This window comes from Callospermophilus lateralis, chromosome 1 (genome assembly GCF_048772815.1).
Source record: "Callospermophilus lateralis isolate mCalLat2 chromosome 1, mCalLat2.hap1, whole genome shotgun sequence".
NCBI classification, from domain to species: Eukaryota; Metazoa; Chordata; class Mammalia; order Rodentia; family Sciuridae; genus Callospermophilus; species Callospermophilus lateralis.
In genome coordinates, this window is record NC_135305.1 from 209,079,116 (window position 1) to 209,359,228 (window position 280,113).

The following is a 280,113-nucleotide window of genomic DNA, read 5'->3' on the forward strand; positions in this document are numbered from 1 at the left end:
GCTCTCCAGGTCCTTTGTAGTTCTGGAGATGGAGCCTGGAACCCAGGGCCTCAGGCACAGTAGGCAAGTCTCCACCCGGAGCCTCCCTCCAGCCCCAGGCCTCCTCCCGGGACAGAGAGAGGATGTGCCTTTCCTTTCTGAGAGATGATACACTATATGTTAGACCAATATTGCCAATTTCCTTATTTAGGATCACAGGATTTTATTTAACTGCATTGTCTTTATACTTGGACTTCTTTCCTCTAACACTAAAATCTGGGTTCCTAACAACATTAACATTATTTTCTTTATGCAAAAATACATATAATAATTTCAGACTGGTAATGCCAGCAATTATAGCTAACACTATGATTGTCAAAAACAGCTTAAGATTTGCAATTCTTATGCACAACCAGACGAATGAGAAGTTATATTCCATTTATGTATGATGTGTCAAAATGCATTCTATTGTCGTTTAAAACTAGAACAAATTCTTAAAAATTAAAAATAAATTAAAAAAAAAAAAGATGTGCAATTCTTTTTTGCCTTGGGATACATCCTACCAGGGAATATGTGTATAGTGTGCTCAACATACTGTGCTTCAGCCAGGAGCAGTGGCACACACCTGTTATTCCAGCAACTGGGGAGGCTGAGGCAGGAGGATCACAAGTTCAAGGTCAGTCTGGGTACTTAGTGAGATCCTGTCTCAAAACATAAAAAGGGCTGGGGATGTAGCCCAGTGGGAGAGCACCCTTGGGTTCAGTCTCAGCACTGAAAAAAAAACCTACTGTGTTTTAAAGTCATTCAAAATAATTCCTATTTGTGTGGTTGAGCTGTCAACTCCAAATCACAACCGCCGGCTCATTTTCATTTCAAGTTTGTCTGGTTCTCTCTTTCTTTCCAAGCATGCATACAGCCATGCATACATCGCTGCCCTGCTGGAAAAAAAAATAAAGTGAGAAAGACACAAGCAGATAAAAATATATTCATATTCTCCCTTAGATGAGGGACAGCCTATACCATGCACTTTTCTCTAACCTGAAGTTCATTCTGATGCTAACTCGCTCATTGGTTTTGGTTCTGGGGATTGCACCAGGTGCGTTCTACCACTGAGCTCCATCCTCATCCCTTTTTATTGTTTAAAGTTTCCCAGGCTGGCCTCAAACGTGTGATCCTCCTGCCTCAGCCTCCTGAGTAGCAGAGATTACCCGTGTGCGCCACCACGCCCAGCGTGATGCTGAGGACTCTAAACATAGACTGGAATTTATCAACATGGTATTATTCTGTTTGGGCTAAGCGGGAAAAAAAGAAAGAAAGAAACCCAGAAGGTAGTAGACCATTTTGCTAGTACCAGTTATTTCAGGGCATTGGTTTTATTTTTTAAATTCCATCCACTTGATTGATATTTATGGAGATATTTATGGTACACTCAGGGTGTACTCACTGTCACCCGGGGCAAGAACAGTATCTGAATTTAGTTTTCTGTGCCAATGTTTTTAAATTTACCAGTGAATACCAGGAGCAAATAAATAAGTAATAAAAATTCATTGAGGGAATGAAATGCTCCTGCACGGGATCTGTTTAGATCATTTACATTATGCACGTCTGTGTTTCCTGAAACTGTTTTCATAGTGAACACACATTAGTCTGGCAACCAGGAAGGGCGATGGCTGGGGCAAGGGCTCAGGGGTAGAGATCTTGCCTGGAACATGCGAGGCTCCAGGGCTGGGTTCCATCCTTGGCACCACGACTTAAGAAAAGAAAACTTGTAAAGCTGCACCCATTAGAGAATGCATGCCCTGCACGTATGTCCGTGCCCCTCCCTGTCCGTCAGAGCCATCTGCCTTCACAGACTCCATTCTGGTTCCTTCAGTCCCAGGTCCCCTCAGCCTCTCCCCAGGCCTGGGACCCACAGAGCCCAGCTCAGGGGGCCTAGTGCAGGGCTGGGCTCCTGGTCAATGTGTATTAAGATGGGACGTATTGATTTCCAGGAGGGGAAACAGGCTCAGAGAGGTCAAGTGACCTGTCTAGTGTCACACAGCGACACACAGCTCTCTGCCCTTGCTGCCCCCTGGAGTGGACTCAGGCTAAGTCCAGATTCCTTTCCTGGGACCTTTTTGCTGGGTTTACAAGATTGCATCCCCCCACCCCGGAGACATATTCGATTCCTCTATGGGCCACACCAGAAATTACTCCACTTCCTGGCACCCAGCTCACACTGGTACTGTTGGGCCACCAAGCAGCCTAGGCCTCAGGCCTGGTCCTCAAGGAGTCCCTAGTCTGGAGGCAGAGCCAGACGCCGTGTTTACTCTTACCACCATGGGTTCAGGCCTGGGCTGCAGAGAGGAACTGCAAGAGCCTAGAGGGCTGCCTGGAGGAGGGGCCATGAGCTGGGCTTGAAGAATGAGTGAGAGGAGGCTGGACAGAGTGGAAATGCAGCTGGGTGGACACACGGATGTGGATGATGTGGGCTTGTGTGGGTGGATGGAGAGGAAGGTGAATGGTGGAGCAGCACGGAGGAAGGGGGCTGGGGGAGGGGAGGGGAGGAGATGGGTAGATGGTAGACAGAAGACACAGGGATGGTTGGGGTGAGGGAAGGGCGCATGGGGAGATGGATGGATGGATGGATAGGATGGATGGATGGATGGATGGATGGATGGATAGGATGGATGGATGGATGGGTGGATAGATGGATGGATGGATAGGATGGATGGATGGATGGATAGATGGATGGATGGATGGATGGATATATGGATGGATGGATGGATGGATATATGGATGGATAGGATGGATGGATAGGATGGATGGATTGATGGATAGGATGGATGGATAGGATGGATGGATGGATGGATGGATGGATGGATAGGATGGATGGATGGATGGATAGGATGGATGGATGGATAGGATGGATGGATAGGATGGATGGATGGATAGGATGGATGGATAGGATGGATGGATGGATAGGATGGATGGATGGATGGATGGATAGGATGGATGGATGGATAGGATGGATGGATAGGATGGATGGATGGATAGGATGGATGGATGGATGGATGGATGGATAGGATGGATGGATGGATAGGATGGATGGATAGGATGGATGGATGGATAGGATGGATGGATGGATGGATGGATAGGATGGATGGATGGATGGATAGGATGGATAGATGGATGGATGGATAGGATGGATGGATGGATAGGATGGATGGATGGATGGATGGATGGATGGATAGGATGGATGGATGGATAGGATGGATGGATAGGATGGATGGATGGATAGGATGGATGGATAGGATGGATGGATGGATAGGATGGATGGATAGGATGGATGGATGGATAGGATGGATGGATGGATAGGATGGATGGATAGGATGGATGGATAGGATGGATGGATGGATAGGATGGATGGATGGATGGATGGATAGGATGGATGGATGGATGGATAGGATGGATGGATGGATGGATAGGATGGATGGATAGGATGGATGGATGGATAGGATGGATGGATGGATAGGATGGATGGATGGATGGATGGATAGGATGGATGGATGGATGGATGGATGGATGGATAGGATGGATGGATAGGATGGATGGATGGATGGATGGATGGATAGGATGGATGGATGGATGGATGGATAGGATAGATGGATGGAAGGGATGAATAGATAAATAGGATAGATGGATGGATGGATAGGATGGATGGATGGATGGATGGATAGATGGATGGATGGATAGGATGGATGGATGCATGGATGGATAGGATAGACGGATGGAAGGGATGAATAGATAAATAGGATGGATGGATGGATGGATGGATAGATAGGATGGATGGATGGGATGGATGAATGGATAGATGGATGAATGAATGGATGGATAGGATGGATGGATGGATGGATGAATGGATAGGATGGATGGATGGATGGATGGATGGATGGATAGGATGGGTGGATAGATGGATGGATAGGATGGATGAATGGATAGGATGGATGGATGGATGGATAGGATGGGTGGATAGATGGATGGATAGGATGGATGAATGGATAGGATGGATGGATGGATAGGATGGATGGATGGATGGATGGATGGATAGGATGGATGGATAGGATGGATGGATGGATGGATAGGATGGATGGATGGATGGATAGGATGGATGGATGGATAGGATGGATGGATAGGATGGATGGATGGATAGGATGGATGGATAGGATGGATGGATAGGATGGATGGATGGATAGATGGATGGATGGATAGGATGGATGGATGGATGGATGGATGGATAGGATGTATGGATGGATGGATGGATGGATAGGATGGATGGATGGATAGGATGGATGGATAGGATGTATGGATGGATAGGATGGATGGATAGGATGGATGGATGGATAGATGGATGGATGGATAGGATGGATGGATGGATGGATGGATGGATAGGATGTATGTATGTATGTATGGATGGATAGGATGGATGGATGGATAGGATGGATGGATAGGATGTATGGATGGATAGGATGGATGGATGGATAGGATGGATGGATGGATAGGATGGATGGATAGGATGGATGGATGGATGGATGGATAGGATGGATGGATGGATAGGATGGATGGATAGGATGGATGGATGGATGGATGGATGGATAGGATGGATGGATAGGATGGATGGATGGATAGGATGGATGGATAGGATGGATGGATGGATGGATAGGATGGATGGATGGATGGATGGATAGGATGGATGGATGGATGGATAGGATGGATGGATAGGATGGATGGATGGATGGATAGGATGGATGGATGGATGGATGGATAGATGGATGGATGGATAGGATGGATGGATGGATGGATGGATGGATAGGATGTATGGATGGATGGATGGATGGATAGGATGGATGGATAGGATGGATGGATGGATAGGATGGATGGATGGATAGGATGGATGGATACGAGGGATGGATGGATAGGATGGATGGATAGGATGGATGGATGGATGGATAGGATGGATGGATGGATAGGATGGATGGATGGATGGATAGGATGGATGGATGGATGGATGGATAGGATGGATGGATGGATAGGATGGATGGATAGGATGGATGGATAGGATGGATGGATAGGATGGATGATGGATGGATGGATAGGATGGATGGATGGATGGATGGATGTATAGGATGGATGGATGGATGGATGGATGGATAGGATGGATGGATGGATAGGATGGATGGATAGGGTGGATGGATGGATGGATAGGATGGATGGATGGATGGATGGATAGGATAGACGGATGGAAGGGATGAATAGATAAATAGGATGGATGGTTGGATGGATGGATGGATAGGATGGATGGATGGATAGGATGGATAGATGGATGGATGGATGGATGGATAGGATGGATGGATGGATAGGATGGATGGATAGGATGGATGGATGGATAGGATGGATGGATAGGATGGATGGATGGATAGGATGGATGGATAGGATGGATGGATGGATAGGATGGATGGATAGGATGGATAGGATGGATGGATGGATAGGATGGATGGATGGATGGATGGATGATAGGATGGATGGATAGGATGGATGGATGGATGGATAGGATGGATGGATGGATGGATGGATAGATGGATCGATGGATAGGATCGATGGATGGATGGATGGATGGATAGGATCGATGGATGGATGGATGGATAGGATGGATGGATGGATGGATAGATGGATAGGATGGATGGATGGATGGATAGGATGGATGGATAGGATGGATGGATGGATGGGTGGATAGATGGATGGATGGATAGGATGGATGGATGGATGGATAGATGGATGGATGGATAGGATGGATGGATGCATGGATGGATAGGATAGACGGATGGAAGGGATGAATAGATAAATAGGATGGATGGATGGATGGATGGATGGATAGATAGGATAGATGGATGGGATGGATGAATGGATAGATGGATGAATGAATGGATGGATAGGATGGATGGATGGATGGATGAATGGATAGGATGGATGGATGGATGGATGGATGGATAGGATGGGTGGATAGATGGATGGATAGGATGGATGAATGGATAGGATGGATGGATGGATGGATAGGATGGGTGGGTGGATAGATGGATGGATAGGATGGATGAATGGATAGGATGGATGGATGGATAGGATGGATGGATGGATGGATGGATAGGATGGATGGATAGGATGGATGGATGGATGGATGGATAGATAGATAGATGGATAGGATAGGATGGATGGATGGATAGGATGGATGGATGGATGGATGGATGGGTAGGATGGATGGATAGGATGGGTGGATGGATGGATGGATGGATAGGATGGATGGATGGATGGATGGATAGATAGATGGATGGATAGGATGGATGGATGGATAGGATGGATGAATGGATGGATGGATGAATGGATAGGATGGATGGATGGATGGATAGGATGGATGAATGGATGGATGGATGAATGGGATGGATAATGGATGGATAGATGGACAGATGGATGAATGGATGGATGGGAAATGTGTGAGTGAACAAACAAGTGGTGGATTGGAAGGGTGGGGCTTGGACTGCCATGTTTTCTAAGCATGCTGGCTATCACCAGAGAGCCTGGTAAAGACGGCCTCCATGGTGGGGGCTCCAGCATCCCCGTGCATGGCAGCCTTATCTCCAGCTTGGCCACCACGGGGGCTTTCCCAGGGCCCCTCCTCCTGCCAGACTCCAGGCTCCTGCCCTTTATTCAGGGTCTGGTGCTGTTCCACACCATGGAGTCCCACACCGGCAGGTACCACAGCTGCCGGGGGGCGGAGGTCTTCAGCAGGTATTATTTGGAAGTCACTGTGACCAGTTAGACAGTGTGTGACATGGACTCCAGCATCACCATGGTGTCCCAGCTGCTCTCTGAAAGGTGCCCCCAATCCATACCACCCTGAATGTGCCCAATCTCATCTGAATAAGTCCCCACAGGTGTGGCCGCTGTCCTGGGGTCAATACGCCTGCGTTTACCCACGTGTTCCTCACTCACACGTGCACGCAGGTCCCCAGGAAGACCCCATCTCCCTGCACCCCAAGGATGCTAACTGCCGACTCCTTAGCACCCGCCACCTGTACTTCCACTCCCCCTACCTCTGCTCATCACCTCCTTTGGAGTTGCCCCCAGAACAGCAGTGCCCCCAAGAGACCCCTGAGGGCTCAGCCTAGCACCAGCTCAGAAGAACCCCAAAACCTGAAGAACCACAGATATGATGGGATGGTGCAGCAGACGGCTGGGGGTACTGACAGCCCTTCCCTAACTCTGGCCTTTTGATTCCTATTTACTTTGGGGTTTATTTATTTAACAGAGTTAAGGGGTTTTGAGAAGTGGGGCCCAATATTTTTTTTTTGGCGCTGCTGGGGATGGAGTCCAGGGCCCTCACTCATGCCTGGCTAGTGCTCGCACTGAGCTGCACCCCCAGCCCTTTTTTATATAATTTTATTTTGAGGCAGGATCTCACTAAGTTGCTGAGGCTGGTCTTGAACTTGTGATCCTCCTGCCTCAACCTTCTAAGCTGCCAGGATTGCAGGTGTGGGCCACCATGCCCAGCTTACACGTGACCCTTTTGGTCTTTCCTGTAGGGGTCCTCCCTCCCCAGCCTGAGTCCCCTGTGACTCCCTCCGGGGGTGGAGGATCTCCCTGCTTCCGGAAGCAGATGTTTTCCTCCCATTGGTGCCTGGGATCTCAGTGATAAGACCTGGAGCCGGCCGTCAGGGTCTTGTGAGGGAGAGGAAGGCAGGACAGGACAGGAAGGGGTTATTGAGATGGGCTTCCTCCCCAAGGTCCTGGTAGGGATGTGAGCTCTGAGCCTGTGGCCATCCCTAGAAAAATAATGAAAGTGATGATAACAATGCTGTGTGTTTATCGGGCATGGTCCTGGGCTTGCCTCCCTATGCAGTAGCCAGTGAGAGCCGCGTTAGATTCACCAGCCTCCGTCTATCATTATGTGACTGCCTGGTCAATCTTATCTAATGATGGAAAAGCCGATCATGCCCCTCTCCCGCTAAACAGCCTCCTGTGGCTCCCCAGTACTCTGACTCCAAAGCCCACATTCCTCACTGAGGCTCACAAGGTCCTTCATGCCCAAGCCTGGGAACCACTCTGCTCCAGCCATACCCACCCAAGGTTCCTCCAAGGGGCTTGAGCGCATTCTCCCTCAGGACCTTTCCCCTAAATCAGCTCCTCCTCAGGGTGGCCTTCAACAACCATTCTAGAATTGGTCTGTCGTTTTACCTGAGTTTCCTCCTCACAAGATGCTGTCGGAAATTATCCTCCGTAGCCAGACACAGTGACCCACGCCTGTCATCCCAGCAACTCAGGAGGCTGAGGCAGGAGGATTGCAATTTCAAGGCCAGCCTCAGCAACTTAGTGAGATCCTGTGTCGAAAAATAAATAAATAAAAAGAGCTGGGGTGTGGCTCAGGAAGAGTGAGGCCCTGGGTTCCATCCCTAGAAACACACACACACACACACACACTCAGCAGGGGAGGTTAAAGCACAGGCCAAAAGGCAGATTACAGGCCCAGCTTTGGCCTTGAGCTGCCACAGTGATTGTCTTCCTTCCAGGTTTCCCTCTGAGCACCCCCACACTGGACAAAGGAGTGGCCCCTGAGAGGCCTGGCCTCCAAGAAGACTCCATTCTGGGGAAGAGGCAAAGTCAGGCACAGACCCCTTGCCCCACCCCACCCCGCCACTTCCTGAGGTGCCAGAGCTGGTGGAGTTGGCAGGGGAGCTAGGAAGGCTTCCTGGAGGACGGGGTCCCCGAGTTGGCGTTCTAGGCCATAGGTGGGGCCCGACCCACAGGCAGGAAGGAGGCTGAGTCTCCATGAGGCTCATGGAAGGTGTTGGGGCAGGGGAAAGAGCAGCGTGGCTGTGGGGAGGCATCCCTGGTGAGGGGGCCGGTGCTGGTTTCCCAGGGGGCACAGCCAGGCTGCTGGCCACCAATCAGGACCGTGCCAAGGACCAGGAGCGGCCTCCTCTGGCACACCGAGAGAGGAGGCTGTGGTGTCTGAGTCACCCGCTGCTGGGAGAACATTCGGCGCCCAGAGGCCCCGCGTGGGCTGTCACCAAGCAGGAACACGGCCCCCGGAGCCCTTCCATGCCGCCTTCCCCGCGGCCTCCCGCTCTCTGTTCCACAGCTGTTCCCTCAAGGCCACAGAAGGAGCGTGGGATGTGTGGGGGGGCAAGTGGCGAGGAGGCTGGAGGCTCGAGGGAGGCTGCTCCATCAGCACCCACGAGCTTCCAGGTCAGGGGGCCTCCCTGGCGAGGGCCCAGAGGATCCCGGGGTTACCTGCGTCGAAGGACTGATCAGGATGGAGAAAGCGGGGCTCAGAGAGAGTGGGGTCGGTGTCCGTTCTCCCCGGGTACAGACACCGAATCCCTGCCCAGGCCTGGTGGTAGGAAGCCGAACATGCCCCTCCCTCCCCGGCTCCAAACTCTCCCATGGCTCCCCAGCACCTTCAGAACTAAACCCAGACCTCACCACGGCCCACAAAGCCCTGCTGAGCTCCTGTGACCCCCACCGCGGGTCTCAGCAACCTCCCCACCCTTATTCCGCCCTGGTCACCCCAGCCTTCCCAGTGCTCTTCCAACAGGCCCAGTTTGTCCCCACCTCAGGGCCTCTGCTTCTGTCCGGAGCACTCTGTGAATGATGACACAAAGAAGTGGCCACTAGGAACTGGGACCGGAACCCAGGTCCACCCGAAGCCCCAGCCCTGCTCTCGCCAGCGGTGCTGAGTTCAAAAGAAACGTTTAGGCCCATAGGCTGTGGAGCTGACCGATGCTCAGCAAGTCCAGAGCCCACGGCCAGTGGCCGGGTGCCAAAGACCCTCAGGCCTTCAGCCCAAGCCCCTCTGCTCAGAGAGCACCGAGGCCGTCACAACCCAAGGCCATGGCGTCCCTGCTGATGTGTCCGCGATTTCTCCGCCCCACTTTCTGCCCTCCACGCGGGTGGATGTCGGAGCCTTCAAGGACAATGAATCCAAAAATAATCGGGCGACCTACCTCCCAAAAATGGGGCATCCCCGCCCAGCCACCTGGCACCCAGGAGGTAATTAGTGCATGTGGCAAACTAGGGTAATTAGCTCTGCGGGAACTGAACCGGGACCCAGCTTTAGGGGGCTTCGGCACCCACCGCCTCCTCACACCCCCAACCCACCTTGGTCCTGGGACATTAAGTCCACAACCCAGTTCCAGACCCCACCATCTGACCCCTTCTTCCCCGGGGTTAAGAACCATCCTGGCTCTGTGCTTCCCGGAGCTGCTCATTGAATGAATTAAGTTTGGTCTTGGGCAGAATTAAGTTCTGAATTGAAGGCAGGGTCTCCCCCAAGAAATGTGAAATCACCAAATTCCCCTTCCCCAGGGTCCCGATGTGTCCACCCTGAATACCAAGGGACACTCTGGCTGGGGGAGTGAGAGGTGGACACAGAGACTGCCAACCATGGGGTTAGGCTGAGTTAGAAGGGAAAGGGACGGGAGAAGGTCTAGAGGAAGAGGAGGGAGGGCTTCCTGAGATGGGGGCATTGATAGCAGGATTTTGAGGGATGAATAGGAGTTGGTCTGTAGGCTGGCCCAACTAGCTATGGCTACGGGACTGGGGGTTGGTTGAAGGGGCACACAAGGGGATGGAAGCTATCAATTTCAAGGATATAATGCAGGTTGAGCCCATTTCTGTCCTAAAGAACTCATGCCTTGTTGGGACCCTTCAACCCCTGACAATGAAAATCTTAAGAATTTTGTTCAGGGCTGGGCGTGGTGGTGCACATCTGTAATCCTAGTGGCTCGGGAGGCTGATGCAGGAGGATCTCGAGTTCAAAGTCAGGAATTCAGGGAGGCACTAAGCAACTCAGTGAGACCCTGTCTGTAAATAAAATATAAAATAGGGCTGGGAATGTGGCTCAGTGGTCCAGTGCCCCTGAGTTAATTCCCTGTACCAAATAATAATAATAATAATAATAATAATAATTTGGTCCAGGATCAAAACCATATATCACCAATGTTTATAACAGCAAGCATTTATTAAGCACCTAGGGTCATGCTCTCTTCACATAAGAACTCATTGGATCCTTACTGTAAACCTCAGAATTGGGCACCACATATAATGCCCAGTTTATAAGTGGGGAAACTGAGGCACACAGAGAGGAAAGTGACTTCAGAGTTGCACTGCTGGTAAGAGGCAAGGCTGGCTCATGTGACTCTGGAGGCCATGGAGGTCCAAGGCTGGGGCCTAGGGATCCCCACTTTCTGAAAGCACCTATGGACCCTGCAGCCGGCTAGGCTTGTTCTAGGTGCTGGGACTGAACATGTAAGAAGTGAAGTAATCAGGTCCCAGGGGGTGGCTCAGGCCCACACCAGGAGGCTGGACACACAGCTTTGGGGAAGAGTGACTGGACCTCTCCTACTCTGTTGGTAGGAACCCTCTGGAAAGGAGAGGCAATTTAGCTTTGGTCCAACGACTGAGTCAGATTTAACCAGGCAGAGACAGAGCTGGCTACGTAGCTGCCACTTTTTGCAGATGAATCTTCACTAGTGCCGAGTGAGCTGTCCTGGTCCTTTCTTGGTCCCTCCTATAATAGGGAGGTCATTCCCTGGCACCACTCCTGCGCCCCCAGCTGTCACATCTAGTCAGTTGCCTTCAGGTGGTGACCACTGCCTGCCCTTCAGGGACATTCCCATCCCTGGAAGAGAGGCCTCAAGTCCCAGGCAGAAGAGGGCTTAGTCTGAGCTCTGGGCAGCCCCCTACCTGTCTACACCCAGGGGACAGATACTGCCTGGACATTCCTGCCCTTCCCCTCCACCTCCAGCCCTGCAACCATCAGCCTGTTTTCCAGGCTAGGAAACTGAGGGCTACACTGAGAAAGCTACTCCCTCAGCTTGCACTTGGCTGAGACAGCTTCAGGTCGAGTTTGCTCCAGGCCAGCCTTGTCCTTACACCTCCCAGAGGCCTGGGGGCGGGGGTCCGGGGAAGCAACTCAACTCTGCACTCTCTCTCACATTCTTGTTTCTGCCCACACAAGGAGCAAAGTCTGCCTGGGCCCCTTGCCTAACCACCCCCCTAGAATAGCCACATGGCCCCAGCTCTGCAGCCAGCCCAGTACTTGGCAAACTGTGAGCAGTTTCCAGACAACTTGGCCCTTCCAGCACCTATCCCAGATACTTATTTTTTTAAAAAAAATATTTTGTTGGTAATAAGAAAAAGTCACTCTCTGAACAGAACAGACGGTATTTTCTTTGTTCCCCACAATGTTCAGGCATTTCATGGCTTCAGGCCTGAGAACGAAGCCAAATCCTTTGCTTCCGCACATGCCTCATGGAGTCAGAAGCAGCTGAGGAAACTGAGGCACAGAGATGGACAGTTGCTCCTGTGCTCAGCGAAGCTGGGGACCAGGATGGGCAGCCCTAGAGAAGGACCCAGCCTGGTCCCGACCCATATCATAAACAGGTAACAGACCTCACAGCCTCAGAAAGGAAGGAAGACACAGGTCAAAATCCTTCCAAGCCCTGGGACTTCAGAGGCTTCCTGGAGAAGGCAGGAGCGGAGCTGGAAGGACAGAGGAACAGATGCTCGCAGAGAGGGCATTCTGGGTGGAAGGATCTGCAAAGGCCCGGAGGGAGGAGAGCTCAGATGGTGGCTTGGGAGTAAGTCTCCAAAGACAAATGACCTGGAATTCACCTACAAGTAATTGGAAGGTAGCTACCAGCTCAGGGACGTGACTCACGCTGGGAGGAAATAGAAATAAAAGGGGCTGGGATGTGGCTCAAGCGGTAGCGCGCTCGCCTGCCGTGCGTGCGGCCCGGGTTCGATCCTCAGCACCACATACAAACAGGGATGTTGTGTCGGCCGAGAGCTGAAAAATAAATATTAAAAAATTCTCTCTCAAAAAAAAAAAAAAAAAAAAAAGAAATAAAAGACAGGGAAGAGAGGACAAGCGCAGAGGTCTCTTAGATGAAAAGCAACAACCTCTGAGGAAGTCGGGAAATTTAAGGGTGAGGCTCCAAGCTCTGGGGAACCGCAGACCTTGGTCCCAAAGGGCCAAAGGGACTCTGCCCTCCAACCCAAAAGCAAGGTGTGACTTTGGAGAAGTTTCCAGAGAAGCAGCAGCAACAGGATTCACAAGTGGGGCCCACTGGGGGGCTCAGGACTGAGGAGGCAGGTCTTGCTTAAGTTCTAGAAGGACCGTCTCCTGGCGAGTGTGGCAAGAGAGAGCTCTCTGTGACAAACACAGGCCTTAGGGGTCCTCAGGACCCAGGAGCCGGACACCCCCAACACTTGGCTTCTGGGAACCTCCAACAACATATAACCTTAATAATGATTCAACCATTCTTTTCTTTTGGGGACTGGATGACAGGATTTCTGTTACTCAGACTGCCCTCCAACCTGGCTCAGCCTCCCCAGTAGCTGGAACTAACTACATTTTATTATTTATTTATTTATTTTTGCTGAGGAGGGATTCCAGGACCTCGCCTACTAGGCAAGGGCTCTACCACTGAGTTATACCCCCAGATCCTTTGATGGCATTTTGGGGGGGGGGAAGGATACAGGGGATTGAACTCAGGGACACTGAGTCACACCCGCAGCCCTATTTTGCATTTTATTTACAGACAGGGTCTCACTGAGTTGCCTAGCATCTCGCTTTTGCAGAGGCTGGCTTTGAACTCGCGATTTTCCTGCCTCAGCTTCCTGAGCGGCTGGGATTACAGCTGTGCGCCACCGCAACCGACCATCGCTGACATTTTTTACTGGTGTCTTGGGGGAGAAAGAGGGAGACGGATACCCCCAGTCAGGGCTGGGAGGGAGGACAGATAGAACAGTTTCTCTCCTGGTCCGACTTCCAGCCATCTCCCTGCCTAGGTCTCCAGTTTCCTGGCAACACCCATTGAGCTCTATTGTATGCAGACCTTGGGAAAGATTACTGCACCCCTCCATCCTCCCCAACTCCACTGCGGGGGGAAGGACCTGACCCTCATCACAGTTTGAAGGGGATGACACCGGGCAGCGAGGGCAGAGGCAGCAAAAACCAGGACTGACCCTTAGAAGGCAATAGGAGAGTGAGGTCACATCTCTGTCTGATCAACTCTGTCCACCTGCTTCCTGTGCCTCCTCCAGTCCGGGTCTCTGCCTCATCCCGGATGTCCGTCCTTCTGTCTCTGTGTCCCCAGCTCCTCCTCCTCCTCCCATCCCCTGGTCCTCCCCTCTTCGCTGCTTTTCCTCAGTCCCGGGGGTCCCCTTGCCCTCCACACCCCGGCCCTCCCTCTCCCTCCTCCCTCTCCTGCCCGCCGCTGAGGGCCGGCAGGGGGCGCAGCGGGGCGGCCTCGGCGGCCCCGGGAGGCGGGGCGGGCCGCGTCCGCGTCGGGACCGGCCGCGATGGGACCGGAGGCGGCGCGGGCGGCGGCGGCGGCGGCGCAGACAAAGGCGCGGGCGGTGCGGAGGGCGGCGCGGAGGGCGCGGGCCGGGGAACCAGGGAGTGAGCGGGGCGCCCGGCAGCGCCGAGTCAGCGCCGCCACGGGGGCCGCACCCGACGCGCGCCCGGACACTGGCGGGCGCCGACCCAGCAGGGTGAGCCCGGCCGGCCATCCTGCGCCGGGAGCGCAGGGGCCGCCAAGCCCCAGGGCCGGGGAGAGGGTGCGGGGGACCCCGAAGTTCTGGGCTCAGGGCCCGGGGCCGGCGCGAGGAGCTCTGAAGTTCCAGGCTGGAGGAATCACAGGGGTCCCGAAGTTCCGGAGTCGGAGTCGGGGAGGGGACAGAGGGAGCGGTTCCAAAATTTCTGGCCCCGGCATTGAAGAAATCAGCCAACGGGTCCCCGAAGTCCCGGACCTGGGCTGGGAGAGCGGCGCAGAGGGGGTTCTCGAAGTTCCAGACCAGGGACTGGAGGGTGGGCAGGGGCCCCTGGAGTTCTGGAGTCGAGATCAGTGCCAAGGTCTCCAAAGTTTCGGACCCGGGGTTGCCGGAGGTAGCGCGGGGCGAGGGAGGGAAGACCCCGAAATTTCGGACCTGGGTTGGAGGAGGCAGAAGAGATGTCCCCAAAGTTCTGGAACCGGAGTCAGGGCAGCGTTGCGTGGATCGGGGAAGTTCCAGGGTCTGGGCTGCGCGTTTCGAAGTTGGGGAGCATACGGGGTGCCCTCCTGACGCGGGTGGGGCTGGATCCTGAATGAATATCAGGCCTCTGGACTGGGGCGCTTGGGATGAGGTCTCGCCCCCAGCCCGATTGGGGGTTCCTGGGCTCTGCGAGGTTTTGGACCCCCCTTGGGGAACCCCGCGGCCGGCGGCGTCCTAGGCGCATGACTAGTTGGTGAGTAACTTTTCCCAAACGCTGCGAGTCGCGGCAGGAGCCGCCGGCCCGGAAGGGCCTGGGTTCCGGGGACCCCTTCAATCCTCAGCCCCTGTCAGTCTCAGGACCCGCCCCCAACCCAGGCCTTAGCTGCCGCTCCTCCCCCACCTAGGGGCTCCGGTTTCAGACCCTGTGACCGGGATAGCAGCTGCCCAGGACAGGATGGGGGGGCATTCCCCCCTCTGACCTCGGAGGCTCCGGGCTGGGGGCCGCCCCTCCCCCTCCTGGAGTCCTACTTCTCCAACCCCCTATTAGATCCCCTGCAGATCCCTGGGATGTGGGTTTGGGGATGCCTGAGGACCAGGAAGTCTCCTCCCATCAGCATTGCTGGCTTCCTGGGACAGTGGCTATTGGAACCAACTGGGAGGCTGTGGAGCCCCTTCTCCCAATGTTGAATGTGCTGGAAAGTACTGATCAGAGTTATCCTTGGCCTTGCCACCCAGCCCGAGGGTGGAGAGGCTTCAATGGGGAGCCCAGTAACCAGAATGATGAGAAGTTTTATATTACATGTTAGGGGCCACCTGTCTTCTCCGGAGCTGCCTCCTGCCCAGAATGTTGTGGGGCTTTCCCAAATGGAGAATGATGGGGTCCTTTCTCTCTGATACCTACTGATTGTCATGCCTTTTTGATTAAAGTTCTATAATGGTACACCTGGTGGTGTCCTGAGATTGGACCTGTTTGGCCTTCTCAGCCTGACCTGAGAAGACACTCACAGGACCCCTCTGTCCCCAGGGGCCAAGCCAGCCACTCTTGCCACCCCTCTGGCTGCTCCTGAGAGCCCACCCAGCCCAGCCTGACCAATGTCCACAGCCAGGTAAGTTCCCACCTACCTTGCCCAGCCCTGAGCTCCTTGGAGGTGCTTGTCCCCCACTGAGTCCCTGCTCCCTGTTTAGGGAGCAGCCAATCTTCAGTACACGGGCACACGTGTTCCAGATTGACCCGGCCACCAAGAGGAACTGGATCCCTGCGGGCAAACATGCACTTACCGTCTCCTATTTCTACGATGCCACTCGCAATGTCTACCGCATCATCAGCATTGGGGGCGCTAAGGTCGGCAGGGTCTGGGTGGGGAATAGGCACTAGAGCCCCAGGAGATAGGCCTGGGTCTGGTCACTGCCTTGCTGGGTGCTCTGAGAAACAAGGAACCCTGGCCCTTTCTCAGCCATCTCTTCCTTCTGAAATGGCTCAGAGCAGTGACCTCTGAGGCCCTAAGACGAAATGGTGCTCATTCAACCAGAATTCATGTGCATTGTCATCAGGCCCACCAACCTTGATCTCTGTATCCCCACAGGCCATCATCAACAGTACTGTTACCCCCAACATGACCTTTACCAAAACCTCCCAGAAGTTTGGGCAGTGGGCAGACAGTCGTGCCAACACAGTCTATGGCCTTGGCTTTGCCTCTGAACAGCATCTGACTCAGGTAGGTGGCATGGGAGGAACAGAGCGGAGAGACAGGCCTGGGCCTAAGTCTTCACCTTGTCTCACTAGGGGACAGTACACAGGACCTGGCCTCTGTCTACTCAGTGGCAGAATGGGTACACAGAGCCAGGCACAGTGTTGCACACCTGTAATCCTAGCAGCTCAGGAGACTGAGACAGGAAGATTGCAAGTTCAAAGCCAGCCTCAGCAACTTAGCAAGGCCCTGTCTCAAAAAATAAAATATAAAAAGGGGCTGGAAATGTGGCTCAGTGGTTAAGCGCCTCTAGGTTCAATCCTGGAAACAACAACAACAAAAAGAATGGACACATAGAATTAGACAGGCAGGTGGCACATGCCAGTAATCCTAGGTGCTGGGGAGGCTGAGGCAGCAGGATCACAAATTTGAGGCCAGTGTCGGAAACTTGGCGTGACCCTGTCTCAAAACTTAAAAAAAAAAAAAAAATAAAGAAGGCTGGGGATGTAGCTTAGTGGTAGGGCATCCTGGGTTCATTCCCTAGTTCCCGGGGGGAAGAAGAGCAATAAGCCCCTTCTAGTTCCCTGGTTTGAATCCCGGTTCTGCTGGCCACTCGCTTCAATTTTAGGTACACCCTTGCCCTCAGGTCATTGCTCTGGTGCCTGGGCTAGGGGTCCCCACTTTCCCAGCAGTACTCAGCTGTTACCTCCCTTCTTCAGGATATTTTCTGTATCATTTTTTTTTCTTTTTATGATTAATGCTTCCTGTACCCTGAAGATTTTCTCTGTTTTATTCTAGAAGCATTATAATGTTCTTTTCAAGGTTAGGTCTTGAGTTAATTTCTGTGGGTGGTGCAAGTAGGGCCCGAGGTTCATTTTATCCCCACATGAATATTAAGTTATTTTTAGGCATTTTGTTGTTGTTGTTATTGTTTGTTTTGTTTACAGTGCTAGGGGATGGAACCCAGGGGGCTGCTTTTTTGTTTGTTGGTTAGTTGGTTGGTACCGGGATTGCTTAAGCACTGAAACACACCCCAAGCTCTTTTTATATTTTATTTAGAGACTGGGTCTTGCTAAGTTGCTTAGGGCTAAATTGCTGAGGCTGGCTTTGAACTTTCAATCCTCCTGCCTCAGCCTCCCGAGCCTCTGGGATTATAGGCATGCACCAACTTGCCCTGCTCAGGGGTCTGTTTTTGAAAAGATAATTTTCCCCCAGTGAATTACACTGAATACTTTTGCACGAATCTAGTGGTGTGACTGTAAATAATTTTTTTTAAAAGTTTTTGTTTGGAGGTGTTGGGGATTGAACCCAGGGCCTTGCTCATGCTAAGCAGGTGCTCTACCACTGAGCCACACCCAGACCCTAAACATTTTTTATTTATTTATTTATTATTTATCTATTTATTTATTTATTATTTATTATTTATTATTATTATTTATCTCAATAGAGATGGGGGTCTGCCTGTGCTGCCCAGGCTGGCCTCAAACTCCTGGCCTCAAACTATTGTCTCAGCCTCCCAGGAAGCTAAGAATACAGGGCATGCCACCACACCTGGTTAAAAAAAAAAAAAGATTTAAACAAAGGGAACTTATTTTAAAATTAAAACAAAACAAACGAAAACACTTTATATCTTAACTGGAGAACCAGTATTAATTGCCAGAGCTAGGTGGTAGATGTAAATGCTTGGCTTAATAAAAACTGGAAGCATGTAATTACTCTTTGACTCTCAGGGGCTCCAAGTGCAAGACCACCTCTCTTTGTTATAAAGGAATGTTAACAGGTATTAAAGAAAGGTCAGCACCAGCCAGAGGCTCTTCTTGTTGAAATAAGCCTGACACAGAGGAAAATGGAATCCCTTTCTTAATGTCTCTCAGTGTACTTACTGCCACCTCCGGGAACATCCCTCCCACCAGGGTACCCATTCTGCTCAAGGGGACATCATTTTCCAACCGGCCCCTTTCAGTTTGTGAGATAAGGGGGTATGCACAGTTCCTAAGTTCCCTTCCAAGGTAACAATGCTGGCAGTGGGTGGGAGTGACCTGGTGGGAGGCTGGAGAGTTTGTTCACCTCTGCTTTCCCTTCCCCAGTTTGCTGAGAAGTTCCAGGAAGTGAAGGAAGCAGCAAGGTTGGCCCGGGAGAAATCTCAGGATGGAGGGGAGCTTACCAGCCCTGCCCTGGGGCTTGCCTCCCACCAGGTGAGCATTCCCTGCCCCTCCTCCTGGCATCTCTGAATCAGCCATGCACTGTGTGGTACCTAGGGGAAAATGCTCACAGATGACCTTACAGTAGACCTGAGGCGTGGACCCTGGAGGCAGGGCTTGGGCCATGGATCACATCCTAGGAGGTTTAGCTTGGCTTGGGCTCAAAATCAGCTCAGATGACAGAATTAATTGAAGACTGGAAGTTAAAATAGCTAAGGGGGGTGCGCAGAACAGCGATCTGTCTCCGGGCACTACCCCCATTCATTTATTTTCAGTGTAATTTATTGAGCGCCTGCCGTGTGCCAGACCCGGGGCTGGGTACAGGGGTTTCAGAAATGAGAAAGTTGCTGTCTCTGACCTTAAGGCCGCAGGCCCAGGCAGTGAGATTGCTCCGAAGATGCAAATTCCGTCTGCGGAGGGCTTTCTGCGCGGTTCTTAACAGTGTGTGGAAATTCTGTCCCAGGGAAGAGCAGTGCTCAAGGGAACAGCTTGGAGCAATTAGATTCTGGGCAGCGTTTAGCTTTGCAGATTGTGTATCAGGTTTTCAGGGGCTGGTGAAAGCCCAGCTAGGCAAGGTGGGAGGCTCGGAAGTCCAGTCCAGGGGTCATGGGGAGCCATAGAGGGTGGGTGAGGACGGGAGGGATGCGCCTAGATGCCAGTACTGGGAAGGACCTACTGGGGTCCGCAGGTCAATTCAGATTCTCTGACCCCAGTCGTGACCACAGGGACTTCCGCCCTGACATCAACTATGACTTTCTAAGCCGTTCTTGACTGAAGCCACCACTCACCTTCACCCCGCTTTCATCCTCACCCGCAGGTGCCCCCCAGCCCCCTCGTCAGCGCCAATGGCCCAGGCGAAGAGAAACTGTTCCGCAGCCAGAGCGCGGACGCCCCGGGCCCCACCGAGCGGGAGCGGCTGAAGAAGATGCTGTCCGAGGGGTGAGGGGCGGGGCCTAGGGGCGGGCGGGGCGAGGTGGGCGGGGCAGGGAGGAGGCGCTGTGCATCTGAGATCGGGGAGGGGGAGGAGGCTGACCCAGATCCTGCCCGATCCCGAGCCGGACCACGCCTCCCTAGGGCTGGCTCCACCCCCTCTCATTCTGGAGTCCTTCCTCCCTCATTCACGCCTCCTTACCCTGTTCTGGCCACGCCCCAGTGGGATGCTTCACATCTCCCATTCAGACGAGGTCCTGGGGCTAAAGTCACGTGTCTATTTTGACCCGGTCAGGGACAGAAGTAAGCCTGCCCAGCGCCGCCCACTTCCCTAGCTCAGCGCTATTTGGGCCCCGCCCCGCTCCAGCCTAGCCCCGCCCCCAGCCTGGGGCTTATCTACCCCCCCCCCTCGTGCTGACCCCGGTTTCTCCACAGCTCGGTGGGCGAGGTGCAGTGGGAGGCCGAGTTCTTTGCGCTGCAGGACAGCAACAATAAACTGGCAGGCGCCCTGCGAGAAGCAAACGCCGCCGCAGCGCAGTGGAGGCAGCAGCTCGAGGCCCAGCGTGCAGAGGCCGAGCGGCTGCGGCAGCGGGTGAGGGCACCCTTCCCTCCCAGAGACACTGTCTGGCTCTGGCAACTGCAGAGGGGTTCCCAGGATGGCCGAATGACTTCAGCAGATCATTCCGGACCTCAGTTTCTTGCTCTGTAAAATGGGTCTTGAGACTGAAAGCCTCAGAGGGTCGGTCATGCTCTAAAGTCCAAACTACCCGGAGGAGGGGTGGTACCACCTACCAAGAAGGAGTAGGAGGCAGATTCTCCAGGGGCCTGGGGAGCAATGGGACAGCACGCTGGGGTGTTGTGCTGAGCTTCCTGTGGGTGTAGGTGGCCGAGTTGGAGGCCCAGGCAGCTGCAGAGACAGCTCCTGTCGTCGAGAAGGAGGTGCCCAGTCAGTCGCTGGAGCAGCTGGAAGCCCTGGTGCAAACAAAGGACCAGGTGAGCACCAAGTGTGGTCCCTGAGCCCTGCCTTCCATCAGCTTCCCCTGTGGATCCAGGACCCCCAGAACAGACCCTGGGAACCCTTCTCCCCTAGGAGATCCAGACGCTGAAGAATCAGACTGGTGGTCCTCGAGAGACCCCGGATGCCACAGAGCGGGAGGAGACCCAACAGAAGGTGCAGGTGTGTGGGGGTGCCAGGGAGTGGGGTGATGGAGAATGGGTATCCAACCCCTGGATAGGACAGACTTGGGGTCTATGTCCCTGAGCCTTAATTTCTTCATTTGTAAGTGGATCAGGACCATATCCACCTAATGTCATGAAGAATTGGGAAGACTAGACCCACAGAATTCCTGACACTTAGTAGGTGCTTTATAAACAACAATAATTAGTAGTTTCACATCTGTCCTTCATTCAAAGAGCACTTTCTCAGTCCTTGCTAATTCCATTGCTTAACCTCATCAAATCTTCAAAATGTTCTGGCCTGAGATCACAGAGACTGCATTTGAATCCAGGTCTGGCAGGCTTAGCTTTCACTGGAGTCTTCGAGAAATGTTCATGGGGTACTTCCTATGTGCCCAATACATGGAGATATTAAAGGGGCTGGTGCCTCCCGAAGATTCCTGGGGAGAAAAGTTGGGGAAGTGATCCCTATCATCTTCTGGGCACACAGCATGTGCAAAGGCCCTGAGGTGTGAAGAAAGCCAGAGTGTTTAAAGAACTGCAAGGCTGACTGGGAATGAGCAAGGAAAGGAGAGCCCCAGCACACCCCTAGGGATGTGCATTTATTTCCAGTGTCGTGAGAGTCATAGGAGGGCTTTAAGTGGAGGAGAACCACAATTGGTTCTATGCTCAAGATGGCTGGGGACAGGGAGTGCTGGGCAGAGCAGAGGTGCCGAGAGGCGGCTGTGAGACAAACAGGTCCCAGCCCAGCACCCTCAGATGCTGGGTACCCAGTCAGGGCTGATGACCCTTGAGACTTGTTGGGGTCCCCAACTCTGCTACCCTGTCCCCACAGGACCTGGAGACACGCAACGCAGAGCTGGAGCACCAACTTCGGGCCACGGAGCGCAGCCTGGAAGAGGCCCGGGCCGAGCGGGAGCGGGCGCGGGCTGAGGTGGGCCGGGCCGCACAGCTGCTGGACGTCAGGCTGTTTGAGCTGAGCGAACTCAGAGAAGGCCTGGCCCGCCTGGCGGAGGCTGCGCCCTGAGCAGAGCTGGGTCTCAGGGCTGGTTCTACCTAAAGGATCCCCACGTGGGGTGAGGCTGGGGCTCAGGCGGCACAGGCGGGCCTGTTTGCCCTGGCAGGGACCAGGGAGCCTGACTCGGCCTGGCCACTCACAGCATGGGGCCTGTTTTTGAGCTTTTCATTGTGTAGAATTTCTAGACCCCACGGGCACGTGCTGGTGCCCAGATTACATTTCTAAGTGTGACTGTGCGTGTGTGGTGTGTAGGCACCAGACCCGTCGCCCCCCCTTCACCTGCCTCCTTCAGGATGGATGTCTGTATAGGGGATTGAACCCAGTGGGGCTTTACCACCGAGCTACATCCCCAGTCCTTTTTAAAGTTTTCTACTTTACAACTGGGTCTTACTGAGCTGAGGCTAGCCTCAAGCTTGCGATCCTCCTGCCTCAGCCTCTTGAGTTGCTGGGATTATAGATGTGCATCAACTTTGGCCTTAGGTGGCCCCTGGTTAAATCTCCCTCACTCTGGCCACAACCTCCAGATGTGGGCAGTCGGGGAAAAGCCTAGAATACAGCTGTGCTCACTAGGCACAAGGTGATCACACCAAAATCTCCTGGCTAGATTTGAAATGGTGCAGTTGCTAAGCCCATGTGCTCAGTTAGGAAACTGAGGACCAGAGAAGGGGCTTCACAGACCCAAGGTCAAGTGTCTGGAATGGCTGGGCCTGCCAGCCATTGAAGAACAGGGGTAGGTGCAACAAGTTTTGGGGGACTTGAGAGAGGCAGGCAGAAGCATCCCACCTGTCCTGCCCTCATTTCTAAGTCAGGCTGAGAAAAGCTGAAAGACCCATTTATTGAGTGCCACCTATCCACAGAATGCTGTGCCCGGGGGCACCTGTATCATGGTGGGGAGTTTGTGGAGCAGGGTTCCGCCTCAGTCAGTGCTCCTTCCTCCTCTGCAGCCTGACTCCTGGCCAGGGCCCTGGGAACGGGCCAGCTGGGGCTTCTGGACAAAGGAGTGGGGACTGCATGATGCAGGTGTCCATGGCTTCCACTGAGGGGCACAGGAAAGGCTTGGGGGGAGTCCCTCAGACCCTCAGCTCAATAAGCAGTCCCAGACTGGGCAGGAGGGGCCATGGTGAACTCAGGCCGGGCCCTGGGTCAGTGCTGGGGCTGTGTGGGACCCAGGCTGGGCCCGGGGTGGACGTCCCCTGCGGCCAGCCCTGGTGGCCTTCTGTCGCTGGAGCGTGTGTTCCACCTTCTCCTTGAAGCGCCGGTTCTTCTGCTTGATCTTGGCCAGCTCCGCCTTGCGCTTCGCCTCCAGGTCGGGGTCCTGGCATGGGGAGGACCAGCAAGTGGCTGAGCTGGATGTCCCCACCTGGGGACCCTCGTCACCACCTGCCAGCCTGGCACTCACCTTCCCCTCCAGGATCAGTTGCTTCCGCTTGTTGATCTCCTTCTTTTCGTCAAAGTGGGCCGCCTCCAGTTTCTAGTGGGGGAGGGAGAGATGGTCACAGCTTCCGTCTTGAAGGGGAGAGCCAGGCCTGAAGTGCAGGCAGCCCCACCCGACACTCACGATCTCACACTCCCTCCGCACGACGTTGACCTGTGTGAGGATCTGCAGCACCTTGGCCTCCTCCACCGACAGTTCCTCCAGCTGCTTCTCTGTGGGGACAGCGGACAGGGAGGTCGTGAGTTCCCTGGGAGAAGGGGCACACAAGCTATCCAGGGTTGTGTCAGGTACATACACAACAGATACTGGTGTCAGCAACACTATGACCTGGAATACAGTGGCCCTCTGTATGTCACATTCTGTATCTGCAAATCCAACCAGTTGTGGGTGGAAAATATTCAGAAAAAAGAAAACTGCACAGACAACTCCTTTCTGCAGTGCTGGTGCGAAGCCCAGGGCCATGCACATGCTCAGCAAGCGCTCTACCACTGGGCTACACCCGCAGCCCAGACTATTCCGTTAGTCCCTAAATAATACAGGACAACAACCACTTCCACAGCAACCGCGTTGCACTAAGTATTCCAGGACATCTAGTGACAACATGAAGTCTGCGGGAGTTAAGGGTGGTGACCCCTAGGGCAGACTAGGACAACTGAACTGCGTGTACCAGGTGGGGAGGGTCTAGCTCACTTTCTAGACGGGACTGGAGCATCTGTGCATTCTGGTATCCATGGGGGTCCAGGAACTAAACCTCTCCCACAGAAACCAAGGGACAATTGGATTCATTTCTTGGGACACAATGTCCTTTCAAGTCAAAGATGGGTGTGACAGTAGACATCTATAGGATCGCTGAGATCTAGTAGTTCATGGCTGGTCTGGGCAACATGGGATCTCAGGCTGTATGTCAGATATTAGCCCTGATGAGCCTCAGCCTGGATCTCTACACTCTGGGCAACGTGGGATCTCACTACAAATTAAAAAAAAAAAACAAAAAACAGTGAAGGCTTCTGACTGGAGGACGGTGTGCACAGCACCTGCAGACGCTGCAGCCAGTGGTCCTGCTCAGGCCACGGTAAACCACAGCGAGGGGCGCAACAGGCCCAGGCCTGCCACAGTGGGTGGTCTCTGGTCTCGGGGACCATCTCCACACTCTGGTCTGAGAAACTAAAGTCCACTCCCACTAGACATGGTGTCAGCAGACAACGGTCCTGTGGGGAGCTTCTTTTGACAATGGCAAAAGCAACATGTGGGCTACTCACAGGGGGACGCACAGGTGACCTTCTCTGGAAGCAGCCTGCAGGGGTAGATGGGGCAGACAGTGCCACCCAAAAGTGCCCGAGTCCCTGCCCCACTCACTGATTTGTTCCTCAATGGCGTGTACCAGGTGGATGTCATATTGTGTCACCAGCGTGATGGCCTGTCCCTGCCGCCCTGTGGGGACATACCTCGGTTATAGGACGAGGAACCAACAAAGGCAGGTCCTGATAGCTAGACACCTCTGGGCTCCCCTTGCAAGGTGCAGGATAAGGGCTCAGTGGGGAAAGGACCAGCTCAGAGCACGGGGCTCGCCCTGTGCTGGGCCTGTGTAGAGGGTGGGACTGTCCTAGGGGAGCTACCAGACACTGGAGAGAGGTAGTTCTCCTGCCAGCCTGAGGGCAGGTGACATGGCTGCCAGGGAGCTCAGGCCGTATGTCAGATATTAGCCCTGCTGAGCCTCAGCCTGGATCTCTACACTGCAGTTTCTGCTTCCAGTATCTAGGATGGTGACTAGAGCTGAACTGGTTGCTGGTAAGGTCCATCACCCTCACAACAGCCTCAAACAGGCACCACCGTTCTCGTTACCCACCATTTGATGAGACAGTGGGACCCAAGCAGTGGATGCAACCCCAGGAATCCTACCCCCCAGCTCCAGGAGTGAGAATCTCATGAACACGGTGCCCCTCCAGGACAGCGCTGGGAGGCAGACACTGGGTGTCTCCTTGGCCCTTCAGCCAGGGTCACTCGGGAGGGCTGACCTTAGAGACCAGAACTTGAGGGCAGCGTCCTACCTGCCAGGGCTCTCCATCTACTTGCTGTTGGGTCCCAAACGGTAGCCCTGATTTGAAAGGGCCCTTGAGTGAGGCCACACAAGTGGCTGGGACTAAGGCAGTATGTACCTTTGCTGGTGCCTTTTGTGTGTGTGTGTGTGGTGGGTTAGAATCCAGACCTCACGTCTGCAAGGCAAGAGCTCTACCACCAAGTCACGCCCAGAACCTGCCTTTGCTTTTGAAGATGGCTCTAACCTACTGCCTCTGACCTGTGGGCTCTAGCTCACCTACATCCCACTAGCATATGATTTTGGCTCCTCGGCATCTGGGGAGGCTAGGGGGACGGTGTCTATAGGCTGCCCACCTGCTCACCTGCACGGGCTGTCCGTCCGACTCGGTGGATGTAGATCTTGGGAAGTCCAGGGGTGTTGTGGTTGATGACCACCTGCACTGTGGGGATGTCCAGGCCCCTGTAGGCACAGGCCAGTCACACCCACCGTCCCAAGTGGGGAAACTGAGGCTTAAATCCCTGCCAGGGTTACTCATGACCAAGACTAGGCTCCCTGTCCCTCCTTGGGGCCTTGGCTGCCACTGGAGAGGAAATACCCTGGGCAGGGGGTGGAGCATGGACCTGGGTGCTCCTCACCGAGAAGCCACGTCTGTGGCAATCAGGATCCGGTATATGCTGGATTTGAACTTCGCCAGAGCAGCAAAACGTTCTTTCTGCACAGTGTTGGGGAGAAATTTGTGAGTGGGTTGGGGAGGGCTTGTATATGAGCACCAGGGACAGGGTAGAAACCAGGTCAGCTCCTACCCTCAGGGGGCTCACAGCCAGTAAGGGTGGTGACCCCTACTGAACAACGGGAGAGACATGAGGGCAGGGAAAGAAGGCAGCAGGAAGTGGGTTCTGGGCAGAGAGCATGGGCAAAGGCTGGAGGCTGGGAGGTGTCCTGGGGCTGGGCGGGGAGGTGCAGCCACCGAGTCCCGCACCTGTTTCATCATGGAGTGTAGAGCCACTGTGGGGAAGCTGAACTTACGCAGCATCATACACAGGATTTGGCAGGTCCTGGTGAGAAAGATGTGACTGTCAGCTCTTCCTGCTCTGGGTCCTGAGACGATGATCCCACCCCAAACCACCCAGAGACACCAAGTCAGGTAACCCTGTGCCACTCAGAAATGAGAAAAAATACAGGGGCCTAGAGGTCCCGCCTGCCTGCCAGACCCTCTGCTGACCCTTCATTGGGCCTGAAGTGATAACTGGCCTGGAGAGTTAGGGTTGCGGCTCATGGCAGAGTGCTGGCCAGCGTTCTACCCCGGGTTCCAAGCCTAGGACTGCACACACGCGCACACACACTGTGCCCTGGGACTGCTGCTCATTTCTGAACAAGCGGACTCCTGTTCTTTCGGTAAGAACCATAAGGGCTGGGAAACTAGAAACTGAGCCACTGTCACAGAAGGGCATAGACTCCCCAAGGGGAGCTGATAGAGGGTAACAGCTAAAAGATGGATGGAAAGAAACAACTGGTGTGTGGGCTGGTGTAGCTCAGAGGTGGTGCCCACGCTTATCCACGGGAGCCTGAGCTTAGTCTCTAGCGCTTGCCGACCTCACAGAAAGTGATCCCATCCCGAGAGCTGCTGGGTACTGCTGTGCCTGACGGTCACTCTGTATCCAAACTTTTCTCTTTGGAGTCAGTTCATCTGGACTGTTCTGAGTCCTGTTCTTCTAGCCCATGCTGGAATAGCCCACAGCCTCTTGATCATGCCCCAAATAGCTCAAAGGAGGAGCCAGTGTGAAGTGCCCATAGGAGCATATGCCGGCACATTAGGTGGGCCTCGGTCAATTGTCTCAGCTTCCCATCAGAGGGTCTGGAGGCCCACGTAAGCCTGGTGGCACCCTCGGCCATAACAACTAGGCTGGTGAGATAGCTCTGCAGGGTTTTCTGAGCCTCCATCCAAGATGGGGCTGAGACCCTCTCCCAAAAAACCTCTGGTCTGAGCTAAGGCAGGGAGAGACCAGCCTGGCTGTGTGTCCCAAGCCTGTGACTCTGGGCCACCTCTAAGGAAGGGCTGTGGCAGGGAGGCAGGCCCCACCCCCACACTCACTTGCACGTGTTGGTGAAGATGATGATGGACCAGTCCTCGTGCTCGTCCTGGAACGTCTGGATCAGGTGCACCAGGTATGCATCCTTGACCTTCTCAGGCACCAGCAGGTAGCGCTGGTCCAGCTGCTCCACAGTGCGCACCCTAGGGACGGAAGCCACTAGTTTCCCCTTCTGTCCAATGGGGCCGCTGCCCGCCCTGCCTCCAACCTCGCCTGCCCAACAGTGGCCATGGACTCACGGGGCCTGTGCCTCCCAGAAGAAGGGCTGGTTGGTGGCCAGGCCTTGCAATTCCTTGAGCGTGTCTGTCAGCGTGGCGCTGAAGAGCAGAGTCTGCCTGCGGGCGGGTACGGCTGCCAGGATGGTTTCCAGGTCCACCGTGAAGTCGGTGCAGCCCTGCTCCAACAGCCGGTCTGCCTCGTCCATCACCTGCAGTGTCCGTGGGGTAGGAGGTGGAAATGGGGTCCGGGAGCTGGCTGTGGTCTCAGGCCTGTCCTGTCCTGTCCTTCCCCAGCCTGCCTCTTCCCGAGGTGTGGACATGAGCTCTGAGGCTCTCTCCTCTAGGTCTCAGCACGAGGGCACCTCCTCAGTCAGATCTTGCCCTTCTCATCCTCACTAGTACTGGCTTCTCTCTTTTTGGTCCCTGAGTGGGCCTCGTCACTATTTCTAGCATTAAACGATCCATGTGGCCCCTGTTTCCCAGATAGATGGAACAGTGCTCCTGGCTCCATCCCATACCCAGAGGACCCAAAGTCAGTGAGCATAGCTGGGGCGGCTCACCAAGAAGCGAATTTTCTTTATGTGGAAGGTGTTAGAGCTGCGGAGATGGTCAGCCAGGCGTCCTGGAGTGGCAATGACCACATGTGGTTTCCGAGAGAGTTCCAGTGCCTGGGTCACCATGTCTGGGGGTGGAGGGCGATAGGTGAGGCTGGGCGGAAGATCTGTAGCTGTGGGGCTCCCATGCCCAGAACCCACCAGCCCCAGTACCCATGCCACCGACGATGATGCAGTCTTTCAGACCCAGGGGCTTCCCCAGCACCCGGAACTGCTCTGCAATCTGGTAGGCCAGCTCCCTGTGGGCAGGAAGGGGCCAGACTGGGTCAGGTAGCAGTTCTGTGCCTCTCATTCCCAACACCATCCCCAGAGCTCCTCCCTGAGTCCCTGGCTTCCTGTCTCTCCCTCTATTGTTTATATACAAAGGCTCTGAGGCTGAGTACTAGAACCTATTGTGAGTTCATGCCAGAACATCCCATGATGATCCCCCTGCTAGTCCAACCTAAAATGGCCTTGGCATCTCCCCCTCCGCAAAACTTACACCTTCTCCTATGTCCTTTTCTCAGTAATGTTGGCCAATACTACTAAGTTGCCCCGGTCAGAGACCCAACCAGCAGCCTCCTCCTCTCTGGGCCAGTCAGTCTCCAGGGCCTTTCCTTGATGTCTGCCAGCCCTTGCTCTGCTCAGGTCTTTTCCTGAGCAGAAAAGGCCACTTTTTGGCCTCCTTCCTTGCTTAACCCTGTTTACATACCCTGAGAATCAATTCTAACCCCTTGCTTAACATTTAAGGCTTTCTCAAGCTGGTTCTAACACGCCCAGCTCCTAAAACCCTTTGTGTTCCCTGTTTCTCTCATACTTCTGCATGCAGGGCCCTCTGCCTAGAATGCTTTTCTATTCAATTGGCTGTATTGACTGCGGGCAGCTCCCATTTGGCCAGTACTTGCCCTGGCCAAGCTCTATGCTGAGAACTTTTCATAAACACCTGTTCATATAATCTGTTCTGTTGAATTCTGTAGCACTCATAATTTTTGTCCCATGGGCAAAGTGCAGCTCAGAGAAGTAAAGGCACTTGTCCAAGAGAACAGGTGGTTAACTCACATGCAAGGGGCTTGTTGGGAGGCTCACCTGGTGGGTGTCAGGACAAGGCAGAAGATGCCATAAGGATCTTCAGACAGCTTCTGCAAGATGGGCAAGACAAATGCTGCCGTCTTGCCACTTCCTGTCTTGGCACAGCCTAAGCAGTCCCGACCTGCACAGAGGGCAAAGCGATATAAACACACTCCAGGTGAACACAGCTAGTCCCTTGGGCACATCCAGTATAGTCCAGAAGGGCTAATGTATGTTTGTTCATTTATTTAACAGGACTAGGGATTGAACCCAGGGCCTTTGCATGCCAATCAAGTGCTCTACCACTGAGTCCCCCCAACAATGGCTAACACTTAATGATCAGTCACTCTGCACACACTATGCCTTTTCCACCAGTCAACTGACAAATCTTAGCGAAGAGAGACTGCTATTGTCGCTATCTAATAGAAGAGGAAACTGAATCTCAGAGCCTTACCCAGGACATACAACTGGTAAGTAGCAGGCTTAACCGGAATCTATATCCCACTGGCCCAAGACGGTGAAGATATTGCTGATCACCACATAACTGACTCTTTTCTGAAGTATTTGAGGTTGAGAAGCCCAGAATTCCCCTCCTTGAACTGCATCCTATATTCCCCATTGATTCATTAATATTTGTTTACTTAATCTCTCAATTTGTCACATCTTAGGTTTCCTGTGACCTCTCCTTTTTAAAAACAAGTTCTTTTTAAAAAATATTTTTAGTTGTAGATGGACACAATACTTTTTTTTTTAATGTGGTGCTTAGGATTTAACACAGTGCCTCACATGTGCTAGGCAAGTGCTCTACCACTGAGCTACAATCCCAGCCCCCTCCCTTTTTGAGATGGGGGTCTATGGTCCCCTGGCTGGCACTGAATTTGCAATCCTCTTGATTTGGACTCTACAGTTATTAGGACTGGGTTTATAGACATATGACACTGTGAACAGCAGCCTGTGAAGATCACTTTAATGGAAAAACTAAGTTGGCAGTAGCGCACGCCTGTAATCCCAGAGGCTCAGAAGGCTGAGGCAGGAGAATCACGAGTTCAAAGCCAGCCTCAGCAACTTAGCGAGGCCCTAAGAAACTCAGAGAGATCCTGTTTCAAAAAAAAAAAGTTGGGTCACAGGGCTGGGGTTGTGGAAGAACGCTCGCCTAGCATGTGCAATGCGCTGGGTTCCATCTTCAGCACCACATAAAAATAAATAAATAAAATGAAGGTACTGTATCCAACTATAACTAAAGAAAAAAAAAGTTTGAGTCAGAAGATCGAGAAGAGTAGTCACAGGACCAGGGAGTTTCACTTGCAAAGTGAAAATAGTGCCACCTCTGCCACATTTTCATAGTATTACAATCAGTTGTTCATCAGCCTTTCCCGTGCTAGGTTAAGAAAGTTTCAGAAGCGACATCACTTGTATGCGTCCACAGGCAGTCAGTGGAGCACGCTAAAAGTCAACACTGTCCAGCATGCCTCTGGAATCCAGGCTCATCCTAACACCTCGCTTCATGCGACCTGCCTGGGCAAAGAAGAGAAAGATGGAGAAAAGAGAAGAGACGACTTCGAGGGAAGCTACCGGGCCACTTACCCTCCAGAATGGCGGGAATACAACCGAGCTGCACGGGAGTGGGCTGCTTCAAACCTAGCTGCCGACATTGTTCCACGAGCCACGATGACAACCCAAGCTCCGCGAAGCCGGCCATCCTAGTTGCCAGCCTTATGGCCCGTGTGATCCACACTTCCGGCGGGCGTATATGACGTCAAGAACATCCCTTCCCATTATTGGTTCTGCTTCCTGCATGGTTTCACCCTCCTATTAACTAGGCCAATCCCAGCCTCGACCGCATCTTAATCAGGTTTCCCGGAATCCCAGACTCTCGCAGGATCAAACGAAACTACAACTCCCGAGATGCCTGGCGAGAAGCGCTTGCGTCCCCCGCCCCCTTACTTCCGTTTAAGAGCCCTATATTGGCTCATTCAATTGACACATTTCCCATGGTGCCCCATTGCGGGGCCCTGCTTCCGGCCGACGTGTCTCTCCGGAAGTGAGGCGGGTGAGAGGACCCCGATATGGCACCTCCGGTCCCCGGCCCGGCCTCCGGCGGCTCTGGAGAAGTAGACGAGTTGTTCGACGTGAAGAACGCCTTCTATATCGGCAGCTACCAGCAGTGTATCAACGAGGCACAGCGGGTGAAGGTGCGGACGTGCCGGGACGGGGGGGACGCTAGAGGTGGAGGCGGCTTCGTGGTGGCCTGGAGCAGTCCCCTGTCTTGTTTCTAAAACCTTTTTCTGTTTTCACGGCATCTTTTCTCCATGAACCTTGCCAGAGAGCAGCGAGAAATAATCATTTTGGGTTTTGCCAACAAAACCCAAAGCAGTAACGTTGCGTGTTATTGCTCACGCCTAGAGCGCTCTCTCTTCGCCTTGAAGGCACCCGAGTAAGGGGGAGTTAACAGTCCTTCTGATTTGTCGAGCTATAACTCACTACCCGTGAAGGAGCGAGTTTTGCTTATTTCACACTTGACGACACCAAATTCTCAGAGTGGGAAATGACTTTCCCGATGTTACTCTGCCCGACCAGCCTGGTTATTTCTCCCAAAGCTCGCTCAATTTTCATTCATTGCTCCTTGAGCATTTGCATGGATCAGGCACTGTATTCCTACTGGATTCAGAGGGAGGCAAAAAAGACAAAATTCCCATCTCGATTGGAACGTAAGTCTAGCAATAGCAACAGAGACAGTGAATGATGGAATGGTTATGGAGAATGTTGGCAATGAGCTTGGGTGTTTGATGGCAAACCCAGCCAGAAAGGATTGTAACAAGAGAAGGAGCAGCAGGGAATGTTTCTTGCAGGATCTTTTAAAGAGGGATGTGGATGTTACTGTCACTTTGAAGGTGAAAATGTGTAAGTGCAGTGAACATAACATCATAGCCTAATGTTTTGACTGTAGTATGTCTGGTTGTACAGTTCAGTGGTAGAGTGCTTGTCTAGCATGTGTGAGGCTCTGGGTTTCATCCCCAGCACAGAAAAAAAAAAAATGGGGCTCTCGGGGGTATCTCAGTGCATGATTACTATGTGTGAGGCCTTGAACTCAACCTCCAACATAAAAAATAAAAAAGATATAAGCCAGTGTAGCAGAAATGGAATGAATGAGGGGGAAGACAGAGAATGGGGTGGACAGGGCCTTCAGGGCTCTGTAGGGGTTTGGATTTTGAAAGGTAGATGTCTTTACTAGTACAGGCAAAAGGTTGGGAGGAGTTTGACTCTGAAGTAGAGAAGACTCGCTTTCTGCCTCTGGCAATTGGAAAAGGCCAAGCACAGTGGTACACACCTATAGCGCCATTCACTTGGGAGGCTGGGGCAGAAGGATTACTTGAGCCTAGGAGTTTCAGATCAGCCTGGGCAACATGTGAGACTCTGTCTCAAAAACAAAACCTCACACTGACTTCAGAAAGCTGTTAGGATTTGTTGAAGCAACATTTGCATGGTTGTATTTTATTTTGCCATAGTGACAAATTATAGTCATCCCTCAGTATCCACAGGGGATTGTGGATTCAAGACACCTGGCCTCCACAGATACCAAAATTTTAGGATGCTCAAGTTCCTTTTATAAAATGGTGTAGAGCTTCCATAGAATCTATGCATATTCTCCTCTGACTTTCAGTCATCTCTAGATGACCTACAATTCATAATACATTGTAAATGCTATGGAAATAGTTGTTGTATTATTTAGGGAGTAATGAAAAGGGAAAAAAAGTCTGTACATGGTTCAGTACAGGTGCAGTTTTTAAAAAATATTTTTGATCTGCAGTTGGATAGCAGAAGTGACTGTGCCACAAATGCTGTTGAAGACAGCACATGTTTATTAATCTCACAGTTTGTGGGGGTCAGAAGACAACTAGGCTCTGACCAGGCTAAAATCAGGTTGTTGCCAGGGCTGTCTCCTTCCTGGAGATTCTGGGAAGGAATCCACTTCCAATTCAAGCAGATGACCGTCTGTTGGCTAGGGGCCACCCTAAGCTCCTAGAAGCCTCTCTTCAGTCCTCAACTTCTCATATGGCCCCTCCATCACAGCCACTCATGGGGCATTGAATCCTTTTAACTCAATCTCTTGGATTTCCCCTCCTGTTGTTCCTCCTCTGTTTTCTGTTATAGGCTTGTGTGACTAGACTGGGCCCACCCAGATAACCTAGCATAGTCTCCTCATTTTAGGGTCTTTAACCTTAATCACATCTGCAAAGTCCCTTTTCCATATAATAGAAGCTATTCTTAGACTCAGGGATAGTGGGAGACTTCCTCCAATCACCCACATCTTGTGTGTGCCTCCCTTCTGGGTACTACCAACTAAGAAGAGCCAGCCAGACCTGGGCTCAAGATTTCAACTCCAGGCACTGCAGCTCTCTGAGCCTCAGTTTCCCCTTCTGTCAAGTAGGAATGATGACACCTAGCTCAGTAGGGTTGTTGTGAGAGTGAGCATTATGCTCACATTTTGCCTTCCACTTCTGCCAGAATTCTGTTCTGTTTGAATTTTCTTGTGTCAGAACACTGAAAATTTTTTTAAAAAATATATTTTTGATGTAAATGGACACATTATCTTTATTTATGTACTTACGTATTTATTTATTTACATGGAGTTGAGAATTGAACCCAGGGCCTCACACATGCTAGGCAGGTTCTCTACCACGGAGCCACAACTCCAGCTCAGAACCCTGAAACTTCTGAGAACCAGTGTGATCTGCTTTATGTAGATAGTGACTGTAGATGTAGACAGATACCAAACTGGTGGACACTTTGGCTGAACCCAAGACCTATGCCCTCTCCTTAGCAGTGTGGTCTCCAAACAGATATTCTCCCTGATGCATCCAGATGAATGGGAGTATTGTCCCCTTCAAGCCATTTGATGTGATTTCATTCTGGTCCACAAGCCACCTCAACTCTGTCAGATGTGTCCTGAGTTGAACCATGTTCCCCCAAAGATATGTCTACCTGCAACACATAAATGTGGCTTATTTGAAAAAAGGGTCCTTGAGGATGTAATTACTTGAAGGATCCATCCCTAGGTGAGATCCTCCAGGATTTAGGATGGAACCTAAATTCCAATACCAAGTGGCCTCCTATAAGAAAAAAGGGAAATTAGAGACAGAAAAGATTGAGACAGAGATTGGAGCAACACAGCCATAAGCCAAGGACTGTCACAAGCCACCAGAAGTAAGGTGAGGGGGGGCGGGGGGGGGGGGGGAGCAAAGGATCTTCCTCTAGAGCGCCACCTTGTGACTACTTGGTTTTAGACTTCTAGCCTCCAGAACTGTAAGAGAATAAATTGTTATTGTTTTAAGCCACCCAGACACCAGACAGTGGCCCCAGCAATCTCAAGTAGGCCAATAGGCCACTTAAGGTGACCCCAGGTAGAATACCTAGTTAGTCTTTGCCCTCTGTTGATTGTAGCACTTGTCACCTTTCATGATATTTCCCCGTCTGTCAGTCATTTATCAAGTGTCCACAAGATGGCAGACACCACCTAGGTACACACAAACCAACCTTGGAGTTCCTGGTCTACTGTGTTCAGGTGACTCAGAGCCACACAGACAGTGAAAGGGGACACCATCCCTTGAGATTTCTGGCTGCAGAGCCCCCACCCTATCACGAGCCTCCCCACACAGCACCCTGATCCCTCAACCCTGGCTGCACCTCTGAGCCATATGGGAGGGGCCAAGGTGAGCCACCCCAGGGGCAGAGTTGTCCTTGGTGGACAGGGACCTCCTGACTTTGTAGGTTTCTAAGCTCCCAGCTGACTAATGAGCAGTTGGGGTTGATGATCAGAGGGCTGACCTGATGGGATGCCTCAGAGTCCCCGGTGCTCCTGAGCCAGGCTGTCTGAGCCCTCTCGGGGGTCTCAGTCAATGAGTGGGAATGGGCCTGAGACTCTGTCTCACTCCTGGTCCTGCAGCTGCAAGTACAGGGACTGGACTAAGACCCTCCTGTGCCCCGTCAAGCCTCCTGACAACTCAGCCTCAGGTGTTATCACTCCAGTTTACTGGGAGGGCCTGCCTCAAGGGGGACTGCAGCCTCAGGATGTCATAGTTGCTCAGCTTGGGTTTCAGGCAAGCCCCCAGGGCAGGTTCACCAGTTCCTAGAACATTTCTACCTGACAGGCCTTGGGGCTGGGGGTTTGTCTGACCACATCACTCACCCTGTCCCTTTGCAGGAAGAGCACTAGGTCTGCAGTCTGTTTTTAGTAGAGCCTCTCTGATTCACACCCCAAACTGGAGGTTCCCAGAGGCAGCTTCAGACAGAGCAGATGCTTTCAGGTGACAGTCTGCTGGGTGGCAGACTGCCAGGTATGGTGTTGAGCCTGGACTGCCTTGGGCTGGTAGCTAGGACTGTGCTTGTATGACTGGCCATTTCCCTCAGGTGCAGGGGTGAGTAGCACCATGGACCTACCCCTGTAAAGCCTAAGCCCTGGCTCTTAGTCCTCAGCTCACTGGTGGCCCCAGGTGAGAGGTACCCAAGAAGCACTTGTTCAGAAAGGCCATCCTGTTTCCATGTATCTTGGGATCTCCTTGACCATTTGCAACATGGGCTCTACCCAAGTTCCAATGACTGGCTTTCCTTTCCTTGCTCTGGCTGGCCCGGCCCAGCCCATTGGTTTGGATATCCCAGGTAACAGGCAGATGAATGAATCTCTTACAGGGAACAGGCCAGAGTTGGCTCTCGCTCCTCTGCAGCAAATGATCGTGTCTGTGCCTGCCCATCTGCCAAATTCCTTTTACCTGATGTATCATATTTCCACAGCAGGGACTCATTGGGATTTATTTAATTATTCCTCTGTTGCAGGGCGTTTAGGTTACGTCTAGCTTCATGCTGGAGTGGGCGTGTCAGCAAACATCTTGCCCTGACCTCACTTCATTCAAAGCTGACTCCTTTCTACTCTCACTTTCCCACCTCAGAGAGATGCAGGCTTCACCTCCAGTTTCCATGGGATCAATGAAACATGAATGTTGAGGAAGATTATGAAGGTTCCAGAACTACCCCAATCCTTTGGTTCTAGAAGCTTGATCACTCATGGTCCTGAGTCTGCATATATCTTCCTATTCCCACACTAATGACTGTGAGGTCTTCTTGGGAGCCTTCATGGTTCTGCAGGGCTGGTGGCACACTACCTGTTTTGCACATAGGGAAGCTGAGGCCAAAGGATGGCCTCTGATCTTGGATTATCCCATCTCATAGTGTCACACCATGTCTTCATGTTGAAGCTACTAAGAGCTGGTGTTTATCTCTTTGTTTCTTACTGAAGTTGGTTTGTCCCCAGTCTGGTTGTCCTTGGTAGTGTCCGCTTCTGAGGATCATTTGAGAGCTACTTATTTAGTGGACTCCACATTGTCCTTGGTAGTGTCCGCTTCTGAGGATCATTTGAGAGCTACTTATTTAGTGGACTCCCTGGCCACCAGGGCCTCAGCAGAAGTTGCTGGAATTCTCGGTGACACCAACCTGAGTCTGACCAGGCTAGAGTTCCACTGTCCTGCAACAAGGACACAGTTGCTGCCCACATGCCTCCCTCAGGCAGGGGAGAAGGAAGAGGGCCAGGGAGCTTAGAATCTGTGGTTCTTGGGTTCTTGGCTTCAGGAGGACAGAGCAGTCCTGGCATTCCCCCACCGATGGGGTGCCAGGTCCTTGTCTCTGTGTTCTGACAGCTGACAGACCAGCTCACAGTGTATGTTCCCAGGCCCCCTGGTTTGTAGACTGTTTGTAGGCTTGATAACTTCAGGACCAAGACCTGCTTTCACTGTACTTACTTCTCCCAGCCACCCAGGTGACTTGTGCCAGTGTCCCCAAGACATGGGCTGAGCTGCACTGTGCCTTCCTGCCCCAGGCACTACAGGGCTTTCCAGGAAATCAGCCAGCACTCAGGAGCCCCATCCACAATTATTCTCTTGAAAAAGGATCCCCTGTCTCCCTGCCTGACCGGGGCTCATGGGGCTTCCTCATGGTCCCGAAATGCATGTTGCTGGAGTCACCTCACACCCTGTTCCTGACAGCTTGTAGTGGCTGAGCTGAGGTCTGTGCTCCCCAGGGTCTTGCTGGCCAGTGGAGGCAGATCCCTGCACTGGGCATCCAAGCCAAGCCTTCTTAGAAAAATCTTCTCACTGGGGACAGGGTAGGTCATCTAAATGTAGCAGATATGTTTATTGTTTTTAAGAAATGTCTTCAAATAAAGTAGAACAGGAACAAGGCAGTAAGAGGTCAGAAGTATGGTCTCTGCCTTGGTTCCCTGTTGTGTGTTTAGAATAGGGACTGCTCTTGTGTTCAACAAGGGTAACAGTCAAGCCTCCTTTCTAAGGTGGTATTGAGATGGAACAAGATAAAGCACTCTCCACCCTGCATGCCCTCAGCACCCTGCATGACACTGTAGGTCACAGGCAACTGAGGTCCAAGGCTGGGACTCAAACCTTGGACCCTTCTGAGGCAGCTGCCCACTCCTGCCTCAAAGGCCCATCAGTCCCGTGACCCTGTGCAGGCTGTTCTGTGCCTTGACCTCTTTGTCTTGACCTGCCTCTGTTCCTACAGCTGTCAAATCCAGAGAGGGATGTGGAAAGGGATGTCTTCCTGTACAGAGCATACCTTGCTCAGGTGAGTGTGGACCCAGGACTGGGATGAGCTTTGGGCAGGATAGTAACCCACAGAGTGCCAGGGCAGAGGTTTGGGCAGGAAGGTACCCTAGGTGGTGGGACGGGTAGGCATAGCAGAGATGCAGCCTGCAGGGCCCCCCAGCCAGTCAGTGTGCCTCCATTATACACCTGTGTCACCGAGGCCCTGGACAGCCAGGTCAGGGCACCTATGTTGCCATTAATGGACATTTTCCTCCAAAAGATAATTAATAGGTTCTATTTTTTTATTATAGTTTTAGGTTTATAAAATAACTGAACAAATTGTAGTTATAGAGTTTTATATTTCCTCTCCTTCTCTCTCCCTCTCTCTCCCCCCCCCCCCCCTTTTCCTTGGTAGTACTAGGGATTGCTATCCCAGCCCCCCCTTTTTTTTCCATTTTGAAATGGGGCTCTCACTAAGTTGCTGAGGCTGGCCTTGAACTTTCAAGGCAGGCTCCTACCTCAGCCTCCTGAATAGGGGGATTACAGGCATGTGCCACCATGCCTGGTCACATTTTTTTTTTTTTTTAACAGTGCTGGGAATTGAGCCCAAGATCTGATGCATGCTAGGCAAGTGCTCAACCACTGAGCCACACTCCTAGCCCTGTGGGTGTGTTTGTTGGTACACCAATTTGGCACATTATTAATTAAAGTTATTACCCAGAGTCCACAGTTGACACCAGACACTAGGCTTTTTAAATGCAGGGTACCCTGATAATACAATAGCAATGTATTCTCATGTTCAGAAAATAATCCTAGCTGGGCATGGTGGCAGCAGCAACTCAGGAGCCTGAAGCAGGAGGATCACTTTACCCCAGGAGTTTGGGGCTAGACTGGGCCACATAGTGAGACCCTGTCTTAAAGAGAAAAAAATAAATAAATAGCAGCTGGATACAGGGACATACCCTGTAATCCTAGCTACTCAGGAGACCAAGGCAAGAGGATTATGAGTTCAAGGCCAGCCTGGGCAACTTAGCAAGATCATGTCTCAAAATGAAAAATAGAAAGGGCTGGAGGTGTAGCTCATCTTGGAGTACGCTGGGTTCAATCGCCAGTACTAGGAGAAAAAAAGTAGCACATGGTTGTATAAAATGGAAATCATCTGGGAGGGAATGCATTGAGGGGCAGGTCTTCTGACTCCATGAGTGACCACCAGCATCCGTTGGTGTCAGCAGGAAGACCTGCTAGAGGTGGGCTGGGGGGGGATGCATTGCTTTATAGAAGCACATGCCTAGGCCTGGTCCCTCCCTGGTGCTACCCTGCCCCAGGTGACATGCCCACTTCCATATGTCTTCTCTTCAATAGGGGTGGATAGCTGGGAAGGGAAAGTGGCCTTTCAGAGTCTCCAGCTAGAACAGTGGGCAGCATGGGTAACAGATGGGGGCATATCTACCTGCCCACTGCCTTTGACAGGTGACACCTTACTGGCTTCTGTAGTGCACTCTGGGGAGAGTGGCAAAGGGCGGGCAGGGTAAAGGCTTCCTGTCTGGAGGCACCACCAGGACAACACTTGGAGTGGGTTGAGGACATAGGAATCCTTAATGGTGGGCAGGTAGAGCTGACACAACTGACCGATTGTTTTAACTACAGAGGAAGTATGGTGTGGTCCTGGATGAGATCAAGCCCTCCTCAGCCCCTGAGCTCCAGGCCGTGCGCATGTTTGCTGAATACCTTGCCAGTGAGAGCCGCAGGTGAGGCCCAAACACGCTGGGGGCCCTGGGCCTCGGGAATCTCTCCAAAGATCCCTCTGGTATCCCTCTAACAGGGCATCCCTCCTTCTCACCCCCTCACCTCCTGATGCCTCAGTTTCTCTCACTTGCATGATAAGGGGGTAGCAAGGGACACTGCTGCAAAGGACCTTTGGTGGGGGCTAGAGATGTCACTCAGTGTAAAGCACATGCTTAGTATGCACGACGCCCTGGGTTCCATCCCCAGCATCATAAAAGGCGGGGCTGGGAGTTGGAGACTGCAGAAATTATATGTGTGTCTCAGGGCTGTGAGGCGCTCTCTGAACCCACAGCTAAAAAATGACAGTTAATGGCCAGGCATGGTGGTGCACACCTGTAATCCCACCAACGCAGGAGGCTGAGGCTGGAGGATTGTGAGTTCCAAGCCAGTCTCAGCAAAAGGGAGGCACTAAGCAACTCAGTGAGACCCTGCCTCTAAATTTTTTAAAATATTTATTTATTTATGTATCTTTAGCTTTAGGTGGATACATTAGTTTGTTTTTATGTGGTGCCGAGAATTGAACCCAGTGCCTCATGCATGCTAGGCAAGCACTCTACCACTGAGCCACTACCCCAGCCCTTGCCTCTAAATTTAAAAATGCAAAATAGGCTGGAGATTTGTCTCAGTGGTCTAGTGCCCCTCAGTTCAATCCTTGGTACCAAAAAAAAAAAAAGCAGTTATTGTCCATCCCTTGGCATTGCCAAGAGCACCTGCCCTGAGACCACAGGGGCAGTAGGGAATTGGGAGCTTCTGTCTGTCTTCTGATCTGGCTGTCTTCCAAAGCACAGGAAGAGGGCACCCCACCTGCCCAGCCAGAGACCAGACCCGCCTGTTCAGCACAGCCTAGCAGGTCTCAGGCAGTTCCTGAGCCCAGGGTGGCGGGGACATCACAACTCCTAGCACTGAGGACCAGGGGAACTTGGGAGCCTGGTGGTTCCTTCTGCTACTTTCTGGGCAGAGCCGGACTCTCCCTCTCCCGTTCCACAGTCTCCCCGCACTAGTCCCACTGCTTACAACCTCAGTTTCCCATCTGTCTGAAGGTCGAGAAGTGCTTTATGGGAAGATAACAAGGTTGGCACACAGGTGTCAAGTGCCTGTGCCCACTGGGGCATGTCGGGGCTACTTTGTGCTCTAGAGACAGCTGGGGACATTCTGCCACCTGCTGCTGTGCACCTCTAGGGGCCTGGCTCACCTTTCCTGGGCCTGTCTGTACCTGTTAAATGGCAGCACTCAGGGTCATGCCAGGTGTGAAGGTACTGCTTGCCTGGCCTTGGGCCCTGAGCAGCCTTGTCTTGCAGGGACTCTATTGTGGCTGAGCTGGACCGGGAGATGAGCAGGAGTGTGGACGTGACCAATACCACCTTCCTGCTGATGGCTGCCTCAGTGTACTTCCATGACCAGAACCCAGATGCAGCCCTGCGCACCCTGCACCAGGGGGACAGCCTGGAATGGTGAGCTTCTGCTGTGCCCCAGGGGACTTTTGTCTTTTTTTTTCTTCCTTTGTGGGTTTGTTTCTCTGTGTCTCTCTTTCTTTCTTTTTTTGAGGCAATGTCTTCCTGTGTTGCCTGGGCTGGCCTTGAACTCCTAGGTTCAAAAGTACCACCTCAGCCTCCCAAGTAGTTGGGACTCTAGCTGTGCACCATCATGCTCAGCCAAGGGGACCAAGTCTGTTTTCTGCTGCTGTAACAGAACACCACAGACCTGGGAATTTATGGAGAGCGGAGTCATATTTGGCTGATGGTTCCAGAGGCTAGGAAGTCCAAGAGTATGACTTGAGCATCTGGCAAAGGCCTTTGTGCTGTGACATAATGTGGTGGAAGGGGAAGGTGAGAAAGGATGGTGGTTAACATCCTATTGTTAGGAGACAGAAGCGATAGTTCACCTACTCCCGTGATCAGCCATTCTTCAGGGCGGAGCTATTGACACCTAATCGCCTCTTAAGGGTTCTACCTCTCAAGACTGTCACAGTGGCAAGTAAGTTTTGGCATGAGCTTGGGAGGGGACAATCAAGCCATAGCAGGATGGCACAGGGGCACTGAGTGACCCTCTACATCTCCAGGCGGCATAGGGCCCCACTGGCTCCTGTTGTGGGAAAAGTGACTGGGGCGGCTCAGCACAGCAGTCCCTGGCCTCCCGTCAGCCTGCAGCTCCCATTCTTGGGCCAGGAGACATTTTCATCTGCATGGCTGGCCTGGCACTCCAAGGACACAGCGCTGGAGGCTGAAAACCCTCTGTTCCCAAGGGCAGAGCAGAAAGCACCTTTGTCTCTCCTCTCGGCTTCTGTCCCTCCACCCCCATGCAGCCTTCGACTCTGTCCTGGGCCCTGATCCAGGTCTCTTATGCCATTCTGGCCCCACAGACTGGCCGGCCAGCCTTCCTTCAGCACGCTCTGGGTTGGGGCCACTCTCCGCCCCAGGGGGCCTTTCTGGGCCTGCATTGTATCCAGGTCATGGTCATTCCTCCCAGTGAGCAGAGCTGTCTTGTCTCTTCACAACACCTTGCTTCCCTCTGTTGATCAGTCGTGGCTGGCTGTGTCTACTCACGTCACATCACTGTCCAGCAAGGGGCTGGGGGTATGGGTACAGCTCAGTGGTAGGGCACTTGCCAAGCATGGGCAGAGCCCTGGGTTCCATCCCGGCACCAAAAAGGAAAGGAAAAAAGAAAGAAATAGGGCTAGGGATAGTGGCAACTTGGGAGGCTAAGGCAGGAAGACAGCAAGTTCAAGGCCAGCCTGGCCTCTTCAGTAAGATTTGTCTTGAAGTAAAAAATAAAAAGAGTTGAGATAGAGCTCAGAGGTAGATAGAGCAACCTGGGGTTCAACCCTCAGTACTGGGGGAAATGAAAGAAGGAAATAAGGGAAGAAACAGGAATGGCACGGGGGACTGATGAGTGAGCTGTCATCTGCTAGTCTGGTGCTGGCTCCTGTCAGGTGGGAAAACACACGGACAGGCAGCCACATGAGTAACTGGTGGTCTAAGCTGGGGGTGGGTGGCTGAGAGGGAAACTAGGCAGAAGGGTACAGAAGGGCTTAAGGGGTGTGTGGGGTGTGGGGTTCAGATGCCTCCATAGAAACAGGAGTGGGCATGTGTCCCTCCGCTGCTGGGCCTCATCCTGGGCCACAGTACTGGGTGGTGTCAGGAAGCCTGGAGCAGGTGTTCCACCCATGGCCTGAACAGTGCAGCTCCATCTGCAGGGGGACAGCAAGAGGGCCATGCGCCTGGAGCTTCTCCCTGCAGACCTGTGGGACATCCTGGCCTGAGCAAACTTGGCAGTGAAGTGGAAGAGCCAGGGTGTCCCCCTTTGCAAGATGGGGCTGGTGGACCAAGATCTTTTAGAGGAAATAGGAATGTTCTAGAAGGTGGTGCCACATGGAGTGAGCCCCTGGTGGGGGTCTGCAGTGCTTCTGGAGCTGTCTGCTAACCCACCTGCTTGTCCACAGCATGGCCATGACAGTACAGATTCTGCTGAAGCTGGACCGTCTGGACCTTGCCCGGTGAGTCCCCTACCTGTTTGACTGGTCTCATGGTCACAGCTCAGCCATGTACCAGAGCCTCTGTTATTCAATTGTTTCTGGCTGTTTTTTCCGTTGCACTGAAGCATCCTGCCATCCTTTATTCAACACTTCCCTGCAGTCATTGCCAGGGACACAAAACACGGGCATTACTTACTGCCCATGTCTGTTTCCCTCTGGGCAGTTGGTGGTGGGGCCTGACTTCAGGGTAGGGGTGGGCTTTGTGGAGAGAGTAGAGGAGGCTGAGCCTACTAGCGTTGACACGGTGCCCGCTTGCATAGCCCCTCTGAGTCCTCTCCTCGCTCAGATCCTGGAAGCAGCAGAGTCAGAGGCTGTGGGGAGCGTTTAGGGCCCCCCTTGCTACATTTTGCAAGGCTCTTGCTTAAGAATTGTACTCAGGGGCCTGTAGCTTGATGGCAGAGCGTTTGCCTTGCATGCATGAGGCACTGGGTTCAATCCTCCGCACCACATAAAAATAAACAAATAAAATAAAGGCATTCTGTCCAACTACAACTACAAAAAATTTTTTAAAAAAGTTTTCAGGTTTCAGGCGTGGCTCAGTAGGAGAGCACTTGCCTGCCATGTGCATGGTCTGGATTTCATCCCCAGCACTAAAAGAGAAAAGGAAAGAAAACTTGTTGTCACTCTGCCTCTGTCACCGCTTCCTGAGCTCTGTCCCCCGGGGAGAGGGAGTGTATCTTCTGAGCCCTTCCTCCTGTGGGCACTCTTAAGGGGCAGCAGGCAGGGCCTAGCCTGCCCTTCTGGGCATATCGTGAGGCAGGAACTGTTGAGGGACAGTGGGGTGTGGAGTGGGCTGGTGCTCAGGCTCTGGGGACCCTTGAACAGGAATAAGGGGGAGCACCAGGTGGGCCTCTTGGCACTCAGTGCCCTCTGTCCTCCCCCTGCCCCTAGGAAGGAGCTGAAGAGAATGCAGGACCTGGATGAGGATGCCACCCTCACCCAGCTGGCTACTGCCTGGGTCAACCTGGCTGTGGTGAGCCTCTTGATCTTGCAGAGTCTCGTGGGGGTGGAGATTGACGCCCTGCTGCCATGGGGATCTCACTCCTATGGACTCATCTGCTCCTGGCTCATGTCCTATCTCGACCCCATCCCAGGTCTCCTGAATCCAAGCCATGGGGACAGAGCCAGAATGAATAGAGGGACTGGGGGTCCAGAACCACAGGCGGCTTCACAGCTGTCCTCCTCCCAGGTCTCCTTAGGGTTTGTGGGGCTCACTCAGCTTTGTTTATCAGACTCCTGGAACTGGGCTGGACAGGGTCTTAGTGAGGCAGTGGAGGTGTCCTCGGCCTGTTGCTACCCGCTGCCCCACCCTCCTGGCAACAGCACCTTTTCTGGAATTTGGCTTCCTTTCTGAGTCACTCTTTTGTCTGGGCCTTCCGAGTGTACCCGCTGCCTCTGCTTCTCTGGGAACCAAAGCTTCATGCCCAGGGACTTCTAATGTCCGTCCAGTTGAGTGGTACAAACTCCAACACAGCTTTCTGATAGTTTTGTTTATTTTGAATTTTTTTTTTAAATATGTTTTAGATGTTGATGAACCTTTATTTTATTCATTTATTTATTAGTTTTCGGCGGACAACATCTTTATTTGTATGTGGTGCTGAGGATTGAACCCAGTGCCTCACACATGCTAAGCAAGCGCTCTACCACTGAGCCACAACCTCAGCCCGTTTATTTTGAATTTTATTATCTTTTGACATGGGCTTTCACTATATTGCCCAGGCTGACCTTGAACTCTGGGCTCCAGAGGTGCTTCTGCCTCAGCCTCCGAGTAGCTGGCACTGCAAGCACCATTGCCATGCTCAGCTTAGATGTGTATTCTTTTCACAGCTCACCTTGGTCTCAGGCCCTCCTTGCAAGTGTCACACTGGATTGTTAGCAAGGGGACAGGTCAAGGCTGCTGGCCATAAAGCAGATATTACCTCTGATGAGCCTTGACCTAGTGGTCCCAGCACAGTCCCAGGTGCTGCCCCCCATGCACTGAATCCTCATTCCCCCTCTGTAAACTGAGAGCTCAGGGAGCCAGGTGTCACGTGAGGCATGGTGTGACCAGTGCCCCAGATCTTGTCAGCAGGCTGCTGGCCACACAGGGTCTCTGCCAGGAGGGGATGGCAGGGCCATGAGCCAACCTTGCCACATTTGTCTCTGCAAAATGCCAGTCTGGGCTATGTGGGGAGTAGACAGGGGCCAGGTTGGGCAGCAGGGTGACAGGCAGTGATGTTATTGTACCCTCAGGGTGGCGAGAAGCTGCAGGATGCCTACTACATCTTCCAGGAACTAGCAGACAAGTGCTCGTCCACCCTGCTTCTGCTCAATGGACAGGCGGCCTGCCACATGGCCCAGGGCCGGTGGGAGGCTGCCGAGGGTGTACTGCAGGAGGCACTGGACAAGGTAGGCTCTCTTCCAGGAGGAACTGAATTGGGCATGGCATAACCTTGACTTGTGGCCCCACGAGTATTCTGATGCCCATTAGCTGCCTAAGACCTAAATCAGGGGATTGCAAATGAAAATCCCAGTCCAGGCTTCTCTTGAAAATAGGAGGACCCAGGCAGCTTGGGCCGTAGTTGGCCTGAGCTGAGCAGACACATGCTGTCCTCAGTGTCACCTCAGCTCCCTGATTTGGAGCTTTCAGGTGCGACTCCTCATCTGATTCTGACCTGGAATTGAGGTGCTGCCCACCAGCAGTGATCCGGAGAAGAGTGGGCAGGTGGGAGGTGTCCTGGGCCTGCCCTTGTCCGAAAGGAGGGAGTGCTGCCTGCCCATGGCTGCAGAGTCTCCTGGAGGCCTTCTGTTGTTACAGTCAGCAAGGGCGTCGGGTGGGTTTGTTACTGGGGAGCATCTTCAGCTAATGGAGACAAACACTGATAAAAGCCTTGCTCCCCATTCTGTTCTGTGAGGGGCTGTTTTCATCATTTGCAGAGTGGAAACAGGCTGTGGGGCCTGGCCTTGGTGACTTTGAGATTGGTGTGGTTAATGTGCCCCTCTGGACAATCAGGGCCACTATGTCCCAGGCTGGCCTCCACATGAGAAAACTGAAGTCTGGAGAAGACCTAGCTGGCATGGGGTGTCAGGAAGGCATGGGCCACCAGCCCCTGGCATTGTGTCATCCCTGAGGTCCCACCTTATAGAATGATGGGAGGGGGACTTTGGACTAGCAACTGGCCCCACCTTTTAGGGATAAACTGTATGGGTCAGTGCCCATTCCAGAGCAGTGGAGGACATTATCCCACCTGAGATAGGGGGCGAGTAGACAAGCTCGGGGTGTCCTGGGGTTGCTGACCTTTTCCACCCCACATCTTTTTTCCAGGACAGTGGCCATCCAGAGACGCTGGTCAACCTCATCGTCCTGTCACAACACCTGGGCAAGCCCCCTGAGGTAGGCCCCTCTTCACCTCCTCACCAGCCCAGCCCACAGCCAGGTGCAGGGGTCCCAATCCCTGCGGAGCTGATCCAGGGTGTGATTAGGGGCTCAAGTCAGCCTGAGGTTAGGGCAGAAACCCGCTGTCCACCAAGAGGCCCCAGGATCAGTGGTGTCTGTGTCCTCTAGGCAAGGTAGTGGGCCAGTGGGTCCTTAGGGTCCACTAGATGGGTGGGCTCAGGGCTGCCAGAGTGGGGCTGGCTAGACTGGGACCCCAGCTGGTGCCCCTTCAGGGTGAGTGTGGGCACAGGAAAGAGAAGACCCAGGATGGTGACTATTGAGCCCACCTCACTTGAGGCGAGAAGTGAGGCCATGCGATGATCATTCACTGGTGCCTGAGAAAGGCTCCTCAGGCAGGAGCAGGGCATATGTGGTGTGGGGAGAGAGAGTCCCGAGATGCTCTGGACCCCAGCCTCAGGGAGACAAGGACACTCCCCAGCCCCGGGCAGTTGGATGGAGGCTGGGCTGAGGCTGAGAGCAGGCTCTGCTTGAGGTCCAGGTTCTAGTCCCCAGGCCTCTGGTGAGCCTTGGTACAAAGTATGCCCAGAACAAGTTCACCTCCCCTCAGATGGCCATCTCCCTCACTGTCTCTGTCCCCGATCTGTCCCATCCCTCCTGGCCATGGCCTGGCCACTGTCCTCCTAGGGCCTTTTCTGGCCCGCTGCCCTGAACCCTGTGGTGCACCAACCCCATGCAGAGAGCTGACTCTGTGCCAGGCACTGTTCCAGGGTGTTCTCTACTCCTGCCTGAGGCTCCTCCATCATCAGCCCAATCCAGGATGGGGTGAGGAGCCCCCAGGGGGACGGAGGAACACGGGGCAAGAGCAGCCCACTCCTTTCTGTGGTGGGGGGACCCTGCCCCACCCTCTCTACCCTTAGGTCAGAGCTGCCTTGGGATCCCCATTTTTGGCTAATCTGGCCCCACTTCCCCCTCAGGTGACCAATCGCTACCTGTCACAGCTGAAGGATGCCCATAGGTCTCACCCCTTCATCAGGGAGTATCAGGCCAAGGTGAGCAGAGACCTGTCCTGGGCTCCCAGCGTAGCTGGGCCGGCTGGCCTCATATGTGCCTGCGTGGGCTCTCGCACATTCCCTCCCCACTGTTCCCTCCTCCCCCTCCTCCCCTTCCTCCCCCTCCTCCCCCTCCTCCCTTTCCTCCCCCTCCTCCCTTTCCTCCCCTCCTCTCTCCCCTCCCCCTCCTTCCCCTCCTCCCCTCCTCCCTCTCCTCCTTCTCCTCCTCCTCCTCCTCCTCCTCCTCCTCTCCTCCTCTCCGCCCTCCCTCTCCTCCCACCTTGATGCAGCCCCTTCTTTCCTTCCTGTTGAAGGAGAATGACTTTGACCGCCTGGTGCTGCAATACGCTCCCAGTGCCTGAGGACCATCCTGGACATGGAGACAGCAACGCCAGGGACCTACTGCCTGCCAGCTGGCATCTGCTCCCCACTCATCCCATCCTTGGGCTGGAGGTCTGGCCCCTGCATCCCTTATCTGCCAATAAATGTCTTTACTCTGGGGTGTCCCCACCCAGTGCAGTGCTCTGGTCACTTTGGTGGGAGAGGGTAGGAACCAAGGCTCGGAAGGTAGGGTCCCGGGCCTCTGTCAGCCGCTCTGCAAACGGAAGTGTCTGTCTGCATGGAGTCCATCGCCCCACTGCTTACATGCCACAGGTCCTGCACTCCTGAGCTGCAGCTTGTGGAGCCCAGTCCCTCTCTGTGGCCCTCATGCCACGGCCTCAGTTGGCATTCAGGGGAATAGGCACAGGTCCATCATGCGGTTGTCATGGAGGGTGTTGAGATTCAAACCCAGGATCGTCTGTCAGTCTGGAGGTGCGGGAAGGAGCAAGCATAAAGCACCCAGGCCTCTGCCCAGCAAAGCAGGGAGGATCCCAGGCCCCTGTTCCTCACCACTGCCCTGTGCTGAATTGAAACTTGGCAGTGGTCGGGGCCCTTGGGCCCTGGGACACCATAGTGGGCCAGGTACCAAGATTCCGCCCCTCCCAGACACAAATCTCTTAGAGAGCCAGACACTAAAGGGGGGAGGTGGGTGGCAGGGCTGGGGGTGGGAGAGAGGAATGGCTGGAAGAGCCACTCAGGTGAGGTCGCCAATGAGCTGTGCCCATCCAAATAAGCAGCTTTCAGGCCAGGTTCTGGGACATGAGCATCCACGGCCCTGACACACCTGTGTGGGAGCCCAGAGTCCTCTCCGGATTGTCATGGTAAGCTGGATGGGACAATGTGCCCTTGGCCACTGGCCAGTGTCTGGCTTTGGCCTCAGCTTATCTCCTGTGGAGGAGATACGACACTTGGGTCCAGGCCTTGGAGGTGGCCACCTGAAAGAACCCAGTCCCTGGTTGCCAGAATATGACAACAAGTGACACCCATCCCCCAGCTCCTTCCTGCCCAGCTGGGGAGGGAGGTGGCAGAAAGGCCTTCCCTGGGCAGTGGCATCAGGATCCAGCCACTGAGGGAGGAGGCCTGTCCTCTTGAGGCAGGGAAGGGATACCAGCGTCATGAATGACCCTCAGCGGCCCTTGTCCTCTGCTGTCGGTACCAGGAGCCACTTTCCATCCCTGCCTGCACCCACCCGTGGGTGGCCTCCTGACTGGACACACCCAAAAGAAACCTGAGGCTGAGCTGGGGCTGGTGGGCAGGCAGCACTTCTCCCATTACTGATGGGCACCATAGTGACCAGATAGTGCTCAGTGGGAGGTGGATAGAGGAAGAGGGGAAGGTCCAGGGCTGCCCCACAGGCCAGGGGAGCACACCCAGCCAGGCCTGAGCCCCCTTCCGCACCTCAGAGGCTTCCATATTAGTGACCTTTCTGGCCTCTGCTGGCCCTGAATTGACCAGGCCAGGCCTCCTGCCACCCACTACGCACAACACCTGCTGGGCTTGTCACCTCCCCTACCCACATTCATGAGTAGGATGGGGCTGGCATTGGTTCAGTAGCAGAGCACTCGCTCACACTGGTGAGGCACTGGGCTCAACCCTCAGCCTCAGCACTACATAAAAACAAGTAATAAATTCTGGTTTGGTTTTGTTTTTTTTCTGAGACGGAATCCCACACATGTAATCCCAGTGGTTGTGGAGGCAGAGACAGGAGGATCGTGAGTTCAAAGCCAGCCTCAGCAAAAGCAAGGCACTAAGCAACTCAGTGAGACCCTGTTTCTAAATAAAATAGTAAATAGGGCTGGGAATGGGGCCCGGTGGTCGAGTGCCCCTGAGTTCAATCCCTGGTACCCCAAAAAATTATTTTAAAATATCCTCTTTAAAAAAAAAAAAAAGGATGAGTAAGATGAACAGTGGGGTAGTGACAAGTGACAAGAAGACTAAGGAGAGGGTGGGACTCAGGGAGGTGCACTGAGTAGGTGATATCTGAGTAAAGCCAGAAGGAGGTGAGGGAGACCCCTGCAGCTACTGGGAACGGTGTTTCAGGACAGGGAAGAAGTTCCAAGGCCCTAAGGCAGCACTTGGTGTTGTAGGAACAGCTGGAGGCCACATGGCCTGAGATGCAGCAAGGGGGGAAGGAAGATTGGGGAGGGGGCTGAGTTGGTGGACAGCTGCTTTTTTCTGAGATGGGAGCCCAGGAGGGCTGTGAGCTTGGCAGGAAAGCACCCTCGTGTTGGAAGGTCCTTTGGCCTCTGCGTGGGGTAAGGAGTTAGGGCAGGACAGCAGACAGGAGGCCCAAGGTGGTCCCAGGCAGCACAAGGACCAGGAGGTACAGTGCAGAGAAGTGGCCAGATAAGGAACCTCTGAAGCTAGGGCTACGGGTGCTGCCGGACTGGATGTGGGGGGAGAGGCAGAAGGCTCCCGTGACCCCTCTGGAGTCTTCACCTGCACGTCAAGGTCAGGGTAGCTGGAACCAGTCTGGCTCCTGTGGGGCCCTTCCCTGCATCCTGACCCTTGAAGGCCAGGTAAGGGAAATCGTAGCAGCTAGGAGCTGGGGCAGCAGTGTCAGGTGAGGCGTTTCTAACAAAGGTGACCAGTACCCTCATTGATAGTTTTTGGGGAATTTGGGCACAAGGGGTTGTTCAGTGGTTGATGGAGAGTGGTCCCCAGGGTGGTCTCAAATTATGATCTTAATCCAGCTTCTCTGAGTCTGCCCACAATGACACCCATCCCCTTGGTCTCCCGCAAGGCCTGTGTTGACCTGATGCTGGGGAGGCCTGCTGGTCCCCAGTCTCTGAGAGCAGCAGCAGATGACCCTCAGACTGATCCAGCTCTCTCTCTCCTCCAGGGAGGCCCCTAATGTCAGCAGCCCCAACCTCACGATCTGCCTCTGAGTCCCTAACCACCTACCACTGGCCGGAGGAGCAAAAGCTAGGAAGTGTCACAGGTCCCCAGCCCAATGATGCTCTGCCTGCTAGGAGCCTCGTGGGAAAACAGGGTGAATCTCCACGAGGGGAGTTTTCCTTATGTCTCGCGTGGGCTCTGTCTTTTTGGGGAATGAGAAGCTTCATGTACGCTACCCTTCTGAATGTGGGAAGGCCACAGGATGGTCCCTGAGGCTGGATTTGAATGCCTCAAATCCACCAGGTGGGAGGGCTCTAGGAAACGGTAAGGGTAGGAGGGATGGTATTGGCGCAGGAGAGGCAGGCTGGAGGGCCCGGAAGAGAGGGTGTTGCCGGCCGAGGACACTGCCTGCTGGTGCCCGCAGTGCCCCAAGCCGCGGACATTGTGTGGTGGGTACTGAAGCACGGGGTGAGGACACGGGTAGCGACAAGGGGTTGCACGGAGCCTGCTGAGGATCTAGGTCCACCCGCCCGCCGTCCTGCCTCAGTGTCCGCGCAAGAATAGAGGTGCGAGCTAGGGCCGGCCTCCAGGACGCCCCGCAACTCCTCGGCCGCCCCTCTCCGCGCCCCCGCTGGGGCGGAGCTTGCGTTGACCCCGCCTCTCCGTCCTCTGCGCTCCAGCCGGCGCGCCCCCGGCCCAACTGCGGCGCGTGACGCGGGGTGCGCGGCTCCGGCGGCCACCTCGGGCTGGCGCAGGCAGCAGGGGACAGCCAGAGAGCCGGCTGCATGGCGGCGGCAGGGACCGCAGCAGGGCCGGCGGGGCCCGAGCCCATGCCGAGCTACGCGCAGCTGGTGCAACGGAGCTGGGGCAGCGCGCTAGCAGCAGCGCGGGGCTGTGCGGACTGCGGCTGGGGACTGGCGCGCCGCGGCCTGGCCGAGCACGCGCACCTGGCGCCGCCCGAGCTGTTGCTGCTGGCGCTCTGCGCGCTTGGCTGGACCGCGCTGCGCTCCGCGGCCACCGCGCGCCTCTTTCGGGTCAGTGAGAAGCGGGGCCGGGACATGGGGACCCTGGGTTGCAGGGAGCGGTACGGAAGGGGGCCCTGAACGAGGGATTCAGGGCAGCCACGCGTCCCTTTCTGTCAGTGCTGGCCAAGGGGGGATGTTATTGGAATGTGGTAGTCCATGGGCTAGAAGGGCCCGGGACATTGAGGCCTCCGGACAAGAGATCCTGGGCCGCTGCGCGCCCCTTTCGATCAGTACCAGGTGGGAGGGTGGGGGTGGATGCGGGGGTGTGGCCGAACTGGGGTGATCCCAGGACGCCCCGTGCGGGTTAGGTGCTCCGGACTGGGAGAACCGAAGCACGATCCTTCCTGGTCCGTTCGGAACAAGGGGCCCCGCATGGTGGGGGGACTTGGCCTCTGCACGGTCTCTCAGGCAGGGCCGAGCTGGGGATCAAGACGTCCAGGACGTGGACCAAGAGGCCTCGGCTTACGGAAGTCGCAGGCTCCTTGCGTCTGCATGGCCTTGCGGAGCGCGCTGGAGGACCGCTGCTCAGCCTCCCCGGGGTTTGTGCAGCGGCGGGGCCCGCTGCCCACTGCTACCGGCTGATGGCCGGAGCCTCCAGATCGCTGCCTCGCGCCTGTCTGGGGTCAGCGCCACCCTCCGATCAGAGGTGGCAAATGCCTGGGCGTCGTGGCCACGTTTGTGGTCTCTGCCTTGGGGGTGACATGGCCTGGGTCTTTGGGGATGGACTATGCTGCCTCCAAGAGGCGATGACTGAATCACCGAGTTTCTGGAAAACCTGAGGAGGCCACCTCCCAGGTCAGATAGTGACAGGTGGTGACATTGACTCTTGACCCCTCTCCCTTTCCTGGGAAGTCATGTCTGTGGCAGGAGCTGTGGAAAGGCATCTGGGCCTCTAGCTTGGCTGCAACTCCCCGGGGAATGGCTGGGGGTCACACCACCCCAGTCTGACTGGAGGTGGTGTAAAGGGTGCGGGGGACAGAGAGCCCAGTGCCAACAAAGAGGCCTTTCTCTGCTGGCTGGGAAGAAGCTGGCCCTTGTTAGGTCAAGATAGGGTGTTGTCTGGCTGCCACTGTGCCCACCCCGTCTCCATAACACCCACAGAGGGGAGAGATCCCCTCCCCCACCTTGCTCTAGGGAAGGGGAGGCAGGTGTGGGGAGGGCTGCTCCACAGGTTAACCCTGTTCTTCAATTGCCTCCATCCGCCTCCCCCAATTTTCAGCTTCCCAGACTCGCAAGGGTGAAAGCTGGCAGGGTGATATGGCCCTTTTTGGCCACCAGGGCAAATAGGTGCTTCTTCCCAACCTTCCTGAGTGACCTGGGTAGGGCACAGCAGGACCATGTACATCCGCACTTTTGGAATCCTGAAGCGCCCTCCCCAGCCTGGGTGGGGTGTTCTCCCCAATCCCAGCCTCGCCCTTCCCCAGAAATGGGCGGAGGGGCTGCCTGGCTCTCCAAAGCTCATCTTCTTGGCAGGCGCCTGGTTGCCAGGGGTTACCAGAGCTGGCTGTGGCTGTCTCCATGACAACTGCTCTGGGCTCCTCCGGCCCCCTCAGCCCAGGGGAGCAGGCCGGGCTTGGCCTGTAGCTCTGGAACCCCACCCCTAAAGAGCGGAGGCTCCTCCCCTTCTTGTCCCTGACCCTTCTAATTCCTGGTGGCTCCCCTTGCATGGCCACACTTTCCGTGTTCTCCCTGATGGTCCCCGAAGCCCCCCGTCCGCCTCTGACACCTCCTCCATCTAAGCCCTTTCTCCCCCAGCCCCATCTTTTGCTCTTTCCGCCTCCCCAGGTCCCTGTCCTCCACACCTACGCCGTCCTCCCTGGCCTTCGGTTCTTCTCTGGTTTCTCAAATGCCCCCTCCCAAGCCCCTTTTCCCCTCGCCTTCTCCCTCTCCCCTCATGTCTCCCCAGGGGGATCCCTTGGGTTTTCCGGACTCCTGTGGCCCCCAGATGCCTCCAGATCTCCTTTATGGTGCCCCCATCCACCTTCATGCCTTCTAATTCCTCCTCCTCCTGATTGTACCCCAAGCTCGCCCTGTGACCCGTGCCCCCTCCCGGGTTCCCCCAGGCTGACCCCATGGGTCTCTGTCACTTAAGCCTGGTGTCTCCCTGCTGGCCCTCCCGTCTTCCCTAGCCTTTTCGCACAGTCTCCCCCTCTCTTCCCTCCCCAGTGCTGGGGCCTCTGGGCTGGACAGCTGGGCGCTAAGTTTAGCCCTTGGCAGACACACCTGGGCTCTGGTTGCTCCAGGCAGTTATGGGCATGGGGGCCGGGCCCTCCCCAGCCTTGCCCTTCCTGGGGAGCTCCCGGGCCCGTTTCCCCAGCTGATGGAGTAGCTCCTGGTCCTGGGGCCAACCACCAACCGCCTTCTCACCCACAGCCCCTGGCCAAGCGATGCCGCCTTCAGCCCAGAGATGCTGCCAAGATGCCTGAGAGCGCCTGGAAGTTTCTGTTCTACTTGGGCTGCTGGAGCTACAGTGCCTACCTGCTCTTTGGCACTGACTACCCCTTCTTTCATGACCCACCCTCTGTCTTCTACGGTAGGGACCCTTTAGGGGTGGGTGGGGTGGGCTCTGCTTAAAACACACAAAAAACAGGGCCCTTGGTGCTGCTGGAGGAGGTGATTCCTGCACGGACCAAGGTGAACATTTCAGGAGTCAGTACCAGCATATGCAAAGGCTCTGGGGCACTTACAAGGTTGTTACTTGAGAACTAAAAGGGTGGCTGCTGCAGCTCTTGACAGGAGATGGAGTTTCATTCCAAATGGAGGGGTTTAAGAAAGGGATGGATGAGTGGCGTTTGTGGGTGATAAAATGTTTCCTCTGCAGCTGGGTGGAAACGAGAGTCTCCCCAGTGTCTTGACCCATCTTGGCAAGGATATAAAGATGATGAGAGGTGGCTTCCCCCAGTTGGTTGGATTTGATATGAGCATCATAGTGACTGGGCAGGAAGTTGGCTACAGAGGCGCTGGGTGGCCTGTCCCAGCCAAGGAGGCAGGGCAGGGCTAGCGGCCACGAGGCACAGAAGAGCCCATCTGCAGTGGGGTTCTGGCTCCTGTGCCCTGTGCTGAGCACCTGGGCCGAGTTTCTGAGTCACACGTCAACAGCGTTTCCTGCCATTTGACAGGAACAGACTGGGGGGGCTTCCATGGGCACCAAGCCGCAGTGGGGGGCCATGGCCTGGGAGCACACACCACGCAGGTTTTCCGCCTCCTGAGTCCTTGGAGGGACCCGTCTGGCTGAAGCGTAACTGATCTCCCTTAAGGTTCGGGGCATGGAGTTGCCTTTGGCTTCTTATCAATTATGCTTTCAAGTGAGCTGTTTCAACGTGCATTGATTGAGCACCTACTGTGTCCCACTTGCTGTGCTAGACACAGCCAGGGCAGGTAGAGAAAGCACGTTGTCCATGCCGTGCTGACTGTGGCGCAGGCAAAGTGAGGGATGCCATCTGCTGATGGCAGGAAGTGCCCCCAGAGAGTCTGGGCAGCAGACGGGTAATGGGGTGCTGGGGACGGGGGCCAGGGGCAGTTCTCAAGAGGGATAGGGATGGCCTGTCACTGAAGGGGACTTTGAATGAGGGCCAGGAGAAGAGCAGGACAGGCAAGAACGCAGTGGCCAGGGTAGTGGGGATGGCGGGAGAGGGGCAGTGGGCACCTAAGGCCTCAGAGACCATGGTGAGGGTTTGGGACAAACCTGAGGGCTGTGAACAGAGGTGGGAAGTGACAGACCCTGCCATTGGCTGGCATTGGCTCTCTGTCACCAAGGCTGCAGAGGGGACTGAGGACAGGGTATAGGAGGCACTCACCAGGACACACGGGACCCCAGGGACAGGAGTGGCCGATTGGAGAAATGCTCAGGAAGTAGAGCTGAGAGGCTCTGCAGCCCAGCGGAAGTGGGTGTGCGTGGAAGGCGGGTCCCTGGGAGAGGTCTGGGATGGGGGGTTGATGCGGAGTCAGGAAGTGAGGAGGGGACAAGGTGGGAGGACACTGGGTGTCTAGGTCAGCAAGTAGACGCAGGTGACGAGGGGCCGGAGAGTAGTTGTGAGGCCCCTGGGTGAACCCCATCTGGTTGTAGGTACTGGTCAGGGGACACCAGGGAGCCCCTTGTTGGAAGGTTGGCTGAGGTGGGGCCAGAGCTAGTGATCCTGGTGGCCAGAGGCAAACAGTCAGGCTGGAGAGGAACCAGGAGCTGGGGTGCAGAGAGCAGGGAACTGGGGTGCAGAGAGCAGGGAACTGGGTGCAGAGAGCAGGGAACTGAGGTGCAGAGAGCAGGGAACTGGGTGCAGAGAGCAGGGAACTGAGGTGCAGAGCCTTCTCTTGAGTTTTGTCCAGTTCCTGGGAGGTCGAGCAGGGGCTGCGAGCCCAGGGAGGAGGAGGGCAAGCAGGTGGCCTTCTTGCCTCAGGTGTCCAAGTTGCAAGAGTCCTGAGCAATTTGAATATACTTAATGCCCCTGAACTCACAGATGGCCAGGATGGTATCAGAGTTCCTTAATTTGTTTGTTTGTTTATTCATAAGACAGGGGGCAAGTGATCCTCCTGCTTCAGCCTCCCAAGTAGTTGGGACTACAGGTGCCGCCACCACACCTCGAGAAAATTAACCAGCGGTTTAAGCCAAGTGCAGTGTACAGAGCCCAGCTCTTTCAGAGACTGACGTGGGAGGATCATTTGGGCTCAGGAGTTGGAGGCCAGTCTGGGCAACAGAGGGATATACCCCATCTCAAAATAAACAAACAGCTGTCATCCCAGCAACTCGGGAGGCTGAGGCAGGAAGATTGCAAGTTCAAGGCCGGCCTCAGCAACTTATCGAGACCCTAAGCAACTCAGTGAGACCCTGTTTCAAAAGAAAAGAAAAGGGCTGGGGATGGGGCTCAGTGGTGAAGCACCCCTGGTGCCAAAAATTAAATAAATAAATAAAGTGAACAATCGAGAGGCACATTCACAGCACTGTGTAAGCACCAGCTCTGTCTAGTTCTACAGCGTTTCCATCACCCCTGGAAGAAACCCTGTCCCCATCAGGAGTCCCTCTCCCTTCCCCTCCCCCGCCCCTACACCTGCTTATCTGCTTCTTGTCTCTGTGGATTTGCCTGTTCTGGGTATCTCTCTCCTTTTCAAATGTTTTATCTTATTTTGTATTAAAGGTTTAAATCATCCACATCAGTGGGGTGCGGTGTGGCACCTCACCATGTGCACAGGGCGCGTGCTGACTCGCCCAGGCCCCTCATCCACGCTCCCCTTTTCCCGTCCACCCTCTTGCTATAATTGCTCTTGTGCTCTCAGGTCGGCTTGTTTTCCTTTTTCATTTTAGTGTCCACCAGGAGAGCCAGCTGCAGTGTTTGCCTTCTGTGCCTGGCTTGGTTCACTTAATACCATGTGCTCCAGTTCTATCCAACTGGCTGCAAATGGTAGGATCTCCTTTTCCTTTAGGGCTGAATAATATTCCACCGTGGATCTGTCCATCTGGTGATGGGCACTAGGCCGATTCCACATCCAAGCCACTGTGAATAGTGTTGCAATCCACACGGGTTTGCAGGGGTCTCTTGGGCACTCTCACTTCATTTCCTTTAGGTGCATTCTTGAGCGGGGTTGCAGGATCACATGGATCTTCTATTTTTAGTTTTTGTAGGAATCTCCCCACTTTTCTCCACAGTGGGTGTGCTAATTCACATTCCCATCAACAGTGTATCAGAGTTCCTTATTTGCCACATCTTCATGAGCATTTAATTTTTTGTTCTTTTTGTTTTTCTATAATAACTATTTTAACTGAGATTAGGTCATATCTCATTGTAGGGGTTTTGTTTGTTTTATTTTGTTTTTGATATGGGAGATTGAACCCAGGGGTGCGTATCACTGAGCTGCATCCCCAGCCCTTTCTATTTTCTATTTATTTATTTATTTATTTTTGAGACAGGGCTAAGTTTCTGAGGATGGCCTTGAATTTGTGATCCTCCTGCTTCAGCCTCCCATCATAGCTTTGATTTGCACTTCAAAGCTATTCTGGAGGCTGGGGCAAGAGAATAACAAGCTCAAGGCCAGCCCCAGCAATTTAGTGTCATCCTGTCTCAAAATAAAATAATAAAAAGGGCTGGCCTGTAGCTCAGTTATGGAGTACATCTGCGTTCAATCCCAGTACCCCCGCCACACACACACACACACACACACACACACACATTGTTTGGCTGCTCAGAGTCCTTTGTTCGTCTGTATTAACTTTAGGATTGTTTTTTTCTATTTCAGTGAAGAATATCATTGGTATTTTGATGGGAATTGCATTGAACCTGTAGACTGTTTTGGGGTCTCCATAGGGACATTTTAACCATATTAATGCTTCCAGTCCATGAACATGGGATATCTTCCCTCTATACCACGTTGAAGGTTCCTTACAGCTGCTTTGGCTGTAATTAATGACTTTGAACACAGTGCATACAAAGGCACAGTCAAAGAGACCCACTGTCTCTGGGAGCCACAAAGGGATGGGGACACTCTAGAGGCTCAGGAAGGGGTGGTGCAGACAGCCGTGGGGGGGTGTGTGAGGCTCACTGTGTGGCCACTCCTGCAGAGGGAATGGGGTCCCCTGTCAGGTGTTGCACTGAGGAGACAGAGCTATGCTCCTGGCAAGGCCCTCTGACTCTGGCAGGTGGCACTGGTAAGGGGCCTGAAGCACCTGACCTCCAGCCAGGCAGTGCTGCGTGCTCAGGCACTACTCGGGGGAGAGGACCCCTGGAACTGTCTGGCACGCCTTCCCCGACTGCAGCACTTGCCCAGATATGGCCCAGGGGTGGGGTGGCGGTGGGAACCCAGTATGCAGGGCAGGGTGGCCACTGGAGCTTGGTCCTCCTCCCGCCCCTGCAGCAGTGCACTCCCAGGCATGGCCTATGGCAGGAGGGGGGGCCGCAGTGACCCCAGGGGCATTTGGCATGGCTGTTGGATCCTGGCCCCAGGGGCGAGCTCCTGGTGTTCTGGACGTCACTGTGCCGTGCCAGCCATCCCCTGCAGTGCTGGGCGCCGAGTGGGCTTGGGGGCTGGGGCCACAGTTGCCCTCTGGGTCCCTGAGGCTGCAGCCCCTCCCCGGTGCAGGGCAATGTCCATGGTGTCCCAGAGATAAGGATCTGCAGGACTCTCTGATGCTAGAACAGCCCGGACGCAGACCAAATCTCCCTCCTCAAATGGACACCCTGCTGCGGCAGCCTGGGAGACCATGTGCATCCCTCCACAAGCAAAGCTCCTGGGCACCGCCTGGGTCACTCCCTAACTGGGCTGCAAGCCTGTGAAGGCTGTGGAACTTTCCAGAAGCCAGGATTGCCTGCTTCCGTGCTGATAGTTTGAGGGACACCTCCCCTGGATGGTGCTACTGAGCACTTTGTGCCTCTTTGGGTTGCAGTAGCCCGGGGGATTCTGAGTCTCAGAAGGTTCTGTTCTCTCTGCAGCCAGTTCCCATGTTTTGTCACGGTCCGGTCACCCCCAAATCAATATACTGCTACCTGGTTCTTCTTGGGGAAGGAGGAAGCAAGGGCTGAGAACCTCTATCCCACGTCATCCTGGAACCCCTCTGTTCTGGACATTTCTATACATAGAATCTTGCCAGGTGGCCTTCCTTTCCCTCTACATCAGGGGTTCGGGCTCGTCCACGGCCCTGCGCAGGTGCTGCTGTTCCCCCACTCCTCCACTGGGGGGCGCGTGGGTCCTTTCGGCCTCTTGGCAGCGAGGACAGCGCCGCGGGGGGCGGCTGTGCAGGGGCTTGTAGGAGACCTGGGCACATCTCTAGGAGCGGAATTTCTGGGTCACTGTGGTATGGCCACCGAGAAGGGAGGGAGCGGACTCACTGGGTGGGAGGCACCACTGCCCGGACCAGGTTGTGGACCAGGTGGAAAGGGGAACGAGCAGGGGCGTGATGGAGTCGTTCGTGAAGAACTGTCACCGACGTGGGGACGTGGGTGCATCTGGATTCCCAGGGAACATAAGAGTCTAGCTTCAGGCCCCTGGGGCCAGAAGCAGGAACCCCCCGATGGAGCCCCAAGAAGTTTCTTTTTCAGGGGTGGGAGGGTGGGTGGGCAGGGGAGGCGTGGCCAGAGGGAGGGACAGCACGGGCGGCTCCAGGCTGATGCCAGCACAGCAGTGGAGGTCCTTGGCCTCGGTAGCTGATGGCCCCTGTGACTGGCTGAGAAGGAGACATGGTGGTGGAGGGCAGGGAGGGGCTCCTGCCTTAGCCTGAGGGAGCAAGTCCCCTGAGGACGGTGGACAGATCTCCAAGAGGCTGTGAGCTGGCGAGAGAAGATGGGAAGGGAAGCCGGGGACAGAAATCCTGCAGGGGAGGAATTTCAGGATCAGGAGCATCTTGGAATGTATTAGAGAGTAGCAAGGAATTGTTTAATAAAAATGTCTCTGGGCCAGGAGCCGTGCATCTGTGATCCCAGCTTTTCAGGAGTCTAAAGCAGGAGGATTGCAAGTTCAAGACGAGCATCGTGGACCCTGTCTTAAAAACTTTATGCCATCTGCTGGGCCGGGTGACTATGGCTGTAATGCCAGCGGCTGGGAGGCTGAGGCAGGAGGATCACAAGGTTGAGGCTGGTCTCAGCAACTTAGTGAAATCCTCAGTAGTTTAACGAGATGCTATCTCTAAATAAAATATTTAAAAAGGGCTGTGGGATGCTGGGGTTGTGGCTCAGTGGTAGAGTACTTGCCTAGCACATGTGAGGCACTGGGTTCAATCCTCAGCACCTCATAAAAATAAGTAAATAAAAGTATTGTATCCAAATACAACTAAAAATATTTAAAACAAAAAGTGCTGGGGATGTGACTCAGTGGTTAAGCACCCCTGGGTTCAATGCCTGATACAAAAACAACAAAAAACCTTTCTATACCATCCACTCACAATTTCTAGGAATCTAAACTAAACTGCTCTATCAAAATAACACCTATTAATAAAAAAACGATGGGTAGAGAACCAGGAGAGAGAGCCAGCAGTCAGTACCCTGCAGGGACTCATGGTCACTCTGGCACTCAGAGGACACATGCCCAACATGAGGGGTGTCACAGGGGTGAAGGTTCCTGACCACAAGTCTGGCTGTTCCCAGACTGGATGCCGGGCATGGCGGTGCCGCGGGACATTGCAGCCGCCTATCTGCTGCAGGGGAGTTTCTACGGCCACTCCATCTATGCCACGCTGTACATGGACACCTGGCGCAAGGACTCGGTGGTCATGCTTATCCACCACGTGGTCACCTTGGTCCTCATCGTCTCCTCATATGCCTTCCGGTGAGTACAGGGTGGGCAGGCGGGCAGAGGGGACAAGAGGGGGCAGAGCTGGGAGCCAGCTCAGACCAAGGTGCAGAGGCTGATGCCACCGTGGGGGACCTGTAGGAAGGCCTTGGAGGAAGGACAGGTCAGAGGTGGGGGCACACTGTCAGGAGTATGCCCAGAGAGACTGGGATTCTGGAAGGATGGGGTGAAATTGGCCCAGAGAGCCACCTCGTCACACAACCAGTGTCCCTGGATCTCCACCGGGATGGTACCCTTGGCTGAGTCACAGCAAGGGTTTCTTGGAGGCATGTCCATGATCACAGTCGACACATCCTGACATTCTAGAATCCAACAACTGGCAGCTGGGCGCAGCGGCCCACACCTGTGATCCCAGGGACTAGGGAGGCTAAGGCAGGAGGATTTGCAAGTTCAAGGCCAGCATTAGCAACTTACCAAGGCCCCAAGAAACTGAATGAGATTCTGTCTCAAAAAATAAAAAGGGCTGGAGATGTGGCTCAGTGGTTAAGCACCCCGGGGTTCAGTCCCCAGGACCAGAAAGAAAAAAGCTTCACATACAAAAAGGAATGTGAGAAATATCTGTCCATTTTTTTTTTTTGTAGTTGTAGATGGACAGCATGTCTTTATTTTATTTGTTTATTTTTATGTGGTGCTAAGGGTGGAACCCAGTCCCTCACACATGCAAGGCAAGTGCTCTGCCACTGAGCCCCAGCCCCAGCCCTATCTGTCTGTCTTTTTATCTTGGATTACATATTGAGATGCTTTGGATATACTGAATCAGTCCCCCCCACACACATACACACACACACACACACACACACATATGTGCAATTTATATGTAAATTATATATATTATTTGTGTGTGTGTGTGTGTGTGAGAGGTATGGTACTGGGGATGGAACCCATGCTAGTCACCTTTCAAGTACTCAATGACCACATGTGCCTGGTGGCTGTCCTATCGGACGATGCAACATTAGATCATTCCTGTGGTTCTGGAAAGTTCTACAAGATAGCACATCACTAGAGTGTAGAATCAGATGATGAAAGAAAGAAAGAGCACATAGGCAGCCATCTCCCCCTACCTTTAATGAAAGGAAAAATTCAATAGTTTATTTGAAGGTTGTAAGAACCATGGGGAAAAATTAAGTAGGGGGCTAAGGCTGGGAGGTGTCGAGGTTTCAGTGGGTGGTTGACTGACAGGTGAGAAAAGTGTCCTGAACACCTGGGAAGGGCATGTGGGGTGATGGGAATAGCATGTGTAAAGGACCTGTGGCAGTAATCAGTGAGCTCAGGTAATTAAATGCCCCTGGGCTAAATCTCCAGGAGAGAGAGAGAGAGAAAACCCAATGACCTCAGGCCACCGAGCCCAGTGCAAATTGCCTTGTTGGCCCCCCTTTGTCTCAACCCAGATACCACAACGTGGGCATCCTTGTGCTCTTTCTGCACGACATCAGCGATGTGCAGCTCGAGTTCACCAAGCTCAACATTTACTTCAAGGCCCGAGGCGGCTCCTACCACCGGCTACACGCCATGGTGGCAGACCTGGGCTGCCTCAGTTTCTGCTTCAGTTGGTGAGTGGGTGGGGTACAGGGTGGGACTATCAGGGAAGGGGTGGGTCTGTTGAGGTGGCCAGGGACTGCAGGGCAAGGGTGGGCCTGGTGGGGTAGGTGGGGACTAACAGGGCAGGGGTGGGCGGGCACTGCAGGGAAGGGGTGGGCCTGGTGGAGTGGGCGGGGACTAGCAGGGCAGGGGTGGGCCTGGTGGGGTGGGCGGGGACTGGCAGGGCAGGGGTGGGCTGATGAGGTGGGCGGGGACTATCAGGGCAGGGGTGGGCGGGCACTGCAGGGAAGGGGTGGACCTGGTGGGGTGGGCGGGGACTGGCAGGGCAGGGGTGGGCTGATGAGGTGGGCGGGGACTAGCAGGGAAGGGGTGGGCCTGGTGGGGTGGGCGGGGACTGGCAGGGCAGGGGTGGGCTGATGAGGTGGGCGGGGACTATCAGGGCAGGGGTGGGCGGGCACTGCAGGGAAGGGGTGGACCTGGTGGGGTGGGCGGGGACTGGCAGGGCAGGGGTGGGCCTGGTGGGGTGGGCGGGCACTGCAGGGCAGGGGTGGGGCTGTGCGGGAGGGGCCAGGCCAGGCTCCTGGAAGCTGCTGGGCAGGAGAGAGGAAGGGTTGAGGGGTGTGGGGCCTGGCGGGTGAGGGGGTGGGTGGGAAAGGGACGGCAGGCAAGGAGGAGGGCAGGCAAGCAGGCTTTGAGGAAGGGGTGGGGACTAGTGCGGTGGGTGGGGTCTGGCAGGACAGGGGTGGTTCCCAGGGGTGGGGCGGGGTGGGGCTGAGGGGGAAGCGCAGGAATAGAGGTGGAAACGAGGGTCCGCAGGGGTGGAGAGAGGAGCACTGGAGAGGTCGGGTTATGGAGGGACAGGTGGATGGCACTGGACAGGCCTGGGTGGGGCCACTATCCCCTGTTCCCCAGCAGCTTTCCTGACCCACTCTCTGCTCGCAGGTTCTGGTTCCGCCTCTACTGGTTCCCGCTTAAAGTCCTGTATGCCACGTTCCACTCCAGCCTGCTCGCGGTGCCCGACATCCCCTTCTATTTCTTCTTCAATGCGCTCCTGCTGTTGCTCACCGTCATGAACCTCTACTGGTTCCTGGTGAGTCCGATCACCCACTCTGCCGGCTATCCCATTCTTGTCCCTATCGCCCGGTGGCAGTCCAGTGGGGAGGGGCATGTTGGGCAACGGTAACAGCACATGCAAGGGGCCTGTGGCAGCAGCGCACAGCGGTCAGAAGGCTGCACAGCAGAGAAAGGGGTTTTCCTCTCACCAGTGCCTTCCCTTCCCCCAGTACATCGTGGCCTTCGCTGCCAAGGTGCTGACTGGCCAGATGCGCGAGTTGAAGGACCTGCGGGAGTACGACATGGCAGAAGCCCAGAGCCCCAAGCCCAGCAAAGCTGAGTGAGTGTGGCGGGGCGGCCGCCCCGAGGTCGTTCCTTTAGTGGCACCGTCTAGGCGGGCTCTGTGGGCAGGCCTCGGAGTTGCGGCGGATGCACCGATGCCACTGCAGCGATCCCACCGCTGCCCGCCCGGAGCCTCCGTCCAAAACAGACTGCAGCAAAGGCCCGGATGACGTAGCTACAGACTTGACCGCTGTGATGGACAGAGCAGCAAAGAGGGGCAGAGAGAGGTTTGGGAGGGGTAGCGAGGAGAGGGGCAGGGTCTCCCCAGTGGGAGCAGAGGGGCAGGCCAGCATCTGGCCAGAGCGGGAAGCCAAGCCCCGGGGTCATGAGGAGCAGCTGTTGACCAGGCCAGGCCCACCTCCAACTCACTCCTAACCCAAGCCCGGGGCAGCAGAGCGTCCACGCTTTGTCCCTGCCATGACTTCCTGGCCTCAGAGCCTGGCAGGCCAAGGCTGGGGCTGGTGACTTGGACCCAGTCCAGCCGGGGAGGAGTCCTAGGGAGGAACAAGTGAACCCCTTGGATAGAGAGACCAGGGCCTCACCAGCCCTCAGTGAAAGTCAGAGCATCTCAAGGCCCAGTGTAGGGCAGGGTCCGGACCCACCCATGTGAACGGTGGCATGAGGGGCAGGAGGCATTCCAGGTGTGCAGCTCGCCTCAGCCGTGTGAGGAGTGAGGAGAGTTGGAGCTGGAGCAAGGACAGGAGGCTGCGGAAGGTTCCAGAGGTGCTGACCAGCCAGGTCCTCTGCTTTGGTCAAGGGGTCCTGGTTTCAGGGAAGCAGTGGGCTCAGACCTGATGAGGTCGGTCTGAATGGGAGTTTTGTAAAAGAGTGAGCAATGAAGAGATTTAAGAATCTTCTGGAAGGACGTGACAAGGGTCACCAAGACCCGGGAGAGGGAGAGCAGTGTGTTGGGACAGCCCTGGCCACCCAGTAAATGGGCATACTGTTGTACCCGCCCAGCACGGGGCCTGCCAACGGGATGTGCCAGGGCCAGGGAGTCAGCACCTGGAGGTGGAGAGGGCTGGAAGGTGTGTGGGAACAGGGTCACTCACAGACAAGGCTGGGCCACCCCTGAAATTGAGGTTGGGGTGCTATGTGACCATGGGGAGGCTGTCACCATCATCCAGGCACGTGGCAACGGGGTTGTAGCCAGGAGGTAGAGTGTGGTCAGGTGGCAACTTTGAGAGAACCAATCAGATTTACTTTGGATGCAGGTGAAATAGAAATAAAAGAATCAAAGATGACGTAAGACTTTTGGCTCAAACTGCTGTTTACAAGAAGGGATTTGAGACAGGGTGTGTGCACCTGCAGATGGGGGCTTTGAGGGTCTCGTCTGGGATATGTGGCATTCTGGCTATCCATTGAATGTACATCAAAAGATCAGCCAGGTATAACTGAAGAATCTTCTAGAAGATTCCAAAGGCTTCCAGTGGCTTCCAGGAGAAGGGGCGACTAAAGAGAATAGGGTAGGGGGGAACCTGCTTGGCCAAATCCCAAAACCAGAAAGGCTTTCTTGTTGTAGACAGTGAACTCACAGTGGAATGCCCTGTAAGTTAAGGCCTGAGTCAAGCACAAGCCAGACCTCCTGGCCCCACCAGTGCCCACTCTTTTCTCCGAGAATGTCAAGCCAGAATGTGGGGTGGTGGCCAGCAGCCTGCAGCTTCACCGGAGAACATCTCCATTAGAACAGCAAAAAAACGAGCTGTGTCCATGAACTGTGCCCAGCAGTAGAGTGCCAGGGAACATACTGTCGTGACAGATCCCCTAGCACCTCTACAGAATCGGATTCTCCAACTAAGGCTAGAGTTAGCACAGCTGGGTATAAAACAGAATGGGATAAAAAGGGTAAAACCAAGGGGTGGCTCGTAAAAGAGCTGGTTAGGGTGCCTCCACTGACAGCATGGAGGCTGGTGGGTGTTGCTCAGGAGTAGAGCGCTTGCCTGGCATGCACGAGGCCCTGGTTCTATCCCCAGCAGACAATCAATCAGCCAATCAATAAAGGCACCCTGTCGAGATTATGAGAAACTAGGATATGAAGAGATTAAGGACATGTGACAACTAAATGCAGTGTGGGTTACTGGGCCAGGAAAAGATATTATTGAAAAATTGGTGAAATTCAAATAATACATTGGGTTTGGTTAATAACGATGTAGCAATAATGATGGCTTCTTAGTTGTCTTAGCTGTAGATATCCTGTATCATGGGAATTTAAGGTGGAACATTCTGGAAGCTGGAGAAGGGTATATGGGAGCTGTTTCTGCAACATTTCTGCAAATTTAAAATTACTCTAAAAAACTTATTTTAAAAAAGCTTGAGAGGTCATTAAAAGTGGCATTGGGTGTTGTTACTTTCCTAGGGCCACTGTAACAAAATGTCACAAGTGATTGGCTTAAAATACTCAGCTGGGCTCAGTGGTATAGGCCTGTAATCCTAGGGACTCAGAAGGCACAGGAATGTGAATTTCAAGTTCAAGGCCAGCCTCAGCAACTTAGCAAGACCCTGTCTCAAACAAAACAAAATAGAATTGGGAATGTGGTTCAATGGTTAAGATCTCTCCTGCCTCTTCCAGCTTCTGAGGGTTCCAGGTGTTCCTTGGCTTATGGCTGTGTCCCTTCCTCTGTCTCCATATGGCCACCTCCTGTTTTTTCGGTCTTTTCTTTCTTTCTTTCTTTTTTTTTTTTTTTGGTGTGGAGGGGGTACGGGGGATTGAACTCAGGGGCATTTGACCATTGAGCCACATCCCCAGTCCTATTTTGTATTTTATTTAGAGACAAGGTCTCACTGAGTTGCCACCTGACCACACTCCACTTTTGCTGAGGCTGGCTTTGAACTGGCGATCCTCCTGCCTCAGCCTCCAGAGCCACTGGGATTCAGGCATGTGTTTATGTGGACAGTTGTCAGCATAAATCTGGGATGATGTCATCCTGAAATTCTTCACTTAGTTGCATCTGCAAAGACCCTTTTTTCAAATAAGGACATACATACAGATTCTAGAGATTGGGATGTAGACATATCTGTGGGGGCTACCATTCAACTCACTGCCATCATTAAATCTCAATTAGATATAGCTGAAGAGACAATCAGTAAATTGAACACTGTGAAAAAAGAATATCCAGAACACAGCATAAGTAGATGGAAAACAGGAAAGCCAGGATTATAAGAATCATCCAGTCTAGGAGTTCTAATAGGAGACAGGGAGAGGAGAAACAATATGAGAAGATGTAATGCTGAGAACTTTCCAGAAGTGACAAGACATAAATCATAAGCAGAATAAATTTTAAAAGTATGTCCCCAACCCATCAAAGTGAGCATAGAAATCAGCCATGAGGAAAAAGAGACGGGACCTGAAACCCGTCTCAGACAACTGCAGCAGGCAAACCACCAGATGAGGAGGAGGAGTCGCTTCCAGGGTGGACAGATGACAACCAACTCAGAATTGTGTACACAATTTAAAAGCAATTACTCAACAGAGAGGACACCCACAGGAAAAAACAAAACCAAACCAAGAAAGTACTGCCAGCATATCTAGTCCCAGCCACTGGGGAGTCTGAGTCAGGAGGATTCCTTGAGCCCACAAGTTCCAGACCCTATCGCAAAAACAAGAACCAAACAAACAAATTTTAAAGCCCCAATTTGAGAAATTTTATTTTTACTTTTGGGTTAAGTGTCTCTTACCTTCCTCCCTCCCTCCCTCCCTCCCCCTCTTTCATTTTTGTTATTGTTGTTACTGAGGATTTAACCCGGGCGCTCCAACCCCTGAGCCACACCTCCAGCCTTTTTTTTATTTTTTGAGACAGGGTCTCACTAAGTTGCTGAGGCTGGCCTCAAACTCGTGATCTTCCTGCCTCAGCCTCCCAAGTCATTGGGATTACAGGAGTGTGCCACCTCACCTGGCACAACATGGAATTATTATTATTATTATTATTATTATTATTATTATTATCATCTATTATTACTTTGGTACTGGACATTTGACCCAGGGGCACTTAACCACTTAACCACATCCCCAGCCCTTTTAATTTTTTTTTATATTTTAGGACAGGATCTCACTGAGTTGCTTAAGGCCTTGTTAATTTGCTGAGGGTGCTTTGAACTCTCAAGCCTGCTGTCTCAGCCTCCAGAACTGCTGGGATTACAGGATTACAGGCAATGGAATTCTTATTCTTTTTTTTTTTTTTTTAACTTTTTTTTTTAAAGCTGTCAATAGACCTTTTTTAAAAATATTATTTTATTTGTGATGCATGAGAATCAAATCCAGTTCCTCACACTCAAGCGCTCTACCACTGAGCCACGACCCCAATCCCACAACTCGATGTAGAATATTCCAAATAATGTAGCCTTATAGCACCAAGGCTCTATGACAAGTGACAGTGCTCCAGGGAGGTGGCATGTGCACCATGCTCCTCACTCAAGCAGATCAGAACCAGAGTGAACATATGTTCTTGAGGACATTGGTAGAAAGAGACCTGACTGAGGCCTAGGGGAACCTGCCTGCTGCTGTCACCAGGATCACAGACTGCATGAAGGAAGTCGACCAGGTCTGAAAACGGAGGCAGCCATGACTGGGAATCACTGTTCAGAAAGTCATTCAAGTGTTACCACAAATCCTATGGCAATTAAGTAGTGCCGATCCCGTCCTCACTCCATATTGCTCGGCCCATATCACTTCCTGGGTGGTCTGAGTTGCTGGTAGACTGCTCTCCTTCACTGATAACCATCTGTCACCTGGGGTCACCATGCCTTCATCCTGACCCTGCACCTTGCTCTGAAGCCCTCATCTCCCTCTTGGGGCTACTGGGATTGTCCCTCCATCAAGGGACTGTCACCTCATTCCAGCTGTGCTGACCTGGGAGATGGTACCCCATGCTTTGTACGTTCAGTTTCTTGCTTCTGCTGTTTCTGCCGCCACTTCTGTGACCTACACAGTGGCCCAACGTGGAAGAGTCATTGTCATATCTGTCCCTTCCGACAATGACCTGGCCTCCACATCCTGGAGAGGCGGGGGCTGTTCTCTTGCATGCTGCCTGCCCACGGCAGCTCCTCTCCAGAGCCGGTCTTAGCCTTCAGATGTGCATCCTCCCATTTGCTCAGAGACATGGTGACCATGGAGACAAACCCCCATCTCTGCCCTTTGCCACCAGCTATCTCAGCCCCTCTCCCTCTCTTCCAGGAGACCTGCAGTTCTCCTCCGTTCTCCTTGAACCTGCCTGCTCTGGGCTCTTCCTCTGCCATCCCAGAGATCACTCCTGTCTGACCGTCCCAGTGGCTTTGATGCTCCCTCTTTCCCCCCATTATTTATTTATTTATTTATTTAGTGCCAGAGATTGAACCTAGGGTCTCTGTGAGTTGCTTAGGGCCTCACTAAGTTGTTGAGGCTGGCTTTGAACTTGTGATCCTTCTGTCTCAGCCTCCTGAGCCTCTGGGATTATAGGCAAACATACAACTTTTTTTTTTTTTTTAATTTTAGCATTTATTTTTTAGTTTTCAGTGGACACAACATCTTTGTTTGTATGTGGTGCTGAGGATCGAACCCGGGCCGCACGCATGCCAGGCGAGCGGAATACCACTTGAGCCACATCCCCAGCCCGCAAACATACAACTTTTAAAAATAGTGTAATGGTTAATTTGAATTGTCAACTTGATTGCATTAAGAGATGCCAAAGATTAAGGGAAGATGGGTGTGTCCATGAGGGTGTATCTAGGAATGATTGGCATGTGGGATAGCCAACTGAAATGGGGACCCTCCCTAAGTGTGGGCAGCACCGACCAATAGGATGCTGGCGAGGATGGAATGAAGGTTGGAAGCACAAGGAAGCAACAGCAGACGCAAGCTTGATTCTTCTTGAACTGGATTCCCAGTTCAATATCAGAGGATATCCCATTCTTGCTTCTTCCTTCTTCCTAAGTGGAGACTCTGTCAATGATTCTCCAGGGAGTTTCCAGAAGCCTTCAGATGAGGGGAGCTCTATTGATCCCTCTTGTTTCAGGTTTCAGCCTCTTGGACTGGGCAGTACTGGTCCTTCCAGCTCTCCAGCCTGCAGATGGCCATTGTGGACTATCCAGCTTCTGGCCGCAAAAGCCAACCTAAAAAGTTCCCCTCTTATAATTATGCTTCCTGTTGATTCTGTTCCTCTAGAGAACCTAATACAAAAAGGCTTTATTGAGACATAAATTAAGTATCATACAACTTACCCAGTTACAGTGTAGAAGCCAGTGGTTTTTAGTACATTCACAGGTTTGGGCAGCCATCACTCTTGTCAAGTTCCAGAATATTCTCTTCATCCCACAGATCCATCCTCATCGGGCTGTTCCTCAGCCCATGGCAGCTGCCAACCTGCTTCCTGCACCATACTTCTTGAGCCCCCTTCTCCCTTTTGTGTCCCCCTTTCTCCCTACTCCCTGGTAAGTTCTTGCTTGGCCTCTCTGGCCACCTACCTGCCCACCTGCCCTCCCAGGGCCCTTTTCTGCCCGCATTTAGTCTGCACTGACCTCCACGCCTTTCTTCTCACGCTGCTCCTCCAAGCCCTGTCCTCCATCCCCAGCAACTGCTTGACCTTCCTAACTTTAAAAAAATATCCCAAATCAACCCATTCCCACCTCAGACTGCCTCTCCAGAACAGTTTCCCGTTGCAGTTGATGGCAATTCATAAAAGTCTTACAAAACCTCAGGGAGTCCCCTCTCTCCTCCTCCTTCATGGAAAAAAAAAAAATACCCACATGCCACCTAAGTTGTCCACTGTCACCTCTTTCTCTTGTTACCACAGTGCTGGGCTGGAGATGCAAGGTACCCATCTTATATGGAAGAGAGGTCACCTCCCTCACACTGGGTGCATCCCACTCCCCAAAAGGAAAATGCTGGTAGCTGACTCGAATGTGTGTGCGTGTGGGGGGGGGCAGCACTTTGGGGTTTGTGCGGAAAAAACAAGCAAGAATCAGCAGGAACTCTTGGTAAAATGCTGTGGGGCAGGGATGCCGTTCCTCAAAGAGACCTAACTTGCTCTAAAAGCATAGGAATCAAGGACCAGGCATAGTCTTAGCTATTCAGGGGGCGGAGGCAAAGGGTTCCGGAGCCCAGGAGTTCAAGAGCATCCCGGGTAACGTAGGAAGACTCTGTCTGTCTCAAAAAAAGGAAGAAAGGAGGAAAAAGAAAAGGGAAAGAAGGAAGGAAGGGAGAGAAAAGGAGACGCCCCTGTTCAAGAACAGAGCTGAGAAATAGGCCTGAGTCCGTGAAAACTTTAGCAACTATAAGAACCAGCGAGGGCAAGAAGCCTGTCACAGAGGTGGTGGGTCACGTGGAGGAGCAGCTGCAGAAAAGAGTGAGGTTGGGTCTCTATCTCTTTTCAGTTCCCAATTTCAAACTCCCCCTACCCCGGTTTTAGTCAGCTTTTGTGTTGTTGTGACCAAACTAGAGGAAGAAAAGTCTATTTTGGCTTTTGATTGCCAGGCCCCCCCCCTGTGCAACCAGGGTGCCCCCATGGTCTCTTCTCAAAGTCTTTAATTTTATACCCTTGAGCCTGAGATGGGTATAGTTTTGCCCATCTCTGAGGGTGCCCTCAAGCCATCGGTCCTATTATCGCGGAGTGACATACTTAGCATCTCTTTGGTGACTGCGATGTCTTTAACAACCACGACTTGCTTAGCCCCAGTTTTATTTGCACTTTTCTCACTTATGGCCAAACTATTTTTGTTTTGCTTTCTACTCTTGATCATCACAGTGAACTTCACTAAAAGGTGCTAGGAATATTGATAACACTACCTGAATTTTGTGCTGCCAGATTAATTCATACCTTACCTTTAAATTCAGCTTCACAAAAAGTCTCAGGACCTGGGGCTGGGGCTGGGGCTCAGTGGTAGAGTGCTCCCCTAGCACGTGCAGGGCCCTGGGTTCCATCCTCAGCACCACGTAAAAATAAATAAATAAAATAAAGGTATTGTGTCCAACTACAACTAAAATGTAGACAGCTTCTTTGCTGGAACATAACATAAATGGCCTCAACTGCCCGGGAAGCTCTGATTACAACGTTCTAAGGCGTCTCCAGGCTGCACTTCTAACTCTTCAAAATCCCTCCCTTTGCAAACCAGCTCCAGGGGTTCTGAGCCATGTGGTCAGGTTAGTCACAACAGCAACCCTGCTTCTCAGGACCAATTTCTGGTTTAGTCAGCTTTGGCATTACTGTGACCAGAAGACCTGCAAGAACAACATAGAGGAGGAAAAGTAGTTCGTTTTGGTTTACAGTTTCAGAGATTCAGTCCATGATTGGCCAACTCCAGAGCTGTGAGTCCAAGATGAGACAGACATCATGGCGGAAGGCATGGTCCAAGAAGGCCGCTCAGGACATGTCAGCCAGCAAGCAGAGAGAGTCCATTCACCCAAGACAAAATATAAACCCCCAAGGCAAGCCTTCAGTGACCTAACGCCTCCACCCACACTCTGCCTACCTTCAGTCAGTGCCCAGTCAATCCATCAGCATATCAATTCATTGATGGGTTCAGGCTCTCATTATCTAATCATTTCACCTCTGAAAATTCTTGCATTGTCTCACATATGAGTTTTGGGGGGATATTTCATATCTAAAACATAGCACCCCATGTATCAAAGATGTCAACATAACATAAAAAACTTTGAAATCAGTCCTGAACTGAGATGGGAGATTGTGTCATCAGGAATAGAGAAACTCACCTCACTGTGGGAGACTTGAGAAGCCACAGCAGGAGGGTGAATTTGACCCTCAAGGCCCTAAAGGGCCACTGGCAAAGTTAAAGATCCCCCCCCCAAAAAAAAAAAAAAAAAAGACCAGCAAGACAGGATGGTGCGCTGCAGGAGGAGACATCCCCAGTTGGCTCTGAAACACATAATCAGAGGCTGAGTTTTAGTCCAAGGGGAAGAATGAATTAATATGACCAAGCCAGGTGTGGTGGTAGACACCCAGAGTTCTACTTTCTCAGAGAGCTGAGGCAGGACGATTGCTTGAGCCCAGAAATTTAGGATCAGCCTGGCAGCATAGTGAAACCCTGCCTCAAAAATAAATAAAACAGGGACTGGGGCTGGGGCTAAGTGGTAGAGCGCTCGCCTAGCACGTGTGAGGCCCTGGGTTCGATCCTCAGCACCACATAAAAATAAATAAAATAAAGCTATTGTATCCATCTACAACTAAAAAATATATATATTAAAATAAACAAAGTGACCAAGACCTTTTCCCTCAGGACCACACTTATTTTTTTCATGGAAGGTTCTCCGAGATGGAGTGCTAAAGTGCAGAGGGGACCACAAGCACATGTGTGTTTGTATTGTGACAATACCCAAGTGCAAGACACAAAGATTGGCTTGCAAACGTGGCTCCAGAGACCTGTGACCTTTCTTCTCTTTCTGATGTCAAGACTATTAGATGGTTGGCTCTGACCATGCAAGCCAAGTCTATGAAGCAAACAAAAAAAATAAGCTTGAAGACATGAGCAGTGCCCACAGACCAAAACAACAATGGCCAATGACCTTGACCATGGGGTCAAGAACCGCAGTGAGAGGCCAAATCAATTCAACAAGGTGCCACTAGGAGGCAGGGGCAGAAACTTGGACATTCCTCCCCTTTGAGTGAGGACCTCAGAGTCCTGCCAGGAACTCCCACAGGGAAAAGAGAATTTCTGGAGGGTGGAAGCAGGCACCAGGAGGAATCTCCGATTAGTATTGGGTTTGGGGGAAAACTGCGAGGTTTTGCACAGAGAAGACGTTTTCTCTCTCTCTCTTTTTTTTTTTTTTTTTTTTTTTTTGCAAGAGAAAACGTTTTTACAAACCATACCTCTTGTTTAGCGGTTAGGAAGGTGTCCTTCCCTGGGCTACCGGTTAGGTGTCCTTCCCTTGAACCTCATGTTGGTTCAAGTTTTGCAAAGTAACAAAACTGGCGCTGGGGATGTGACTCAGAGGTAGCCACTTGCATAGCATGCGTGAGGTCCTCTGTTCCATTCTCTGCAGCGCAAAACAAAACTTTGCAAAGCTTGTTTTCAGAACATAGAAAGTATGGGGAGGGGCTTAGGTGGATGGAGGGCGTGGATGCAGAGGCTTGAGGCCCACAGGGGGAGGGGGCTGTGGCCAGTTTTACCACCCTGGGAGGGTGGTAGGATCAAGTGCCTGGTCTATGAAGGCAGAGGCGGTGGTGTCAGCCTGGGAATAGGAGAAGAGAAGGGTTTAATTGGGAGGGGGAGAGTAGGCGCGGGGACATGCCCACAGGAGGTCTTATGGCCCTGTGGGCAGGGACTAGGCGGGTCCGAGGCGGGGGAAGGGACCGCAAAATAGTGAGGCAGCAGCCAGGCGGGGCCTGGGCCGGGCCTGGTCAAGGGACGTCGGGGCTAGACAGTGGGGCCCTCGGAAGATCAGGAGAGAGTGGGAGGAGCCTGGGGTTACCAAGCTAACTGCACTGGTTCTGGCCTCCAGGAAACCGCTGAGGAACGGACTGGTGAAGGACAAGCGCTTCTGAAGCCCTGGACCCCCTTCCCCACCTCCCAGATCCGGCCCCGCCCCCAGGACACCCACCGAGCCGCTGGAGACCCGGGTCCGCCCCCTGAGGAGCCCAGTCTCTGGAGGCCCGGGTCCGCCCCCAGGACCCTCCACACCACACTTCCCCGGACCTTGGCCCCATCCAGCTCCGCCCCTCCAGGGCCCGGGACTCACGCGGCCATCAGTCCTGGGACCCCCGCCCCGCCCCCTCAGATCCCGCCTTAGGGATCTGTCCCAAGTGGACACGCTCCCAGGACCTGGGTCCCTCAAGGCACTCCAGACCCGCCTCCAGACCACAGGTCCAGGGCTACGCGGACCCTGCCACTCTGGTCATCGCCTGGGAACAAAATGCAGCCACCACGCCGCCGTTCCGGCCACCACCACCTCCTCCTCCTGGTTCTGCTGCTGCCCTCGCCGCCCCTGACCCACGCCCCAGCTCCCCCGGGCCCTGCTGCTGCCCTACTCCAGGCTCTTGGGCTGCACGATGGACCCAGGGGAGCCCCCACGCTCCGGCCGGTTCCTCCGGTCATGTGGCGCCTGTTCCGCCACCGCGACCCCCAGGAGACCAGGGCGGGCTGGCGACGGACGCCCTCGGGGGCTACCTTGCGACCGTGCCACGTGGATGAGCTGGGGGTCGCTGGAAACATCGTGCGCCACATCCCGGATCGTGGTGAGTGGGGCCTGCGTGGGAAGCATGGGTCCGGGAGGCCGAGACTTCCTCGAGCGAGCCTTGAGCGCGGCAGAGCGAGACCAGAGTGACCGCGAGGGCCCCCACGCACCCATTACAGCCTGGGTCTCCGCACCCCATCCCTCCTAGTCCTCTGCGCGCCTGAGACACCCGCTCTGGCTTCGAGAGGGAGGGCTCCCTTGCCTTGGGCAGCCCCTGGGTTGCAGCCGAAGCCCTGCCCCCACTCCACGCCGCTTCGCACTGTTTGATGCCTTCTTGCAGGTGCCCCCCCGCCAGGTCCCAGCATCCTTTCCCCAGGGGCCTCAGGGGCTTGCTCATCTCTCTTTGCCTGTGTCCCCAAGTGTAGGGCAGCCTGCCTGCACCCTGCAGGGCCTCTTCCTTGTAGCTAGTGCCCTGCCCCCACTCTGTCACTCCCACCCCGCCGCGTCACACCTTGTGAAGCCTTCCAACAGATGGTGCGCCCCCAGCCCCAAGCTCTCACCTTCTTCCCTGTCCCCAACTGAGATCCTTTGTGGGGCAGGCCGGGCACCAGGCGGGGACGCTGCCTAAGCCAAGCTCTCTCATCTCTCCAGGTGCACCCACCCGGATCCCAGAACCGGTCTCGGCCTTAGGGCTGTGCCCTGAGTGGACCGTCGTCTTCGACCTGTCGGCAGTGGAACCCGCCGAGCGCCCAACGCTCGCCCGCCTGGAGCTGCGCTTCGCGGAGGTCGAGACAGAGGCGGCAGCCCCCTTGGGCCGCTGGGAGCTGAGCGTGGCGCTGGCGGGCGAGGAGGCTGGCGCGGGCCCCGGGCCGGTCCTGCTCCACCAGGAGGTGCCCGCCCTAGAGCTGCCAGTGCGCGCAGAGCTGCTAGGCATCGCCTGGGCTCCCAACGCCTCGGCGCCGCGCAGCCTCCGCCTGGCGCTGGCGCTGCGCCCCCTGGCGCCAGCCACCTGCGCGCGCCTGGCAGAGGCCTCCCTGCTGCTGGTGACTCTTGACCCGCGCCTGTGCCACCCCCTGGCCCGGCCGCGGCGCGAGGCCGAACCTACGTCGGGCGATGGCCTGGGGGGCGTGTGCCGCGCGCGGCGGCTCTACGTCAGCTTCCGAGAGGTGGGCTGGCACCGCTGGGTCATCGCGCCGCGTGGCTTCCTGGCCAACTACTGTCAGGGCCAGTGCACTCTACCCGCCGCACTGCCGGGACCTGGCGGGCCACCCGCATTGAACCACGCGGTGCTGCGCGCGCTCATGCACGCGGCCGCCCCGGGCGCCGCTGGCCTGCCCTGCTGCGTGCCTGCACGCCTGTCGCCCATCTCTGTGCTCTTCTTCGACAACAGTGACAACGTGGTTCTGCGGCACTATGAAGACATGGTGGTGGACGAGTGTGGATGTCGCTGACCAGGGGCGGGCAGGGAAGTTGTGGCATGGACCCAACAATAAAAACCTGGTGGTCTGCTCTGCTGGTCCTTGTCACCTTAGTGGGGAGGAATGGGCCTTTGCTATCTACACGCACCGGGCCACTGGGTGGCACCACCATCCCAGTCCTCTCTACTGCCCCCAATCTCCAGGGGGCCCACAGGTCCAGATGCTGTGCCAGAGAGGCAAGGGCAGTGGTCTCCCAAGAACCCTCTGTAGACAGCTGAGCCCTCTTCAAAGCCCTCCCAACCAGCGCCCTCCCAACACACCCCTGCAGTTCACCTGGCCCCATGTGAAAGCAAAAACTGTTTATTAATATTTTATTGGTGACAAAAGAGCTTAAAACAAATTGACCAAAAATCAAGTTACATCGCCTTGGTACAGATGCTCTTCAGTTTGTAAAACTCAAATGCTGCTAGGAAGGTGGAGGGCAAAAGCAAAGGGCACACAGCAGAGGCAAAGCATTTCAGCCAGAGGCAGGCGGGTCGCAGCTGCCCAGGGCAGCGCAGGGTCATGGCGGGAACCTACCCGAGTCTATGCCTCTATGCAGCCTACCAAAAGAAGGGGGACCAAAAGCCCTACAGCAATGGGAATAAATAAGTCCTTGCCAGAAGGAAGGTGGCCTGTGCACTCCTGCCGATCCCACATCAGCCAGAATCTGGAGGCTTTGGGATAAGGGCCTTGGACACCTCGTGGGGAGGGGAAGGCTGGGTGGGGTCACCAGGGCCTGGGCAGGCAGGACATGATCTTCAGCGAAGTGGTCACCAGGCAGATAGCCAACCCAACCCACGTGGGCAAGGAGCTGGGTGGGGGCAGTTTTCCCAACAACTTCTGGCATTGTAAAACCTGAACCCAGACAGATGCCCCTCCACCAACTGAGGTGACGTGCTCCTCCAAGCCCCTTTAGCACACAGCCAGCTTACTTCTCGGAAACTTCATTCTTCCGCAAAAGCAGAAACGGCCCCATTGTCAGTGAGTTGTGCCAGCAGGTAGAGGGGCTCCAAATCAGGGTGGGTACTCGGCATGTTTACCAGCACGGGGACTGTGTGTGCCTCCCCATTGACAGGGACAGACCTGCTTGGCTGTTGCCTTCCACTGCATCCTTGGGAAGGGCCCTGGGGAAGCAGCCGCTGGACCAGAAACAGCCACCCTCTGGCCCCTGGCCTTATGGCCAGTCCTGGCTGAGGTCCCCTGGTGGGGCCACGAGCACCTTCCTCACAGAGCAGCTACAGCCCTGCCCCAAGTCCGCTGCGCAGGGAGCAGCTGTGCTTCTCAGAGTCCAGTGGAGCAGGCGGGGCCTCCAGGCCAGGCGAGGCCACTGCTGCACCAACCTGCCACCTGCAGCAAGAAGCCTCTGAAGCTAAAACTTAAAACAAAAATCCTCCTCGAAACCATGGCACAGGTGTTGATCCCAGTCTCCAGTTGCGCTGGCTTGTATAAACTTCGTTTCTGGAAGCTTCTTGCATCTCCCAGGTCCACCACTAAGATCTTAGAGACAAACTTAGGACAGTGTATTTTTCAGTACTCCTTTGAAAGAATCTTTAAAAAAACAAACAGAAAAACCCAAAACCATATTTTCTTTAAATGAAACCCCTCTTAAAACACAGGCCGCGTGACCTGGGCGGTCTGGGAGCCGTTGTGGGCAGAACCCACACTCCTCCGGCCCTGTGTGGCCGGCAGCCACCCACAAGGAGCCTGCTCAGGCACAGAAACGCCAAGTTTTTTCCTGCTAAAACGTAGTCCCCTTTCAATAAAAGAAAAAAGAAAGAAAAAAGAACAGAGGAAAGGGCTACTCTGAGATGAGGGTCTTCCTCCCTCCGCCCTGGTCGCAGACCCAGGTGTGGACGCAGCGAGCTGGGCCTCCTCGGCAGCGGGGCTGGACAGGGACTGGCCAGGCGGCTCCTGCGCGGCCGGCCCACCTCCCGCTCTCCCTTCTCCTTCTCCTCGCCGCCGCCGCGTGCCAGCAGGGGGCGCTCGCTCTGTCTCGGCTCCTCTCTCCCTCGGTTGCTCCTCTCCCTCTCCTGTTGCTCACACAGTGGTGCTTCAGTTTTAGCAGTGGAAAACAGGTATCCATTTATTTTTATTTTTTATTACCCAGAATAAGATGCTGATGGACTAAGCCACGTAGCTTAGCTCTTCCGCCGCCACCTGTGGGAGAAGGAGAGGGCGAGAGACCCTTAGGGGCAGCATGGGAAACCAGGATCCTGAGCTGCTGCCCAGATACTGTAGGGTGATACATGGGTGCGCAGGGACAGGGACTTACAAGGAGTGAGCAAAGTCGAGCGCTAAGGCCAGCAAACCCCAAGCTTTGGCAGCACCCCACTTTCCCAGCACAGACAAGCTGGGGCAAGGGGACCCGGAGCCCAAACTCATCCCACTCTGATCCCTATGTTATAGATGAGGAAACTAAAGCCCAGGTGTAGGGATGCTCAGCAGAGCCTGGCAGGCACTCAGAAGGCCCTCTTAGGCAGCAAGCTGCCGTCAGGATCAGGGACCACTATCTTCCCGGCCCAGGCAACTGTGGGCCCCATATCCCTTTCCCTAAGGGGTTTTAGAATTAATTCTCAATGGGGGGACACACGTGGTACCACTCTGACCCACAGTGGCAGTCACAGGACAAACTAGTCCCTTGGGGGCCAGCATGCATTTCCAGAATTTCCTCAAGAGTCCAGGGCCCCAGTGAAGACCCCCGTACTGGCTCCAGACCCTTTTTCAGGGGAAGGGGCGGGGCTAAGGTCTACTCAGGGTGACTTGCCTTCTAGTACTGGGACAGCCCCGTCACCCCGCCATGCTGGTATGCCCGTTCTCCCTGGTATGTGGAGTCTTGAGATAGCGCCACATCAATCTGTGATTTAAACTCATCACCAAGGTAACTGTCCTGAAAGACAAGGTCAGGGAATCAGGGAAGTGAGCAAGGTTGGGGAAGCCAAAGGGCATTCACATTTCTGTCCTCAAGGCCAAGTGGCAGGATGACCCACCCAATTATTGCAGCACAGCAACAGGTAACCCAGATGGGGACTGCCAGGTCTGTTGCTTGGGACTCTTCAGAACAGTGTCTGAATGAAATGTTCTAGACTTATGGCCCCATGCTAAGTGCCTCATGTCATGAAGGCGCCATCATTGTTCTTTAGAAGGTGCTCAGTCCTAGGGACAGGCATCACAAACTCACCTGGGACAGCTCGGGCTGGGAGAGACCGGGTTGGCTCATTTGGGAGGGCTGGCTCATGGAGATGTAGCCCTGTGTCAGGGCTCCCTGGGAGAAAGGCTGTGAGGCCACATCCTGGCTGGCCTGGCTGTTGGGGAGGTTGGTCTGGCTGGGTCCAGGAAGCCCGAAGCGATTCTTCTGGCGTCCCCCACGACCAGTCTTGCTTTTGGGGGCACCCCGGCCTGAAAGACAAAGTTCAGGTGACCTGAAGGAGGATTAAGCCTTAGAGACAAGCATAACTCAGCAAAGGCCAGCCTGAGGTTTGGCACTGCTCAATCCTGATGCCAACATGCTCTCCCCAGCACACGGCTGCCAGGTGCTCACCTGCCGCTGGCCCATTTGCTTGTCCAAAGTAGCCTGGTGGCGGCATGGGTGGCATAACCAGGTTAAAGGGAATAGGAATGTTCATGGCAGCCACGTGGCTGGGGCCAGCGCTGATCATGCCGATCTGGTCGTGGGTCTGAAAGTACATGTTCGAGGGCCGACCTGCAATACAAAGCGGACAGCACATGTCACTCCCAAGTCAATGTCCCCAACAGGCTAGTCTGCCCCAGACAGAGTGAGAACCTTTGTCCTGTGGTTTCCTTGCCTGCCCTGGCCTTGCAAGGGTGAGAAATGCAGCCCTCCACCCCCAATTGTGCCTGCCCCCCTGGGGGATCCTGGGAAGTCACCTAGTAAGACTCTAAAAATGGCTGGGCTCAGAGGAAGAGTGCTTGCCCAGCATGTGCAAGGCCCTAGGTTCCATCTTAGCGTCAGAAAAAATAATCCTTTTAATAGCAAATTTCACATCCATGTTAAAAGCAAGAAAACACCTTTGTGGGGGGAAACTCTTTGAGTCCTGCTTGCTCTGGCTAAAGGCAAATAAAGGTCCTGGTGCACCTCAGGGGCTGGGGAGGCCACAGGGAGGAGGTCTTGCCCTCCACAGAAAGGGATACAACTGCACGGGGCTGACTCTAAGGCTCAGCACTAATTCAGAGTGAAAACTTTTGAATTCTGTGACACCTGGACATCCTCAGCTATCCAGTGACTTTCCCAGTAAGGGCAATATGGTTTTTTGTCTTTGTTTATTTTGTGGTGCTGGGGATTGAACCCAAGGCCTTGTGTATGTGAGGCAAGCACTCTACCAACTGAGCTATATCCCCAGCCCCAGTAAAATGGTTTGTGTTGTTAAAGAACACAATTCATAATTTGAGCCTCATGGCTAAGAGAATATCAGGCAAGGGAAGGGGCTGGCCACTTTCAAGGACATCTGAGGTTGGTGAGTAGTCACCTCAGGGCCCATCTCTGCAGCATAGATGAGGGCAAAGCCATATGTCTGAAGGCCCCAGCCTCAATTTATAGTGCAAATTAGCACAGGGGAGGAGCCGAAGGAGGCAGTGTCTGGGGGGGCAGTTAGGACTGTTCTCAAGCAGCAGGGGCAGGCCTGACCTTACTATACGCAGAGATTCTGCTTAGGAAGCAAGGACACCAAAGAGGCCAGCCAGCTTCCCCCAAAATAGAGCACAGATGTCTCAGAAAGGCAGCAGACCTCAATTAATTGCAGGCCATCAAAGGGAGCTGTGGTTACGACCTGCTGGTGGAGGGTAAGCAAAGGGCAGGAGGCAAAGGCCAGAGCTGGCCGAGTGTCAGCAGGGCTGAAACCTAAGGAATCAAGGCTGAGGGCAGAGCTGCCATGTCTGAAGAAACATCTTGCTTTTAGAAGCCAACAAGGAACAACTATTCAATTTCCGACCAGGGACACTGAAAAATGCCCCTCATTGTCAGGACCAAGGCTTGTGAAGACCACCCAAGAAGCAAGAGTCAAAGCTGAGACTTGGGAATGTCAACATCCTGGCATGGGGACATGGGCTGGATTGGTCCCTGTAGGAGACTCACCCTGGCTGCTCCGGTCGTAGACTGATCCTGGGATGATGGCCTCACGGGCATCGTACATGGCTGTTGTCATGAAGCGGGCCCCCTGCAAAGTGGTGGACAGATGAGGAATTTGTCATGTCAATAGAATGCAGAATTCTCCACAGATCTGGTGGCTTGGAAGTGGCAGGTGCTTGAGCTCTTGAGGTTTGCTGACTTCGGTGCCCCAGCTCAGTTTCCTAACTGCAGTGCTCAATGTCCTTGCCTGCTGTAGGCCAAATGTGACTCCCAGAGACCACCCAGGACTTAGCAGCCCATGAATCCCAGAGCCAAGCATGCCCCAGAGGGCTCAAGAGACTCCATGTGGGAGCGCAAGCTGGTGCTCCACCTCTCCTCCAGGAGGCCCTCTGGGCGACACACACTGCTCACTGACCTGAGGCACAGCCTCAGCTTGCACCTGCCACCATTCACAGCTACCTTCCCAGGACAGAAGCCTAGAAGGAACCCCCAGACCAGTATCTGCCCTCACCCTGCCCTGAGACCCTCTATGCCTGGTGATATGGCCCAGAGAGCTGGGTTCACATGCCCAGAAGAGGTGAGGCCAGGGGTCCCTAACTCCCAACTCATGGGTTTTGTGTCCTTTGTTCCTCTACAGAGTTCTGGTGCCACTAAAACAAGAGATGGGCCAAGTAGACATGTGAACAAGGTGAGAAGCTGGCCCTTCTCCCCAGCCTGCTCTGCCTCTAGATGCTTACTGGGTTAATGGTATTGACAAGCTTCCGGGGCTTGCTAAACTGCATGAGGCTCTCCCGGAGGTTGTTCAGCGGCCCCTCCACCAGCACCTTCTGCTCCTTGTAGTAGTTGAGCAGGTGGTTCCAAAGTGGCTGTTTTGACAGGGCCTTTGGGTTGCCCACGATGATGACGCCGTACCTGCAACAAGAATGTGGTGCTGAGGACCTGAGTGGCAGGGAGCTGTGCTCATCTGCAAAACAGGCCAAGGGAGACCAAACACACTCAAAAGTTCAGATCCAGAGGGACAGAGAGCAGCTCCCTCCTGCACATGCATGCATCAGGCAGGAGACCAGGCAGGCCCCAGAGCCTAGCACCTGAGCTGCTGACCCTGCATACAAGTTATGTTGTGGCAGACTCCAAACAGCCTGATGTTAAAACACCTGCCAAGCAGATGGACACAGAAACAAAGAAAACTCTTGGTGAGACATGGAGCCCTCTGACTTCTAGCACTAGCCAAGTCCTGTCAGGCAACCTAAGCTGGGCCTGTGCTGCAAGGGTGAGCATACCTTGCTCTGGTCAGGGCCACATTAAGACGTCTGGGGTCGTTTAAAAACCCAATTCCTTGGTGCTCATTTGCCCGCACGCAGGAGAGGATGATGAAGTCTTTCTCACGTCCCTGGAAGGCATCCACGCTAGCGATCTCCACCTCCTGAAAGGGGCAGCATTGTCCCATCAGTCAGCAGGCTGCCCCCAGGGACCCCCAAAACCACATGGAACATGTCAAGATACACCATCAAATGCCACTGGTAAGCTAAGGACCAGGCACTGCTCACTGTGCCCCTCCCACATCACTCTCTTTTGACTTTTTGTTGGGGGGGGGGGGGGCAGGGTTTCTTGGAACTGAACCCAGGGGTGCTGAGCAACATCCCCATTTTTTTTTTTTTTTTTTTTTTTGAGACAAGAGACAAGGTCTAAATGGCCAAAGCCAGCCTCAAACTTCAGGATCCATGCACCTCAGCCTCCCAAGTCCCTTGGATTAAGGCATGCACCACCACACCCAGCTCTCCTGGCCTTTCCTATTTTTTATTTTCTTTCTTTTTTGAGTATGGTGCTAGGGACTGAACTCAGAGCAGTGCACATGCCAGGAAAGCCCTCCACTGCTGAACTACACTCTTGTCCTTTTTATTTTGTTCCCCAATAATAAAAGCACGTGTGTGCTCCTGGAAAACCCAAGGAACAGAACAGAAACCACTCGCAATGTCATCCCCCAGATTTTGCATTTGGGATTACTTCCACATGGAGTTCTACCTGGATGTTAATAAAGGAGCAAATTCTGTGTCCACTACACAGTGGCACCCATTGTTCCCCACTATTCCCATCTTGGAGTAGTTTCTCAGTTTACTCTGAAAAATGCCCCAAGAAATACACTTTCATGCACACATGGTTCTGACCTTGGAACATACTCCTCACGGCCTAGTGCCTGACCATACAGAACTCCGGCAAGGACACTGGAAATGTTCTATCAGGTGCCCTTCCTGAGAGGCTGGGCTAACTCGTGTTTCTGGGCATGTTCTGAACTCTGCTTGTGACAGGTGCCCCTCGTGGGCAAACTTTAAGGTCAAAAGTCAACATTTACTGTGTGACCCAGAAGGTGAGGCCTAAAACAAACCTCCACTGAGTGTGTGGCCTGTGGCAGAGCATCCTTCAGTGTGACGTACCTGGTAGAGCTTCGTGTGCAGGGAGCCACTGAACTGCATGTACTGCACCAGGTAGGAGCGCTGGCCCTCATAAGGTGTGATAATGCCGATCTGGTCAGGCTTGGCTCCCGCCTTCAGCAGCTTTGTGGTAATTTTCTCTACGTTGGCAGCTTCCGTCCTGCAAAACTCAGGCTTTCAGTGACAAGCTCTCCTGCGAGAGCCCCAATCCTAGGTGGAGGCTGTGAGGAGAGGGTGCAGCTATACCTCCAGTGTAACATGAACCTATAGTAACCCAGGGGGCAATGGGTACCACTCTGACAGCTAAGAGTGTGACACTGAAGGCCCTCTGGCATCACCTGCCCCAAACCCAGCATGATCTTAGCTGGGCTCCCTCATCTTTACTAAGAAGTCAGGAGAAGTAGAAAAGACTCATACTGCAGGCTTAGAACATGCCCAATAAAAAACAAATATAGCCGTGAACAGTGATGCATGGCTGTAACCCAGCAATTTAGGAGGCTTAAGCAGGAAGATGCTAAGTTCAAGGCCAGCCTGGGCAACTTAGTGAAATCCTTGTATCAGGAAGTAAAAAGGTAGGGCTGGGGTTGAGGCTCAGTGGGAGTGTTCGCCTGGCAGGTGTGAGGTACTGGGCTTGATCTACCACATAAAAATAAATAAAATAAAGGTACTGTGTCCATCTATAACTAAAAAAAAAAAAAAAAAAAAAAAAAGTAAAAAGGGTTGGGGACAGAGCTCAGTGCTCAGAGCACCCATGGGGGTTCCATCCCCAGGACGGCAACAAACAAATAAGCAAATACATTGGAAAGAAGATGGAAATAAAATCTATTGGTAGAGTCTACATAGATGGGGGAAAGGAGAAAAAGTATCAGTATCACTCCACAGGTGGCTTCAAAGCCTGTGGATGCAGGTATGTCCTGCTTACCTGTTCAGGTAGGATGTGCCTGAGCTGGCGATCTCCTCCTGGCCCTGAGTCACGTAGAAGAACATGGGCTTGTCAGGTTGGGGCCACTGAAAGTCAAACCCCTTTTTCACACGATCCGCTGACATAAAAAGGAAAGAAAAGAGACATGTCATGTCAGAGAAGAAAAGTCACAGCTGTCTCAAGCCCAGAGAGCAATGGGGACACTGCTCCAGGGCAAAGAACCCAGGTTTGGGGTGCCCTGGCCAGGGTATTTGAGCCAGTCTCCTGGCCTACGATACCCAGGACTGAGGAAGGCCATCGGGCAGAGCTGGCTAGCAGTGCATGTCCTCATTGTCGGTGCTTTTTTGAAGTGTATTCAAGACATGCACCTACACCAGGATATCACAGATATCTGTTTCCTTCCAGAGGTTTTGCTGTCATCTCAAAAGACCCATAAATCCATGATTAACTTCTATGTGACTGCTGAGCTTCACTGTCACTGATCTGGGCCTCTGGACAGGCACCTCTGCCTCTGGACCCCTTCCTGAGTCTGATATTGCCCTGGTGCCTACAGCGGCAGTACTCCAATACCTCACAGTGGGCACTCTCACTGTCCTTGAATTCTTCAAGATGGCATGACTGTCCCTGGCCCTGTGCATTTCCTTATACTTTTAAGGTCAGCCAGTCAACTTGTATGTTCCAACTCCCTGGAACCATCACCAGTGTGAGAAAAGCAGTGTTGCTACACAGCTAGACTAACAGTGACCAAGGCAGATGGCCACTGAGGACATACTGTATAACACCTTTTATGTTGAGGTGAAAATAAAGTACACTCCTTCCATCTAGTCAAAGTGAGGAGAGGGGCCAGCTGGGTGAACTTGGGGGCCCAGGAGCCCAGGGACTATGGCAAACGCTTAGCCGCACACATCCACAGCCAGGAGCTTGCACATGTAATCACAGCCCTCAGCAGCTGGTGTGGACTGGCTCCAGTCCTGCCTTGGATAGTGGCCACTCTCGGGGATGAAGGCAGCTTCTGGGAGCTGGTGAGGTTCTCTCAGGGTTTGGCTACTGGTTATGCAGGTGTGTTCACTTAATGAACCTCACTGAGCCTGGCACTCATGAGATAGGCACAATAAGTTTAATAATAAGTTCAATAAAAGTAACTCACTGTGTACAAACTAAGTAGGGAGGAAGCAACAAATAGTGTCCTCCCAAGTTGCTAATGTCCTGGGGATAGCCAAGGAGGCGAGAGTGGGGCTGGCAAGGGTCTAGGCCAGCACAGAGGCACTGAACTCAGACACCTCAGAGGGCCACAGGTGAGGTCTTCCTGGCCTCATGTTTGCTAGCCTGGCCATGTGACGGCACAGCACCATTCCAAGAGTCATGGTGACAATTGTTGCCAGGACCTATCCCATCCATTTGGGAGCAGTGTGGCGTAAACTCTGAGCTTGTGTCCTCATGTGTAAGTGGAGCTAAACATAGACACGGCAGGTTGTGAGGCTTTCAAATGCTGCTTTTAACAGGACCCCTTAGAGTTCTTAAAAAGTCGAGAGGCTTTTGTTTATGTGGGTCACTATATTTTAAAACTCACAAACTTAAAACATGTATTAATCCCTTTTAAAAGAAACCCATTATGTGTCACCAAGAAAAAATTTTATGAAAATATACATTTCAAAATGAGAGTGAGAATGGTCTTGTTTTCCAATTTGTAAGTCACTGTACTGTGGCTTAATGGAAGACAGCTGGGCCCCAGACCTGCTTTTGCGCCAGACTCTTGTGATATGCTCAAGAATGCAAGGAAAGCCAGGCTTAGAGTCACATGAGTTAAAACCAGGGAATGTTTTTATGATCATTCTGGATAACCATGGCTCTCCATCCCTGATACCACATCAAAGCTGGAAGAGCCAGTTCCCCTGCAAGCCAGTTATGCCCATCCCTGGCTGACCTCACACTACGGGGTCTTTGGCCTCCACATGACCTTTTGGTTATTTGGGAAATATGTCCTCAGTCCATGCTGGTTATTTGGGAAATAACTACTCCCTGAGTCATGAAAAGTTCCAAAATTCACATATTTCATGGACAAGATAAGGGCATTCCATTTGTCACCACCACAGATCTCATCAGAAAAGTTGTACACTAGGCACTGTCACAACTCCAAGCCCAATGACAAGTTTTCCAAAATTCTACTTTCACTTGAATCCTCAGATTTTATCACCGGTGACAAACACTGCCAGTTATTTTCCTTGAAACCATAACAAATTTGCTTGGACCATTTTCAGGAAAATATCTGTCCAGTGCCCCAGTGTGAACAATCGGCATGTATCTACAAGTGCCTCCCTGTCAGTACCTCCCACACCTACCAGGTCTCACAAGCACTTCCATTCTGTCACACTGAAGATATAAGGCAGCACACTCACTCAAGGCATTCTTTACTGACACTGTGTGGCAGTGACACCGAGGGTCTGGCATAATTGGGCAGTCACATCCCAGTCAATCACCATGAGTGTGAGTGTTGGGACAGTGGAAAGGGCAGATATTGTCTCTGCTAATATCAGAGTAATCGTGACCTCAGGAAGCCTGCAGATCTCTTACTCCACAGCCTGGGGCTGTTTTGGGGTTCTGGGCTTTGAGAACCATGCACTCTGGCTCTGATAATTTTCATAAAGCACTTAACATGTCTCCCAGCATAAAGCAAGGTTAGCACCCAAATTCTTGTCCCTGCTGCTGAATATGAAGCTGTGTAAGCCCTGGTCTGAATTCCCAGGAAGTGACTCTGAATTCCCAAGCCCACACCCTGGGGAGCCCCACACTCCAGAGCAGTTGTTCAGTCCCTCTGACCACCACACTGCCCACATGAGGAGCCCTGCCAAGACCTCACACAAAGTACCCTGTTGACAGAGGCGGCTATGCAAAGCCCCGTAGGGAGAAACCACCACATTCCCTTGTATCCACTTCTCTCCCAAAGCCCCTGCCCCAGGCAAAGCCTACTACCTGCAGTGACGCCGTTTTGGAGAGAGCCCTCGTAAAAGATGTTGGATGGGAAGGCACTAAGCGCGGGGTGCATCCGGTATTGGACTTGCAGGCGGATGGGACGGATTCCCAGCACCACCAGGCGCTCAAAGAGTGACTGTGACAGCCCGGCTTTGGCCGCTTTCTTGCACATCACCACAGGGCCCAGCTGGCAGTGGTCACCCACGAGGATCAGCTGTAGTGAGAGAGGCCACACAAATTGAAATCTCAACCATGAAATGGTCTAAACGCCACTAGCAGAGGTCTAATGGGCTCCAGGTCCATGTACCATCACCTAGCCTTTCAAATTCAAAAGGAAAAACATTGGGTAGGAAAACTGCTCAGCACATTCTGTGACACCCAGAGCACAAGATTATAACACTCAGGTCCTGGTGCACAGGGCCTCTGAGCACGGCGGGCACAGGCAACAGCCCCATGGGTCTACACCTTAAACACTCTCAAAGGGGCCTCTATGTATTTATTTCCTCTTCAGTGCTCTACCAGGGTATCACCCAGCATCATGTTTTTAGAAAACAAACCTTGGGTCTTAGAAATCACATCTCTGGGTTTCAAATAAGACTGCAGTGGAGGCGAGGTATCCCACCTGCTTGGCTCCAAGGACCACGGGCACCATGCACTCTGGCTCAGTGGCTTGGGTGCTCTCGTCGATTAAGATGGAGCGGAACTGCATCTTCGCAAGCCTCGGGTCACCAGCACCCACACAGGTGCAGCAGATGACATCCGCATTCTGAGAAAGGGGTACAGAGGCAACAGGAAACCTACATGGTCAATACTACAGCCCTGGGAAAGAAGGCAGGCAGGATGGGTACAAAATATGTTCTGTTCCAAGCCCTCTCTGACAATTACTTAAATAAGCTGCCCCTCCTTCCCACATTATCTCCTATCCAGGTTTCCATGACTAGCAACTTAATGATCAAAACAGTTGTACTCTGTTGGAGGGGACCTTTCCAAGTAGACACAGCTCCATGTCTCTTGACAGCCTCTAAAGGGCAGTGCTGAGCTGGTAAAACCCCAGACTAAGGCTGACATTACTTTTGGTAGGTTCATTTGTTGTAAGAATATGTTCCAGGGGCTGGGGTTGTGGCTCAGTGGTACAGCACTTGCCTTGCACATTCAGGGCCCTGGGTTTGCTCCTCAGTACCACATAAAAATAAATAAATAAAATAACCACCCCACAGATGCCATCATAGGCTTCACAGATTGGTCTGTTGGCCCAAAAGAACAAAACATAAGCCCACTTTCACTGACTGTTCCCAGCCAGCAGCACCCAGCCAGGAGCTCACCATGAGCAGCTCTCTCTCAGCCGTGCGCTTTAGGGCCCGGTACCGCTTCTCATCCGCAGAAGAGAGTTCCCCCGTCTCATCCTTCAGCTGCTGTAGCTTCTGCAGCTCTGGCATGCTGCAATCACACACCAGGTCAGCGGGCACGCAGGAGATCTGTATGTGCCAGCAGTATGTGAGAGGGCCCAGTGAGGGGCCCACAGAGCTAGCCTGACACTCACCTGTCCATGTTCCTGATTTGGTTGTGCAGCGCCAAGAAGGACACTGGGGAGTCAATGGCCTCACGACTCTTGGCACAGAGGCGCACGACTTTCAGCCCTGTCTGGTGGATCTTTTCCGTCAGTTGATCCACAGCTATGTTACTCGGAGCACAGACAAGTACAGGCCTGGAACAAGATGTGAACATCTCAGTTTTTGCCCAGAGGAAATTCAGTGAATGTTAATGAGCCAAGACCATTGCTTTTAACAGGCAGTGCAGCCAGCTTTGGATCTATGGCTCCAAGCTGGAACGACACATATGGAAGGAGCTACAACCCCAGCAGTGAGAGCTACTTGCTTCCCACCCAGCTTTCAGAGTTCTAACTCATGAGAAGTAACACTCGTGACTAAATTCTGCATCCTCACCCTCCTGTCCGTATATATTCTCTGGAACCTTCAGAGTTCTCAGAAGCACAAAGGCACAACAAAGCCCATGACACACTGACCAACACTGTGTTTATGATGGCAGCGGGCCTGGTTATTAAAAAATAATTGTACAGGTCAGATCGAGTACAACTCATAGCAAGTGCAGAATGCCAAGCTGCACAGGGTCACTGCTTGCTGTGTGCTCGCCTTATAATCTGGGCCTGAGGACACAACTGCATCCAAACTTCTCAGAAGACAAAACTCCCCATTCCTACCACCCAAACCCTCCATGTCTCACCCACAGGCTGTGCAGAGAGCCTACCCATTGCCTTGCCGAGCCAGGTGATAAACAATAGTGGCTGATGTCACCGTCTTCCCCGTGCCTGGAGGGCCCTGGATCAGACTCAGCGGTCTCTGCAATACAGTCTTCACGGCATAAACCTTCAAATACAGGCACCAGCAGTTAGGAGCAGCAGTCACCCAGCAGCCCTCCCAACAGGCCATGCAGGGTGGCCCTGCGTGTCCCCATGGACCTGCAAGAACCTGAGAGTGGTTGAGGTCAGGGAGCCCTTGTGCTGTGAAGCGCTTCGGCAGCTGGCACTTGATGATCACATCCTCCACCTCATGGCCGAGCAACTTGTGGTAGATGTAGCCCGACACAGAGGTCTCATCCACAGCAAATGTTTTTAGCGCACTCTGCATCCTGTAGGGAAAGCACAGGGTCAACCAAATGCAGCTGTGAACCACATCCCTGGCCATGGTGACAAGACAATTTACAGAGATACTGGAGGTGGCAGGTGGGTGTTTGCAAATCAGACAGCAGCAGCAATCTGCAGGAGGGTGGACGTACCTATCAAATGAGGTTGACTTCCACACAAAATCCACCTGGAAATTATGAGTCACCTCCACGGGTGCCCCCACACTGCTACGGAGTTCAATGGCGATCTCATCGCCATAATCTGGGTGCTGAGTTAAGTTTGCTTTCTTGTCCAAAGTCTAGTTTCCCCTTCCTAGGAGACCTCAGCTGTTGGTCTTAATTTTTTTATTTCATTTTTTTTTAAGTATCTTTTTTTTTTTTTTTTTTTTTAAGAGAAGGAGAGAGAGAGAGAGAATTTCAATATTTAATTTTCAGGTTTTGGTGGACACAACATCTTTGTTTGTATATGGTGCTGAGGAGCGAACCCAGGCCGCACACATGCCAGGCAAGCACGCCACCGCTTGAGCCACATCCCCAGCCCAGCTGTTGGTCTTTAAATATTACTTACTTGGTTACTTAGGAGAGCCCTCCTCTGCACCGAATGCTGAAAACATGCAGAACCAACACACAATCAGAGAGATCAGAGTTCTCATTCACAGCCTTTGCCTTTGAGAGCCCATGTTCACTTGCTGGCGCAGGCTGTGCACACTGTGTTTTCTCTCTCTCTCTCTCACACACACACACACACACACACACACACACACACAAACAGGTGGGGAGGGGCCGGCTTCTGGCCAAGGCATAGGTGCCACAACTGTGGATGCCCTATTTGAGTGGAGGGGAAATAACCATCCACCTTACCCAGCCAAGATTAAGAGACTATGGTTTTCCTAAGGGCAACAAAGAGTTATACCAACTAGCACCTACCACTCTGCACAGCTGTGCCCATCAAACCCATGACCCTACAACCATCTTTTCCCAGCCTGGTTGGCCCAGCCCCCAGTACATAAAGGATACTATCAGGGACCTTGATGACGTGGCCGATCCCTTTCCAAAGGGGTGCAAGGTCCCCTTTGTACCGCAGACATATCTCATCCCCCTGCATGAGTCGCATGTCTTGTGGTGAAAGAGACAGCAAGAGAGTTAGTGTTTTTAACATGTGTCGTGGCTTCCACCATGAAGAGTTCAAATCAAGGGACACTTTTACAAGGGTGAAACTAGGAATTTTATGCTACTTATGGTCACAAATATTTTAAAACTTAAAATCACCTCTTAACCAAATTATGACTAAATCCTCATTACCAGAGTCAGTCTTGGGCAAAGTGAAGTAGGCGATTCTCTTCTTGTTAAGGCCCAGGTCCCACCTGACCGTGATGTTATCTTGAGTCTGAACACATGGAAAATAAAAGCCCGGTTAGCCTGCACACAGACATGGGCCTGGACACCACGTGTCTGGCTTGCCCTGAGGCTGTAAACCTCCAGAAAGGCCATGCCAGTAGCTGCACACTGTGACTCCTGGGTGCAGAATGACACCCACAGGCCTGAAACTCCATCAAGGGCACATCTGGGAGAGAAGCAATCAGGAACCCCCAGAACCCACAGAAGGTGACCCGTCAGCAGACTCTGCAGCAAACAACAGGAGGGCCCAACACAATGTTCACTCCAGAAGAGGCTTCTTCCTTGCTGTGGGCCGTGAGAACTGGCTACAGGAGGGAGAGAAGAGAGGCTGACTGCCATGCAGGAGGGTTCCTGTGCCGTGGGCACGTTCTTTGTAGTGACCTGGCACAAGGTCTAACTCTCGTCGCTGTAAGCAAAGCTGTAAACCAGATTGCAAGGTATTTTTGTGGGTTTTAAAACAAAACACTCAGGCTGGTGTTTACTCCGATGACTGGGCACTGGCTCCTCATCACTCGAATGTGGCCTCGGATCTGCGTTTCTGTCCGGCTCTGCAGCCTAGAGAGGAAAGCACCCTCCCCACCTTAGGAGAGATGCTTTGTTAAAGGAGAACCAGAGCACCGCGAGCCCTGCACACACCACATCACCTGCGACTCTTTCAGTTTCTTATCATAGTCAGCCTCCAGCTTGACCAGGGGGCCAAAGATGTTTTGGTACTGGTAGGCATCTTCGTACCGCAGGAGGACATGCTGCGGCTCCTCATCCACTCCCGGCTTCTCCAGGTCCTCCAAGGTGGCTGAAGGGTTTTCCTACAAGATGAGAAAAGCAAGTGCTCGCCCCATTTCCACCAACAACCAAATAAGCATGAGTTCAGAAGGCACCCAAGGGACAGAGCACAAGTCCTACACCTTAGTATGGGTCCATTTTAGGTAGAGAGGTGACTGATGTTCGCTTTAGGTAGTGAGTGGTCTCCATCCCACAAGGAGCGCCCTGGTAACAGGAACTCCATGCTGCTATGCCCTGCCAGCCTATGACGTGCCTGTGCCTCAGCTGCTACTCCTAACCCACAGAGTGCTCCCTAGTGAATCTGCCTACAGAGCCCCAGGTACACAGCCTGACATACAGATCTATAACAAAGAGGTTTTGGACCTGGCTGTCTTCTCCAAGAATGCCCAGCAGCAAAGAACAGTAAGGCCTCTTCCTGCCTGTGTGAAGCCCATTGGCTTCGGTCTGTGGTCCATAGCAGGAGAGGCCCATCTCTACCTCTACCTGTCCTGCCTCTGAGCTGAACCAATATGGTTCTGCAACTCTTCCCCTGATGTTCTTAGGGAGCTCTGCACTGATACACAGAATGGTACCTGGGAACAGTGAAGTACTTTGACAATCTGAAAACTGAAACCGAAAGGTGCTAAGCTAGATAATGCCTGAAAAAACAGGATCTTACTGCTGGGCAAACTAGGGAAGCCAAGGCATAAGAATGGCCAGCTTAAGGCCAATCTTGGTAATTCAGCACGACCTTTCAAAAACTAAAAAGGGCCAGGATATAGCTTGGAGGTAAAGCACTTGCCTAGCCTGTGAGAGGCCCTGGGTACCTCAATAAAAAGATCCTATTTAAGATTTCTGGTTGAATGGGTGCTGAATTAAAATTTCTAACTCAGAACTAACTTTATCACAAAGTCCTAAACAGCCAGAGCAAGAGAAGGGTTTCCTTGGAGAAACAGGAGGGTATATGGGGGTATTTTACCATGAGTCTGCAGTCAGAGCAAGAACCCCATTATCTGGCTTCTCCCCTTCACATCTACCTGTACTGACCTTCTTATAGAACAGACAGCTGCTCCCCTGGTTTTAAATGGCATCCAGAGTCTTCCCTATTGCTCAGTCTGGGCCCTCCAAGTAAGTATGCCAAGGCTGGTCCCCAAACTTTTCCCTCCTATCCCCCACCAAAACCTTGCCTAAATGGTGGCCTGTGCTGCACTCTGTTTCACATCAAGCCAGCCATACACAGGGACTCACTGGCCCCAACCACACCCAGCAAGAATACAGTTTCCAGCCAGGAGTAGTGGCGCATGCCTGTAATCCCAGCAGCTTGGGAGGCTGAGGCAGGAGGATCACGAGTTCAAAGCCAGCCTCAGCAGAGGTTAGGTGCTGAGCTCAATGAGACCCTGTCTCTAAATAAATACAAAATATGGCTGGGGATGTGGTTCAGTGGTTGAGTGTCTCTGAGTTCAATCCCTGGTACTCCCCCACTACCAAAACAAAAACAAAACAAACAAACAAAAACAAAAAAAACACCCAGATTTCAACAGTCAGAACTTCCCTTCCCAGAGCTAGGTCTCCTGGGTCAGGGAAAGCTGCTGATGCTAGATGGCCCTGAACATTGTGAGTTGCCCACCAGGAATGTACAGGTGCTATAGGAACCCCTCTGGCTTGCAGGTGCCCCCACGCCACTGCAGATCATGCTTCCACTCCTTCCAGAATCTCAGGTGGTCTCATTTGGTCAGCTGTTTCTGAAGACACTCCATCTACCCCTGTGCAGCCAGAAGCTGGCACTGCAGGTCAGAGGGTTAGCTTTACATTGAGACACTCACCTTCCAGAGCTCCTCTAGCTTGTTGATCTGCTGGGCCGTGATCTGCCGGGCCCGAAGCTGTTCCTGCTCAGAGGGGATCTTGACCAGCCAGGAAAGGAAGCATCGGTCCTGGATCAGGGGCTGCCACTGCGAGCTGTCCCAGTTGATGTCCTTGAGGCTGCTCTGGCTTGCACACGGTTGCCTGCAAAATCCCCGAAGGGGGGAGGTGTAGAAGAGCCTACCTTTAGGACCAACCCCACCCACTCCAGGGATGACCTGACACCCAAAAAGGGATTTCCCTGCTGTTTACTATGTGATCACATTACCTTTAAATTGTTAGTAATAAATTGCATCTCCCTGCACACTTGAGCTCTAAACTCTTAAAACTCAGAACAGACTTTGTTTTTTCACAGAATTGTTTTTATGATTTAACCAGAACACACCCCCAAAGAGTTACTCAACATTCCCAATTTTCTAACCAGCCCCAGCCCCCCAAAGTTCTCATACCCTGCCAGTCAGCAAAAAACATTTTTAAAGCACAGTATCATTGGGTCAGAGCCCTGGCTATGGCGGAGGGCCAACCACAGTGGCCCCTCACCTGCACAGCAGCACGACAACTGAGTCGGCCTTGGCGGGAATGAAGCCGAGAAGGAAGACATTGCGACAGCCACAGTTGTAACACTCCAGAACCGTCTCCCCCAGGGGCCCGTCCTTGTGCAGAGTCACCTCTTTGCATTTTGCCCTCACGAGGTGATTTACAATGTGGCTGAAACCAGGAAATGATAAATAGTTAACACCCAAACTTTAGCTTTTCACCACTTCCAATTTTCAGGCCCCTGTTAAAAGTTCCGGTACCGTTCATGGTCCATTAGCAGAGGCGGTCACACCTCATCCATCTGATATCCCCTGGGAGCAGCCCTCCCCTGATCTGGCTCCCACTGAGCACAAAAATCATCCCCAACTTCAACCTCTTTTAAAGAAAACTTCCTTAACACATTTCACATAGTTCCTGCATTTTTTCCTCCCCAATTCCTGCTTTCTTAAACCCAACGCATCAGCATCAGGCCTATCACTGGGGCAGAGGCTACTGTTAGGACAGTGGATGGGCCTCTAGGAGACCCCACTGCTCTAGCCTCACTTCTGTCTTCTGCTGAAAGTCACTTCTCAGAGCCCCTGTTCCTACTTCCTGGAGCAATGGCCCCTAAATTTGTTGCAGATCAGGAAATATGATAACTGAACATATTAGAAACCAGATAGTTTAAACAAAACAAAAAAAACACCCAAAACCTGAGTGGGGCTCAGGATAGCCCTCCTAGCTCACCTAAACAGTGGCCTGCACTTCACTCGGCCCCTGCTAAGTCACCACATACAGACACACAACGGCCTCATCTAGTTGCAGGAGGCCCCCCAGTGCGCCTGTATACTGTTCTGCTTCAGGTTCTCCCAGCATTTCCACTGCTCTGAGCCTTCCTCCTGACTACTGCTGGCAGGTCATAAGGGCTGAGCACGCAGCCAGGCTCCAGGTCTTCCTTGCTACGCTTCCTCTCTCCAGAACTCTCCCCTACTTTCTCCATTCCACCAGAAGCTTTAACTCAAATGCCAACCTTCTTACCCTCTCTAGCTGCCACCACACTCTTCAGGTTATCTAACCAACTCCAGTCACTCTGGCATCCCAGAAGCCCCCAAATCTTCCCTGGAGCAGCCACCACTAGACAATTAACCAGAAACAGTGATGTCCTGTAACCTTTTCTGGGCCTTCTTCATCCTATGGCATTCAAAGCTCTCTGAAGATAAATGGCTACCCCATCATTTCTGGCCAGGACTCACATAGTACGCACAATGGTGGTTGGCTTCTTTTTTTCTTGGAGGCACTATGCTTGCTTCCCTGTTCTTGGCTGTGCTGGCTGGAAGCAGGGGTTGCCAGCTAAGAAAAGTTTTATTTAATTGCTTTTCCTGCATGAGAGGAACTCATGCCAACAGAGTAACACTTGAATAATTCACAATACTCTGAAAAAGGGACATGAATGTCTTAGATAATCTGAAGACCATTCCTTGCCATGCTCAGAACACCACACTGTGAGTCACTAACTCAGAGATAACATGAGATCTGATCTTTCTGCCACATCCCTGTTGCTGATATGGGAAGTGTCAGGTCTCTGTGAAAATAAGCTTGCCTACAAGCTTTGGTCACTGTCTCCAAAATGTGATTCTCAGAAAAAGATCCCACTGCCTAGCTGGCACTGGGAGCACTGCTTCACCAGACTTTGCTCCATTTCTTGGCAGCAGTGGAGTGAGCCCTGGACTATCTTCACCAGCATGAAGACCCAGAACATGGGCAAGATTTAGACTCTCCTGAAACTCAGCGCCAGGAGGATGCTCATCTTATCCCAAACACAAAACAAGGGACCCAGTCACAGCTGCTGCTGATCAACAGCAGGAAGGGAAGCCCAGCGCTGACGGTCAAGTGAACTTAATTTAATCCGATGATTCAGGATCTGGCCCGAATTAGCCTCAGGACTGCTCAGATGAGCCAGGGCCAGAGTGAGCCTTCTCAGGAACCAGCTCCTCTGGTTGCCCGTGACCGCCCTGGGAACAGCCTCCCAGTAAGGAAGACCAACAGGCGTGCCAACGGCTCATCTTGCAGAAACAGAGAAATAAAAACTGGGAATGAGAATTAAGCCAACCCTACTTGCATAATAAAAAGAACCACAGAGAATAAATCAAGGGTAAATACATTAAGGCATTCACACAATACCATCTGTTTCAAGTTAAACCAGTCACAGAGGAGGAAAAAAACCAGGTTTGTTAGCATGATTTTATATTGCGCTTCGCTTCAACATTTCCATAATTTACACACAAATCTGAGCACACCACTGATTAAAGACACATGCACGGTTTGATTATCTACCTGCCAGAAGTATTTCCACGGCCGTTACAGAACCACTTCTTGCTGGTATTACAGTAAACCACGCAAGCAGGATCGTGTATTCCGCAGTAACTAAAAGAGTCCAAACATCAACAGTTAAAGCTGGAAGGGTGCTCTCTGGTTTTAATTTGGCAGGATGTAAAATTCCTTCCTCTTACAACATTTTTAAGTTTTTCATTAAGCACACACTCAAATCCAGCCCAGCAGGAAAGTCACTCAGGTTAAATGCAGGCTTCACAAACCTGAGATCACAGGGAAGAGCCAGGTGAGCTTGGCCACTCTGGAATTTGGGGTGGGGGGCACCCAGACCAGCTGTAGAGCCACTTCCAGGTGAGGAGAAAGTGGCAGACCCCAGGCCATTCTAGATCCTCCCTTTTGTCCTAAAGTTTCAGGAATCCCAACTAGTGCTGTGGGCAGTGAGCTGCAGGCTCCGGCAGAGGGCAGTGTGCTCCCAGGGAACTAGGCACAGACCCTGAGGTGGAGAGCCTTTCTGAGCCTGGCAGCAGATGGAAGCTCACTCAAGCAGCACTTAAAAGGACCCAGCTCTCTACCCCACTCCTGGTCTAGGTTTTCTGAAAAATCAACACATCCAAAACACTAGCTCTTGCTGGATATGGTGACCGCCTGGAATCCTAGTGATGTGGGAGGCTGAGGAAGGAGGATTGCAAGTTCAAGGCCCACCTCAATACTTAGCAAGACCCTGTCTCAAAAAAATAAGGAGCTGGAGATGTGGCTCAATGATTAAGTGGTTTCAACCCACAGATCCTCAATACCAAAAACAACAACCACAAAATAAAGAAAAGCAAAACAAAATGAAACAAAAAAAACCCCAGCTCTCCACAGAGTTCTGCTAATATACAGAGTTAAAAGTCAATTTCAAACTAAAATGCACTTAAGGCTAGGAAGCCTCCCCTTATCCTCACCTCCCCCACTACTATAATGGGAGGGGGAAAAACACCCATCGCTCATCTCACACCATGGAGAGAGCAGAAAGGACAAAGGACCATGCAGCTTACTCCCCCTGCAACTTGCAAGACGATTTTCCAGCATCACTACACACAGCAGTAACACAACTGTGTTCATAAAAAGTTTATAAATTATATAGAGCCAAAGTAAAGTGTCAGCCACTATGTGGGAACAAGATACACCCTCTGCCCAAGAAAGCTGACCTGCATGCAGCCAAAAAGGCTGCAGCAGTGGGCACAGATCGCTGATGGGCAGTGTGCCCCAGGGCCAGGCAGGATGAACTTGGCCCAGGCCCAGGCAGGCCCACGTGAACTGACTGGCCAGGTGCCCTGCACCAAATTATCTTCTCTCTTAGGGTCTCAATTCCTTCATGTTTATGTGTAAGAAACAAAAAGCAAGATAAATCCAAATATAAAGGATGGCCCTGCCAGAGATGAGAATTCCAAATTTGGTCAACATACAGGTCTATTGCTTCCAATTTTCCTGGAATCATGAGCTTCGGGGAGGCAGATCTTTTAAAAACTCCTGCAGTAAAATCACTTTGTAACAGAGTCTTACTACTCTGCCTACCCTTCAGTCCCAAAGCTCACCCACTGTGACAAGATCCTCCTGATAAGCAAGTGGGCAGGGACCAGAGGGATCTCAGGTCCTAGAAGGCATACAGGGCTAAGACTAAAGGAAGGGTAACCCTCAACAGCTGGGTGAATTCAGGGTGTCAGAGGGTGCCGGTCCACCCTCCTGCCCAGTAATAGGGACTTATGAGCAACTTCCTTACTCCTAATGACAACATTAACAGTGCTGCAGGCCACAATCACAGCACAAGGGCTCCCATGCCTGGGAGGTGAGTGTCCCAGCCCCAAGTGCCCACCTGCAGGCATGGATGGGAAGGTCCTTTGTGTAATAGGTATCTTCTTCATCTTCTTCGAAGTTCAACTCTGCCAAGAGCTGGCTGGTCTTAGCCACACTGTCGTCCACAGCCCCATTCTGCAGGATGCCCTCAGGTCCAACCTACAGCAGAATGGCAGTGTCACCTAAGGGAGGCCACAGATGCCAGGACTTGGCCCAGGCCCATGGCCTCTCCCAAAATAAGCAGTCACAGTGACTCTCCAGGGAGGCCCCGGTTTGCTCTTTGCTGAGACAGTTTGTACTGAACGGGTTTTTCACATGTTATTCTTCCTTATCAAACCTACCCAATAAAAAATGGCTCTGGTGCATCCACCTAACTCACTTCACTGCACAAGCAGTCTGATGGCCACAGAGCCATGTCCATGACCCCAAACCAGGATGCTGACACTTGGTTCCCATGATTGAAAGTCACAGAAGCAAGATAACTTTTACAAACTCATTTTGGCCCACCCTGGGAACAGGTGCACTATGTGAGACCAGAAGGTCTGGAGTCACAGCAAAGGCTCTTTGAGCAAGAGAAATGCTGGCTGTCATTCCAGGAGATACAGAACAACTTCAACTACACCACTGGCCCCTCCCCTTTCCCACAAGGAAGCCTTGACTGTGAAGCATGAAGGGAATGTTAATGGAATCCTTTTCATCCACGACATAACTTTAATTTTAATCATTATAGCAGCAAAAAACAAAGAGGTTGATTTTAAATAACTAATCCTTGAACTGCACAGGACATGGGCACTGAGGTCACAACATTAGAGAATACACTGACTCAGTTGGCAGAAAGAAGCAAGAGCTCCTAATGCCACTCCTAGGAACGAACTACCACCACAAACCACAGGTCAACAATCTCTGCCATCAACCCCTCGAGCCACTTAACCCCACAGGTGGCTGGGTCAGACAGCAGGAGTCTCACGGTGAAAATGGAACACAGTGATGGTACAAAATTCAGGGTTAGGGAAGGCTGACTGGAACCTCCAGGGAAGGTGTCAGGTTTCTGATCTCTAAGATGGGAGCAGACACCTCACATCCCTGGAAGCCTCCATCAGGGGAACAAGACAACTAAGTGAAGGAGGAGCCTCATTCAGCACCTCCCCAAATCCCATCCCTCAGCCACACCCCTTCCCCCAGTGTTACCAACTCAGGAATGTGTGACATCTATCAGAACCCAAACCCAGGGGCAGGGGTTGTGGCTCAGTGGTAGAGTGCTCGCCTAGCAGACATGAGGCACTAGGTTGGATCCTCAGCACCACATAAATGTAAAATAAAGATATTGTGTCCACCTAAAGCTAAAAAATAAAAATTTTTTTTAAAAAGAGAGATAAGCAGAACCCAAACCCAATTCTGTGGTGGTATAGGCCATGCAGGACCCAAATAGATACGTAGCCTGTCCACTACTACTCACCAGTCATTTACTTATAAGAAATAAGAACAGGGGTTCTCATGGGGCGGGCGGGGGGTTGGGTTGGGGGGACAGCAAGAAATCCCCTAGGGACATTCTGAATGTTGCCAAGGTGCATCTGGTGGATATTTTTACTTGTCTGTAAAGTGCTGTGCATAAACTGAAAAACCGTCTCACTATCTGCCATCATTTTAATATTCTTTTTGGCAATCACTGGATAAATTGCATATTTTGCTATGTTTAGAAAAATATTTTGTATAATCCAGCAATTCCATTCCACATATTTTGAATTATTCTTTTGAACACACTCTTAGAGTGAATGGCTGGATCACACAGTAATTCCAGGTTTAATTTTTAGAGGAACTATTATACTATTTTCTACAACATCTGTACCAATCTACATTCTCACCAACAGTGCACAAGGTTTCCAATTTCTTCACATCCTCACCAATAACTGTTTTTTCTTATAAGCAACCAAATGGGTGTGAGATGGTATCTCATTGTTCTGACTTGCACTTCCCTCATAGTTAGTGATGCTCAGGATCTGTTCATGTGCTTGCTGGCCATTTTTATCTATTTCAGAGAGAAATGCTGATTTAAGTCCTTCCCCAACTCCCCTGCCCGACTCGTCCCATTTTTTGGTAGTCCTGGGGGTTGAACTCAGGTGTGCTCTACCATTGAGCTATATCCCGGGTTTTTTTTTTTTTTTGGACAGGGCCTTTGCCAAATTGCCCAGGCTGGCCTTGAACTTGCCATCCTCCTGCCTCGGTCTCTCACTGCTGGGATCACAGGCATGCGCCATCATGCTCAGTTCCTTCACTCATTTTTTAAATTGCATTGTTTGCTTTTTTCACTGTTGTATTTTGTTCAAAATTTTGATAGCTGGTCATACCTTCTCCACGTAATGATGTTCCTGCCACTTAGCAGGGTCAGAAGGGTCTATCAGTGTGTGCCTGGGCACCCATAGGCCTGCTTTCTGAAGAATGGCTGGCCAGTGCTGGAGCGATGCCTTGCCTCAGGGCAGGGAAGGAGGCATTATGAAATATGCCACAGGGAGAAGGTTGAAAGCATAGTCTAGAATGGGCACCAGCCTGTGGCTGCCTGGCCACAAAACTTCAGTGTAGTATTTATATTTTCAAATGGTTGAGATACCAATTTTGCTTCTTGTCTCCAAAGCCTAAACTATTTACTATTTAGTCCTTTAAAAAAATGTTCACAAGCTACATTCAATGGCACACACCTGTAATCCCAGCTCCTTGGAAGTTAAGGCAGGATGATTGCAAATTTGATGTTAGCCTGGGCAACCTAGGGAGACCCTGTTTCCAAATAAAATAAAAGGGTTGGGGATATAGCTCAGTAGTAGAGAACTTGGGTAGCGCGTGTGAGGTCCTAGGTTCCATCCTCAGTACAAAAAAAAAAAAAAAGAGGAGAGAGAGAGAAAAAAGAAAGAGAGGGAGGGAGGAAAGGAGGGGGAAAAAAAGTCCACTAACCTTTAGTCTAGAAGAGCTCCTAAAATCCCTGACCAGGTTCTGTAAGTGATTTGTTGTTTACAGTACTGGGGATGGAACCCAGGACCTCACACATGCTAGGCAAATGCCCTCCCTCTGAGTTACACCTTTAGCCCGAGGTTTCAAAAATTTTTATATATGAAAATCTTTAGTAACCTTTGGATCTGTATTTTCCTGTGGAGTGATACAGAAAACAGCACCTGGGAACCCTTGCCCTGCCAGTTCCTCCAGCATCAAACATTTCCCTCCCCTCTGCAGGAGCACACACAAGAGACTTGAGCCTGAGCAGAGCCCCATCAGTGTTAGCTAAATGAATGTGTCTTCTTCAAAACATAAAGGCTGAGATTAAAGTGATTCATCATCTATTCTTCTAACTCAGGGTTTAAATGAGAATATATCGGAAGTCACCAACCTCCTCATTGTGGCTGGCTGCAGAGAATCCCCGAACTTTCCCCAGTTTTTTTTTTCCTCCCTGAAAAATTCCAAGCCTACAGAAAAACAGCCACATCCTGGTTGTCTGAATGCACGCTATATCATGTTCCACATGCATGAACCCTCCTTCTTACTACCCATTCTTAGATTTATCTTCACAAGAACCAGGGCTTTCTACATCTACATACGCATACCTTGCTTAGGAACTTGGTGTGGTTCTGACATTGTGGTCTTGCTATACATAGTTGCATATATACATAGACAACCCCAATGTTCTAATCATGTCTTTTTATCATTTTTAAAATCCAAGACCTAGTTAAAGGAGACTATAAAGGAGACAAATCAACCAGTTTGAACCATATAAATACACTGGGATTTGGCCATTTTTGACCTACAAAGAGGGTGACTTTACATAGTCCTGCCCAACAGAGCGATGGCCCCTGGGTCCCGCTTTCCATGTTCCCTCTTGACAAAAAAAAAAAAAGCCCCTCCCTCCTCTCTCTTAGCACTGGGCATCTAAAAGGTCCAAGGACCCTTGCTCTACACAGGGTTCTGGAGTCTACCCTAGAGTCAAAGGACCCTCCACCAGGCCAATAGAGACTAAGATCCCCCAGATCACCTTGAGTTTAACCCTGCCTGCCTAGCACTAGGACGAATCCCTAGCCACTCTGAGATGAATCCCACCTCACCCATGTGGAGGAGCTAGGGTGTGATGAGGGGACCCAATAGAGAAGTGGACACCTCACAAAATCACTCAGATTGGACCCGAGTTCACTAACATGAAAAGAAGGTAGAGGGGCTGCTCTGGAGAGTGGAACCTAGGGACAGAGATCATCTCCAGACCCAACCTCCACAGAAACCAAGGGAAAAAGTAGATAGTGGAGAAAGGGAAGCCCCACATCAAATGATACTGACAAACACACCACTAATGCTGTTTGTCTGACAACAGCAATGTAGCTATAAAGATGCCGTACGCTACTTCCAGAAATGCGTCTTGTACATTATAGATCAAAAGAGTTGAGTATCAGCTGGGTGCGGTGGAGCTGGAAATCCCAGTGGCTCAGGAGGCTGAGGCAGGAGGATTGCAAATTCAAAGCCACCCTTAGCAAAGGCAAGGCACTAAGCAACTCAGTGATTCTCTGTCTCTACAGAGAATAAAAATAATAGGGCCGGGGATGTGGCTCAGTGGTCAGGTGCTCTTGAATTCAATTCTCATTTACCCCCCACCAAAAAGGGTTGAGTATCACAATTCATATGGCTTGATCTTAGAAGTAAGTGTACAATAACACTTGGGGGGGGGGGGAGAGGATTGGGCTGGGGTTGCAGCTCAGTGTTGAGCGCCTGCCTAGCATGTGTGTAGCACTGGGTTCGATTCTCAGCACCACATATAAATAAATAAAATAAAGATCCATCGACAATTTAAAAAACATTTTTTTAAAAAAGGGAGAGGAAAATCTTCCCAACTGTAAGATGGAAAAAGGTAGATAGGCTGGATTTGCATTCTCTCTCCTATGTTAGAAAATTTGAATTCAATGTTTCTATATAGAGGATAAGGCAGCAGGCTCTGCAGATCCAGTGCTCAAAAGGAGATAACAATTGCCAGAAGGTTCAATATAGCTATAACTCAATGCCCTGGCCTCTACCCAGGACCAGAGCTACCTTCCTGGGCTGCTGTGGCCCATCTACTATGCTCTATAAGCTGCTGATGCTTGAGAGAGTTGCCTCCTCTGGTTGGGGCAAGGGCTACCCACAGCCCAACAGGCAACCCAAATCACCTGAATGTTGATGTGCTGGCCTGGCAACAAAGGGATCCTCAGAAGCCCAGCTCAGACATTCAGTTCCCAAGTTGCTATTTGACCAACGCATACACAAAGACATAAGGAACTGTTTTCAACCTGGGATCCTAGGACCCAGTAGCTCCCTACATATGAAAGGAAGTCAAATTTTGCTCTCAGAGTAAAGCTTTCTGCCCAAGAAGAGTTCAAGGTTACCAGGAGCAATGGTATATTTCTGTAATCCCAGGGACTCAGGAGGCTGAGGTAGGAAGATTGCAAGTTCAAAGCCAGCCTCAGCAATTTAGCAAAGCCCTAAGCAACTTAAGAGAAACCTGTCTCAAAATAAAAAATAATAATAATAATAAATAAACAAATAAAAAGGGCTGCAGATACAGCTCAATGGTAATCACCCTTGGGTTCAATCCCCAGTAACTACCACCACCGCCCCCGTCTGCAAAAAAAAGTTCAAGGCTGTGAACATATGAGAGCAAAGCTGCAGACAGCACTGGGAACTGGCCCAGAGTCATCACCCTGGTTCCTTGGCCAGATTGGCCTCTTGGCTCTGGGTTCCACAGAGCACAGCCAGACATCATGTCCCTTTTCTGCCAGGCTAGACCATCCCAATAAAATGAGAGCACCCCACCAAGGTAACAACCACAAACTTCCCCTGGCTTGAACCTCTGATCTGAATATGGCCCCTACAACTTACTACTCACTGACCTGGGGAGCCCTCCCTTTTCTCAAGGCCTCTCAGGGAAGAATCTTCCTGCCAAAGGGGAGACCTGTCTCAACACAGGGGCAGGAGGCATGCAGACCTAGAGGAAGCAATGAACAGCTCAGGTCTGCTCTAGTCTGTAGCCCCTCATGGAAAAAACCCCAATGCTGAGCACATGCACCTAGAAGGGACACTTGGTACCCTGGCAACCCCCCACCCCACACACACACACTCATGTGTACTTGTAACTTGTGCACACAGTCCTGATTGACCAGCCTCTTCTGCCTCAGCTCCCCTTCCAACTCCTCCATATGTTTGTGAGGCTATCCAGTGACCTCTTTGCCACAGTGCTTTCCCAGGCCCCCAAAGTCTAAGGGCTCTTCCTCTCAATTACATATGTGGCTCCCTCAGCAGTTTGAGGCTCAGGATACCACCTGAACCCCTCAGCCCAGCACACCAGCCTTGCAGCCCTGCTAGCCCCACACCAATCTAGGTAGGACTACCACACACGAAGACCTGCCCTGAGAGCAAACCACTTCCCTGTTCTAGGGCCCTCTCAGTTTCAAAGCTCACTCCTGAGGATTGCACCTGAGCAGGGAAGCATAGGCAGTTTTCTTGGTTTTTGTTTTTGTTTTTTTTCCCCCCAGTGCTGGGGATTGAACCCAGGGCCTTGTACACATGAGGCAAGCACTCTACCAACTGAGCTATATCCCCAGCCTTCACATGCAGTTTTCTAACAAAGAAATAGCAGTTGGCCAAGACCTTATTCTATATCAGCTGGTGTCACTGCCCTTAGTCCTCCAAGAATAGCAGTCCAGGAAAAGGTAACCTGCAGGGTGCTGGAGTCCAGGGTCAAAAGGGAGAGACTGGCCTGGCAGCTGGATGGAGGATATGAAAGTAAACATGAACAGACGCGCAATGGCTGAGAGGCAGGTACCCACCCCCCAGGTGGGCATATCTCCCGTGTGACTACTGACCAATGAGCACAGATCTGTCAAGACAGTCAGACCATGAAACCATGCACAGACACTGGAGCTGTGGAAGAGTGGCTATACAGACAGGCAGGACAAAACAGAGAGGAGGGAAGGAAAGGAGGAGTGAAGAGAAATCAAATGTTAAGCAATGACGTGATGGTTGCACAACTCCATAAATTTACTTAAAAAGCGTTGACTTGTACACCTTAAAACAAGATTTCATGGCAAGTGGTCAGACTTCAAAGAGAAAAATATATTTTTTATTTTTTTGCTTGTAGTGGCTGGACTGAGAAGAAACTTCGGTTTTTGTGAATAAAGGTGAAGTGTTAACTTCTCCCCTAATCATTCTAAATGTGGGTAAAGAAATTAATTAGAAGAAAAAAGGAGCTGTTCCATACATTCGCCCTAAATGTACTGTTGGCTCACCCTCTTGGAAAAGTCCTAAATATCTGGAAATGAACACAGCAAGTCAAGTAAGGGTGAAAAGTGCTGAGGAAGCACCTGCCAAGCCTTTCCAGGTAAGCAGCACCTTGTCTCCCATGCTCTCATGGCCCACTGAAATCACAGCTATACCTGAGAGTTTGTAAAGCCCAAAGGGACAAAGTTACCTGTGTACTTTACAACTCACAACCCTTAAGAAACCAGGAACTATGGGAAACGACCATCAGCTACAAGATCAGCAGGCAGAGAGGGTCTATTCACTGACCTTGGGACAAATCCACACAGCCATCCATCAAAAGGAAGTCAGCACCACAGTTTTGAACATGAGGCAGCAACTTTTAACCTAAGTATTCTGCCATGTAAAGAGGAAAAGAAAACCCTATTTTATGTGCTCAATACTAGAACTATAGAGAAACTGCATAGTGAAGAGCTTAGCAGGAGAAAAGGGAAGCCAGTTTCACTGGACAACAGGCCAGCTGGGAGCTTTTGCTAGATGGTGTCCCTCATGCAATGGAGAAAAGATGGTGTATTTTTTATATATATATTAGCAGCTCCTGCACTTACAAGTAAAATTTTGAATGTGGGCTGATGGTTGAAGCTGTGAGTAAAGAGGGAGCACTTGGTGCAGGCCTAATCTGAAGATGAGGGAACAAGGTCCCCAGGTCTCAAGTAGCAGCTTCAGGGTTACCTGGAGCATCTGCTCCAAAACACTAAGTTCCTATCTGAAAGGAATATACCTTCCCACAAATCTTACTATTTTCAGGAGATCTGAGCTAAAGAAAAGCCAGCCAAGCCAACAGGCAGGCTTGTCCCCGACTGAATGTACATACTTTATCCCTTCACCTGTTGATGGCCATTTGGGGCTTTCTCCACTTAGGACTCCTCCATGAACAAAGCTGCTGTGAAATTTCAACCACCCTTGTGGACAGACACCTCATTTCTCTGCTGGGTCACAGGAAGGTGAGCGAGAACTGTTCCACTCATAAAAAAGTGTAAGAGAGTCTCAGCACTTTCAGCCTGGGGTGGGGGCGGTCACTGGAACACTGGAATGGGCACAGACAGCTATCTCTATGGGATTTTTCTTTTAACAGTCCCTCTGAGGTAAAACTAACATGCGATAAATGGCATATATTGAAAGTATATAATTTTAGAAACTGACACACATCAACATATATAAACACACAACTGTCACTACAATCAACATAATAAACACGGCCATCACCCTCAAGTCTCCTAGTGCCCTTTATCATTCCCTGTTCCTACCCTACCCTCTTTTCCATCCTCCCTATCATTGATCTGCTCTCTATTACTATAGATTAGATGGTACTTTCTAGAATTTTGTGAGTGAAATCGCTCGTCTGAATGCTTCTTCCACTCAGAGGAATTATTCTGAGATGCAACATGTTGCTATGTGCAGCAGTAGTTCGTTCCTCTTTATTATTGAGTGATGTTTCCATCTCTTACATTTTCACCATAATTCCATTGTTTGGAGGAAACCTGATATCACCAACAGTTGAGAGGAAATACCTGAAGTGCAAGACCAAAAAGTTTGTTACCCTAGCTATCATGCAAACAACTTCTGAAATTACCTTTCAGTGTGCTTTCAGAAGTGGGGGAAGGGCCCAGGAAGGGGTCAAATACTCAAAGGAAAACTGTTCCTTTATCTTCTGGACATTTGGCAGAATGTGTGAGCACTCTTCATCCCTGGATCTCAGGATTCTTGATAACCTTCAAAATGAGTGTTGAACAAGCTCCCAATTCAACAGGAGTCACCCCTGCTGCCACTCTCCACCCTGAATGGGATGCATATTCCCATAACCCACTGTGCAAAACTGGTACAAGCAGAGCAGCCATCAAGAGTGGCAGCACATTGGGGCTAGGGATGTGGCTCAAGCAGTAGAGTGCTCGCCTGGCATGCATGGGGCACTGGATTCGATCCTCAGCACCACATAAAAATAAAATAAAGGGCTGGGGATGTGGCTCAAGTGGTAGCGCGCCCGTCTGGCATGTGTGCGGCCCGGGTTCGATCCTCAGCACCACATACAAACAAAGATGTTGGGTCTGCCAAAAACTAAGAAATAAAATTCTCTCTCTCTCTCTCCTCACTCTCTCTTAAAAAAAAAAAAAAATTAATTAAATAAAATAAAGATGTTGTGTCCACTGAAAACTAAAAAATAAATATTAAAAATTTCAAAAAAAAAAAAAAAAAAAGAGTGGCAGCACACTGGCAAGCAGTGTGACTCCTCAAAGGGTTAGATGCAGAGGTACCATAGGATCAGTGATCTCACCAAAAATGCATCCACACAGAAACTTGTAGCAATCCTGGAGAATCATAGCAGAACCATCCATAAGAGCCAAAGATAGAGACAGCCTCAATGGTCATCAAAAGACAAATGGATAGACAAAATGTGGTCTATCCATACAATGGAATATTATTCAGTCATAACCTAAAATAAATAAATGAAGCATTGATTTATGAAATAATGTGAATGAAGCCAGATACAAGGCAGGGGCTGTAACTCAGTAGTAGGGCACTTGCCTTAGTATGCTGGAGGCCAGGGTTCCATTCTCAACAACAGGCAAGAAGAAAAAACGTGAAATCAGATCTAAAACACCACACACTTTATGACCCCAATACTGTGAAATTTCCAGAAAAAGGCAAATCTACAGGGACAGAAAGTTAAAGATAAATGGTTGCCTGGGATTAGGGGAGGAAAGATTGTGCAACTAAGGGATGAGAAACAAATTTCTTTCTGGGGTGATAAAACATTCTAAAATTGATTTGGGTGATGGATGCACAACTCTGAACATGCTAAAATTCACTGAAATGTTAATGTACAACAGGTGAATTGTACGGTATGTGAATTCTGTTCCAATATAGCTATGCCACAAATATTTCTGCCCTTGACAGTTGACAGCCACTCATCCAGTAGGAAAAAAATCAAAAGGCAGAATAGAAGCTCAAGTCTTCCTGGTGGCCCCTGGTGAATGGCTGGTTACACAGTCACTTCACGAGGACAAATAAGAAAATCTTCCCAAATGTTTTAAGCAGCTGATGCCACCAAGCTGGCACAGGGGACAGTCAACTTTCTCTTACTTTCCAATTATATTCAGACTTTCCTGCCCCAAAATTCAGGTCCTCTAGTGATACAAACAGATTTCAAGTATTCCCCTTCATCAAATATGAATCCAAAGTTAGACTACAGGTGGGTGGGTCATCAAGTTTAATTAAAAGTAAGGAAAGACCCACCCTTTGATGTCTTCAGAACTCCAATGAGCTCAACAGCAATGTTTACTTCTGATGATGCATTTTAATGGTCTGATTTTATATAGTTCAGTGTTCCGGTGCAGGAAAGTGAATGGATCATTTCAAATCGAAGAGGACACATCCCATGACTGACTGCCAACAGAAGCAGCAGAACTCAAAGCTGTTGCAGGTTTGTTGTCTTATACTAGCTACAGTTATAAGATGATTATCTTTCACCCCTTTCTGCACTTCTCAGCTGCCCCACCACTGTTTGCTGCCAGACCAAGAGATCTTTACCCCAAGCCTTCTTGACACATGGACTCAATTTACAGACACAACTGTCTGGACAATTTACACATGGATCCAGATTGCCCTTATAAGTAAAAGGAATAAAAATATAACTGTCACCTCCAGTTTTTATAACTGGAGAAGCAGAGATCCACAAAGCAGGGAAACTAAAAGGAGGTGAGGCTTTACCCAGCTCAGCTCACTTGTCCATGCAAACTCTCCCCTCTCCCTACCTCCCTTCACCAAATGTAAACAAAACTAACAAAGAAAACAAAACAAAAAAACCCTATACATGCACACCTGTTCTTCTGAAGCCCCAAGCCAGCAGGCTTTCTATTTTAAGGAATCTGGGGTTAAAATGAGTCAAGTGTTTTTGCCTCCTATCAGGGGACTAAAAGAATGCCCAAGTGGGTGGTCTACCCACAGGGGTGATTCAGTCATCAGCACAGATTCCCCCCACCCCCAATAACAGTGTCTGAGCTTACTCTGGCTGAGGATGGGGTGGTTCCCCCAGCCCTGGAGCACAAGGATGTGCCCAGGGACACCTGTGACAAGCTGAGCCCTGTAGCTCCTCCCTAGTGGAGGACTCAGGAAAATAAACCTGAGGGAGGTGCCAGGCACAAAAACAAGCAGTGGGTGAAGGCAATCTGAGATCCAGAAGATGGTAACCATATTCTCCAGGACCCCAGCCCAAGACACCAACCACCCCACCCTACCCACCCTCACCCCGCATTCCAAGCAGGTACTAAGACCCAGGAAGCGCACACTTGATATTCTCACAATCTCAACCCCAATTTAAAACACCTAAACGGTCTTCGCTAAACATGCAAATCATTAATAATTAGTTTCCGACGTGGCACACTCCTTTATATAAAACCCACTATCACTGCTATTGGAGAAACAAAACTCAAACACAACTTTTCCAAGGCAGGGCTGTGGAGTTATGTAACAGGTCAGTTTCAGCAACAAGCAGTGCAAGGAGGAAAAACAAAACGTAACCGACCTCTTGAATAATCTCAAGAGTCAGCGAATGTGTGGTTCTTGCGCGCGAGTCACACATTCTGTCTCTGTTCGGGGAGCCTAGACCCTCTGCTTCCAGGGTCCCTGAACCCCGGGAAATTCAAACTCGCGCAACTTAGCGCGCCTGAATGGCGGAGCGGGGAATGTGGTGGGGGCCAGGGGGCGGTCTAGCCAGACCACTGCGACCACAGACACTGGGACAGGGCGGTTGGGCCTACCAGAAGGAGACCAGCGCAGAACCCCCCAGATCTGGCTCGAGCAGGCCACGGTCCCAGCATGAGGAATTTGGGTTATGCCAGGGGCAGACCTAAGACAGGTCATCCTAGACACACCCGGAAGGGGACTAAGGGCAGGTCACCTAGGATCTAGCCCGAGCAAGAACCAGACTTAGTCGTATCGGGGGACTGAGGCAGATCGCGGAAGAGGCGAGTGAGGGACCCACGGCTGGTCAGCCCTGGTCTGGCTGCAGTGGAGAAACGGGGCAAGTCAGCTGGGATGCAGCCGAAGTAGGGGACCGGAACATTACTCCAGGCTTGGCGGGTATGAGGGACACCAGGCAGATCAGGCCGGGCCCGGCCAGAGTTGGGGACCTGGGACCGGTCAGGTCAGGCCCGGCCGGAGTGGGGGAGCTGAGGCAGGTCCGGGACGCCGACGCCCGACCCGGGCTTCCGGCGCCGCCATGTGCCGCTCACCTGCGCGTCTAGCTGTCCGGCCGCAGCGCCCGCGCCCGCGCCCCCCGGGCCTCCCGCGCCGCCTCCTCCGGGGCCGCCAGGGCCACCGGGGGGCGTCTGGGTCTGGCTAGGGAGGGTGAAGTCGGTGAACTCGAACTCGGAGCCCTGTGTGTCGGCGCCGAGCAGCTCAGCCTCCTCGGTGTCCAGGAAGGTGAGCGTCTGCGAGCTGGGCCCGTACGCCTCCACGCTCATGGTGCCGCTGGGTAGGGCCCTCAGGCCGGCTGCGCGGAGTACTTGAGCCCGCAGCCGCGCTGAGGCCTAGGCCGCAGGCTTCGGGTTGCCGCCGCCGCCGCCCCCGCGCGCCCGGTTCGGACCGAATCGTCCGCCTGGAAGCAAGCTGGGCAGAAAGCCACGAGGGCCAAGCCACTGCCGCCGCCGACTCCCTCAGAGCCGCCGCTCCCCTCAAAGCTGCCCGCCGCTCTGACCCCCGGCAGGAACCGCCGCCGCCGCCGCCACTGCCGTGCGCGTGCGCGAGCTCGACGCCGGCGCAGGTGCGCGTGCGCGAGCCCGACGCCAGCGCAAGCGCGCGCGCTCCTCTCGGACGCCGCCAACCGCGCCCCGACGCGGGAGCCCAGCGGGACGACGGGACGCGCAACGCGCACGCGCAAAAGGGAGGAGCTCCCAACCGCCGCGGCCGGGCTGCTCGAGGACATGGCCCCGCCCCAACCGGTGCTTAGTGACGCTCCGGCGGCCGGCGGTGCTGATGTGGTGGTGTTCGGAGCAAGCACAGGATCGGGTTAGTTGATCGCTGAGTGCCCTCCTCCATAGGTGGCCTTGGAACACCCAGCTGGGGAGGTTGGGGGAGGCAGTGCGCCCCATCCCTCGAAGAAGCTTCTTTTAAAATTTTAAAAATCTGTTCTTTAACATATACATGACAGTAGAGTGTGTTGACACTTCATCGTACCGGGGTGTAACTTCCCCTTCTCCTCGTGGTTGTACACCGTGTGGAGGGACGCTGGTCGTGTGTTCACTTAGGAGCACCGGACGGTTACCTCCCTTCCTTCTGCTGTCCTTCCGGCTCCTGTCCCCACTTTCCCTTCGCCCCGCTTCGTCGGATCCAGTGAACTTCTACTCTCCGCTCCCCGCGTACTGTGGGTCGGCGTCCGCAGATCAGAGAGAAGATTCGGCCTTTGTTTTTGGGGGGGATTGGCTTAGCATGATAGTCTGGGAGAAGCTTCTTTTTAAAAAATTTACATATATATGTGTGTGTGTGTGTGTGTGTGTGTGTGTGTGTGTATGTGTATATGTATGTATATATTATGTGTACATATAATATATATAATATAATATATATATATTTTGAAGTTGTTGATGGACCTTTATTTTATTTATTTATATGCAGTGCTGAGAATCCAACTCAGTGCCTCACACATGCTAGGTAAGTGTGCTACCACTGAGCCACAACTGCAGCCCCAGTTTCTGCACCTGAAAAAAAGGAGATTACATGGCACATAGTAGATGCTCTGTGCGTTTGTTGAATAGATGAGTGGGGAGTGGGACAGTCTTAGTACTGGACCTGGAACGCCAAGATGGTGGTTGGCCCTATGCCTGATGACCCTGAGACTTATTACTTTTTTATTATTGTTGCTCTAATGATTGTTCAGAAGCAGTATATAGTAGTAAAGTGATTAGGCACACATGCCTGGGATGAAATCCCTGTACACAAGACTTCACCTCTTTGAACCTAGAGTTTTCTTGGTTGAGATTGGGAAATAATGACCATATGGTGGATAAGGAACAAATGAGCCAGTATTCACTCCTTAATTATTACTTATTTTATTATTTATTTTAAAAGATTCATTGAGGCCAGGGTTTTACCTTCTTCATACAGGTCTTTTCAATAGGGAAAATAATGCTACACAAAATAGGCACTCGGGCTGAGGTTGTGGCTCAGTGGTAGAGCACTTGCCAGGCATGTGTGAGGCACTGAATTAATTTAATTCAATCTTCAGCACCACATAAATAAATTAATTAATACAATGAAGGTATTGTGTCCATCTACAACAACAAAAAATATAAAAATAAATAGGTGCTCAGTTAAAGGTTCAGAGATAATTTAAATCCAGGGTCAGCTACTGGTTTATGGGTCTTTATCTTGCAACTCCAGAATTCAGATTCCTCTTTGATAAACTGACTTTGGAGAACATACGTACTTCCCTTTCTTTCCCAAGATTCTGGAACTCTCTGAATACTTGGAGCCAGCCCACGGGACTCCTGGCATACACAACTGAGTTCCCAATCTTACCACAGTTCCTCATTTTTCAAGTTTTCCTATTCATCATGACAGGAAAAGAGGCTTCATTTTCCTTCACATTTTAAAAAACATTTTATTGGTTGTAAATGGACACAATACCTATATTTATTTATTTTTATGTGGTGCTAAGGATTGAACCCAGTGCCTCATATGTGCTAGGAAAGTCCTCTACCAATGAGTTCCAAACCAAGCCCTTCCTTCACATTTTGAGGGGTTTCAACTGTGCCTTACCTAAAATGTGGGAATATGGAATATGAACTCAGATCCCCTTCCTCAGAAAAACACAGTTTAAGCAGAACTCCTGTCAAACCAGCAGATGGTATCAATGAAATGCAAAGCCCTCTTAGGAAAAAAAGTAGTAGGAGAATTAAAGATCATTCTGGTGTTAGCTTTTAGGGTTCTAATTGCACACATTTCTCCCACTTTGACCCAGAACTCGACTTCTAAGGATATCCATTTTTTTTCTATGTATATTCTCATTTACAAAATGATATTATGAAGGCACACTAGAATATATATATATATATATATATATATATATATGTACACATATTTAAAACAAAAGAAGGAAGTAATGGAAGAATTGAACAAAAAAGACTAGATGCCTAGAAAAAGAAGAACAACATAAATAAATCCTCATCAGTAATTATATTAAATGAAAATAGATTAAACTTGCCACTTAATATGCAGAGATCATTAGAATGAGTTTTAAAACAATAATCCACCTGTATGCTATCTAAAAGACTCTCACTTTAGCTTCAAAAAGTAGGTTAAAAGTAGATGGGTAGGGCTGCGGATATAGCTCAGTTTGTAGAGTGCTCTCCTCATGCACAAGGCCCTGGGTTCAATCCCCCAGCACCAAAAAAAAAAAGAAAGAAAAAAAGAAATATTCTATGCAAATACTGATACCAGACAAAATAGATTTAAAAACTATAAAATGACATGAATTTCAATCTATCAGGAAAATATTATTATAAACATACCTGCACCTAACAGAGCCCCAGGATATATGAAGCAGAAAGTAATAATTGAGACTGGGATTGTGGCTCAGCAGTAGAACGCTCGCCTAGCACGGATGAGACCCAGGTTCGATCCTCAGCACCACATATAAAGACATTGTGTTGTGTCCATCTACACCTAAAAAATAAATATTTAAAAAAGAAAGTAATAATTGAAAGGAGGCATAAACAATAATTGTAAGAAACTTTAGCACTTCACTTTCTTTTTCTTTTTCTTCTCCTTCCCACCCCCTCTGTACTGGGGATTGAACCCAGGGATGCTGTACCACTGAGCCACACTCCCCCACACATCCTTTTTAATTTTTATTCTGAGAAAGGGTCTTTCCAAGCTGCTCAGACTGGCCTCAAACTTGTGATCCTTCTGTCTAAGCCTTCTAAGTTGCTGAGATTATGTGTCGCCACACCCAGCTTCAGTAAATTTTAAAAGCTTGAAATCATAAAATTTGAACACAAAGGCATGAAATTAGAAATCAATAACAGAAACAGGTTTAGAAAATCCATATATTGGACTGGGGTTGTGGCTCAGTAGTAGAGCGCTCGCCTAGCACATGCAAGGCCCTGGGTTTGATCTTTAGCACCACATAAAAATAAATAAATAAAGGTATGTGTTCAACTAAAAAATATATTAAAAAAAAAAAAGAAAATCCACATCAATATGCTCCTAAATGTCCAAAGGATTTAAGAAAAAAAAAATTGCAAAGGAAATTAGAAAGTGCTTTGAAAACAACAGCAAACCATTCCAAAATTTATGGTATGCAGCAAAAGAAGAGTTTAGAGGGAAATCTATAGTTATAAATGTCTACATTAAAACAGAAAAGCTGAATTCATTGGTGCATGCCTGTAATCCTAGAACCACAAGTTTGAGGCCAGCATGGGCAACTTAGCAAGACCTTGTCTCAGAATAAAAAAATAAAAAGGGCTGGGGACATAGCTCAGGGGGGAAGCACCTCCGAGTTTAATTCCGAATACTAAAAAACAAGACAACAACAACAACATACACAGAACATCTTACACAAACAATTTAAGCTTCATTAACAAAGTGGAAGAAGAAATAAAACCCAGAGCAAGAAGAGATATAGAAATAAGAAAGATTAGAGCAGAGAGAAATGAAATGAGGAGGAGAAAAACAACACAGAAAAGTCAACAAAACTAAAAGTTGTTTCTTAGAAAAAGTCAAGAAAATTGACCAACCTTTTGTTAGATTGACAAGAAAAAGAAGTTTCAAATTAAAAGCAGAAATGAAAGAGAGGACAACGGTACTGACTCTACAGAAATACGAGCGATTATAAGGAAATGGTGTGAGCAATGGACGCAGGAAAGTGGATGATTACATGAAACTGACAGATTTCTGGAAACATATAAACTGCTAAAAATGATTAAAGAAGAAATAAAACAAAACAAAAACACCTGACAAGGGCCAAATGTGGTGGTGCACTTCTGTATTCCCAAAAATTCAGGTGGCTGAGGCAGAAGGACTGCAAGTTCCAGGCCAACCTCAGCAACTTAGCAAGACCCTGACTCAGATATATAAAAAGGGCTGGGGATGTAGCTTAGTGGCAGAGCACCCCTGGGTTCAATCCCCTGTACTGAAAAAGAAGAGCCAGGCACTGTGGTGCACACCTGTAATCCCAATGGCTTGGGAGGCTGAGGCAGGAGGATCGTGAGTTCGAAGCCAGCCTCAGTAACTTAGAGAGGCTCTAAGCAACTCAGCGGGAACTTGTCTCTAAATAAAATATAAAAAAGGGTTGGGGGGTGCTGTGGCTGTGGCTGTGGCTCAGCGGTAGAGCGCTACCCAGCACGTGCGAGGCCCTGGGTTAGATCCTTAGCACTACATAAATGGGTTAGGGTTGTGGCTCAGTGGTGCAGTGCTTGCCTAGCATGCATGAGGCACTAGGTTTGATCCTCAGCACCACATACAAATAAATAAAGATATTGTGTCCACTTAAAACTAAAAAATCAATACTAGGGGCTGGGGATGTGGCTCAAGCGGTAGTGCACTCGCCTGGCATGCATGCGGCCCGGGTTCGATCCTCAGCACCACATACAAACAAAGATGTCGTGTCCGCCGAAAACTAAAAAATAAATATTAAAAAAAAATCAATACTAAACATTTTTTAAAAAATAAATAAAAGAAAGGCATTGTGTCCAACTACAACTAAAAAAATTAAAAAACAAAGGGTTGGGGATGTGGCTCAGTGATTAAATACCCCTGGGTTCAATCCCCATTGCCAAAATAAATACATAAATAAATAAAAACTTAATAGTCAATAAATAAAAAATTTCAAAATTCCAACAAAGGGAAGCCCAGGGCCTAATGGTTTCACCCATTTATTCTACCACCATTTAAAGAATTAACACCAATTCACACACTCTCCAAACAAGCAAATGAATAGTGAAGAGAAAAGACCACTTACTAACTCTTCCTATGAGTATAGTATCATCCAAAGCCAGTCAAATGCATCACAAGGAAAGAAAACTCCAGACTAGTAGTCTTGATAAACACAGCTGAAAAAACTCCCAGAAAAATACTGTAAAATAAAATTCAACATCATATAATAATATTTACACTATGACCAACTGGGATTTATCCCAGGAAGGTCAAGTTGATTCAAAATATAAAAAGCAATATAACAAATCATGTTAATAAAATAAAAGGGGAAAATGATTGTCCCAATAGCCCTAGAAAAAGAAAAAGTCTTAATATCCTTTTTGTGATAAAAACAGTAAATGAGGAATAAATAAAAAGGAACTTCTCAGCTTGATAAGAGGCATGTATGAAAATCCCACAGCTGGGCTGGGATGTGGCTGAATGACAGAGTATCCTCCTAGCATGTGTGAGGCCCTGGGTTCCATCCCCAATAGAAAAACAAGCAAAAACAACAGAAAAACAAGCAAACAAATCAACCAACCCATGGCTAATGTCATACTTAATGGTTGAAGACTGAAAACCTTTTTCCTAAGATCAAGAACAAATTGAGGGGCCAGGGTTGTGGCTCAGTGGTAGAGCCCTTGCCTAGCATGCGTGAGGCACTGGGTTCGATCCCTGGCACCACACAGAAATAAACAAAATAAAGGTATTGTGTCCATCAACAACTAAAAAAATATATTTTAAAAAAAGAACAAATTATAATCATAATGTGAGTGGGCCTCATTCAATCAATTAAAGCTTTAATATGAAGACACTGACCTCTCCAAACATTCTTGCCATTTCTATTCAACAATGTGTTAGTGGTTCTAGAAAGATCATTCAGACAGAAGTAAAGAAAAGAGAAAAGAAGGAAGAAAGACATGGAAAGGAAAAGAAAGGCAGAAGGAAGGTCATTTACATTGGTTAAGAAGTGAAACAACTCGATTTACAGATGACATGATCATATATGCATATATATACCTAAGGGGTACACACAGACAAAAAAAAATAGAGCTAATAAGGAGTTCAGCAAAGTTGTAGGATGCAACATCAATGTACAAAAGTCAGTGATAGGGCTGGGGATGTGGCTCAAGTGGTGGCGCACTCGCCTGGCATGCGTGCAGCCCGGGTTCGATCCTCAGCACCACATACAAACAAAGATGTTGTGTCCGCCAAAAACTAAAAAATAAATATTAAAATTCTCTCTCTCTCTCTCTCTCTCTCTCCTTCTCTCTCTCACACTCTCTCTTTTTTAAAAAAAGTGATATTTCTATACACTGCAATGAAAATCTTAAAATGAAATTAAAAAGTGATTCCATTTAAAATAACATCAACAAGAATAGGAATAAGTTTAAAAATATATAAGATTAGTACATTGAAAATTATAAAACATTTTTAAGCAAATTAAATAAGACTTAAATAAATGGAAAGACCTCTAGTATTCCTGGATTGGAGAACATAATCTTGTGAAAATAGCAGTACTATTCCCAATTTGATCCACAGATTCATTTCAAACCTTATCCATAATTCCAACTAGAATTTTTTATGTGTGTCAGAAAAGGTCAACTTGATCCTAAAATTCACATGGAAATGCAAAAGACCCTGAATACTCACGTTATTTACTTATTTATTTGGTACTGGGGATTGAACCTAGCATGCATGTGGCACTGGGTTCAATCCTCAGTACCACATAAAAATAAAAAATAAAGATATTGTGTCCACCTAAAACTAAAAAATAAATATCAAAAAAAGATACTATTGACTGTTCTTCCAGTAATTAAAAAAAAAAAAAAGCACTGATAGTCTATGGCCTGATGTGGCAATAGAAATATGCAGATATCACCATTGATACTCCTAATCAAATTCCTATAAGGGACAGGGTTACAGGTATCCAGGTATATGATACTTTCAAGTATTTCTGTCCAACTAACAAGATAATGAGGTTGTCTGGTTGCTCCTAATGTTGCTGGACAAAGTAGAAAATGATAAAAATGAGCTCAGGGATTCCAATTCCCAGCTCCATCACTACCTAGATAACCTGATATTTCTGGTTGAAAAATACCCTTATTTCTTTTAGCTGCAGAGCTGAGATTGCTGAAAATCAAACCTAGAATCTCATTCTGCTAGTGACTGTCATTACAATGCAAACTACCTCCAAAGCAAGGGCCTTAATTGGGAAGAAATGGGATCCTTAAAATTGGAACTTGGACATATAGAAAGACTGATGAAACTGGATGCATTGAGTCCCTAAATTCCACCATTCCTTTTTTTCTCAGTTCCAGGGATTGAACTCAGGGGCACTTAATAACTGAGCCACATCCCCAGCCCTATATTTTGTATTTTATTTAGAGATAGGGTCTCACTGAGTTGCTTAGGGCCTCACTTTTGCTGAGGATGGCTTTGAACTTGCCATCCTCCTGTCTCAGCCTCCTGAGATGCTGGGAATTGTGCCACTGCACCCGGCTTTATACTTTATTTTGATCAGAGTCACACTAAATTGCTCAGGGCCTCGCCAAGTTACTGGATCTGGCTTTGAACTTGCAATCCTCCTGCCTCAGCCTCCAGAGTTGCTGGGATTACAAGCCTGTGCCACCACGCTGGCAAGAGTCCCTAAATTCTGATGGGTCTCTTTGCCAGCAATAGCAAGCTCTCCACCCACACCTGAGGAGTTAGCCTTACATTGCCTAATAAACCGTATTGACGTCCTCAGAGACAGTCGTCTTCCAAGGTTCCTCAGAACCCACCTCCTCCACCTCACTTGTCTTCTGGACCTATAACTAGACATTGGTCCCAGGAAGTGCCTAATGGAGGAGCTTTGCTACACTCCAAAAGGACTACTTGATTTTTTCTAATATATAAAAATAAACATCTCAGGAATACGTGTGAGAATGGATATGAAGAGCGTGGGATGATGGTGGGAAGGACACAGAGTTGGCTCAGGCAGAATGGGTTGACACAGGCCACAAGCAGAGATTCTACCTTTTATGTTGTGTCACAACACACAACTAAACCGGTCAGGGTCACTCCAAGTGAATTTGGGGACTAAATAAAGACACAGACACGGAAAGTACCTTTTCTTTGGGTTCAGTGACTACTCCTCAGCCACATCTCCCACAAGGTGGGCAAGGCAGGCAAGAGGAGAGCACAGAGCAGGTGCTGAACCCTTTTATTGAGGAGAAGCCTCTCAAATGAGGCAAGGAGTCAGGTTTCAGGGGTGGAGTCTAGCTTGTTGATGTCTGCTGTCAGCAGATTGACTGACATCTTGGAAGGCCACGCCCATCTCATGAGCTGTGTGGGGAATCACAGGCAGATTGAGTGAAAAGGACACATTTGTCGCCAGCCCAAACAGAGAGGCAACGTCAATCCAGTTTATTTAGTTGGTTGGATGAAACATTGACAAAAGGTGGCCCACCAGGTGCCAATTGCAAATGCTAGCCTTGCCACAGGGGGAAGGTCCAGAAGACACACCTCTCACCAATATGTGAGAAATAAATGTGCAAGGGAAGCCGGGTTTCCTTGAAGAAGAGCAGTGTCTGGAGGCGGCAGTGTGGAAACTGAAAATTAAAGGCAATGGGGGTAGTTGGGTCCCAACTGGCATTGCAGGGGCCAGGTGGCAGCACTCAGCCACCAAGGGCAAGGTGATTGTAGTCACCGTATTGGACGGCAGAGTCAAAGCAGCAGTTGAGCTGGGGATGTGGCTCAGGAGTGGAGCACTGGCTTACCATACGCAAAGCCCTGTGTTGGATTCCCCAGTACCAAAAAGAAAAAGTAAAAGAAAGAAAAAGCAGCAATCAAAATAGTCTGATTCACTCAGACCTGTGGAGTTCCTAAAAGTGAAATAGATAGGAAGTCCACTAAATTCTTATTTGATCTGTAGAAACAGAAATGTGTCTAGGTCAAGGGAACAAGAGTCTATCCTGAATTGTAAGAATGAAGACCCACGGCCCCTCAACAAGCTCCCAGACCTGAGGTGATTTACAGACCTAGAACCCCTTGAAGAAAGTGGAGGCTGGGTCCCCTTGAGGAAGGGCCTGGGACACTGCCAAACATTTATACTATCAATCTTTCTCTCAGACTTCTTTACCAGGGTTAACTGTGCATTGAGGAAAAGGAAATAATGAGACCATTTGGGGACTGCTGGGCACTGGCTTTGAACTGACATTGATTCCAGGAGACCCCAACATCACTGAGGTCTCCCAGTAAGAGTAGGAGCTTATAGAAGTCAGATGAGTGGTGAATTTTAGCTCAGGTCTGTTTCACAGTGGGCTCAGTATGTCCAGAAACCCATCCTGTGGTTATTTCCCAGTTCCAGAATGCATGCAGAGTTGGAATGGATAGATGACAGATATATATACAACCCCTAAGTGTGGAGTGAGGGCTGTTATGGTAGGAAAGGTCAAGTCAAAGCCACAAAACTGTCTCTACCCAGGAAAATTGCAAACCAAAAGCATTACCACATTGCCGGAGGGACTGTAAAGAGGAGTGCCACGTCACCAACTTAAAAGGTGCAGGGATAGTGATTTCCATCTTGTCTCCATTCAGCTCTCCTGTGCGACCCCTGGCTCTGCCAGGTGCAATTTCATTGCTTGAGCAAAGTAGCATCTCCCTGGATACCTGATTCGCCACTATTGATCTGACAAATGCCATTTTTCCTCTGTCCCTGTTAGTAAGGACCACCAGGAGCAGTTTGACAAAGCCAGCAGTACACCTCTGCTGTCCTAGCTCAGCGGAGCGCCAGCTCTCCAGCCCCATGTCATCCTTTAGCCCAAGGGAGCTCCTCTCCTTTCCCTCCCACAAGGTACCTCTCTGCTCCATTACGTGGTGCATTATGTCGAGTGGACTGAGTCATCGACAAGTAGAGACTCCGCTTGACTCGTTGGTAAGGCAGGTCAGAGGATGGGAAATAAGTTTGACAAAACTTCAGAGGGCCCCACCTCAGTGAAATTTCTGTGGCTCCTGCAGGTTGGGGTCAAGATATCCCTTCTGAGATACAGAAACAGGTGTTGCCTCTGACCCCTCCTACAACCCAGATAAGGGGGCAGTGCCTAGTGGACCTCTTTGGGTTTTGGAAATAACATATTTCTTAATTGGGCGTGTTACTCTGACCTATTTACCAAGTCACCAAAAAAGCAACTAGTTTTCTGCCAGGCACCGTGGCATATGCCTGTAATCCAGCAGCTCAGGAGGTTGAGACAGGAGGATCGAGAGTTCAAAGCCAGCCTCAGCAGAGGTGAGGTGCTAAGCAACTCAGTGAGACCCTGTCTCTAAATAAAATACAAAATAGGGCTGGGGATATGGCTCAGTGGCTGAGTACCCCTGAGTTCAATCCCTGGTACCAAAAAAAAAAAAACCTAGTTTCTTTGAGTGGGATATGAAATTAGAGAAGGGCCCGTCCCAGGTCAGGGCTGCCCTGTGAGCTGCCCTGCCAGCCAGGCCAGCCAGGCCATAAGATCTAGCAAATCCAACAGAGCTTGAAGTACATGTGGCAATAAAGGGTGCTGTTTGGAGACTTTTCAGACCCTTTAAGTGAATCATACTGCAGGCCCACTGGAATTTGTCACAAAGCCCTGCTGTCCCCTATGGATAACTACTCTCCTTTGGGGAAATGGCTCCTGTCCTGCTACTAGACTTTAATTGAGACTGAATGCTTACTCATGGGACACCAAGTCACCATGCAACATGAACTGCCCATCATGAACTGAGTGCTTTATGACTCACTAACCCATAAAGCTGGGCACACACAACAGTGCTCTATCATCGAGGAACGTGGCACATACGCTTGGCTCTCTGTATCTGCCAGTACTGCATCTGCAGATTCAACCCACCATGAATCAGAATTTTTTTTTTTTTGTACTGAAGATTTAAGGGGCACTCAGTCACTAAGCCACATCCCCAGCCCTATTTTTTTAAATTATTTTTTAGTTGTAGTTGGACACAATACCTTTATTTTATTTATTCTTATGTGATGCTGAGGATTGAACCCAGTGCCTCACACATGCTAGGCGAGTGCTCTACCACTGAGCCTCAACCCCAGCCTCCCTATTTTGTATTTTATTTAGAGACGGGGTCTCACTGAGTTGCTTAGTGCCTCACCATTGCTGAGGCTGGCTCTGACCTCACAATCCTCCTAAGTCAGCCTCCCCAGCCCCTGGGATTACAGGTGTGCACCACCATGCCCGGCCAGAAATATTTTTTTTAATTGCCTCTGTACTGGATATGTAGACTTTTCCTTATTATTCCCTAAACAATGGGATATAACAACTATTTTTTTAATATTTATTTTTTAGTTTTAGGTGGACACAGTATCTTTATTTTATTCCTATGTGGTGCTGAGAATCGAACCCAGTGCCTCATGCATGCTAGGCGAGCACGATACCACTTGAGCCACATCCCCAGCCCTGGATATAACAATGTAACACAGCATTTATATTGTATTTGTATTGAGAATTATAAATTATATAGAAATGATTTAAAGTCTGTGGAAGGATGAATATAGGTTCAATGCAAATACTATGTAATCTATGTAATTTTATGTAAGAAACTTGAGCATTCACAGATACTGGTATCTTATGGGGGGGGGGTCCTGGAATCCTGTGGATACTAAGGGGTGAGTATACCTGATTGGCCCAAGTAAACCTGAAGACACAAGTAACTTACATAAGTGACCCAATGCTCCTGGTCCCCATTCTAGTTATGCTGCCTTCTCTTTCTCAGCCAGCAGCATGGCCTGCTGGGAGTTCCATATGATCAGTTGACAGAGGAACAGAGGACTTGGCCTGGTTTGCAGATGGTTCTGCATGATCTGCAGGCACCACCCAAAAGCGGACAGCTGCAGAGTACAGCCCCTTGCTGGGATCTCCCTAAAGGACAATGGTGAAGGGAAATCCTCCCGGTGGGAAGGCCTTCGGGCAGTGCACCTGGTTCTGACTTTGTTTAGATGGAGAAAAGGCCAGATATGTAACTCAATACTGATTCATGGACCATAGCCATTGGTTTGGCCGAAGCATCAGGGATTTGGAAAGAACAGGACTGGAAAATTGGTAACCAGAACTTCTGGAGATGAGAATCGCAGATAGATGTCTCTGAAGGAGGGAAACATGAATATATAGGTGTCCCATGAGAATGCCCACCAAAAGCGACCTCTGCAGAGGAGGATTTTAATAATCAAGTGACTAAGCTGACTTGTTCTGTGGACAGCCAGCCTCTTTCCTAGCCACCCCTGTCATTGCCCCTGGGGCCCATGAACAGAGGGGCCACCTTGGAAGGGCTGGAGGTTAAGCCTGGGCTCAGCAACGTTGACTTCCGTTCACTAAGGCTGGCCTGGCTATGGCCACTGCCAAGTGCCCAATCTGCCAGCAGAGGAACCCACCTTCATTCCTGAAGGTGATTAGCCGGTGACCTGGTGGTGGGCTAATTATGTTGGATCACTTCTGTCATGGGAGCAATAGTACTTTATCTGTACTGGAATAGATGCCTATTCTAGGTATGGATTTGCCTTCCCTGCACAGAATGCTTCTGCCAATACTACCATCCCTTGTCCACTGTATGGTCCCCCGCAGAGCATTGAAGTATTGAGTTATGGAATACTGTGTTAGTCAGCTCTCTGTTACTATAATAAAATGCCCAAGATAATCAACTTCTTAAAAAGAAAAGTCTTGGGCTGGGGTTGTGGCTCAGAGGTAGAGTGCTTGCCTAGCATGCGTGAGGTACTGGGTTCAATCCTTAGTACCACATAAAAAAAAATAAAATTAAAATATTGTGTCCACCTGTAATTAAAAAATAAGTAATAAAAAAAAAAGAAAAATCTTCTTTAGGCCCCCAGTTTTGGTCAGTTGGCCTGTGATGAGGCAGCCCAGCATGGTGGAGAGCATATGGCAGAAGGAACCCATTCAACTCAGAGTTGGAACACGAAAGAAAGAAAAGACTAGGGTCCCCAAATTTTCTTTAAGGGCACATCCTCAGTGACGTAAAACCTCCCACTAGGCCCCACCTCCCTGTAGTGCCATGGGCTGGAGTCCAAACCTGCAACACGTGGGCGCTTTGGGAACTTTTATCCAAACTCTGGCTGATATCAAGAAAACTAAACATCACCTGAGAACTCTAGCTCCTCTTCTGGGGAAAGTGTTGGTGCATTTTTGGTACTATGCAGGACAGCTGTATCATTTTGGATGGAAGTATGACATTGTTATTGGCTTTATTTGGGAATTTTTAAAGAATGGTATAAGAATATATGTATAAGTGAGGATTGTTAATTTTATTAGTCAGCTTGGCTAGACAATGGTACCCAGAGATATGGAATTTGATCAAACATGCTAGATGTTTCTGTGAAGGGTTTTTATTTATTTATTTTTTTCTTATTTTGGTACCAAAAAAAACAGAGGACTGAACCCAATGGCACTTTACCACATCACCAGCCCTTTTTATTTTTTATTTTGAGACAGAGTCTCACTAAGTTGCCAAGACTTGCCTTGAACTTGTGATTCTCCTACCTCAGCTTCCCAAGTCCCTGGATTACAGGCGTGGCCACCATGCCCAATATCCCTCCCTCCTGCAGTGCTGGGGACTGAACACAGGGCCTGTGCATGCCAGGTGCCTGCTCTACTGCTCAGCTGTATCCCCGCCCTGTGAAGGTGTTTTTCACATGAGATTAATATTTAAATCACCATATTTTGAGTTAAGCAGATTACCTCTATAAAGTGGTGGACCTTGTCCAATCAATTGAGGGCCTGAGAAGAAGAACACCAACTTCACCTAGTAAGAAGTAATCTGCTATCAGAATACCTTTGAACTTGAACTGCAGCTCTTTCCTGAGTTTCCAGCCTTCCAGCCTACCCTGAAGTTTTTGGACTTGCCAAACCTCTACAATCATGTGGGAAAATCCTATAAAATAAGTCTTTCTGTCTTACTGTATCTTTACACACACACACACACACACACACACACACACACACACACAGTGCCGGTTCTGTTTCTCTGAAGAATCCTAACATACTATTAATTAAAAATAACTAAATAAAAAAATAAAAATTGTTCTTTTGACAAATGGTCTAGGGCATCTGGATAAGCAAAAGAATGAATCTGGAGACACCACAGGTGCACAGAGAAAGAGACCACATGTGGATGTGGAGGGGAAGTGGCCATCTAAGCCAAGGAGAGAGGCCTCAGAATGTAACCACACCTGTGGGCACCTTGATCTTGGACTTCTAGTCCCTAGAACTGTGAGAACATAAATCTGTTCTTCAAGGCCCTCCACCTTAAAAAAAAAGAAAGAAAGAAAAAAGAATTTGGACTCCTTCCTCACACCATATACAAAAATTAGCTCAAAATGAATCAAATAACTGAATATATGAATTAAAATCATAAAACCATAAAAAGAAAACATGGAGGTTAATCCTCATGACCTTGGATTAGGCAATAGTTTCATAGATATAACACAAGCACAAGCAGTTATAGAGAAAATAGATTTATTAGACTTGACCAAAATTTAAAGCTTGTATGTCAAGGGGCACCATCAAAAAAAAAAAAAAAAAAGAAAAAGAAAAGACAAACTCACAGGATGGGGGAAATGGTTTGCAAACTACATATCTGTAAAGGGACTGATATCCATAATATAAAAAGAGCTCTTGGGCTGGGGCTCAATGGTAGAGCACATGTCTAGCATGTGTGAGGAACCTGGCTCAATTCTCAGCACCACTTCAAAAAATAAAATAAAGATACACACACACACACACACACATACACATATAAGACATACCAAAATTTAAAAAAAGAACTCTTGATTAAAGCTCAATAATAATAAAAAGAGAAATAATTAAAGCACAAAAGGGTGAAGGATTTGAATATATACTTTTCCCCAAAAGTCATTCAAATGGCTCACACATGAGAAGATGCTGACCGTCACTAGCTATTAGGAAAAAGCAAATCAAACTCACAATGAGGTGGAGAATGGTGCTCATGCCTGTAATCTCTGTGACTCTGGAGGCTGAGAATTGCAAGTTCAAGGTCAGCCTGAGCAACCTAGCAAGACCCTGCTCAAAACCAAAAAAGGGTGAGGGTGTAGCTCAGTGGTAGAGCGCCCCTGGCCTCAATCCCCAGCACCACAGAAACAACAACAAAACCCATAACCCATACCACCTCTCGGGAGGGCTATAATAAATTTTTTACGTAACAAATGTTTGTAGGATGCAGAAAAGCGGAAGACAGTGCATTGCTGGTAAGACTATAAGTCAGTGCTCCAGCTGTAGGAGGGGTTCTGCAGTTCTTCAAAGGCATGGTGTATGGTTGGCACTTTAAATGGGCCCCAGAAGCCAGGTGTTGCGGGCTTGTCTCAGCCCCTAGTGCTGTCGGGAGTTGTTGGAATCGCTGAGTCATACAGAAATTCCGAGCATTAGTCAGCTTTCCATCACTGAGACTATGGTTTTATATTTCCTTAATAAATAAAAAGGTAGCCTTCAGCTCATGTAGAGGTTTCAGTCCGTGTTGTGTAGCAGTATGTCACAGTCTGTGGTCTGTGCAGCATTACGTCACAGCAGGAGCCTGGGGCGGAGCAGGCTGCTCACCTACCACTGTCAGGAGGCCAGACAGAGAGAGAGAAAGGGGCCAGGTCCATGTCCCTCCAAGGGCACACTACCAGTGAGCTCACGTCCTCCCCCTGGGCCCACCGCCTAAAGGTTCCACCTCCTCCCAATTGCACCTGGTCCAGGAGGCACTTGGACATGGATCTGGAAGCCGCCTAGAGCTTCCGCAGCTCCCGCCCCACTAACCTCCTCCCCCAGCTTCACCGGGAGTCCCCAGGTCAAGTCCCTGCGGAATTCCTGACCCACAGACAGTGTGTGAGAGTAAGCTAGTTATTTTAAACTACAGGCAGTTCCTGACTTAGGATGGTCTGACTCCCCATTTTTTGACTTCTTGATGTGCAAAAGCCGTATGCGTTCAATAGAAACCAAATTTGGAAATTTGGAGTTGGATCTTTCCTTGGCTAGGGATGTGTGGTCCCATCCTCTGTGGCAATGCAGGGGCGCAGCCCAGAGCCCAGCTCCCAGTCAGCCCTGTGGTCATGGGGGACACTGACACTCTGCTGTGTGTGTGTGTGGCTAAGCCATGATGCCGGGTGGCGAAGGTGGCTCCAGTGCCTTTTTTTTTTTTTCTGGGTACCCGGGATCGAACTCAGGGGTGCTCAACCACTGAGCCACATTCCCAGCCCTATTTTGTATTTGTATCAGGGTCTCACTGAGTTGCTTAGGGCCTCACTAAGTTGCTGAGGCTGGGTTTGAACTCAAGATCCTGCTCCTGTTTTTTTTTTTTTTGAGGCAGAGTCACTGTGTTGCCCAGTCCTGACCTCATGAGCTCAAGTGAGCCTCCCACTCAGCCCCCCAAGGAGCTGGGACCACTGACACAGGCGACTACATCTGACTAGGCCTCTTCTCTTAAAAGCTCTCCCACCACCCACTAGCACCAAGCTGGGGACCAGACCTTCCACACGTGGGCCCGTGGGGAGATTCAGGATTCAAACCAGGGCACAGGGGAGGATGGAAGTCGGTTGTCTGAGTGGAGGGACTGTGTCAATCATGTTTGCTGCTTGATGTCCAAGGCCTGGCACAATGCTGGGCAAACAGTAGGTGCTCAAGGGGCTGAGCACTCACCTAGCTCGTGTGAGGCACTGGGTTCAAGCCTCAGCACCACAGAAAAATAAATAAAATAAAGGTATCTACCACTTAAAAAATATTAAATGAAAAAAACCATAGGTGCTCAATAAGTGTTTTTTTTGTTTTTGTTTTTTTTTGTTTTTTTTTTTTTTTTAAGAGAGAGGGAGAGAGAGAGAGAGAGAATTTTTAATATTTATTTTTTAGTTATCGGCGGACACAACATGTTTGTTTTGTATGTGGTGCTGAGGATCGAACCTGGGCCGCACGCATGCCAGGCGAGCGTGCTACCGCTTGAGCCACATCCCCAGCCCCTCAATAAGTGTTTTGATGGATGACTCCACGCAACTGCTTGGGGAGAACAAGGAAGGAGTTTTCATCTCCATGTGGCCAAACTCTACAGGTTGAAGGGACAGCTAGAAGGACAGTCGCATGTTGTCAAGGCACCTGTGGCACAGCTTTCTTTTTGCAAAATTAAGATCATCTACATCTTCACACCTTTTGGGCCTATGGAGACTGTATCAGGTTCCTCGAGAGACAGAGCGGCCTGTATGTGAAGAACCAGCTCTAGGGCTGGGTGGAGCTCAGGGCACTGTCCAGGTGGGTGAGGCTCTGGGTCCTGTCCCCTAGCACTAAACATCAACAAACCAAAGATCTAGAGCCAGGAGGAGATTCTACGGTACTGCCTCACGGACCGTGAAGGCTGAGGCGTCCCAGTGTGCCGGCTGCAGGCTGGAGAACCAGGAAAGCCCGAGGTGACGTTAAAGGCCTGAGGGCCACGGTTGGCTCTATGTCTGTGGGTTCCAAACCTGTGCATTCAACCAAGAAAGATCAAAACTATTTTTAAAACCAGCCTCAGGGGGCTGGGGATGTGGCTCAAGCGGTAGCGCGCTGGCCTGGCATGCGTGCGGCCTGGGTTAGATCCTCAGCACCACATACAAATAAAGATGTTGTGTCCACCAAAAACTGAGAAATAAATATTGAAATTCTCTCTCTCTCTTTTGAAAAAAAAATTGGTGTCGGTACTGAACACATAGACCTTTCTTTCCCCCCTTGGCACAAGTCCCTAAACAACACAGTGTAGCAACTGTTTACAGAACACTTACACCGCCTCAGGTATCATACACAATTTAGATGGTTCAAAGTGGGCAGGGGAGCAGGGCGTGGTGGCGCACACCTGTCACCCCAGTGCCTGTAATCCCCAGGAGCTCCGTGGCTCCACATGCAGAGAGGCGGCACATCACAGCCGGAGCAGGTCAGCCTCTCACCTTGAGGAAGTGACAGGAAGGGGCCAGGCCCACAGTGCTCTCTTCCTGGGGCACAGCCCCAGGACCTAACTTCCTTCCACTAGGCTCCGCCCCTTACACGTTCTGCCGCCTCCCAAGAACACCACAGACTGGTGACCACGCCTTGGCACATGGACCTTTGGAGGACACTTGAGATCCAATCTGTAACAAGCACACTGCCCCTGAGCTACCCGCCAGCCCTCAGGTGCCTTTTTAAATACAAGTAAAATTTGGGACATAGGGTTGCTTAAAAAATAGTGTATATCTGAAATCATCAAATTCAGCTGGGCGTCCTGCACTCACACTGGCTTTCCAGCAACTCTATACTGGCATCTAGTGGGTAGAGGCCAGGGAAGCCGCAGGTCATCAAGCAGTCACCGCCCAGTCCTGACTGAAACCCGGGTCGCCTGCCTCTGGGCAAACGGAAAAGTCGGTGGTTGAATAATAATAAATATACTCAGGAAAACATTTCCTCTGTTCTGAACATGTACAGGGTTTTTGTCCTTCCTTCAACAATACAGGATAGCAGTGATTTGCCCAGCATTTACTTTGTGTTAGCTATTATATGTTGTCCAGAGAGTCTTTAAAGTATATGGGAGGAACATCACGCTAAGTGCAGTAAGCCAACCCCCAAAACCAAAGGCTGCAGGTTTTCTCTGATAAGAAGAAGCTGACCCAGGGTGGGGGCGGGGCGTAGGGAAGGATGAAGGGACTTTGGACCATGCAGAGGGCAGTGGGGGGGGAGGGGAATGAGGTGGAAGGAGACAGACATTACTACCCCACACCATGTACATACGATTATATGACCCAATTACAAGACTCCTGTGACTCTTCCCCTGTACAGAGGGGAAGGAGAAGTTGTGCTCCATTTGTGTACAATGTGTCAAAATGCATTCTACTGTCATGTGTAACTAATTAGAACAAATTTTAAAACTTAAAAAAAATAAATTACTAAATAAAATGTACTTGAAATATCAAAAAAAAAGCATATTGGAGGATGTGCATAGGTTATCTGCAAATTCTCTGCACAATTTTATAGATAAGACATGAGCTTCTATAAATTTAGATGAGGTTTTTTGTGTGTGTTCTGTGTGGGGATGGGGTGCTGAGGATTGAACCCAGGGCTTCACACCTGCTAGGCAAGCGCTGTACCACTGAGCTACACCCCAGCCCTGTCTCTTGGATTTTAGAAGTGAGAAGGGTCCTGGAACCTGGAACCTGGAACCCAAGGGCAGCCCTATTTTTATGACACTTCTGTGAATTACTAGAAGTACATGAGCATATTTGTTATTAAAAGGACATTATGTTGGGCTGGGGACGTGGCTCAAGCGGTAACGTGCTCGCCTGGCATGCGTGGGGCGCTGGGTTCCATCCTCAGCACCACATACAAATAAAATAAAGATGTTGTGTCCACCGAAAAATAAATATTAAAAAATTTTCTCTCTCTCTCTCTCTCTCTCAAAAAAAAAAAAAAAAAAAAAAAAAAAAGGACATTATGTTGGGGCTGGGGTTGGGGCTCAATGGTAGAGCACTTTCCTGGGCATGTGTGAGGCACTGGGTTCTATTCTCAGCACTGCATGTAAATAAATGCATAAAATAAAGATCCATTAACATCTAAAAGAAAAAGAAAATCTTAAAAAAAAAAAAAAAAAAAGGACATTATGTGCTGAATGCAGTGGTCCACACCTGTAATCCCAGCAGTTTGGGAGGCTAAGGCAGGAGGATCACGAGTTCAAAGCCAGCCTCAGCAATGGTGAGGCACTAAGCAACTCAGTGAGACCCTGTCTCTAAATAAAATGCAAAATAGAGCTGAGGATGTGCCTCAGTGTCTGAGTGCCCCTGAGTTCAATCCCCAGTACCCGTCCCCATCCAAAAAAGGGTATTATGCTATTTGTAGTCTTGGGGATCTACTATGGTTTGGATGTGATTCGAGTGTGAACCCCAAGGGTTCATGTATTAGAAGCTTGTTCCTCATTGTAGCGATATGGAAGTGGGGCCTGGTAGGAGGAGGTAGGCCAGAAGGGGGTTCTTCCTTTGGAAAGGATTAAGTAATTCTTGTGCAAACTGGATTCATTCTTGTAAGAGTGGATTGTTATAAAAAAGAATGTCTGGGCCCTCCCCCAGTCTCTGCCTTTCTGCCTGGCCATATGATTCTCTTTCTCTTTCTCTACTGGGTTCCGACCCTGATGCCATCTGCCATTAGAACCTCAGCAGAAGCCAAACAGATGAGGCCTGATCTTGGACTTTCAACCTCCAAAATTATGAGTAAATAAACCATCTTTCTTCATAATTACCTGGCCTCAGGCATTTTGTTATAGCAGTGGAAAAGGGATGCAGACAAAGCTTCACTCTTTTTCATGTGGTAATTCATTTTTTTAAACTATGATCATATGACTGCTCATCCCTCTAGCGTTTTTTTTTTTTTTTTCCAGTAGTAGGAACTGAGCCCAGGGGTGCTGTAGCATTGAACTACAGCCCCAGCCCTTTTTATTTATTTATTTCTTTATTTTGAGACAGTATTTCACTAAGTTGCTGAGGCTGGCCTCAAACTTGTGATCCTCCTCCCTCAGCCTCCAGAGTAGCAAGGATTACAGGCATGCATCACCCAGATAACCAGTGATTTATTCAATTGTGTCTGTGTAATGAAGCCTCCATAAAAGTCAAAAGGACAGGATTCAGAGAGCCTGGGTAGCTGGAGCTTCTGGAAGGGAAACAAGAACAGGTGGGCATACTGGGAGGTTGACACACTCTGACTCCACAGGGACAGAAGCTCCTGTGCTTGGGACCCTTTTAGGCCTCGCTCTGTTTATTTCTTCACTTTGCTGTCTATCTGTGCCCTCTGTTTCCCTGTGTTATGAGAGCAGCTTTAGCAAAACTAACGGAAGAGAGGGACGGGGTCCTGGGAACCCTAGTGCAGCCGTCAGTCAGAAGCAAGGGAAGACCACCTGGGGGTGTCGATGGGCATCAGGAGGGAGGGACGGACTTAGGACTGAGCCTCAACATGTGGGATCTGATGCTGCTCCGGCAGAGAGGGTGGGAGTTGAATCAGAGGACACCCAGCTGGTGTCCATTGCTGGTGGGGAGAAGGCCTGACACCTTTTGGGGTCACAGACATCTTTTATTGGCTGTTCTGGGAGAGAGCAAAGGGAAAAAACAGAAATGGGGGGTGTTGTTGTAGTTGTTTTCCTATCCCAGAAAGTGAAAACTGTCCTCTACCAACAGGAAATGATCAAAGTTGTCCAGGGAGGAGGAAGCAGGCAGGAGAAGGGGAGAGGGGCAGGAGGAAATGTTGGGGGCTATGAATGTGTCCCTGCTCTTGATTGTGCTGATGGCTTCGTGGATGTAGATGTGTCAAAATGTATCTGATCGAATGCTTTAAATATCCCTGTTCATAGCACAGTTGTCCACCTTGGTCCACAGGGAACCCGTTCCAGACCCCCAGTGGATGCCCGAACCCCAGCAGTACCAGATCCTAGGCCACTGTGTTCAAGATTCAATCTAGTTGCTGGGTTCAGTAGTGCACACCTGTAATCCCAGCAGCTTGGGAGGCTGAGGCAGGAGGATGACAAGTTCAAAGCCAGCCTCAGCAACTTAGCGAAACACTGTCTCAAAAGAAAAAAAAAAACTGGGGATGTGGCTCAGTGGTGAAGCGTCCCTGAGTTTAATCCCTGGTACCAAATAATCATTATTTTTAATTGATACATAAACTCCCAATATTGTACCCAATAAGTGGATACCAGGGGATGTTTCAATACAGCTATGTTTTTTCATAAATATGTATTATTTATATAATTTATAAATTGAACTTTACCACATATATATGTTTATATATACATACATATATATGTGTATTGTTATATAAAGTTTAAATTTATAAATTGGGCAGAATAATAACATAAAACCATTATACCATAACAAAAATTAAAAATAAAAAGAGGGCAGGGGATGTGGTCAGTGGTTGAAAGACCCTGGGTTCAAACCAAAATAATAATAATAATAATAACAATAATTTAAAGAGGGGACGCAGAGGTACTCGCTTGCACGAGTCCATAGAAGTGTTATTCACAAGAGTTAAAAGGTGAAACAACCCGAGGGACTGAGGGTCTGTGTCCCCCCAGTTCCCACATTGGAATCATGGCCTGAAGGTCCTGGTGTTAGGCGGGTGAAGCCCTGTGAGTGGGGTCACACTGGGTCAGCCGTCCCTTCTGCCACCAGCAAGTGAGAAGTGGGTCCTCCCTGGACCCCAAACCCGTCCACGCCCTGGTCTGAGGCTCCCCAGCTCCAGAACTGGGAGCCATGAATTTCTGAGGTGTTTCTGAGCCACCGGCCTGTGCTGTTCTGTTGTAGCACCCAGAGGGACTTCGTCACAGCCCACTTGTCCACGAGCCTATGGAGGACACGGAGGCAGGTCACTCAGCCATAGGATGGAAGGAAGCTGCCAGGTGGCCGCGGGTGAACCCTGGATCCCTGCGAGGCCTGAGAGAAGCCGGTCAGGAGAAGCAACGTCCTTTATGATTCCAGGGCCTGAGGTGTCCCGAGCAGGTGAGTCCTCAGAGAGAGGGCCGATCCGGGGTTGCCAGGGGCGGCCGGAGGCGACTTAGAGTTGTAACTTTGCGGGCACAGGTTTTGTGTTTGGAGTGATGAAACTTTTTGGAAGGAGATGATGATCACTGGACTGAATGCCACCAAACTGTACAGTTAAAAGGCCTGGCTGGGCACAGTGGCACACACCTGCAGTCCCAGCAACTCAGGAGGCCGAAGCAGGAGGATTGCAAGTTCAAGGCCGACCTCAGCTACTTAGTTAGATTCTTTTGGGGGGCTGGTGGGGTACCAGCGATTGAACTCAGGGGCACTCGACCACTGAGCCCCACCCCAGCCCTATTTTGTATTTTATTAGAGACAGGGTCTCACTGAGTTGCTTAGCGCCTGGCTGTTGCTGACGCTGGCTTTGAACTCGCCATCCTCCTGCCTCAGCCTCCAGAGATGCTAGGATTACAGGAATGCACTACCCTGCCTGGCTATTTAGCGAAATTCTGTCTCAAAAAATAAAAAGGGCTGGGGATGTGGCTCAGCGGTGAACTGCCCCCGAGTTCAATCCCTGATACAAAAAAAAAAAAAAAGGCAAAATGGCAAATCTTATGCTATGTATATTTTACCCAATAAAAAATGTCTAAAATCCAGTTAAAAAGAAAAGCATGACACACAGCTTTGTTGTACTCACAGAAGGCAGATGGGTGCTGCCCTCTATAAACAAGAGCAGATCTGGATTCCCATGTCTGCCCAGTCATCTGCTTGCTGTGTGACCTCTCTCAAACATCTTGGTCTCTCTGTGCCTTGCCTGTGAATGAGATTTGTGGTGGGTGTAGGGCTATGACTGGTGCCTGGCTGCCATCATGGAGCACCAGCTATTTATGAATGTCTGGGCGTCTTTTGCTTGGTCTCCTTTTTAGAAGTTGATTATTAAGAAAGCGTTTCAGACTCTGCTGGAGTTGTCTTGAGCCTCCACTGCAGGCCCCTCTCTCCCTCTCTCTCTCTCTCCAAGCCCAGGCTGGAGTCCAGGTAGAATGAGGCCACCCCAAGCCCGTCCCTCTCAGTGACCTAATCCAACCTGGACACATCCCAGCGACCCGAGTCTGGAATTCACAGCCCTGTCCCACATCCTGGCTGCTGGACCTTTCCTGGCCCTCCTGGATTCCATGCCAGCCTCCCCGGGTCCAGGAAAACAGAATTTTTCTCTTGCACCAAGAGAGGTCCCTCGAGGGTAAGCAGCAGCCCTGGCCGCCCCGGGACATTCCACAGCTTTGAGAACAAGACACGCAGCCTCGCAGCCTCGGTGGCCGCCCTCAGCGGCCGCCCTCAGCCGTCACCGGCTCTTTGAAATGCCCGCGCCAGGCTCCGGCACCCACAGAGGAGGGGCCCCAGTGCCGCCCTGCTGAGACGTGGTCAGCCTGGGTAGACCCTGGGGGCTCTGCCTGCTGCCCCATCCCGGGAACAGTGGACACTTGTGGGTTCTGGGTCCTTCTCTGCAGCTCCCGTTCTTGCTTCAAAGCAGCCCCTTGTGAGCCTCAGGGCCTGGCCAAGGCCCTGGGCACACCCAGCCATGCCAGGGGGGCAGAGAGGACTGGCATGTGCGGGGGTGCTGAACGGCCTCCGCTCCCTCTGAACGGCCTCTTTGAAGATGACCTTGGGTCTCGGAAAGCCTCAAGCGGGGAGCGCCGGAGCCCACTGCGACTCTGAAACCACAGTTGCTTTTCTGGGGACGTTCTGGGGGGTCAGGGTGGGTTGAGGCCCGACCTCAAAGCCCTGCTTCCTGCAGACGCTCAAGGCTGCTATTGAGCAGCTCCCAGGGGCACCCCTGCCCGGGCTCGGCTCCCCACCAGGCCGGGACGGATGTATTTGGGTGGAATTTCGCTGTGGCTGTTTTACAAGGTGCAAGTTAATCGAAATAACAGCCCTCCCTCCGCCACGGCCCTCCACACACACTGAGGTGGGCAGCACGTCCCTAGTTCACGTGCCAAAGGCCGCGGGGCCCCTTGGCTGGCATCCTAGTAGGGGGAGGGACAGAGCAGAGCCATCAGAAGTGAGTAAGTGGGTGTGTATTAGACGGGGACAAAGTGATCCGAGGGAGGTCGGACCAGGTCACACCCACTAGGACGGCCATCACCCCAAACAGAAAATAACAGAGTGGGTTGGGGGCACGAACCGGCCCTGGGTGGCCATGGCGGGGAGGGGCCCAGCCGCTGTGGAGACGGCCCACAGCTGAACCTGACACAGAGGTGACCCAGCATCTCTGCTCCCAGGCACAGAGCCCAAATGTGGACACAGGGACTCGGACAAATCCTCATACGGCGGCCGCAGCAGCCCGAGTCACAGCACCCACGGTGCAGACAGCAAGAGATGGATGGAGCACCAGCGAAACTGGTCCACACAACAGAACATCACAGCACTGAGCCTCAAAGACATCACGCCGAGTGACAGAAGCACAAGCGGCCACGCGGTGTGTGAGCCCCTGGACATGAAGTGTCCAGGACAGGCGAATCCACAGACAGTAGCCCTCCCGGTGGCTGTGGGCTGGGTGGAGGTGGGGGTGACTGCTGGGGGATGGAATGTTCTGGAACTAGCTAGAAGTGATGGCCACACAGTGCTGGGGGTGTACAGACACCACGAGCTGCTGGCTTCAAAACAGTTCACGTGATGAATTGAACGTGCTTTTTATGTTTTACACAATTTTCTTTTTGTACCAGGGATTGAACCCAGGGCAGTTCACTACGGAGCCAACCCCCAGCACTTTTTCATATTTTATTGATAGACACAGAGTTGCTTAAAGCCTTGCTGAGTTGCTGAGGCTGACTTTGAACTCTCAGTCCTCCTGCCTCAGCCTCCCCAGCTGCTGGGTGAAGGACCATGCTTGGATTTATCTGTTTTTTTAACAAGTTGCTTAAAGTCACCCAAGAACCTCAACAAGCCACCACTTTGCCCCGTAGGTTAGCACTAATTCCCAAGGGACAGCACACAAAGCACCAGGGCGTGTGACAGGGCTGGGGGCTGTCATGTGATGGTCATGTCAAAACCAGCCTGGCTCCTCCTGCTCCAGGGGATTGGTCGCCTCCACGGTTTGGATGTGGTTTGTTCCCCTAAAGATCCGTTTGCTGGAAGCTTGGTCACCAACGTGACGGCATTGAGAGGTGGGGGGCCTTTAAGATGAAGGTGAGTGAGAGGAGGGTAGGCCTTGGCCATAGGGACCAGGCCTTCAAGGCTGTTAGAAATCAGATTTACCCCTGTGCTTTGTCCTCTTCCAGGAATGTCTGCTCTACTCTCCCACACGTCCCGCCATGTGGTGCCACCCGCTACCACATAGCATGAGCTCTTTACCAGATACTGCTACCCAATTTTGAGCTTTCTAACCTCCAGAACTGTGTACTAGATAAACCTTTTCACTGTATAAACTACCAACCTCAGGGTGTTCTATTATAGCAACACAAAATGGGCTAAGATACATGCCTTAGAGTAAGCCCAAGAGAAACTACTAGAAATGTTCAATGGAGTCCACAGCAGGACAAACTTGGAATCTACCTGAATGATGAATGGAAGTGGTAGAATAGTATATAGCCATTAAAAGTGTGTGTGAGAAGGATGGATAGCATTTAACCACAACTTAGAAATAATATCACCAGAAAAAAGCATTACTGTGATAATGAGTAGGTCCTCCAAGATCATACAAACAGCATGATGCCATTGATTGATTGATTGATTGATTGATTGATTGGAAATACTGGTATTGAACCTAGGGATGATCTACAGGACTGTAGCTACATCTATAGTTCTTTTTATTTTTCATTTTGAGACAGGGTCTTATTAAATTGCTGAGGCTGATCTTGAACTTGCAATTCTCCTTCCTCAGCCTCCTGAGTCTCTAGGATGACAGGCATACACCCCACCATGCCTGGCCAGCATGATACCTTTTTAATAATAAATATGTATATGTTCTAGTAAGTCACAGAAGTACCATAAAAATATAAAGAAAGAAATAAAAAGAATAAGTGGAGACTGGACTGAAGGGTTCTCTGGGCGGTGGTATGAGTGTCCTGTGGCTGCTGTAACAACTTACCACAATCTGGGGGTCTCAGCACCACAGCTTTTGATTTTCTCACAGTTCTGGAGGCAAGAAATCCAAAATCCAGGTGTCGGCAGCTTGGTTCCTTCCATCAACCTTGAGGATCTGTTCCTAACCTCGCTCCTTTGCTCGTTATTGGCCGTCTTTGCTGTAGGTGGGTGTGTGCAATGCAGAGGTGGACCCTGGGCTTCATGCATGCTAAGCCCCTGCCCTTTTATAGGGCAGTAGTCATGTTGAGTAGAGCCTGCCCCAATCCAGGATGGTTGCATCTCAAGGTCTTTATCTTCTGCCTGCCATCCCAGCTATGCAGGAGGCTGAGGCAGGAGGATGCAAGTTCAAGAGCAGCCTGGGCCAGACTGGCCCCTGTGAGAGTTCATTTTAACATGTCAACTTGACCTGTCAAAGGGATGCCTACAAAGCCAGTAAGGCATTATTTATTGCCCCAAAGAGCATAAAGTCACCCCAATACTCAATTTGGGAAAACGGACTGGAAGTAAAGACGTACAAGCCATTTGACCGGAGGTTCCTGCATTCAGGAATTTGCTCCAATAAACTCATGCAAGTATCTAAAAAGCAGGACACTATGAGCTCTATGGCAGCTCGGAAAGTCCTGGGAGCTACTTGTCTATAAGAAGGGTCTTGTTAGAACAGTGACAGGCTACTTATATGGAATATTATGCACTTTGGGTTAAGGTCTCCCTATGTTGTCCAATTTGGCCACAAACTTGTGAACTCAAGTGATCCTCCTGCCTCAGCCTCCCATAAAGCTGGGACTATAAGTACACACCATCACACATGGCCATTTGCAGTTTTATAAGTTTAAACATAGAGCTACCATCTGACCCAGAATTGCACTCCTAGACCCAAAGAATTAAAAGCAAGAGTTTAAATGAATCCTTTTCCTTTTCTTTTCCTTCCTTCCTTCTTTCCTTCCTTCCTTCCTTCTTTTTTCTTTCTTTTTTGTACTAGGGACTGAGCCCAGGGGCACTTAACCACTGAGCCACATTCCCAGCCCTTTTTTTAACTTTACTTAGAGACAGGATCTTGCTGGGTTGCCTAGGGCCTTGCTGAGTTGCTGAGGCTGGCTTTGAACTCATGATCCTCCTGCCTCCGCCTCCAGAGCCACTGGGATTACAGGTGTGTGCCACTTAAATGAATCCTTATACAGGACTGTCCACAGCAAGCCTATTCACCACAGGAGGAAACAACCCAAACACTCACCAGCAGATGAATAGATAAGAAAGCATGGTCCATCCACACGGTGGAGTATCACTCAGCCATGAAAAGGCACAGAGCACCAACCCAGGCTACAATGTGGACAACTGCAGAGACATGACTCAGAGTGGCAGGAGCCAGACACAAAAGGCCACATGGTGTGTGACTCTATTGATATGAAATGTCCAGAAGGAGAAAAACCCATTCAGACAGAGAGCAGGTCAGTGGTTGCCGGGAGCCAGGGGAAGGAAGTTGGGAGTGACTACTGATGGGGACGGGGTCTCCTGGGATGGTGAACATGTTCTAGGCCACTTTATTGTTCTTTGAAAGGACAAAGCATCTGCCATCTGATCCTCAGCTCCATTAGAAGATGGCCGCTGGCTCCAGCTGCTCACCGGGCTTGGCCCTCTCCTTGGGCAGCTTGCTCCCCTCCCTGGCCTAGCTTCCCCTTCCACCCTCCTGCAAACTCCCCAGGGGCAAAGTAGGTCCTGCTTGTTCCCTTGGTGTCCCCAGCACCAACACAGAGATGCACGCGCAGCGAAGCCAAGCAGATGGTCACTGAGTGAATACATGACGGACGGCGCGCTCCACGCTTCAGCCGGATCCTGCTCTCTTGGTGGATTGCTTCCCAGGTAGGGGAAGGGGACCCTGCTGGAAAATCTTGGCAGAACCCTGGTCTCAGAGCAGGGTGCCGAGGGAGGGCCGGGTCAGAGCGCCGTGCGGGAGGAGCACGGTGACGCGGCCTTTCCACTCTGTGGTCTGAGTCCTGCCCGACAGCCATAAAAGAGCCCTGCTTAGACTGGGAACATTCTCCTCTAATGTGTTCCTGAAGGCGTTGGCAGAGGCCGGGAGGAAAATTCCAGGGTAATAAGGAGAGAGGTCTCTGCATCCACCAGGCTGGGAGGGGCGGCCGGCCAAGGCTTAGGGAGACGGAGCTATTCTAGGGGACCCTGGGGCTCCCGGCAGGACAGGCAGCTGTGGGCGCGCTGTCTGGTCTGGGAGGCTCCTGACACTGCCCGGACCTCCCTGAGCGCTGGCCATTCTGGGATGGCTCTCCACAGGAATCTGTGTAAAACTGCTTTGGGTTGATCCCACCAGGCGTGTCAAGCCACCGAGGGCCCAGGTCTGGGAAAAAGCCTCCTGAGACCTGCCACAGGGGACAGTGCTGGTGTGTCCTCCCTCTGCTCACACACCTACCATGGCTCCCCATTGCCCTGAGATGGAATCCAGCTTCGGTCATCCCAGACCCTGCTGGCCCATCCAGCTATATCCCCACACTGGTCCCCCACTCAACACACTCTCTGGCCTCTTGCCTGGCTGATTCTTTTTTTTTTTTTTAAGCACCAGGGATTGAACCCGGGGACACTTAACCACTGAGCCATATCCCCAGCCATATATATATATATATATATATATATATATATATATATATATATATATAAATAGTTTTTTAGCTGTAGATGGACACAATATCTTTATTTATTTATTTATTTTTATGTGATGCTGAGGATCAAACCCAGTGCCTCAAAACATGCGAGGCAAGTGCTCCACCACTGAGCCACATCCCCAGCCCCCTTTTTATATTATATTTAGAGACAGGGTCTCATTGAATTGCTTAGGGCTATGCTAAGTTTCTGAGGCTGGCTTTGAACTCGTGATCCTCCTGCCTCAGCCTCCCGAACCACTGGAATTAGTCGTGTGCCACCGCGCCGGGCTGGACTGGCTGGGCTCCAGATGGAACCAGGGGCCTTGCAGGTGAAGAACAGTGGTCAGTGACCAGACGTGTTGGCCGCCACCAGGGAGAGGGTGGGGAGGTGGCTCAGGCCAAGCCTTGACCCCAACCTCTGTGCAATAGGAGGGGCCTGTCTCCCACCAGGATCCTCTCATCCTAGCTGGAAGCCAGAACCAAGTCGAACCGTCCAGATGTGGGGCTGGACACAGCTGGGACCATGTGATTTGGTGGGGGGACTTTGTGGTTTGGGGGAGGCCCCGCGGCCCAGTCAGGCCTCTATGTAGCCTGGCTGGCTGCAGCCCGGCTGGGTGTGGGGGGCAGGACAGCTTTGGTTTTGAGTCTCTGGCTGAATCTGCAAAGGTTAAAAAAATAATCACCAGCAGGGCCAAGGCGTTGCCCCTCCAAGACATTAATCCTGTACCAGGAGGGAAAAACAGGCCCGGGACCCCCGCCAGGCCAGACTGGCTCAGGGGTTGGGAGGGCAAGAGGCTGAGCCTCAGCCTCCCTCTGACCAGGACGGGGACCTCGGTTTCCCATAGAACCCAGGGCGTCTTCTCTGTAATCGCTCACATGCTGGGCCGGGCCCAGACAGCCCAGTTGCCTTCAAGCAAGGCTGGCCCTCACCCGGGCTCCAAGCGCGAGGTCTGGGTAGGACCGGGTGGATGAGGGTTGTCAGGACCGCAGGCCTCGGGCTTTTTAATCAGCATCTAGCTTGGGGAGCCCCCTTTCTCCTCCTCCCACTCTTCCTCCTCCTCCTTCCTCCATGCTGGGGCGGAACTAGGGCCTCACCAGGCCAGGCAAATGCCCCACCATTGAGCTGCGTCCCCAGGCCTGCTCATTCTTCTTTTTTTTTGTACCAGGGATTGAACTCAGGGGTGCTCGACCACTGAGCCACATCTCCAGCGCTATTTGTATTTTATTTAGAAACAGGGTCTCACTGAGTTGCTTAGCACCTCGCTTTTGCTGAGACTGGCTTTGAACTTGTGATCCTCCCGCCTCAGCCTTCTGAGTTGCTTTTTATATTTTATTTAGAGATAGGGTCTCGCTGAGTTGCAGGGGGGCTGGGGTGGTCGCTCAGTTGTGGGGCACTTGCCTAGCACATGTGAGGCACTGGGTTTGATCCTCAGCACCACATAAAATAAATAAATAAAGCGTTTGTGTCTATCTACAACTAAATAAATATATTAAAAACAAAAAAGTTGCTTAAGGCCTCATTGAGTTGCTGAGGCTGGCCTCAAACTTGAAATCCTCCTGCCTCAGCCTCCCAAGCCCCTGGGACCACAGGTATGTGTCATTGCGCCTGGCTCTGGTCATTATTCTTATTATAATGTCCTTGTGTCCCATCACTCATGACCCAGCTGGGAGCCCTTGCAAGACTATGATGTCCCCAAGTCTTTTGATCCAGGTGGGATTCCTTGGCTGCTTAAAGTCATGGTAGATGACAACTGTGGGGAAGCACATTCGGGTCCTCCGACACCAGGCGTGAGGAGGTTGTTCAGTCTGTGGGTGGCTCATGCATCCTAGCCCCACATGGGCCAGGCCCCTCCCCCCACCACCCAAAACAGAGCAGCAGAAGAAAAGAGGGTCCTTCCAAGGACTGCAGGAGGCGGGGAATGGGAGTGGGTTTTGTAGTTGTTCTGGGCTTTATTTTTTTGTTTTGTTTTTTATTTTTAGAGACAGGGTCTCCAGGTCTCACTCCATTGCCCAGGCGGTCCCCAGACTCCTGGGCTAAAGCAATCCTCCTGCCTCAGCCTCCCACGTCACTGAGAGAACCGGGAAGCAGCCCAGGCAGAGCTTGGGTGTGAGTGTTGAGGGCTGCGGAGTTTCAGTTTTATCAGACACAGAGTCCTGCCTGGTGACCCAGGGTGAAAGTACTCAATGCTGCTAAACTTCTCCCAAGAAATAGTCGGAACAGACCTTTTTGTTTGTATGGTTTTGGGTTTTTTTTTTTTTTTTTTTAACCACCAAAAGAAAAAAAGAACCCCAAACATAATTTTTTGAAAAAATGCAAAACAAGCAGGTGGAGGTTGGAAGAGATCTGCGGCTCATGTACTCTGTGGCCCTGAGCCAATGTGTTGCCCTCTTTGGGCTTCCGCTTGTCACCTGCCTCCCTTCCTCCCAGGCTCTGAGTCACGGCTGTCACCTGGATCGGGATGATATTCCCTGTGATTCTTCACGTGCCCATTTCAACCCTCAGGGCCCCGGGAGAGGGGAATGAACGTCTCTTGAACGGTGTCTGAACCAGTGACAGTGAGGAAGCCACCCATGCCAGCCGCTGGCACCTCTGCCGCCCACCAGCCATTTGGAAAGAACGGCTGTGGGTGGTGGCCTTGAAGCAGTGAGTGTTTCCTCGTGGTGCTCCAGGTTGCCTGGTACCCGGGGGGTCAAGAGGCCAGCGGAGTGGGGAGGCCCCGGGCCAGCCCTGAGCGCCCAGAGGCAGCGTTCCAGGTGGACCTGGGCTGGGGCTGGGACTGTGGCCCTTCCTGGGAGCCAGGGGCAGCAAGAGGGACCCTGAGCACAGCTGTGGGGGGGGGAGGCTGTGGCAGAGGCTTGGCATCTGCAGGTCACCCGTTAAAGCTGTCGGTCCCGAAGCCCAGTACGGAAGGCCCACCCAGTCTGCATCCAGTCTGCACCGAGAACGACGGGTCCCCACCCCGAGGGGGTCAGGCCCGGGACTGGCCTTTGGAAGCCCTCCACTCACCGACCACAGAGATTGGTTCGGGATGGCGGTGGGATCTGAGCTGGGCCAATGAGGATCAGCCCTGAGATCTTTGCTGGCCAATCAGGGGGAAGATTCTCTGCAGTAGGTGGTGGGGGCGGGACGGGGCAGGAGGAGAGGCCGGGATGGGACTGAACTCAGGGGCACTCGACCACTGAGCCACATCCCCAGCCCTTTTTAGTTTGTGAATCAAGGTCTCGCTCAGTTGCTGAGGCTGCCCTTGAACTTGCCATCCTCCTGCCTCAGCCTGCAGAGTTGCTGGGGTTACAAGTGAGCATCACTGCTTGCAGCTCAAACAAATCTTTGTACACAGGTGTTGGTGGTAGCATTATGACAACAGGTAAAAGGTGGAAACAACCCAAGTGGCTATCAACACTTGAGTGGATAAGCAAACGTGATCTATCCATATGATGGACTATTAGTTAGCCTTAAAAAGGAATGAAGCACTGATGCAGACCACCACATAGAAAAACCCTGGGGACATGATGGAAAGAGCCAGACACAAAAGGCTACACTGTGGCTGATTCCATTCATAGAAGCTCCCGAACGGGGAAGTGCATAGAGAGAAAACAGATCAGTGTTTGCCATGGCGGGGAGGAGGGGTTGGGAGTGTCTGTAGTGGGCATAGAATTTCTTGGGCAAAGGTGAAAATGTTCTGAAACTAGATAAAGATGATGGCTGCAGGACATCAGAAATAGACTCAAAGCACCATTGAATTATCCACTTTAAAATTGCTGAAATGATTTATTTTCTGCATATTTTATCATCATCAAAAGAAAAGGAAGAAGGGGACAGCTGAAAGAAAGTCATAGGTCCTAAAGACATCATCCGAGGTCCTGGATCCAGCCATGCCTGCAGGCAACACTTGCTGATGGTCTTTTCAGGTACGGAACCAACACATCAAGCCAGTGCCCAGCAGGCTTTCTCCCTGTTACCTGTGTCTCATAGTAGCCTGGGTTTGTCTTGGCTGCTGTTCCTATAGACGGAAGCAGCCCTCAGGTCACCAGGGAGTGTCGGAAGGATCAGGACCCCCCTCCCTAGCAGTCTGCTTTCCCATTTATAGAGTGGGGAGGGGGAGGTGAAGGCAAGTTCCCTTCACATAGGGTAGGTCTGTCCCTCAGGGACTGGCTCCGGACCCCCACCCCCGCCCATGGGTACTCCAGTCTGCCGAGGTGAAGTCCCGTATGTAAAGTGGCATCTTTACACACCCCCCAGACTTGTTTTCCTGTTTGTTTGCGGTTTGGGTCTCAGACCCGGGCCTCACACGTGCTAGGCAGGCTCTGACCACTGGGCCAGTCCCCAGGCCTGCTTTTGAAATCTGGAGCCAGGGTCTTACCAAGTGGCCCAGGCTGGTCTCAAACTGGCGATCCCCCTGCCTCAGGCTCCCGAGTCACTAGGGCCACCGGAGTGTGCCCTGGCATCCCCCTCCTGGAGACCACAGTCATCCCTGGGTGACTTAGAATACTAACGCCACGTGAATGACGGGCACACAGTTCTTACGTTGTATTTTTAGGGAATGATTAATAAGAAAAAAGTCTGTACACGTTCAGTTGGGGGACAGTGTTTTCCTTTCACGGTTGGGTGAATCCGCAGCTGTGGAACCCATGGAGACTGGGGGCTGGCTGTCCCCAGTGCCAGCTGTATGGCCACCCTGTCCCCATGGCAGCCCTGTGAGGAGGGCATGGGGAGTTCAGCGAGCAGGAGAAGCTGCCCGACACCTAGAAGCAAACATTTGGGTCTGGAGAGGCAGGCTGGCCGCGAGCCGCTGGGCCTGCTGTGTCCTGGGCCCCCTGTGTCCTGGGCCGTCCCCACCCGGGCCTCGGTTTGCGCTCTGGACCGAGCTGGTTGCCGCAGGCCCCGGGTGAGGGGTCCCCACCAGGAGCGCCCCAGGAGCCCCTTCCCACCGGGTGTGTCTGGGAACCCAAGCCGCTGGAGCGGGTCCCGCCTCACCCCACTTCCCCACCCTGTTGCTGTTGGCCCCGCGGCTGGGGACGGTGAAGGGACTCATTGATTCCCTTGCCACTTGTTGCTGAGCACTGGGCTCCTGGGCCCTCGCCTGGCCCTGGCCCCAGGACACGGGCAACTGGGCGGCTGGCTGGGGAGAGGCCTCCTGGGACAGCAGAAAGGGCGTGGTGGCCCTCGGTGGTCCTGCCGAGCCCACTCTGAACCCCTGATGTGCCGTGTCCTCGCGCCCTGTCACCCTCTCTCTCCACCCCTAGGTCCCGTAGCTTCCACCGCCCTGTGGACCTGTGCTCTCTGGGGACTGGCGGCCACAAGGCGTGGCTCTGTGGGTGTCTTAACACTACAGAGGCGAGGACGCCATCAGCCCCTGTCATGAGTTCTCACTCCCGAGTCTCCAGCCACCGTGACCTGGGGTCTCCTGGCTCGCATCCCCTGGACCCCCTGCTATAGAGAAGGGCACGGCTCAGCCCAGTGGCAAACACAGCCAGGAGGTGCCTAGGGCCGGTGTCCAGCGGCTGCCCAACACCATCAACTGCAAGTGCCGTCAGACCCCTTCCAGGGGCCCCCTGTGTCCGCCCCAGAGCCCCCTCCTTGACTTCCCAGTGGTGGGGTGTGGACCCTCCTGGGAGGATGGGAGTCATCATCTGCATCCCTCTTGGGTGGGGGAAGACACACCTGGCCCTGGCTGGGCCAGCTCCAGCCGCAGGAGGAAGTAGGTGTCAGCCAGGTGGAGAGCAGGAGGAAGGCTGCTCCAGGCAGCTGGCACAGTCTGTGCAAAGGCCCTGAGGTGAGAGAGACCTAAAAGCAGGAGGGACAGAAAGAGGAGGCTGGGGCAGACGGAAGGGTCCCGCAAGTCCATCTCATACACGGCAAGGAAGGCAGAGAATGTCTGAAACGCACCTACTGTGTGCTTCACTTTCTTTCTTTTACTGAGCGCTTGACCATTGAGCCATGACCTCCTGACCATAGTGACCTCTGAATGGGGCTGTCACACAGCAAAGCTCCCTGCTGTCCACCTGCTCATCCAGCCACCCATCTGTCACTCACCAACCCATCCATCCACCCACTCACCTGCCCACCCATCACCCACCTTCTATTCATTCACCATTTGTGTATTCTACCGTGTGTCCTGCAGGAGGCACCCCCAGGACCGGCACCCCAGGACCGGCACCCTGAGGACTGGCACCCTGAGGACCAGCACCCTGAGGACCGGCACCCTGAGGACCGGCACCCCAGGACCGGCTGCTGTGCAGAGGAGGCAGCCACGTGACCCTGCAGTGCGCCAGCGCCAGGCAGCAGGGTCGGGCTCTGAGGGAGCCACTCAGGGCACTGTGGAGGCCAGAGAGGACGGGTGAGCAAGGAGGAGGCCATGGACGGAGCCCAGGGAGGGTCACAGACCAGGCGGGAGCCAGGAGGGCAGAGGAGCTGGGCTGGGCCCCAGCTGCCCCTGGGCCTTTGCCCTGGCTGTGCCTCTGCCTGGGCCCCCGCCTGCAGGTGCCGCTGGGCCTTGATGGGCTCCCCTCACCCGCGCTGGCAGTGCCTTTCCTGTAGTCTGCACCCCCTTCCGGGCCACCAGCACCCCACAGAGGGGACAGAGGGTCAGGGTCTGTCGGGTGGGTGAGGCTATTGCATTTCATGCAGCCATCAAGAAGCAGTCACTTGCTCCTTAGGTGCACAGGCTGGGGGCCGGGCTCCTCCCTGCCCGGCAGCATCCCTCCCTGCAGCCGGGCTGCCCTGGGTCCCTGCCCAGTAGGCAAACACGCCACGTCCTGTTCCATCCATCACCCGTCTGAACAAGGGCCTCCTGTGAAGGGCAGGGAGGGGACTGCAGAGGGGCTGAGAGCTGGCGGGGTGTGGGGCTGGGCGGGCCACAGGCCACCTCCCGGGGGGAGCTGCAGGATGGGGGACCTGCTCTGTGGCCGGGCTGTCTCCCTGGGGTGGACCGGGCATGACCTCCCTCTCCAGCATCCAGGGTCCGTGCAGACAGGACAGGACGGGCAGGGCTGGCCGAGCCTCAGTGTGGCCACCTGTGAAGCGGGGGTGTTGGTGGCACACCGAGTGCTCAGCACCTCCCACCCAGTCCCCCTCCATATCCACGAGGATGGTTCCAGGACCCCTGAAGCCAAAGCCCACAGATGCTCTGTCCCTTCCGTGAAATGCTGTGGTATTTAGTGGTCTCTAGGTGACCTAGAATACCGGACGCGAGGTCAACGCCACGTGACTAGTTGCTGTCGTGCATTGTTTAGGGAACAAGAAGAAGAAAAGCTTCCGTCCATGTTGGGATGCACACAGCTTTTCTGCACATTTTCTACCAGTGGTTGTGGATTTTCACCTTGTCTGTACAAAACGCTCATGCAACATGGGAGGGAAGGAGAGGAGGGCAGGATGCTCCTTTATCCTACCACAGTTATCCCTGAAAACAAGGAAGGGAACCGGGCACGGTGGCGCGTGCCTGTCATCCCAGAGATCCGGGAGGCTGAGGCAGGAGGATTGCAGGTTTAAGGCCAGCCTCAGCAGCAGTAAGATTCTGTCTCAAAATAAAAAAATAAAAAAGGGCTGGGGACATGGCTCAGTGGTTAAGTGAATCTGGGTTCAATTCCTGGTACCAAAAACAAAACAAAAAGAACTCGGCACCTCACAAAAGCCACCTCCTTGAATTCCAGGCCATTCCTAGGGAAGCTCCTTCTTCCTTCAGTCAGAAGGCTGACCTTAGCAAGTCAAGTATGGGGCTGGGGTTGGGGCTCAGTGGTAGAGAGCTCGTCTGGCATGCGTGAGGCCCTGGGTTTGAGCCTTAGCACCACAATTCTTGACTTCTTGGGCTTTGGTGAGGACAGAAAAGAAAAACCCACAAGACTCACGACAAGGTTTCCGGCACTTGGCACTTGCTCAATAAAATTGTAGCCACTATGTTTATTGTTATCCTCTTCCTTTATCATCACCCAGCGGGGAGCCTCAGCTGGACTGGCCTCAAGGCCAAAGCAGAAGGAGGGCAGGAGGCTGCGGAGCCTGCTTCCTCAGGAAGCGGGCGTGGGTTTGCCGACTCTGGTTCTAGACCCTCACCCTGCCCCTGGCAGGCGGTCCTTCCTGAGAACTAACTTGAGTGTGGCCATCCGAGACGGGGCGAGTCTGGTTCTTGGGCTTGGAGGCAGAGGTGGCCAAGTGGCCCTTCCGGGCTGCCTTGATGAATTCCCCAGACCTGGGCTGTGGCCGGCCCGCCCAGCGCAGCTGCCTCCCCACATACTTTCCCTCTGGATTCACCAGGCGCAGCGCTGGGCAGGAGAGCAGCCGGGCGCCCGCGTGTCTCCTGGCCCAGCAGGCGTCGGCCAGGAAGGGCCCCCGGGGCCCCATCAAACAGGCACCAGCCCTCGGCCCAGCCTGGCCCTGCTCCCAGAACTACTGCGCCTGGCCTGGTGGGAGGGGGACTGGCTCGGGCCAGCAGAGGCCCAGTCGGGAGGCGCTGCCAGGGCCACAGACCTCCCAGCTCCTGAGGGGGTCGGACCAGCGTTTTTAGTCTGGATTCCGTGACTGCCGCAGGGACCGGGTGTGTGAAGGGCTTGGGGTTCTTGTCTTCTCCCGTTTGAATTCTGGCTGTGTGACCTCAGGCCATGGCCTCTCCTCCCTAAGAGGTGCCACAATGTCCAAGTTCCATATCATGTAATCCTGGAGCTGGGCACGGGGCTTAAGGACTCCCACGAGGCAGTTCATTCCATCCCCTCAACATGCACTGCACCCATTTTACAGGTGAGGAAACTGAGGCACAGAAAGGTTAAGCAACTTGATCTTAGTCACACAGCAAGGCCATTCGGACAACACTTGGAACCAGGCTGTGAGCCTCCAAGTCCATCTTCACTACCGTATCAAGTACCGTGACATCAGGGGTCCCTATTTTTTTCCTAATTTTAAAATTGCTGCATTGCAGGTATATCTAAGAATGGGATTTGTTGTTACATATCCGTGCCTGTGTACAATAGTGGTTACTGTTATTAATAGTAAAAATGTGACATTATTTTAAGGAATAATAACTACTTGTAGGGCTGCTCTCCTGGGTTACCAACCTTTTGGCCTGACTCTCTGCACCTGCCTAGCCCCCCGGGAGCCCCAGGTGAGAGGGACGAAGCAAACCACAGACATTCCCAGTCAGGGTCAGGGCTGGGCTAGGGGTCACCCACTCCAATCTTTTCAGCTGGGATGATCTGCCTGGGGTCTGAGGTGCTGCCAGGAGTGAGGGTCCCCGGGGAAGGGGCGGTCACAGCTGGCCTTGGAAGGAGCGGCAGAAACAGCAGGTCCAAGGTCATAAAGATGGCTGCAGTGGGCTTCTCTGTAGCGTGGGCTGGTGCCACGTGTGCCAAGGAGGGGCAGCTGCCTGGAAGGGGACTGTGGGCGGGTGGGGTCCAGGGGCGAGCCACTGGCCTGTCCTCTAGGACTCTGTTGTCTGCCTGGGTCCCGGCTCATTCTCGAGACCCTGTTCCTGCGGTTCCCTCTTGTAACGCCCTTCCCTGCACCTTCGCATGGTCTGGTCATGGCCCAGGCCACGTGTGTCCAAGCCCCAGCCCCGTGCCTGGCTTGTGGCAGGGACCTGGCTTCCATGTGCGCTCGTCCCAGCCGCACGAGGCACACACAAGCCCACAGGTCCTGCTGGAGTCGTGGTTTTCCTGAGAGTTCCAGTGCTGCCCGGGAGTGGCCCCCAGGTGTCTGGATGCCAAGGAAAACAGGAGGTGAGCTCATGGCCCCGGGCAGGAGCAGGCAGCTTCCCCCTCCAGACAAGCCTTTCCTCTTTCACCCTCTGTGGCTCCCTATTGCCCCTGGCACTAACCTCCTGAAGTCTCATCTGCTGCTTCTGCCTGAGCCCCGAGATCTCGGTACCCTGAGATCAGTATGTCCCGTAGCCAAGGCTCATGCCTGTCTCAGGAATAGCCTCTGCTGTTCCCTCTTCCTGGAACACCTTTCCACCCTCTCTTTATCTGGTACCGTCCTCTTCATCTATGTCCCAGCCTGGGTGTCTCATGAAGCCCCCCCGTATCCCCCTCCCTTCTCCCTCTGGGCCATCTCCTGGGGTGCTTCCCATCAGAGCCCTGGCCCTTCTGGGTGATGGTGTAGTTATCTTCCCACTAACCTGGGCTCCCTAAGAGGGAGGAGGCTGCGTCTCCTCCTGTGTCCCCTAGCACAGGATGTGACCCACAATGACTGCTCCTGCACATTAGTGGGATGAATGAATGTGCCTAGAAATGTCCCCACCCTCAAGCCCCCCAAGCTTTTCCCCACTAGAGCTGCCCTCTCATCTCCCCTCTGCTGATCGGAACCCTTTTCCTTTTTGAGACAGGGTCTTGCTAAGTTGCAGAGGCTGGCCTTGAACTCGTGCTCTTCCTGCCTCAGCCTCCTGAGTAGCAGGGATTACTGAAGAGCGCCACAGCACCCAACCTCCCTTTCCTCTTGTCTCCTTACCTCCACCTCGAGGAGGCCCTCGGTGACCCTCTGTAACCTCCCTGTGGACAGATCTGGCTAAGACCCACTTCACCTCCTCCCTCTTCCCCTTCCTGGACCTCAGTTTCCCTGTCTGTAGACTACAGGCTGAGAGTCCTGGGGTGGAGAGGGTTAACGGACTCCAGGAAGTCAAGGTGTTTTATAGCTCAAGAGTGTAGCTAGACACCGAGGAGAGATTTTCCCCAAGAGCCGTCATTTTTATTTTTATTATGGACGGTTCCCACAGCGACTAGGAGAAACTTGGAAGGTATGGCGCAGCCTCCACAAACAGAAGCCCCAGACTCCCCCTCGGATCTCCTCCAACAGGAGCTCTTGAGGGGTAGTTCACACTCTGGCTGGGGACTGACGCACCCCCCGCCCCACGGTACAGACTGAGAAACTGAACACGGTCCTGGGCAGTCAGGCGTCCAGCACCAGCAGCCAAGAACCACAGGGAGAGCAAACACCTTGCAACCCTCCAGGGTGGGAGGCAGGAGCTGCCCAGATGGCATCCCCCCTGCTCCTGCCCCGTTTTCCAGTACTGATGATAGCAGTTCAGGATGGCACACGTCACCTCCCTTGTACCAGGAAAGAAGCGCACAGAGAGACCTTATTATTGGTCTGTGTTTCTTTCTTCTTCTTCTTTTCTTTCTGTGCGGGGCATGGTCCCCAGGGCCTCACTGAGCTGAGCTCCACCCTGGCCCCATTTGCTGGATTTTGAAGCAAATGAGGCAGCAGGGGACCAGCCAGTCTCATCCAAAGTGGGTATGTCCTCACCTTCTCAAACCCTCAGGGCAGCCATGGAGACTTGTTCCCAGCTCTACCCCAGGCTTGTATGCAGCAGGCACTCAATAAATAGTGAGAGGGAATGCAGGGCTGGGGGAGGGTAGGGGGTGGTTTCACTGACTCCCCCCAAGTCATCCCCCTCCACAGACCGTCCTGATTCAGCCGCCGGCAGCTCTGCTGGGCAAATCGGGTGAGGCCTTGAACGCAAAGCCCAGCGCCATGTGTTTACCTTGCGGCTGGAGCTGGGCAGGGCCGCGGTGGGCCGTCCCCGGGGCCGGCGCTCTGCTGGGATAAAAAGGCCCCGCGGGCCTCGTGGGCGGCAGAGAGTGAACAGCCGTCCAGCATCCCGCCGCAGCCATGGCCCCTGGCACCGCCTGTGTTCTCCTACTCACCCTGTCGGCCCTCCGCGTGTCCGGCCAGGGCCAGATTCCTCTAGGTAAGACACGCTGGCCTCAAGTGCCATGTCCCCCCATCGACAGGAGGACCTTTGAAAGGGTTGCAGTTCCAGCTTCTTGAGGCTGGGGACTGTTCGCTGGGGCGCGCAGGGCTGGGAAAGCAGGCTGTGGATCCCGAGGGAAGGGATGGGATTGTGGGATCCCCAGACCCCGAAGCCCACCAGCACCCCCTGAAAACACAGGCGGAGACCTTGCCCCGCAGATGCTGCGCGAGCTGCAGGAGACCAACGCAGCGCTGCAGGACGTGCGGGAGCTGTTGCGGCAGCAGGTGAGGGGCGCGCGAGGAGACAGCAATGGGGAAGGAGGTGGGAGGGGGTCTCGAGGGTAGGAGAGCAGGGGGGAGGGGAGACGGGGGAGGGAGTCCTGGGCGAGGAAGTGTGTGGAAAGGAAGAAGGAAAGAGGGGTCGCGGAGATAGGGGCTCCAAGGAAGGAGGAGGCAGTCTAGGGGAGGGACAGGGAAACCGGGAGGGCAGGGAGTCTAGGGGTCGGGAGCCCTAGAAGAGAGCGTCTAGGGGGGTGGAACGGTCTGTGGACCGGGAGTCCGGGGGGGGGGCAAGGGAGGAGAGGAAGGGGGCTCCACTGGTCTTCCCATCCCACGTCCTGCAGGTCAAGGAGATCACGTTCCTGAAAAACACCGTGATGGAGTGTGACGCGTGCGGTGAGCGCGGCTGGGGCGGCAGAGACGCGGGCGGGCGGGAGAGAGGAGAGATGGGGAGACAGAGAACAAGACAAAGTCAGAGAAAAAAAGAGACAGGAAGATGGGTGCTGGCAGAAATAGGGAGATTGGGTGAGAGACGAAGAGAGACCAAGAGGGAGGGGGGACAGAGAGACGGAGCGTGCCGCGAGAGATGCAGGGAGATGGAGAAGCGGAGAGGAGAGGCAGAAAAGAGCACAGCGGAGTCCACGAAAAGAAAGAACCCGCGCGCAGCCCAAGGCGGGATCCGGAGCTTGCGGGACCTCGCCCCGCCTCCAGGGGCCAGCGTTCAGCCCCGGGGCGTGACCCTGACCAGCCCCGCCCCCTCCCCCGCAGGGATGCAGCCGGCGCGCACGCCGGGCCTGAGCGTGCGGCCCCTGTCCTACTGCGCGGCTGGCTCCTGCTTCCCTGGCGTGGCCTGCACTGAGACCGCGAGTGGCGCGCGCTGTGGCCCCTGCCCCGCAGGCTTCACCGGCAACGGTTCGCACTGCACCGACGTTAATGAGGTGCGCGGGCTCCCGAACCCCGCCGCCCTGACGATCCCTCCACCACCCACCCAACAATCTCCCACCACCCCAACGACCCCCTCCTCCACTGGAGGTGCTCTCCCAGACGAGCCTCTCACAGTTGAGGGCGCAAGCCAAAACGACCTCCTCACCGTCCGGGGACCTCCACCCAGATCACGCTCGTTATCACCGGAGACGCCCGCCCTGATCACCCCCGCCACCGCTAGTGACACTGACCTCGACGACTCTCTCACCGCCGGGCGAGGTCCTCCCCAACAACCCTCCTCACCACCTGGGGTCGACCGCCCCAGCCACCTTTCTCTGACAGAAGAGCGCCATTTTCAACGACCCCACCGTCGTCGGGCACGCAGGCCCCGGCGACCACTCCCTCCCTCCGCTGGGGATGCCCGTCCCCAAAACTCCTTTCCTCGGCCATGAGAGAGCAGCCCCCTTCTTTCGTGGTCGCGTTTTCCCATCAGGGCAAAGTCGTGTGTGACTCCTGGAATGGTTGCCTTCGTCCCACGTGGCACCCTGCTCCCAGGGCTGGCTGACGGTTCTTAAATTTTCCAAATCCCGGAAACCCGGAGGTGTGGCTCTCGGGTCCAGCTCCACATTTTCTGACCCCGCTGTGGCTCCTTCTCCCTCAGTGCAACGCCCACCCCTGCTTTCCCCGCGTCCGCTGCATCAACACCAGTCCGGGGTTCCGCTGCGAGGCTTGTCCCCCGGGGTACAGCGGCCCCACCCACGAAGGCGTGGGACTGGCCTTCGCCAAGGCCAACAAGCAGGTGAGGGGCGTAGGGGCTCGGCTTTGGCAGCAGAAGGGAAGTGGGGAAGCATTTTGTGCAGTCAACTCGTCCTCCAGCCTCGCTCTAGCGGGAGGAGGAAGGGTCTTCCGCGGTAGATCCGACTCCGATTGCCCTGCCGGGTAGGATGGGAGTAGTGGCAAGGCCAGGTGTGGAAGCGGCGAGGACGGGGTGAGAATGGCGGGTTAGGTATCTGAGTGGGACGGTGACCTCTGCGTCCCCCCTCCCCTAGGTTTGCACGGATATTAATGAGTGTGAGACGGGGCAGCATAACTGCGTTCCCAACTCGGTGTGCATCAACACCCGGGTAAGGCCGGCGCGGGGAGGGCGGAAGGATTGCGCCCAGGGGAGAAGGGCAGGGGTGAGGACCCGCGCTGACTGTCCCGGGCATGGGCGCAGGGCTCCTTCCAGTGTGGCCCGTGCCAGCCCGGCTTCGTAGGCGATCAGGCATCTGGCTGCCAGCGGCGCGCGCAACGTTTCTGCCCTGACGGATCGCCCAGCCCTTGCCACGAAAAGGCTGACTGTGTCCTGGAGCGCGACGGCTCACGGTCCTGCGTGGTGAGTTGCAGGAACTCAGGGGGTGGCAGAGGGGTGGAGGGTACGGTTACATCAGGTCACCCACCGACTCCCCTCTACAGTGTGCAGTCGGCTGGGCTGGCAATGGACTCCTCTGTGGCCGGGACACTGACCTGGACGGCTTCCCAGACGAAAAACTGCGCTGCTCCGAGCGCCAATGCCGCAAGGTGGGCGGGGTCGTGGAGGGGCGTGGCCGAGCGGGAGTGGGGTCTGGACAGGGCTACCTGGTCAAGCCACTCATGCCTGCCGTGCCCGCCCTCAGGACAACTGCGTGACGGTGCCCAACTCAGGGCAGGAGGATGTGGATCGCGATGGCATAGGAGACGCCTGCGACCCTGATGCCGATGGTGACGGGGTCCGCAACGAAGAGGTGAGGCCATGAGGGGACCAAGGCTGGACTGGGCTTTCGGTCTGGGGTGAAAAGGGTTCCCTGAAGAGGAGGCGGGACCTCGGAGATGAGCAAGAATGGGAAATGATTTTACCTTTCCCAGCCTGACTCTCCTTAACTGGCCCTTTCCCCCAGGACAACTGCCCCCTGGTGCGGAACGCAGACCAACGCAACTCTGACAACGATAAGTGGGGTGATGCGTGCGACAACTGCCGGTCCCAGAAGAATGACGACCAGAAGGACACAGACCAGGATGGTCGGGGCGACGCTTGCGACGACGACATCGATGGAGACCGTGAGCAAGCAGGCTGGGGAGATGAGCGGCCAGCTCCGGGGCGGGGCTTGATGGATCTTGGAAACTGGATGGTGTGAACTCGCCTGGGTCGCCCTAGACCAAGGCCCGTGCTCCCGCGGGCAGAAAAATGCAAGCTGGGCCTTGAGATAGGAGGCAGGACTGGGGCAACGTTCCTAGGAGTGGGTGGTGGACTTTGTGTTAGATGCTGCAGACGCCAAAGATGACATTTTTACAGACAGGGACATGAAGGTTTGGGGTGGCATTCACAAGGTACCCAGTTTAGCTGGGAGGGAGAACCATCCATTCTTTCAAGTCTCCACGGAGCTGGGGCTGTGTTCCAGGCTAGCGTCAGCCTTGGTCTTGGTCCTAATGAAGTCATCTGACCCCGCCCCAATCTTGGGACTTGTGCCTGGATTCCTGCAGGGATCCGAAACTCAGCAGACAACTGTCCCAGGGTGCCCAACTCAGACCAGAAGGACAGTGACGGTGATGGTGTAGGGGACGCCTGTGATAACTGCCCTCAGAAGGACAACCCAGACCAGGTGAGAGCAGGCCAGATCCCAGCTGGGTCAGTGCCCTGGGGTGAGCCCAGGCTGGGTTACCAAGACCACAGCTTAGAGGATCCCCCCTGCCAGACAAGGCCTCCCACGGTCCAAGTGGCCTGGCCTTGGGGGTTTCCTTGGGGTCAGGAGGAGCTTGGCTGCAGAGGGAGTGCTGAGGGAGGCTTCTGAGATCCTCTCTCCTGATTGTGGACCCTGATCCTTACCTCCTCCCCAGAGGGATGTGGACCATGATTTTGTAGGAGATGCTTGTGACAGCGACCAAGACCAGTAAGGAGGCCACCTAGGGTGGGTGTGTGGGACACCCGACAAATCCTCTGAGCTTCCCACTGTCTCTTTGTTGAACTTACCCACTTTAGGGATGGGGACGGACACCAAGACTCCCGGGACAACTGCCCCACAGTGCCCAACAGTGCCCAGCAAGATTCAGACCACGACGGTCAGGGTGACGCCTGTGATGACGATGATGACAACGATGGAGTCCCTGATAGTAGGGACAACTGTCGCCTGGTACCCAACCCACGCCAGGAGGATGCAGACAGTATGACAGGGGTGACAGGGGCGGGCTGGTATTGATGGGGGTGAGGTGGCCTGGGATGGGTGTGGCCCCCACCTGTGGCAGAGCCTGAAGCTGAACCCACGTGGAGGGGTTGTCTCAGTTCCTGTCTCCTCTCAGGGGACGGCGTGGGTGATGCGTGTCAGGGTGATTTCGACGCGGACAAGGTGGTAGACAAGATTGATGTGTGTCCGGAGAACGCCGAGGTCACCCTCACGGACTTCCGGGCCTTCCAGACTGTTGTGCTGGACCCCGAGGGCGATGCCCAAATTGACCCCAACTGGGTGGTGCTCAATCAGGTGAGGGCAAGGCCTGGTGGTGGTTTTGGGGAGACCAGGACCCCCTCAGCAGGGCCTAAGCGGGGGACGGGAAGCGTAGCGGCCCTGGTGGCCGACCTGAGGCCCTTCTTCCTTGAACCTAATCAGGGGATGGAGATCGTGCAGACCATGAACAGCGACCCAGGCCTGGCTGTGGGTAAGAGGCCGGGGAGCTGGGCGGAGCCGGCTCGGAGGCGGGGCCGCAGGGGGCGGGGCTGTGAGCATTCTGGGCTCCGGAGGGGCGTGGTCAGTGGTAGTTTAGGGCGTGGTCTGGGTTCCTGAAGGGGCAGATTCCAGGGGGCGGGCTGGGCTCTGGTGAGCACCCAAGACTGGGGCTATGAAAGCCCGAAACCCTCTTCCCTTTGTCAGGATACACGGCCTTCAATGGCGTGGACTTCGAGGGCACCTTCCACGTGAACACAGCCACGGATGACGACTACGCGGGTTTCATCTTCGGTTACCAGGACAGCTCGAGTTTCTACGTGGTCATGTGGAAACAGATGGAACAAACGTACTGGCAGGCGAACCCCTTCCGCGCTGTGGCCGAGCCTGGCATCCAGCTCAAGGTCCTGCACACTCCGCAGACCCCCCCCCCCCACCCCGCAAAAGCCTTTACACACCCACAGCCCCCGAGCATCACTCTGCAGACTTCGAAGCTCTCACTCCAAAGGCCCCAATCTTGCTTCCTCCCACAAGCCCTCAAACACTGCCCTAGGGTCCCCCCAACCTGCCTTTGCCCCCTAAAGCCTATCACAGGGCCCTGTTTTTCTGAGTCCCCCAAATTTTCTGCAGACTCCCTTAGACCCAAATATATTGCTGAAACCCTCTAGCAAATTCCCCCATTTCTGTAGATTTCGGTTTATCTTACAGGCACCCAAGTCCTACAGGTCATCTGTCCTCCCAGACCTCCAATCTGTTCAAGACTCCCAGATCCTCTCAGGAGGCCCCACGACTGCCCCCCATGATCCACCCCTGAGCCCCCATTTGGCCCCCAAGAAAGCTTCCTTGTGGGTCTGCCATCCCAACCAGGGCCTCCTACCATGACCCACAGCTCTGTCCTTCCAGGCTAGGAGCCAGGTTTCCCCAAACCCCTGAAGTCTCTGAACCCCTTTCTCTGGACAATGGCAGGCTGTGAAGTCTTCCACGGGCCCCGGGGAGCAGTTACGGAACGCATTGTGGCACACAGGGGACACAGAGTCCCAGGTGCGGCTGCTGTGGAAGGATCCCCGCAACGTGGGCTGGAAGGACAAGACGTCCTACCGCTGGTTCCTGCAGCACCGGCCTCAAGTGGGCTACATAAGGTGGGGACCCCACCTCCACCCGTGAGCTGGGCCAGGCAGGGACATCCTCAGCTGCAGGGGGAAAAGGGCTCCTGGGGCCTTGGCCTCTTGTCTGTAAAATGGGAATATGACGCAGGCAGAAGCAGCGCGCAGTGGGGCTCCAGTTAGAAGAACCCTTTGATCCTCATTCCTCATGCCCGGGTGTGTCACTCAGCCCTGGCTATGGGCAGGGCCCCTTCGTGTCCATTCCAACACAGGCAAAGAGGTGCTGGCTGGGGCCTGACTCACTCTCCCACCTGCAGGGTGAGGTTCTATGAGGGGCCTGAGCTGGTGGCTGACAGCAACGTAGTCTTGGATACAACCATGAGGGGCGGCCGCCTGGGGGTCTTCTGCTTCTCCCAGGAGAACATCATCTGGGCCAACCTGCGCTACCGCTGCAACGGTGAGCTGGGGCCCAGTTGGGAGGGCAGGGAATCTGCCCAAAGGCCTTGCAAGGCCTCTTACTCGCTGACCTCTCTTGCAGACACCATCCCTGAAGACTATGAGACCCAGCGGCTGCAGCGGGCCTAGGGAACCCGGAACCCACTGTTGGACGTTGGCTGCCCTTACCAGGGGGGATGGGGGCCGAGGGAGGCCCCAGCCCAGAGGAGAAGGGAGAGGGTCTGAGAGGCGAATAAAGCTCGTGTGCGGGGGGAGTGCCAAGTGTGGTCTTTGCTGCAAGGGACCAGTGTAACTGGGCCTCCGAGGGGCCCACCTATCTGCTGGGGACTATCCAGGCCTGATTTGGGGAGGTTCCTAGGTCTGCCACTGTGTCCCAGTCACTCAGCCATGATGAAGCTGGGACCCCTCCACTGAAGTGTCTGCTCGAGGATTCTAGGGGGCTGGTCTGTCCCCTGCAAGTTTGAGGATCCCTCCTCGGGTGCCGACAGGGGTGTGTGGGGCACTCATGACTGTGTGTCGGTCTGTGTGCCTGTGGCCATCCATGAAGAGAGAGGGTCAGGGGCCTTTGCCACCCCCAAGGGAGGGAGACAGGGGAGGAAAGCATGGGAAGAGACAGAGACGAAAACATTGGATTTTTATTCCATTTCATTACAAAGGATGCAAAGGTACAAAGACAAAAGCGTCCGCGCCGGAGGGCGGGCAGGGGCAGCCGAGAGTGCCCTGAGCGCCCGCCCCACCTGCCTGCCACAGCGCCCGCGCAGGCCCACAGGACATCCGCAGTAGAGTGTACATGCTGGGGGACAGGGCCAGCCTGGGCACAGAGGGGCACGGGCGGGGCGGGGCTTGGACCAGCAGGTTTGCATATATCAATGGGGCTGCCCAGCCCCTGGGGGGCAGTTCCTAGTGGGGGCAAGGCAGGGCCTGTGGACCTGGGCTGCCAAAGCCCAGTCTCCGGGGTGTGGTACGAGGCCATGGCTATGTCCCCATGTCCCCAGTGGGCAGGAGGTCAGAAGTGCTTGACCAGCTGATCTGGGCAAGGCCGAACATGGATTGATCCCAAATCCAGAACCCTGTGAGACAACCCCCACCCCTGAAACGGGCCACGCGTCCCTGCTTCTGGAGAAGAGGCGTTGGGCCAGGTGGAGAAAGGTGGATGGAGCCATCTGGAACCAGCACCATCCCAAGGCCAGCCTCTGCCCCCGACCCTGGTCAGGGAGCTGGGGGCCTTGAGACCTTCGGGTTTAGAAAGTGACAGGAGGGAAACTGAGGCTCAGGCCCCATGGGGCTCACTCCTGACCCCATGCCCTTGGGAGTAGCCTCGCACCCAGGCCTGGGATGCAGGTCACCCACCTCCTGTCCCTGGGTGACAAAGGTAGAAGGGACACTCATACCACACGGAGGGCTCTGAGTGGTACCCGAGCCCTGGCTGGCCGGAACTCCTTGGAAAGAACCCAAGGACATGGTTGGCTCAGGCCAAGTTGACTGGGCACGCCTGAGGGGGATGTCCCAGGGACACCAAGTCAAATGCCAGAAGACCCCTGTAGGAAATGGGGACTCAGGGGCCAAGGAGAATGCGGCTTAAAGGGACCCTGCTGCCTCCACACCCCAAGCATCCTCAGTGGTTTGTAAAGGACTGAGTCTTCCCCAAGCTCTCCAGGCCATGTGGGGAGGGCTCCAGGAGCCATGGTCCCCTCACCTGGAGTGTCACCTGCAGGGTGACAATGCACCAGGCTCAAGGGTACCTCCTATCATTGGCGTTGGGGCCCCTGGTGCTGAGGGCCCCTCATCCCACCCCCACACTGAGGATCCTGCGACCTCTGGCCACCAGCTGCATCAGGAACCACTGGAGGGCGTGGAGGCCCAGTACCACCCGGCCTCACCATGCCCAGCTGGCCAGGCGCTCAAGGCCTTCTTTGGAAATACAGAAAACCGGGAGCCAGGTCAGGTGGGGGATTTGGAAGAGTGTTTGGTTTGGACCAGCTGAGGACCCACCAAGACAGGAGGGCTGGGGGGTCTCCGAGCCCCCCTAGGGACAGGCACTGACACAGGGTGGCTGCCCAGCTGTCTGGCCCTGCCTATCCCTCCCTGGGCTGTGCCCCCGAGTGGCTGTAGGCAGCTGCTGGCCAGCAGCCCTGGCTGTGATGTCCCACGCCCATCTGAAGGCCACTGGCCACCATTCCATGCCCCACCATGAAACACGGGCCTCACTACAGGATCCTGCTGTGCCCTCCAGAGAGCTGGGCCACCTGGAGAAATCACACCATGTCAGAATTCTCCATAGCACTGAAGAGCCACAAGAAGGTGGCACCAGAGAGGAGTGTCCCAGGTGGGGCCCTGTGGAGCAAAACGCCCGGAGCACAAAGGGGCTGACCTGGGGGCTCCGGCTCTGAGCCTTGTGAGGGAGCAAATGCACCCCCTTGGGACCCAGAGCGCAGGGGTAGAAGAGGCGGTGGGGACGTGGTGTTCTCAGAAGCCCCCTGTCTTGCTTCTGCCCTGGGGCAGGGTCTGCAAAGCAGAGGGGCCTGGCCAAAGTCGGGAGTACATCGGTAGGGCTGGGGGAACGGCTGGCCTGGCCCTGCCTCTGACCTGGCAAGGGCCGAGTATCCAAGCCTGTCCCAAACGAGGACATGAGCGGCGGGGCTATATACATGCTGCAGGGGCCCCTGGCCTGGCCCTCCTGGTGCAGCGCGTCTAAATCACAGTATTTTCACGTCACAAAGCACAGGGCTGGTTCCCTTAAACTGTCTTGTTTTAGAAAGTCTTGGCAATTCAGGAATATTTAGTAGAGAAGTGACATCTAAAAAAAAAGACCCCCACAAAATCCCGTTACAGAGCCCAGGTGCAGAGGGGGTGAGCGTTTCCAGAACACGGGGACACCTGGCTGCTGGCTCCTAGCTGGCCCTGAGAACAAACAAGGCCCCGCACCTTCCCAGGAAGCCCTGACCTGATCCACCTCATTCCCACTGGAAAAAGAATTTGGCGATGAGCCAAGGCCCCTGCGTTAATACAATGTCACCTGTAGTCCTGGCTGTGGGACACTGGAGACGGGCCACAAACCTGGGATGCTCAGAGGGCACTGTCCCTCCTCTCTCGCCTGTCTGCACCAAGAGCCTGAAAGAGCAGTGGTGGTGGCATTGGCCAGTGGCTCGATGGACAGTTGTGGCGGTCCATGAGGCTCCTTTGTGAGGTCCCCAACGCCTTATTTGAAAACTGTGCCCAGGCAGGTTGTGTGGGATTTTATTAAGGCCATTTTTTAAAAGTTCTACATACAAGTCTAATGTAACCAAAGCCTCCCGTGTACAGAGTTTTTCTTTAAAAAAAAAAATGTCCCCACTTTTTGCTTCCGGCCTCCATCCCAGCAGCAAAATGGGCTGTGACCTGGACACCGTCTAATACTGTGCTCAAGTCCAGAGTGATGGACAGCAGCAGGTGTAGTGACCCAGGAGGCCAGTGGCCACCTGGCTGCTTGGCCATGTGCTAACAGTGTCACTGGGAAGGAGAGGGAGGAACGATGCTAGTATCAAATGCAGCTCCGGAGGACAGAATGAGGGCTCCTGTGACCTGGCGGAGGTGGGAGCTGCGACACCACAAAGAAACGCACCCAGCAGAAGGTGCCAGCCTGGTGGGCAGAGGCGCAGGCGAGGGCGTCAAGGTGCAACCCAGAGGAAAAACCCAGAGTGTCACATCCCAGAGTGGGAGACAGAAAACAGCTGTGCCACTGCCTGTCACAAGGCCTGTGGTGGCAGTGTCTGAGGCCACTCTGGGTGCCCCACTGCAACCTTGGCCTCCAGAGGCACTTCTCAAAGCACCTGGAAACCTGCCACTAAAACACACGCTGCCCTTTGCCTCCAAGTCCCCTCAGCCCTGGCTGAGGCACCAAAAACTGGTGGCTGGGACACAAGGCCCATCAGAGGCCTGGACCGGGAGCCAGAGAGGGTAGGGTGCAGGAGACGAAAGGCCAGCTCTGCCCTGGCTCTCAGGGGTCCACTCTTTCCCACTGGTCCTGATGCCCTCGGCGCAGAGGCCCCAGTCATGGGGTCTTCAAGGTGAGGCTTGGGGACACACTGGGGAGCAGCAGGCAGAGTCAGGTCTCGCAGAGACCCTCCCATAAAACGGGCTACGTCCCAATAGTCTGCTTCATGCACCAACAGCGGCCTCTAGCCACCATGAGCTTCTGACAGGCGGGGCCTTAGTGGCCTCTTGGTGGCCGCAAAATTAAGAAAGTCTGAGGCTCGGGCTTGGGCTTGTGGGCAGCTACTGCTCCTAGGTTTATCAGCCCACGTTTCCAGTTAGCTTAAAAATGGGGAACACAGGATTCTGGGATTATAAAATCATGCTCTCAGGCAAGTGTTGGCTGGAAAATTTCAGCTACTCGTCTACAACCAAATGTAAATACAAACCAAAGAAGAAAAAAAAATCACGATAGAGATTCCCTGGCCACCTACCCACCCGACCTCCCACGCCTTAGTACAGTATGTACCTCTAACATGACCACAGGACAGGGAGACAGAGATAAAGACCCCAGGTCATCCCTGCCCGGGGCAGCTGTGGTCTGCTTCAGCCTGTCTGGGCATCTCGGGACAGAAGGTCCTGGCTGGGCTGAAGGGGTGAGAGGGGCGAGGGGGCGTCGGCCGCTCTGCATGCTGGGTCACACCTAACGTTCGCCCGGGACAGCGCCTAGTGCTTTTGAGTGTGCTCAGAAATATAGAAGACGGCCATCAAAATAGTGTTTATTTCACTCTGCCTGTCCCTCCTCTGGCACCTTCTGCCTCGGCAGGTGGGGCCGCTGTCTACCTGATCGTGGGCTGGGGATGGCGGGTCTCGGGGACGGGATGAAGAAAGGCAGTGAGAGCTCATCAACAGTCGGAAAGTGCACCTCAGCCCAGACACCCACCCCAAGCCTCCTGACACCCCACTCTCAGCATCCTGTGGGGAGCTCGCACCCGGCCCCGGGGTAGGAGAGGAGCGAGCGCAGGAAGGGTCTGCAGGAGTGAGGACTCACAGCCTCTGACCCCAGCCTGGCCCCAGGTGGACGGACGGAGGGCCCAGCTCGGGCCTCGCCGGGCTTCAGCGGGAGGTGAACAACCGGGGGCAGGCTGGTGGGGGCGCCGGGCGGCATTGCAAGCTCAGAATCACAAGCTCGGCTGTTTGCAAGGGACGGAGTGTGGCCGCCCCAAGGCTTGGAGGGACGCCGTCGGAGACCACGGACCGGCGGCACTATGCCAGGCATGGCCGTTCACAGACGGTCCATCCGGAAGGTGTCCTCAGTGGCCGGGTCAGCGAGGACCATGTCAGGGTCATTGAGCATGTGCAGTCCATCGAGGGTCAGGGGGTCGATCTTGAGTTCATCCAGGGGGAACTGGTTGTCAGCGTCGAAGCTGACATCGCTGACCCCGGCCAGAGTGCTGGTCAGTTCTTTAGAGAGGCTAGGGGGGGACTCTCCTGTCACTAGGAGAGACAAATAGTACAGCTCAGCCTGGCCTCCAGCAATGTCAGACCTGCCCTCCAGGGAACACTGCCAAGGTCTGGAGACATTCTGGTTGTCACAACTGGGGGAAGTGACACTGCTGGCATCTGGTGGGTGGAGGCACAGGAAAGTACCCACCTTAGAGAATGACCCGACACTAGATGTCAGCAGTGCCCCAGGGCTGAAGACCCAAGGGCCATGAGAGGCAGGCTGGGTGCAGGCACGAAGGGCACTTGTCCCCAACGGGGCCCAGCTGCTGCCCAGGAAGGAACCTGGCTCCTCCCTCTACTGTACTGGGGAGGTGCTGCGCCTGTTTGCAGAGCTGGGAGGTGGGCTTCAGAGTCCCCGTCTCCCTGGGCAGACGCACCATCAGAGAGCAGCCCTGTCTTGGGAGTCCCTGGTCTCTGTCCCTGGGCATCCACCTCTGCCCACTGCCTGACCCAGGGGTGGGGAGGTCAGGATTCCCACAAAGGGCACCAGGGGCTCTGAATGTGACCTCCCATATCCTAGAGGTGCCAGTGTGGACATCCCCAGCAGCCTTGGTGAAGACGGGGGTGGGGGTGGCCACTGAATGCCTGGGTTTTGTGCTGGGTGATTTCATCCGTGCCATGCAGGATGGGGCTGCGTGTTCCCTAGGTACCTGGGCAGCGGGATCCTGACTGGCTTTGCACTGAGTGCTGGATGCCTGTCCCAGCGCCTAGGTGTCTCCCTGGCCCGTCCTGCCCAGGAACGGGTGGAGTTCAAGGTGTGGGAGGGATCTGGCCTCCTCGGGGCCCTGTCCCGCTGAACCCTGGGCTGAGGGCAGGAAGGCAGCCCAGCTCAGTCTCCTGCTGGAGCCGAGTCCTCTCCCAGCGGCCACGCTGCCCCGGGGCACAGGGAAGTCCCACCTAGGCTCCTGGGCACCGGGCCTGCGACGGGGCTGGCAGCCTCACCTGTGAGGATGATGTTGGGGATGCCGCTGTGGCTGGAGTAGCCGAGCTGCTGCGTGTCCTGCAGGCTCCCGTGGCTGCTCGTGAGGCCCATCATGGCTGCCTGCGAGTAGTTGAGTGTGGAGCCGGAGCCGTAGAGGCTGCTGGAGCTGATGGCGTTCTCCATCATGTTGAACTGCTCCAGCTGGCAAGGCAAGCGCGCCAGGCCATGAGGACCACCCAGGGCTCCCGGCTGCCACCTGCGGCCCCAGGATGCCCCTGCAGGGGGCCTGGCATCCAAAGCTGCTGAGCATGAGCCCCCAGGCCCTGGGCCTCCCTGGCACTCAAGACTGGATGGATGGATGGATGGACGGACGGATGAGCAAGTGAGTGCTCCAGGCCACGGCCGGACCTCCTCTGCCCCGGCGTCCCTGCCCCGGCCTCCACGCAAAGCCAGCGCAGCCTCCCGGCAACCCACGTGCACAGCCCACGCCAAGGCACTGCTCTGACAGCCGCTGCCCTGTCCCCAGCTGGTCGAGGCCTGCCCTTCCTCCCCCTCTACCTTTGGAATCCATTCTGCCAGGCAGACAGAGGCCCAGGAAGCCAGGCCAAGCCACCTCTGCTGGGGCCTTGGCCTCCATAGCTCAAAGACAGGACAGGGACTGAGGAGCGAAGCCAAGGGGTGGGCAGGGTCCCCTGAGTGCGTGCGGCCCTGCCCCCAAGGTCTGGGTCCTGGCGAGCATGTGCTGTGGGCACCGGCCAGCGGCCTGGGCGCCCCCTCACCTGGCGGGACAGAGCATTGGCCTGCCTGGCTGCCATCTGCTGCTCATAGTATGAGTCCCCAAACACGCTGCCCAAGGCGGACGAGTGCTGCAGACAGAAGAGAGGCCTGCTGTGGTCATGGCCCCCAAGGCTGGGCAGGGGTTGACCAGGGCCCATCAGGAGGCTGGCGCTCCCAGGCCCTGACTGGACAGGGAAAAAGGCCCCCGGAGCTCCCTGGGACGCAGAAGGCTGATGACTTTTATCTTGGGGTCCGTGGGTGCGCCCCAGTCCTGGATGACTGCTTCCTTCCACCTGGGGTGTCTGCACCCTGATACCCTCCAAGGCACCACCCCCAACTCCCCTTGAGCTGGGTGTGGAGACCCCAGTTCCGTCATGGAGAAGGTGGGGCTGCCAGATGAGAGGCCTGGAAGCCTCAGAGGTGACCTGGGAGAGGGGCCAAGACAGAAGGTGCTTGGACGTTACATTCACGACAGAACGTGCACTGGGGAACCCGATGGGCCCCCAGGAAGACAGGAGACAGGCCACACATACTTGGACAGGACGATGTACAGAACTGGCGACTGGCCAAGCGAGCACAGACAGGAGCAGAGAGAGGCCTGAGGCCCTCACGGGGAGGCCACCTGCTGCGTCCCGTCTCAGCCAGACGTGCTCAGAGGAAGGGGCACAGGCTGTCCCTGGGAGAGGAGGAGGGGACTAGGGGACTCATGGGTGGTGGGAATGCTGTAAAGGTGCGCTTGGAGCCCACACCAAAGAGACAGGGGACAGAGCCTAGCTGGGCTGTGCAAGTGGCCAAGTCACATCCCAAGCCCCTGATGAATAAGGCCTAGAAAAGAGCTCTGGAGTGACCTAGCAGCCACCAGAGGCCCAGCAGCACCCCAAGGCTGGGAACTCCAGCCTGCTTCTACCTGTGCAGGACAGGGTGCCCAGCACACCATGTCTCTGAGACCATCTCCACAGACCAAACGCCCTGGCCCCCTGGCCCTTGGGCTCCCCATCAGAGTGGTCTTGGGAAGACCCCAGGTGCTAGGACAACTCAACGCTTCAATCTGGGTTGACAACAAACCTTTAGCCCCCTGGGGTCAGTGGACCAAGAGCAGAAGGGGCAGATGCCCACTCTGACTGGAGTCACAGTGACAGATGAGCCATCGAAGGCCAGTGAGGAGTTAAAAAAGGGGACTGAGGAAGAGGACAAAGTGGCTGAAATCCCTGAAGCCCAGAGTCCACAGCTTCGAGCTGGGGTGAGCCCGAGGTAGAGGCCCCTGGCGCACCCACGGCCGGGCGCCTTCCCCAGCACGGCCCAGACACAACCACCCGCTTCAGGCTTTGCCAAGGGGCTGCAGGGCTGTGGCTGGGGCCGCCCAATGAGAAGGAAGCGGAGAGTGTGAGTTTCACCCAGCTGGCGAGGCTGGGGGCAGGTGCAGGGAGGGACTGGGCTTCTGAGATGATGCCCGATCCTGTCCCTGTGGCGCTGGCCCTGACACACAGGGGCGCTGATGGCCAAGGTGTCTCTTGTGAGGCTGCCCTGAGGGTGGCCAGGACGTCAGCTTGGGAGAGGCCTGGGGCCGGGCCTGACTGGGACAGACACAACGGCCAACTGAGGACAGAGGTGGCAGGTGTGGGGCCGGGCAGGGTGGGGTAGGCTGGGGTGACCCAGGCCCAGGGGTCTGATGAGCACATCTGTGGAGACCAGCGGCAGCCAGAAAACCAGGTGTGGTCTCTGCCCAGCACCTTCTGCTTCTGGGGGAGCCCCAGGCCACTTCGCCTTGAGCCCCCGCTGCCCACACCAGTACACAGCAGACGGGCAGGCGGCCGAGCCAGCAGCACGCTCTCACCCAGCTGGACCACAGCGCTTTGGTTGGTGGCAAAGAATGAAGTGACCCTCAGCCGACTCCCTCCAGGGAGAAGCCCTCCTGCCCCGTCCAGCACATGGGGGCCCCACCTGAATGGCATCTCTAGGCCCTCCCCACAGGAGCGCCGTGTGACGAGACCAGATGTGTTACCAGAGTTCAGAGCAGCGGGGTGCTGTGCGGTCACCAGGCTGACCAGGTGTAACTCGAGGTCACCGCCACCCCGCCACTGCTGTGCAGCCGGGGCTGCGGGCAGGAGTCCCAGCAGGGCCCTGGCCGAGGGGGAGGATGACCCACTCATGTGGTCTGAATGCTGGAGACAGCAGAGAGGCCACCTCTCAGCACGTCCCCGGGGACAAGGGAGTCTGTCTTCATTCCTGCAGGGTCCCCCTAGAAGGAAGCAGCTCTCTTCGCCTCGCCAGGAAGCGGAGCCTATCATCCCTCTGCCAGGGTCAAGGGAACGACTTCATGGCCTTGGGCCCTGCAGTGGCTTCTAGGACATTTTAGGGATGAGGTGGTCTCTGCTCAGGAAGTGGGGTCCCCTGATGGAAGTTCTGAACGAAACATGGGACCCGCTGAAGCCAAGACCACACTTCACACCAGAGCCACACGAACAGCCACCGGCGCAGGGAGCCTGGGCGGGCGGAGAGGCTGAGCAGGACCAAGGGGTCCTAAGACACCTAGACCTGCACCCGGGCGGCAGGAAAACCCTTGTCTGATGAAGTCACATCTTGCCCTGTCACCTGGAGCTTGGACTCGGCCTCAGTCTGTTCATCCACGGATGGGGAGAGAGGGGCTCAGTGGACTGACCTAGGCTTGGGGCCTAGCAGCCAAGGGACATGCCTTCCTGCAGGGTGGAGGGGAGAGACAGCTGAGAAGTCGGGGCTGCCACCACCGAAGGCCAAGTTAACTGGGCCCTGAAAGGGAATCCAGCCCCTTCAGGAGCCTTGAAGCTCGAGGCTGCAGGGTGGCCAAGCCTGGGCTCCTGCTCTCGGCCACACACTGCCACGAGTCCTGAGGGCCTAAGGACACTGAGAGAGTCGTCACCGAGTCCCTTGGTGGGGTGACCACCACAGCCACTGCTCATGTGACAGGCTTGGGTGAGGAACCCCATTATCCCTAGTAGGCTTGGCAGAGACCACGAAGGCACCAAGTGGTGGCAGAGGCTGCATGTCCTCCTCCACCATGGCCCAGGTGGTGGTCTGTCCCCAGGGCCCGCCTGGTGCAGCCCGGTGCGTGCACAGCCCCGGTCCATGGAAGGGACAAGATGGGATGGGTGAGCAGTGAAGCAGACGATGGCACACAGGGACACGAAGCAGGCTGCAGTGCGGGGCCAGGCGAGGGGAGGCGGCGTCCCTTACTTGTGGGGAGCTCCCGGGGGAGAAGCCTTGATTGGAGACAGGCGAGGTGGGAGACTGGTTGGCCGGGGAGCCCGCGCTAGTGCGGTACTGCTGCAGAGCCGGCGCCTGCGACGACAGACAGGTCAGACCGCGGCCTAGCTCCCCGAGCACGGGGGCCCGTCTTGGTTTCCTGGGAGCGGCTGGTCCCATGAGCTCCCAGCAGGCTCCCACCACGCATGCCTTGACGGTGGGTGCCAACACAGGTAGCCAGGGCACCCCGCACCCGGAGCTGCGTCTGAGCCTGAGGTCTCCAGTGAAGAGCGGGCTGCGAGAGCCCAGCACGGGTCTCCCTCCGCGCCTTCCCAGAGCCACAGGAGGGGACTGGAGAGTCAACCTGGACTCGGGCACCTCAGAGCTGAGAGCGCCATGTGCACACACCCACATGCACATCTACACAAATATGTGTACACACGCATATCCAGGCGTGTGCATACACCCATTTGTGCACTCAGATACAAGTCTGCACTCACACAAGCCCACACACACCCGCACCCATGTGCTCGTAGCCAGACACACACAAGTACACGCCTCTATATACACGCAGGACCACCAGTGCCCACACCCCATGGGCACATGCCCCTCTGAGCATGCGCCCCTCACACAGGGCGGGAGAAGCCCAGCAGGGCAGGCGGAGCATGACCTCTGCTCCCAACAGCCTCAGCAGGGGCAAGCCTGGCCCACCCTGTTCACTGGGGCTGACAGGAAGGCTGTCCCTGGACGTGCCACAGGCTCTCAGCACTGTGTGCTCACCACTGCAGGCCTCCCTAGGGACAAGCCTGCCTGGGCTATGCCACCTGAGAGACCTCTGAGGGATCTGACCACTTCCTTGAGCCAGACCCAGTGAAGGCAGCGCAGGCCAGGCTAGGACCTAGATTTAGACCCCACTCTGGTCCTGATCCAACCTGGCCATGCTGTGTGCCTCCAGGCAAACTGCCAAACTTCTCTGAGCCTGTGATTCAATGAGGTCCAGTTCAGTTGATCCAGGACCCCAATACTGCTTCACCTCCATTTTCTCAGTGGCCCGTTTTAAGCAGTCTGGGGTAGGGAGTGGAGTCCAGGTGGGACAGGGTATGGGTGACAGAGAAGCCAGCAAGGAGAAAATGACCACAAAGAAATGATCCCCACTCACTGAGTCTGCACAGAGACTCAGAGGTCACCCGGGTCTGTGCCCAGTGGAAACCAGCAGATCCTGGGGGTGCTGGGTGGTCCAAGTAAGTCCTGACCCAAGAGCCCTGGAGAGGCTGTCTCTGCACCTGATGGGGACACAGCGCTTCCAGTGACGGCCCAGCTCCTGAGCAAGGGCATGGCGCCTGCTGTGATTTCACCAGAGGAAGAGCCTGGGCCATGGGGGTCCCCACACAGGGCCGCCCGCTTCACGCAGGGCAGGTCTGCCTATTCTTTACAGAGCAAGAGGTTCTAAGGCCTTCAGCCTGCAGCCGGAGCCAAGGCTTAAGCGGGAGGGTCAAATGTGTGCCAAACACGGTCCTTAGTGGAGCTGTGACCCTCGTTATCAGGGTCACAGCTTCACTATCCTTAGTGGAAGGTATGGGGGTTCAAGGGTTAGCCTCCGCCTGGCCCCGGGCAGGGCGTGCCTTGCTCTGGGCTGTGGCTTCCTGCCCCAGGGGCTGTGCTGCCTGAACCACCTCACGAGGCCCTGGCCTCAGCCTGAGCGGGCTTCCAGAATGCTGTTCCCCAGGCCATAGGAAGCGCCCTGGCACCTCCCAGGCCGGCTTCCGGCAGGAGCGGGGACAAGCAGGAGTGCTCAGCAGTCAAACCCGAGGGGGGCCCCTGGAGGAGTCTGGGGCCAATGACCCTGCTCAGGCCTCAGTTTCCCCACCAGTACTCAGGGTGACAACCTCGGCTAAAGGAGTCCCAGCAGTAGCCCTCGTGGAGGACCTGGCCTGGCCTGGCCCAGGGCAGGGTCTGCTTCTATCCTGACCCTCGCACACACTGTCGGGGGGGCCCACCATCCTGCCCAGCCCAATGGGGTCTCCTGCAGCCCCCAGTCTCCTCCTCCACGAGCCCCCCAGCCAGGCCCTACAGGACCGTCCCAGGCTTACCGAGGCGATATCAATCCCCATCGATGGCTGGCCCGGGTTCTCTGGGGGGGACTGGGGGAGAGAGGACGGTACCGTGACCGCGAGCGGGGGCAGCTGTGGCCCCCGCGTCAGGCTGGCGCTTGGCATCAGAGGGCCTCCCGGGGGTAGGCCAACGGGCACCTGAGGAGGCGGCGGGGGCGGCTGCTGTTGGGACGCCGGCGGTGGAGGTGGTGGGGGCTGGGGCTGCGGCGGGGACGGCTGTTGGGAGCCAGCCTGGGTGAAGAAGGCGTAGGGCAGCTGCTGCTCCAGAGACAGGGCGTCCATGGCCACGGCCTGGGGAGGAGAGGTCATCAGGTGGAGCCCCAGGGACCTGGTCCCCGAGGCCCCACAAACTTGTTAATGACGGGTGGACAAACCCCGTGGGCTCCGCCCCTGGACTGGGTGCTCCCAACAATGAGACTCAGAGCCTCGGGAGGGCAGAGCCCACCCAGGGCCTGTCCTGCCGTGAAGCCTTGTCCACGCTGGGGAGCCTGGGAAGGTGGGGGTTATGGAGACACTGGTACAGTCACAGGGCCAAGGCTGGCTCAGGTCCTTGTCAGAATTGGCAAGGGGCTGGCTCTGTGGCTCAGTGGTAGAGCACTTGCCTAGCACATGCGAGGCCCTGGGTTCGACCCTCAGCCCCACATAAAAATAAATAAATAAAATAAAGGTATTGTGTCAACTACAACTGAAAAAAAAGAATTGGCAAGAGGAAAAGAAGCAGAGGGTAGTGGTGGTATTTAGAAATTCTGTGTAGAAGCTCACAGCCCTGGGGCCCCTGGGGGAAGGCCCAGGGTGAGGAGGGCCAGGTCCCCATCCCATCCCCTGAGAGAGGATGGCTGCCCAAGAGCTATAGCACATGGGCACATGCCCCACCCCCAATAAGCAGTGGGGTTCAAGAAAGGGGCTGGGGCTCAGTGATAGAGGCACTGGGTTTGATCCTCAGCACCATGTAAAAATAAATAAATAAATACGTACATAAAGGTACTTTAAAATTTAAAAATTAAAAAAGCAGCTGGGTGCAGTGACACACCTGTAATTCTAGGGGTTTGGAAGACTGAGGAGGAGGATCACGAGTTGAAAGCCAGCCTCAGCAAAAGTGAGACACTAAGCAACTCAGTGAGACCCTGCCTCTAAATAAAATACAAAATACGGCTGGGGATGTGGCTCAGTGGTCAAGTGCCCCGAGTTCAATTCCTGGTACCCCCCCCACCCCTCACAAAAAACTTTTTTAAGGAGTTTCAAAAAGGAAAGGGGCAGGAGGCCCAGGATCCAGACAATCCACAAAGACACACAGCTGTAGGAGCTGGCCAGGGCTGTGTGGATTCTGACCCAGAAAGACACACTGATAAGCAGACGGAGGCACGCGGTGGTCACCAGGTCCAGGCCTGGCAGCAGGAGGGGGATTACTGTGCATTCTGTTGTAGGTGGATGGTGCCATTGTGGCCGTGTTAAAACCAAAACAAGTTCTCTATAAGGTATTTAAAAAATAGGGACAGGTGGTAGCTCAGTGGAAGAGGGCTTGCCCAGAGTGCTCGGGGCCTGGGGTCCGTCCCTGGGATGAGCAAAATCGAAACAAAGCAAAGCAAAAGATGTTGAAACAGACAAACTCCTAGCAATCCACAAACCACCAAAAACAAATCGACAGAAACAGGAGATGTCTTATAATACGTAAGGAAGTTGAACCAGTCATTAAAAAACTCCCACTAAAGACAGACCAAGAGCCAAGTGGTTTCAGTGGCAAAATGCACTGAATTTTACCAAAGATTCTGAGCAGGAATTGAAATGCTTCTTAAACTCCCCCCACCCCCGAAAAAAGGAAATCATTTCTCCCTCACTCTACAAGGCAGGATTTATCATGTCAAAGAGAAGTGACTGAAAATACTAAAATCAGAAATGAAAATGGAAAGCCCCTACTGACTTTACAGGAAGAAAAAGGACCATAGAATATCATGAAAATTTACAACAGTGAGTTGAAAACCCGAGATGGACAGAGGGACACCAACATGAGAAGCAGAGGAGAGTAGACGGAGCCCTGTGGCAAACTGAAACAGTGAATCCAAGCTTGCTGACCATTCCATTACGGAAAAGTCAACCAGACCATGAGGAAGGGAAGCAGCTTAGTGGAGGATGCTCATGGAACCCGCAGGAGCCCCCTTCACGGCCTCTGCCTGGGTCAGGCACAGGGGACTCTAGGACCGCTGACTCGTACATTTTCCCTGTGGTTGAAAATCAACAGGGAATCTTCTTGGATTCCACCGTCCCCTGAAGGGGCAGGGGCCTCTTGGAGGGGCAGAGTTGAGCCCTCACCTTCCCCACCCACCTCACCCTCGCACCTGAGTGATGGGTGACAGTGGGGACAAGGTGGGCGACACCTGCTGGGCCTGCTGCCTCCTTGCTTCTGTGCTCAGGGACAGCGGGCTGACACCAGCAGGTCTGTGCTGTGGAGAGGAGCCCGGCGTGTTCATCCCTGGAAAGGAAGAAGGGAGGCGGGGAGGACGGTGTGAGGGAGGCCAAAGCCACTCACACCCCCACGGTCACGCTGCATAGGGACAGCCCAGGTGCTCAGACAGAAGCCAGTGGGCACTTCCCAATGGCCAAAGCTGGGGAGTCCCTCTGCCCAGTGCGGCCATCTTCCTCTTGCCCTCCTAGTTAACCCCACCACTCCTCCAGCAGGGGTGTGACCCACAGGCCCAATCAGCACTTCCCCACTCCTGGAGCATGATTGGTCCCCAGATAGGCATGTGACCAGGCTGACCCAATGAGAGTCTGCCTTGGGATTTTGGATGGAAACTCCAGGAAGGGCTGTCTGTTGGGGGGGCACATTCCACACAAGGAAAAGATCCACCAGCTGGAGGGCTGAAGGGGACAGGCAAGGACTGAGCTCTCTCCAGCCAGAGTGGTATTTTCTGGCTTCAGACAATAAACCCCCTTTTTGTGTTGAAGTGGGCTCAGGTCGGAGCTAGCTTTAGGCAAGTCTGTGCTGTGGCTTCCTCCACAGGCTCAGCACTCCTCCTCCAATGGGCATGTCCGCTCCCTGAGCAGCCCCTCATGGTTCCACAGTGCCCCAATCCACGCCATCCTCCTGCACCAGAGTGCCCCCCACCAGGCTGCCCAACTCAGACCTGATTCCTTCACGTTCTCCCTGTCCCTGAAGGGGCTCCTGCCAGGAGCCCGCACCTTGCCCCTTCCTTCACCCCGGCTTCCGAGGCCCTCACCCTGAGCAATGTGATCCCCGGATACCACTGTAGTGAAAGAGCAGGTAAGATCGAGGACAAGGTGGCAGCCGTTTGGGCTGTTGGGCTCTCCTGGGCACCATGCCAAGCACACAGCAGGCCTCATGAGAGGAACCCTGGGGCCCAGCCTGACCCACACCCACCCTGACACTCAGTTTCCCTGTCAGTGAGATGAAGATGATAACAGCTGCACTCAGGTTCACCGTGAAGCCCCAGTGAGGTCACAAGCAGGCTTGGGAGAGTCTGGCCTGCAGCCAAGGCCGGCTGAAACTGCCTGACTCACCCTGGGAGATCCGGGGCCCATCCGCCCAGGGCACCAAAGCAACTGTGTTCTGGCAGACGGGGCGGCGGGTTTACAGGTCTGTGGGAACACACCCAGCACATGCCAGGAGACGACAGGCAGTCTTCCCCATGCCCAGGGCAGCTGCTCGCTGGGGCAAGCTGGGTCATGCCTGGACTTCCCCATGGACGCCCTGCTGGCTCTGCTCAGCTCACATGGGATGGGGGCAGCGCTGGTGTCTGCACAGACCCTGGGCATCAGGACCAATGATGTCAAAGGGACATCAATGAAAGCCCAAGCAGAAGTCTGGGAGGCACCTGTTCAGAGGAAACTAGGAGTCAGCACCGCAGGCCGCCCTGTTGGATCTGGGCACCAATTATCTTGTATGTTTGGTGGGGCCAAGGAACATTTGGTTCTCAGGTCAGGAGCAGATGTCAGGGCTCAGTAAGGGGCGCAGCCTGTGCTAAGCGCTTGCAGGAGGTGGACGTGGGGCCTGTGGCTCATCATCAGCGCAGAACACTGACCTGCTGTCACCTGCCTTCTCTCTCCAAGAGAAGCTGGAAACCAATACTTCCACACCAACTGCCTGATTTTTAAATGTGGATTTGAAGTCACACACACGCACACACACACAATCATGTACCACACAAAATACACCACCAGCTGGTTTGCCCTTCGGCTGCCCACCTCCAACATCTGTCCTGAATACAAGAGTCTTTAACTCCCTGCCAGGCGAGTGCCCAGCCTCACACAGGGCGGCCACCACCCCAGAGGGGCCAGTCGGGCCAGCAGGGCAGACACAGCATCTTGCTATTGTATGCCTTTCAGCAACCTGGCTCACCTCTGGAGCGGGAACATGGCCAGCTGGAGGGGAACTCTGGGGCGGGCGGGCAGGGAGAGCTGCCAGGAGGGCGGGCTGGGTGGGCCAGGTGGCAGGAGCCCGCCCTGTGGCACGCAAGCCCTGCTGGCAGGCACGGCCGGCCTCGGAGCTGTGCCAGGAAGGGCCCCCAGGGCCTGCCCCCCTCCCAAGACCTGGCAAGCAGCCAGGACAAAGCTTTTGCAAATGTGAGACGCCGGGGCTGCCCCCCGCGTCTCTTCTTCCCTGTGGGGCTCGTGGTGGGGCCCGAAGCGGGTAAACACGCATGTGCGCCGGTGGCCAGCAGCTCAGCTTTATTTAAAAAGCACCCAGAAAGCAGAGTCCCTGCTAGGGGAGCTGCTGGAACGGCAGCTCCACAAACAACGGCACTGGTGTCGGGCGTTCCTGGGCCGGTGCTCCGGGCCCACACCCTGGCCGCCTCTCGCCTCCACGTGGGCTCTTTCCTGTGCTTGTTTAGACTGGGCGTGGGATGGAGGTGCAGGCTCTGGGGGCCAGCTAGGGACCTGCAGGCAGCAGAGGGGGAGCTCTGGCATGGGGAGAACGGGTGTGGAAGGTGGTGGCTTCTGCACTGGGGGGGGGCACTGGCAGCCCCAGAGCTGACCTTTGGATTTTACTTTGCACAGGCCATGTGCGGGCAGGCGCCACCAGTCTGGCCAGGTCTCTGGGGGATGGAGGGAGCTCAGTAGCAGGAAGCCTGCCTAGCACAGGAGAGACCTTGGTTTGATGCCCAGCAGCATGCGTGCGTACACACACACACACACACACACACCCGGCATCATCTTGCCCGCCCCCTGCCCTGCTGGCACCTGCAACAGGAGCAAGCTACGGCTTCCTGCTTGCTTCCCCACCTCGGGTGACCTGGCTCCCAGGCTGGTTAGTGTCACCCTGACATCTATCTGCAAAGCATCCAACGAGATTCCCTCTCTCTCCAGACCCTGAACACTCTCCTGAGAGCCCCTTCTCCCAGGGCAGCCAGGGGGACTCTGCCAAGTATGCATTTTAGCGTGTGATGCTCTCATGGAAAAGCCTGCGTGGCGCTGCCGCTGAACCTGTGGCGGAGGCAGGATGGGCTCACGGGTGGGGGGAGTGCTGGCTTGTTCTTGGGTCGGAACAGGGCCTGTGTCATCCACACCCGCTATGTGCCCCACAGAAGCCCTTCTGCCTGTCCTACCACCTGGGGCATCTCTTCTCTGGAAGTCAGATGCCTGCCCCAGATGCAAATGCACACCCTAAACAGCAAACAAGGGTATAGGTGTCATGGCAGGGACCTGGGAAATTGAGGCCCAGTGCAAGGGACAGCTGAAGAACATGTGGCAACGCTAAGAGCAAATACAGAAATGCAGCACAGCATGAGAGGTCAGGGGACAGTCAGGGGACAGGTAGGACGAGGTAGGTAAGGCGGGAGCAGCACAGGATCAGGGTAGTATGTGCAAAGGCCCTGAGTGAGTTCATCCAGCTGTGGGGCAAGCAGGGAGACGAGAAGGAGGGTGGAGGGTGACCTGGGCTCCAAAGGTTGTATGGGGAGGGAGATGAGGCCAACAGAGGCAGGTCATGGGCTGGTCATGTTCTAGGTCAGAGAAGAGGCTGGGCAGGGCCGAGGCAAGTGAGCAGGAGGAAGGGTCAAGCTGGGTCAGGTCCTGATGGGAGAGTTGCTAGGTCTAGATTAATAAAGGGTGGGTGTTGTGTGTGTGTGTGTGTGTATGTGTGTGTGTGTGTGTGAGAGAGAGACAGAGAGAGAGAGAGAGAGAGAGAGAGAGAGAACACAGGAGTTAAAGGGGATAACTCCACAGTCCTCAGGGAGCCACCAGTGGACAATCCCCAGAAAGAACAGGGACAGAGCAAAGCTGGGAGCTCCTGGGACAGGCAAAGAGCCCGTGGGACGAGCCCTGGACCAGGCCAGGGGAGGAATAGGTGTAAAGAACAGGGAGGGGCCAGAATAAAATGTCACAAAGCAAGCCGTCCGACATGATGAGAAGGAGCAGGTCAGGCTCATTTCTGTCCCCAGTGTGGGGATGGGGCAAGGAGGGATGGGGGACAGCATGACCCACTTCCAGGGCTCTGCTCCTAGGCTCCCCAGCCTCTCTGAAGCCACTTGGTACCCTCAAAGCTGCAACTGGACCCCTGGAGGCAGCATGCACCCCTCACATCCCACCCTTCTCTGCCCAGGCTGGGCCTAGGCGGCGGGGAGGGCCGGGGGCCTTTGCTGTCGGTCAACCTGGCAATGCTGAGCCCCTGCAGCAGGTCTGTCACCCCTCATCTCCACCCTCCAGGTGCCTGGCACTGTGGACACGACAGTTAAGCCACCATCTGAATGGATATGCCACCTTCAGGAGACAGTCCTCTACAAGGAGCAAAGCCCGGGCACCTCGAGCTTGGGGCCATGCTGCGGGCCCTTACCCTGGCCGGCGCCACCGATGCCCAGGTGCGTCAGGTTGGCGGCGAGGTTGCCAGTGCTGCTGGAGCTGCTCAGCGCAGGGAAGGTGGGCTCCTCGGGGTCCAGGGGGGTCGGGAGGGGGGAGGGGAAGTGGATGTTGGTCAGGTCGGGTAGGGAGCCCCCCGTGTTGTGGGTGGCGGGGATCAGGGCTGTAGTGTTTTCCTGGTCGGCGGATGGGAAGATGCTGGGGGAAGGCCAGACAGGGGCACAGGTGAGATCTGGGGACAGCGGCCAGCCGACCGGCCGGGTCGCCCCCAGAAACTGCGGCAGGGGCAGGAGGGGGCTATCAGGAGAATACGAGCAGGTGTAAAATGACGTTCCTCAGTCAGGTGCTGCCAGGCTCATAAGATGGCTGCCAGGGCATCACCAGTGACTTCAGGAAGCAGCCTACCCCCAGGGAGGGGAAGGGGAGGGTGGGGACAACACTTTCTGTTGCCCAGGGAGGGCTGTCCTCTCCAGGGACAGGGTAGGCTCTGACTCGGGCAGCAAGGGGCTGGAACCGGCCCAAGACAGGACTTGCTGGGTGGCCACCATAGTGTCCCTCACCAGGACGTGCAGGCTCATGGCGGGTGGGAGCCTGGGGGAGCCCACGCAGCCCCCATGGCTGAGGGTGTGTGGGCAGGCCCTGCGGGGACTTACTTGATTCCGGGGACCTCACAGGACTTGGGCCTGGACCCCGTCTGAAAGAGAAGACAGCAGAGGCTGAGCCAGACCCCAGGGGCCTCTTCATGCACACTATACGACCTTCCCATGGCGCCAAGAGCTGTTCCTCGCGCACCAAGCTTATCGGCTAGGGACACTTCCAGAATACGCGGACCACGCAGGGAGGGAGAAATCCCACCTTGGCTCAGGCACTTCACATGGCACAGCCCATAGTGGCCTCTGAGTGTCCCACAGAGGACACAAGTGGCCCCACCAGGTAGAGAGGCCGAGCCCAGAGTCAAGAGTCATGTGGGGAGGCTCTTCCCACAGGCCCCACCCCAGCTCCTGCCCTTGGCAGGGAGAGGGCACAGTTCCACTCCGGCTGCTTGGTTGGTGGGGGCCACAGACAAAGGGTGACGTGGTGCCTTGTCAGAGCAGGCATCTGGGCAGAACCTGTGTGCCAGCTCCTCATGTCCCCAGGGCTTTCCATGGCAGTACGCTGTCAGCTGTGCAGAGGGGCTGCTGGGGCCCGGGTGCCCGGGGCTGAGTGCTCACCGAGCTTCCCCGACCTCTGTCCCTGGACGGAGACAGCTGGGGTGCCTAGAGCAGGGGTGCTTTTGCTTGGTGGCCATGGGGCGACTCCATGAGAAGCCACCAAAGCAGTGGAGAGCACCAGGTCAGGAAGAATGAGGTGGGCTGGGCCAGACGCCTCAACTCGGTCCAGAGGCTCCCACAAGGGGGCCTCTCCTTCCATGAGGACCTGCCCTCCTGCGACACTCAGAGGTGTGGCCCCCATCTGGTCCCAAAGCACTTCTCTGCCATATGGGCATTCATGAGTCCATGGACAGGGAGACAGGATCCTGCGGGGCCCGGGGACTGTGGTTATGGGCAGGGCCCCCAGGACTGTGCTTCTGACCTCACGGGTGTGACAGAGAAAGACCCGTCTCCTGAGAGGAGCCTCCAAGCGAGTCATGTTTTCTAATTTCTAGTCTGCCGCCAGGGCCTGCGACAACTCTGCTGGCTGAGCTCTCAGGAACCACCAGCGGGGAAAGGCGCACCCACTAGTGGAGGGAGGCTCTGCCTGGCAGCTGCACCTCGGGTACAGTGGTGGCAGGGAGCCAGCAGGCGCCAGGCCTCTGCAGCAAATGCCCAGGGACGGGTTTCTACGGGGCCAGGGTATCCGCGTGCTGGAGTGGACAGTCCCTCCAGGACCCGTGTCTGCACCACCTGCGGGCGCCGGCTTTCTGAGGGATACTTTGAAAAGCTTCCACGAACTTTACGGGAGACATTAACGGGTTTCTGAAGTACTGAAGAGCCACTCCTCATTCTCCGCCATCCCTACGGCCCCTCCGAGGCACTAGCCTGTTTTGCTCTCTGTAATGGAAAGGTGACATCCAGTTGCGCCAACAGACCAGAACCTACTTTTCGGCTCTACCAGACATTTAGTGGTTGTGCAATTTCATTCGGGTTAGATTTTTTTGCTTTTTCTCTTCCTGATTTTTGTGGTGCTGAGGGCGACTGCTATACCCTGAGCCCCCCCTTCTCAAGCACCCTCATTCTGACCTTGCGAGGTAACTGCACTACCTCGAGTGTCTCTTATTTCCTCAGAATTCCTTTAAAAATCCCAACTCAGAGCGACTGAGGGTCATCTCATAACAACCCCCCCCCAACATTCGGGTGGTTTCCGCTTATTCTGAAAGCTCTGCATAAGCACTTCTAAATGCACCCCCTCGCTGCAACTGCATTCCCAAGGGGGGATTTCTTGTGTCAACACCTCTGAAAAGCCTCCTGGGACTGTTAATAATAAGATTGGGACAGGGACAGGGGGCGGCTGCTCCATTTCTTTCTTGGAGGGGAGAAGCGGTTTTCTCCTTCAGTTGCCCAGGGGGGTCTCACACTCACCGTCCTCCTGCCCCACGCCCAGATGGCCGTGGCTGGGATGGCATGGGCCGTCTGTGCTGCTCTACTTTCTGCTGAAACCTGACCAGCCACGGGTTTTAAAGGGTGGCTTCTGCCGTGTGACGGTCCTGCTGTTAGCATTAAGCAGGCTTAAGGGCCCCTGGAACCCGGGCACAGGCAAATCTGTGTGTGGGGGGCAGGTCTGGGAGGGCGACCCACCTCCACACGTCACTCTGTTATCTCGTCCTGGCCTGGCCTGAAGGAGCAAGGAACAGGCCTCCGGAGCCCCGGGCTCTTACCTTCTTGGTGTCCCACGCTTGCTTGGGAAGGTTTTTATCTGCTTCGGTCGTGGTCTCCTCCATTCCTGGGACTGTTAATAGTAAGACTGGGACAGGGGAGGAGGACACTCAGAAAGAGGACAACCTCCCTGACGGCCAGGGCTGGGGTGAAGCTGGAACTTTCCTCATGGTCATTTCTGGGGCTTCAACTAAAGTTACAAAAAAGGGTCTCATTTTTTAAAAAATCAGATAAGCCTGAGAATCTGTATCTTACAAAGAAATGAAAACCAAAGCCCTGGAGCCCGCGGCCATGTCGACTCCACCTCCTGGCACTGACCCGGCCTCCATGGCACCTCCGTGGGCAGCAGACAGCGTAGTCTGTGTGAGCGACTGCCCCCCCCGCCCCCCGCAGACATCTGCTCCCACCTGGGCTGCTGCCCCTCTCGGTGCTGGCTGGGCTCCTCTTGGGCCACCAGCACCGAGCACAGGGGGTCAGCCACTAGGCCTGATGTCAGCGGGCACAGTGACAGCAGCCTTTTGAGTCAGCTGTGATGACTGTTCTAAGACAGAGGGTCCAGAAGGACCGAGGGACAGGACGGAGGGACAGGATGGCATCACTCGGATGAGCCACGGCTGAAGCCCGTTCCTTAGACTTTCAGTCGAGGCAAGAGTGCCCGCTGCCCCGCCTCTGTACCTGCTAGAGGTGCTTTTTTTTCATTCACCTCTGAGCATGCCATGAGGAACCAGCCAGATCTGTCACAAACTCTGTGACACGTGGGCTGGCAGGTGTGGCGAGGCAGCGGGAGAACTCCAATCCTGGCACTGCCTGGGCCCCTCTTGGGAGCGCAGGGATGAGTGATGCCTCTGATTGTGACTCCAAGACCAGCTGGATTCTAAGCAGCAAGGGTCTGGGTCTTGCCTTCCGCCCATGGTCACAGAGCGTCCTCAGGGACAGTGACATCCTTGTGCCTGCCTACCCCCTAAAAGCCCTGTGCTTGCGGGGACCCACCAGGACAGGCAGCAATCTGAGGACAGTCTCGCTGCTGGCCACAGAAAGAAGGCCCCAGGCAGTGCCCACAGGCCGGGAGGAGGTGACCCAGGCTGGCACCCCAGAACCTGCCCTTCTACCTCCTGCACCTGTTGCCCACCTGTCGGGACTCCCAGGGCTCAGGTTCCGGTGACAATCCTATCAGCAGGGTCTCCTGGCACATTTATACACCCACCCAGTGAAACACTATCACAAAACAAGTGGCACCTGGGCATTTCACTCCAGGTCACTCTATGGCTCCGGGGGTCTCAGGCCAGATGACAAGCACATGGGGCTTCCCGGGCCTGGCCTCAAAGCGTCGACAACCCCTCTCTGGATGACACTACCCAGCTCTGTTTTCACTGTTTTGGTTCTGGGGTTGAGCCCAGGGTCACTTAGCTGCTGAGCCACATCCCCAGCCCTTTTTTATTTTTTATTTTGAGACAGGGCCTTTTTATTTTGCTCAGGGCCTTGCTAAGTTGCTGAGGCTGGCTTTGAACTTGGATCTTCTTGTCTGAATGTTCCAAATTAATGGATTACAGGTGTGTGCCACTGCGCCTGGCTGCTCCCCAGTCTCTAAAACATCTACTCGCTTGAAGGTTCCCAGGATGCTGCTCCATGCCTGGCTCCAGGGCAGAGCCGAGGACCTGGGAACAGTGGCCTGGAAAGGAGGCACCTAGCAAGAGCTAGGGAGAGACGGGCCCTTTCTCACCCGCTATAGCCAGAATGAGCTCAGGAGCTGCGGGGAACAGTTCTTACCAGCACAGCTGGAAAGTAGTCCAGTGTGAAATCCTAGATCAAGCAGTGCCTGAAGCTAGAGGTCCGACCCTAGACTACAGTCCTGAGCTGGTAAATGCCCTTTTACACAGGCTCACTGCCCCTGCATTTGAAATAATTATTTGAACAGCACCCAGTCTTCACGGCCCTACCCTGAATCCAAGAGTCCTGGACTCTCATGTATTTGCAAGGTTTTCTCTGCCTAGAAAACTCCCATGCATCCTTTAAAACCCAATCCAAGCAGCCCCACTCTGAAGTTTCCCTGAGCCCCTCTCCTTGTCCTTGGCACAGCCTGGGTCCTTCTTTGAAAGCCTGCCCACCCATGGACTGCCAACCTCCAGAGCACAAGGGCCACCTGCTGGGCTTGCCTGACCCCAGCAAAGACGCCGAGTCCCCTCTCATACCTCTTTTCTGGTGTGCATCCTGAGATCCACCCGTAAAGGATTCTGACTGGGTGGGCGTCATTGTGCTCTGGTGAAGGGCGGAGTCTGAATTGGTCCTGGGGGAGAGGGGAGAGACAGTGAGACTCCCCCAGAATGAAGAGGAGTCATGACCACAGCCACACTACAGCCCCGCACTATGTGCCCTGCCCAGGACACACCCCATGGGACAGGGTGGCAGATGTAGTCATTTTTCAAACTGCTGCACCTGAGCAGAAGGACATCATTTTGAACAGGACCACTGGACTCAAGCAGTTTTTGTTCACAAAGCCCTCTGAAATCCAGATCAACAGCAAAGCTGTCCCTCTGTTCCCAACGGCCCCTGCCTGCCCCTTCAGTAGGGAGTCCTGGCTTCAGGGACAGGATGGCCCTTCCTGTTGAAATTCCCCGAGGGAGCCTGATGGTCCCACAGGGGCCTGGCCTTAGGTCCCCTCCTGGTGACAAACACAAGTGGGTGAGTATGTCCTCTAGATGCTCAGTCTCAAACATGCTGTGATGGATAGAAAGGGAGGTTCAGAGAGACCCCTGGGTACCCCCTTGGTGGGAAACTGGGGAGGAGCAGTCCTGCTCCAACCGGTCGGACCCTGGAAGGAACCTGGTGGAGACTCTGTCCTGGGAACTCCTGTGGGGAAACTGACAAGAAAGGCCAGGGTGAGCCAGGCATGATGGTCCACACCTGTAATCCCAGCAGCTCAGGAGGCTGAGGCAGGAGGATTTCGAGTTCAAAGCCAGCCTCAGAGTATTAGCCAGTGAGTCCCTGTCTCTAAATAAAAGGGAAAAAAAAGGGCTGGGGATGTGGCTCTGCGGTTAAGCACCCTGGGTTCAATCCTTGGTACCAAAAAAAAACGACCAGGGTCAGCCAATCTGCTCCCAGCTAGAAGTGCCTCGAGAGAGGGTCCCCAGAACAACTCCTAGACAGGAAAATGTGGGTCCAGCTGCAGAGCTGTCAATCCAAGGAGGAGACTAAGGGCCAATGTGCGCCCAGTGGAGATATCCCAGCCTCTAAGAGTGACTAGAGGAAATGTGGTCCAAGGAGAAAAGGATACAATGGCGCAGGTCAAAGGAGTCTTGAACCCTGGATTCTAGCCCTGCCCCCAACCAGCTGTGTGTCCCTGAGTCAGTGTTCTGGCTTCTCTGTGCTCAATGTCTATGTCTAAAATGGGAAAACAGAGCCTAAGCCACACAGTTGTGTCTGTTGTGTATCAGCTAATGTGTGCTTGGTGGATACTTAACTATGTGACTGTATCATGTCATGAAATTACGTGTGTGCGTGTGCACATATGGTTGCGCATGTGGTGTGCATGTGTATCCAGTTGTCCTTCCATATCTGTTCCTTGGAAGGTTGGTCCCAGGATCCTACTCAGACACCAATATCCATGAATGCTCAAGTCCCTTCTATGAAATGGCATCTGTGTAGACTCTAAGCACATCTCTAGATGACTTACAGCACCTAATGCACCATGAATGCTATGCACAGTTCTAAAGATGTGACTTTTTCTCTTCTATACACCTTTATGCATTTTCCTAGTCTTCTAGCACAAGCCTAGAAAATTTTTTTAAGGGGGCAGGGTAGCGGGGATCGAACTCAGGGGCATTGGACCACTATCCCCAGCCCTATTTTGGATTTTATTTAGAGACAGGGTCCCTCTGAGTTGCTTAGTGCCTCCCTTTTGCTGAGGCTGGTTTTGAACTTCGATCCTCCTGCCTCAGCCTCTAGAGCCGCCGGGATGACAGGTATGCACCACTGCACTCAGCCTATAGAAACCTTGAACGAGTGCATCTTCAATAATTTGTTCGGTAACATGAAAAACTGCTCATCAAGCATCAATGAAACAGCAAGTGGCAATTTGAGGTAAAGAAAATAAAGAAATAGACAAAAGTGAGGACGTGTTGAAGATCCCCTAGGCAGAGCTCTGGCATTATAGAGTGACAGTGATTTCTAGAAACTTGGGGATGTGTCTTCGTTTTCTCATTTTGAGTAACTCCGCCCTCACGGCTTTTCTATGCACTACTATGGTGAAAGTTTAGTTTTGTTCCCACCGAGTGGGTGGGGGCTGGGAGCCAGCTCTGCCCACTGACCTCCTCCAGCTGGTGTCCGCGGGTGGTGACAGATACACGGAGCCGTATGGACAGCTGTCGGCGTGAGTGTGAGTTAAGGGGGATGCACTGTGGGCTTGAGCCTGCCTGCACCAAAGTGCTCGTGGCCACTGAGCAGGAAGACCCCTGCAGCCCAGCGGCCCTGCTGCTGGAGCTGCGGGGGCCAGGCCTGCACACAGCTGGAGCCGGCGGGGCGGGGTGTCCGCTGCTGCCTCACAGGCGCTTCCTGCCGGCCTTTCCTGCCTGGCTGTGAGCAGCCCAGGCCATAGGGGCTCCCCGGGGGTGCGGCCCCACTCCACCTACCACTCAACGCTGTCCTCTTGCAAGTGCACGTGCGGCCTGCACCCCGTCCAAGAGGGGCCTGCACCGTGAAACCGGCCGCAGGCACAGCGGGGAGTCTGGTTCAGCTGACCCAGGTCTCGCCTCTTAATTCTGGGCTGATGGGGCCGCTCCCGGGGCTTGAGGGTCCGGTCTGGGACTCAGCTGGTTGCGCTTCCCCAGCCCGCGGAAATGAGCAGCAGAGAACAGGCGTCTGCTCTGCAGAGCTGGGGATCCCAGGAACCACCTGAGGCTGCTCAGATTCTGGTGCTGGGGGCCCGGCTGGCGGAGCACCAAGGGGTGGCCGAGCTGGGGCGGGGGGAATCTGGAAGATCTCTGCTTGGCCGAGGAACAGATGCAAATTTCACATATGTCTTGTAGAAATGGAGCCACCCTCAGACCCTTCCCTCAGCTGCCTGGGCTGGGCACCCCCATGCACTGCCCACGAGGGCCCCATCAGCCCACAGTCCTGAGACACGGGCTCCCACTCATGGCCCTCCGGGCCCCACTGCCTTGCTAGGACCCTCTGTGGGCCAGCGTCTCCTGCCTCAGCTCCTGCCTTGGGAGGCGCTCCCTGGGTCACCCTAGCTCCAAGGGGTCAGAACAAAGGCTCCTTGGCTTGTGGCACTGCCTGCTCTAGGAAGCCCCCTGGGTGGCTGAGTCCATCTCCAGAGCCAGCAGCAGGCCCCCCATCAGCAACTGCAGGCCAACTCAGAGTCGTGTAGCTACTGACCGGGGGACCTCATCCCTGCCTACATGTTCTCTGGGAAAAAGGATATCTGCCGTCCATGTTTGTCCACTGACAGGGGCCGGCGGTGCGGGGAGCCAAGCCGGCCACGTTCCCGATACACTCGGTCCACTAGCCCGTGATGTCGGGTGGTCCGGCTGGTGTCCAGGCCTGAGGACTGGAAGGGTGTCTGGGAAAAAGAGGGGGTGGGAGGAAATCGAAACAGAGAAACCCAAACAGTGGTTATCAACTGTGACCTGGTATCTCCCCCGCTCTGCCCCAGGATCTGACCTCAGGGACACCCACTCCAGAGACACCCTTGGGTACCATTCTGAAGGCTGAGACGGGGGTCTCTGGGGCCCCAGCTCCCCAGCCCTTCGAGCACTGGGGATGGGGGTGCGAGAGCTGGCAGGGTGTCTGGCGCCGGGGACAGGCGTGCAGTGCAGCTGGCATGCACGGGCCAGGCAGAGCAGCACAAGCTCGGGGCCCAGTGCTGGCCAGGGTGCCAGGGTGCGGCGGCCTGAGCAACCTCCGCCCCGGCCTTACCCGGTGCACACAGGCTCCGCCCCTCCCTCAGGCCCGACGGCCTTCTAGCCCTGCTGCATCATCCCTGGAGGGGCTGCCAAGGGAGGCCTGGGGGCTTCTGCAGAGAACTGCTGCTGGCCCACCTGGCCAAGCGCTGGCTCCCAGGCGGCTTCCTAGTGAAGCCCAATGCTGCTCCTCACGGAAACTGGGCCTCACACACCCTCCTCACCGCCTTAGCCAGGCGCCACCCAGAGCCCTGGCCCACAACTTCACCGGATGGGGCTTCCTTCCAGCACCTGGGGTTTGCACGAGGTCCCCAGCCAGGCCTTGCCCCTGTCAGGCTCTGTGCCCCAGGGGCCACTGGGAGCCTGCACTCTGCCTACCCTGGCCCTGCGCTGCCCTCTTACCATCTGACCAGAGCTAGGTCAGCTGCCTCTGCCAGTTCTGGACACTGTGGGTCCCCCTACCTAGCCATCTGGCCCCTGGCCCTGCTGTCTTCTCTGGGCAGTTGAGCAAAAGGCAACCCTGGGGTTCAATGAACCGCCCCTTCCAGGACAAAGTCAGTGTCCGGAACTGCTGTCCTTTCCCACCTACAGGGCTCAGGGCTGCCTGTCTGGGGGACTCAATGGGGACTCCCAAATCTGCCTTTCACCCAGTGGAGATCCTGCTGGCTTGGGTATTGCTACACTTCTGTCCCCAACAGGCTCACTGTGAGGCCTAGAGGGCAGGGCCACTTATCTTTCAGAAAGTCTTGAAACCCAAAGGGGAAACCAAGGCGGCTGAAGCCGAGCCAGAGGGGAATGGAGCTGGGCCAGCCACGCCCCAGCTCACCAAACCCTGCCTGCCGGCCCCACGAGACACGTGCACACGCGGACGTGCGTGTGTTTGGAGGGATGGACCATGCAGCGCTGGGGGCACATGCTCGGATTCTGCTCAGGGGGACCCCAGACTGGGATATGCAGACGTGGCATCTGCCCCAGGCAGACCCCAAGAGTGGGGGGGGGGCTCTTGATGCAACCATACATATTTCCCGAGACAGGAGTGGGGAGCAGATCCATTTCCATTTGGCGGACAGGATGTCTCCCTGGGAGCCACAGGGGCAGCCACATGGGGGACTGGGGGACACCAGCAACCTCACACATGTCAGGGTCTTGCAGGCTGGCGCTGGGGATGCCACGGCCTCAGCCTGGGGGCTCAATTACCAGAGAGACAGGAGCCGCTGCCAGGGCCTCCCCCAGAAATCCGCTGGGCTGAAAATGCAAAGAACCGAGACTCTGAGATGCCCAGCAGGCAGGACGCGTGGGCCCCAGGCCATGAGCCTCCCGCGACAGATGCCCAGGAGGACCCCACACCCCATGCCTGAGAGGGCTTGGTCTGGGCCCCATGTGGGGCTGAGCAGAGGAGATGCCCAGAGAGATGTCCTTCTGGAAGGAAGAAGAGATGCAGAAACAGAGGAAGGGAGAGCTGGGGGGGGGGGCGGGGAGACCGACTCAGCAAGGGCCTCGACAGGGAGGACGCAGGGAACCAGAGACGACCCCTGAGCGTCTGCTAGATGAGGCGCCCTGAGGAACCGATCCTGGCAGACCCCAAGCCAGCCTGCGGCGGCACCCATCCCTGCCACGGTGCAAGAGACACTGAGCTCCCGGGGGACGGCCCTCAGTTCCAACAGGCCTGCCAGTACTCAGGGACAGGGCTAGTTCCACAACTCTCCCCAGCACTGGACAGGGGTATGATCACTGGGGGGACCTGTCTATGCAGAGCCCAGACACTGCCCTGAAGGTGGCCCTGAATCACATCTGACCCCACCACCGGCTCCTGCTTCCACCTGCAGACCAGAGGCCAGGCAGAGGATCCTGGGACCTTATCTCCCGTTGTGTTTGATAAGGCCGTGTGCAGCGGCCTGCAGCCTGCGGGAGCCGCCGTGTGGGTCTCTGCCAAGAAACGTTTGCAGACAAGTGGGGTCAGGCGGCCGGGCCTCCTTCTGAGAAATGCTGGGCTTGTGGATTAGTGAGGCGGGACCGAGCCAAGCCCCAGAGGCCCTGAGCACTTCCCGCTGCCTCACAGCCGGCGGACAGGTGTAGGGGCTGCTGGAATGCTCACGGGCAGCCAGACTCGCTTTAGGATCTGCTCACAGGGGACAGGCTGGCCGACAGGCAAGTGAACCAGGACTGAAGCGCTGCTTCCTAATGTCCCCAGTACAGAAAGACAGTAGGCAGGGGAAGGGAGGGCTCAGGCGAATGTCGGCTGACCTCAGCTGCCCTCAGAGTCCACAGCACATGCTCTGTGGTGAGGGAAGGGTCAGAGCTGGACCAACTTCAGGTGGGAGGCTATAGGGGCTCCCCCAGGAAAGGCAGTGCTGCAGGGGGCTCACCTGGAAGGACAGGTCCATGGTGCCACTCCCGATCTGGTTCACGTTGGGCAGGGAGCCTCCGTAGTACTGGCCACGGCTCGGGCCCAGTTGCAGGAACTGGGACTTCTGAAGCTGAAGCTGCAAAAGACGAGTAGCCCGCTGTCGTGAGGGAGGGGGTACCTCCGAGTGCACCTCACAGAGCCCCAGCCCCCAGGGTGCCCACAGGACCTAGGCAATGAGGTGCACATCCACTAGGGAGACTGCAGAATCCTCAACAAGGTCAGCTGTCTTGTGACCAAAAATGACGGAAGAATCTGGAGGCACTGGAATGGTCCTCCTGGGGCAGGAAGCACCCCCAAGGAAGCCCATGATCGTGAACTTGGGGAGCAGCTGCCTCTCTGGCTGCCCCGGCAGGCAAGCAAAGGAGCGAGAAGACCACAGACACCAGCCCAAGAGGAGCCCTGTACCCCAGGGGAACCACTTCTCGTCCTGGCTGCGGATGGAACCCTGGGACCTGGGAAACCATTTTTCCAATGGCCTGAATCCATTGTCTCCAAAGGACAATGACGCCTTTCAAGGAGTAGCCCTTCGGATCCCTGTGGCAGCCTACTCAAGACCAGAGTGGCTGAGCGAGTCCCTTAGACCCAGCCCGAGTTCTTGGGGGTCTTGCCCATGACCCCAGGCTCCTTCTGGGTATCCCGCAGGCCTCGCTGAAGCTGGCCCAGCCAGGCACCTTCATGGGGCGGTGTCCCTGCTGCTCACTCCACAGCGACCAGCGCAAGGCCTGCAGCTGCCTGCCTGACCCTGCTGCCCCAGAACAGGGCGGAGAGGTGGTCCCGCCTCCCCACCAGGCTGATTCTAATCTGCAGGGAGCAAAGGCAGAGGTCCCTGGCCTGGTGGCAAGATGACCTTCAGGGATGATGGCCCACAATCCCTACCCGGCCACCAGGAAGGCGGCTGCCATGGTGCAAGGTGGGAGCAGTGTCCGCTGCGGCCCGGCAGGGGCGGTTGCTAGGTCCACTCTGTGTACACAACAAGGCCGGCTCGCGTTCCCTCACAAACAGCTCCTGGCAGGCTCGGGAGCTGGCCGCCTGGCTGCTTGCTCTCCCACGCCAGCCCCAGCTTCCTGGGGGGCCTCGGACACCGGAGGGGAAGCGAAGCTGGGGAGCTGGCTGAGCGCCCAGCAGAGCACCTCGCCCAGGTAAACAGCTGCTTCCTGTGAGCTGCAGTGGGGCTGAGCGAGAGATTAACCTCGTGTGCTCCTGGGTGGCTCTCCGCACCTGCGCAGCCTGGCCCGGGGTCAGGCTGGGAGGCCCCGGCCCACAGTGGCTGCCCGTCAGCCACGCCCACCAAGAACACCCCACTGCGTCCCTCCTGGCAGACATGCGAGACAAACAGGCCAGCTGCAGGCCAGAGGGGGAGGCCAGGCAGGGTGGGTGGGGCCCCTGCAGCTCCTGTCCCCCGGCACAGGTCCCTTCCGACCTCCCACGACCTCATCCATGTCCTCCCGTGTCAGAGCTGTAGGGCAGGAGCCTGTACTCTGTCCACTTCTTGTGGACCTTGTGGCCTCTGAGGCCTAAGCCCTCCACCCCTCCAGGTCTCGGCTTCCCCTTCCCTAGACTCAGTCACAGGGCGGGTCTGTGCGCAGAGGTCGGGCACGAACGGAGGCGCTCATGGGCACGTGCTGTCCACGCAGGAGACCTGGAGTCAGCAAGAGCCCGAGGCCAACCTGCTGGTCCTCCTATGGGATCGGACACTGACAGGATGCTCCCAGACCCCAGGTCCCACCTCTGTCCAAGCCTCTTTCCTGTGATGCCCCAACCCACCAGGTCCGGACTGAATGTCATGGAGGATGGTTGTCACTGAGTGCTACATGCCTACTCGAGAGGCTGAGCAGGAGGATCCCAAGTTCCAGGCAAGTGTGGGCAACTTAGCAAGACCCTGTCTCAAAATAAACAGAAAGGGCTGGGGGTGGAGCGCAGGAGCAAAGCGCCTGCCTAGCCTATGAGTCCCGGGTTCCATGCCTAGTACCACGAGAAAAAGAGTTACTGTATCCCCAGGGCCTCAGGCCACCCTAGATGTCCATGTCCACACTGTGGTTTAGGGCGGAGGCCCTGGGCCACCCAGTATCAGCTCAGCTTCTGGAGGAGCTAGACACTGATGTCAGCCACCCTGGTGATTATCCACGTGGACAGGACAAACCCCCAATAGAAACCTCAGCCCCCAAGGCCAGGGAACATCCCCGGTTGGCAGTACACCATGCCTGTTGTCACACACAGCTGGGAGGTTCCAACACTGTCCACGTGACTCCACTGGAGGGGAAACTGGAAGTCACTGCTTAGTTTCCGATTCCCTTTCTGACCTGAACCCACGTCCCTCTGCTGTGATAATCCACCCTGTGACTGTTCCAGATGAGCGCAGTCCTCCTGGCACTGCCCAACTTGAGAGTAGACGTGGGGACTCCCTGAATCTGTAGGCACTGACTGCCCCCCAGGCCTAGCTGGAAACCCCTGGGAGCAGGACCCTTCTCTAGGGTCCTGCCACCCAGGCTCTACCCAGTGGACCTCACACCTCAGCTCAGCAAGCTGCTGGGCACTGAGGCACTGGAGTTAGTTCAACCTCTTCCTACAGTCACGCCACATCCCTTGTTATGTCCCTCTCCCCCACGTCATCATCCTGTCCCCCACCATGCTGTGCTCCTAAAGCCAGAGATCTCACAGAACTGCAGCAACACTGCTGGTGAATACACGCACACGGGGCACACGGGTGAATGGACGGACACACACAGGGATGGACAGACGCCACTACTCTTGCCCTCTGAGCTCATGGTCACCGGCTGGGGACAGGCCCACCTGCAAGCCATACAAGACCAAGGTAAGAAGCTGGAAGGCTCCGTCAGTGGCTCGGCCACTCCCTCCTACCCAACTCCAGTGACAGTCAGTCTTGACCTTGATGTAACCCAAGGTCAGAGCAGACGCCTGGCCCTGGAGGGACCTCCCAGGAGGGCACAGAAGATTCCAGACAACGTCCCTCCACCCCAGACTCACGAGAGCCGACAAAGGGCCATAGATGGGGTGCTGAGGCCTGGGGAGGATGTCAAGCCCAGGCCACAGCTCCCAGGGTGCCCCTCACTATGGCCTAAGGGTCAGACAGACCAGGGTCAGAGTCCAGACTCGCCTGTCATGGGAATGGGCCCCTGATGCCCTGGCTCCCCACCTTGTACTCTGCTCAGCCCGGCTCCCGCAGGGCTCTCCTGTGCCAGCCCACCTCCACCCGCATCCTGGAGGGGCCTCCCTGCCCCACCCAAGGAGCAGCCCCCGTCGCCGCCACAGCAGGCCCTGGCTCTGTGACTGTCCTGACACTGTTTTTATTGGGAAAGTTGTAGATTTACAGAAAATGGCAGAGATGCCCTTGAGAGCTCCGAGCACCCCTCGCCCAGCGTCCCTCAGAGCTCACCTCTCACTCCTGAAGCGTGGGAGTCAAATGACAGCCACGACCTCGGTACAGCACCGCCGGCTGGGCTACCTGTGCTCTCGTCATGGCTCCACAATCTCTGGGCTTGTGTCACCTCAATGACCACGTCTGAACTGCCCCGCCTCATGAATGTCCGTCCTTCAGCCTCCCGAGCCCACCAGATGGCCAGCACTTGGGACTTGGTCGGATGGTCGCTGCTGCTTCTGGCACCAGAGCTGCGCGGCTGCGGCAGACCCACGGGAAGTGCTGCAGGTCCCTCGCTTGCTGCCTCCTAGCAGCAGCCCTGGATTTTTCCAGAACACCATCCCCAGGCCATGAACCTCAATCCTTTGATTGTGACCAATCACTCAGCAGCGCCTGGCCTTTGGGGTCAGAGGGGATGACGGTTGAGGACAGATGTCCCCGCCACTGCCCTGGCTCTGAAGGGACCTCCCAGGCCCCAGAGGTGTCTCAGGCTGGCCCCAGGGTCAGTGGGGCTGTGAGGGAGTGGAAGGAGCACACACTCTGGTCATCTCGTGCCACCCCATCCCTGGGCCTCTGGGGTGGGCCCACTGGGTGTTCCTCAGGCTCTCCCCTGGGGTGCAGAGCCCTGCCCTGGTCTCCATGCAGCTAAGCATCGTGACAGCCATGTTAGTATCCTGGCGCTGCCAAAGGACCACAGGTTGGTGGCCCAAACCACAGGGACGTGTTCTCTCACGGTCCAGGAGGCTGCAAGAGACCTGGCGTCAGCAAGAGCCCGAGGCCAACCTGCTGATCCTCTCATAGGATCGGACACTGACAGGATGCTCCCAGACCCCAGGTCCCACCTCTGTCCTAGCCTCTTTCCTGTGATGCCCCAACCCACCAGGTCTGGACTGAATGTCATGGAGGATGGTTGTCACTGAGTGCTACATGCCTACTCGAGAGGCTGAGCAGGAGGATCCCAAGTTCCAGGCAAGTGTGGGCAACTTAGCAAGACCCTGTCTCAAAATAAACAGAAAGGGCTGGGGGTGGAGGAGACGGTCTGCAACGGCGGGCGGCACGGGGTAAGTCCACGGGAGGACATGCGCAATCTACACACACTAGATGTTACAGGAGGTCCTTGAAATGGATTTCCATCCATTTCCTAGTACTGAGCCAATTCCCCTTGGACACTGAGGGGTTCCTGTCACTGGACTTAGGGGCCACCCCAATCTAGAATGAGCTTATCTGGAGACCTTTAGTTACATCTGCAGAGACCATATTTCCAACTAAGGTCACAGCCCTAGGTTCTAGGAGCAAGGATGCTGGCATATCTTTTGGGGTGACACCATCAAACCCACAGGCCCTCTGAGGATGGCAAGCTCCAGGGCTGCCCAGCTAGGAAGTGGCCAAGACGACATGGACTCCACACCTGAGCGGAACCCTGCATGGCCCTGCACGGCTGGGGCCAGAGCCCTCCTGGGACCAGGGATCAGTGGGAGACAACAGAGGACTGCGCCCAGAGGTGGACCCGGTGCTTCTGGTCAGAGCAGCAGTTCAGTTCTCAAGGACCCCAGCTCCCTCGAGGTAAAGAGCAGCCTCCGGCCCTGCCCTCAGCCCCAGCCCCAGCCCCTCATTTCTAGGCAGGGACCCCCCACACCTCCCGTGTAGCCTCTGCTTATGACCCACGACCTTCTGCACAAAATCCTCAATCCCCATCCCATGAAGCCTGAGGAGGCCCCTTGTGCTGACGGGCCCTGCTGCACCCAGTGTCCACGCTCCTGCAGGCCCATCCTCCAGCACCCACAGGATGGGAGAAGCAGGGTCCCAAGGCTGGAGAGCAGTGGCCAGGTGGCCCTGGGAAGGCCTGTAGTGATTCGGCTAGGGCGACTTCTCCAGAGGGGACAAGATCCTGGGGCAGCCCCCAGTCTCCTGAGGAGTCCTGTGCAGCACCAGGTGACAATTCCCCTGCCACCATCCCCACCTTACTGCAGATGGCGTGGCTTTGGTTAGGCCTGTCGGCAGTCACTAGGGCAACAGCCTGGCCTTCTAATGAGATTAAAGGGAGCAGACTGGCCAGCTCCGCCCTGCTCAGGGGCAGTGGCGCAGACAGGAGTTGGGGAGCAGACAGGAGTTGGGGACGGAGGAGCTGTGTGCGCTGAGCGGGTCTCAGTTTGGCCCTCCCACCGGGACAGCCTGCATGGTCTGGCCCTCCACTTTCCCCAACACTGTACCCCAGCACACGGGCTTCCTCGGGGGCCCTTCCGCCGCCCACACAAGTCACGGCTGCTACAGGGCCTTCACAGGCACTGCCTCCCCCAGGAAGCATCTCCCTGGGAACAGGACACCACCCAGCCCTGGAGAGCTGCCTTCTCCAGCTGAGCCCCTGACCGAGCTCTGTGGGTCTGTCTCTGGTCACACTGTCAGCTCCCTAAGGCCCAGAGCAGAGCCGGACAGTGGTGGAGTCCAGCACATGCGGGGGACAGTGAGATGTGAGGAACCTTTCACAGACGGCTCCTGGATTCCCAGGCAGGGTCCGCGCCCGGCCTGTTCCCACACAGGCTGCTGCCCCTCCCCCACGGCCAAGATATGAAAACTGAGGCTCGAGGACAAAGGGGGGCTGTCCAAGTGTAGAAGTGGCAGGTACTGCCGCTGAGGGAGGGGAGGGCGTGCTGTTTGTGCCAGCTCCAGCCCGTGTCACTTGGTGTCCTGGGTCATTCGACACCCAGGCCCTGCAAGCCTGAGGTGGAGTCCCAGGAAGGCAGCCTGGGCAGAGGGGCTCTGAACACAGGGACAGGGCTCCACGGGGTCCTCCAAGCGTCCTGGGAGTCGTGGTGGCAGGAGACTGCCCCCTCCGCAGACAGCCGCGTCCTTCTGACAGTTCACACTGGCCAGTGGCCAGTCTGCAATGGCTGACATGACAGCGTCCCCAAGGAAAGCATCTGGCCAACACTGGGCCCTGCTCTGTGTGGAGGGCACTGGCAGCAGGCCAGAAAGACAGAGCGCTACCTGCGGAGCCCAGGGGCTGGTGGACTTCAGCACGTACACGGGCAAGAAGCGGCGGGGACAGAAGGCAAACGTGGAGGTTCAGGCTGGGCTGAAAGCATGAAGGCCTCGAGGACATGGCAAAGAACAGGGAAGGGCAAATGTTAAGTGCAAAGACCCTGGGGCTGGTGGCACCGGGTCTGAGGACCACAGTGGCAGCCAAGGTCAGAGAGCGGCTGAGAGGACGGAAGCTCTCAGTGACACTCTGCATCAACAGGCAGGCCAGGGACCTCAGCCCTACAGCTCCAGGGCCTGCTCCTGGTGCCCAGGCCCACAGCAAATAAACCGCCTGAAGCCCTGACACCGCCCCCCATCCCCACCCCGCACTCCTGGGGGAGGCGCCATCTGCTCCCTGCGGCCGAGACCTCGGATTTAAAACAAGGCCCGCAGGAGTGGGCATGGGCCTCGTCCCAGATCACAGCACCACGCACAGGCTCCAGAGCTCCGGGGGCTGGACAGAGCAACTCTGCACACCCCAGGGGGCTGGCCTGGTGGGAAACGGCGCCCCAGACACAGGGAGGGCTGGTTCCAGGGGGAGGAGGCTGGACGTGAGCCCAAGCCCTCCACCCAGCCCTGGGCACCGGCCTTTGATGAGCTCCCTGCAGCTTCTCCTGAGTGACATCAAAGCTGGGGGGAGGCTCGTGCTCGCCAACTGACTTAGAACCCTGAACGTCTGACTCCTGAGCCTTTTCTGGGCTCCTCCAAGGGCAAAAGGAACTGCCCCAGAGCAAAACGCCCCAAATGCACATTCCTCAGATTTCTGACAGGCCCTGCTCCAGGCAGGGGTGAAGATGTGATGCCCTAGGGACACTGCATGTCCCTTGGTAGATCCTTCACCTTGGTGCTGGGGGCCCTGGGTCACTAGGAGGGCAGCGGTGAAGACGGCAGGCTGGATGGAAAAAGGGGCACAGCCCTGGTGCAGAGCAGTCAGTGCGAGGCCCTGAGGGCGGACGCTGCCCACAAGGAGACCTGGGCGGGCGGCCCGCAGAGCCGCAGGCCAGGACTGAGCCCAGAACCACCCCAGCTGCGCCTGGTGCTTGCTTCCTTTTTATTGTTTTGTTGAAAGTACTTTTTAGTTGTAGGTGGACACAAGATCTTTATTTTACGTGGCGCTGAGGATCCAACGCAGTGCCCCACACGTGCTAGGTGAGCGCACCACCACTGAGCCCCAGCCCCTTTTTATTTCAGATTAAAAAATGTGCATTTTTTAAAAAAGATGGGAAACCACACGTCAGTACCCCAACTCAGTGACCCTGAGTGTGCTGTGCAGCCATCGCTTTGGCTCCAGATGTTTCCATCCCCTAAGAACGGCCCAGCCCCACCAGCGGTCTCTCCCCGTCCCCTCCCCCAGCGCGGGCGGCCACTGATCTGCCTTCTATCTCCGCGGATTCACCTTCCTGGACATCACACATCAAGGAATCCTGCCATGTGTGGCAACTGTGTCTGGCTTCTTTCACGTGACGTATCTTTGAGGTCTGCCTGCGCTGTGTCCAGGACGGGGGCCTCACTCCTCCTACAGCCCAGGGTACTCCACGCATGTGTGCGCCTCGCTTCCGCTTATTTATTTATTCACCAGCTGATGGATACTTGGGCTGTGACTCCAGAAACTGAAACTTTGTGCTGGGAACAATCTGCAGGGAACACGAGCTGTATCTGCACCCACTTCCCAACCTCACGGCTCTGCCTGGGGAGGCTGCAGGTCTTGCATTACCTGTGGCGGACCTGCAGGCCATGCTCCTCAGCAGCCCGCCACACTAGGCTCCCGCCAGCCATGGAGGAGGCTTCCAGGCCTCCGCCTCCTCCCCAATGCCTGTTCCGTGTGTGTGCGGCCCTGGGATGGGGCCCAGGCCTTGTGCACACCAGGCAAGCGCTCCACCAGAGCCGCCCCCCAGGTCACTGGTTTGGGATAACAGCAGTCGGGGGTGTGAGATGGCGTCTCGCTGTGCTATTTTTTGGGTGGGCAGGAAGGGGGTGGTGTACCAGTAACTGAACCCAGGGGTGCTTAAACACTGAGCCACATCCCCAGCCCATTTTATGTTTTATTTAGAGATAGGGTCTCGCTCAGTTGCTTAGCACCTCACATTTGCTGAGGCTGGCTTGGAACTTGTGATCCTCCTGCCTCAGCCTCCTGAGCCCTGGGATTATAGGCATGTGCCATAGCACCGGACTTTCATGGTGCTTCTGAACTTGGATTTCTCCGGTGGTTGGTGACGCTGGGCATCTGCATTGCCTGTCGGCTCTCTACAAGTCGCCTTTGGGAAAAAGTCTATTCAAAGTCCTTTGCCCGTTTTTAAACTGCACCGTCTTTTCCTTGTTGGTTTGTAAGAAGTTTATTAGATACTCTGGAAATTCATCCCCCATCAAATACACAAACTACAAATATTTTTCTTCCATCCTACAGGTTGTCTTTTCAGATGCCTGAGGATGGATTTTGAAGCACAACAGTTTTCACTGGGATGGTGTCCAATGTACCTTGCTGCTGTGCTTTTGTTATGTCTCAGTGTCCACTGCTGTCCAAGGTCAGGAAGAGCTGCCCCTGGGTTTCCTTCTAGCAGCTTCAGAGCTTAACTCTCACACTCACATCTGGGGCACGTTTGGAGAGAGTGTCTGTGGAGCTTTGCTGTTGCCTGGCCCCCTGGCCCCCAGGCCGACGGAGGGGCCCCACGAGCTGGCTGTGCGGAGCATCTGGGGAAACGCGGACGAGCGGGGAGGAAGGCCGGAGCGGGAGTGAATGAGAGCCTGAGAGGCGCGTGGATTCCAGGCTGAGTCACTGAGGCCCGGCCCTCGGGACGCTCCGGGGCTGCCTCCTCTCTCGCTCCCCAAGTGTAAATACAGAACCAAATACACAAACACCGGGGCCTGGAATGCCTTTAATCAGGCTCTGCTGCCGCTGCCAAATTTCCAGACCCAACTGAATCAGGGTCGCCGTGAGCACGTTCTGTTTCTCTGCTGGTGGCGGCTGTGGAACACGGATGCTCTGGCGGGGATGGAGGGATGTCCCTAGGGGCAGCGAGCAGCACAGCTGGTTCACAGGGGCTCCCTCCCCCGACAGGAGACCCCGGCCTGCCAGCTGGCAGAGCGCCCTCTTTGAGTGGGGCCTCCCGGCAGCCCTGCAAGGGCGGGAACACGACTGCACCCACGTTTTGCGAGCAGGGAAACTGAGGCACTGAGAAGCAGGGGACTGCCTGTCACATGGTATCAGGAGGGGCCTTGGTTACAAGCCAGGCTCTCTCCAGGGCCTGTGAGCACATCGCCTGTCACCAGGAGCGTCCCTGAGTTTGAGGGCTGCACTTCACGGCCCTGGAGGCCACCCCAAACCTCCCACTGCAGTCCCCAGGCCTTCCTGCATTCTGCCACTGGGCCCTTGCACTTACCACACCCTTGTCTGGAAGCTTCTATGGTGGCTCCTGGTCACCATTTGGGTTTCAAGCCAAATACCACCTCTTCAGGAGGTGACCTCTCTGACCCCGTGGCTTGCTTCCAAAATGACCCCCTGGAAGCTGGAATTCTGAGACCAGGTGCCAGCTGATTCCACTCCTGGCGAGGGTGCTTTCCTGGCTGGCAGGGATCTGCCCCCTGGGTTTTCCAGGGCCCTGTCTGGGTACATGGGGTGCAGATGTAATTTCTCTCTTCCTCTTCAAAACCAATCCTATAAACTAGGGCCTTGCTCTTCGGCCTCATTAGCCTTAATGACCTCGTAAAAGCCCCATCTCCAAATACGGTCACATTAGGGGTGGGGGCTTCCTCATATGAATTTGGAGGAGCACAAAATTCAAACAATAGCACCCTGTCATGGGAATATTGCCTGCCTGTGTCTGTCCAGGAGGCTGACATGCCCTGACAGCCAGGGACCCGTGCTGCCCCCAGCAAGTGTCCACGGACAGCCATATCTAGAACTGGGGAGCCCTAAATGGCCCTACACCCCAAGTCTTCAGGGAGCGGCCACAACCAGCCAAGCCCTGTCAAGACCCACAGATCCCAGACTCTCTGAAGGAGTTCACAGGACACAGGGGTGTGAAGGCACAGGGAGGGGTCACTGAGCTACACTCTGCTGTACCCAGCCCTGGGGAGAGTCTAGGATGTAGGAGTGACCAGCTGATGCCTGTCCTCCAGGGATGCCGGACAGCTGACACTGACAGTCGGACTGTGGGCGAATTTCTGGATTCCGCCTCGTGAATATAAGGCAAGAGGCCCTCCCAGGGGTCTCGGGTGGGAGCTGCCAGAGGAGCCACCATCCGCTTGGAGGCGTTTCGGGCTGCAAGGCAGGACAGGCCACCTGGACAGCAGGACCTCTCTGCTTCTGACTGTGCCAGGGTGGGAGCAGGGCTGGGCAGGCACCACCACTGAGCCTCACGCCCGCCTCTTTCCATTTCTTTCTTTTTTTTGAGACAGGGTCCTCCTGCCTCAGACTCTGAGGAGATGAGATGACAGGCATGTGCCACCAAGCCCAGCTCAGCATGGGGACTGAAGGTGGGCAGCCCAGGATATATCCTGCACAAAACAGAACCCGCCCCAGACTCCTCGCCCCACTAAATTCCTGCCCACGGAAGCCTCGCAATGTGACCTTATTTGAAATTAAGTTTTTTGCAGATGTAATTAGTTAAGAATCTGAAAATGAGATCACCCTGGATTTAGGGAGGTCCCTAAATCCAATGACTGGCGTCCTCCTAAGAAGAGGGGAGGACACAGACACAGAGACAAGAAGGCCATGTGAGGACAGAGCCTGGACTCACGAGGCCACAAGCCAAGGAACTGCCGAGGGCTGCCGGGAGCTCAGAGGCGGGCTGGGGCGGACTCCCTCGCGGCCTCCGAAGCAAGCAGCCCTGCCGCACCGCCATCCTGGGCCTCTGGCCCCCAGAATGACGAGGCTTCTATTGGATGAAGCCACTTGGTCCCTGGACTTTGCTGTGGCAGCTATGAACCCGGCCCCGACCCCCGTCCTGCCTCATCTGTGAAATGGGCTCAGCCACGGCTAGGGCACAGCAGGAAAGGCAGCCAGCTCTCCAGGGTCAGGAGGCCACTGGGGCTACAGCGTCTCTGAGCTGGTCCCCAGGAGTTTTGGCAAGTAACAGAAGGGCTGTGACGAGGCAAGGAGGAGCCCAGGGCAGGGGTCTCAAGGGAGGAGGCCTGGGCCGCAGAGCAGGGTCCACTGGGGCCCAGGAGAGGCAGGACACACAGAGCCAAGCTGGGTGGGAGGGCCCAAGATGGGGACCCTCCAGAGTGAAGCGTAAGAGAGGCAGGGGATCAGGCAGAGGCAACAGCAGGGGCAGAAGTGGAGGCCCAGCAGTTGGGGACAGTCCCAGGGAGTGAGGGCAGCAGGGACCAGTCCAGGTCAGCCATCAGGGCTGTCACTACGGAGGGGTGAGGAGGCAGGGCTGGAGACCAGGACACAGGGGGGAGGGTGGCAGATGTCAGTGACTCTACAGTGCACCTGTCCAGTGGGGAAGGGTCACAGGACCCCCTCAGAAGCCCTTCCAACTACATCCCCAGGCCCCAGGGCTAAACGGGGTGGACAGAGAGGATCTGGGGTCTCCCGGGCACTGAACCTGGCGGCCTCTTCCTCCGCCTCAAGGCTGGGGGCTGGGCGAGCATGGCTTCCCACCTGCTGACCGCGCAGGTATAGGGGGCTCCGCGCAGCAGGCCAAGAGGCCATTCCTGCCCGGGATGTGTCCCAGCAGGCCCAGGGGAGCCACAAGGTCCTGGAACTGAGCATCATGGTCCACACGGAGCCAAGGCAAAGGGCAGGTGACCTTGCCGAAGGGGCTGAGGAGCTGCTGCCACCCAGGGAAGGCCATGGCCAGCCTGGGAGTGTTGAGGTGGCTTTTTACCACTTACACTCAAGGCCCTGGTCATATACGGACGTCCTCAGCATGGGGTCAGCTGAGAAGAGGAAGGAGGGCAGCCACCCCCACTGCGCAGGCGACCGCACCGAGGCCGCCCTCCCCCAGTCTGTGGAGGAAGCAGGGATCCCACCACGCAGATGAGCTGGGCTTCTGCGGGAACCACTGAGGGACAGGCAGGAGCCGGGCATCTGGTTTCACCTGTGACTTGGGGGAGCTTCCCGGGGCTCCAGCAGGGCCAGGCTGACACCTACCACCTACGGGAGGCCATGGGGCTGGGGACCAAAGAGGCTTTCAGAACCAAATCGGCTTCCAAAGGAGGGAGCAGGAGGAAGTTCCTGGTGGGCGTATTTGTTGTCTGCTATAACGAACAACCACAAACCAAGTGGCTGAAACAACAGAAATACATTCCCTCACAGTTCTGGGGGCATAAGTTCAAAGTCAAGGTGTGGGCAGGGGGGCTCCCCCGAGGCTGGGAGGCAGAATCTGCCCTAGGCCTCTTTGGTGGCTCCCGCAATGCCCAGAGCTTATAGACACATCACCCTAATCTCTGCCTCCGCACATGTCCCCCTCCCTTCCTGTCTCTCTTTTTTTAATTGTACCTTCTTTATATATACATATATATAAAAGTCGTAGATGAACACAACACTTTTATTTTTGTTTGTTTATTCCTATGTGGTGCTGAGAATCGAACCCAGTGCCCCACACGTGCCCGACGAGTGCTCCACCTCTGAGCCACAACCTTATCTTATTCTTTTTTTTTTTAATATTTTTTTTTTTTAGTTTTCGGCAGACACAACATCCTTGTCTGTATGTGGTGCTGAGAATCGAACCCGGGCCGCACGCATGCCAGGCGAGCGCGCTACCGCTTGAGCCACATCCCCAGTGACCTTCTCTTCTTATAAGGACACCAGTCACTGGATTCAGAAACCACCCAGAACCATATACTTACTTGATTAGATTTGCAAAGACCCTATTTCCACATGAGGTCGTACTCGCAGTCATGAATGGTTGTGAGTGACTGTTCACTGGTTTTCTTTTGGGCGGGGGAGTCAACCCACTACTGCTCGAGGCTCCAGCCCCAAGGGCCCCCGGGGCAGCATCTTCTCCTCCCCAGACCTAGTGTCCTCCACTGCCACCCAGGGGACCCAGGGGTGAAACAAGGCCAGCACACATCAGCAGGGGCGGAAATGATCAGGACTCCGAGGCAGGTGGCCGGTAGCATTGGCAGCGCCATTTGGCAGCATCTGTGGAGAGCCTGAGCCACGTTCCCGACCTCCAACCCGGTAATCCCACTTCTGGGAAGCCGTCCTGAGGGAGACCATCCAAAATGCAGATTTATGCGCAAAGATGTTCTTGCGTCAGGAGAGCAAGCAGCCAGATCCCATTCCAGGGCACGGCCTCAAGTCGGACAAGACTGAGGACTAGGGCACAAGAATCAGGGGAGAGCGTATCTGGGTGCCGTGGCCAGCTCCAGAGCTGAGACGTACCACGTGTTCCAGAAATCCACGGGAAATCCACGCGGGCACAGAGGGGCCCAGGGTAGGACCTGCCCCCAACCCAGGGAAGTCCTCGAGAGGACTGGGCAGAGCAGGAGGGTGGAGGCGGCAGGGATGGCAGCTAGCAGTTCAGAAAGGCCACAGACAGCAAGGAAGGGATTCTCCAGAACAAAAGAAGAGCCCGGTGACCCGACCAGGAGAGGCGCACACAGGCCAGGATGAGGAAGGGAGAGCACAAAGCGCAGCCAAGAGGGGAGCCCGGCCAGGCCACACCAGCGGGGCTTCCAGAGGAGGGCATAGGCCGGCCAGCAGGTACCAGGGACCAAGCTGCATTCACCAGGCATTCACCCTCAGGCATGGACAGCTCAGACTGGAACTTAAGACTTCTTCAGTGTGGACTGAGGGCCCCACACGTGGGGCTGGGGGACAGCCAGGCCACTCTGTCCTCTGAGGAAGGTGACCAAGGCCTCCTGGGCTCTGGGAGGGGACCAATGACCCCAGGTTCCTCCTGTCCAGTACAGAGGCAGGCCTAAACTTCCAGACACCAAAGAGATGGCCTGATGGTAGATGTTTGGTGAGGATGGCAAGGGGCTCCCCAGAGGCCACAGCAGGGAAGCCGAAGTTGAGCCAAGCTGCTGGTGGGTGACCAGGTTCAGGCGAGAGCTGGAGAAGTGACAGGGGCACAAAGTACAGAGGCCCCACAGAGGTCAGAGATCCCCCAAATCAGTATGGCACAGGGCAGGAGCGGAACCGGAGAACAGGGTTAAACATCAATGAGAGTCTAGTGGGCGGGGGAGAGAGGACACTGGCTCCCAGGGGGAGCATGGAGAGGTCTGCAGGGACAAAGGGAGCACACCAGCTCCCACAGATGTCCCCAGGGGGATACAGGGGAGATGATCCCCAACAGGGCCCAGGTGTTCACAGGGCCAGAGACCTTTGGGAACTGAGAAGAGAGTGTAACGCAGGGACCACATCTATGTCTGAGTCCACAACACACAGGCACTGGCCAAACTCTCAATCACAGCCCAGATTCGGGCTCACCTATGTCTCCAGAAAGACACAGCCATGTCCTGGAACCCGAGAGTGAACGACCTTATCTGAGAAAAGGGACTTTGAGATGGAAATAAGCAAACGATCCAAGGATGAAAAACTTATCCTGGAGTACCGACGAAGGACCCCAAATCCCATGGCTGACGCCCTCATAAGAGACAGAAAAAGGGGGGACAGATCAGGAGGGGAAGGCAAGGACTGAAGGGATGGCTCCAAGACAAGGAATGCCTGCGACCCCCAAAAGCCACAGGAGGCAGGAGGGACCCTCCCCTGGAGCTGGGGAGGCCCAGGCGCCCTTGCTGATGCCTGAAATTTGGACTTGGAACCTCCAGGACTTTGCGAGAGCTCATTCCTGTGGTTCCAGCCACCTGGTTTGTGGCCGCTTGTTACAGGAGCCAGGGACATTTATCCGCATGGCTTCCCAACCTAAGGCAGGTGGGACCATCTCCCCTGGCCTAGGGAAACCAAGGACCCAGGTGGGTGGGCGGGGCTGAGGCGCAGGAGGCTCCTGAGCCCCCAGCAGCACAGTTGCTGGACCCACACCCGGCTCATCACGGAAGCCCCTCCCCGGACCAAAAACGACACCACCTATCACCTCTCTCAAGACCTGTCACCTCTCTCAAGTTGGAGACAGTCCCAGCAAGTGGAGAAGGCACCACACACTCTCACACCTGCCTGCGGATGGAACAGCTGTCCCCTCTCCCTCCCTGCGATTGAATCAGGAACCCCAAGGATGCTGCTGAGGCCCACGTCCACCCTGCGACGCCCACCCTGCGGTCACCGCGAATCCTCACTGACGCTCCCCAAGGAGGCCCCCGAGTCACTCTCTCAACCTGCGGCCATCCCCGTGAAGACTGCAGCTCTGTTGTGGAGGTTTTATGCTCAGGTAAGGGTGTCACAGCGTCACTCAAGCCACGCTTCTCCCTGGGTGAGATGGTGCCATAGATCTGGAAAGTCCCCCAAGGGTACCTGTGCAGCAGGCCTGGTCCCCAGCCGTGGGGCTTTGGGGAAGCGAGGGACCCTTCAGGAGGCGGGGCCTAGGGGAGAAGTGAGGCCCTGGGCGTCCTGGAGACGCCTGGCCCCTTTCTGTCTCTTTGCTTCCTGGCTGCCATGAGGCGACAGCCGCCTCGCCACATGCTCTGTGCCACGATGTACAGCCTTGTCACAGGCTCAAGGTAACAGGGCCAGGTGACCACGGACTAAAACCTCTGAAACCAAAATACACCTCTTCCTTTAAGGAGATCATCTCGGCACTGTGTCCCGGTGACAGCTGACTAACACAGGAAGGGACACCATTGCCGGTCGTCCCTTCTGGGAGCCCTGAGTAAACCACCCCACCCCAAAGCCTCACCAGTGTGTGTCACTTTTGATGAAGCTGCCACAGACCAGGCACTCAGAAAGTGGACCGCCCTGTTCCACCTGGGCCCGACGCCCCTTGACGCACTCTCCTGCTGGAGGCCTCGCTGACCCCCAGGGCTCGTGGCTGCGAGCTTCCTGCTCTTGACTCCAAATGGCGATTAGGCAGGAAACACCAAGCAAGTGCCTCACCTTCCACAATCCTGAGGTCCTCTGTCCTCTGTCTATCATGCAGGCCAGTGAGGGATGAGGCCACTGCGGGAACCCTGTCTGGGACCCCAGCCCCCCACTCTGAACTGGCCTCCACCATGAACCTCCAGCACTCTACGCTGCACGTGGAGCTCACAGCGGGGCCGACGCATCGACTCGGGGCTCAGGTCCTGCATCTGGACCCGGCTCTGCACTTGGGGCGATGGGGACACTCACCCTCCTCTGCTTCTCACTGCCTGTACTACCAAAGTGTCACCAAAGGCAGGGATGTGGGACAAAGAGGGACAGGTGGGAGAGTGAAGAGGGATGTAAACGAAGCTGGGAACTGAGGTGGAGAGTGGGGAGAAGAGGCAGCAGGCAAACGTAGCCCGGCGGCAAGGCACCTGCCTGCTGTGCAAGAGGCCCGGATGCGAGCCCCAGCGCTACAGCAGAGAAAAGTGATGACCTAACAGAAAAGTGGATCTTAAGATGTGGTCCATCCACACACTGGACTACTAGTCAGGCATAAAAAGGAATGACCGTGGCCAGCTCCAACACAGGTGAGCCCCAGCAACACGGTGCTGGGTGACAGAAGCCAGACACAACAGGCCAAATGGCACATAATGCCACTCACATGAAATGTCCAGAACAGGCAAAGCCAGAGAGAGGGAAAACAGGTCAGGAGCCCCCAGGGCTGGGGGAGGGGTGGGGAGTGATGTGATGGACACATCTCCTTTTGGGGGGACACAGAGACATTCTAGAACTGGACAGAAGCCATCAAGGCACAATGCTCCGAATGTTGTGAAAACCACAGAATGTTCCCTTTAACATGGTTAATTTCAGGGGCTGGGGCTGGGGCTCAGTGGCAGAGCACTCCTCACACACAGGAGGCACTGGGTTTGAGCCTCAGCACCATGTGACAAATAAATGAATAAGATATTGTGTTCATCTGCAGCTTAAAAAAATTAAAATAAATAAACTGGTTGATTACATAGTCTGTATATTTCACCTCAGTCACAACATTGGTGATGCTCAGCAGTCCCTGCTGGACCTTGGCTCTGGCCATGTCACTCCAATCTCTGCCTCCATCATCACATGACCTCTCCCTGGGCTCTGTCTCTGTCTGGTCTCCTCTTTTTATGACACCAGTCACTGGGTTCAGGGCCAACTCAAAATTTAGGACCACGTCACCGAGATCTTAATCACAAATCACACCCCAACAACCGCTTTTCCAAAAAGGCCCCAGTCACAGGTGCCAGGAGATAGGACGTGGTGGGAGTGCTGGGGTCACTACCCAACCTACCACACCAGCATTGTGGTAGGCCAGATGGGGCCCACGAGCCACGCCTGCACTGTGCCCCAGGTCTAACTCTCACCGGCCAAGGGACCCAGTGCCAAATCACTTGGCCTCAGTTTCCCATACCCAACACCGCTGAGAGTCCCCACTGGCAGGATGGCGGGAGGTTGGGATGTCAGTGAGTGGGTCACAGGTGTGAAGGTCTGGCAGTGCACGTCCCCAAAACCCACGGATCAAGGCCAACAGCACACCCCCCATGCTCTGCTCTGCTGGGGTACAGGACAGCATGGGGACCCAGCTTCCCAGTGACCTGGGCATTCCCAGGTGCCCAATGTGAAATGGGGTACATACTGCCTGCTTCAGGAAAGCCAAGGACCTGTTTAAGAGCTAGTGAGGCGGGGGCGGTGGTCACACCTGTCACCCCAGCTGCTCAGGAGGCTGAGGCAGGAGGAACATGAGTTCAAAGCCAGCCTTAGCAACAGCGAGGCGCTAAGCAACTCAATGAGACCCTGTTTCTAAAGAAAAGGACTGGGGATGTGGCTCAGTGGTCGGGTGCCCCAGAACACCCCCACCCCGTCACAAAAGAAAAAGAGCTAGTGAGGACATGGTAGAGAGTCTGTGGTGGCTCGTGTCACACCTTAACCCCAGTCCCTGTGAAGGGACCTTATTTGGAGAGAGCGTCTTTGCAGATGTCGTTAGTTACGACGAGGTCATTCTGGACGAGGGTGGACCCTAATCCAAATACTGGTGTCCCCTGAAGACAAGAACAGACAGACAGACAGACAGAGGAGAGAAGCCCAGGAGATGCCGGAGACAGCAGCTGGGGTGTGTGGCCACAAGCCACAGACCTGAACCCCCAAAGCTGCCAGAGGCCAGGAAGGATCCTGTCCTGGAGCCCGAGGACACCCTGATCTTGGACTTCTGGCCTCCTGAACTGGGAGGGAATATTTCTGTTGTTTTAAGCCACCGCATTTGTGGTCACTTGTCACAGCAGTCACAGAAAACAGAGAGACTGAGGCCCTACACATGAAGAGTGAGTGTGTGTGTGTGTGTGTGAGAGAGAGAGAGAGAGAGAGAGAGAGACACGATGGGGACGAGGGAGGGGTTCCAGCACTCCCTGCTTCTCCACGATGCCTCCAAACACACCCCTGGTGTGCGCGCGGTTTCTGGAATGTGCGAGCACACGTCTCTATTTGTAGCTGGGGGAACAGATCCTTTGCAGTTTAATTTTAAATCTCATCACCAACTGAATAACGCAAACCACCAGCGGGGGACGCCGGCCACTTGAAAGAGGGCCTGCCTCCCCACGAGCGGCCCCTCGGTCCGGGCAGGGAGCCCACCCCGCCCACACCGTCGAGCGGGGCCTCCCCTAAGCAGCCCCGTGCCCGTCTTGAAACTGTCAGGCCTGGTTTTTGACAGGTGCCTGACCAACTCGGGAAGTTACATCCCAGATGCGGTGGAGGAGGAGGCCCAGCCTTGCTCCCGCAGGGTCACTGCCTCCGGGATCCTAAGCGCTGCGGCCATTCTTCCAGAACACGCCCCCAGCCCATGCCCAGCAAATGATGTCTTAAAGCGGCATCATTTGGGGCTGGGGATGTGGCTCAAGCGGTAGCGCGCTCGCCTGGCATGCGTGCAGCCCGGGTTCAATCCTCAGCACCACATACAAACAAAGATGATGTGTCCGCCGAGAACTAAAAAAATAAAATATTAAAAAAAAAATTTAAAAAAAAAAAAAAAAAAAGCGGCATCACCCCCGACACATGGCTGATACAGCCTCTCTCGAGGAGCAGCCCGTTCCACGCCACCTCCCCACAGGATGGTGGGGACCACGGGAAGATAAGACAAAAGTGAGATGCCCTCATTACCACGGGCCCAAAATAGCTTTAATGCTCCATTTTTTAGACATAGCTCAGTGTCGGGGTTACATAAGAACACTAAAGTCATGCTGTGATCCAGGAGGCTGGGTCCTGGGCCTGCCACAGTCCGCCACTACCCTTTGGGCAACTCTACATTCCCGGAGCTCCCCGAGACTCCCAGCCAGGCCTCCAGGACCCAGCGGGGCTGGACGTCACCCGCCTCCCTGTCCTCAGACCACGGCAGCATTTGTAGCGCGCTCAGCCAGTCCAAGGGACACTCGCAGTGCAGGGAATGGTCAGGAGCCGCCTCACCATGGAGCAGGCGTCACCAGCCCCAGGCACCCACCAGGGCAAAAGAAAGCAGGGGCAGGGGCTGGGGTCCCCTCTGCACTCCCTGCACTCTACAGTCTGACCTTCAGGGCCCATTAGCAGCCCCTCCCCTGGTCCCAGTCTGGGTCATCATTCACCTTGTCCAGGTGTCCCCTAGACAGAAAACCCCCTGCATGTAGCCGACACACATGCCCTTCCTTCCTTCCCTTTCTTCAATTCAGATGGTGCTGCTCTCCGTGTTAAAACACATAGCAGGTCTCTATTCTATTTAAAACAAAACTCCCTGCTTGTCAATTCGACAAGTTAAATGCCAAGTTTCCATGACCCAGGAATGCCACTCCCAGGTCTAGGCCCCAGTGGAATACAAACACACCCATGCAAACCCTTGCACACACGTGCTCAGAAGAACACAACTGATAGAGCCAACAAAAGGGGAAACCCACCAATGGATGAGTGCCTATATAATGACACGTCCCGCCAAGCAGGGAGTGCACGCCTATAATCCCAGCGACTCAGGAGGCCAAGACAGGAGGATCTTAAGTCTGAGGCCAGACTCAGAAAATTAGCAAGGCCCCATCTCTAAATAAAAAGGGCTGGGGTTGGGTGCAGTGGCACACATCTGTAATCCCAGAAGCTCAGGAGGCTGAAGAAGGAGGATTGCAAGGTCAAAGCCAGCCTCAGCAACGGCGAGGCACTAAACAACTCAGTGAGACCCTGTCTCTAAACAAAATACAAAATAAGGCTGTCAGTGGCAAAGCACCCATGAGCTCAACCCCAGCTCCAAAAATAAATAAATAAACTGAGTATATGCACAATGATGAAGCCATACAGTAGAACATTATTCACCCACGAAAAGGAACGAAGCACTGACACCTGCTGCTACGCATGAACCTCAAAAACATGACAACCAGTGACAGACACCAGATACAGAGGGACACACATTGCAGGATTCTGTTGACATGAACGTCCGGAACAGGCAAATCCACAGACAGGAAGCAGCAGATCAGTGGTTTCGAAGGGCTGGGGGGAGGGGCGAGGCTGCTGGGAGGTACAGGGTCTCCTTCTGGCGGATGAACATGTTCTGGAACTAACGGAGCTGGCGGCTGCACAACACTGAGATGGTGCCAAATGCCACAGAACTGTTCACTTTAAAATGGTGAACGTTGCCAGATACAGAGGTGCCCACCTGTAATTCCTCAGGCTGAAGGAAAGAGACTCCGGCTGAAGAAGGAGAATCACAAGTTCAAGGCCAGCCTCGGCAATTTAATGACACCCTGTCTCAAAATTAAAAATAAAAAAAGGACTGGGGGCACTGGGGTTGTGGCACAGTGGTAAGAGTGCTCGTCTGGCCCGTGCGAGGTCCGGGGTTGGATCCTCAGCACACATAAAAAAAAATAAATGAATAAAATAAAGGTATTATGTCCAACCACAACTAAAAAATAAATTTAAAAAAAAAAAAAAAAAAGGACTGGGGATGTAGCTCAGTGGTAAAGTACCCCTGAGTGTAATCCCCAACATCCCCTCCAAAAAAGGTGACTTTTACGTGTCCCATTAAATACAATGGATCCAAACCCAACCCTGTCCCTGGGCTGGCAGGGCCCTGCCCTTCTGTCCCTCAGGACCGCTGCCAGGTCTTCCTCCTAGCCCCCCCAAGTCCCTCAGCCCACACACTCTCTGCCTGTGCCATCTGCTCCCACACCCACTCCCCTAGTTCTGGGGACAGCTGCAGCTTTGACCTGGGGACCACGTGCAAAGCCCCGTCCTCTGAGGGCCCCCTACAGCAACCAGCAGCTCTGCTCTGCCCCTGCCGGCACTCGGCCAGCTGGGAACTTTCACCTCCCCGTGGAGCCGAGCACCTGTGTCCCCTCTCTGGGCCTCTGGGTAGACAGAGGGGAGAACGCAGGGTGTCACCACCCCTCCAAAGGGGACGCTGTTTGGGAAACTCAGCTTGGAGGGAACGCAGCACGGGTGGCCACCCTGATCCAGTCCACGGTCCACTGCAGAGACTCCAGCTGAGCTCCCAGGCGGCCCTGACCCAAGTGCTACTGCCCAGGGACTGTCGGTGCAGCTGAGACGAAGGCCACAAGAAGACACATCCAGTCCTGGGCTCCTCGTGCCCTGATGCCACACAGGGCACCCCAGGGGTGGGCCTGGCTTCCCTGCCCCTCAACCCCTCACTCCCAAGCCCCACCCGCCCCTCAGCCCACACCTTGCACCTGTCACCACTCACTGGACACTCCCTGAATCCTGCACCCCCACCCTCCAGGAGCTAGACTGACACGGCTGGTGTGCACACACCCATGTGCCCGCATGCACACGCATGCACACACTCACACTGTGGCTACAAACCCCCCAGCAGCATCTGGCCCGCAGCATTTGCAATGAGACCTTATTTAGAAAGGCGGTCTGTGCCGGCGTAATCGAGTTAAGAGGAAGCCATGCACTGCAGTACAGTGGCCCTCACCCAGTGGCAGGTGACCTCGTATGATAAGAACAGACGTAAGAAGGCCACATGGAGACAGAGTTAGAGGGAGGCAGCCACAAGCCAAGAAACTCCGGAGCCACCAGAAGCTCAAGAGGCAGGAAGGACACCCCCGCCTCTGCAGCCTCTGGAAAAATCAGCCCAACTGACTGACACTTTGAGTTCGGACTTTCTGCCTCCAGAACAGCGAGCACACACTGCTGCTTTTTAAGACCACAGGTTTGTGGTCATTTGTGTGGCAGCCCTGGTACTGTCCCTGAACAGGCACGGACACCCTCCCCAGAGCCCAGGGTGGGCACTGCCGACTCCCTGCAGGAGCAGGAGCTGCTCTTGAAAGGCACCAAGGGAGGTGGGCCCAGTGGTACACTCAGAAGGCTGAGGCAAGAGGATCGCAAGTTCAAGGCCAACCTCAGCAACTTAGCAAGACCCTGTCTCAACATAAAAAATAAAAAGGTCCAAGGCTGTCGCTCAGTGGTAGAATGCACAGTAGGGCCCAGATCCAGACGTCCAGAGTTCAGGAGCCCCAGCGAGCCAGGAGGCTGAGGCGAGAAGATTACTTGAGCAAATGAGTTCAAGATCAGCCCGGGCAGTGGGGCATCATGGCACACATTTTTAATCCCAGTGGCTCAGGAGGCTGAGGCAGGAGGGTCAAAAGTTCAAAACTAGCCTTGGCAACTTAGTGAGGCCCTAAACAACTTGAGACCCTGTCTCAAAGTATGAAATTTTTAAAAGGGACTGGGAATGTGGCTCAGTGGTCGAATGCCCCTGGGTTCAATCTCTGGTACAAAAAAAAAAAAAAAACAAAACCACCAGCCTGGGCAACGTGGTAAGACCTCATCTGAGGAAAGAAAACAGACAAAACAAAAAGTTAAACAGACCTACTACATGGCCCAGCAATTCCACTCCTTGGTACAGACCCAAGAAACTGAAAACCATTCACACAAATCCTCGTACACACACATTCAGGCAGCTCTACACACACCCGCCAAACCGTGGAAACCACTCAAATGCCCACCCACAGGTAAGCAGATAGACACAGGGCCCATCCACACAGTGGAGTATCAGCCATAAAAAGAAAGGAAATTTGGAGCTGGGGTGGTGGCTCAGCGGCAGAGCACATGCCTCACACGTGAGGCACTGGGTTCGATCCTCAGCACCACATAAAAACAAACAAACAAAATAAAGGTTAAAAAAAAAAAAAAGAGAGAGAGATAATACGTTAAAAAAGAAAGAACAAAAGAAAGGAAACTCAGTCAGGCAAGGTGACACACATTTCTAATCCCAACAACTGGAGAGACTGAGGCAGGAGGACCAGGAGTTCAAGGTCAGCCTGGGCAACTTAATGAGACCCCATCTCAAAGTAAAATAAAAAAGACTGAGGGTGAAGCTCAGTGGAAAGCACTGCCTAGAGCATGCAGAAGGCCCTGGGTTCCAAGCCCAGCACCACACACGCAGAAAGAATGAAGTCCTGATCTATAATGCGGACGAACCTCAAAAACATGATCCTGAGCAACAGCAGCCAACCCACAAAAGGCCACATGGTGAAGAGTCCAGAACACCCAGAGCTGGGCACAGCAATGCGTGCAGTTCAGGAGGCTGAGGCAGGAGGATCCAAGTTCAAGGCCAGCCTAAGCAACTCAGCAAGGTCCTAAGCAACTTGATGAGACCCTGTCTCAAAAATAAAAAATAAGGTGTAGGTATGTGGCTCAGGGGTAAAGTGCCTCTGAGTTCAACCCCTGATATCAAAAAAACAAATAAGAGAAACAAAATACCCAGAGCAGCAAATCCAGAGATAGGGAGCAGATCAGTGGCTGCCAGGGACTAGACTTAGGGGCAGGGAGTGGCTGCCGATGGGGATGATCTCTTTTTGGGGAGATGCAAGTGTTCTGGATCCGGAGAGAGGCAACAGCTGCACAGCACCACACTGAGCTGCCGAACCGTAGACTCCAAAATGGTGACATTATTTTGTGTATTTTACCTTGGGAAAAAAACATGAAAGAGAAACCAAAAGGATCCTCGGGGTTCTGGCAGTGTGGGGGTGACCAGAGGGGCCCACATCAGCCCACCTGCATGCTGCCAAACTGGGAAGCCACCAGGACCCCATGTGCATGTGGAAGAGAAACAACTGGTGACCCTGGACATCAGCCCCCACAGGTCCCCTCCAAGGGTGGCTGGGCACAGGCAGAACCCTGGGGAAGGCACCACGCCTCTGCAGCTCAGAGGTGCTCACCAGAGCCTGCAGCCTGGCAGGCAGGAGCAGGGCCAGCCGCAACTGCGGTCTTCCTGAGGTCTGAGGAGCGTGTCCAGAAAAATGCAAACTGGTGGCCAACTTTAAAGTTTTTTATTTTAAAATTAACTTAAACATCAGAATTGCTGGCTTCTCCTTAAACACTAGACGTGCCGACACACCAGTGCCTGGATTCCTGGCTGGGATTCATCAGCCTGCTCCCCCCACTGCCTCCCGTGGGAATGGAAGCTTTGGTCCCCTCATGCCTGAATCCAGCTGGCCCTGGACTATGAGGGGTTGTCACAACTGGAGGTCACCCAGTAGACTGCAGCCCCAGGGCCACCAAGCCCAGTTTGTTCCCTCTACTCCTTGCTCCAGCTCAGCAGCTGCTTGGCCCGGTTCAAGGCCTGAAGGAAGCTCCCCCTCCACGAGCAGCCCCCCGGCTCTCCCTGAGAAGCAGGCCATCTGGGACAGGAAGGTGCAGTTAGGATGCTGCACGCAGGCCAAGCGAGGCCTGGAACGCAGGCGTCCCCCGGAGCCAAAACACCAAAGACATCCACTGTGGCCTGTCCAGTAATTAACCATGAGTGGCCCTGGCCTGAGTGGATGCCCAACTCCTGAGGCCTGTGAAGCCCTGGGGAGGGGACACTGCGTGATGGACCAAGCGTGAAGACAGATCAGCAGCCAGGCCCGGGCACAGGCCTCCTCAAGAGTCAGGGAGGGGCTGGGGCTGGGGGTCAGTGCTAGAGCGCCTCCCTGGCACGCGTGAGGTGCTGGGTCTGAGCCTCAGCCCCACGTAAAAAGAAAGAAAGAAAATGAAGGCATTGTGTCCATCCACAACTAAAAGAATATTTTAAAGAAAAGAGTCAGGGAGGGGCTGGGGCTAAGGAGTGGAGCGCTCACCTGGCCCTGGTGAGGCCTGGGTTCCATCCCAAGCACCACGTAAAAATAGATAAATAAACAAATAAAATGAAAGTTATTAAAAATGGTTAAAGTGGTAAATACTGATTTTAAAAAAACGTCAGGGAGTAGGGCTGCGGTGTGGCTTGGTGTGGAGCGCTTGCCCAGCACATGTGGGGCCTGGGTTCCATCCCCAGCACCACAAAAAATAAGTTTTTAAAGGAATTCCTGGGGTGTTGCCCACACTTCACCATGACCCAGAGCCCCCACGTAAGAAACAGCCCACACCAGCGTTCACCCAGGTCCACCTTTACCCCCAGCAACCCCACTGAGTCCTGCGCGTCCACCCATCGGGAAAGACTTCTCCCTGGGACCAGGCACTGTCCCCAGCCAGCAGGACAGAGGCTGAGGGGGGTGAGGAAGCACAGGGAGCCCGGAGCAGGGAAGCCAGCAGGTCCAGCTGGAGCGCCCTGGCATACAGGGCCACCTGAGCAGAGGGAGGAGGCCATGTAGGGGAAAAGCAGGGAGTGGGTGGCCAAGGAGGTATCATTAGGGCTGGGAAGAACAGTCCGGGGGAGACCCAGCAAGTGCAAAGACCCTGGGGCTCAAGGGCAAGCAGGGCAGCAGAGAACAGGATCAAGGGCAGGCTGCCCACGAGCAAGCCAAGTGGGGGGAGGGAGGCAAGAGCCTCAGCAGGTCGGAGCCCCACAGAGCCTCACCCTGCACCAGGCAATGCAGGAGCAGCTGGGACATGGCCGGTGACCCAGGCCTCTCCCCTTAGAACCCCTGCATCATAGCTGCAGGGCTGGGACCTTGACCCTGGCTGCATTTAGACAGATGGGTGGGCTTCCAGGCACAAGGACGTACCCAAGACAGATGGGACCTAGAGACCCACCCTCTCTTCTGGGTTAAGGCACACTTTTGGCTTCCCAGAGGGTCCAAGAGGGGTCACCTCCACTCCTGCACATGGCCTCTTACACACACAGCTGCTGAACAGCCCCAGATTCCCTCTCTGACCCGCATAACCCAGCCAGACGCTCCCTGCCCTCGCTCCCTCCTGACAGCCCCCTCCTTACTATCCAGCCCCAGACTGGACCTTGAGGCCACATCCCAGAAAGTTCTGAAAGGCGTCAGAACCGTCCCCAGATCATGTTGCTCCACCTGAGGATGATGGCCAAACACTGATCGAGGGGGCAGACAGGGGGCCAATCCCCAGACCCTGTCCCCTCAGTCACCTCCTCTAGTACATCCACCGACACAAGCCTCTACAGCTGCTCTGCCACCACCTCGTGCACCTCTGTCTGCTCCAAGGTCAAGGCCGGCCCAGGAGCACCCTGGGCTCCCCAGGCTCTTCCCACCCCCAGCCTGGCCCTGCTGCCCTAGAAACGGCACAAGGATCCTGCCCCTCCAAGCACCATGCGGAACCGACAGAAGCCCTGCAAGGTCTGCCCACTGCGGGGTGAGGTGCACCCGAGGCCTCAGGGGAGGCAGCAGGCTGGGGGCGGCAGCTGGAGCCACAGCCCAGCTCCCAGCACCAAGCTGCAGACGAGCCTCCCATGACATGAGGACCCTGGAACAGAGGGAGGGGGACAAGCAGAGGCCGAGGGACATCTGCAGGGTAGGACGAAGAGGGAGGAAAGTCACAGTGCGGCCTGCATCTGCTCTGCGTGCCGCTGTGCTGGGGGCGAGAGTGGGCACGAGGCCCTCCTGCAGAGACCTGAACAATGGCAGAAGGGCAGCTGCCACCGGAAGCCAACCTTGGTCCACGCGCCCCATGGGATGATGCCAAGGCCCTCGGGCCGGCTCACGTCCAGTCACCCTCCCTCCCAGCCCCACCCTGTGGAGCCTCCATGGCTCCTGGCCAAGCTCTTCCCACCCCTCAAACTCAGCTCTCCAAGGACTCAGGCCTCAGGGCTTCTCACGTGTCACCTCTTCTGTCAGCCACCTCCCCAGAGCCTCCCAGACCTGCTTCCAGAACGTTCTCTGTGATGCTCACAGGAACCTCCTCTAGCCCGGCAGCCCCTCACCAGGTTCATCATGTCCCTGATTCCTCCTTCCACTCCCCCGCTCAAGGCCCTGGCAGAAGGCACAGTGATCTCCCTGATGCTGGTGTCACAGCCAGAAACCCGGGGGTGGCCCCGTTTCAGCTGCTTAAGCCCTGCGTCCCCCTCACCCAGTCTGCTTACCCACACACCATCCCTCCCCAGGTGCTCCTGGATCCAAGGCTGAGCCTGGGTCTCCCCTCCCCCACCCCACGGCCGCTTCAGGACCACAGCCAAGCTCCCCACTTGGCTCCCAGGGCCCTTCCGGATCTGGCTCCTCTCCCCTCCCTTCCCACCTGGCCCTTCTAGGCCTCTGGGCCTCTGTACATGCTGTTCCTCCACCACCCAAAGACCCTTCCCCTCCCCCCTGCACCAGTGACCGAGAGTCCTTCCTCCTGTCCTACTGCAGAGCCCTCCTCCGCTAAGCAGCCTGCTGTGGACAGCCAGCAGGGCAGGCGATGGCCCTAATGGCCGATCACACACTAACAGGGTCCACAGCACACCTACTCTGGAGGCCGAGATGTGAGGATCACAAGCTCTAGGCCAGCCTTGGCAACTTAGGGAGACCCTGTCTCAAAATAAAAATTCAGAAGAAAGGGCTGGGATGGAAGTCAGTGGTAGAGCATTTGCCAAACATGTACAAGGCCCTGAGTTCAACTCCCGGTACTGCAATCACGCAAACACACACACACACACACACACACACACACACACACAGAGTTCAGACAGCACAACTCAAAGCTATCTCCAGACTCAATACATTCCCTATCTAAACCCAAACAACATTTGAATAGAAATTTAAAAAGATACACCGTAAAATTCACATGTAATCTCAAGGGACCTCAAATAGCTCGGGCAATCTTGAAAAAAAAAAAAGAAGGGGGACTCACACTTCCCAACTTCTAAACTTACTATGAAACTACGATAATCAAAACAGTGTGGTACTGGCACAAAGACAGACATATAGACAAAATGGGATAGAGAGAGAGCACAAAAATAAGCCCATATGGTCAAATCATTTTTTGACAACAGTGCCAAAACAAGTCAATGGGGAAAGGACAATCTTTTCAACAAACGGCTCTGGAAAAACTGGATTTCCATATGCAAGAGAATGAAGCTAGACCTTCCCTAACACCATAGACGAAAATTAACTCCCAACAGATCAAAGGCTGAAAGTTAAAACTGTAAAGCAAAAAAACGTTAAAACCATAACTCCGTAACTGTAACTAGAACTATGAAACTATAAATCTAAACTACATATAACTCAAACTATAAAAACTTTTAAAAGTAAATAAAGGAAAAGCTTCATAACCGTGGATTTGGCACTGATTTCTTGGATCTGACACCAAAAGCACAGGCAACAAAGACATACATAAATTGAACTTTGTCAAAATTAAAAACATTTGTGCGTCAGAGACACAATCAACAGAATGAAAAGGCCCCATTCCCATGGAACAAGAGAAAATCTCTGCAAATCATACAGTTGATAAGGAATTAGCATTCAGAATATATAAAAGGACAACCCAACCTAAAAACTGGTTTGCAGAGAACTTTCTAGACATCTCGCCGAAGAAGATAAATTGATGGCCAAAAACACATGAAAAGATGTTCGACATCATTCACCAGCCACGAAATGCCAAGGAAAACCACAACCAGATACCACCTCACACCCCCAGGATGGCTATTATTAAAAAAACAACAACAAAGTAACAGTGTGGAGGATGTGAAGACACTGTTGGTAGAAATGTAAAAAAGGAAGACTGCAGCCCCTGTATAATTACTTCTTGGTTTGGGGGTTTTGTAGTGGTACTAGGGAATGAACCCAGGGCCTTGCGCATGCCAGGCAAGCCCTCTACCACGAAGCCACATCCCCAGCCCCCGCAGCCCGTGTATAGAAGAGTATAATTACTCAAAAAAAAAAAAAAATCAAATACAGAATTAACACACACTATAGCCACCCCACTTCTGTGTATACATGCAAAATCCTTCAAAGCAGGGACTCAAATGGACATTTACACAGCAATGTTGGCAGCAGCATTACTCACAAGAGCCCACCACTGGAAACAGCTCAAGCGTTGGTCCATCAATGGATGAACAGATACTCAAAACGTGACCCACGCACACAGCAGAATAACACCCAGTCTCTTCCCCACCCCCACCCCCGGTACCAGGGATTGAACTCGGGGGCACTCGACCACTGAGCCACACCCCCAGCTCTATTTTGTATTTTATTTAGAGACAGGGTCTCACTGAGTTGCTTAGGGCCTCGCTTTTGCTGAGGTTGGCTTTGAACCTGCAATTCTAGCTCAGCCTCCCCGGCACCTGGGATTAAAGGCGTGTGTCACTGTGCCGGGCAGCATCCAGTCTGAAAGAGGAAGGAAATCCTGACCCAGGATACAACGAGGATGAACCCTCAGTCAAGCAAGCCAGTCACAGATGGCAACATGCAGGAGGGTCCCAGAGTGGTCACATTCACAGAGATGGAAGCCGGGATAGTGGCAGCCAGGGCTGGGAGGTGGGAGCGGGGGCTTATGTGTGTGGAGGGGACAGGGTTTCATGTGGAAAGGTTGGAAGTCCTGGAGAAGGATGATGGCAACGGTTACACCACATAAGAGCGGTCGATGCGCTGACCCGTCCATGTTATGTGAATTTCATCAGAATAGAAAAGGGGGTCTGGGGGCACAGCTTGGTGGTAGAGCACTCGCCTCACATCCTCAAGGCCCTGGGCTCCATCTTCAGCATTAAAAAAAAAATTAATTAATTTCTCTGGGATTCCTACCAAAAAACACACCACCTCAGTCCTACTGCCAGGAAACATCAGCAAAATCACTGTACAAAATGCTTGGGCAACACAAGGGGTGAAGGCCAGGGGTGAAAGAGACATCAGGAACCATCACAGGTCAGAAGAGTCCACAGAGACACTTCCACTAACGCCACCTGGAATCCTGGAGCAGCGGAAGGGCAGCGGGGAAACGTGGGAGAGTCCAGCGCAGCCTGGGGTGGAACTTGGACCACTTGCAATCCCAGGTGACCACTGCACCCGGATCAGCACACAAACCTTGGTGGGGGAAGCCGGGGGAGGGGCAGCAGGGACTCTGGACGGTGTCTGCAATTTTTCCCCAAGTCAAAAACCATCTCAAAAGAAAAAGTCAACACAGGGCGCGGGGCCCACACCGGTAACCCCAGTGGCTCGGGAGCTGAAGCGGGAAGATGAAGGGTTCAAGGCAGCCTCAGCAACAGAGAGGTGCTAAGCGACTCAGGGAGACCAGGTCTCTAAATAAAAGACAAAATAAGGCTGGGATGTGGCTCAGTGGTCAAGTGCCCCTGTACTCCCCGCCCCCCAAAAAAATAAAAAGGTAAAAGAAATGAATAGCCACACCACCACCAAATGAAACTGAACAGGCCGGGCTGTGGCTCTGGGCAGAGCACTTCCTAACACGCGTGAGGCACAGGGTTTGATCCTCAGCACCATGTAAAGATAAACACATAAAATAAAGGCATCTGTCCATCCACAACTACAAAAAAGAAAAAGAAAGAAAGAAACTGAACAGAGATGATTCAAAACCAAGATGCCAGGTGCAAAGGTGAACAAGGCACAATCCCACGCTCATGGCTGCACAAGTGGCACCCAAAGGCCAGCCTCAGGCAGAAGGGCGTCCCTGCAGCCACCTGCTGCATGCCAGGTGGGCAGGCCCAGGGCCAAGCGCTCTGCCCAAGGAGTACCGTGTATGCCCGGGCCATCTCTCCGGGACCTTACTAGTCTCCTCCTTGTGCAGATGGGAAACTGAAGCACAGAGGGGAGGGCTCATTTGGCAGGAGGTGGCAAATGTGGGGTTTAAGCAGCAGAAACAAGCCACTCAGCCAGATGCTGGGGGCCCTAGGATGGGATTCTTGGGGCACAAGTGGCCTCTAGAGCCCCAACCCTGTCCTCTCTGTGTCTACTGAGCTTTCTGGGAAATTCACCTCTTCCTGCAGAACTCAGATCTGGACGCAGCTGCCTGTGGGCCAAGACTGAGCTGAAGGGACACAAGCACTCAGCGGGGGTGTATTCATTCTGTGATTTAATGAGCTACTCCTGTCCTAATATAACCACCAAGCCCACCAGCCTGGGAGGACACAAGGATCCCCACAGCGTGATGGCAGCGGGATGCTCACAGATGCAAAAGGACCCAGCAATTAAGGGCCCTGGGAACTTCTCCCTCTGGTCACTTGAACACTGATCTTGACCGCAAGTGAAGAGAGGCCTTCCAGAAGACACTGGGGGCTCAGCAGCCACCGCGAAGCTGGGCAGCAGCTCAGTGTGCTCATGATGGGGACACGCTCCACCTCTGCGTGTCCCCATCATGAGGGCCGCCAGCCCCGTAGAGGCAGCCCCGGGTGCCAGCCTGGCTGTGCTGACACTTCCTCCCAGAAATTTCTGGGCGAATGACCAGCTGGCACCCACCCTCCCTCCCTCTGCACCCAGGTGAGCAGTGCCAGATGCACAGAAGACACGGGAAGCGCTTTGGTTTCTCCAGTTTCAATTTTAATTGATGTTTGGAAACATAATTTTTTTTTTTAATCAAGGTGTGGGCTGGAGGTGCAGCTCAGCGGACACGAGGCCCTGGGTTCCGTTCCCAGCACCACCGAAACCAAGGTGTGGCAGCCGAACACACCCGCAGGAAGGGCGAACAACCTGCAGAAGTCCTCAAGGAAGCCTCACCCCGGCAGGGAGCCCCTGGAGCAGGCGGGGGTCTTGGGGAATGGGTTGTTCACATACATGCAGCAGACGGCCCACAAACAACAATGCCCATCCCCGGGCTGGGGGGCGGTGGTGTCCCCGGGGCCATCTCCCAGTGCTGGTCGCAGAGATGCAGTCCCTCTGGGGTCAATGCCCCACCCACCCCTGCCTCAAGCTCCACCTCCCAGGAAGGGCAGGGGCGGAGCAGGGAGGACATCCTATATGGAATTAGGACCCAGTGTCTCTGTTGTGGAAGTGATGTCGCTCCACATGGGGCCACCAGGGAACAAAGTCATGGCCAATTAGCATAAGCCTCCCCTTGTCATCGATGTGGGGTACTGAACTCAAGACTTGGGTGAAAAACCTGCGGAATGATTCAGGAAACTTACAGCACGTGTCACAGAGCCAATCAGACTTGGCCCAGCCACCCCCACCCAAGTCACACAGCCCCAGCGCCTGCCCCCTGCAGGGGATACCAGCCCTAGCCCACTCCCAGATTTCCTGAACCCACCAGCATTCCTCCCAGGTTTGTCCCCACGTGGCAGCCATAGGGATCTTATACTAAGCATCAATGTCACGACACCGTCCTCAAAACCCTCCCCAAGCACCACACCACCCCATAACCAGATCCCAAGCCACAAGGCAACATACGCTGAGCCCAGACAGGACCACTTCTCCCTATGGGAGGCCTCCTGCTTCTCATCATCTCAGCCACCCTTGTTCCCCAGGCTCAGCTCAAACATCACCTCCTTCACTTTCACAGCCGTAACCTCAGGGGACAAGGCCAGCTGGCTGCTCCTGTTTTCTGTGCATTCCCTAGAACAAGGTCTCCATCTGATTTGACCTGCAAGGCATCTCCAGGGCCTAACACTTAGCAGGTGCTCAATCAACACAGACTGACTGACCAAAGGAATGGACTCCCAATTCAATCCCAGCCGCTAAGGGCAACATCACTCAGAGACCCTAGTGCTGCTCGCATTTTCCCTAGGGAACCCAGCGGGTTGGGCGGGTGCCACCACACTGCCCCAGGCCCATCCCACCCTTAGTCCACAGGGGTCTGACGGCCTGTCTTGGAACTGCAACACACCGTATGAGTTGGTACAGACTCAGGGCTGGCTTGATGAAACAGTTCCAGAGATGGCCGTGCTACTCTCCTGGCTCAGGACACCTTAGTGGCTGGTACACAATGGATCCTGCACTGAGCCCACAACTCCAGGCCATGTGTGAGGAACTAAGCGGGGAGCCTGAGCAGCAGCGGGAAACCCCGCCTCCTAGAGAACACCACCTCGGAGGCTCTGGAATGATCGCAGGCAGGTCAATGGCCGGCTACTGCTGCTGCCTGCTGAGTACCCTCTGTGCAACCCACCGAGTACATGCTGTGCACCTGCTGAGTATCTACTGAGTACCCACTGCGTGCCTGCCAAGCACCTGCTGAGTATACACTACGCACCCACTAAGTATATGCTGTGCACCTGCTAAGTGCCTGCTGACTACCTGCTGTGTGCCAGGCAAATGTCTGTTGTATACTTGCCAAGAACCTGCTGAATGCCCACCCAGAGCCCACTCAGTGCCTGCGTGTGTTTGCGGGCGTGTACCCCAGAGCCTTAGCGGCAGTGAACAGAGTGCACACCCACACACCAGGCCACGCTCAGATGCAGAGAGCTGCACAGAGACACTGGGACCCCCATTCCCAAGGACAAAGCCCAGCCCAGATGGGACATCCTGGAAGGAAGAGGGGAGCCGGCTGAGGCTGGGCACCTAAGGGATGGCCTCCATAGTGCCCACACTGCAGAATCCTCCATGCCCATCTGAGAAGCTGAGGACACTGCCCCAGCCACGCTTCATTTCCTTTTGGCAAATAATAAATATTGACTCTCCGCATCCTCGGCCCTGGAGGCACGTGGTAGCTTCCTTGTTTGGGCACCTGGACCCCATCCGGCCAAAGCACCGCAGTGGGACGCGGCCAGGGAAGAACACCTCCTTCTGCCCTGGGCACGCTGGATATGGTGATGAGGAGAGGAAAAGGGAGGAGATCAGAGAGTGCCCCAGCCCGGCGGGGAGCCTGCTCCATCCTGTACCCTGGGGCCTGGGGTCCCCATTCTCCCAGGAACCCGCCGCCCTGGCCTCCTGAATGCCCCAGTCCTCCTCCCAGCCAAGGCACCCCTCCTCCTACCGCAGGGGATCAGGGACACAGAGGTGGGGCCATTCCCAGACAGGAACCCTGCAGAGCCTCCCATGCACATGCGTGTGTAAGAACACACTCAAAGACCGTGCGGTTCAGGAAAAGCCCAGGGCGGCCTGTGCCAACGGGCAGATATGCACCAGGCTCGGCATGACCCGAGGTCAGCTTCAGAAAAACCTGGGTCCTGGGGCCAGACACAGGTCCCAATCCCTACTCCTCACATCGCAAGCCTCGCGACCTCCCGGGCCTCAGTGTCCCCTCTACGCAATGGGCTCTTTTTCGTGGGTTCCCACAACAGTCCGCTGGCTCCACACTATGTGGACTCTAGCAAACCCAGCTCCTGCCACTCCTTGTATGGCCCTGGTGACTGTGGCCATCCCACTGAAGCCTCGCGTGGCTCCCCGTAGCCCACACGCTCAGGGCCCTCACCACCTGCCCAGCTTCCTTCCAGCTGCTGGCCCTGGGCAGTTTCTCTCTAACAGCCATTTCCTCCCAGTGCAGTTCTGGCAGCCAACTGCCCTGCCCCACCCTGCCCAGCTGGCAAGCCCTGGCTGTGTAACGCGAGAGGACGCACACTGGCCACTGGCTTGGTCCAACCGGGTCCATCCTAGCTCGCCCCTAATGCTGCTGACCTCCACGCCATGAAGCAAGAGAGAGGCCGTGTCTGCCTGTGTCGCTACCTGTTGCAGGCTTTAGGGTGGCCCTCAGGTGACTGTGCCTCTGCCCAGCCCTCTCCCACACTCACTCAGGCAGGGACCGCTCACCGGGCTTCTGGCCGTGCCCTGCTGCCACTCAGAGCCAGGTCGCTCTTGGTGATGGGGGCCGTCCTGAGACTGTAGCGCTCGAGCAGCATCTTTGGTCTCTACCCACTCAATGCCAGGAGCACCCCCACACAACCCCATCGTGACAACCAAAAACGTCCCAGTGCTGCCAAATGTCCCCAAAGGCAGAATCAGTCCTCAAGAGCTTTCCATGGAGTGATGTCGTTTCTTCTTTTCTTTCTTTTTTTTTGGACTGGGGACTGAGCCCGGGGTGACCCACTACCGAGCTACATCCCCAGCCATTTTCACCACTTACTTTGAGACGGGGTCTAGCTACATTGCCCAGCTGCCGTGACCTCGTGGTCCTCCCGCCTGGCCTGCTGGGATCACAGGTGTGCGCCGGCGCCCAGCCCAGCTGCAGGTCCAATGCTCCCTTGGCAAGCGTTCAGGCCGCCCCCCTCCTGCCAGCTGTCCCCAGCATCCACGTGGCATTCCTGATGCGGCTTACGGAATCCCGACTGAAACCAGAAAGCCGGCGACACAGAGCACAGCTGACCCAGCACAGACTAAAGAACCCTCAGCCCCCAACAGTAGGACCAAAGGGCCCACGGTGTGACAGGAACCCAAGGGACAGAGCAGAGATGTGACTGGCCAAAGCAGGTGTTATTTGGCGCTGTGCTCTGAGGGGCTAAACCCGGGGACAGTGAGGAGGGAAGACATTCCCTGGCTGTAAGACAACTGGAAGCTGTCACCCCAGGACTGGCCAGCTAGCTCACCCCAGCCCAAGGTGAGCACCCTCCTTCCACCTAGGTGACCCAGAGGCCCAGGCCCCCAAGCAGGGCCCATGTGGCAGACTCTTCAGACCTCCATCCAGGACCCCAGCCCCCACTCCAGATAGCAGAAGCAGAGTCCTGGGGAACCTGTCCCTGTCCCTCCAGACAGTTCACAGGCCCCAAAACTGGGAGGAGTGCCACCTGCCACGCCCTCCCTCCAAGCCCCCGCCATCTCCAGCCAATCCTCTTCACTCTCCAGGTCAGCGGGTCTTGAAGACATACCAGCCCAGGGGCCAGCAAACACCTGGGCAGACTATACCTCGACTGTGCCATTGTCCCACAGAAGGAGCCAGAGACAGGTGTCAACGAATGGGCGTGGCCCGTGTTCTAATAAAACTTTATTAGGTGTAGCTAGCCAAGGCCTGGATCTGCGGGGTAGGACAGCAATCTGGTGGGTCCCAGCTGGCATTCTGTGTTAGACGATGGGCCACCAATGTGCCAGCCCACAGGAAGTGAGTTCCTGGAGAAAACTGTCTTCAGGGCGTGCTTGCTGGTGGACCCGGAACGACACGAAGACAGGTCTAATTGTGAGACTCAGCCAAACTACCATGCAGGTCCCTCAGTGGGGACAACCCCCCTCCCCCACCTGGCCACCCTATTCTACACATGCCGCAGGTTCGGAAACTCTCCTCCTGATCCCCAGGGAAGGCGGGCCTGACTACATCCTCTGAGCACTGGCCACTTGGTTAGGTCATGATGCACAGCAACCCCCTCCCAGGAATCTGCGAGCAAATCCTCACATGAGACACTCGCCACAGCCCAAGGAGGAAAGGACCCAACGTCCACCAAGAACAAAGGGAGCCAAAGCGGGTGAGCCATGCCTGGTGAACCTTGAAAACAGGGCGCTGAGCAGCAGGAGCCACAAGGAAAGGCCACACGGTGTGAGTCCACTGTACGAAATGCCTAGAATAGGTGACTCCACAGAGCACACGGCACATCAGTGGCTGCCTGGATCCGGGGGAGGGGAACGGGGAGTGACCGGGCAGTGAATGCACAACCTTGTGAATGCACTAAAGCCACCGTGTCATATACCAAAATGGTTAATTTATTGTAAATTTCATCTCAAAAAAAAAAAGTCACCATGGCGCCTGGTCTGCTCCAAGGCTGCCCATGGAGGAGCGCCAAGACGCGTTCTCGGCCTAGGAGCCCCGGCCCGTGGGGGCACCCGGGAATCACGTGCGGGGTACATGAATGGAAAGGCCTACAGCCGGGCTGGGGTCCCCCACGGGAGCCTCCTTCCCGTGGCGAGCCATCAGATGAACCAGGAGGCTCCTCTGCATCCCCTGAGAACCTGCACCCAGAGCGCACTCCAGGCCCAGCGGGCGTGGCCCCGGGAAGCAGAGCTGCGCCCCAGCCACCACCTCCAGGCTATGACGGTGAGGGGCAGGAGATGCTGACTCTCCCAGGTCCAGGTCCCCAGAGAAACAGGGCTTGGCTCCGGAAATGGAGTCACACAACAAGAACAGCACTTCCCCACAACAGGAAGCTCCAGTTTGTTTTGTGTGTGTTTGGTGGGTTTGGCTGCTTTGAGACGGGATCGCTCCAGGTTGCCCAGGCTGCTCTAGAACTCCTGGGCTCAGGTGATCCTCCCGCCGCAGCCTCCCTCGCAGCAGGGACCCCGGTGCCCTCCGCTGTGCCAGCTGCCCGCTGGTTTTAATCCTTGCTCCAGACCACCGCTGCATGCTGCCCGGGGCACACCCCAGCTCGGCCTCCTCCCAGAAGGATGCTCCGCGGGCCTCAGCTTCCCCATCAGCAAGATGGAGGGAAAGCAAGCTCCTTGCTGATGCTTTAAGCAACACCAATCCAGGAGTAAGTGACAGCCACAGGGTGCAGAACAAGGCACAGGGCTCCTTCAGAGCACAGGGCTGACTTCTCCGAGAAACCTCTGCTCGCGTGTCCCCCACCCAACTCGGCACACAAGCCAACACCCTCACCCAGCACCCCTGCCCTGGGCCCAGCCCCTGTGGTCAGCTCCCAACCAGAGGAAACCCTTACCTGTGGCCCTGGTGTCCACCATCTGTCCCTCTGTCTCACTCACTGTCACCCTGAGCTCAGTGTGAGGCGAAGGCCCCCGTTTCCCACAGTGGGTGAAGGAAGGGCCGCGCCCACCACGGAGCCAGGCGGGAAAGGCCAGGCACCTCAGAAGCTGCCAGCCCGCCTCGGGGAGGTCCCCACCAGGCGGGAGGTCCCCACCAGGCGCGGCTTCCACAGGCTCTCTGCCTCAGACCCCAGGGAGCCTCCTGTGGCCACTGTCGCAAATGACCACAAACTGGGAGGTGTGAAAGGACCCAAATTGACTCTCCCCCAGTTCTGGAGGCCAGAGGTCTGTGACGAGGTGTCGCATGGCCATCTGTCCTTGAAGGCCCAGGGCAGTATCGTCCTGGCCTCTTTGGCCTCTGGTGCTCCTTGGCTTGTGGCCACCTCACACCAATCTCGGCCTGTTTTCACGAGGCCTTCTCCCCTGTGGCTGTGGCACGTCCTCTTTTCACAAGGACACCAGACACTGGCTCGCGGGCCACCCTAGATCCTGGACCATCTCTCCTCGGGCTCCTGACTCTGACTACATCTGCGACCCTTCTTTTCCGACGAAGGTCCCCCTCACGGGTGGGCTGGGAGGTGGGAGGTGTTTTCCTTGGACCCACCGGCCACCCGCCACGGCGCACAGCTCACAACCTGGGGGCTGTGGAGGGGCAGGCAGAGCGGCCAGGGCGCCTCACCCTGCCCTCTCATCAGAGTGGCTCAGGGAGTCCTATGTGCGCACCGAGCCGAGGCCACAGATGGCACCGGGGAGTGGAAGCAGCCAGCATGGAGGCCACCCGTGCCAAGGCGTGACTGGGGGCCACGATGGGGGGCTGCCTCCACACGCCACTGGTCCAGCCCCTGCTGCACGCTGCCTGGGCCCACCCGTGCAGGGCCACCACACCACAGAGCAGGACCAGGAGACTGCAGTCCCTCAGTCGTGACCAGGTCACCCTGGGCTGCTTTACCGGGGAACTTTGGCCCAGGTGCTGTGGCCTGAGACACTCAGTAACCAGTGAGGGGCCGGGGGTGGCTCAGTGGCAGAGGCTCGCACGTGTGAGGCACTGGGTTCCACCCTCAGCACCGCGTATAAGTGAAATAAGGCACCGTGTCCGTCTACAACTAAAAAATATAAAACAAAAAAATAAATAACCAGGAAGCCTTGGCCAGGTGGTGACACACCCCAGCCCTATCCCTAATCCCCCCATCTGACCCCCCAGCCCAAATGCCACCAAAATCCCTTGCTCTTGGTCACCCCCTTTGGGAGCCACCACCCCCCTACTGGCTGCCTGAAGCAGCCACTCAGCCCACACCTCCCCCCTCACGGCTGTGGCCATCTTTGAAGCCAGAAGCATCCTCGGGGGTACACAGTGCTACCACGGGACCCCGCAACTCCACTCCCCAGTACAAGGCCAAGGACGCAGTTGCCCACAGCTGCCAGATCCCCAACAGACAAAAGGGTCCAGCGGGATACGTGAATGTGACAGAGCCACATAAAAAGTATAAGGTTCAGCTACACCAAGGAATAAGTGACGGATGGAAGGGATAGTGTGCACACTGTGACGGTATTTAATGTCACTTAATAGCACACCTCAAAAAGGTTAAAGCAGCTAATTTTATGTTACATATTCTTTGCCACAAAAAAATTTTTTTGGCAGAGCCAAGGATTGAACCCAGGGGTGCTCTACTACTGAGCTACATCCCAGCCCTTCTAATCTTTAATTTTAAGATAGGATCTCGTTAACTTGCTAAGGGCCTTGCTAAGTTGCCAAGGCTAGCCTCCAACTTGCAATCCTCCTGCCTCAGCCTCCCAAGTAGCTGGGATTACAGGCATGTGCCACTGCACCTGACAGCCACAAATTTTTTTTTTTTTTTTAAAAGGAATGAAGCAGCAATCTTTGCTACTTCAAAAGCACCGTGCTGAGTGACAGAAGCCAGACACAAAGGCCACATGGCGTATGATTTCATTGATATGAAATGTCCCAAAGAGGCAAATCCAGAGAGACAAAAAGCCGATTAGTGGTGCCAGGGGTTGGGGAAGGGGAGTGGGGAGTGACTGCTAGTGGGGGTGGGGTTTCCTTTAGGGGCACAGAAGTCGATGCAAGGTGGGCCCGACGCTGTGGAGAAGGACAGTAGTCCCTTGGCATCCCAGGGGCCTGGATCAGGACGCTCCCAAAGGGAACCAAACCCACAGATACTCAAGTCCCTGGTAGGAACCGGCGTCGCCTTTGCATAGAGCCAAGGCACTTCTTTCTGCAGAATCTCCCTCATCTCTCCATGACTTCTGACACCGTCACGACGAAATTGCTGGGAAAAGTCACCGTACTGTATTGTGTGGGGAACAAGGACAGGGAAAAGGTCTGTACGCGTTTGGTTCAGATGCAATTTTCATTTTCCAAATATTTTCAGTCCCTTGTTGGTGGAATCTGAGGACACTGAGACCGGGGACGCGAAGGGCCAACTGTGACAGGAATAAGCAACGGACGGGCCGCGGCTGAGCCTCGCGGGCTCTGTCCCAAGGGTGAAATCCAGGCCTTGCACCCACCTCTCCTCCCCTCTCCACCCACGCCAGCCCTAGGCTTCTCCCCAAGGCCTCCACGCCCGCTGTCCCCCCGACCTCTGAGTGGGCAGCCTATGTCGCCCTCCATGCCCCCAGCCGTCCCCTCCCAGCACACCGCTCCCTTGCAGTGACAGCCTCCTTCACTTGATTCCTTCTCCTCCCCCCAAATCCATATCAGCTCCCCAAAAGCACAGCCCTGGTGGACCTTGTACACCACTGGGTCACCACACACCCAACACAGTCCCTGGGACACACTAGGCAATAAAAATTGTCACTAAGTGAAATGAACGAGCTGCCCCCAACTTTACAGGTCTGGATTCGAGGCTCAGAAAGGTTGTGAAACCTGCCCTAAGCCACACAGCAGAGCATCACAGCTCTCCCACAGGAAGGAAGGTAGCAGCTCACCCCGCTCAGGCCTGCACACCACACCAGTCCCTCCACCTAACACCCTGGGGTCCCCCGAAAGGGACGTACTCATCCGGGTAAACCCCTGCAGATCAGCCTCTTCCTCCAGCAAGCACCTCAGGCGAGCCCACCATTGCCACGGGGACCCAGGAGCACACACAGGAGGGGGCTGGCCATCCTTAGACACTCACGAGAGGAGCAGGCGCTGACCAGGCCACTCAAGTCCATCCACAGGTGTGAGGGAAGCCCTGGTGTCTGCTGCAGGAGGGAGCTCGACCCAACCCAGCCACCGAGGAGCGAAGGCGGGGACCTGTGTCGGGTGAGCCCACTCACCTACAGGCCACACAGACACACCATGGCCAGTCAGGCAGAGTGCCTGCTCGTCCTGGTCCCACCTGCCCAGGCGGCACAGCCCACGGCTGCACGCTCAGCACTGAGTTCTACCCAGCCAGGTACAAGGCTCGAACCCTGAGCACCTCCGGGTCACTCTCCAGTGGGAGACTTCTCCGCCTTGGAAACCTGGAGCCAGACTGCTCTCTGGGTGGGGTGTGCTGTCCATTGAGGGTTCTCAAGAGCATCCCTGGCCTCCATACCCAGTGCCAACAGCCTCCCTTAGTCAGGATAATCAAAACATATCCAGATATTGCCAAGTGTCCCCTGATTCTGCCACCTCCCACCAGTAGAAAACATTGCTTTGTCTCTAAAAGTTCGGTGTAAATGCACCTCAGCCTGGAGTCCAGGCCCCCCCCCCATGAAGAATGCAACAGAGTACACAGCGAGAGATGAAAAATGGACACCAGTGTGGACAGAACCACCAAATGCATATTCTAAAATTTTTTTCTAAATTCACTAACCAATGAATGGATAAACAAATATGATATGTCCATCATAGGAATATTACTCAGCCATAAAAAAGAATAAAGCATTGATACACAACATAGATGGACCCAGAAAATGTCAGGCATGCCTGGTGAAAGCCAGACACACAAAGCCACACAGTGCAGGATTCCACTGATACAAAATGTCCAGATCGGGCAAATCCACAGACAGAAAGCAGATTAGTGCTGCCAAAGGCGGGGGGAGGGGGAATGGGCTATGACGGCTAATGGGGACAGAGTTTTCTTTTGGGGCAATGAAAATAATCTGGAATTAGTGGTCCCAGTCACACAACTCTATGAATTAACTAAAAATCACAGAACTTTTTCACTTTAGGCAAGTAAATTGTATGATATATGAATTATATCTAAATAAAGCCGCTATTTTTGTCTTTTTTTTTTTTTTTTTCTTTTTGTAATCAAGGGCACTGAACTTGGGTGCTTTACCACTGAACTACATCCCCAGCCCTTCTTATTTTTTATTTTGGGACAGGGTTTTGCTAAGTTGCCGAGGCTGGCTTTGAACTTTCAATCTTTCTGCCTCAGCCTCCCAAACCACTGGGATTCCAGGCGCCCGGCTGGAGCTGTTCTGTTAAAGAAATTTTTTCAACAATAGTCCATTTTCAGCCCCATGCAGAAACCAAACTTCCAACCATGATGACACCACAAACCTAGTATGACCCCTTGCTTCCTGTCACACTACAAACATTTGACACCATGTTAGAGATAAGCCGCATACACTCCTGCTTCAGTTAATTGACCTGTGGATGCCACTCAAGTGGCACACTTTCTTTCTTATTCCACTCATTCATTCATTTGCCAACCACCTCTTTCTCCACATCCTAGTGGAGAAACAGACAGGGCCCGCTCCCTGAGCAAGCTCTTGCAATGTCTGCCCGACATAGCACCAATCTGCACTGAATGTGTACACAGAAATGAAGACACACATCCTAGCCTGCAAGGCCACCTTCTTGGAGAGAAACAAGCATCTAATTATAAAATAACACGACCCCAAAGTTCCACCTGAGGAATCAGAGATGGAGGTAAGTCCACCTGCGCCAGTCAGATCAGTGGCCGAATCCAGAAACCAGGGGTGTGGGTGCCTGCAACTCCCACACCCACCTCCTCTTAGATTCCACAGTGCAGGATGGGGTCTCACCACTGAAGGACCTCAGCAGACATTTGCAGCCACCTGTGCACAGCATGCTCTCCTCCTTGACCCCCGAGGAAGGTCTTGCTAGACACACTTGGCATGGGAGGGAACTGAGGCCATGATCATGGGCCTACAAGACGAGCCGCTTCAGACCCCACCGCCAACACACCCTGCTCCAAGGCCGTGGCAGCTTCCCAAGTGAGCCTGGCAGAACCTGGCCTGCTCCTGCACGCCACATGCACCCAGCCACCTGAGGCAGACCTATCCTCCCACCCTCATCCTGAAAGGGCCCTGGTCCCCCTGGGAGAACACCACCTGGTCCCCGAAAGTTCCAGGACTCAGCACAATTTGCCTTCTTAGGTCCCATCAGGACCCCGTGGGGAAGAGCATCTGACCTTTCCCTCACCTGTTCAGGAATGAGAGATACCTGTCCCACCCCAGATCCACAAGTGGGGACGTCTGTCCCTCCCCAACACCCAAGAAGGGCACAGGTGACCGTGATGTAGAGGCGCCTCTCCCCCTCAGGTAGCAATGCTGTGAGAGCACCTGCACTCCAACACCCAGGTAAAAATGATGCCGACAAGCAGCACTCAGCCCCTACACCTCAGCGTCATCCTGTCCCCCCAGGTAGCAGGGACACGGGGACATCTGTCCCCTCCAGGTAGTAATGATAGGCGGCATCCGTCCCCCTCAGGTAACAACGATGTAGTGGTACCTGTTCCCTCCTGGTAGTAACGATGTAGAGCCCCTGTCCCCTCCGGGTAACAATGATGTAGTGTCACCTATCCTCCTAAAGTAGCAATGATGTGTTGACACCTGCACACCTCAGGTTTCTAGGATGTGGGGGTACCCGTCCCGCCCACGACGCCCGGGGCACGGGGACACCTGTCCCCCTCGGGCCGTGCCAAGCCCCGCCTCCGCCACGCGCGCCCCGCCCCCGCCGCGCGCCCCCCCGCCCCGTGCACGCGCCAGACACGCGCCCCCTCCTTTCTCCTCCCCCGGCCCCGAAGGGTCGGCGCGGGCACCCCCTTACCCGCGCGGCGCGCGTCAGGCTCAGGTCCTTCATGACCTCCTCGAAGGCCGCTGTCTCCTCCGCCTGCTTCTGATTGTGCAAGGCGATCTTCTCGCTGAATTTCCGCGGATTGTTCGAAGTCGCCATCTTCTCGCCGCCGCCTCCTCCTCCTCCTCCTCCTCCACCTCCTCGCCCCCCCACTCGCTCGTGTCACAGCGCAAGCGCCGGCCGGGCCCACGGGCGGTGAGCACTGCGCAGGCGCGCAGGCGGTCGTGAGCGCGGCGCAGGCGCAGAAAAGAGACGCGCGGCGCGGGGGCGATAGCGCATGCGCGCGCCTCGGCGGCGCGCTTCAGACCCATGGGGAGGGAAGAGGGAAAGAGTGGGAATTTCGGCGCAGGCGCTCTGATCCGCTGCCTGACTCGCTGGACAGCGGCCGCCTGACCATTGGGCAAGATCCAGAAATGGGCCATGGTGCTGGAGACCCCCAGAGCGAGCCAGCCTGACCCACGCACTCCCGTTTCACAAGAGTGGCACCAGGCACGACTCAGGGACAGGTGGCTCCCGGAGGCAAAGCCTGGACTCGGACCCAGAGCTCTGAGACCAGTTCAGAGCTACGTTCATTTCCTTTTTTTCCCCTGGTTTTGGAGTGCTGGGGTTTGAACCCAGAGGCTCAAGCATGCTAAACAAGCACTCCACCTCTGAACGCCATCCCCACCCTTTTTCTTTTTTATTCTGGGAGAGGGTCTAGCTCTTGACTGTCCTGGAATTTGGCATTCTCCTGTCTCTGCCTCATGAGTTGCTGGGAATATAGGTGGATGTCACCCCCACCTGACAACGACATTCACTCTTTATGAAGTACCTACTATGTGCCAGGCAAACTAGGGTTTGAGCATGGACAAAAACACGTGAGCCCTGCCCTCTGGTGCACGGTTGGGGAGAGAAGCAAAAATAACCCACAAAGACACAAGCAAGAACATCTGGAAATAAATGTGTGGAAAAGTAAGACCAGTGACAGGCCAGCTTGAGAGCCACACTAGGGAGAGGCTCCTACAGCCACCAGGGCCAGGGAAGCAGGGCACATTTGAACCGAGACTTGAGCTCACCAGCAGCCCCAGTTCATAAACCTGGAGGTCATCCTTAACACCTTTCTTTTCCTTCCCCCACCCATTGAACCAGCCATTCTGGACACATAAGCCCAAAACACTGAAATTATGAAACTTCAGCCTCCTCTGTGTACTTCTCTACTTTGGTCCTGTTCAAGGATTTCTGCTTTGCCATGGACTGTTAACAGAAGGATCCAGAAATTTCACCTAGACCTGGCAGTAGAAGTTGGGGACAGAGTCTCACCAATGGCAGCAGGGGTGACCTAGAGAAGCAGGAGTTGCTCTGCCATCTAACTATCCCTCCTGAATCAAAGGGACCTCAGCCACCATATTGAAAATCATATTCAGGAGGATCAGGGACTTCAGAGAGGAAGCCAGGAGGAGCAACCAGAAGGATTTGGGGAGGCTTTGGACACCAAGCACATTTGTACCAGAGAGAGAGATGACAGAGGGAATGCTGATTATGGGGAGACGCCAACACTTTCCAAGAGTGCTTTTATTTGCTCTTTACAATGGGTTGATAAAATGTCCATATTAAATACATTTATATACATAGATTTGCATTTGGAATGGCTCAGGCCTTTGCCGCTGCCCTGTTTTTCTTTCATGTTCATATGATTTCAAGCATTTCATAGACTTCACCTCTTTTTGCCAAACCACCCTTCCCCACCCTTTATGACATCAACAGTGATCCTTCTGGGAAACCCAGTCAGACTTTCAGCATCTGAGGTGTGCATGGGGCTGTCCTCGCTGCTCTTCCTTCCTAAGACATGTCTCCCTAAGATGGAAGTTTTGGCCAATCAGCACAGCCCCTTGCTTTGGCCATAATGGTTGGCTCAGGACAGACAGTGCAATGTAATTCTGGAATTTTTGTTTGAACCTTGGAAAATGAAGACAACCCTCCCCCAAGACTAGTATAGGTCTTCAGTGCCAGAGGTCACCATATGAAGAGGGTGGGCCCATGCAGAGAGGATAACAGAACCAAAAGGTAGCAACAGACATTTTCTGTGCTCCTGGATCCAGCTGTGCCTGAAGTTAGACATCCTTGCCTTTTCAATTATAGGAGCCAAAAATGTATTCCCTTTTTTGCTTAAAGTGATTTAAAGTCCATTTTTCTATCCCTGGCACAGATGCGACTGCAGCTTCTATGCATCAGGTGCAAGGCAGCATGCTATAAATGTGGCATCTAGTTCTTGTTATCATCACTTGAGGTCAGAGATGAAATAGAAATGGAGCAGGGACCAGGACAGCAGCTTCCCAGAGCAAGTTCAGCATGGAAACCAGGGCGAGAATCTGTCCTGACAGTAGAGCTCAGCTTCCTTCCTCATCCCAGGTTTTGTAAGGTTTAAATGAAGTTAATGCATGTCACCTGTTTGGCTCATAAGTGCGTATTAAATATCAGTTACCCTAGGCCCTCACATGCATCAGCAGGAAGCCAGTTTCTGGACCCAGAAAGATGGAGGAGGAAAGATTTGGGAGGCAGCAGAGGTTGCTGATTCTCAACAAGGGGCCACACCCCCACATTCAGGACCCAGGCCAAAGCTCACCCTGCTCACCCCCATTCACCCCAAGCTGGGCATGTAATTTGATCCTTCCCAAACCCTGGAGATGAGTCAGAGGAAGCTCCCAGCTGCTTATTGCACAATGGCCAGACAGTGACCCAAGCCCTCCTTCCTGCTCCCTTGACCCCGGGGCAGGAGGAGGGCTCCCCCGGAGGACCCATCCTGAGGTCTTCACTCCCACCTTCATCAAAGGAAGTCACTGCCGCCCAGCCAGCCTGCCGATGCTCCTTAGAGCCGCCTGTGTCTTGTAAACCAGTTCCAGTCCTGAGCCCCCAAAGGCCTGTGCCCCCTTGACCGCCCCCAGCCACCCTGTCCTCCTCCCCTATGCTGCCCCCTCTGCCTGGACTGCTGGCCCCCAGATCCTTCCATGGCGGGCGCCTGCTCACTTTTCTTCTGAGATACCCTCCTTGAAGGACTGTTGGAAGTGACCCCCGAGTCTGGACCCGTGACCCGGCTGTTCAAAGGCAGCTGTTTCTGGGGCCCTGTCTGCTTTCCCACTCACTGAGCTGAGATCAGAGGGTGATCTCACATCCGAGGGCACCGACACATGCCATTCCTTTTTTTTTTTTTTAATTTCTAGATTGATTGATTGATTGATTTTTCTGGTGCTGGAATTGAACCCATGGCCTTGGGTATGTGAGACAAGTACTCTACCCACTGAGCTAAATCCCCAGCCCTTTTTATATTTTTACTTAGAGACATTGAACCCAGGGGCGCTCGACCACATTCCCAGCCTTTTGTATTTTATTTAGAGAGAGGGTCTCGCTGAGTTGCTTAGGGCCTCAGTAAATTGCTGAACTTGCCTCAGCCTCCTGAACCGCTGGGATTACAGGCCTGTGCCACCGCGCCCAGCTCACAATTCCTTATTTTTAAGGCTCGGTTCCTATTCCCTGAAAGTCTGAGAACTTTGGGCCTCGTTTTAGACTTACCTGTGTTCACTCTGTTTCCCTAGGAACCCAGAGCTGACACTGTACTAGGCACAAGGTGGGGCACAGAGTGTTTGCTGAATGAGTTTGTCCCTGGGAATCTCCTATTCATCCATCAAAACCCACCTCCAGGGCTGGGGTTGTGGCTCAGTGGTAGAGTGCTTGCCTAGCACAGGCAAAGCCCTGAGTTCGATCCTCAGCACCACATAAAAATAAATAAGTAAAATAAAGGTGTTGTGTCCAACTACAAATAAAAAGTAAATTAAAAAAAAAAAAAAACCCACCTCCAGTGTTCTGTGTTTTAGAAAACCCATCTGATCCCCAAAGAGATTGGATTCCCTCCCTCTAGGTCGGACCTGCCCCGGGTCACTCTTCAGCTAACAGTTGCTGAAGAGTTTTGCTTGAGTTATGAAGCACATTTCATAAACCACTTCCCACTGCCTCCCAAATCTAGTTCTCTCTCCTCTGCTTCCTAACTCTACCTGGCTCCATTCCTTCCCCATCAATTCCCCCAACATCGCCTCCGCCCTTCCCTTTCTCACACCCTACACTCCAGCCTTTCTATGTTTTGCCTCAGGGCCTTTGCACAGGCTGCTCCCTTGGAACACCTTTCCCCCTCTGCATCAGGGCCACAGCAAGCCTCTCAACACAGTTAAATAAAAACCTAAACTCCTGAGAGCTTGCAGTCCGAACTTTGTTGATTGTCCAGATGTGTGACAATGGGAAAGTATCATCACCTCTCTGAGCCTCACTATCCTCCCCAGTTAAATGTGGATAATGGCACTCCTCATACCAGACTCTGGAGAAGATTAAACAGATAACGCAGGAAAGCACTTAGCCCCGCGCCCGCTTCATCATGGGCACTAACTGCCAGGGAAGCAAAATGCTTCTTGAAGATGTTGGTTTACGCTTTGGTTTCTTGCTCTTCCTTATATGGGATCTTAGTCTATTTGGGGTACCACACTGTGTCGAGGTGAATTAGGGCCATTGGAACTGGGAGGCAAAAAGGAAAACCATCCAGGGCCCGCTTCTGACTTCCAAAGCAGGCTACTGTCAGAGAGTTTTAAGAGGGTAACCCAGGGCTGTGTGCGCCTGCCTAGCACTTTCAAGGCCCTGGGCTCCATCCCCAGTGCCGCCAAAAACAAAAAGAAAGAGGTGAAGCAAGAAAGGGATCAGGTCTGATTATGGAGCAAGAGGTAAGGTCCCAACAGAAGCCAAAAAATTCAGACACGGGGCCAGAGATGTGACTCAGTGGTAGAGCGTTTGCCTAGCTCGTGTGGGGCCCTGGTTCCAGCCCCAGCTCAGCAAAGACAAAAGGAAAAGGAAAAATCTGTTCCGGGCGCGGTGGCGCACACCTGTAATCCCAGCACTGGGGAGGCTGAGGCAGGAGGATGGCAAGTTCAAAGCCTGAGGCTTCAGCAAAAGCAAGGCGTTAAGCAACTCAGTGAGCCCCTGTCTCTAAATAAAATACAAAAGACTGGGAATGTGGTCGAGCGCCCCTGGGTTCAATCCCCACACAAAAAGAAAAAGAAAGAAAAAACCAGGTTGGGGTTGTGGCTCAGAGGTAGAGCGCTCTCCTACCATGCGTGAGGCACTGGGTTCAATGCCCAGCACCACATAAAAATAAAATAAAGTTATTGTGTCCACCTAAAACTAAAATAAAAAAAATAAAACTGAACAAACAAATGTGCAGACCTCATGGCAGAACACGTGTGGGGTGAGAACCAGGCCCTTGCCCTCCAGCCCGGGCTCCAGGTGGAGCGGGAGGTGAAACAAGGTGGGGTCACCACAAAGGGCAGCAAGGGCTGGAGCTGAGTGGGCGGGACTCGGGGGTCACCTCCGAGGGGCCCCAAAGGCTCCCATGAAGGGGCAGCCAGGATGGGCTACCAACAGCACCCACAAGGCCTCTGCCTGACCCAGCTGAGCCTCAGCTGGCCCCACCATCCAGATCCTCCCGATGCCCAGGACACCTACAACCACACACCGGACAAAAATTAAGAGGCTCCCCTCCCTGCCTCCCGGGGCCAAGGTACGGCACAGGAGGGCCGGCTTTCCTTTCTGGTTGTCCACTTCTGGGTTCCTGTTCAAACTTGGGGAGTCAGCCCTCTCTAACGGACGCCCCCAGGGCAATGGTGATTAATGGAACTGTGGGCCCCAATTCCCCCACTCATTCCTGAGACCATGTCCTTGGCCATGGGACTTGGCAGCTCTTGCAAGATGGAGGAACCTTCTCCACTCCTCCTCCTCAGCTCAGCCATGTGATTTACTTGGCTAAAGTCACGGGAAGGTGCAATTGCATCTAAGTGGCAAGTCTAGAATTAGAAGGCCTCACGGGATTCCACTTGTCCTCGGGAGGAGGAGAAGACCGTGCTGTGATTAGCTGCTGGTCCCCGGAGAATGTGAGACAGGGAAGCAAGAGACTCTACCCACCCAGGGCCTTGCATGTGGAAGCAGACTGCTCAGCCGAGGCTAGCCCAGCAGGAGCACCCTAAGGCTCACTTCAGACGTGAAAAACAAACACTCATTGAGTGCTGTTGAGATGGGCTTATTCACTACGCAGCAGTAGCTGACAGATACACTCACATACTTACTGTCTCTACTCCCCAAGTGCCTGGGATGTTGGCCTAAGATGAGCACTGGGCTAGCAGGACATTTCCATTCAGGGACAAGTGGTACAAAGAAACAGTGTCAGGGCAAGGCCATCCAGTTCTGTAGTGGTTCCAGGGGCCATGATGGCTGAGTGCCAATGGAGGCATCTGGATTCTGCAGTGGTGGCAGGAGCATCATCACTGCCCTGGCCCCTGACATTATTTTACCCTCAGCTGAAATCACCTTTCCTGCGGCTTCTGTGAGCTACACTTTTCTCTTTTGGTTTCTGGCAGTGCTGGGGGTTCAACCCAGGGTCTCACGTGATCTGGGCAAGTGCTTTGCCACTGAGCTCGACCCCCAGCCCTGTCAGTTTTCTAACATGTACATCCACTGCTTAAATTGGCCCCCATCAGCTTCTGTTGCTTATAAGTAAAAACCCTGACTCATTTACTATGAGAAACTCTAGCCTCTGTCACATTTTATATTATAAATTTGAAACTGTTTTGTTGCAAGTATCAGAATATCTGACTGTGAGTGTCTTAAATAGCACAGATACTATTTCTCATAACAAGGAATCTAGAGGTCAGAAGAGCCATGATAGCACTGATGACCCTATGTGTGACATTCAGGGATCTGGGAGAAAGCATCTCTTTCTCTCTCTCTCTCTCTCTCTCTCTCTCTCTCTCTCTCTCTCCATATATATATATATTAGTTGTTAATGGACCTTTATTTTAGTCACTTATTTATATGTGGTCCTGAGAATTGAACCCAGTGCCTCACACATGGGAGGCAAGCACTCTACCACTGAGCCACAACCCCAGCCCCAGAAAGCATCTCTTAGCTTGCTCCTCATGGCCACAAGATGGCTGCAGAAGTTCCTGGCATTGCATCCACATATGAAGCAGTAAGGAAAGGGAGGGGGCAACAAGGTCTCTCCCTTGTCCAGAAACATCCAACCCCTTAAAACTTTCTGGCCAGAGCTGGGAAACATGCCCAGATTGAAAACAACCCTGGTAAAAAGCATTGCCAAGAATGGCTCAGCTGAATCTTAAATCAACCCCTGAGGCTGGGCACGTCGCTACTGGCACCATATCAGGGTTTTGTTGGTGAGTAACGGCTGCTGGGTTGGCCACCAGCAGGACAGGCCATGAGAATGACAGGCAGACAAGAACTAAGCTGGGGGTCTTAAACAGTCCCCCCCAGTTCTTCTTGACCCGGGAGGCCCAAACACAAGTGGTACCCGCAAAGGCTGGGGTGAAGGAGACTTTTGCTCCGGCCTTCTCACCCCAGGCCTCTCCCCTGTGCCCCGCTCACTGGGCCACGCCCTCTCTGTGCCTGAGCCTCGCTGGGAGCTGCTGCGAGGCAGGGTCCGGAGGCTCCACTGTGCAGAGCCAATCTCCAGGGCCCGTGAGAAACAAGGAGCTGGAGTCTGTTTCTTGGAGACAGAGCCAGGGGCGGTTTCCAAGCTGGCCAGGTCCAGGATGGATTCCCACCTCACAGGGCTCCCCAGAGGCCCCCTTGGCCCTCATTTGTTGCGAGGTCCCAGAAGTCACACTTGGCCTCTGGCTGGCGGGCCGGCCTCCTCCATCTCAGGAGAATGTTTTCCCACAGCCCAAACCAGGTGTGGAGTCCACGTCCAGGCCGCAGCCAGGAAGCAGCACGTCTGGAAGCCCAGGGCCAGGGAGGTGCAGGGCTCCAGGTCCCTTTGGGACACCAGGCAGGGGGAGGGGGGTCCGAGGGCACGAACTCGTGTGAACTCGTGCCTGTGAGCTCGCATCTAAGCACATGTGAGCGAGGATGTGGGGTGTCCCAGAGGGCGTGAGCCAGAGCAAGCACACCCGAGTGCACAGCAGGACCACGCGAGTGTGCGGGCCACAGTGCACGCAGGCAGGTGTGCCGGTGAGGGTGTGCGAGCGCGGGTGTGCGCAGGCGTGTTCCGCCTCTCTCTGAAGGACACAAACGTTCACAAAGTGAAGATTCGAGCCAGTTTCTGCTAAATTAAAAACAGCTTTTTCGTGTTTAAAGTTTACAATACAAAAAATAATTTTCCTTTCTTCCGGGGGTAGGATGGGGGCCGAGGGAGGGGCAGGGGGCCCCCGAGAACATTCCATGAACCGGCTCAGACGGTTCTGCACAATCGACCGGGTTAGATACGGCAGCGCCCCCACCCGTGGCCGGCACCCCTGCCAGCTCATTGGGGACAAGATGTTCTGAGGTGTGAGCTGATCTGGGGGAATTGCAGCTGGCAAAGGCTTCTCTCTACCCCCTGAAGGGGTTGTGCCTCCAACGGCGAAGCTCTCTTTGGGGAGCTGGGTGGGGGTTGGGGCGGGAATGTTCTGAGGAGTCCCCTGGGACAGCGGCTTTGGTTTTGATGCCCCTGGCAGCGTGGGCTCCTTCCAGGTTCCCAACCAAGTTCCCATCTCAGCACTGCTCCGCCTCCAGCCTCACCCTGGGGCCCAGGGCAGCTGCACAGGGGTGCTGGGACATGGGTGAGGCCACTCACACAGACCTGCGTTTGCAGAATGATCCCAGTGCCATCCCTTCTTGGAAGTCTGTCCAGGATGTCAGCATTTGCCACCAGCAGGCAGCCCCCAGTGGCCTGCTCTGTGTAGCTGGGTGCCTGGCAAGGCCTGGGGTGTGGGGCTCCTGGAGGCGCTCTCAGGCCCATATGGAGGAATGATGACGTCACGCTTCCTGTAGGACCTCCTGTGTCTCCCCTAGCACGTCCCCTGGGGAGAGGGGCTCCCAGGCTGCCTGATCTTCCTTGGTCCCTGAGACTACGCAGATGGGAAGCTGGGACCTGCAGGGAGGGGGCTGGGGCTGCCTGGTGGCAGGGGCCAGGAAACTGGAAAGACTCTCCTTGGAGCTTCCCTCCAAGGCTGCCCCACCCTGGGCCCAGGTGGATGTCCTAACAGAACTTCCCACTGTCCCTGTCCTCCTGAACCAAGACCCAGCCCCCCGCCCCCAGCTCTTGGCAATGAGGGAAAAGGCTGGGGCAGGGGAGAGGAGCCCCAAACTCACGGAGGACACACGCAGCAGAATCTGTGACCAATCAGGCCCAAGCTGCACGGGCTCAGCGCGGGGCCGCTCCATCTTTTCACCATAACATTTTTATTAAATAAAGGGAGACATTAGGGAAGGACGCGGCTGAGGTATGAGGTTAATCCTTTACACCGTGAGCGGGTCACAAAACACGACATCCATCCTCTGTTAGCAGCAGAAGAGACACTTTAAGTTGCCCCTAGAGTATGAACCTCACTTAGAAGACAGCAGTGCTGGCTTCTAAAAAAAAAAAAAAGAAAGAAAGAAAGAACAGTAAAACAAAACAAAAAGAAGACATTTAGAGGGTTAGACACCAAAACAAATGTGGCCAGAGACACCGCAAAGCCCTTGAAGGAGCAGCCCCAGCGCGCGCCCAAGGGTGGCCTCAGGCTTGGTGGTGTGTTGACCTAAAGCCAGGGCTGGGCTGGGCTGAGGGAGGGGAATCAAAATTGTCCACAGCCCTGCGGGATGCAGAAGCACTCTGGAGCCTGGGCTGGTGTCCTCTCCACCGTGGGAAGGGACAGCCTAGCCACCCAGAGCCAAGGCGGCAGATGGGGCATCTTGGCCGGCCACCCTCGTTCAGGCCCTGGGGATGCTCAGCGCCAAATGGAGGGCCCAGCGCCCTCAGGGCTGCCTCCAGGAGTCAGCTGTGGTTTCTCCTGCAAGCAGAGGAGCAGGGGCCCTAAGGTGCAGGGGCCCAGGACAGGCAGGGGGACGCAGGCAGAGGCCTCGCGGTAGCTCAGGCTGAAAGGGTTGGGCAAGCACATCTAGGGAAGCAGAGAGGCCCTCCCCGGCCATCTGCCTCAACCCAGGGGCTCTGGAGCTGCCTCTCCTGCCCTGAGAGCACCCAAGATAGGGAGGCTTTGGGAGACTCAGGAGGGCGGGGAGGTGCATCCCAGGGGCCTGGCATTCGGTGTTCATGGGCTCATGTCTGAGCATCTGAACCACAGGCAGGCAGAGCTGGGTGGGGACGGGGAGGGAAGGGAAGCAGAGCCACACAATGACACCACGAGGAGCCTGGCTGCCCCCCATAGCAGGACTTGCAGGCTGGGTGAGGGAACCACCTGGGGCATGAGCTTGTTGCCATGATGTGGTGGCCTTTTGGGCTGGACCCCTGGGCTGTACTCAGAGCCAGGATCTGCCTCAGGAGGGTGCCCAGCCCCTCAGCTCAGCAGGCCCCTGGAGGCCAGCACCGGGGGGTGCCTGAGGTTCCCTGCCCAGTTGTGCCTGCCAGGTGGGCTGGGAGACCACATGCAGCTGGGCCAGGATCCCAGGAGTCCAAGGAACTACCTCCTGCCCCCGGCGCGCGGCAGCAGGACAGGGGCACAGGCGATGCCCGCAAAGGACTCTGGGAAGTGCAGGTCCCGCTCCCACTGGTCCGTCTCCGTGTTGTACACCTGCACGATGCCCGTCACGTTGTTGAGGCGCCAGTTGTAGCCCCCCACGATATAGATCTTCCTCTCCAGCAGACAGCAGCCGGCCTCTGACTGGCCAGCCCGCATGGGGGTCACGCTGGTCCACTGGTCCGTCTCGGGCACGTAGTACTCCACAGCCAGCACATCGAAGCACCGATCCACGTGGTCCATGCGGCCACCAAGGGCATAGATGCGGCCACCAGCACCCACCATGGCGTGGAGCACCCGGGGCTCGCTCATGGGCGCCTTGAACTCCCACTGGTCGGCCACGGGATCATAGCAGTGCAGCGCCTTCTTGTCCTCCACCGAGATGCCGTAGCCCCCCGAGATGTAGAGGCGGCCCCCGGAAGAGGCCCCGGCGTGGCCCCAGGTGCGGCGCTTGAGCGAGCAGGCGTAGCCCCACTCGTTGCGCCGGGGGCAGTACCTCTCCACCGAGGCCAGGCTGCCGGCGCGGTTGCGGCCGCCCGTGGCGTACACCATGCCGCACAGCACGTTGAGCTGGAACTGGATGCGGCTCTCCTGCATGGCCTGCAGGCGCAGCCAGCGGTTCAGATGCGGGTCGTAGCGGTAGCAGGCGTCCACGGCGCCCTCGCCGCTGCGGTACTGCAGGTGCTGGCCCCCGGCCACGTACACGAAGTTGTCCAGCACGGCCACGCACGTGTGGCTGCAGCCCACCTCCATCTCTGTGAGCTCGCGGAAGTGCCGGGCGCCTGGCTCGGGCAGCTGGTACACCTTGCTGCTGACGGACCGGTCACTATCAGTGTAGGGGGTGCCACCGAAGGTGACCAGGGAGGGGACGTCGGAGCGCACGGCAGTGCGTGGAGACTGCATCTCGTGCTGCCGAAAGGGCAGCACCTGGTAGTTGAAGGCCTCCAGCAGGTACTGGCGGCAGAGCACGTCCTCCACCATGATGTCCAGCGTCTGCACGCTGTCCACCAGCTCCGACGACTGCATGAGCGGGAAGCGGATGTGGCACAGCACGTGGCTGGCGCGCGGCCGCCGGGCCGGGTCATGCTGCAGCCAGCGGACGGCGGCTCGGAACAGGTCGATCTCGGAGCAGCTCTGCAGCCGGTTGCTCTGCAGGAAGAAGACCAGGCGCTCCAGGGGCAGGCGCAGGAAGTCTTCCTCCTCGGCGATCTGCAGGAAGTGGCGGAAGGTGAAGGCGTCCACTGACTCCCTGAGCGAGGCCAGGCTGAAGGTGGTGGCCATCTGGCCGATGTTGAGGCAGGTCTCCACGCTCATGGCGGCCTTGAGGAACTCCTCGCACAGCTCCACCACCGGCAGCATCTGCAGGAACACCGCGGCGCCCAGCACGTCCTGCACGCAGTCCAGGTCCAGGGTCACCTCGGCGCTGTAGGCGAAGTCGATGATGTGCCGCAGACCGCGGGCAGACACGCCTTTCAGCTCAATGACATCCTGGCTGGCCTCCCTCATGCCTCCCGTGAACATAGCCCTGAGGGATGGAAACACAGTATGGGCTGGGGGTGGCCAAGGGGAGTCCTGGCCACTAGCAACAGTCTGGCAGAGGGACAGGAACGCAGGGCGCAGCCAGTAGGAAGACAGTGGGGCTGGACGCTCAGGAAGAACAAGGAAGGAAAGAAAGGGTTTGAGCCGGGCACCGTGGCACACGCCTGTAATCCTAGCAGCTCGGGAGGCACAGGCAGAAGGATGGCAAGTTCAAAGCCAGCCTCAGCAAATGTGAGGCCCTAAGCAACTCAGTGAGACCCCTCTCTAAATAAAATACAAAACAGGGCTGGGGGCGTGGCTCAGTGGTCGAGTGCCCCTGAGCTCAATCCCTGGTACCAAAAAAAAAAAAGAGTTTGAGTCCACCCCAGTGGTGCCTCCTTCCAGAAACAGTGACTCCCAGCGGCCCCTGCGGGGGGCACTGCCTGAGCCCTCAGTCTAGATCGCAGCCCTGGCTCAGAGCTGCAGGAGCAGCGGTCCCAGGTCAGCCTCACCCAACAAGCGACTTGCTGGAGCCCAGCTGACTCAGAGGAGCAAAGGCTCCAAGGGAAAAGCCACCTAAGCTCAGGACACAAGCGAGGCACAGGTGTCCTGCCACGGTCTGCAAAGCCCAGTCCCTGGCTGCTCACTGCCTGCGCGAGCAGCTCCAGCTCCGCAGCCTGGGCCCGGGCAACCACCAACAAGGGTCCCTGGAATGGGACAACTACTGGAGGCCATGCAGGGGGCCGCTGCTGTCTCCAAAGATAGCCCAGGAACACGGAAGCACCTCCTTGCTCCAAGCATAGTCCAGAGTCCCCAGCCCAATGTGAGACTCCAAGCTAGGGACCCCAGCTCTGTGACCCCACTGCTCTGCTCTGAGAGGCGGGAGCCAACTTGAGAGCTGGTAAAGGGACACCGGCACAGGCAGGAGGACACTGGGGAAGCCTGGGGCTCACAGCCTCCCCCACCCCAGTGCCCACCCAGGGCTTGCTCAGTATGTGGGCAGGTCCCTCAGGGCAGGCTGGCATTCCACACCAGGGCACCGTCCCGGATGGGCCCTGAGGGGAGGGGAACTCTGCTCGTCTCTGCCCCTTAGATGTTTGTGCCCTAGTGGCACCTGTGTGGGCCAGGCTTGGGACCACAGCAAGAGGACAGCTGTGAGGTGCCACCAGCTAACCACTGCCCAGCAAACTGCCCAGCACCCAAGGCTTCTTAGGAGCAGTGAGCGCCAGCTCCCAGGCCTGTCCCCTGGAGTCCCCGCCAGCCCTGGGGCATCATGAGGAAGACTGAGGCTGTCGCAGGGGACGGGAAGGAGTTTTGCCTTTTAAGGTCTTGCGGCTGCAGTGCCAGCGCGGGGGAGCCTTTAAAGGGCATTGCTGGCTGGGCTGGCCCACCCGTCCCCAAATCCAGAGTAAAAATAGAAACGGCGCCCCAGTTGGCTTGGCGGCTGTGGCTCCCCACAATGGCCTTGCTGAGCCACGGGGCGGGCGGCGGGGCGCGGGGATGTGTGGCCCCAGACACACCTGGGCTAAAGTGAGCCCAGGAGCGGCTCCTAGGGCTGCCCAGCTCAGTCCGGCAGCTGGGAGGCTCACCCGCTTGTCCCTAGGGGAGACCACCTCTAGCCCCAAGACAGCCCCCAATAGGGAAGAGGAATCTCCCTGCCCATGTAGCTCTAAGGGGCCCTCTCTTCTGGCCCAGCCACGGCACAGGGAAAGACAGAGTCACATGCCCACCAAGGTTTTGGCTACTGCACTGAGGAAGCACCCACCACGCAGGGCACAGAAGAGCCTCATCCAGACCCCAATACATGGGGTCAACAAGACATGAGAGTTGTTGGTGCCCCTCCAGTCCCCCAGCTCTTTGCTTTAGGTGTGAGTGGGGGTGTCATGGAGGCAGGGACCTGGGCCCATTTCGTACCTGCTAGATCTGCGAGGCCTAGATCAGCACCTGGCATAGGGCAATTGTCCAATGAAGACTTGGAATGAAAGCCTGGCCTAGCAGGGCGCAGTGGCGCATGCCTGTAATCCTAGCAGCTTGGGAGGCTGAGGCAGGAGCCTCAGGCTTAGGCAACTCAGTGAGGTCCTAAGCAAGTCAGAGAGACCCATCTCTAAATAAAATATTTTAAAAATAGGACTGGGGACGTGGCTCAGTGGTTAAGCACCTCTGAGTTCAATCCCAGGATGGAAACAAGAAAGCAAGCCTGGCTAAGCCTTGAAGCAGGTGCCCCAGACTCCCAAGCATGCTGTGCCCCAGAAGAATGAGAGTCAAGGAGAAGCGGGCAGGGTTAGTAGGCAGGGGGCTTCTCTCCAAGCCGACACCAGCCATTCTCCCTCACAGCCATTTCTGGCTGGTGCTGAGATGGGCCCCTTCTTAGAAGGTGCTGCTGTCACCCTGTCCCCCCTCCAAGTTCCCAGGGCCCGCACTCACCTGAAGTAATCGCTGCAGGCAGCCAGGACCACCTTGTGCGCATGAAAGACCTCTCTGTTGATGGTCAAGACCACATCCAGGAGCTGGCCCTGGGCACGGAGGGTGGCCAGGCCCTGCAGGAGGCTGGTGCTGTGGCCGGGCGCCGAGAAGGTGCACTTGAGGGCCCCGTTCTTATCAGCCATGCTGGGGGGAGGACAGAGAGGGGGGTGACGTGGCTCATGGGCCTTGAAGTCCTGGTACACACAAAAGGACCTCGAAAACACGACGCCAAGTCAAAGGCACCAGACACAGAAGGCCACAGAGTGTGAAGCCATGATTCCACCACCAGGAAGCGCCCAGCACAGAGACGGAAAGCAGACTGGGAGCCGACGGGGCGGAAAGGAGACACCAATGCTCAGTGCTTAGAGGCGTCTCCACCTGAGATATTCTGGAATGAGATGGAGGTCATGCCAGTGGAGGCCCAATGCCAGTGAGGTGTCCACGCTACCCCAGTCTGGGGCTGGGTGGGGCTCAGTGGCAGAGCACTCGCCCAGCACGTGTGGAGCCCTGGGTTCCATCACAAGCATGGGAAAAAAAATCATCATTTTTGTGTTATGTGAATTGCACCTCAATAAAAGAGAAAAGGGCATGGGATCTTCTCGGGTCCTGCGAAAACCCTGCCCCAGCCCCAGCCCCTCAGAGCACACCAGGCCGGCCGCAGTCCGGCCATCACCTCACCCGTCCCCACCCTCTCCTCTCCAGTCTCCCACTGACCCCTTTGCTGTTTCATTTGGGGAATTATCTTCCAGGGCCAGGGATGGAACCCAGAGCCTTGCACACGCCAGGGCCAGGCCAGCTCTCGACCACTGAGCTCCACCCCCAGCCTGCATTTTGGGAAGCTTTTACTCAGCAGGTCATGAATGAAGAGTTTCTGAACACAGCACTTCATCCTCAGAACACCACAGGAGGGGGACACTACTGTCCAGAACACCTCCCAGGTGGGGCACGGGGCCTGGCACACGCCTGTAATCCCAGACACTCGGAAGACTGAAGCAGGAGGATCCCAAGTTCAAGATTAGCCTCAGCAACTTTGTGAGACCCCGTCTCAAAATAAAAAACAGCTTGGGTGTTACTCAGTGGTAAAGTGCCCCAGGGCTCCATCCCCAGCACACACACACACACACACAGAACCACTCCCAGGACCCCCTGGACCCCCAGCCACGCCCCACTCCCCCTCTCCCTGCACTGGGCTCTCCCCCAGGCTCCAGGCCCTCTGGGACTTGCCCGCCCTCTCCTTGGACTGCGCCTGCCCACAGAGAGCCAGGAACGCGGGTACTGGTCCTTCCAGGAAAGCGGGAGGAGCAGGAAGGCTCCCCGACCTGCTGTCCGCCGGCCCCAAACAAGCCTAAGGGTCCAGGACCTGGCAACAGAGGCAGGCACAGCTGGCCCTCGCTCACAGTGGTCACTGGGCTCAGAGCTCCCTGACCTCTTGTGGGCTGCCTGCCTCAGCTGCCCTTCAGAGACCCCAGGAAAAGGTGGACAGAGGGGCTGCAGGGCCCAGGGCTGACCGTGGCCGGGGGAGGGGTTGCAGGGCAGAGCAAGAAGCCAGTGTTCCAGCCTTGCCTGCAGGTGCTCAGGGTCCCAGGAGACAGGGGACCCAGGCCAGGGGACATGGTGCTGGGGATGCAGCCTGCACAGGGTGGAGGCAGGAATACACAAGAACTCAGAGCCCAGTGCTGCGGTCAGCTGGGCTGGTAAGCAACGCTGGGGTGCTGGGGAGAGGGAGAAAAAGGGTCCAGGTGGACATCAGGATTCCAGCTTGTCCCCATGGCCTGTCCTCTGCTAGGAGAAGGGTCCCCCCTCAGCCTGCCCTTCCCCTCCTCCCTCGCATCCAGCTCCCCCTGCCTGGTGGACATGACTGCTGCCGTGAGCCTGTGTCAGTCCTTGAAGCTTCCCAAGGCCTGGAGCAGGGGGACCGGAAGCAGTCAAAGCATCCAGAGTCAGCTCTATGTCACAGCTGCAGCCAGGGTTGTGCCATCAGGCCCTGAGTGTCTGAGGGAGCGGGGCCAGGAGCAGAGATGTGGAGGATGGAAGGGGTGTCTCAGCATCTCTTCCCACAACAGCTAGGTGATGGCGCTTAAGGTGGAAGGCCCAGCCTCCTCCTGGGCTGGACTGCAGCTCCAAATCCGTCTGCCCAAAGCCCCTCCTGGGCCAAAGTGTGCACATCCCTGGGTCAGCCGCTCCACCTGCCGGCCCTGCACCTGCCCTGGCCATGGCTCTGGCCATCACAGCCCACCCCAGGGACCCCCTGCCTGGACTCTGCCCAGCAACCAGCACTGCACCTTCTCTGTGCAGCACAGAGGCCAGGGGTCAGGGTGGGAGCTACAGACGAATGGCCAGGTCCAAATGCCCCATAGCACCATAAACAGCTGGTGTGACCATTCAGAGCCTCCCTCCCAGAACCGGGGAGAATGTGTTGTCAAACTTGACCTTGTGAATGAATCGCCAGAACTAGCTTAAAACAAAGAGAGGATTAATGCATCTGGGGGGCCCCCGGCAATGGTGACATCCCTGCTGCACAGACCCTGCTGTGTAGAGTGGGGCTGGGGGTACAGGCACACCGCCTTCATTATCAGCAGCCACTAGAAAGTCACCAAACCTGAAGGCTGACCCTGCGCGGAGTATTTGGGGGCCAAAGGCTGAGATGCACCTGCCTGTGACCGTGCTGCAGGTAGCCTTGGAGTCCCAGGGCTCTGGAGGCCTGGCCACCCCTCCCACTGTACTCTGGGCCTCCTGGGGGCAGATCTATGTCTCAGCGCCTCCCTAGGACACTCAGGCCAGGGTCAGAGGACACTGGGCCAATAAACCAGGGGGCCATACCTCAGGGCTCTCCACCCCAGGGTCCTCACCTCAGCCATGAGTTCACTGCCATTCATTCAGCCAGCACCCCGTAATGGGATCGGGCCACCAATGGCGCTACAGGCTCCAGTAGGGAAGGGACAGACATGAGGTAAACAACCAAGTGCTCAGGAGCTGCTGTGAGGGGGAGCTGATTAGGAGATGGCCCGAGACAGAGGAGGAAAAGCCAGGCAAAGACCCAGTGAGGTGACCAGGTGGGAGACCAGGATTCCAAGTGCCCTTCCCACAAGCCCACTGAATGCGTGCATGACACCAGGAGGCCTGGATGCCCCCCTGAGTAAAGGCCATGAGCAGCCATCCTTCCTGCAGCCCAGACCAGTGCAGGGCCAGCCTCTGAGAGATGCATGGAAGAAAGACCCATGGGGGCGTGGCGGCTGGGGAGCAGAGGGCACCCAGAGCGGGTGAGGGGCGCGAGCAGGATTCCAGCGAGCGGTGTGCTCAGGCATACTCCTTGATTCTCTGGGTCTGTTTTCTCGGTTGTGCAGATGTCCCAGGGTTTCTGGGCAGCCCCCTGGCCCCTTCCCACAGACACCAACTTCCCCAGCTTCCCTTTGAGCTGGAGAGTGGGGGGAGGTTCAGAGGTGCTGTGCACAGGCCCTGCAGCCTTTGCCATTTTGCTTTCAGTCGGCAGGTTTTTCCTTACAAGTTCAAGATATTGGGGTGGTGTGGGAGGATTTCACCTGCCCCTTGGGACAGGTGTGCACATGTACATTTTCATCAGAAGAAAGATCTCATTCCAGGGGCACTTTCATCATGGGGCCACTCAATCCTTAGGCACATAGTTACTACACTCCTCTATATATAAAGAGCACCAAGAAATCAACACAAAGCCAGAAATCTCAATGAAAGATGCACAAAAATATGAGCTGAAAGCTTGTAGAAAAGGAATAAGAGCTGGTTAGAAGAGGCCTAGGAGAGCCAGGCATGATGGCACATGCCTGTAATCCCAGCGATTCAGATTAAGGCAAGAGTATTGCAAGTTTGAGGCCAGCCTCAGCAATTTAGCAAGGCCCTAAGGACTTAGCAGGACTCTGTCTCAAAAAAAAAAAAAAAAAAAAAAGACTGAGGATGTGGCTCAGTGATAGAGCACCCATGGGTTCAATGCCAGTGCAAACAAAAAGAAAGAAAAGAAAAGATCTAAGAGTGGGGCTGGTGTTGTGGCTCAGCAGTAGAGTGCTCGCCTGGTGCGTGCAAGGCCTTGGGTTCAATTCTCAGCACCACATAAAATTAAATAAATAAAAACAAAGGCATTGTGTACAACTAAAAGAAATAAATATTAAAAAAAAAAAAAGATCTAAGAGCAAGCCTCGCTCACACCTCCCCAGGCCTCAGAGACACTGGGTTATTTAGCAGCAAATGCTCAATCTACTCTGGTAGAACAGGAGGCAGTTCACACCCAGGGAGGGCAGGAGTCATGGCTCAGGGGTAGAGCACTTGCCTCGCATGTATGAGGCTCTGGGTTCAATCCTCAGCACCACATACAAATAAATAAATAATCCATTGACAACTAAAAAAAAAAACCCAGGAAGGCGATTCGGCACACATAGCAACACTCTAGACTTGTGTCCTTGACCCAGCAATTCAACTTCCGAGACTTATCCCTGGATTCCTGTGAGAAATTGGTTCCAGGACTCTTATGGATGCCAAAATCCTAGTATGCTCAAGTCCCTTTCACACAATAACGTCGTATTTGCCTAGAATTACACTCATCCTCCTGTAGGCCTTAAGTCCTCTCTGGAGCACAGCTAATGCAGTGGAAGTGCTACGTCAACGGTTGTTACCAGGTATTTTGTAGGAAATAACGACAGAAAAAAATACCTGCACATTTTTGTTTTTTTAATTGTCGTCGATCTGCAGCTGTTTGAATCTGAGGATGCAGAACCTGACGACATGGAGGGCAGGACAGACTGCATCACATCTGGGGGCAGGAGACGAGAAACAAGCTAAATGCTCGCCGCAGTACTTCTGGTGAAGGGCGGCCCCAGCTGGGCAAGGAGGCTGCTCCTAATGCGTAACCAGGGACGCCACCGCAGCCTGGAGAGGAGGGAGGTGCAGATGACACAGCAGCTGAGCATGTGCTCAAAGCTGTTTGTGTGGGAACACACTATAGGACCGAGACGCTGCCCGGGGCGACAGGACACAGATGCCTCCCCTGCTGTTGGCTTTATTGAAAAATGTGGAACCAGAGAGCTGGCCAGGAGGTCCCCTGGGCAAAGGATATCTGGGTGCCCCAACAAGTGGAAGGGCTGCTTGGGACCCAGAAGGCAGGGACAGCACAGGTGGCCAGCAGGACCTTCCAGAGGGGGCATCAGGGGCCAGGCCAGGGTCTCTGCAGCCAGCAGCCTGAGCCAAATCAGCTCTGATGACAATCCTGGTCCAGAAGATGGGGCCAGCTCATCTCACTGCTGCTACCAGGTGTGGGGTCCAAGGTGCACCAAAGAGGGGAGAAAGCAGCTTCGTCCCCTCCTGTCCTTCTCCATGTCCCTGGCAGGGGGTGTATCACATGGATGCTTTCTTTCTTCTTCCTGTCCTACAGAAAAGACAAATGTCCCTGAAGTCCCCATTCTCCCTCCATACACCAGGCTGTGCTGCCTCTGGTGGGCTCAGGGAGGCTGAAGCCCCCGTGCCAAGACAGAGGGACAAGGCAAGGTCCCGGCAGAGGTGGGCAGGAGGGGGAGGGAGGGCTGGTGCCCAGGGCTGATGACTAAGGTCCTCTCCAGCCGGCACCAGGAGGAGGGGAAGGACCCATTACTCAGGCCAGGCCCAGACAGGGGGCGGCCAGCACGTCGGGGCCACAGGCCCCCAGGAAGGCGGCAGCAGCCCTGAACTGGGCCTAGTCTCCAGACGGCCACTCAAGTCACGGTCACCCACACGTGAGTCATCAGAGGCAATGCGTCAGCAGCCCCGGTCAGGACGTCTCTGGAGGCTACTCACCACCCGCCCCAGTTGCACCCTCAGCCTGGATCTGGCTCCTGAGTGGCCACACACCCCCGCCTCAGGCCTGGTCAGGGCCAGAGCCATTCTGACCAATCCCTACCACTGTGTCCCCCAGCACTGTCACTTCATGGGCAGCCCCATGAAGGCTCAGGCCTGTGATGGACACAGGAGCACCAGGCCTGCCCTGGAGGCACCACCATGCAGCCTTCAGAATCTCCCTGGCACAGAGGCCTGCTGTGTGCTGGGCAGAGTCAATGCCCCAGTGGGCCACCTGTCTCAGGTTCCAGAAACTTCCTAGGTGTCGATGTCTCCTGCCTAGGTTTCTTCCCTCTGGAGTCCTTCCTTCATGGAGCCCTTGAATCCTCACCTTGGGGTCTGCTCTTGGGGCACCAAGGAGGTCAGGCAGCCTGGCCGGAAGTCATGAAAGCTCAGGGCTATACCAGCTAAGGCTGGGCGCCCTGGACACTGGAGCCTGGTGGGGAGATCGGGAGCTGGCGGAGGCGGGGGCTGCTTGTGCCAGCCTCAGGAGAGGGGCTGAGCACCTGCCAGGTGGGCAGCCCCCTCCAGTCCCCACCCTGCTGCTGGCCTGGTCCCTGTGACCGGCTTCCCAACCCCACAGGAGATCGAAGCTCCAACCATTCTTTTCATTGGAATGTCCAAAAAAAAAAAAAAAAAGGCAAGAACAAGAAAGAATTTCGTGGAAACATTTCTTTGGGGTTTTGTAAAATCCTTTCCCACCCCCACACAGAGCAGGAGGCTCAGGCCGGCTTTGCCCTCCGCAGGCCACTGACGCGTGGAGCCCCTCGCTTCCCTTGAGCCGAGAGCACTTCCACTTCCAAAGCCAATTCTGCTTTTATTGTCCATGTGGCTCCACGGAGCACAGCGGCGCCGCGCAGCTGGTTGGCTCGCGCCCCAGCCCAGCATGACGCCCCACCCCGGGGTCCGCGGTGCATGGGGGGACGCTGCGCTTCAGGGGGCAGCGGGGCAGGGGGGATGTCGGTGTGGGTGAGGGGACTCTGCCCACCCCAGCCACTGCCCAGCCATCCCCAGGCAGGCGACTGGAGCACCTCCAAGAGCATCCCCGGAGAGCCTGGTGCAAGACCCAGGAAGGAACAGAGGAAGCCCGAGCCCCAGAGAGAGAGAAAAGGAGAGAAGGGAAGACGGACACCCAGAGGGAAAGACACCTCAAGAGAGGAACAGGGGCCCAGAGAGACATCCACAGAGAAGGACAGAGACCCATGGAGAGGGGGACAGAGAGCGGGGAGGCAGGAGCCACAGATGGAGGACAGGAGGACCTTAAGTTCTTGAGCTGCAGGTGATGCCCACCTCTCGGCCTCACCGTGCCTGAGTGTGCAAGTGCACCCACACATACTCTGCAGCCACACTGGAAGCCTCTCTCCCGGCCCCTGCCACCCACCTACGCCCTTCGCCAAGCCCCCCCACTGGTGGTGCAGGGGTCACACTTCACGCAGGACCTGGTGACTCCCCTACTGGTCCAGGACGTCTGTTCAGCGAATACATCCTTCAACATGGGGAAGCCGAGGCCCAGCGGGCGCCTGGCCAGCGGCTCCACCCTGCCCCACACAGCCTGCCGGCTTCTCTGAGGCTCACCAGCCTCTGAGGGTGAAGGTGCAGAAAGACGGGGTCCAACACGACCCACACAGGCAACTGCCTGCAGTCACTGTTGCCATGGTTACCACAATATTTCACAGCTCTGGGTTCTGAGCTCCCAGCCACAGCAGAAAGTCACTGTGTTCTGGCACCTCACACTGGCCCGCCAAGGCTCAGGCCGGCCACAGCCCCCACGCTCACGTCAGCGAGCCTCCTCCTGGGACCGCTCCGTGCTCCCCCACCCGCCTCCCCCAGGCAGCTGCGGGCCCCTGTCCGAGTTATCCCTCCTCATCGGGCAGCTCCTTCCAAGACGCTCCAGTCCTCTGGTTCCTGAGCTCCTGGGGGAGCCGGGGAAAGAGCAGGGCTTCTGGATGGACAAACATGGAGCCCAGGAGCTAGAAAAGGTCCCTACAGCTGCATGTCCCTGCAGGCCAGGACCCCAGACTGCTGACAGAGATGTGAGGGGTGGGGACAGAGAAACAGAAAAAGTCACAGTGAGCAGAAAACTGTGGCCAGAGAGCTGGGGGTAGCTCAGTGGTAGGGCACTTGCCCAGCAGGCATGAGACCCTGGGTTCTATCCCCAGCTCCCCCAAAATAAACATTCTAGCCAGGGACCCCGCCAGGGGCCCGCAGCTGCATGAAAGCCTGGGGCTCTCTGCATAGGTCACCAGAGCTCTTTATCTCTCCCTCCTGGCCGGGTCGCTGATGCTCCTACACGGTCACCAACAAGGTAGAGCAGGACCCTCGTGCCAAGGCTGGTCTGCACCGCCTGATGGACCTGGGTGGGTACCAGGAGGCAGGTGGGCTGGGCAGGCCAAGCAAACCTCCCCTCCTAGCCCCCAGCCAGCCTCCCTTCTCCAAAGAGCCCAAGGCTGGAGGCAGAGAGGCCCACTGTGACTGGCCCTGGCTGCACAGATGTCCCCTGGTCCACGGGAGAGTCAGCTTTACCTTCCTAGGAATCACCACCCAAAGCCAATCCCTGCGCATGTCCGTGGCTCCAGCTTGACTCTACCCAAAGGTCGGAGACAGGATGAGAGGGGAGGAGGCATCTGGAAGTGCCCAGCAGGAGGTAATCAAGCAACCTGCCCACACCCAGGGCTGGCACATCCACACAACCCCATGTGACGCTGTGGAGGGCAGGGGGCAGCCCACAGCACATTGGGCATGGGGGAGAGTAGGCCCTAGAACCCATGTTCACCTTGAAAGCACCATCGCCACTGCCCCCAAGGAACAGTCAGGCGAGACATCCCAGGTGTACAGAAGGCCGAGGCCCATCACCCTGTCCCACCCTGTCCATCACCAGCCCTACCCTAAGGCCGGGGTGAGCCCCAAGGTCTCCCCTTCCCTAAGCCTCACTGGTACTTCTAGAAAACAGAATAGGGACGGGGGAGGTCAGCGGAGCAGCAGTGTGCAAGCTGTGGTCCCAGGAGTGGGCAGAGGGCTCTGGAGGAAGAAAAAGGAGGAGGGTGGGCACCCACTCCTCATGGGGACCATGAGCCTGGGGACCCCTAGGCTAGCCCATGATCTCCTGCCCCCACCCAGCATCTAATCAATGGCCCAAGGAGTCCAGGATGTGTGAGGCTCTCGCTGCTGCTAATGATGAGAGGACCTGTGGGCAGCGCCCGCCCCCCAACCCTGACTTGTCTGACTGTGACCACTTCTCAAGGGCAGCAGATTCTAAATCCAGAAAGAGGCCCAGAAGGGAAGGGGTGCTCAGGCCCTGTCCCCTGGCCAGTAGCAAGCTCTATGCATCCACTGTACCCTCTCACCCTGGTTCATGGCCAACCACAATGTTGGGCTGTCCATATTAGAAAAGCTCCCACCAACTGAGTGAGTATCTACTCCACGCAGGGCAGTGTAGACCTGACTCCCCACTCACCTCGCAGACAGTAGCCTTGAAAAGAGGCACTGCTTCAGCCCCATTTTATAGGTGGAAGCTGAGGCACAGAGAGGTTTGGACATTTTCCTAACACCACACAGTGAACAACGGGCAGGACACAGGCCCAGCCGCAGCACACAGGAACTGACCCGCCTCTCCACAGCCCAGATGGCTAGGCCTCAAGGTTATCACTGAGATGCAGATGGGGAATCCGAGGCTCGGAGAGCTGAGACCGTCTGTTGGAAGGATGGACACGAAGCTCAGCAGCGGGGAGAATAGGATGGTGGCTCTTCAGTGCTGGCCCAACGCATGGTGTGGACTACCCCTAAACCTCTAGCCACCCCACAAGAAAGAAGCCCCAGTCTGGAGGTCACATTGCAAGAGACCCAGGCCACTGTTTGTTAGCTGACCCACCTTCTGGATTTCTTGACCAGCTCATTGCTCCACTTGGCTCATCATCCATCTGTTCCCAACCTGTCCCCGTGGATGACATGGGACCCTCCAAGGATCAGGCAGGGAGGCTTCTGTGTCCTGCCATGTCCTGGTACTCACCACCATGCCCAGCATGCGATGGCAGCGCAGCCATGCCTGTCACCTGGATGAGCGTGTAGGGGGGTGGGGGAGGATAGGGTAGAGAGGTGAACAGGGGGGTGGGTGGGCAGGTGGGTAGAAGAAGGAATGAATAGATAGGTGGGTAAGTTGGCAGATGGATGGACAGAGGTAGATAACTGGGTGTGTAGGAAGATGGTTAATGGGGGGATGGGCTGACATATGCATAGATGGATGAACGGATGGACAGACTGGTGGACACATAGATGGATGGACAAGCAGATTGGTGAGTGGATGGTAAGTGGGTGGACAGATGGGTGGAGTGGCAGGGAGATGGCTCCTAGGTGGTAACCCCAGGCTGGGGCCAACTCCTACCTATGCTAATAGCTCATCCTCCTCCATGAATCCTCCTGCCCCAAGTCCTAGAGCTGGGTCTGTTGTCCTCTTCCTGAGAGCAACCAGGAAGCACTCTCCAGGTCATCTGACCTTCCCACCCTTGCTCCTGCTGTTCTGTGTCCAGTGGCCAGGCCTTCCTCCCTACACCACTCCCAAGTCCACCAGCTCCTCCATGCTTAAGGCCTCCCCCACCACCTCTGAGCCTTCTCTGAAAGTACAGAGTCTCTGCCATGGCCTCCCTTGTCATCACAGCCCAGCCAGGGTCCCCCCATAACCTTCATTCCCCCAGTCCAGCTGGGTCCCCTGCCAGGGGCAAACTAATGGGCAGGCCTCAGGCTGAGGCATCTCATCTGTCTTGTCCCACTGATGTGAGGCTGATCCCATCCCCCCACTGCATCCCAGCTGTGCTGGGCTGGGGGATGGGGCCACCTGAATGAGCACACCCCTTGGCTCCACAGAGGAGGCAGGTAGGTGCATGACTGCTCCGCTCCACAGAGACCCGCCGCTGCCGAACTCCAGCGACCTGGGCACAAAGCTGCATGAGGCAGCCCAGCCTGCTGCTTCCCTGGCAGCACAGGCACTGAGGCCCCAGAAGGGACGGGGTTGCCAAAAGGCATGTGCCCATCCCCAGTGGAGCTGGGCCACAGGCAGGCATCCCCTGGGGCTCAGCCTTCTGATGACGACACAAACTTCAGAGTCAGAAGGAGCCTGTCACCCATTTTAGGGGTGCCTAAAGGGTTTTCCCCAGGGACCCTCCTACTCTCCGCCCTCAGGCATCAGCAGGAATCAGTCAGACCCCATACCTGGGCTGAAAAAGGAGGCATGTGACCCTGCCTGGCCAATCACAGCCTCCCAGACCCCTGGCCAAGGGGATGGGTCCCAGGATGGGGGGGTCCACCTGACACCATCGGAGCCTCCCTAGACTTCTAGCTGCAGCTTCCAGATGGAGATTTGTCACCCCTGGCGTTCATCGGGTTGCTAGGCTGCAAAGTGAGATGGCCTTTCCACCAGGTAGGCAGTGGCCAGGAAAGGGAAGGCAAGAGCTGAAAGATGGGGAGTCCCAGATTCTGGGGGAGGCCTTCCAGCCTTGAACCCCAGGGGGTCTAAAACTGGGGCTCAGGAGTGAACCCAGCAGCACTTAACCACTGGGACACATCCCCAGGTTTTTTTATTTTTTTAAGACAGGATCTCACTAAATTGCTGAGGCTGACTTCGAACTTGCAATCCTCCTGCCTCAGCTTCTGAGCCACTGGGTGACAGGCGTGCGCCACCACGACAGGCTGACCTTTGAGTTTCTAACTGAAGACAGTGAGTCCATTTTCTGGCTCTTGTAACCAAGTAGAGCCTTCAATGGCAGAAGTTTAGACCCGTCCACGGCATTCCAGACAAGCTTCTGGAAAAACTGCCATGGACTTAACGCCTCTCCAGCTGCCGCCTCTCCAGACTCTGCGCACGAGCTTCTTACAGGGCCAGGGGGTGAGGAAGCCACACCAAGGGTGAGTCTGAGGGCAAGTGGGCAGCAGCTGTCCCTAGCCTGAGTCCTGCCTGTCTGTGACAAGACAGATGGCTCCGCTCTGCTCTCCGTGACTCCCCCAGAAAGGTCAGCGAGCTGCCCGCACTGGCGACCAACGCAAAAGTTCAACGACTCTAAATGCTAACATACTACAGTTGTGACTGAGGTCAGAGGAGCAGAGGGGCCGATGCCATCAGCCTTGGCTAGGAAAACACTGCCCATCATTTGTACAAGTGACTCATATGGAGCATAAACGTTTGTGCACCCCCGGATTGCCCTGCCTCACGCGACAAAGGCGCACAAACCTGGAAAGAAGAGCAGACAGGGAGAGCAGGACAGCCCTCCAGGGACTGGGCAGAGTCTTCCAGCTAGAACACATGGTACAACTTGAAACCTGGCCCTGGAGACGGTCCACGTGAAGGGCGACTAGCTGATGTGGAGGGAAAGGCTGCCTGGGGGGCTCAGTGGGGTTCCCCTGCGTGCCTGTGGCCTCACAGCCACCTCGCCACCCCTTGTGCCCCACCACAGGAAAACCCCCATTCTGAGCTGCAGTAAGGTAACAGGAGATTCCGGGTGATCACATGCCTCTGCTCCGGCCTCGGCAGACTGCCTCGAATTCTAACATCCCGTGGAGAACAGAACTCTCCGGATATCCAGCCCAGACTGCTCCCGCCCGATCCCCGTCTTTGACCCCTGTGGAATTTCACGGTGGTGGCGTCAGAAAACATCTTCGGCCTCGATCCTCGGGTGACCCCCTCAAGGCCTTTAAAAAGCCCGAAGGTCCAGCCCCGCAGGCAGAGCGTGTTCAATTCCGGAAGCCCTTGCCCTCGCAGGAAAGGTCTGCGAGTCCCCCAGCGGGCCGGTTACTTCCTCCCGGATCACAATATTTGCGAGTGTGCACCGCGGAGGTGCAGAGCGCTCGGCGCAGGGCTGCTCGGCAGGCGAGGGTCGGCAAGCGCTGGATGCGCACCAAGACTCGCTCCGCAGCAGAAACGCTAGCGAGATGCTGGCTGGGCCGTCGGAGCCGGGGCCTCTCTGGAGAGCGCGGGGAGGGCGGGGAGCAGGAAGGGCCGGGAGGCGCGGGGTTAACAAGTGTTAAGAGAGCTCGTCCGCACAGCTGCGGAGCGGCTACCAGAGGAGGAGGGTGGGTCGGCCGCCAGTGAGGACCCAGCGGGCTCAGCCCCCACTTCCCACTTCAGGCAGCTGGACGGGGAGGGCGGCTGCGTTGGCCGCCTTTAGCTTTCACACACAGCGCTGAGAGGTTCTGCTCGTGAACCAAACCAAGCCCATGCAAAATGGCGCGGTGCGCTGGCTTCTCTACAATGGGGTGGGTTTATTGACATCGGGCTAAGAATTTCTGCTGCTTTTCCCAGACCCTGCCCCGTCAATAAAGGGAGAAGAAGGAGGATGACTCTCACTGGGCAGAGGCATGGACGGCTGTTCCAGAAGCCTCCGGCCAGGGTAGCTTCCCTGGAAAATCCATTACAGACTGTGCGGAGCCCTGGCCAGATCCACGCTCAGGGCGTCCACCCCACGGGACACTGTGAACGGATACAGTCCTGCCCTCAAGGAGCGCACATCCAAAGGGGACACAGGTCCTCACAGAGGACAGAGCAGGACACGGGATGCAGGAGTGGGAAGTAGTGCCAGGGTGGACAGAATGGCTGGGCCCCAAGGCAACACTTGAGGCGTGCAAATTGCAGGGACAGGACATTCCAGTTGAGCGTGCTTTGGAGACCAGCAGGGCTGGCGGGGTTGTGAATGCTCAGGGGGCCGGGCGGGTCCATGGAGAAGTGGATGCTGTTCTGAGAGACAGGGAGCCCCTGGCAGGTGTCGGTGATGTGGTGTGATATCTTCAGAAGGTCCTGCTGGCTGGAATGGGAGAGCCGGAAGAGGGGCTGGACCCAGGCTGTGACCCGAGGTGAAATCAACAGTATGTACAAAGTAGGGCTCTGCCTGGAGGTGGCTGCAGCCTTCTCTCAGGAGCAGGGACAGCCTCGGCCTGGGACCTGCTGGCTGGAGGACCTGAAGCCCTCAAGGAGGGTGGGACCCTGAACTGATTCAGGCCTGGAACAGGAAGAGGCACAAGGACTGCTCTGGAACAGAGGCAGGGCTGCAGGCCCTCCAGGCTGGGTCCTCGCCTCTCTGAGCCACTGGATGCTCACAAGCAGCAGCAACTCAAGGCCAAGGTGGGGCCTCCTTTCCCACTCACCTGATGGGTCACCCAGCACCCACCCTCAGTGCATAGCGGAAACCTAAGAGCCTCCCAGCAGCCACTGCTGGTTGCACAAGTTCAACCTCTAATGGCCCCAAAGCCTGTGCTGGCCTCTCATCGCCCAGACTCCCTTGTCTGTCACCAGAGCAACCTTTCCAAAACAGGAATCTGACCAAAGTGACCGTCCCCAAAACCCTGCACTCATTCCCCACCCTCATCAGTCTTATGCATGACCTCTCCCTGTGCTCAACCTCATTTGTGAAGACTCTGGAACCTTCCAGAGGAGGTGGGAATCTCTAACTCAGCTTTGGGATCGTTTGGGAAACTGCCTCACTTAACTCCTATGGCATGTGGTGCTTGGTGAGGCAAGGCCCATCTGTCCTGTGGATCCACACAACCAGCACCAAGCACAATGGCAGGCACACAGGAGATCTGTGACACCCACCAGAGGGCAAAAAGGGCTGTCTAAACCCATCCACAAGAGCAGGAAGCCGGAGTGCAGAGGTACGTGTCCCCTGACCTCACCTAACACCCTCAGCAAATCCCATCCTTCCTTCCAGACCCCAAAGCCCCCAAGTCACAGAACTGTTTCTGTGTGTGTCTCCCCCTCTCCCACCTCTTACAGGGCCGCAATGCCAGGTCTAAAGCAGCCTGAAAATCAAGAGCCTGACCAGGAGTGGTGGCACACGCCTGCAATCCCAGCAGCTCCAGAGGCTGAGGCTGGAGGATCAAGAGTTCAAAGCCAGCCTTAGCAACTTAGGGAGGCTCTAAGCAACTCAGTGAGACCCTGTCTCTAAATAAAACATTTAAAAAGGACTGGGCTGTGGCTCAGCGGTTAAGCAACCCTGGGTTCAATCTGTGGAACCAAAACAAAAACAAAAAACTCAAGAGGCAGGGCTGGGGGTGAGGCTAGCGGTGAGGCACTTACCTGGCAGCCAAGAGACCCTGGATTCCAACCCCAGCACCCGGAAGAAAAAGAGAGGGAGGGAGGGAGGGAGGAAGAGGGAGGGAAAGGAATAGAAAAGCCAAGGGACAGGTCACAGCTTAAAACCCTGAAACCAACAAAAAACAATGAGCAAGAGTGAGAGAAACACCCCCTTTTAAAGTGTCTGGGGGAGATCCGGGGCAATAAAACAGCCACCTGGGGAAGGTGGATGACTGCCTCTCAGCTCCCTGGCAATGGTGTGATTATGGTGGAGACTAATAAAAAACTTTCTTCCCCATAAGTATGGCCGACGACAAGAAGATTGTCCCTGGGGGGGTCGCAACTACCGGGTGAAAGCAGTCCAGCTGTGAGACAGTCGCGTGCGCAGCTCAGGGCAAAGCGTGCAGTTGCAGAGCCATCTCCTGTCAGCAGCTCTGGGGACCCTGCTGGCAAGCAGGTGAGGAAAGGGTGGCCTCGCTCCCTGGGGCCAGACCCCTACAGGGCCTGGCTCAGCTGAGTGCCTCCAGCTCTCCCAGCCTCAGCTGCACCCCCCGGGCACTGGGCGAGCTCTGCTTCTGGGCGCCAGCTCCCTCTGCTCCCTCTCTGTGTCACCAAGATGGCTCAGACTCTCCATATGCTGCTCCCCTGCTGGCCTTGTCCCTGCACCTCACAGCCACCTAGGAAGGGCACCTCCACCCTCCCAGCAGCTCAGGCCAGCTTTCCCTTTGCTCCACCTGACACACCGAGTCAGCTGACAAGCCTGCCAGGACCCCATGCTTCCCATGCAGGGACAGCGGGCAGGACGCTGGCAGTGTCACCACTGCAGAGCAATGTCACCAATGCAGCACAAACACAGAACTCCCCCAACGACATCACCTCCCCCCACCCCCGCTTGTTTCTTCTCTGTCATCCCATCCAGGGGGCTGGACCCCACCTCCCAGATGAGGAATTTGATGCAGCTATGGGCTGGAAGGAGGAACCCACAGACAGCTGTCACCGGATGTGGCACCTGATGCTGCCAGATCTCCCTGACTCTCCCAGGGGGAGCTGAGTCCTGGCTCAGAAGGGTCAAGATTCTGCCTTTTCTTTGTATCTTTTTTTTTTCTTTTTTTTTTTTTTAGTTGTTGATGGACCTTTATTTATTAATTAATATGCGGTATTGAGAATTGAACCCAGAGCCTCACCCATGCTAGGCAAGCGCTCTACCTCTGAGCCACAACCTCAACCCGATTCTGCCTTTTCCTCCCTTGGAAAGGAGAACGAGGCCGAGGGAATGAGACCTCCTTGGAAGGCCAAATGGCCCCACCTCTTCTTTTTTTTTTTTTTTTAATTTTTTTTTTTAATATTTATTTTTCAGTTATTGGCGGACACAACATCTTTGTTTGTATGTGGTGCTGAGGTTCGAACCCGGGCAGCACGCATGCCAGGCGAGCGCGCTACCGATTGAGCCACATCCCCAGCCCGCCCCACCTCTTCTTGACAGGGCTCGAGAGGCTGGGCTCCTCGGAGGTGTCAGGGCTTACTGGGGGATAATCCAAGGGACCGTCAGAGAAGGCTGTTGACAAAGGCCACGGAACCAGGCTGAACCGTGACAGGCCCACGACCGTGATTTCCCAGGGAAAAACACCTGCAGTCAGAGCTCCCTCGCCCCCATGCCCCCTCCTCAGCCCCAGAAGCATCAGGAGCCAGCAACACTGGGCCCCACCTGGCACCTTTAGGGAGAACAGGCTGAGAAGCAGGAGGCCAAAGGCCCAGCCACTGAGACTGCGTGGCCAGGCAGAAGGTTCCTGAAGGTCTCTGCAGGCTGGTAGCTCCCAGTGACGGAGATGAGCCGGGGGAACTCAACTCCTGGAGGGCTCCTCCTCCCCACCTGCGGCACCCCAAGTGGACAAACTCTTCTCCCTCCAAGGAGCCTGGATCCTGCTGAGGGCCCACGGCCTGCGCCTGGAGGAGGCCAGGCCTGGAGGAGGCCGCTGCAGAACAAGTGCCTTTTGTTCCCGTGAGCTGGGGCCAGGCCGGCCGCCCCTCCACCAGCCCCGCAGCCACAGCCACACTCCGTCCATCCCCGAGGTTCAGCTCAGTCATTAACGACCGTCTCTACTAGGCAACGAGGTTTTGTTGATCCCTTGAGATGGGAAGGAAGGAGAATATGCTTTGCTCTTTCTTTTCCCCCCTCGGTTGCAGAAGAGAGAAGTTGGAACAAACAAGTTACATAAGGCTGGGGGCGGCGGGGTGGGGGAGCGCAGTCCCTCCTGAGCCACGTCTTGAGTTGTGGTACCACGGGAAGGGCCAGGGGAGGGCAGCAGCCGCCCCCATCTCTGGCAAAATGACAAACCTTCTAGGGGACAAAAAGGCTAATGCAGGCACCCTGCCTGGCAGACTACAAAGTCTGTGTCACTGACAAGGCCAGCCTCCCCTGCAGCCCGCCCCAAAGCCCTCCCCACAAAGACCTGACCCCATAGAGGAGGAGTCTACCTGTCAGGCTGCAAACCCGGGAACGGGAACGGAACCGTTTCCACGCCCCCACGGCCAGCCCTCCTCCCTGCCAGTCTTATTTCTTGGACATTCAGTATCTCTGTGCCACCTACTTTCCAGACACCCAAGACAGCATGACACACGCTCCCCCCACCAGGCCCTTACACCAAGGGCCTCACCGAATAATGTCAGGTGGTGACTGATGAGATCAAGGACCTAAGTCGTCCACAGGGTCCAGCAATTCTTTGTTTGTTTGCTTCAGTGCTACTAAGGGTCAAACCCAAGAGCTGTCGACCACTGAGCTACAGACCAGACCTTTTTATTCTAAGTTGGGGTCTTGCTGAGTTCCCCAGGCTGGTCTCAAACTTTTGATCCTCCTGACTCAGCCTCTGGAGTTGCTGGGATGACAGGTGTCCCCACCATGCCCACTAACCCAGCAATTTTTTTTTAAATATTTATTTCACTGTAGATGAACACACAGTATATTTATTTTAATGTAGTGCTGAGGATTGAACCCAGTGCCTCACACATGCGAGGCAAGCACTTTACCCCTGAGCTACAGCCCTAGCCCCCTGACCCAGCAATTTTTTTTTTTTTTTGGATGTTGATGGGCCTTTATTTTGTTCATTTATTTACATGTGGGGCTAAGAATCGAACCCAGTGCCTCACACAGGCGAGGCAAGTACTCTTCTGCTGAGCCACCACCCCAGCTCCATGACCCAGCAGTTTTGCTCCTAGATATATACAGTGAAGAACTGGGCACAGGTGTTCACACAAAAATGTAACAGACACATGTCATGGCAGCATGATTCATAATAGCCAAGAGGTGGAACCAGACAAAATGCCCACTGCCTGTGGCTGAATGTGGTTTGTCCCCACCAAAATAATGTTGAAACTTGGTTGGCAGTGCGGCAGCGTTGGGAGGCTGGGACTGCAGGAAAGATCAATGTCTTCCCCAAAACTGGATTAGTTCTCCAAGGGCTTTGCTTTAGAGCATCTGGCTCCCTTTGTCTCCTCCTCTTCCACACACGTCCACTTGCCCCACCATGAGTTAAAGCCACACCATGCTCCTCGACTTCCACCACTGTGAGCTCAGCAGACCTCTTTTCCTTACACATAGTGTCGGCATCCTTTTTTTCTTTACGTGTGTGTGTGTGTGTGAGAGAGAGAGAGAGAGAGAGAGAGATGCTGGGAATTGTGCATCCCCAGCCCTTTTTACTTTAAAAAAAAAAAAAAATTTTAGGGGCTGGGGATGTGGCTCAAGCGGTAGCGCCCTCGCCTGGCATGCGTGCAGCCCGGGTTCGATCCTCAGCACCACATACAAACAAAGATGTTGTGCGTGCCGATAACTAGAAAATAAATATTTAAAAAAAAAATTCTCTCTCTCTCTCTCCCTCTCTCTCTCTTTAAAAAAAAAAAAAAAGACCATTTCTTTAAAAAAAAAAATTTAGTTATAGATGAAAACAACATCTTTATTTTTATTTATTTCTTTTTATGTGGTGCTGAGGATCAAACCCAGTGCCTCACACTTGCAAGGCAAGCGCTCTACCACTCAGCTATAGCCCCAGACCCCTTTTTACTTTTTGAAATAGGGTCTCACTAAGTTGCCTTCTGAGTCACTGTTTGTTTGTTTGTTTTGGTAGCAGGGATTGAACCCAGGGGTGCTTAACTAGCTACATCTCCAGGCCTGCCTACTTTTTATTTTGAGACAGAGTCCTGCTAAGTTGCTTAGGTCCTTACTAAGTTGCTGAGGCTGGTCTCAAACTTTCAATCCTCCTGTCTCAGCCTCCTGAGTTGCTGGGAGTGATTACAGGCATGCACCATGCTTGTCATTCAGGTATTCTTCGGCAACAGGAAACCAGTTAAGACATTCATCAAGTGGTGAATGGATAAACCAAATGTGGTTCAGCCACACCACAGAATATTCTTAGCCATGAAAATGAAGCACCAACACCTGCTAAGACAAGAACATGACGCTGAGAAACCAGAGACAAGAGATCACATGCTGTGTGATTCCACTGATATGGAGTACCCAGAACAGGTGAATTCACAGACACAGAAATCAAACTAGTGGTTGCAGGGCTGAAGGAAGGGGATGGGGAGTGGCTGGTAATAGGTATGGATTTCATTTTAGAATGATGAGAACATTTTGGAACGAGATAGAGGTCAAGGTTGCACAATTTTGTGAATGTACTAGATGCCTCTGAATTGTTCACTTGAAATGGGTGCATTTTAGGTTATGTAAATTTTACCCCACAGGTGACCAGAAAAAAAATGCTCTGTGGCTACTTGAGGTCCAGGTGATCAGACAGGTGAGTCTGAGGGCCCATAACTTAGGAGTATCGAAGATGAAGGGGGACAAGGAGGCATGGGCAGGTTGAGGCAAGGAGGGGGGTCGTGTACCAGGTCATGCTGGTCCCTTGGGAATACATTTAGGAACTCAATACTACAGAGGCCTCAACGTCTCATTTGGATCTTTGGAAGAAGATCTTGTACAAATTTCCCTCAAAACCCAATCTTGCTGCCGGTTGCAGTGGTGCACACCTGTAATTCCAATAACTTGGGAGGCTAAGACAGGAGGATCCCAAATTCAAGGCCAGCCTTAGCAATTTAGTGCGACCCCAGCAACTTAGTGAGACCCTGTCTCAAAGTTAAAAAATAAAAAAATAAAAATAAAACCTGATCCTCCTTCTGTGGGTGCCATCTGTGTGCCACCTTAGGGTTTTGCCCCTTTGCCCGCATGAGAACCCAAGGGATAAAACATATCTATCATCTGCTCCAGAAAAAAAGTGATTTTCACTAGGATAGTGGAAAGGGAGCAGATGGGCATTTCAGAGGTAATGGAGACATCTTTTAAGAAAGTGCCCCCATTTAGGCAAAGATTTCTTAAATGTAACACCAAAAGTATGATTCATAAAAGAAAAATATTGCCAAATGGAATCTCATCAAAATGATAATCTTTTGCTCTATGAAAGATATATTTAAGAAAACAAAAAAGACAGAGACTTGGAAAAAATTATTTGCAAAACATCTATCCAATGAAGGACTGGTATCCAGAAAAGATTAAAAACTCAAGCTGAGTGCTGTGGCGCATGCCTGTAATCCCAGATACTTGGGAAGCTGAAGCAGGAGGATAACAAATTTGAGACCAGCCTCAGCAACTTAATGAGACTCTGTATCAAAATAAAATTTTAAGAAGAGCTGGGATGTAGCTCGCTGGTAGAGTGCTTGCCTAGCCTGTACAAGGCCCTGGGATCGGGGATAAAAAATGGATGGCTAATAGTAAGAACAGGCCATATCAAGTACTGGTGAGAATGAGAAGCAACTGGAACTCTGGTGCATTGCTGGAAGGGATGCAAAAGGGTGCAGCCATTCTGGAAAAAAAAAAAAAATCTTGGCTGTTTCTTAAAAAGTTAAACATACATGTACCATATGACCTAGTCATTCCACTCAGGTATCCACCTGAGAGGATGAATGTGTTGCATCCACACAAAGACACATACCCAGACATTCACAGCAACTTTATTTACAATTGTTCAAAGTGGAAACAACACAACAGTCCATCGATCCAAAAATAGATAAACACTGTCCACCCATACACCACTGCATGGAGGGACAATTTGTTCAGCAGCAATAAAGAATAAACTGATACAACAACACTGATGAATTTCAAAAACATTTAAGGAAAGAAGGCTGCTCCACAACGGTCACATGTACAATCCCGGGGCTGAGGGTGTTGCTCAGTGGTAGATCACTTGCCTAGGATGTGTGAGGTGCTGAGTTAGATCCCTGATGCCACAAAAGGTGGCAGGGGAAAGGGGAGGGGACAAATATTGCATTCATATGAAATTTCTAGAAAAGGTAAAACTATAGAGGGCAAAAGCAAGTCAGGATGTCCCTGGGGCTGGGGGTGGGAGCAGGGTGCACTACAAACAGCTTTGGGGAACTCTTTGGGGTGATGGAACTATTCTAAAACATGGAGTTGGGCTGGGGATGTGGCTAAGTGGTAGAATGTTTGCCTAGCCTGCATGAGGCCTGGGTTCCATCCCCAGCACCACAAAAAACAATAATAATAAATAACTGGATTGTGGTGACAGATACACAGTTCAACAAATATTAAAATTCAATGAACTGTTCGTTAAAATGAGTGAACTGGGGTCTGGGGTTGTGGCTCAGTGGTAGAGCACTTGCCTTGCACATTGTGAGGCACTGGGTTCGATTCTCAGCACCACATATAAATAAATAAAGGTATTATGTCCATCAACAACTAAAAAAATATTTTTTAAATAAGTGAGTTGTAAGGTCTGCAATTAATTATACCTCAATAAAGCTGTTTAAAAACAGCCAGGGGGCTGGGGATGTGACTCAAGCAGTAGCGTGCTTGCCTGGCATGCGTGCGGCCCGGGTTCGATCCTCAGCACCACATACAAACAAAGATGTTGTGTCCGCCGAAAACTAAAAATAAATATAAAAATTTAAAAGAAAATAGCTGGAGTGGGGCACAGTAGCACACACCTGTAATCCCAGCTACCAGGGTGGCTGAGACAAGAGGATTACAATTTTGAGGTCAGCCTTGACAATTTAACAAGATCCTATCCCAAAAATAAAAAGGGCTGTAGATGTAGCTCAGAGTTTAATTCCCAGTATCACACACAAAAATAAATAAATAAATAAATAAATATAATGAATTAGAATTAAAAAGCCCTGTCCCAGGTAATCTCATCTCAGGCCCCAAGACGGGAACCTGAGGTTTGTGGTTCACAAACCCCTTCAGTCTGTCCCTTAGTTGCCACCTCATGCCTGATCACCAAGCCCAATGCGCTCTACTCTCTGAATATCTCCCCAAATCCTCTGATGTCTCCTTGATCCCTTCTGCAGGTGTCCAGTTTTGCCCCAGCCCCTTTCCCACATTGGAAGTCTGGTTACTCCTCTGGTCACAGATATCCCTGACTTCCAGGCACTGGCAGACCAGATTCAGTCCCTTGCCTTGCTGTGTCCACACACTTAAGCCTTAAGGTGCCACTCAGCACCCTTAGGAACAGTCAGAGCCTCTGCCTCCTCTGTGCCCTAAATGGACCATTCCATGCCAGTCTCCAAAGCTGAGTAATGCCCCCAGGCCATCAGTCCATTCCTGCTGGCACCAGGCCAGAGCCCTGCAAGGAAGACCAACTTATAGCACCCAAGTTGGGACCAACTTCATCATTCATCACACTGACTGAAAATTTTGGCTCCTTCAAACTTCCTGGCAATGAAGAGCCTGAATTTCCTCCTCGGCCAGCCAAGGGTGGTGGGCTGTCCTAGGGGGCTGGGGTGGACGTGTCTTGAGCCATGCTGGCCTTGCCCAACAGGATAAGAACACCCTAAGGCAGGTGTTCCCCTCAGAGATGTGGAACAACACAAAGAAGAATATAAACACCTATAATTTTTGTGCAAATTCTGGGGTTCAAGTAACCCATCTCAAGCCATGGAGAAAGGAGCCTCCTTCCGATCAAAGGGGTGAAATTGGCCGTCTTGTCTAGGGGTAAGACCCTGCATCAAGTCCTTTAGACGGAGAGGAGGAGGGATTTGAAACCCACAGAGATGGGAGCGAGGAGCTCCAAGGAAGAACCCTGTTTTCTGCAGACCCTCCGGGCTCTTTAACAATCTTCTGCTCCCCAACACCCACCTGCATCCCTCAGGATCCCTTGAACCACTATGTCCCCACAGACTCCTTCCTAGCTCTCAGGACCTACTGGGACCCCAGATTCCCAGTGACTCTCCTCTCCAGGTTTTCCAGGCCCCTTAGTCCCGGGTTAGGCCCTCAGGTTCACTAGAATCCTCCATTCACAGCCTCCCAGAGCCTCATCCTTCCCAGGACCCCTTTAGCTACCTGGGGTCTTTCAGCACCCCTCAGGAAGCTCTGAGCCTCAACCTCCTCCTCAGATCCCCAAGATCTCCTCAACACCCTCCAGATTGCCTGTGGCCCCCGCTCCGACCCCTCTCTGCTTCCTAGACTCCGTGGCATCCCCAGTTCCCCTACAACCCCGTTACGGTCAGGGCCATCCCCAGGAGCCTAGGGCCCAGTGCAGATCCTGGAGAGCCCAGCCTGCCTCCAGCTGCCCCATCAGAGGCCCTCGGTCCACACAGTATCCGACGACCTCATAAACCGTCCCCCAGGACCCCAGGATTCCTACAGATCCCCGGGGCTCCTGGCCAGAGGCACGACCACCCTGCAGGCCGGAACTCACCTGTTCGGGCGCTCGGGGCCCGGGCCTGCGCCGAAGCCGCCACCGCCGCCAGCCCCACCGCCGCTGCCACCGGACTCCGCCATCTTCCCGCCGCGCGCGTTCGAGTGACGGGGGCCGCGCGCGCCGACCGGGTAGACCGAGAAGCCGGGAGCGAAGAGGGGCCGGGCCTGAGGAGGGGCGGTGCCTAGACGAGATATTGGGGCGGGGCCAAACGAGGGGGCGTGGTCTGATAGACGGATCGGAGCTCGGCCGGCTGAGGGGGCGGGGCATTGTGGGAGGGGCCTCCTATTCGGGGAGGCGGGGCCAAAACCAGGCCAAAGTGAAAGGTGAGGGATTGGGGCAGGGCCAAGACTGAGGAGGGGCAGGGGGGCGCGTGCGGGCTGGGAGGGGCGGGGCCTATTTGAAGGCGGGGCCTGTGTCGGGACCCGGCGAAGGGTTAGGGTAGGGGCAGGGAGAGGGGCGGGGCCAGGTATGATGAGGGGCGGGGCCCAAGATGAAGGGAGGGACCAGGTATGAAGAGGGTCGGAACGGAGGTATCAGAAGGCCAAAGGCAGAGCTGGGGCGGGTCGGACCAGAGAAGGGCGTGGTCTGGTCCCAAGTGGGGCCGGACCAGGGAGGGTCCGAGTCGCAGAGGAGGGGCGGGGCCAAGCGGGGGGCTGGACCGAGTGAGGAGGGACGGGCCAAGGCACAGTGACTCTGGGAGAGGGTGAGGGGGGGTCCGTCCTGAAGAAGGGAAGGCCAGGTCTGCGGAGCTGCGGGAGGGCGAGGTGTGAGTGGGCGGAGCCTGGGTCGAGGGTGGGGCGTGGCTGGGGTGGGGCTGGGTGTGGTGAGACCCGAGGAGCTGAGAGCCGGGAGCGACCGGGAAGGAGGCTAAGGGTAGGGGCGCGGGAGAGGATGAGCTAAGGCGTGCAGAAACTGGTCCCTAAACTCTGACAACCTCACCCTCTCCCCACCACGCACACCCCACTCCCAGCCTTACCCCTTCCGCGGGCCTCCCTCAGAAACATGGAAACTCATGCCCTGCCAGGTCTTAAGACTTTCAACGCTATTGGATCCCAACTATTCTCTAAAAGACCCAGAACTTCCCAGAACTTCCACCCTCAGATGCCAGTCACCTGCCTCAGATCCACCATACCTTCTTCATTCTTTAATTGTGGTTTCTTATACCTCAGTCTCCCCAATCAGATTACCTCCGCATCCTCTACTCAAATCCCCTTCCTACTCCCCCAAACCCCTGCCTATAGGTTCTTCAAACTCACATTTACACCATCTGAGTTCATTCCATCAGGCCCAGCGCCCTGGGAAAGCTCCAGACCCCAGACACCCCAGTCTTCAGCCAGGGCTCAATGTCATCCGTGTCTTTCCTTTTTTTGTCTTTGTTCCTTTTTTCCTTCCTCTCCTCCTCTCCCTTCTTTCATCCCTCCCTGCTGTGCACCCTGTGGAGCCAAATCCAACACTTAACACCCCCCCCCATACACCCTCCTAGAAAGCATCCAGAGCTCTCAAGGACACCCTCCATCCCTAAACTCATTGAAAGCCTAGAATCACTGCCTTGGAAGGGTCCAAGCTCCCAGGATCCTTTCTCCAGCCTTGAGCAGATTTACTTTTGCTCTCTGAGTCAGAGCTTTTTTATGCAACCTCGCTCGGATGGGGACCAGGAGTCCAGATGGGGCTCAAAGCTCTCCCTGAGTCAGCACTAGGAGAAGAGGGTGTACAGGGCTGGAGACTCTGGAGGAGGGCGTAAGGGGCTTGCTTGAGTGGGCTCCTGCAAGGAGGACCAGGTCCAAGTACTGATCCATCTCCTGCAGAGGTCCAGGTACACAGATGTGCTCAAACATTGTGTAAAATGCCCAGGAGATTACACTGTGGGAGTTGATAGAAACTGGGTGCTGCTGACCTCTCCGGCACAGTCATCACTGAATAATGCTGAACGCATGCATGCATGAGCCGCTCACGTTCCGGCAAGCTCTGCAGACACGCCCTCGTCCGCCCAAGGTTGGTCCACCATGCAGCCTTTGTTCCAGATGAACTACACACAGGCAGCAAACCCCACTCAGCAGAGAACTCCAGCTCACACCCCCGCTACACTAGAGTTGAAGTCAATGCTGTCCATATGCACGCACACTTCATAACATCCAGATTTGACCCACATGTCAGGAACACAGCCACAGCCACAGATAAGTAAGAAGAGGTTTGCTGGACTCCTGGCTGCGTGCACACTCGGAGTGTGCTGCAGACCTGCAGCCCTTTGGACACCCTGGGTGCTCCAAGACCATGTGCCATGGGACAGCAAGTGCAAAGGTCCTGAGGCATCAGCATGTCTGGAGTTTCCTATCAAGCAAAAACAAGGGAGAGGGAAGAGATGGGAGACTGGGTGGAAGACATTCTCTGTGTCACTGAGGGTCTTAGGGGTCACTGTGGAGACATCCTTATGTGTGAAATGAGAGGGGCCATCTCGGTAGAGGGGACTTAATTAACACTGAGTTTAACAAACTCCTCTGACATTTGGGGACATTTATTAGGAGGCAAACAATTCAGGCCAAAATGGATGGTGTTTGTCCCAGGGTGGTGACCGGGTAGTGTTGGCTGGAGTGCACTTTGCAGGTGTAGCTAATAGGACAGGTGAGATTTGGGGGTGAGGCAGAGCAAAGCCAGGACTCTCTGCAGGGTTCTTGGCCCAAACCGTAGAGGTTGCCTTCTCTGGTTGAAGCAGAGTCGGGGGGGGGGGGGGGGGACCGTGACAGCCCACATGGGTTACTGCACACGCCGCACCCAATAAGATGACCTATAGCCTAGCAAAGGCTGAAGCAGGGACCCAGCAGGCAATATCCACAGGACCGGCCACCATCTGGCCTGCAGCTGGCACAGCTGCCCCAGAGGCAGGGACCTCACCTGCTCCCCTGCTTCCGACCAGCTGTGGGGCTCAGGGCCCCAGGTCGAAGCTCGGAGGCCTCCTCACACCCCCGGGTGGTAGAGGAGGGAATGAAGCCTCAGGGGGGGCCTGGCTTCCCACAGCCTCACACGGGGGGCCAGTGTCCACCCGTTAGACTGTCACCACCAAATGGTTTTGGAACAAGCCATGAAACACTCAATGGCCCTTTTTGCTTCTCTATAAAATACACAGGTCAACGTCAAATAAAAACTCCTGCTATCGCCCTGCATTCTGCACCCAGGGGTTATGGGCCCCAAGGCCTCGGGCAGGTCGCTCCACCCCGCTGTGCCTGGGGGGCAGGGCTCAGGACCAGTCCTCACATGTCCCTGTCAGGGTGACTGTTTTCCAGCCCCTAGGCCCATTCTCTGTCCCCAGCCTAGTTTGAATTTTCTTCCCATCTAACAAACTTCACTTTAAAAAAAAAAAAAATTGAGATGAAATCCCCATAATAAAATTCACCATTTAAAACTGTATGATTCTGTGGGTTTGTTTGTTTGTTTTTTTTTTTTTTTTAGAGAGAGAGGGAGAGAGAGAGAGAGAGAGAGAGAGAGAATTTTAATATTTATTTTTTTTAGTTTTTGGTGGACACAACATCTTTGTTTGTATGTCGTGCTGAGGATCGAACCCGGGCTGCACGCATGCCAGGCTAGCGCGCTACCGCTTAAGCCACATCCCCAGCCCGATTCTGTGTTTTTAAAATAATTTTTATTTTATTTTTTAAATATTTTCTTAGCTGTCCATTGACAACTAAGAAAATGTTTTAAATGGGCTTTATTTTACTTATTTATATGCAGTCCTGAGGATCGAACCCAGGGCCTCACGCATGCTAGGCAAGCGCTCTACCACTGAGCCACAACCTCAGGCCTTATTTTATTTTTTATTCATTTGTTTCTCACTTTCCCAGAACTAGGGATTGAAGCCAGGGACCTGTGCTTGCTGGGCATGTACCCTACCACTGAACTTCTTCTACAGTCCCACAAGGGTTTGTTTTGTGTGTTTTTTTGTTTGTGTGTGTTTTGTTTTTTATGGTATTGGGGATTGAACCCAGGGGTGCTCAACCACTGAGCCACATCACCAGCCCTTTTTTTATATATTTTATTTAGAGATAGGGTCTTGCTGAGTTGCTTAGGGCCTTGCTAAATTGCTGAGGCTGGCTTTGAACTCATGATCCTCCTACCTCAGCCTCCTGGGCCGCTGGCCCACAAGGGTTTGGTACATTCCCAATGCCATGAAACCATCTCCCCTAATGTGATGCAGATCATTTCAACACTCTCGAAAGGAAATCTAGTTCTCATAAAATCACGCCCTGCTCTCCTCCTAGCTCTTGGAAACTCCTAATCCACTTTCTGCCTTCTGTGGTTGCCTGTGCTGAACATTTCCTGTCCATGTGCTCCCACATCCTGCGGCCTCTGGCCTGGCTTCTTTCACTCAGCATCATGTTTTCGAGGTTCATCCATGTGGCAGCCTGCGTCAGTACTTTGCTCCTTTTGATGGCTGAGTAATGTTCCACCATGTGATTGGGCCATATTTTGTTCATTCATTCATCCGTTGATGAGCATTTGGGTTGTTTCCACTTTTCAGCTGCTGTGAACTTTTGAGTATGAGGATGTGTTGACTCCCTGTTTTCAGTTCTCTTGGGCGGATACCTAGGAGCGGAATTTCTGGCTCATCGGGTGGTTCTATGTTCAAATTTTTGAGGAATTGTCAGACATTTTCCTTTTTTTTTTTTTTTTTCTTTCTTTTTGCTTATCGTCCACCCCCACTGAAATGTCAGCTCCCCAAGGAATGGATGCTGTTTTCTTCCTGGCTGCTTCGCTGCTGGACAGCACCAAGCACGTTAGGTGAGCACGTGGGGCTCGGATGAATCACTGAGGCTCTTGGGCAATAGCTCTTGGATTCGCTGGGTGGTCTCAGTTTCCATGCATGGGAAGTGGGAACCAGTGAACTCAATTCTTCCCTTTGCAAGAACTTGTCCCCCCAGCCTGGGGGAGCAGCTCAGTACTAGAGTGCGTGCCTAACACATGTGGGGCCCTGGGTTCAATCCCCAGCACAAGAGCCAGGTTGTGGCACACACCTGTAATCCCAGCTGCTCAGGAGGCTGAGCCCAGACAACTACAAATTCAAGGCCAGCAGAGGCCATCTAATGAGACCCTGTCTCAAAAAACAACAAAAAAATAAATAAAACACCAACCCACATACACACACACACACACACACACCCATGCTAAGATTTAGTCACCCTTTCTACTAAAACACCCAAAGCCACAATCCCAGCCCCATATATGAATTCTTGATGTCCACCATGTATATCAAAGAATGTAGTTCTGTACTTCTGTCTTCCAGAGCCACTCAAGGGCTGGGATCAAGCACAGAGAGGGCGAGGGACTCCTAGTCATACAGCACAAGCTATAAGCTCTGGACTCTCAGGGAAGCTGAGTCAGAGTCAGTTCTTGGGGACCCCTGCCTTAGTTAGGGTGCCAAGGGGAGGGACAGGTCCACATCCAGGAATGGCCAGGACTGCTCTATAAAGTTGAGCCAAACTGTATCAGTCCGGTTTTTGTTACTATAATGAAATACCTGAGGCAGGCTAACTACAAAGAAAAGAGGTCTATTCACTCACAGTTCTGGAGGTTCAAGGGCATCATTACAGGCATCACGTTGGCTCTGAGTAATGGTGGGAGTATATGCAGGGGGGTGGTCAAATGGCCAAACAGGAAAACAGAGTAAGAGGGAGAAGCCGGTCTTCCAAACTCCCACTGGGCTCCACCTCTTAAGGATCTCACCACCTTTCAGTGCCTAGGCCCAAGCTCTCAATAACTACTACCACCACTGCTACTACTCTACTGCTACTGCTACTACTACTATTATTATACTGGGAATTGAACCCAGGGGCTTTTAACCACTAAGCTATATCCCCAGCCCTTTTTATTTATTTTTAAATTTAAAAAAATTTTTTTTTTAGTTGTAGGTGAACACAGTGCCTCTATTTTTATTTATTTATTTTTATGTGGTGCTAAGGATGGAACCCAGGGCCTCACCCATGCTAGGCAAGCACTCTACCACTGAGCCACAACCCCAGCCCCTATTTATCTTTAAATTTTGAGACAGGGTCCAGTTAAGTTGCTTAGGGCCTCTCTAAGTTGCTGAGGCTGGCCTCCAACTTGCAATCCTCCTGTCTCAGCCTCCTGAGTTGCTGTGATTATGCACATGCATCACCATGTCCAGCTCAATATATTAATTCTTTTTTTAATATTTATTTTTCTTAGATATAGTAGGACACAATACCTTTGTTTTATTTATTTATTTTTATGTGATGCTGACGATCGAACCCAGGGCCTCATGTGTGCTAGACAAACACTCTATCACTGAACCCACAACCCCAACCCAATATATAAATTCTTGAGGGAGGGACACACTTAAACCATCCCCAAACCATAGTACAACCTGAATGTCTTCATTTAGCTGGCAAAACAAACCAGAGAGATTGATTCCCAGTGGACTTTGGTGGAAGGGAGCCATCGCAGATTCCCTTTTGTTCTGTGGTGCTGGGTGTCAAACCCAGGGACTCGACTCATGCATGCTAGGCAAGTGCTCTACCATTGAGCCATGTCTCCAGCCTTTCTTTGTTAGTATTAATAAGGCAACGACTGAGGGCTGGAGTTGTGGCTCAGTAGTAGAGCGCTCATCTCGAATGTGCAAGGCCCTGAGTTAAATCCTCAGCACCACATAAGAAATATATATATATATATATATAAATGTGATGGCTGATACATTCTAGATGCTCACATGCTCACAACTACTGGGTTCCATGGCTTCCCCCAAAAGTTATTCCCCCCTGGAACCTTGAAATATAGTCTTTATTAGAAAAGGGTTTTTGCAGCTGGTCTGTGATACATTCCTGTAACCCCAGCAACTCAGAAGGCTGAGGCAGGAGGATTGCTAGATTTAGGCCAGCCTCAGCAGTTTAGTGAGACCTTGTCTCAAAATAAAAAATAAAAATAAAAGGGCTGGGGATGTAGTTCAGTAGGAGTGCACCCCTGGGTTCAGTCCCAGCACCACCAAAGAGAGAGAGAGAGACAGACAGACAGACACAGACTTGGGCCCAGGGAGAGGCCATTAGGTCATTGGAACCATGTGTCCTGGGCAGGGATTGCGGTCCCCCAGTCTCTCTCTGACTTCCTGTGCAGAGATGGAATTGCTTACTTCCACACCCCCCCCTTCCATTGACATCCACCATGAGGTGACGCAGCCTTTTTAAAGGAGGGGCCCTCACCAGAGCCTGCTCCATGCTCTTTGGACTTTCAGCGTCTGAAACTGTGACTGAGGCTTGGGGTGCAGCTCAGCAATCGAGCACCTGGGCAAAGTCACAGATTCCATCCAAGCACAAAGACCAAACCCAACCCAACTCTGAGGGTGAAATAGACCCCCTTTCACGGCTGGGGCTGGGGCTCAGAGGTAGAGCACCTGCCTGGCACGCGTGA

At 54.2% G+C, this 280,113-nt stretch overlaps 9 protein-coding genes and 2 long non-coding RNA genes across 23 annotated transcripts; 6 read left to right on the plus strand and 5 right to left on the minus strand.

Moving 5' to 3' along the window:
- Positions 1-531: 531 nt before the first annotated feature.
- Positions 532-15,384, minus strand: LOC143409755 (uncharacterized). 2 transcript variants are annotated; one of them, XR_013092675.2, is made up of 4 exons: positions 15,004-15,384; positions 8,245-8,387; positions 7,709-7,832; positions 532-914 (listed from the first exon to the last, which is right to left on the minus strand). It is a non-coding gene; the product is annotated as an uncharacterized LOC143409755 (long non-coding RNA). The 2 variants fall into 2 exon arrangements; XR_013092674.2 differs by lacking the exon at positions 532-914 and having other exon boundaries at positions 7,524-7,832.
- On the plus strand, positions 14,410-22,277 carry Homer3 (homer scaffold protein 3). Its single transcript, XM_076870240.2, has 10 exons — positions 14,410-14,568; positions 16,073-16,154; positions 16,234-16,390; positions 16,632-16,763; positions 18,824-18,931; positions 19,755-19,876; positions 20,303-20,459; positions 20,750-20,860; positions 20,958-21,044; positions 21,879-22,277. The coding sequence occupies exons 2-10, from the start codon at positions 16,141-16,143 to the stop codon at positions 22,068-22,070; spliced, it is 1,080 nt and encodes a 359-aa protein (XP_076726355.2). The 5' UTR covers positions 14,410-14,568; positions 16,073-16,140; the 3' UTR covers positions 22,071-22,277.
- Positions 22,278-22,877: 600 nt separating this feature from the next.
- Ddx49 (DEAD-box helicase 49) lies at positions 22,878-31,226 on the minus strand. The gene is made up of 13 exons (XM_076870258.2): positions 31,088-31,226; positions 29,522-29,645; positions 28,610-28,695; positions 28,403-28,524; positions 27,864-28,051; positions 27,627-27,767; positions 26,514-26,589; positions 26,170-26,246; positions 25,896-25,993; positions 24,853-24,927; positions 23,620-23,708; positions 23,461-23,532; positions 22,878-23,376 (listed from the first exon to the last, which is right to left on the minus strand). The coding sequence occupies exons 1-13, from the start codon at positions 31,200-31,202 to the stop codon at positions 23,188-23,190; spliced, it is 1,452 nt and encodes a 483-aa protein (XP_076726373.1). The 5' UTR covers positions 31,203-31,226; the 3' UTR covers positions 22,878-23,187.
- Positions 31,227-31,517: 291 nt separating this feature from the next.
- On the plus strand, positions 31,518-48,344 carry Cope (coat protein complex I subunit epsilon). The gene is made up of 10 exons (XM_076870270.2): positions 31,518-31,695; positions 38,066-38,128; positions 39,736-39,836; positions 41,172-41,324; positions 43,313-43,366; positions 44,297-44,378; positions 45,638-45,793; positions 46,710-46,778; positions 47,756-47,830; positions 48,145-48,344. Exons 1-10 carry the CDS (start codon positions 31,570-31,572, stop codon positions 48,190-48,192), a joined length of 927 nt encoding a protein of 308 aa, XP_076726385.2. The 5' UTR covers positions 31,518-31,569; the 3' UTR covers positions 48,193-48,344.
- Positions 48,345-51,782: 3,438 nt separating this feature from the next.
- On the plus strand, positions 51,783-74,790 carry Cers1 (ceramide synthase 1). The gene is made up of 7 exons (XM_077105640.1): positions 51,783-52,083; positions 54,448-54,607; positions 61,137-61,317; positions 62,730-62,891; positions 63,823-63,970; positions 64,164-64,273; positions 74,702-74,790. Exons 1-7 carry the CDS (start codon positions 51,835-51,837, stop codon positions 74,742-74,744), a joined length of 1,053 nt encoding a protein of 350 aa, XP_076961755.1. The 5' UTR covers positions 51,783-51,834; the 3' UTR covers positions 74,745-74,790.
- Positions 74,791-75,112: 322 nt separating this feature from the next.
- Positions 75,113-76,866, plus strand: Gdf1 (growth differentiation factor 1). The gene is made up of 2 exons (XM_077105639.1): positions 75,113-75,434; positions 76,025-76,866. The coding sequence occupies exons 1-2, from the start codon at positions 75,113-75,115 to the stop codon at positions 76,822-76,824; spliced, it is 1,122 nt and encodes a 373-aa protein (XP_076961754.1). The 3' UTR covers positions 76,825-76,866.
- Positions 76,867-77,148: 282 nt separating this feature from the next.
- Upf1 (UPF1 RNA helicase and ATPase) lies at positions 77,149-112,616 on the minus strand. 2 transcript variants are annotated; one of them, XM_077109286.1, is made up of 24 exons: positions 112,126-112,616; positions 99,600-99,739; positions 97,748-97,837; positions 95,438-95,605; positions 94,861-95,041; positions 92,920-93,081; positions 92,180-92,264; positions 91,895-91,993; positions 91,031-91,139; positions 90,724-90,883; positions 90,503-90,621; positions 89,778-89,942; positions 89,560-89,674; positions 88,860-89,003; positions 88,238-88,451; positions 85,268-85,385; positions 84,349-84,505; positions 83,197-83,339; positions 82,654-82,828; positions 81,923-82,004; positions 80,372-80,533; positions 80,012-80,229; positions 79,598-79,720; positions 77,149-78,990 (listed from the first exon to the last, which is right to left on the minus strand). In XM_077109286.1, exons 1-23 carry the CDS (start codon positions 112,354-112,356, stop codon positions 79,601-79,603), a joined length of 3,357 nt encoding a protein of 1,118 aa, XP_076965401.1. In that variant the 5' UTR covers positions 112,357-112,616; the 3' UTR covers positions 77,149-78,990; positions 79,598-79,600. The 2 variants fall into 2 exon arrangements, with proteins under 2 accessions (XP_076965401.1, XP_076965400.1); XM_077109285.1 differs by having other exon boundaries at positions 92,147-92,264.
- A 198-nt stretch (positions 112,617-112,814) lies between these two features.
- LOC143638123 (uncharacterized) lies at positions 112,815-113,468 on the plus strand. The gene is made up of 2 exons (XR_013154549.1): positions 112,815-112,900; positions 113,043-113,468. It is a non-coding gene; the product is annotated as an uncharacterized LOC143638123 (long non-coding RNA).
- Positions 113,469-153,617: 40,149 nt separating this feature from the next.
- Positions 153,618-160,260, plus strand: Comp (cartilage oligomeric matrix protein). Its single transcript, XM_076870296.1, has 19 exons — positions 153,618-153,696; positions 153,898-153,983; positions 154,322-154,373; positions 154,746-154,915; positions 155,563-155,700; positions 155,951-156,025; positions 156,118-156,276; positions 156,357-156,461; positions 156,557-156,664; positions 156,818-156,977; positions 157,401-157,519; positions 157,755-157,807; positions 157,897-158,078; positions 158,214-158,392; positions 158,519-158,567; positions 158,780-158,976; positions 159,539-159,711; positions 159,993-160,132; positions 160,214-160,260. Exons 1-19 carry the CDS (start codon positions 153,618-153,620, stop codon positions 160,258-160,260), a joined length of 2,271 nt encoding a protein of 756 aa, XP_076726411.1.
- Positions 160,261-164,845: 4,585 nt separating this feature from the next.
- Crtc1 (CREB regulated transcription coactivator 1) lies at positions 164,846-234,718 on the minus strand. Of its 11 annotated transcripts, none has more exons than XM_076845645.1 (16): positions 234,590-234,718; positions 190,543-190,659; positions 189,374-189,421; positions 187,699-187,836; positions 186,584-186,645; positions 184,469-184,563; positions 182,282-182,367; positions 180,081-180,121; positions 179,405-179,625; positions 174,951-175,084; positions 172,756-172,908; positions 172,597-172,647; positions 170,498-170,602; positions 167,290-167,376; positions 166,531-166,711; positions 164,846-165,579 (listed from the first exon to the last, which is right to left on the minus strand). In XM_076845645.1, exons 1-16 carry the CDS (start codon positions 234,713-234,715, stop codon positions 165,368-165,370), a joined length of 1,857 nt encoding a protein of 618 aa, XP_076701760.1. In that variant the 5' UTR covers positions 234,716-234,718; the 3' UTR covers positions 164,846-165,367. The 11 variants fall into 11 exon arrangements, with proteins under 11 accessions (XP_076701760.1, XP_076701712.1, XP_076701780.1 ...); XM_076845597.1 differs by having other exon boundaries at positions 167,290-167,712; XM_076845665.1 differs by lacking the exon at positions 189,374-189,421.
- A 9,607-nt stretch (positions 234,719-244,325) lies between these two features.
- Positions 244,326-249,222, minus strand: Klhl26 (kelch like family member 26). The gene is made up of 2 exons (XM_076845784.2): positions 249,076-249,222; positions 244,326-246,658 (listed from the first exon to the last, which is right to left on the minus strand). The coding sequence occupies exon 2, from the start codon at positions 246,652-246,654 to the stop codon at positions 245,077-245,079; it is 1,578 nt and encodes a 525-aa protein (XP_076701899.1). The 5' UTR covers positions 246,655-246,658; positions 249,076-249,222; the 3' UTR covers positions 244,326-245,076.
- Positions 249,223-280,113: the final 30,891 nt, after the last annotated feature.

Excerpts from the sequence above, each read along its gene's own strand:
- Cers1 (XM_077105640.1), top strand. The coding sequence starts at position 51,835 with ATGGCGGCGGCAGGGACCGCAGCAGGGCCGGCGGGGCCCGAGCCCATG. Across the intron at positions 62,892-63,822 it reads CTCAGTTTCTGCTTCAGTTG|GTTCTGGTTCCGCCTCTACT; the intron begins GTGAGTGGGTGG and ends CTCTGCTCGCAG. Across the intron at positions 64,274-74,701 it reads CCCAAGCCCAGCAAAGCTGA|GAAACCGCTGAGGAACGGAC; the intron begins GTGAGTGTGGCG and ends TCTGGCCTCCAG.
- Ddx49 (XM_076870258.2), bottom strand. The coding sequence starts at position 31,202 with ATGGCCGGCTTCGCGGAGCTTGGGTTGTCATCGTGGCTCGTGGAACAA. Across the intron at positions 29,646-31,087 it reads TATTCCCGCCATTCTGGAGG|GTCGGGACTGCTTAGGCTGT; the intron begins GTAAGTGGCCCG and ends CCCTCTGTGCAG. Across the intron at positions 24,928-25,895 it reads CGGACGGACAGCCCGTGCAG|GGCGGCAGGGACAGGCCATC; the intron begins GTGAGCAGGTGG and ends ATGTCCCCACAG.
- Upf1 (XM_077109285.1), bottom strand. The coding sequence starts at position 112,356 with ATGAGCGTGGAGGCGTACGGGCCCAGCTCGCAGACGCTCACCTTCCTG. Across the intron at positions 89,675-89,777 it reads CAAATCAGGAACATGGACAG|CATGCCAGAGCTGCAGAAGC; the intron begins GTGAGTGTCAGG and ends GTGTGATTGCAG. Across the intron at positions 82,829-83,196 it reads GTGGCCCTGACCAGAGCAAG|GTACGGCGTCATCATCGTGG; the intron begins GTATGCTCACCC and ends TTCTTGTTGCAG.
- Gdf1 (XM_077105639.1), top strand. The coding sequence starts at position 75,113 with ATGCAGCCACCACGCCGCCGTTCCGGCCACCACCACCTCCTCCTCCTG. Across the intron at positions 75,435-76,024 it reads GCGCCACATCCCGGATCGTG|GTGCACCCACCCGGATCCCA; the intron begins GTGAGTGGGGCC and ends TCATCTCTCCAG.
- Cope (XM_076870270.2), top strand. The coding sequence starts at position 31,570 with ATGGCACCTCCGGTCCCCGGCCCGGCCTCCGGCGGCTCTGGAGAAGTA. Across the intron at positions 31,696-38,065 it reads ACGAGGCACAGCGGGTGAAG|CTGTCAAATCCAGAGAGGGA; the intron begins GTGCGGACGTGC and ends CTGTTCCTACAG. Across the intron at positions 38,129-39,735 it reads ACAGAGCATACCTTGCTCAG|AGGAAGTATGGTGTGGTCCT; the intron begins GTGAGTGTGGAC and ends TTTTAACTACAG.
- Klhl26 (XM_076845784.2), bottom strand. The coding sequence starts at position 246,654 with ATGTTCACGGGAGGCATGAGGGAGGCCAGCCAGGATGTCATTGAGCTG.
- Crtc1 (XM_076845575.1), bottom strand. The coding sequence starts at position 234,715 with ATGGCGACTTCGAACAATCCGCGGAAATTCAGCGAGAAGATCGCCTTG. Across the intron at positions 180,122-182,281 it reads AAGCGTGGGACACCAAGAAG|ACGGGGTCCAGGCCCAAGTC; the intron begins GTAAGAGCCCGG and ends CTTCTCTTTCAG. Across the intron at positions 165,580-166,530 it reads CCCCAACATCATCCTCACAG|TGACAGGAGAGTCCCCCCCT; the intron begins GTGAGGCTGCCA and ends TGTCTCTCCTAG.
- Comp (XM_076870296.1), top strand. The coding sequence starts at position 153,618 with ATGGCCCCTGGCACCGCCTGTGTTCTCCTACTCACCCTGTCGGCCCTC. Across the intron at positions 158,977-159,538 it reads AGCCTGGCATCCAGCTCAAG|GCTGTGAAGTCTTCCACGGG; the intron begins GTCCTGCACACT and ends GGACAATGGCAG. Across the intron at positions 159,712-159,992 it reads CCTCAAGTGGGCTACATAAG|GGTGAGGTTCTATGAGGGGC; the intron begins GTGGGGACCCCA and ends TCCCACCTGCAG.
- Homer3 (XM_076870240.2), top strand. Across the intron at positions 16,391-16,631 it reads TCAGCATTGGGGGCGCTAAG|GCCATCATCAACAGTACTGT; the intron begins GTCGGCAGGGTC and ends GTATCCCCACAG. Across the intron at positions 16,764-18,823 it reads CTGAACAGCATCTGACTCAG|TTTGCTGAGAAGTTCCAGGA; the intron begins GTAGGTGGCATG and ends TCCCTTCCCCAG.